The following is a 288,358-nucleotide window of genomic DNA, read 5'->3' as shown; positions in this document are numbered from 1 at the left end:
CTCTGCCTGGTGCAGAGGGCAGGTTTATTGCTGTCGAGTATAATAAAGGCTCTTATCTACCTCGGGGCTGAGGTCAGGGAGGTTTGTTTGCAGCTGCTTATTGAAGACTTGAATTTCCTTACCTTAGGATTTCTCAGCTGTGATACAGGCCAGCTGTGTCACAACATCCACCTGAGCTGCCCCTGTCACCCCCTGACCTCGAGGGCCGGAGGGGAGCTGATTGAAACACAAAGCTCATGCAGTTTGCCGTGTCATGAGAAAGAAAGTGCTTAGTCTGTGACCCAGGAGTCTCCTGTCTTCTGCCAGCACCCATGAATTGGCAGCCAACATATAAGCTCACAAACAGAAAGACTTCTTCAGAGTTCTTGACAGTCTAAGACCCTTCACAGTTCCTGACAACTGGCAACAGTTGCTTATAATATATCCTTTATCTTTGAATGTTTGTAGATCTGCTGTGAAATTGCTTTTCATTCATGTGCCTTTGCTCTCTTTTTCTTCCTCTGTCTTCTCTCTGTCATTCTTTCCCTGTTATTGTCTGTTTTGTATTTCATTTATGTCAGCTCTAGTCTATATTACTTCCTTTTTGTACTTACTTTGGGTTTAATTTTCTTTTCTTATTTTGTCTTCTTAAGAGGCAATTTAGATTATTAATGTGATTATGCCATTCTTATTTTTTAATATAGGCATTAAGGTAATAAGTTGCTCTTCTGTGTGCTTTAAGGTGTCACACAAATTTTGATATGCTGTAATTTTCATTACTATTTGGTTCCAAATATTTTCTAGTTTTCCTTCTGTTCTTTCTTGGGTCTGATGGTGTGAACTGGAAGCTGAGACTTCCCTCTGGTCATTTTGGCCTCCTCATGCCTCTCAGTAAACAAGCTAAAAAGAGAGTTATGGTGTTGGCAGGGGTGACTGACCAAGATATCAAGCGGAAATTGGACTATTATTCCACAATGGAGGAAAGGAGGAATACACTTGGAGTGCAGGAGATCCCTTAGGGTCTTCCTAGTATTACCATAGCCTGTTATTAAGATCAATGGGAAGTTACGATAACAAAACCCAGTCAGAAAAACAAATGGCCAAGAACCTTCAGGAATGAAAGTATGGTCACCCCTCCAGGCAAAAAACCAAGACCTGCTGAGGAGCTTGCTGAAGGCCAAGGGAATACAGAATGGGTAGTAGAAGAATGTAATTCTAAATACCAGTTATGATCCCATGATCAGCTACAGAAATGATTGTAATTGTTATAATTCTCTCCTAATATGCTTCCTATGTAATACAATGTTGATTGAGTTAATACTGGTTCTTAAGTATTGTTAAACCTATGTTATAATGTTCAAGTTATGAAATGTTAGGAGTAAGCATCATTCAAAGAAAATTTGCCTTCTATTCTGGGGAAGGAATCAGTGTGTTTCTGTTTGTACACGGGATAGTTGTAACATGTTAGGTGTAATTATGAACTTATCTTTGTATCTGGAGATATGATTGAAAGAAATGTGTCTGGTTGTCAGGTTGACAAGGGGTGGATTACAATAATTAACTGATTGTATTAACTTGAGCAACACCCAACTAAATTGGATCAGCATAGTTCTGAGTGTGGTTGAGGGGATTTACTGAAGACAGGAAACCCACTAAGGAGGCTAGTGGCCTGGGTGGTATAAAGGGGAATGAAGGATGGCTCACTTCTGTTTCTTTAAAGAAAACCCAATCTTCACCCTCGTCTTGGATGTCATCTCCTGGCTTCCATCCCAGGCTCTTCAGCCTCCATCACAGGCCCTTCGGCCTCCTGATACGGACTCACATAGGACACTACACTGAGCTCCAGGCCTTTGACTGGGTCCTTTGGAGCTCCAGCACGCAGCCAGCCCCTTTGCACTCTTCCACACCTGACTCTGGGCAGCCACTGTAAGCCAATCTTGTAAATTCTTATATTTGTATATCTTGCATTAAGTCTGTTTCTCTCATAAGCACTGACTGATGCACCTTATGATCTCTTCTTGGGTCCATTGGTTTTCTAGATGTGTACAGCTAACTTCTAAAGATGTCCTTTTTGTTTTATTATCAATTTTTAACTTAATATTGTTGTGGGTAGAAAATATACTTTGTATATCTTCGTGAATGCATGTGCCTTTGAAAAATAATGTATCTTTTTTGATGTGAATATTGGATATTTTTCTACAATGTCAATTAGTAATGGTGCAATAGCAATTTTCACACCTATATTATTACTGGGTTTGTTTGTTTGTTTAATCAATTACTGAGAAGGGATGATATAACATCTAATTTTATGGATTTTTAAATTTCTCCTTTTTATTCTCTAAGATCTTGTTCCATTTAGTTTGAAACTCTTTTCAAATGCATGCCCAGTAGACTGCTGTGTCTTCTTAATAGTTAACCCTTTTACGATTACATAATGTCCCTCTTTGACTCTAGTAATGTTCTTAATTGAAAATTTTGATATTACTGGAGCCACACATTGCTTTTTGTGCTCTGTGTTTGCATATTTTACCTGATAGCACATTTTCACTTTTCATTTATCTGTCTATATTTAAAGTAGGTTTCTTGTGAACAGAATAAAGTTGGATCTTGGATTTTTAATCTAATCTGGTAAACTTTGTCTTTTAATGGGAGTGTTTAGTTTATTTAAAATTAATATAGCTATTAGTATGGTTGAATCTTAATCTATCATGTTGCTGTTTATTTCTGATTCCCTCATAGTATGTTTCTCTGTTCCTCTTTTGAAGAAAATGATTATTACTTAAATTTATCTTCTGTATTGATTTTTTAGCTGTAGTTTATTTGCTGTAGATATTAAATGCGCTTCTTTAATTTAACATAGCCTCCCTTCAGACAATATTTAATGTATCACAAAATGTATAGAGCCCTGCAATGACACAAGGAAGCTTCTCCTCTCCTCCCACTCTTATGTCCTTGCACTTATAAATTTTATTTCTATATAAGTCTCAAAATACATCGCTATTATTTTTGCTTTTACAATAAATAATTTCATGTCTGTATAAACATGCTTACCATTTCAGTGGTTCTACATTCCTCCCGGAAGATCCTCAAGGTGACTCCTCCCAGTTTCCCTGCCCTGTCCCTAGCCTTCCAAAAGCTATTCCCCCAAGCTTAGTGTGGGACTGTGGGAAAGAGTTCCATCCTAAACTGGTGCACACTTGCTCTGTGGCTGGGGATTCTTGGATTTCAAATCCATTATACCAGGGTACATGTAGGCATTAAACATTTGTTTAATTTTGCCTGTTTTTTCCTTTCCCCCATCTACATCAAACTTTCCTCCCACTGTTCTGCTAAGAATGAATACAGCTATTGGTCTCTTTTCTTCTTGGTAGGGCTTTGCACTTTCTGAAAGTTAATTTATTCAGGTTTCTTTGTGTTCTCAGCTCTCTGGAAAGCGAAAATACAGATAAACAAAAACAATTTTTTAGAAAACCAGTTACAACTACAATTTAGTAATTTATCTGGAGTGTTTTTGTTGCTACGAATGAAAACGCCAGTCTCTTATGACTTTTTACTTCCTTGAAAGAAGTGGAAGTTGCCCCATGTTTCCTTAGATCTATTGTTGGAACTCAATCCCTCAATGAAAGTGAATATAAGTCCTTGACATTTATGATCACTTTCAGTTTAATAAAAAAGTCTTACAGTCAGCAGTCCACAAATATTCAGTCCAAATAAATACTAAATACTTCCCTTTTCTCAGTTCCAGCCTATTGCAGGCTGAACTCCACTGGTAAGAGAAAAGGGCATCACTGGTTTTTATTTGTCCTTCTGTTATTCTAATCCACTTTCAGATCTCTCCAGGATGGGAAGAGTGGGAAAAAGAAGCAGTGAGGAATCAGGAAATGCATCACTTGGCCCCTGCTGATTTGGGATTGGCTGTGATAGAGGTTTCCTTCTCTTTTTCAGGTCAGATCTTTGAGATTTTTCATGGTTTCTTAGATATTCATGTCCCCCTTTAACTGCTTCACCAGAGTATCTGTTACTTTTCTACCATGAATGGAGATCTGCCTCTATAACAACTAATGTTTTATGCCTTCCTCCAATCTTGTCTATCAAGGGAGCCTTCAGCTAAAGCTTTTCTGAGAACTTTTTCTTCCATGCATCCACTCTAAACAAAAGGCAAGACATTCTACACTGTCCTTGTTTGTGGTTCTCATCCAGTCCCAAGGAAATGCTTACATATCCTGGCCCCTATCAACTCTGAGACTGCAAGCTTCCCCAAAGCTGCTTTTGATTACGTTCTAAACAGCTAGCCAGATAGTCTTTGCTCTTTGGGTTTTCCAGGTGGACTTTATAGGTTCCAAAATTCCAGAGGCCACATATGAAAGTCTCAGGGTGCTTGTTTGAAGTATCCTTCTCTCTTATGATAAAAAAGGGTAAGGATTCCCAGTACTCCCCAAAGGAAGATAGGCTTTACCGCAATCTCCAAAATGTTTTCTAACCTCCAAATCCTGCTCTATATTTATCCTCTATAAGTGAGAAGCTCAGGAGTCACAAAGCTGGTTTCTCATCTCCTTTGGACATCATATGATCTTTCACCTCCTGCTGCAATGTAAGACCTTAGTGCCTCAGTGGAAATTTACACTTAAATTTTTTTTTCTATTTGCAATCGCAAAAATTGAAAACAATCCAAGGTTCATTAATGTGAAACTAGTTAAATAAATTCTGGTACAACTCTCCAACATCCTCTAAAGCCTTTCTCTTCCCCTCCAAAAAGAATGAGGATACTATATTTGCTGATATGAAAAAACAGTATGAGTTTATATATGCAGGACAATACTACTTTCTTTAAAAAGGTGGAAATAAATATGGTTTTGCTTGAATTTAATAAGACATCTCAGGAAACTGGATGCTTGAATTTAATAAGATATCTCATATAGGATACACAGGAAACTGGATGTGTCTGGGGAAGGACATTTGGTAGCCACATATAGTTTTTGTTTTTTTTTTAACCTTTTGAAGCTTAATCCAAGTGAATGTACAACTATATTTCAAAAGAAGACAATACTAAATTGAAACAGATGAGTGAAAAATGTGGGAATAAAGATTATCACTGATTATTTCAAGGAGCTTGGAAGTGAAAGGGAAACAACAGGGAAGCAGGAGCTAGCTCTGAACGTAAGTTGAGGAACCTACATTTTCTTCTAGAAGAGTCATGGCTATTCCATGGTTTGTGTAAGATTATTATTATTGTACTGTGATATCTTTCTCCCAAGGCATTTGTTGATACCTGTGAATAAAGAATCTTCCCGGAAACTGTATCTACAAGAGGGGTTCAGATATGTCTGCCAGATGAGATCTGGTTGGAGGTGGTAAGTAGAGACTAGCTTATCAAGATAGATCAGGGAAGCACAAGATCCCGAGTTTGATCTCGGTACAAAAAAAAAGATAGATCAGGGAGCTGTGGTCTGGATTCATCATTCACATAGAAAATAACATTCACAGTGCCCCCTGGAGTTTTATAAGGTCAGACCTGCTGAGGGCATGCTGGTTATTTGGCTTCTTAGTGAAGGTTAAGGCATAGCTATGGGCCGTTACTTTGCATCTGTTGCATATTGCAGTTGTCCAGGCACCATGAGAATGGAGATCAGTGGACTGTAGCAGCAATGGATGGAGAACATTGATGGCTAGAGCCATTAGCAGGACTCTGCCTTCCAGCATGGAACCCTAGCTCAACTACATGAGCCCAGCAATTAGGAACACTGCTGACTCTGCCAAGAACTTCTGAAGGAGCTGTGCCAATGGCTCTCTGGTACAGGCGAGGGAATGTAGGAAACATGAGCATTGACAGTGGCCAGGGAAAGCCAGGTCTTGATGAGGTGGCCACAGTAGCAGCAAGCAATGAACTCAGCCTTTTCATCAACACATGGCCCATTAGAATACTCTGCAATGTGCTAGAGAACATTTGTAAACTGATGGAGTGCCCCTCGCCCATTGAGTACAGTTTAGATTTAATTTGGAAACTGATGAAGCCTGAGAACATTTGAGTTGCTTTAATTATTTATACTTTGCTTTTGTGTGAGAGGCTTATATGCACTTAATAGCTGGGGGTTGAGTAATTAGGAGGAAGAGCTTGAACATGAGAAAATAAAAGTGAAGGAGGAAATAAACCAATCTGTAAAGGTCCTGGTTCCAACTGAACTGAATGAAGATGGTGGGGGAATAGAACAAAAGAAGATGGAGAAAAGGAGCTGAAAGGAAGGTAGATTTTTACCTGTGGGCTGGACTTTTTTAGTACAGTCAGAGGCTGAGAAATGAGCAAGATAGGAACAGGGTGAAATCTTAAGAAGACCAATGATGGTTTGACCTTCCACTTGAGGGAATTGAGTTAGAGCTGAATAGACAACTATGAAAGGATATGTAAGTGGTACCAAGGGCCTCATCGAAGTTGAAGACCATGAGTTTGAAGTGGCACAGCCTTCTTTGATTCCTAAATCTTGGATCTAGGAGGCCTCCATTGGATTTCTATGGGCTTCCAATCTGAGAACACTTATCACACTGTTGAACTCCACTGCCCCCAACCCCAACGCACACCTCAAGCAACTGGATCTTATATTCTGAGAAGAGACCCTGGATTTTATTGACTGTTGAATTCCTCTAAGACTAGCACAGTCTCTTCTGCTCTTTCTAGCACACAGTAGATGCTCAGTACATATCGGCTAGATAAGCATCAGCAATCATGAGCAATTAGCAGTCATGAGATTTCTTCCATAGCTCTTAGAAACCAGGCTGAACAAAGAAGGCAGGTAATGTAAAGGACTCCAGGTGGCTAGTGGATGTGCAAGGGAGAAATAGCCAGGGTGAAGATGTTGAAAGTGGTGGGAAGAACTTCGTTGACATGACCTTCCAAGAGGGCTGGGCTTGATAGAATTTGCGAGGTGGCCACATGAGGAGATCTGGGGGTGGCTTGAAGCAGGGCTGGGAAGTGACCTGGGGAGGGCCAAATGTTTCCTGGTCACTGAGTTCTAAGTCTCAGTGAATCACTCACAATCCAGTGGAACTCTCCTATCATCAAGGGCTAGGAAGAACAAAACATTTAAACAAACAAGAAGATTCTACTTGGCTCTTCTGGGTGCTTTGATCTCTGCAGCTGAGTGAGCAGAAACTAACATGTCAGGGTGGGAGTCTTACTATAAAACCAAGGGCGATGAGGAGGAAGAGGAGGAGGAGAGCCCTGATGTAGGTGGAGAATATAAATACTCAGGAAGAGATAGTTTGATATTTTTGGTGGATGTCTCCAGGCCCATGTTTGAATCTTAGGGTGAAAATGAACTGACTCCTTTTGATATGAGTATCCAGTGTATCGAGAGTGTGTACACAAGTAAGATCATAAGCAGTGACCGAGATCTCCTGGGAGTGGTGTTCTATGGTACCAAGAAAGACAAAAATTCAGTGAATTTCAAAAATATTTATGTTTTACAAGAGCTGGATAATCCAGGTGCTAAACAAATGCTGGAGCTTGACCAGTGTAAGGGGCAGCAGGGACAAAACCACTTCCAAGACCTGATCGGCCACAGGTGTGACTACTCCCTGAGTGAAGTGCTGTGGGTCTGTGCCAACCTCTTCAGCGATGTGCAGGTCAAGATGAGTCATAAGAGGATCATGTTATTCACCAACGATGATGACCCCCATGGCAGTGACAATGCCAAGGCCAGCCAGGCCAGGACCAAGGCCAGCGATCTCCGCGACACAGGTATCTTCCTTGATTTGATGCACCTGAAGAAACATGGGGGCTTTGACATATCCTTGTTCTACAGAGAAGAGGAGCTGGATGACCAGAAAATTCAGGTGACTCCTCCAGGCTTCCAGCTTGTCTTCCTACCCTATACCGATGTTAAATGAAATGTGCCTGCTACTGAAAAGGTCATGGCCAACCCAGAGCAGTTAGACAAGATGAAGGCCATCGTTCAGAAGCTGCACTTCAAATACAGAAGTGACAGCTTTGAGAACCCTGTGCTGCAACAAAACTTTAGGAACCTGGAGGCCTTGGCCTTGGATTTGATGGAGCCTGAGCAAGCAGTGGATCTGACCTTGCCCAAGGTTGAAGCAATGCATAAAAGACTGGGCTCCCTAGTAGATGAATTCAAGGACCTTGTTTACCCACCAGACTACAATCCTGAGGGAAAAGCCACCAAGAAAAAGCAAGATGGTGAAAGTTCTGGGAGCAAAAGGCCCAACACGGAGTTATCTAAGGAGGAGCTGAAGGTCCATGCCACCAAGGGCACACTGGGCAAGCTCACTGTGCCCATGCTGAAGGAGGCCTGCAGGGTGTGTGGGCTCAAAGGTGGGCTAAAGAAGCAGGAGCTGCTGGATGCATTCACCCAGCACTTCCTGAAGGACTGAGTGCATGGCTAGCTGCCTTCAGCCTTCTGCCTTCCCACCTTCACCAACTTACCAGTTATTTCTGCAGAGTTGCCAAGTGCTGCCTGTTGGGAGCCAAGGACTTTAGGTTTGTGGAACCTCTTGTTACCATGGAGACCACGCAGCTCTCCCATTTTGCTGTGCCTTATCTACTTTGTGAATAAAGGCCTAAGTTTGTACTATTAAAAAAAAAAAAAAGGAGATTCTACTTGAAAACTAGGTTTTTGAGTGAGAGAAGGAAACATATTAGAACTTGAATCTTAACCCACAACAGTGATGTTAAATTTTTATAGAACAGCTCTTCTTTTTTTTATTATTTAGAGAATACTTTATCAGTTTCTGTAATCAAACCCACGTGGATAAGACCTTACATATTTAATATAGTGTATTACCCCTGTACAAATGGAAAAAAAATTAAGTTTAATGTTTCTACACCAATATGGCTGAAGAACAGCTTTTCTTTAAAGTAGTTGAAATGATATTTGCACAGTCATGGGGTTATACTTTGCAATCCTCATAGCTTTTGGTCACTATTACTATCTTGGCTTGGAAAATAGGGACCATACTCAAATCATCTTTGTTGTTCCTGGATCCAGCACTTGGGGGTACTGTCCAGTAGGGTGGTGTGTAACTGAAAAACATCTCCCAGTCTTTAGTAATAATTAGAACTTACTTCCATTGACATCTGAAGCAGTTAAATTTGCATGCCTATTCTAATATGGCCTCACCTTGTCTACAGGGATTTGAAGATGCCATTAGCTGAATTAATCTCATTCAAATTCCTGAGACATCGTACTTAGTTATAACACTTGTATCTATCCCAACAAGAATCTATTGATAGACTATAAAAATAGTGAGTGCTGTCAGAAAAAAAAATTGCAAAAGGCTGTGAAATAGACCACAAAGATTATGGAGCATTTACTGTGAAAAAACCTAGATATTGTCTAGAGTACTGTTGTGAAGATCTCTTTCATTATCTTTGATCTATTTTATAACAGTGCACATTGTAGAAAATGAGCAATAATCAAAATGATTCTTCCCCATATAAATATGAGTGGATAGTGTTCAATGGAATGAAATGGACTAATTTTGTATCTATTTGTAAATTTATTTCAACATTTCCTGTTGCCTATATATGTGGTTCTTTGAATTCTCCTCTCAAGTGGTTATAACATAGTATTGGACTTCTCATTAATTGATGCATTAAGCAAAATCTTTGACACTAATTCATTTTATATGAGTCTTGATTTTACATTTTTTAATAGATCCTTTTACAGTTTCTAGTTTAGGGTATGCCTACCATTAGGACAGAGGTATAGGAGCTATTGCCAGATGGACACACAGGAAACCACTGCAAACTACACATGAAAGAACCAGGAATATTAGTAGATTTTATAAAAGAGATCTCAGGTTGTCATTGTATTTGAGAGGAGCTCAGGGCTGGAGAAAGTAAAAAGGGTTCTAGAGAGAAGCTATGACTTCATAGCTGAGACTTCAGAAAACTGGGAGGACATGGAAACAGAGCTTATATTGGGACAATGAAGGACCCAACCTAAGAAAAACTATGGGGGAGATCAGCAAGGCCTGTTCAGAGAGGTTCACTCTAAGACAAGTTCTGTTTAGGGAGAATAAAAACACAGATAATTTTATTTGGCCTTCTAAATAAACAATGCAGTGTGTGCTAGAGGCTCTTACATCTGATTACTGCATTAGAATTAGATTTAGAAATAGAAAAATACTAATTCCATGGCCCTGCCCCATGGATTTCTAATGTAATTGGTCTAAAGAGCCAAGAAAAGCTACCCATGATTCTAAAATGAAACCAAGTTAGTGAACTACTGGGCTAAGCAATTTATATGTGTATTTTGGGTTAATGTGACCCTCGCAATAACTCTATAAAAGGTAATTTTTGCCTTTTTTTTGCTGATGAAGACACAAAAGGCTCAGACTAAGGCTTTGTCTGGAGGGGCTTCTGTGATTTTTGAGGAGAAAATAGAGGGTAAACTGGCTAGATAGGTGGAGAAATGTTTAACATGGCTATTATATTGTGTAATTATGAAAATAGTCACTCATGTGGCCAATGGTTACCAAGTAAAGCAAAGCTCTGCTATAGTGACTGGGAATAAAAAGAATGGTCCAAAGTTTCTACATCCTTCTGATGATGGGAGACAATGAGCTCTTCTACTATCCCAAGAAGAGAGCTCCAGGCTGAGAGGAGAGGATTTTGTGGAAGCCCAGCTGCTGTGGCTTGTATCAAATTGTCCCCCCAAAGCCTCATGCAGTCTTTTTCAGAGGTGGCTAAATTTAGAGTGTATGATGCTGGGATTAAGGGCATGTGATTACTAAACCAGTACACTGATTGGTTGGGCATTGCCTTAATCTGGGTAGTATGGATAATATAAAAAGGGCAAAAAGATAGTGTTAAATTTCCCTTGTTGCTTTTGCTACTTTGTGTGCTCCATGGTGTTTCTCTTCTGCATGGCTGTTTGCCATCCACCCTGCCTTGGACCCAGCCGATTATGGACTAAAACCTCTACAAACTGTGAGCTAAATAAACCTTTCCCCCTTTAACTTTGAGCTTCTGGTATTTTGTTTCAGCAATGAGAGAAAAGTAACTAAGATACTAGCTTTGGCTAGTGGAAATGATAATAGAAGCAAACACAGTAACCAGGTAGATACAAGGTAACAAAACAGGAATGATCTGGGGATCTTGGATTGGTCAGAGCATCTACCTTTCTCGCAATGTCTGGGTCCTGCTGATGTGATGTTACTAGTCTTTGTCTTACATTTAAATTTTAAATTTTAGGTAGTCTGTTTTGAAAAAACAGTCTTGTTTAAAAAAAACAAAACCTAAGTCTTAAGTATTAGATAAAACACTAAAGGCCATAACTAATGCTCTCTGTCACCTTCCCCTTAATTTTCACCCTCCATGTGTCAGCTGTTCTTTGCCCTGACAACTCTGTTCCTAAAGGTAACAGTTTTGCTACATCCTGTTTCTATGGGAGCCTGCTTCTCTTCATTGGACCAAGGACACCCAGGTGTGTTAAGCTACAAACTCACTGCTTGAGTAATTGCCTTTGTTCTGCTTCTGTAGCTTCTGTATGAAAGGAATAACATAACTCCTACTCAGGACTCAGAATTTGGAATGGCAAACTCCTCTAATCCCACTGACATAATAAAACCTTGGTTACCACACCACCACCTCTCTGCATGCTGCTCGGTTTATTTGTGCATTGTTCCTGTCCTTACAGTTTGAGATGCTACAAAATATCTCAATTTAGGTAATTTATAAAGAACAGAAATGTATTGTTCATATTTCCAGTAGCTGGGAAATCCAAGATGAGCACATTTTTGTCTGGTGAGGGCTCTCTGCTTCACAGAGAATGCCTACATTCCCTTCAGCCCTTTCATAAGGGCACTAATTCCATTCAGGAGGGCTCTGTCTTCATGACTTAGACACTGCACACAAAATGCCTCACCTCCCAACATCACTGCAGTGAGGATTAAGTTTCATAATATAAATTTGAGGGCAAGGGCACAAACATTCAAAGGATAGCAGATAACATCAATACAGTTAGAAACAAACTGAGTGGGTCACTCCCTTCTCTCCATTTAATTTTAAACACCACAAAATGGCTATTCCTGCTTCCATTATGCTAAGAGAAGTAGAAGATAAAATAACAAAAGCCTAGGAGATGCCCTGCCCTAGGCAAGAGCACCAGCACCACGGGAGATGCAGTGGGAGGCACCTAAAGCAGAGGTGTTTGGCCTTTAAATTCTGAAAGCCTGAGTTAACTGCCTCCCCCCCGCCCGCCCCGCTTTTGTTGCTGCTACATTTGACATGTGTGCCCTGCTTTTCTGTTGCCCCAGCACCTTTCTTGGTGTGTGTTATACCTTGTATCTTTGTTGACACAGACTGAGCACAACTTCCATGGTCTTCAGTAAACATCATTGCTTACCACATACTATTAGGTGTACTCTTGGCAACTCTTTCCTCATACACAAGAACCTATTATTGGGTCACTTAACTGTAGCAGTGTGGTCCAGGAAGAGCCCTCTGTGACTTTTTTTGTAATTCAGGTCAATAATTGGTTCTAATACATAAAAGTTGTCTGTGCATTGTTATAGTAATAATTCTGTCAACTTTATTTATAACTCTATCACTTATGTTAAGTGTTAAGAATCTTCCCAGAAGAGTCACGTGACATCTTTGTAGGGAGTAAAGGAAATGCTAATAGAAGCCAACAATGCATAGGAAAGTCAGGATAAAGGATGTGCATCCTCCATTCACAATATTTACAAGAATAGAAGTAACAAGTAGAAAACCTTGTGAAATCTGGGTGGTCTTGTATAAGTGTACAGTTGAACTTTTGGAATGTATTTGGGTTTATTAAACCCCATAATTTTAGTGGCAGCTACTTGACTGTGTATAAAATTAATTCTCAATTTGTAAAATAAAGTAAGAGTCTCATTTCTATCCTTTTATACAAATTATTTTAGATATAGAGTAAATTTACAGGAATAGGAATACATGAATTGCATTAGATTAGTGATATTTTTATAGAAAAAGTCAATTATGCTGGAAAGTGTTGTTCCTCTATAAACTGAAAGCTAGGAAGAAGTAGATGATGTATAGCTGATTTTAGTAGCTAAGATATAGCTCATTTCAAATGCATGTTACATTTCAGAAATCTGTTTTTCATATATATATATATATATATATATATATATATATATATGATAGGAAACTCCATTCCCCTTTTTCTGAAAATCTTCTGATGAATTTTACAATAAAATCTTTCGTAGTGAAAGAGAAAAACAGACTCACAGATCCACATCTTCTTTTTGGGACATTTGATTATTCTCTTTGATAGTGTGTGGTCTTATGTTAACTGTATAGAAATATAATCTAGATATAGATCATTGTTATTAGTGTTGATGATAAGCATATCATACATTTTTATGGTTTTACAGTCTCTCAAGGGATTTCTCATACATCTACTATGTTGTTGTACATATATATATATATATATATATATATATATATATATACAAAATTTTTTTAAAAAACAAAGATAGGTGATATTTGCCCTAAACCACATGGCTGATAAATGGTGGAACCAGAATAAGAACCCAAGACATTTGATTTTTAACCCAGTGATACTCACCAATAATATGCTGAGATTCCAAGAATAAATTTCATAATCTGTAATAATCTGTAATGGCCTTGTTGAATATTTTAAACAGAAATGAGTGGGTGCAAGGCAATGAATCTGGGGCAAATTCCAAAGAAGAGAAGGAGGACTGTGCTAATCAGCATGTCTTCCCTTTGAGTACGCGAGAGATGGATCAAAGCAGAGCCCCAGAATGAGAACTTTCTTTATCAAGTTTTCCAAGGTGATGACTTTCAAGAGTTGTGTCAGAAATGTTCTCTTTGAAAACTCATTGGTGGCTGATGCTGAATGAAATATTCTTCAACTGAAAGAAGTGCAAATGAATCCAGTGGTAATTTCCAAGCTGACTTCCGTACTCCCCCTTGGTCCTGTCTCTCCTCCGTGTCCAGACATGTTGCTGAGGGTCCTGTGGGGAAGCCAAGCTCCTCTTTGGGCTCTCCTCAGCCTCCTTGCCCTCTGTGCTGGTTAATCTTGATGAGTCAACTCACCTGGAATAAGAGACTCCTGACAAGGTGATTACACTATGAGTGCGCTGACTTCAGCAATAGGTTGACCTATTGATAAGTTCATTGGCTATTAGACTAATTAGGAGGAGGTCTTAGTTGGAGGAAGTGGATCATGGAGGCATGACCTCAAGGATGGTCCCTCGCCCTTTCCTCTTCTGCTTTATGCTCCCCCAGTGCTGTAAATTGAACAGCTTTGCTCTACCATGCTCTTACACCATGATACCTCAGCCTTGGAGCCAGCTGACCATGGAATGAAACCTCTCAAACTCTGACCTAGATTAAATCTAGACACACCCTCCCACCTCCATTCCTGGAACTTCAGAACATGCCCTTTCTTTCTGCTTCCTTTCTTCCCCAGATGATCCAAATGGAAGCTACTTTAATGCTAGGTAAGGAGCAGTTTATCTTCACTAAAAGGTTGAAGACTCCACTTTTGTCACTCAGCTGTGAGCAAATTAGACAGGGAAAGCAAGCAGTAATAAAAAAATACCTTTTCCTTTTCTCTTCTAAGCCAACTAGTTTTGTGTGTTCATTACCATGTGACTTTCTATACCTTTTTGGCTGTTTTGAAAGCCTGCTAAGGCCGGGTCACATAGTATTACAAACTTCAGGACTGTTTCTGCATTTAATTCTATGTGAAGTCCAGAAAGATCCCTGTGACTCAGACCAATTGTTTTAACTTATTTCCATTTGTCCTGGAGTCTGCTTGGTGTACTGTCTGGATCATTTGAGAAGCAGATATCATGACAGAGTTAAAAGTGTAAAATTCTTGTGAAAGATAAAGGGGAGAGAAAGAGGACAAGGAGAACCTTCTATCTATGATCCAACTCTGACAGCTGTGAAAAGAGGAGGGGGATAAAGGAGAATTGAGTGGGAAGGGCCCCAGAGTGCTGTGCAGTTCCAAGAAGATTGCTCCTAAAGGCATCCTTCATTTGTAGGTACAGTGTTCAGCACTTGGAGTGCTTTTGTGCTTATCCATTGATTGGGGATGTCTAGGTAGTACTTAGTCATGGCTGGAATTACTGAGTCAGATTCTAAAGACACCCCCCGCCCCGACCCCGCCTCCTGCCCTGAAAGATGAGCAGCAGTTTTTCTCTTGAAGTAACAACTGAGTTGCTTACCTGCACAGCTGCCACAGCTGGGTAAAGGGAGGTAGAAGATCTTAGCAAGCTACACATCCACCTGTATAGGTGAGTGGTTAGATCCAGCAAATGGATTTAGGCCATCTAACAAAAGCATAGACACAGTTTATACATCCATTCCTGCATCTGTGCATCCATCCATGCATGCATGCATTCATCCATGTGTCCTTCCATGCATCCATCCATCCACCCACTTATTTATTACTTTCTACTACAGCAACAATCTGTTGAAGCTTGTCAGAAAAAGAACCTGTCCTTGGTGCTGCCTCAGAAATCAAATCTAGAGTTTGCTTTCTCTGTTACTAAGGCCATATTCTGAGCATTAACCATCATGTCTGCACCTAATCTGCCTTTCTTCCTCCTTGTGACCATAAGTCAATATTTACTTGAAACCAAACCCTTAACTAGACCTTAATTGCTGCTAGTCTGACATACCTCTTGCTTGAACCTCACCAGGACTTCGCTCCAGTAGGTGGGTTATAAATGATATTCTTCGTCCTTTGATTCACTGTTCTAGGCATAAAAGGTGAATAGCATGTTATGAGGTTTACTGTAACATCCTTGTGTTCAGGTTCAGTGACAGCAACTAAGGAGCAGCAGAGGTGGTGAGCTGACTTGGCTGTGTGCCTTCCAATTCTCAAGTCACTAAAGCTGTTTAACATCAGAATAACCTTAGCCTTTGGTAATAATGTTTTATAGCAGTCTTCCTCTAGTTAATGTGGCAACCAGCCATGCAACTTCAAGTTCAGAGAAATCATGGACATCATTTTGAGAGTACATTATTTTGGAGGATGAAGGTAGTGGAAATATGCATGCCTTGGCAGGTAGTAAAAAGAGACTGCTTTTTAAACACAAATATTTCTGCCAATTAGAATTAATCCTCCTTTAAATTAGTTATTTCTAAGAGTCTTTCATTTCTTTCATTCCATTACTTAATCTATGAAAGAACACAAGTCTCACTCTACTAGGACCCAGCTCCCCTCCTCTTTTCCTAGAACAATGTTTACATCTTGCCAGGCTTCTTCTCGTGTGGCTTAAAGAACCACATGTGTTTGTAGGCATGCTATCAAGTGGTTTAAAGAGCATAAAACTTGCAGTAATATTTTTGGGAGTAAATTTTATTGTTATGGCTTTAAAACACAATCAAATAAAAACAAGAATCCCATTAGTAGTTGAATATTGCAATAATAGAGTTGAGAATAAATTTTACTGTTATAGGAACTATAAAACAGCAATAATAAGAAACACTATTATTGTGAATAAATTGTATTGAAATGACTAACTAGGAAGCTATAAAACACAATAAGAAATAATCTAATCACCAGGAAAGATGTGATAATAATTCACCCTTGTTAGAGAGAAGCCCATGGTTCCAGCTCATTGGCCCCAAGTACTCTGAGTTATTGTTCATGTTCCATGAGGTCACAGAAAGATAATCTTTGGCCACTGGGGTTGGCAGGAGACAACATATTACAGTGAAATTGGACATGAGGTTTGAAGAAAATTCAATCAACAACAACTGCTAGGAAAACTCTGTGTGGTAATGCCAAATGTCCTCACAACATACTTTAAAACTTATTTGCAGGTTTCCACAGGAAATTTGCATGTATTGTTTGACTGCATTTTTGTGTATTTTTATTTTTGTTCATGTTCTCTTATTTCAGAATAACTTCTGGGTCTACCTATTTGGTGTGTGGCAGGGGAACTATTGTGGCTTTGCTATTTGCTTAGGCACAGGTGCATCATTCTGCCTTGTGTCCATCTTGGCAGAAAATGAAAGGAGGACACCCTCAACTCCTAGTCTCACTCCTCCCCCTGGAACTGAATGCTCCATGAAACCCCAGGGCCTATAATTAGCACAGTGGAGATGCCTGCTCTGCCCTTCTCTTGGGTAAGAGGCAGAATTTTGTGGCATTGCATTTTACCCCAAGATCCAAATTCAAGATTTATAAATTAAGTACACCTCAAGGTAGATGCTGGAAGGTCCTAACAATGCAGTTTCCTTCAGGATGCCATTATTTTAGACAAGCTGTGCTGAGTTTCCCATACTTGCTTCTCCACTTTCTTGCTTCTCTTTCCTTCTGGAAATAGCATCAGGCAGGCTTTTGTACCTGGCACTTCTCCACGGCGACTGCTCTCTTCAAGATTCCCAGGAGCTTCCATCCTGAGTGATATAGGGGGCCTAGTTCTCAATCCTCATTGACTTTAATTCTTAACATTTGCCCCAGTGATAACTTGCACTAAGATGCTTTCTTCGCTGGGCTTCCGGGGCATAGTAGGCTCCCAAGTAACTACAACTCCATGTCAATCCTCTCCCGGCTTTGTACTCGTGTTTGCCTTGCTCAATTACACCTTCAGTGGCAACTTCACTTTGACTGATAACTGCTTTAGACTCAGGCACGTCTGACAGGTTGGGGGTTAACTGTTTTTGCTGCTAAGATTTGGAAGACCTAGGTTTAAGAATTAGGTGGTGCACTCCAGTTGAACAATAGAAGTCACTTGGCCCCAAACAAGCCTTAGACTGCAGAGGGGAGTAGAGACTCTGAATAATGCACACGCATGCTGTAACAGGAGTGAAAGGTGCTCCACCTCTGGTGCCCAGCAGGCCAGGGTGGAAGGAGAGCAGGCAGGAGCTCCTGAGCACAGTGATAGGGGACTTCACCTAGGGAGGAAATTTCTTTCTCCACCTGATGGACTCAAGAGTTGGTATAAATCTGTTTTTAAAGGAGAAATGAAATATCAGATGATAAAGTGTTTTGTCGCTATTAAAGGAGGCTTTTGAGGACCTGATGGAGTTAGTGAAGTAATTGCTTGAATATGTTTCTGCTGAGACATCCACTGACTGACTTACCTTATCTTGATTGTGGGGACAATGTCTCTGTCCATTTTCAGAGACCTGGACTTACAGCCAGCAAGAGAGGTTAAGGATATTCCAGCTCTCTCTGCAGAAGAATGGAGCTTGTGCTGGGGACCCTTTACCTTTTGGGGATGCTGGTTCCTGGGGGGCTGGGATATGATACGTGAGTGTGAAGTGGGAAGAGGGCTGACCATGATTTAGACTGTTCATTCTTTTTACAAGATCAATGCAGCTGGAGTCTCCCCCTCCCTTCCTATCAATACATGGTACCACGAGAATAATAGAGATCACTGAAGTTTTGTTATTGAACATTACTTTAATAAGCCTTGAATAAATAAATATCTAACAAACATTTCCTAGCACAACATATGACAAATACTAGTTGATTTGTCATATTTTGTGATCAACAATAGGAAATTGTAATAAAACATCCATATTTCTTTTCATAGTTCTGAATTGGTAAATCACATTATTCTAATTATTAAGAAAAATGTTTAAAATCATCAAATAATTTCATTTGGAGATAATAGCGGTTAATGTTTTTGGATAGATAAATAGCTAATTATGTTAATAGTATGATTACTGAAATGTCTCAAATAAATGGTTTTATAGAAATTTTCCTATGGCATTCCTCACTCATTCAAAATATATTGCAATTGCTAATAATACTCCATCATCTCATCATTTCTACTTTTTCATTTTCATAAGTAATGTCATAATGAGCAACCAGCTACACTGTTTTTGTGAATCTTTCTTTATCTCCTTACTATAAGTTATAAGAAGTAGAAGGGCTCAGTCAGAGGCTGAAAGAATGTAAGGATCTTACCACACAGTGAGGAGCTACCCTCTACAAAGGTCTGTCAGTTTACGCTTTCAACAATCAGGAATGAAAGGACGTTTTGTGTTTTTGCCATTTTGACAAGTGAAAAATACCCACTGTTGAATTCCTGTGTATTTTATTGATTTATAATAAGGTCAACTATTTGGTCTTGCTTATTACTTCATTATTTTATAAATTGTGCATCCATGTTATCTGCCCATTTTTGTGGCCTTTGCCTATTCTTAAGGAAACATAACTTCTCTAAGTATGTATATTAAATTGTGTGTTTGTGTGTAGTTTCTTTATACAGTACATTTAAGTATATTTCCTCTTGCTCATACATAGCTCATATACAGCTCCTTTGGCATATTTATAAAGTATGGTTATAATTAGTGTTTCTTCTTTTGCTTTGTGGTTAATCTTTCAAGAAACTTCGCACAGAAAAGAAACCCACTCTGAATTTCGCCCCACACTGCATGACTGCAGATTGTCCCTGTCCTAATAGTATGATTTCAGATACAGAAAGAGACCTCAGTATCTATTTGATGTCAAAAACCTATTTGGACATCTCTTCCTCCTTTCTTCCACTGATTTACTTGGTTGGAAGACAAAGAGTCTTCTTTCATGTGGAAAAAAATTAGGTTGCTTAAAAATATCAAGAAACTTAAAACTTAGACATCTTTTGTCCTACTGTCCCTGCTTCTGGAAATCTATACTGAGGAAATAAAGTAGGGAGAGAATTTTATACAGTGAAATAAAGTTTTATTTATAATATAAATATTATAATATTTAGAAATAATGTTTCATATTAAGTTATATAAATGCTATGTGATATATGACAATAAGATTTATTTAGTAAAAATAATTATGAAAAATTTCAAAGCATGAGAAAGTGCATGTTTTAGGCCATAGGAAGACACAGAATACAAAATGTAATAAAATACTTAGAAAAACAAAAGAACAAATATATGCCAAAAAAGTAATTGCTCCTTATTATCTATCTTTTATCTTGCTCTTGAAGAAACAGGGAGATAGATACTTTGCAAATGGGAAGAGGATCAAGAGATAAAGGGAGCAGGGTAGAAAAAGAGAAGAAAGGGAAGTAAAAAATTAGGATGTGGTCTGTACATGTACCAACTCCCCATGATGAATGTAATCAATATCTACTGCAAACATGTACTTATAAAAAAATTTCATCAAGTAAACCACAAAGCTAATTGTTATCTTTGGTTAATGATTTTTTTCCTTCCCTCAAGTATCCTCCAGTTCACAAATATTCCACAATGAACATGCATAACACTGTTATTTAAAGAAAAATATTGCCAGGCCCAGGTTAAATTATGGAAGTGATTAGGCTCAGGCAGAAAGACTCAGGTAAGATGGCGTACGTTCCAGGGCTCCTTAGGACTATATTTGAGAAAAACATTTCAAATATGCTTGCCCATGTCGTTTGTGGAGATTTTATTGTCATTATAATTTGCTGATATGAAATAATGTTTAGCTTTGGATTACTGTTACTGACTCAGAACATAGGTTAGCTGCAACTTTTGAAAGTCCTTGTTCACCAGAGGTGATAATACTCTAGAAAAATCTGAAATTAAATAAGACTAGAAGCTTGTAATCTTTATCTTGAGTGTTTATGGAGATAGACATTCGTAGTCCTCCAAAAAAGTGTACATCTATAAAATCATTTGAGATTTATCAATGTCAATCAAATGACTTCAAAATGTTCAACCTCTTTGACCTACAATTTCCTTTTCTAGTTCAAAGAAATAATCAGAAATGAGAAAAAAAGATTTATACAAAAAGTTATTAGCTATAGAATTATTTAAAATGGCAAGATTCCCAATAGAGAAACAGCTTTATCCAGAATAGGAGAAAAATTTTAAATAAATGATGTCAAGTATTTTGCAGTTATTAAAAATTATGTTTAGAATGAATTTGCATTGTTTTGAGGAAATGTCTCTGGTAAGATACAGAATGCAAAGGAATTAATACGAAATTATACATATATATAATCTCTGGTAAATATAGGCATATATAAAAGACTCAAAGGAAATATGCTAAAATACTAAGAGTTCCTAACACAGGAAGAGAAGGATATTGGGAATTATTCCTCCCTTTTTATCTATTTTTCTGCTGCTTTTTCTCCTCTCTATACTTCCTAAGATCTCCCCTTTAAGTGCATGTTAATTTTGTAAGCAGAAAAATAAAAATTGAAAATACATTACTACATAAAATATTCATGTGACTGTTTCTCCACTAAGTACTTATAATACAAAATTTGCCTTTATATTCATTATTTTTTTGCCTTCTTATACATTCCAGTCAAAATTTCATCAGTCAACCTTTGATCTACAGCATTTATTAATAATGTACCTCAAAGGATCATTTTCTCTGTTAAACATTTTATGAATTTCTGTTTAAAAAGAATACACAAAGTACAGTAATCTTCTCATTTACTTGGTAAGATGTGTGGTGATAATTTGGGGGATTATCCAGCTTTTTCTTTCCCTGTCTACATGCATTATGCATCACCCAAGAAATACCTAAAAATTGGAAATAGCTTTTCTAAGTACATGGTTTAAATATTCACTAATTCTAAGTATTAGAATCTCTGAGGTCTAAGTATTGTGTTTTAGTTTTGTATGAAGATGGGAAGCACTTTTAATGTTAGAGGTTTTCATTCATATCCTAGACCATTCTAATACGGAAACTTTTGCATATTTAATGGACCCAGTTGTTCAATGCTGGGTTTAGGAAGCAACATATCCATTTTTTAGAATTTAGCTAGGGGAAAATCCAGATGCTAGTGCTTGATGGTGTTCAGTTTTCTTTACTCCCTTTATGTTGTGACATTTCTAAGGGATCCCAGGTCACTTGAATCAGAAATCCACCAGGTACAAGCCATGCTTTTTTAAATACAGTCACCCCCTCCCTATCAATGGACACCAGTTCAACTGCCTTGGATTGAAAATGTCCCCTTCTTCCCAAATTGTCTGTACTGAACATATCTAGATGTTTTCTTTGTTATTATTCCTTGCACATTATCGCATAACAACAATTTACAAAGCATTTACATTATATTGAGTTTTATAACTAATATAGAAATGATTTAAAATATACAGGAGGATTGCCTAGGTTAGATGCAAATACTACAACATTTTATTCTTGACCATCCTGGGACTAATTCCCCACACAAACACCAAGGAATGACTCCTTCCTTTCATACTCCACTGAGCAGATAACTATGATAAGGAAAAGGCCAAACATTTGCTAAACCACACAAAGACAGGAAGAACAGCCACCACCCTGTTCCTTGCACTATTGAGAAAGCATCTTCAGTGACTACATTTCCGTGCAGGACAACTTGTGTTAGCAATGAGGGGAAAGAGAGCCTGGAAAGATATCCTCTGCATTTGTTCCCTTTCGCCTCTTTCTCCCATTCTGCAAAAGGCAGAATGGCTTGGTTATGCAGAATCGTTTTTGGTTATGCTTGAGTTTGGAGTGCTCTCTTTCCTGACCTCAATACACTTTTTTTTTTTTTGAGACAGGGTCTTGCTCTGTAGTTCACACTGGCCTTGAACTCACTGTGTAGCCCAGGCTGGCCTTGAAATTTCAGCCATCCTCCTGCCTCAGTCTCCGAGTGCTGGGATTACAGTTGTGCACCATCATGCTCAGTTCTCATCTCAATATACTTTGGACACCATTTAGTTGGTATATAATCAGGCACTAGTTTGTAATACCTCATACTTTCTTATTTAATAGCTAAATTATTTTGCTTTTCATGTGTTTATATCTTATTTTCTTTAGAGGATTATAAAGGGCAAGAGAGAAATTTTTATTGCTACTATTACTAATTTTTTTTTTACTATTACTAATTTTTAAAAGTAATAAGAATGCATACCTATTAGATTGTTAAATGAATTAGTAAGATAGTACAAAATGGTTTTACCAGTCCCTAGCATGTATTACTTAGTAATGGCTAACTAGTGTTATTATAAGATGTATTTGCTGATTTGTTAAGACATGAAGTGTGTTCCTGAAAATTTATGTTGAGTGGACTTTTATGAATTTTAAACACACTAGGGAATATATGTATTTTTCTTTATAAATAGTATAAAGATCGTATCTTTTCTAAAGCAATCAGTCTCAATGTATTACTTGTACCAATATTTATATTTGTATTGAAATTACTCACTTGGAAGCACAGTTGTTTATTTAAAAATACAGTGATGGCCAAACATTAGAAATGAATCCATGAAAAAAATGAGTAAACATATTTTCTTAAATTATTACAATATAAATAATATTTCTTTAAACCTCTTTCTAAAATTCATAATCAGTGTTTCAGCTATTGGCAAGTTATTTGGACAACCCTATCTCATGAGGTTTCCATTTGGACAAGCAAAAGATGAGAAAATTTGTTCAAAATATAATAAAACATTTACAATTTGGGGGTCAAAAAGATTCTGTTAAATTCAAATTGTTAGAATTAGTATTACTAATAATTAACAATAATGCATGTAACTTCAAGTTTAAAGCAGTAGAATTGTGTGGAGAAACTTGCTTCCATTAGAGTAGTTAATGGTGGTACATGGTGCTAGATGCACTAGGTAAAAAATTATATAGAGAATATAGTGTTGGACTTAGGTAGACATGAGTGAAATTTGTTTTAATTAATACTATCAAAATATTTTGTAGTTTGACACAGTTTGAGAAAAATACTAGTTGCATGGCTTGTTCTCTGTACAAGTATTTTTAATGTTATCACAGCTAAGTACAGATTTTGCTTTGTTTTGAACTACTGTGTTTAACATTTGTTGAAATTAACTCTATGTAAGAAACTGCTCATTGCCAAATGAATTAGTTTATCTAATCTCATAAAAATTACTTGGGAGTGGTACTACTAAGGTAAAATACCATAAAAGTTCAAAAACATGTGATGTAATAGTTAAAAGCCCTTGAAAATTAGCTAACTAGATCTCTCACACCTTTCCTCCTCCTATCCAGGACCACTATACAAAAGTCTGCACCCCAGCATCTCCAAAACTTCACATCCCAGTGCCATTAACACAGTAACCACTCTGTACATCTTTTCTGGGCAAAGGAGTTATCAGCTATAGAATCTTGCAAAGAAAATGTGACCCCATTTCTAAAATAAAGCCTTCTGGCTAGGGAACTAAACCATCCATCAACTGTTTGTGTGCCTTTGCAATGCAGTACTAGTTCTGTATCTCCTTGCAAGTTCTGACTTCTTTCAAGTTACTTAATTTCTTCTTGTCTAGTTTCTTCATTTATAGAATGTGAACAATAACATTTTACATAGCTGCAATGAGAAGTTACATACTGTGTGTGAATATGTTCTTTCAGATGCTAGCACAATATCTGGTGTAGACAAGGCACTGAATGATAGTATTAAGCTGTTTGCCAAAAGATAAATCCTAAGTAAATAGTTGGAACAAGACCAACAAGCCTATAACTATTAAATACATTTAGTCAATGATTAATAACTTTCTAAAACAGAAAGAACTAGGCACAATGGGTTCAGTGGTGAATTCTACCACACATTTATCGAAAAAATTATTCCAATTCTCTACAATCTCTTCTGGAAGTTAAAGTAAGAATCCTCAACAAAACATCAGCAAATCCAATCAAGTGATGTATAAAAAGAAGCATACTCCATGGCCAAATGGGGTTTATCCCAATTATAAAAGGCTTATTCAACTTTCAAAGATAAATTGATGTTATCTGTCACAGAAGGAAAATTATATCACCATATCAACAGACACAGAAAAAAACATTTGAAAAATTCAACACCCATTTATGATAAAAAAGGGCACAGCTTCCTCAATTTAATGAGATTATCTCCACAAAACAGCTAACATCATACTTAAAGGTAAGAAACTAAAAGCTTTCCCACTAAGATCAATTAATGAAGGATGTCTGCTCTCAACAGTGTTTTCCACCTTGTACTAAAGCCCTACTAATGCAATAAGACAAGAAAAGTAAATAAAAGATATACAGATTAGGAAGGAAGAAATAAAACTCATCTTGTTTACAAATGACATGAGTATGTGTTTACAAAATCAGAAAGGATCATCAGCAACAACAACAAAAATCTCCTGGAACTAATAAGCAATCATAGCAAGGTTACAGGAGACAAGGCTAACATAGAAAAGTCAATTGATTTCCTATATACTAGCAGTAAACAAGTGAAGTTTAAAATAGAAAACATGCTATCATTTACACTAGTACCCTTTAACTGAAATATGTGTGTATAAATTAACAAAATTTCTATAAGGTCTATATAGTGAATCCTATTAAACTTTCATGAAAGATGTTAGAAAAGAACTAAGTAAGTGTAGATATGTATTATGTTCATGCATAGAAAGACTTAATGTTGTCAAGATATCAATTCTTCTTAACTTTATGTATAGATTCAGTGAAATCCCAATCAAAGTCCAAGCAAGTTACTTTATGATTTTCAACAAATTAATTCTGAAGAGTATGTGGAGAAGACCTAGAATGGTCAACACAATATTGAAGAAAAATAAAGTCAGAAGACTGCACTGAGTTCAAGACTTAATATACAGCTACAGTAATCAAGAGAGTGTGGCGTCAGCGAAAGCACAAATAGATGAAGGGAAGACCACAGGATACCTAGGAGTAGATTTACATAAATGTAGTCAAGTAATCTTTGACAAAGAAACAAAGATAATAAAACAGAGCAAAAAATATTCTTTTCTACAAATAATGCTAGAACAATTAGATGTCCACATATAAAAAATGTGAATCACAAACATTAATTCAAAAATATATCATAGACTTAAGTGTTAAATGCAAAACTATAATATTCTAGATAATAATTTAGAAGAAAGCCTAGATGATTTTGAGCATGCTGATTACCTTTTAAATACAACAGAAAAAGCACAATCCATGGAAGAAATAATTGATACTCTAAACTACTTTAAAATTATAACTTCTACTTCGAAAGAAAACATCAGGATAATAAGAAGACAAGCTGGAGAAATGTTTACAAGAGGTGCAGCTGGAAAAAGTATGTGATCTAAAACATGTAAGGACCCGCTAAAACACCAGATTTTAAAAAACAACCCTATTAAAATGTAGATGAAAGACCTAAACACATAACCTTACCAAAGAAGATATAGAGAAGGCAAGAAAGCATAAGAAAAGGTACTCTGCATGATGATGCATCATTAAAGAATTGCAAATTAAGACAATAATGATTTACCACTACTTATCTGTTAATTAAAGTGTACAGATCCAAATACCAACAGCACCAAATGCTCACTAGGGAAGGAAGAAAGCAGCACTCTACTGCTGGTGGGAATGTGGAATGGCATAGCCTTTTTGGAAGACAGTTTGGCAGTTTCTTACCAAACTAAGCATTCTTTTACTGTATGATTCAGCAGCTGCACTTTCTAGTATTTACCCAAAGGAATTGAAAACAGGCACACATAAAAACCTGCACATGGAGTTTATGAAAGCTTTACTCATAATTCAAGCTTCAAGCCCAAACTTGGAAGTAATCAAGATGTCCTTCAGTCAATGAATGGACAAACTGGTCCATTTGGACAAAGGAACATTACACAGCACCTAGCAAGAAATGAGCGCTCAACCCATGAAAAGACATGGAAGGAGTTTAACACATATTAGTAACTGGAAGAAGACAATCTGCAAAGGCTATCTATACACTCTGTGCTTCCAACTTATGACATTATGAAAAAGAAAACTACAGAGGCAGAATAAAATAAATAGTTGTGAGGGGATGAAGAAGGGAGGGATGAATTAGCAGAGTATGGAGAATTCTGAGGGCAGTAAAACTATTCTTATGTCACTATAATGGTTGATATGTGTCATCAAACACTTGTCTAAAGCAATAAAATGTTCATAACCACATGAACCCTAATGTAAACCCTAATGTAAATCCAGGTTCACTGGCTATAATTAATGTACCACTGTTGTGGGGTGTCCATGGTGGAGGTGGTTTGCATGTGTAGGGACACAGGCCATAGGAACTACCTAACTTTCCACTTGATTGTGCTAAAAGTGCTCTAAAAATAATATTTTATTAAACACAAGATAAACCACTATAGAAAGATTAGTTCTCACCATGCTACTCATCACAGTAGTTAATATTACAAGCTCCTCAGTCAGTTTTTCAGGACTTAAATCCCAATAACACTTTTACTCTGATTCAGTTTCTCCATCTCTGAAATAGAGATAATAAGAGTATCCATCGCAGAGTTTTAGAGAGGAGCAAATGAGATTTAAATTGTTTAGAACAGTGTATGTCTCATAAAAAGTTTCAGTTCAATAAATCTTAGCTATTTTTTTCTTTTGTAAGTCTAAAACAGCTTTTTAAAAAATCTACACATTATTAAATTTTCTGACCTCCCTGCAAGAACAGAATGATTGTCCTGATTTTATAGATGAAGAAATTGTGACTTAAAGTTGCTAAACAATTGCCCATGATCATATGTTAGTAAATTACAGAGTCAAGACTCCAATACTGGCTCTTGTACTTCAAATCCTGCGCACAGTGCTTTCTACTACTTTTCTCACCAACCTTCTAACCCTCAGGGCATCCTACTCTCTTCACTGTGATGTCTTTTGTTCTTCCCTTTGCAGATCCTTAGCACTGCACAGAAAACAAGTTATAGACAAGACAGTGGGTCTGGGCGAGCACCTGGAGACCTATTCCTGTAGCAAATACCATTCCATGGCAGAAGTGAGAAAGGATACATGGGAGGAGAATGTGGGGAGTCACCATCTATGTTAAATGCATAGCAAGACTCAAAATATGGGGTTAGAAACTTCTGTTGACATGTTTCAAGAAAGGCATATGGAAGTCTTGCCTAATTTTGGAACACTAGCAATGGATACTGTTGGTGTACCAGTCTGCCTCTCTTTACTATAATTAAATACCAGAGGGAGGCTGATATTATAAAGAAAAGAAGTTTATTTAGATCAAAATTTTGGAATTGAAAGTCCAAACATGCAGTCGCCAGTGAGGACCACTGGCCTTGGCTGAATCATCTCCTAGGGGATGGTAATGGCAGGATCAAAGCAGGAGCCTAGAGAGTCTCAGGGCTTAGGCTCAGACCTTCATAACATTTGGCTCTGAAGAGCATACATGCCAGGAGACCAGTACTCCCTTCTGAGGGCAGGGCTCCAAATGACCCAAGGATACCACAGTAGGGTGCAGTCCTTGAGGGCTGCAGCTTCCGCATCACCACGCAAGAGTTTAAGTTTCTAACACAAAAGCTTTTAGAGTTCAAAGACCATCCAAACCATATTGAGACCCATGAATACCAAAGAAGGTCTCACCCACAAAATAAACTTGACCTAAAATTTCTGGCATGACTATGTACTGCCTTATGGCCATGTGAAAGATGTATTATTATACATTATCTCCAAGATTTTATTGGTGGATTATTGAAATTATGACCAATTATATACCTGTAAAATTCAGTATGGTGTCCTAAGAACTTGTGACAGGGTAGATCTTTAAAGAAAAGGAAAGGTGGGAGATGATAAGGCCTTTGTTCAGTTTTCTGTTTTGTTGACCACATAGCTGTGCAGCCTAGAGCAGAATACAGAGTCCGATGTCTTAGTGAAAGAATCATCATAGCCAGAGTCAGTCGCAGAATCTTGCTGTCATAGCTGTGTCCTCTGGGCTGTTTCAGATCTATGAGTGGATGAGCCAGGTCAGTGAGAAGTATGCAGAAGTGGTGATGCAGCATTTCCTAGGGATGACTTATGAGTCCTGGCCCATGTATTTGTATATCTGAAGGTCAGTTCAAAGACTGAGAAGTACCTTATTGGGAGAGGTCTGAGGATGTTGTTTATTATTCTACTCTATCAGGAATGTGAAAAAAGTTCAAAGAAGCAGTGCAGAAGGTATGCTCCAAACTGGGCTTGTAAAATTCAAGATTGTAGATGTTTATGTCTTAATCATGTGGAGGAGACTGAGGCAGGGTAGGGTAGGGCCTAAAAACAACAGTCCCTGAAAGTGGATCACACACTGCTCAAGCTTCACCAGAGCTAGCTCATGTCTCATCTGTATTTTAAGTGGTTTTTTGGAGGGTCTTTGGTACCGGGGATCGAACTCAGGACCTTGCACTTGCCAGGCAGGTGCAGCACCACTGAGCTACATCCCCAGCCCTTAAGTGTTTTTTAATGTTCTTTTTTAAAGAGATTATTTTTCATAAAAATGTTTAAAAACCACAGACAACCTTCATTTTCGTTTCTTTCATTTTATGGTTGAGGGAACAAGAACAAGGAAGTAAGGTGACTTGAACAGGATTACACAGCCAGATATGGATAGTTGCATAGACAGTGGGACACCATGTCTTCTAGTTCTGCTATCCCTTTTTCATATGACATGGTGAAAAGTATTTAGGGTCTGATAGTCATTCTCCAGAGGACCAGCACTGCTGGAGTCCCCGTTCTGGGCCAGTGACATTTCTTGCCTGGATGCACATTAAAATCATCCTGGGGAGCTGCCAAGTACTCCTGTGGCCTAGGCTTTACCTGCAGAGACAGTGGCCTAACTCTTCCAAGAAGGGGCCCCAAGGGATCCTAATATGTAGCCAGAACTAAAAACCATTGCACCAAGCCAGTGGTTTCTCAACAGTGGTCCTTAGACGCAAAGCATCAGTACCACTTGGGAACTTGCTAGGAATGCATGTTCTCAGCTCCGACTTCTGGTCAACTGAATCAGAACCTCTGGGGATGAAGTCTCTGTGTCTGTGTTTCAGCAAGCCCTCCTCCAGGTAATGCTGATGCACACTCAAGTTTTAGAGCCACAGTGTGTTTCTACCAAGTTCCCAGGAGCACAGATATTGCTAGTCCAGACCGTCTTTAGGAACCACTATCAAAGTTGTTTGACATTAAGAATTTTGTTTAGTTTGATGTCCTTATACTACTTGGTGCAGGCATGTCCATTGACAAAGAACAACACCATATTTGAGAATTGTCTACAACCCCCAAAACTGAGGAGCTCAGAAATAGAATCTACCCAGGGGTTGAGTAACAGGTGATATGTTAAGTGTGGGGTGACCGCCAACCTGATTTTCTATGAACCCCCAAACTCTGAGCTGAGCCAGCCAACATGACATTTAAGGATCCTCCTCCTGGGCCATATTATAAAGAGGAGAATGAGTACATTATGAAGCAGTAAATATAAACATATAATCGACTTGCACATACAGTACTCATAAAAGAGTTAATTATAACAGAAGATCAAGCTGAGAGGTGGATGTAAAAAACCTGAAATACTATAAATAAAGAGCAAAATGAGAGAGAGATAACAGGAAGTGGGGTTATAGAGTTTTCTCAAATGGGAAAGGATCAAGAGATGGAGGGAGGGGGACAGAGGAGAGGAAAAGGGGATACAAAAATGAGATGTGTTATGTACATGTCCCAATTCCCCACAGGAGCGTAAATATTATTAATTCAAACATGTACTAATAAAAAATTGAAATTAAAGAATTATCTTGAAAATTTTGAAAGAGAGCTGACACTAGAAGGAGAAAGTTCCACGAATATGACAGACCCAGTCCCTTGTTTATTCAGTTTGTTAATATCACATATAGAGGGAGAGAGACTCCATCAGTCCGGCTTCCAGAGGCCTCAACAAACAGCACGAGTCTAGGCCATTTAAAAATCCAAAACTGATGTGACTCTTACAAGCTGGTCCCAGCCTCTTCATCACCAAAAAAAATCCACAATTGCCAATTTAATTCTCACCCACTCATCTGAAGGAGGGCATCTTTCTGTTTGTTTGTTTGGTTTTATTTCCTTACTTAAATTCTTTTATTGGTACATTGTAGGTATACAACACAATTACATTTCTCATTGGGAATTGTACCTTTACATAATGCATCTTGGTTCTTATTTTTTCCCCATTCCTAGCCCTCCCTTCACGCCCTCCACCCTTCCCTATTTACAAAGACTTTATTTCCATTTGTTCCATTTCTCATCATTTTTCCTTTCCCTTCTTTCCTTTCCCCTGCCCCTCCCACTACCCCTACCCCTTTGGGCCTTTTCTTCCTATTTTACATTATCGATTATTCATTCTAATCATTGGTACATTTTAGGTATACAATATAATGACATTCATCATTGGAAATTTGCACCTTTACATAGTCTCTCTTGGTTCTTATTTTTCACCCTTGCCCAGCCCTTCCTTCAACCCCTCCATTCCTCCCTATTTACAAAGATTTTGTTTTCATTTTTCCATTTTCTCATATTAATTCCATTCCCTTCTTTCCTTTCCCCTACTCCTCTCACTTACCCCTCCCCTTTACCCCTTTTCTTCCTATTTCACATTATCTATTATACGTTTTAGTCCTTATTTACACTTTCAGTTTCTCATATTAGAGAAACTATTCAGTATTTCCACATGTGTGTCCTATTTATTTCACTTAAGAGTATGGCCTCAATGTGCATCCATATAGCTATAAATGTCTCTAATTTCTCATTTTTTATGGCTGAGTAGTACTGCATTTTATAAAAAACCCACATTTTCTTTATCCAGTCTCTAGTTGATGGGTATTTGGGCTGTTTCCAAGTTTTAGCTATTACAAACTGTGCTGCTATGAACACGGGTGCACATGTATCACTGTGGTATGATTCTTTTAATTCTTTGGGGAAGATCCCCAGCAGTGGAATAGCGGGGTCAAATGGGACTTCCAGTCCTAGTTCTTTGAGGTATCTCCATACTGATTTCCACAGTGGTTGCAGCAGTCTACACTCCCACCAGCAGTGGAGCAGGGTTCAGGAGGGCATCTTTCTTGCTGGAGTGAGGCTGAACTGATGTCCAACAATAACAAATGGAAAGACAAGAAAGAAGAGTGGGTTGGTTGTGTACAGAGGAGTCCCTCTGAGAAGGGGAATCTAATCAGTGTGGCAGGAGATTATTCATCTTAATCTATTCACAGTTTCATGAAGTTGAAGTGAACATTCAGATCCATTTTTAAATACCTTTGATTATTGAACATCATCTCTTGTGCACTTTGCCACGCTGAGTGAACTCTCTGTGACAAGGTTTTATAAGGTTTATACAAATTTGACATTTCGGCTTATGGTTTGGGGTTTTGTGCCTTTATCTGGAGTTAGAGAATAACTTAAAATATAACAAAGACCATTCTTTGGGTCAGTGTCATAGGGAATCAGTGCACAGTCTGAGAATAACTGCAAAGGCAAGGGGCAAAGAATAAAAGTAACAGAGGTCAGGGTGACAAGTGGCTGTCTCCACCAGCAGCCTTACCACTTTCTTGACACCACAGAATGGAGTAAGAAAGAGACCTCTAGGAGAATGAAAAACCTGGTAATTTCACATGGGGGTTTACAATAATAAGTGATTGTTTGGTAACGGAGCATGGATCCCCTTCCAGATCAGCCAACCATCTAGTAGCCCCAAAAAGATCATTGGGGTAGACTGCAGAATCCATGCCAGGGAATGGATTGCCCCTGCTTTTTGCCAGTGGTTTGTGAAAGAAGTAAGTGCCTTTAGTTTCTGGACAGTGGTAAGCCGGTACATTAAATACCTGTCACTTCTGGGCTACTTAGAATCCATGCTTCTTTCACATGTTAACAGTGAATCTCTTTACTGAATTAGTCCTTCACCTAAGGTGAAATGGAATTAATGAGGAGCTTTCTGAAAACTGAGTTTTTATCCTCACATCTTTCTAGTGCATTCAAAATCACTATTTTTAGAGGATAAACATATCAAAATGTAGAAGAAAGTACATCTTGGAAATCAGAGATGAGTTTGACCCTGGGTTTGCCTCTTTCTCATTTCCTAACACTGGGTGAATTTTCTAACACTGGGAGCCTCAGATTTTCATCTGTAAAAAGTGTATGAAATGACTGCTTCACAGGTCTGCTGTGTGGACTAAGAGACTCGGCATATAGAAATGCTTAGCACAGGAAATTTTTGCATATTACATATTCCACTCTCTTTAGGGAATAAGAAACCTTTAAAAATAATGTAAGATACTTTCTTCATCAGTCTTTTCAGAAACCCAAATATTAAAAAATGACCCACAAAGAGCAGCTCTCAGAATGTTGTTCCTAGACCAACAGAATCAGCATTAGCTGGGAACCTGCTAGAAAAGCGAACTATTGGCTCCATCCCAAACACAGTGATTTAGAAGCTCACAGGGGAAGTGGGAGGTGGAAAAGGATGGTAAAACTGGAGAATCTGTATTTTAGCAGGTCCTTCAGATGACTCTGATGCACACTGAAGTTTTAGAACTACTGCTATAAAGAATAAGAAAACTAAGGTGGGGCGGGTGGGAACGGGAGGGTGCAGATGTGGCACACAGTCAGCTCTTACAATGAAATTGAAATCATAGAAAATATAGGAAAGATTTCTTCCTAGAATCATTCTACATGTTTCTCTCTTTAATTTCCAGGTTCTCCAAAACTACAAAGATGACTCAAGGATAAGTGTGTTTCTTAAGAACCTGGACTTCTATGTGCTTCCAGCCCTTAACATAGATGGTTATATCTACCCTTGGACAACTGTAAGTCACCTGAGTCTGGGCCTGGGATGTGTTTACTGACTAAAGTTCCACTCGAGTTCACTGTCCTGACCTCTGTCTTTCCAGCTACAAAAATATTTTATAGCCATGTAAAGAAAGAAACTCCATTTGAGATAAAGATCAATTTACTGTTTTAAAATCAAACACTAGAAGTCAATATAAAGATTGCGGAGGCTTAAGGCCTTCTTAGAGTAGAATCCAGCATAGACATTTTCGCTATTTTGGACATATTCCCATTTTCCAGCCTGACTTCATTTCTCTTCTCTACTATCTTAATGTTTGTGAACTATCCATCACCCAATTAGAATTCTATCATAGAACAATCTATATCCTCCTCAAATCAGTTCTAGAAGCATAAGGGTATTAAATGACGTATAAATACTGAGCAACCCTCCACTCTTTCATGTGACCATTCACACAGGATCAAACATCATGTACAGCCTTGTTATGTAGCTGATAGTAGACAATTTCTCCTTAGCAACGTTTCTAATGTCCTTATTCATTCCGCAGTAAAGAATCCCTCTTTCTAACGGGTTTCATGCCTCTTCTCTGCTGTCACTCCCCCAAAAGCGCTTTTTCTGGAACAGCTTTTCTGGCTCATCTGTGAATCGAGTCCCTCCCTCTGAGTTTGGCAGGTGACACTTGTCTTTATCTTCTTCTCTGCTCATTAGTCTTCTGCTTCCAAAAATATACAAAAGCCCATCCCTGATACACCTGGAACAGCCCTTTTCCATCTGTCAGGCTATTTCCCTTTCATCCTGTATCACTCGGCCTGAAAAATGGCTCTGAAGCTTGCTCCAAGTAAGCAGATCACATCCTTAGGCACAACTAATCTGCTCATGAGGAAAAGGCCAAACCACCTCCTCTAGTTTGGCTGTTTACATTTTTGTACACTTTGAGTTGTACAGATGTTCCTATTATCAGGGCTTGTTAGCCCATTTGCAAAACTAAAAATCACACATACAAGCTTCACAAGTTAAAGACATATTTTTCCAGGTAATTCTGGAAACATTTTTCATATTCAAGGACCACCTAACACCACTAACACTGTGATTTATTAAACCATAGAATGGCAATATCTCTTGGTTCATCTGTTACAGGATCAACTGTGGAGGAAATCCCATCCATCCCATAATAATGGCACAGGTTTTGGATCAGATCTCAAGAGAAATTTCAATGTATCCTGGTATAGTAAGTACATGTTTGGTAGAAGAATTCATGAGAAGCAAGGAAAGAGATGAATTTCAAGCAATATCATCATTAAAAAAATTTTTTTTTTACAGCTTTCTGGGCATTCTGACTCATTTTATTCCCCCTGAAGAGATGATATTATCCATATAGTAAGAATCATCCACACTGAAGTACAGCCCTCTTCAAGTGAGATTGGCTAAATAAGGATGAAGTAAATCCAGGCCATGTGAATACACTTGAAATCTATCATTTTGTTTTAAAATATATAGATCATCAGAAAGAGCAGAAAAGTCAGAGCATTATCCTTGGGGATTATTTTACAGCAGGAAGGTGGGTAGTAAACAAAGCCAACATGTTCTCCTTATGGCACATCTATGTTTCCAAATCTCAATATGCCCAAAGAATTAGAAGCAAGTAAAGAGGCAGGAATAGGAATAGTTAAGAGCATTACCATTGTCCAGATGGTAAGGGTTACAATTCAGCCTGGAAGCTGTGTGATCTTGGAAAGATTGCTTCCTCTTTCTGCTTTTGTCTTCTCTTATATAAAATGTGGGTCATGTAAGACTACATTATCAGAAGGTGGTAAGGAGTTATATTTGCAATGTTCCACAGGAGGGGCTGGGTATAGAACTAGCACACAAGAGGTGCTCAACTGAGGGACTTTATTATTGCTAATGAAGAGGACACACTACTTGAATCCTTGCAAAATCAGTCTCATGAGAATCAAGGCAGTAACACTGAAGAAGTGGCTTAGACCCACAAGACTGTCAAAGCCTAACATATGAACCCAAGAAGTGGTTGTAAACCATTTGTTTCAGGGTTCACCACAGAGTTAGATAAAAGATTACTGATATGCCATTTCACTTGGCATTCTTCCTCCTGAGCCACTGAAATGTGACATTTGCCATTCTGAGTTCCTCCTCCAATGAGCGTCTTCAGTGACTACCCAAGCTGACTAATTCATGCAGGACTAACTAAGACAAGCGAGGGTAAGCCCTGATACCACCCACAGATCCCTTGAGCAAGGATGACTGCTTGCCGTCAAGTCATTTCTAAAATGAAGTCATGAAGCTGTCTATGTGGTTTCCTATGTTTTCCAGGTATTGGCGCATCTACTAACAGCCAAACATAACATTTTGTGGGATAGGACCAAAGTCTGAACCAGGGACTAAAGCTGTCTCTAGCCTCATTGAGAGCAAGGAGGAGGACATACTGTGCTTCCTAAGCATACACTCTTACGGTCAGCTCATTCTTGTACCATAAGGCTACACCACAAATAAATCAAGTTAACCATGAAGAATTGGTAAGTCTGGAGCAACAAAATGTCTAGCAAAACTTCTTAGGACCTCTGCCTTCCTTCTTCCTTCTTCCCATTTCCATTTCTAGGATTTTGGCTTCAGCTTCCTTTTTCTTCTCTCTGCTCATCCTTACTTTCTTTTCCTGCCTTTTGTAGATTGCCAGATGCTTGCTGGGAAGGCTTTGGGTTACCTGTGTAATTAACTACCTGTTTCATAAAGCATCAATTTGGGAGACATCTTAGGTATTCACCTATAATATAAATGAGATGATTATGTTAATAATCTGGAGGAATGCACTTCCATCTCTGTGAATTCTCTCCAAGCTCCATTCAGCAATTACAGCTTTTGAATGGTGCTTTAAAGAACTTGCCAGCTGTTAGTGGAATATGGCATATCTAAAATAACACAGCTAAACAGTATCTGCTCTCTTTTCTGCTAAGCACAATGCTCTATTTTCTTCTAAACTCTTCCTCCAGCATTTGCCTGGGAATATTTTGTAAGAGGAAGTGCCAGTGAAATGCAAGCTGGGGCAGGGAAACTGCTTTGTTTCATTCCTTTCCTGTTGGTGTATTTACCCAAGCACTGGTGAGCAGAATTGCTGAAAAGAACTGGGCTCTTTGCCCTATTATGAACCTGAGGACAATAGTCACCAATCAGAGGGAAGGTGAATGTAGAATTATTGCAATACTTGCTGCTTTTTTTCTTCTTCAATTTTTAATTGTGGTAAAATCCACCCAACACAAAACTTACCATCCTAACCATTTTTAAGCATAAAGTTTAAAATAGTCATACTGCTGTTTAACCAATTGTCAGAAAATTTTCATCTTGCAAAAGTGAAGCTCTATACTCATTAAATAACAACTCCCTAGTTGGGTGTGGTGGAGCATGTCTCTAATCTCAGCACTCCTGAGAGGCCGAGACAGGAGGATCACAAATTTGAGCCCAGCCTGAGCAACTTAGCAAGACCCTGTCTCAAAATAAAAAATAAAAAGGGCTGGAGGAGATAATAGCTTAGTGTGAAGGCCTTATGTTCAATCCCTAGTACTGCAAAAACAAAAACAAAAAACTTCTCACTTCCCTCTACCCTCAGCCCAGGCAACCACCATTCTGTTTTTTGTTTCTATAAGTGTGACTATTCTAGATACTTCTTAAAAGCGAAATCATATAGAATGGGTGGCTTATGTCACTTAACATAGTATCTTGAAAGTTCATCCATGTTGTAATATGTTAGAATTTCCTTTCTTTCTAAGGCCACACAATATACCACTGTATGTATATACTATTTTATCAGTTCATCTATCAGTGAACATCTGGGTCACTTCCAACTTTCATGTATTGTGAATAACGCTGCTATGAATATGGGTGTACAAATATCTCTTCAACATCCTGCTTTCATTATTTTGGATATAATCAGAAGTATAATTTCTGGATCATATGATAGTTCCATTTTTAATTTTTTTTTTTTTTTTTTGGTACCAGAGATCAAACTTGGGACCTTGCACTTGTGAGGCAGGCACTGGAACCACTGAGCTAAATCCCCGGCCCTATTTTTAATTCTTAAAGGAACCACTATCTTGTCTTCTGTGGTGGCTGCACCGTTTCATATATCCATCAATATTGCGAAAGTGTTCAAATTTCTCCATTTTTATCAACATTTGTTATTTTCTGTTTACTTTCTTAGCTCCTCCATATGTGCAAATGGTGGGGTGGATAGGTGCTAGTCTCACTCTTTTGTTAATATCCCAGTACTCTGTGGTTATCTCACGCTTCCTGTCCCTCTGTCACTGGGGCATGACCTATAAAACACAAGCTGGAACACAAAAAGAAAAACCACTATAGTTCTTTCCTGGAGGGAGTCCTTCCCTCAGCAGTCAAAAATATCCAGTTATGGGCTGGGGATTTATCTCAGTGGTTCTGGAGCCTGCCTCACAAGCACAAGGTTCCAAGTTCTATCCCCAGTACCAATATATATATATTTATTTATATCCTCATACCTTTCTGGAAATTACTTTTTTTTTTCTCAGTCCAAAAAAACTTGTACTATGCGAGCTTTTTGTAAGATGTGGAAGTAACTCACATTTGCCTACATCTTTACAATTCACCAAAGGATTTTATAGCTACCTCCTCATTTGACTCTCATGACAATACAATAACCTCATTTTAGAGAGGTAGAGACTGAGAGTGAGATAAATGTATTTCCAGAACCCCTATAAACAGGAAAACGCAGAGGCTGGGTTGGAATTGGGGTCTTTGATTGCAGAGGTTGCTTCTTCATCCCTGGACCTCAGACTCTCTGGGTCTACTCAGAAAGAGTTGATAACTTTTAGAAGCCATGATCAATTCAGATTCCCAGAGGTTCTGTTTCTTCATTAAAATACATATAAAAACAGAGGTTTCAGGCAAGAAGCTCAGAACCCCTCTTAACCCCAGTTCCTGTAGTATTCATTTTAGGTTTCTACTTTCTCCTTCAAGGGAACTGTGACAAAGACACAGGAAACTATCTCTAAAGGCAGGCCATGGTAGATCTTTGATGGCAAGGGGCCCTTTGCCATTGGAAAGATTTCTTTTTTAAAAAAAATTAAATTCTTTTACTGGTACATTGTAGGTATACAACACAATTACATTTCTCATTGGGAACTGTACCTTTACATAATGCATCTTGGTTCTTATTTTTTCCCCATTCCTAGCCCTCCCTTCACGCCCTCCACCCTTCCCTATTTACAAAGACTTTATTTCCACTTGTTCCATTTATCATTTTTCCTTTCCCTTCTTTCCTTTCCCCTGCCCCTCCCAATACCCTTACTCCTTTGGACCTTTTCTTCCTATTTTACATTATCGATTATTCATTCTAATCATTGGTAGATTTTAGGTATACAATATAATGACATTCATTGGAAATTTGCACCTTTACATAGTCTCTCTTGGTTCTTATTTTTCACTCTTGCCCAGCCCTCCCTTCAACCCCTCCATTACTCCCTATTTACAAAGATTTTGTTCCTATTTTTCCATTTTCTCATACTAATCCCATTCCCTTCTATCCTTTCCCCTAACCCTTCCACTTCCTTCCCCTTTGCCCCTTTTCTTCCTATTTCACATTGACTATTAAACATTTAGTCCTTATTTACACTTTCAGTTTCTCAAACCAGAGAAACTATTCAGTATTTATTCATGTCTGTCCTATTTATTTCACTTATGAGTATCGCCTCAATGTGTATCCACTTAGCTATAAATGTCTCTAATTTCTCATTTTTTATGGCTGAGTAGTACTGCATTTTATAAAAAACCCACATTTTCTTTATCCAGTCTCCAGTTGATGGGTATTTGGGCTGTTTCCAAGTTTTAGCTATTACAAACTGTGCTGCTATGAACACGGGTGCACATGTATCACTGTGGTATGATTCTTTTAATTGTTTGGGGAAGATCCCCAGCAGTGGAATAGTGGGGTCAAATGGAACTTCCAGTCCTAGTTCTTTGAGGCATCTCCATACTGATTTCCACAGTGGTTGCACCAGTCTACACCCCACCAGCAGTGGAGCAGGGTTCCTCTTTCCCCACGGCCCTGCCAGCATTTGTTATTGGTTGATTTCATGATAGCAGCCATTCTTTCTGGAGTGAAGTGGAATCTCAGCATTGTTTTCATTTACATCTCTTGAATGACCAGCGATGTTGAACATTTTTCATGTATTTATTTGCTATTTCTACTTCTTTGTCTGAGAAATGTCTGTTCATTTCAGATGCACATTTTTGGATTGGGTCTTTAAATTTGGGAGGTCTGATCTTTTTCAGTTCTTTATAGATTCGAGATAGTAGACCTTTGTCTGAGGAAGAGCCGGTGAAGATTTTTTCCCACATTGTGGGTTGTCTGTTCACACTGCTGGTGGTTTCTCTTGCTGTGCAGAAGCCTTTTAATAAGAAGAGATCCCACTTGTTGATTGTTTGTGCTAGTTCACGGGCCACTGAGGTTTTGTTCATAAAATCTTTTCCTACACCAATATCTTCAAGGGTTCTACCTAATCTCTGTTCCAACTGGTTCAGAGTTTCTACTTTAATATTTAGATCTTTAATCCATTTTGATTTTAGTTTAGTGCATGGTGAGAGATATAGGTCTAGTTTTAATCTTTGGCAAGTTGAAGCCCAATTTTTCCAGCACCATTTATTAAAGAGGCCATCTTTCCTCCAGTGAGGGTGTTTGGCTCTTTTATTGAAGATGAGATGGCTGAGTATGTCTGACATTGTTTCTGCATCTTCTAATCTGTTCCACTGGTCCTCAAGCCTGTTTCTTTGCCAGTACCATGCTGTTTTTATCACAGTAGCTTTGTAGTATAGTTGCAGGTTGGGGATTGTGATAACCCCTGGCATGTCTCTGTTACCTAGAATTGCTTTTGCTATTCTGGGTCTCTTCTTGTTCCAAATGAATTTTTGGATTGTTTTCTCAAGGTCTATGAAGTATGCTGCTGGGATCTCAATTGGAATTGCATTAAATCTATATAACAGTTTTGGAAGTATGGCCATTTTCACGATATTAATCCTTCCTATCCAGGAGCAGAGGATATCTGTCCATTTTCTGATATCATCTTCAATGTCTCTTTTCAGAGTGCCATAGTTTTCAGAGAAGAGGTCTTTGATTTCTTTCATTAGGATGATTCCTAGGTATTTCAGCTTTTTGGATGCTATTGTGAAAGGGATTATTTGCCCTATTTCTCTCTCAGTGAGTCTGTCATTCGTGTAGAGGAAAGCTATTGATTTTTGTGTGTTGACCTTGTAACCAGCTACTTGACTGAATTTGGTTATTAAGTTCAGAAGACTTTTGGTGGAGTTCTTGGGGTCTTCTATATAGAGTATCATGTCATCTGGAAATAATGACAATTTGACTTCTTCATTACCTATCTTTATTCCTTTTATTTCTTTCTCTTGTCTAATCACTGTGGCTAATGTTTCCAGAACTATATTGAACAAGAGTGGTGATAGTGGACATCCTTGTCTTGTTCCTAATTTTAGTGTGAAGGATTTCAGTTTTTGACCATTTAGTATGATATTGGCTGTTGGTTTTTCATAGATGGCTTCTATCACTTTGAGGTAGAGACCATCTATTCTAATTTTCTGTCGGATTTTTATGATAAATGCATGTTGGAGTTTGTCAAATGCTTTTTCTGCGTCTATGGAGATAATCATATGGTTTTTGTCCTTGGCTCTATTGATATAGTGTATTACATTGATTGAGTTTCATATATTGAACCATCCTTGCATTCCTGGGATGAATCCCACTTGATCGGGGTGTATGATCTTCTTGATGATCTTCTGCATTCTCTTTCCCATTATCGTATTAAGGATTTTTGCATCTATGTTCATTAGTGAGATTGGCCTATAGTTCTCTTTTTCGGTTGGGTCTTTCTCTGCTTTGGGGATCAAGGTGATGCTTGCTTCCAGGAATGAATTCAGGAGTATTGCTTCCCTTTCTGTTTCATTGAAGAGTCTAAACAGTAGTGGCAGCAGTTCCTCTCTAAATGTCTTGTAGAATTCAGGAGTGAAGCCATCAGGGCCTGGGCTTTTCTTAGTTGATAAGTTTTTAATTACATTTTCAATTTCATTGGTTGATATTGGGTTGTTCAGAATTTGTAGGTCTTCTTTATTCAACTTTGGTAATTCATATGTATCTAGGAATCTGTCCATTTCTTCTGTGTTGTCCATCTTATTGGCATATAGGTTCTAGAAGTAGGAATTGATGATCCTCTGGATTTCTGCTGGGTCTGTTGTAATTTCACCCTTTTCATTCCTCATTGCATGGATTTGGGCCTTTTCTTTCCTTTTTCTCACAAGGTTGGCTAAAGGTTTGTCAATTTTGTTGATTCTTTCGAAGAACCAACTCTTGGCTTCATTGATTTTTTTGTATCGTTCTCTTAGTCTCCATTGCATTGATTTCTCCTCTGATCTTTATAATTTCCTCCCTTGTATGAGTTTGGGGTTGTCCTGCTCTTCTTTTTCTAGAAGCTTGAGGTTCAGCATCAGGTTGTTTAATTGGGCTCGTTCTGTTTTCCTAATATGCATATTCAGTGCTATGAATTTCCCTCGTAAGACTGCTTTCATTGTGTCCCACAGATTCTGATATGTTGTATTGTCATTGTCATTTAATTGAAGGAACTGTCTGATTTTTCTTTAGTTTCCTCTGTGACCCATTGGTTATTCAGAAGTGTGTTGTTCAATTTCCATGTGTTTATGAAATTTTTTGAGTTTCTTTTGCTATAGATCTCCAATTTCATTGCTCTATGGTCCGATAATATACAGGGGATAACTTCAATTCCTTTGCACTTACTTAAACATGTTCTGTGTGTGAGTATGTGGTCTATTTTGGAGAATGACCCACGTACAGCTGAGAAGAATGTGTATTCTGATTTTGTGGGGTGGAAGACTCTGTAAACATCTGTTAAGTTCATTTGTTCAAGAGTTTGATTGAGTTCTAGTATTTCATTACTTATTTTTTGTCTAGTTGATCTATTTATTTGTGACAGTGGGGTGTTGAGGTCCCCCACTACAATTGTATTAGTGCATATATGACTTTTCATGTCCGTTAGTATTTGTTTTATATAGTTGGGCGCACTAGTGTTTGGTGCATAGATATTTATGATTGTCATCTCTTCCTCTTGGATTGTTCCCTTTACAAGGATGTAGTATCCTTCTTCATCTCTCTTCATCAGTGTTGATTTGAAATCTACTTGATCTGCAAAGAGGATAGCTACTCCTGCTTTTTTTTGGGTTCCTGTCACATGGAGTATTGTTTTCCACCCTTTAACTTTCAGTCTATGAGTTTCCTTTTGAATTAAGTGTGTTTCTTGTATGCAACATATTGTTGGATTTTGCTTCTTGACCCATTCTGCCAGTCTATTTCTTTTGATTGGTGAATTGAGACCATTAACATTGATGGTTATAACTGAAATGTATGACTTGTCATTGCCATGACTTTTCTTTTTGTTGGGTTCTCCCCCTTTCCATTTAATTTCTTGTCATGCCAGATGGGTTCATTCTGCTTTGCTTCCTGGGGTTGTTATCCTCAATGCCTGTTCCTAGGCTATTGTGTAAAATTCTTTGGAGTGCTGGTTTGGTATTCATGAAGTTCCTAAGGTGCTCTTTGTCATGAAAGTATCTTATTTCTCCATCCATTTTGAAAGGTAGTTTTGCAGGGTAGATCAATCTGGGTTGGAGGCTGTTTTCTTTTAGGGCTTGGAATATGTCACTCCAAGCTCTTCTTGCCTTGGTGGTTTGTGTTGAGAAGTCTGCTGTGATTCTGATGGGCTTTCCTTTGTATGTGATTTGTTTCTTTTCTCTGACTGCTTGGAGAACTTCGTTCTTCTGTTGAGTTTCTGGAATCTTAACAATTATATGCCTCTGCGTCGATTTTTTTTGATCAAGGTTATTTGGAGTCCTATATGCCTCACTTATCTGTATGTCAAGCTCTTTTCCCCTGCTTGGGAAGTTTTCTGCCATTATTTCTGTGAAGAGATTTTTTATGTCATCTCCACCCTCTCTTGTTTCTTCATTGAGCCCAATCAGTCTTATGTTATTCTTCTTTGCATCATCCAGCAGTTGCTGGATTGATTTCTCATATTCCCTTGTAACTTTGAAGCAATTTTTCTTTTCCTGGTCACTAATTGCAATCTTATCTTCTATATCTGAAATTCTGTCCTCACATTGGCTCATTCTGCTGTGTAGACTTTCAGTGGAGTTTTTCATGTCCTGGAAATCTATTTGCATCTGTTTTATGGATTCCATTTGTTTCTTATGTTGGGATTCCATCATGTTCCTGAGCTTCTCTCTAGATTTATTAATGATGTCTTGCACTAGGGGCACAATTTCTCCTGTTATCTGAGAAATTATTTCTGATTTCATTTTTTCCAGATCCCCTTTTGTTGCCAGTTCAGTGGGTCCAGGTGGTTGAGTATCAGAGTGTTCCATCTCATTTCCCTTTGGGGTTGCTGTAGGTGATCTGGAAGTCTGGTTTTGAGACTTATTTACCTGTTTTCTCACTTCGACTGGGGTGGGGGGCTGTTAGTGCCTGCACAGATTACCTCCTCTGAGCTGGGAGAGGTGGGACAGGGGCCAGAAGCAGCGATAGGGATGGTGACCCAAAAGCTCTTTCCTGTGGGCTGGGAGCAGCCAGAGGGATGGTGGCCGGGAAGCCCCTTCCTCTGGGCCAGGAGCAGCAGGACAGAAGGTGGCCCAAAAGCCCTTTCCTCTATGCTAGGAGCAGTGGGAGGGATGGTGATTAGGAATCCCCTTCCTCTGGACCAGGAGTAGTGGGACGGTGGCTCAGAATCCCCTACCTCTGGGCCAGGAGCAGCAGGACTCAGTCCCTTGGTGTGGTAGTCTGGTGTCCTCTGCGTCTTTGTAGTGTGGAACCAGGTGGCTGCCTGTCTGCAGTGGGGTGATTCGGTGTGTTCCGTGCAACTCGGGACCTTGGTAGGGCTTACACAGACCTGCCTGTCTGCAGCGGGCTGACTCAGCATGTTCCATGGCACTCGGGACCTCAGTAGGGTGTGGGCAGACCTGCCAGTCTGCAACGGGGTGATTTGGCATCTTCTGTGCTACTCGGGACCTCGGTAGGGCATGCACAGACCTGCCTGTCTGCAGCGGGCTGATTCCGGAAAGATTTCTTATGGGAAGGCATATTCCCCTAACACCTGTGCACCCCAGTACTTTTTTCAGGAATTTCATTCTCTTTTTGGATCAAGAAAGCAAATACACAAGTATTTCACCAGGTTCATCATCAAAGGTTAGAGGGTCTTGTGTTTCTGATCAGCTCTCTGGCTAGCGCACTGTGACCACAAGTTAGAGTTAACAAGAGGGTAGGAGGGACTTGAGCCAATAGCATGGACAATACTGGAAGACAACTGTGGATATTAGTGAATGTGTCTGTATTTCTTACAGTCTCAGGTGCTGAAGAGTTAGCATAAACACTCTTCTTCAAGACTTGTCAAGAAAATGTCAGGGTGAAAATTTCCCCATGTGTTAAGCTTACTGAAGCCACTTAGCAGTGCTTTGAGGTTCTTCAGGGTAAGCTTTGACACCATGCACAGTGACACAGAATCAAGCTCACAACTTCAAGGAGATTTCCATTTTCAGCAGTATTTACAACCAACAGAAACTAGTAATCTCTATATTTACAAAACCAAAAGTTCTTAGAAATTATGGTTTATACTATACTACATGATATACAATTTGGCAGCTACTATGTAGGGGAAACGTAAGTATCTATAGCACCTTTCTAAATTGTCCTGGAAATTAGGATAGCTATAAAAATTCTACTGCTTTAGATTATTTACATTTACACTCCTTTTCTATCAACCTCTGTCCTCCATCCCAAGCTGTTGCCCTCCTGTCCCACCAACATCATGCCAGGCCTTGAGCAAAATTTTTATGTACCTGCCTGTGAATACATGCCTGTGGGAATTTTTCTGGATTTGGCGAAGGAGTTGTGCAGGCTAGAGGTCTTTAACATGTGTGCTGTGTTCTACTGACAAAGGAGTTTTTAAATCATTTTACTAGAAGTACCTTTGAGCTGAGAAGGGCCATGGCGATACTGCTGTCCTTGTGGTATAATGTCAGGTAAAAAGCGTGTTCTCAAGAGCTCACCTGCAGGGATAAAAAGGAAAATTAGAAGTCTAGAGGATTTTTATCTCATCCTCTTCAAAAGGACAGAATTTATAAGCTGTGAATGACAAGTATACACTTCTCATATATATTTCCTATTCCGTATTTCCTATAGTCATTACTAATGGAAAATCCGTTTAAAAATAAAGTCCAAAGGATCTTTTCTCAACAACAACAACAAAGAAAAACCTGAAAGACTTTCTCATCCCACAGCCAGTAGGATTTGAGAAAAAAGAATTATAGGGAGTAAAATAAGTAAAGGCTGGCATTTGGAAAAAGATTTGTCAGGGGCAACTGTTAGAAAAAATAAACCCTACAAGGATTAATTTGGATGGAAAATGGAGCCTAGGGCTGATCCATGTATCCCGAAGAAAAGGTAAGACCCTCAGGGACCAGTTAGTATGGCTTCTCATTCAAAGAAACAGAGAAACACATGGGAATTAAAAATAATTAAAAACAATTTATATCTCAGCTACATGACTCTTGGAGAATTTCAAAGAAGAGTGTAGTTGATAAGTCATAGCAGTGCTTTTCCGGGCCCCTTGCTCTTAATTTTATCGCACACCTCAGAAACTCAAATCCTTTCGCCCTTCTCATTTGTTACCAGAATTTCTTTCCTCAGAAATCTTGGGCTCTCCCTTCCCTTCTATCATTTTCTCTTCTTTCTACAAATAGCTCTTGTCCCTTTCCCAGTGTAAATGGTTAAACTCATTTTCTACCTGTGCGTCGTCAGCCTTCTTTATCTGTCGTCTCCAGTCTGAGCAGCACAAACCCAGGAACTGAGGAAGGTTCAGAGTCCTAATTTGAAAAGAAAGAGAATAGGTAGATGAAAAATAGGACAAGTCTCAGTAGTGAGTGGTGAAAGACAAAAGTCTTACAAATATGTTCAATATCATGGTTTTTTCCTTTTATCTCAGCCACACATAGAAATACGCAGCTAAAAGATGCTCCCTGCAGCTGTTCCCTATGACCCTTCACCATGCTTACTGCCTTTATATTTCTACTCTGAATTTCTCTTGATAGAATCTGTTCTACCAAGGACTACTCTGTCACATTTTAGCATTCAGCCAGGGAGTGCAGTGCCAGGTATGGAGAAGCAGGATCTAGAACTAAACTTCCTTAGCTGAGAGTCAGGGAGCTGCACACTTGCCATTGCAGCCAGACTGCCCTCAGGGCAAAACGATGGCAGATCCCAGAGCAGGCAGAGAGTGGCGGGGTGTAGACCCTGAGAGGAAGTCATGAGATGCACCATATGGTAGATAGAACACACCACGGGCATGGGGACACTCAGATGTGTTAGAGACTGCAATAAAATGCATCAGAAAGTCCATAATCACAGCCAATAGACTTGGACCTCACCTAGTGACTCTGACCTCAGGAAAAGGTCAGCATGGAGCAAGATTAAGACCTTAGAAAACATCTAGTTCTCAGGGACTTCCAAAGAAAGGTGACTTCGCAGTAGGTGTGGGAACAGTTGTACCTTCCAATTCTCTAAGTCTGTGTGAGATAGGCTTCAAATATCTATAAGGGAAAAAAAGAGGAGCATTGTAAGAAAGGTTTGAGCAAAGGGTTACTGGTGATCCAAGAGATAGACTCCAGATGAGATGATCAGGTAAGGCCTAATGGGAGAGCTGGCAGAGGTAAGAGGTGGGAATTCTAGGTAGAAAGGACGTCAAGGAAAAGAAAGAGACTGAGAAGCAATGGGTATGTCTGAAGAAGATGGAGGAATTTGAGTTTCATTATAATCCAGGGTGCATGTGCAGAGAATGGTGTTGGAAAGGTGCCTGGGGACCATATCTTAGAGGATCTTGAAAATGAGCATAAGAAGTTTGTACTTAATTCAGTGAGCACCTAGGAGTTACTGAACATTTTCAGCAAGATCATGATTATAGTTCTCTACATCTGGAAGCCAGGGGGGATCAGTCTGAATAAGGACTGATTAGAGGAAGAAAAACTTATTAGAAGATGCAACAGACCAGTTGAGGGCTAATGAGTCTGACATAGGGCAGTGACACTGGAAATGCAGATTGCTAACTGTTGGAGAAAAGGGGAATCAAAGATGCCTGCAGGATTTTACCTTGAGTTGAGGGAGCATGAAAGAAACAGGAAGTTTATAACAACCTTATTGGGAGAGAGATGATCAAATTGAATATAAATGTGATGAATTACAGGTATGAACAGGCTACCCAGTTCAGTGGGAAGTTGGAAGGATGATCTAAAACTCTGGAGATAGATCTGGACAAAACACCCAACATTTGGATTGCTGGGTTTATTTTTAACACTAGATATCTGTCTCTGCATTTCCCACCTACAGATTTGAGTTGGACAGAAGGCAGCAAATGCATTGAAAGCAAAGCATGGAACCAATTATAGAGTTGGATCAAGTATGTAAGTATCTTTATGTAAGTGTCTTCTTTTCCCTCTTCTATAGTATCTAAGGCACAAAAGAAGTCGGTGGAGTATGAGGGGTAAGGTGGGCAGGAAAGGAGTAGGCCAACTGAGAGTTGTACAAATCAAAATGACCAAGGATAAAAGGAAGTCTGTACAAGTCCAAAATTATATTCTCTAGGAAGAAGGAGTGAGCTGAAAGGAAAATAAAATACACTGGCTTCAACAGGGGCCCCCTGGCTTCAGAGAAAAAGAGCTGGCAAGTTAGAAGACAATTAGTTAACAGGAAGGACACTGTCCCCTGAGCCATGCTCAGCTAATTCCCAGAGGGCCCATCAGGCCAAGAAAGCCAAGCAGGGTGGGGCCTGGAGAGAGTAGAAAAGACCTCAGCTGCAAGAAGAGAACATTGCTTCTCCCAGCCCCAACCATTACCTCCTCGACCTCCAGAGGTCCACCTTGACAACATTTGCATAATTATTTTCTGTTAGCTTTCATTTTACTTTACCTTTACCTTGCAATATGAGGTTGCCTAGGCTTTTATTCCATCAAGAAACTTTAACCAGATTCTCTGCTCTTTACTACATGGGTGGAGGGGTTAAATAAGATATGGCCCCTACCCTGCAGGAGCTACCTATAAAGGGGAAGGAGAAGACAACTCTCAAGGGAGCCCTAATATGAAACTGTTTCTTTATATTTTGGAACAAGCCTTATTCCCTGGAATAGCAATGAAGTCTGTCCTTCCAAAGTCCAGTTTCTATTTCTGTCATATTTCATTCCTAGATCCCACATCTGAATTTTCAAGAGACTGGGATCAAGACATCAGGATCCCTTTCTCCTACACATTTAAACTGAGGGACAATGGCACCCATTGGTTTATTCTGCCTGAAGATCAGATCCAGCTGACCTGTGAGGAAGCCATGGAGGCCGTGCTCTCGATCCTGGAGCATGTGCATGCAAAGTACTGGCTTTCTAGCAATGCCAGGAAGGTGACATTCACCTCTGTGGTGCCGAGCTTGCTGTAGTTCTTCACTTCTCTGCTCTAAATGCATCCTTCCCAAGCCCACTCAACCCCAGTGACGTGGACTCAATTGGAGGGAAGGTGTAGGTGGTTGTAGAGAAACCAAATCACTGAACTAAAAATAATCACTAATCCAATAAAGAAGAATTGTGTGGACATTTTAATATTTGTTTTCCTGGCAATTAATTTTTATTACTCTGTTAGAGCATAGTATTAGTTATTGCTATAATAATGCTACCAATTAAGCCCTCTTAAACTCAGAGGCACACAATCTATATATAGGACAGTGAGGAAGTCCTGCTGGTCCAGTGCTAAGGTATGTATCTGTGATCAGTGTCAAGACCACTGGTTGAACTTGTCCAGGATCACTCTTTCAACAAGGCTAGGTCAGCCTCAGCTAGGACAAGGAGTTGTGTCTGTGCACATGAGCCTTCTCCTTCAGCATGTTAGGCCAGGCATGTGCTCATGGCTTTGGTGGAGGAAAAAGAGCAAAAGAGTTAGGGCAAGTCTCGGTATGTGGGAACTTTTTAAACCTCTGCTGGCATCATACTTGCTAACATATCATTGCCTGAAGGAAATCATGCGGCTGAGTTTAGCATCAAGGGATGGGGCAAGCTGTTTTAGCATTATGATTGGAATAGCTCAGCTATAACATGGGATGACTCAACTCAATTGTTATTATTCCACCCAGCTTTCAACCTTGAGAAGTCTGTGAGTACCAGTGGAATCCCACTGTTCTTTAAATCTCATTAAAGATCACATAATGAGATTCCAATAGGCCTTTCATGTTCTACTATTTATTTCTGATTTATGATCTCAGCACTCACAAAGGAAAATGAAATAGAAATAGTTTCCTGGACCTTTTTTTTTCTAGCCTAAATTCTTTGAAAATTTTTCTTAAGCCTTTGAATCAGTTCTCCCTTAATTTTGTGTTAATAAGTTAGTAGCAGCAGAAGGTAAGTTGTATAATGTCTCTATATGGCTGGTTTTTATGTTTATTTTAAAAATTTACTTTCTTTTGGAGAATCCACAGTGAGGTTACAATGGTGAATAAGATAGACATGGTCCCTGTCTATCTAGAATTTATATACCAGGAGGTAAGATTCGGATTAGCAGTCATAAATAATTGGAATGCATGCACCATTTCATACCAGGCAACTCCTAGGTCAGGAGAAGCCATACTAAACAAGAATACAAATAAATAAACTAAATGTTACATGTGACACATGTTATGAAAGAAATAAAGAGTAAGTAGAGAGGTAAGCAAGAGCCAGACTGTCTGTTTATGGATGTACAGGTATTTAATTGTGCCATCTCATCTATTAAATGTTAAGTCCTCTTAAAGTAGCACTCATGACTGTCATTTCCTATGTATCTCTACATGCCACCTTGAAATGGTGCTAAGCACTTGACAGGCTTGGAGCAAATGTAGCTGTGACTGGCTAACAGGGCATCCTTGAGTGTTCAGTCACCCATTTCCAAATTTCCTTGTTGGTCACAGTCACAATACACTTCTTGGTTGTAACCCTTTCATTGCCTTTCTTTGTCCTCTTTATTTCTTCATGTTTTGCTAGTGTGTGCCTGATAAGGGTCAGAAAGGAAAATGTCAGGGGCAATAGGGCTTAATGAATCAGAGAAAAGCTATTTACATAAAAATGCCAACTCCACAATTGTGGCACTGTCAGGGAAATTGGTCAGGTTTTATCAATGGTCAGCCTAGAAAGGAAGAAAGCTAGTGTGCCCACTCAATGCCATATTCAAGAAGAAAGCAGAGAAACTGTGCTTAGAGATGCTGCTTATCATTTTTAATCTGCTGGATTTCAGCTTCCAAGACTTCTTTTTAGATAACTGGGACCTCTGACTACCACAGGAGCACTTCACTGCCAAGTGTATTTGAGGTCTAATGACTGAGCCCATAAACAAATCAAATTGGAAGGGAACAGATAGAAACTCAATCCATCAGCTTGCCTGAAGCCTCCTACAGGAATATTTGCAGACTTTGGGAAACAGTCATTGTTTCCTTGAAGGATTTCTTTCCTTCAGGGGCTTCCTACCCTCTGAGGGTCTGAGTCCTAGAGGACAGGACCCATGGTTTGCCTCTTCTGGATGCTTTTTACTTTGTGAGAGGATCCTAAGAATAAGGATAGGAAGATGCTAAATGACCATACTGATTTTTCCTAAGGATATTTTCTACTTCCTAGTATAAAATGATAATCATTTGGAAGAATTTCATAACTCGTGCAAATAATGCAATCTTGAGAGTGTCCTGTACTATGTGTTTGTTGTGTCTGGGATTTGGGTTTTTTGTTTTTGGTGGTGGCGGTGTAGTATATAGGTGGTGGTCTTTTCTTTTCTTTTCTTTCCTTTTCATTTCTTTTCTTTTCTTTGTGGTACAGGAGATTGAACCCAGGGCACTCACACTGAGCTACATAACCACACCTTTTTTACTTTTTGAGACAGAGTTACTAAGTCACTAAGTTGCCCAGGCTAGGCTCAAACTTTTGATCCTCCTAAGAATACTGGGAAAACAGGTGTATGCCACCACACCTGGTTGCATTTGGAATTTGATTTAACCCAATTTTAAAGCTAAGAAGCTAGCTTGTAACTGTCTCATGGATGTTAGCAGAAGGCATGAACCTCCTGGGTCAGAGACAAGAGACATTATTTCGCATAGTACATTAAGCAGGACAAACATCAGCATCTTTACACTGACTCCCTTTGCTCCTAAGTTCCAAGTGGATGATACAAAAGCCCAGACAGCCTGTGCACGTGCAGCGTGATGTGTTACAGGAGAAGAACACGAAGCTTGGGGTCCACTGCCTCCTGATCTTCACTTCAGAAGGAGATATTTCCTCATCATGTGAGGTTGCTCGAGTGCAAGCAAAACTGAGAAGTTGTCCAGTTTCAGAATGGTCAGGTCCTTGTATTCTTGGCCAGCAAGATACATAGGAAGAAAATGAGTCTATGAAAGATTATCTTCCAATAGGCTTTATGTGTCATGTTTAATCATATGAAATTGCTGTTTCCATAGGTCAAAAAATTTAAGTATTAGTGCTTTTCTATGGCTTAATTTAATATTATCTCAATGCTAATAAAAGTATTTCCATATGTCTTTTATTATTACTTTTTAGGAAGATTGAGTTTATTGCATTTTAGTTACTATTTCTTTCCTTCGGCCAAAACCTGCCAGTGTTTTTTGGCATAATTATTCCTACTAACAACATAGGTCTTCTTGATTTATAGGTGAATTTAAAGTCTAAAATAATACAAAATTATAAATTCAGAGAGTATTTGTTTTAGTTACTTTCTCATCACTGAGACAAAATATTGGACACCCACAAGTTAAAGTAAGAGGGTTTTATTTTGGCTCACAGTTTGTAGAGGTTTCAGTCCACAGTTAGCTGGATCCAAGGCAGCGCAGCATGGCAGAGGAGAAACAGTGTATGGCAGGGCAGACAGGAAGCAAAGAGAGATCAAGGGGGGAGGAGGGATATAGGCCCTTCCAAGTCAAGCCCACTTCTTCTCACCAGGCTTAACCTCCAACATCATACCCAGCTATAAACTCACCAATGGACTAATCCACTGATGAGCACTTCACTCTCATGATCCAGTCAACTCCCCAAAGCCCCACCTATGAGCTCATGAGGCTTTTCCAGGACATCTAGCTATAAGCCATAACAGTATTCAAGCTTCTAGCTCCAATTATTTCTATGATAGTGTCAAAGGGATTATAATTTTGTTTCTGCTATGAATGATCAAGCTCCTATTTTTCTTTCTTTTTAAATGTACTTTATCAATCCCTGATATGTTACTAATATATGTATATTTATATAATCCAAATGTTACTCTTATTTATGTAATTTGAATCTGGCACAAATTTATTGTGGAACTAAAAGAAGCCCATTGCCCAATTTAAAAATTGTCATGCTAAGTGCAAAAGAGGTTTTCAAAAACCAAAATTATTAATTTTGTTTATAACGTGCCATGATTGAAATACTTTACTGTTCACAATACTCGTTATAATCTTCAGTTAAGTGCTTCTATGTATTTCATGAAATAACTGAGATACAGAAGTCAGGTGCTTATGGTCACACTGTTCTTAATGTTCTTGAAACCAGACATGATGGCACATACCTGTAATACCAGTACTATGGGAGTGTGAGACAGGAGGATCACAAGTTTTGGGGTTTTTTTTAACTTTATTTTTTTATTAGTACATATTTGTCATACATATTGACCACATTCATTATAGGGAATTTGTACCTGTACATAGTACATCTCGATTCTTCCTTTTTCCCCATTCTCCTCCTCTCCCTTCAGCCCTTCTTCCCCTCCCCATCTACAAGAGCTTTGTTTTCATTTTTTTCCTTCCATTCTGTTTTTTTTCTTTTCTTTTCCTTCCCTTCCTCTTCTGTCCTCCCTTGTACCCCTTCTCATTTGAGCATGTTCTTCTCGCTTCCCAATATCTACGGCAGATTACAAGTTTGAGCCCAGCCCAGCAACTTAGCAAGATTCTGTCTCAATATTAAAACATACAAAAAATATTAAAAGGGCTGGAAATGTAGGTCATTGCAAAGGCCCTGGATTCAGTCTCCAGTACCACAAAAACACAATTTTTGATTGACAGGATCATTCGCTGGAATAGGGATTTTGGGTTCCAAGGTGTCAGAATCACTTTCCAGTGGATGTTGTCAGTGCTTCCCCATGAACCCTCTGGCCCTGAACCTGTATCACTCTCCATCTTCAAAGTGTTTTGCCTCCAAAAGAGCAGACCTGTATCAATCTTTTTCCAGTGACTGCTCTTGGGATGGCACATGTGGTTTACCTACAGCCACAGAGAGCTAGAGGAGTTACATATGCCCACCACCACCAGAAATCTCCATCCCCTGCCTACAAGGAGACTGACAGGTCCAGGAGTACAGAAGCCTCTTACCTTTGGAGCAGAAGCTGTAAGTTATGTAACTTATGTTCCAGAGACCCAGCAGGTAAGTTCCTCTTTGAAGAGCTTTTCCAGAGGCTGTACCCTTGTTGGCTTCCTCCATTTTTCTGTCCTGTTTCCCTGGTCCCTTGCCAGTTTTGCTTGACAACACTTTCTCAATAAATGAGTTGAATACATATCCTCAACTCTGGACCTGCCTCTGGGAAACACTATACAAGACAAACCGCTTTAGAATTATCACCAAAACATTTGTAATTTCTTACAATGACCTTTAATACAAGTATTGCTATTATTCAATATTTAGCATATGCCTGGGGGTAATGAATATTGTATGAACAAAATATTTCTACGTTGAAGATGTTATCATTTTAGATTATGAAGAGTTTTGTTTAAGATAAGACTTTTTCTTTGTGAAAACATGAACTTCTACCAGGCCTCTTGTGGAAGGCTGAGTGAAAAAAATTAGCCTTTCTGGACTTGTAAATTTTGAAGTAATTCGCATTATGGTAAGGCTTGATGAGAAAATAATTGCCCCTTACTACAATTTTTTGCTCTGCTGTAATTGAGATTGCAGTCTTACCTACTTTGAAGAGGAATTTTATTTCTAAGGATTTGTTCCTTTAAAATAATATAAATAAACAAACGAAGTAAGGCTCCAATGAGCTTTACTGGTGGATATGTTAAAGATTTTTTTCTTTGTTTTTTAAACAGATTTATGAAAGTCAGCTCTGAGATAATGCTTCTAATTAAGAACAATGTCTTTCTTTTCTACATAGATGGTATAAAAGCAACCACAGAAACACGGAAGAGGGCCAGAGATGGGCAGGGGATTTAGCTCAGTGGTTCTGCCACCCGCCTCGCAAGCTCAAGGTCCCGAGTTCAATCCCTGGTGCCCAAAAAAAAAAAAAAAAAAGAAACAGAAGAGACAAAGAACAATGTGAATTCATGGGTCTGTAGCCATACAAATTCAGGATACTATGAAGATGATCCTGAGATGGTAAAGTAGAGAGATAGGCTAGGTTCAGGTGGTTGAAAATCCTCAATGCCAGACAGGGGTGTAGATACTATAGAGGGAACACACATCTGCCACAGAGGTGTATGAGGCATGGGTGAAGATTAGTCTGGATGGATGAACTCCAATGAGATCATTAGAGGAGAGATAAGAGGCTAAACGTTACACATTCTATGTGCAAATAAATTGCATAAGACCTAAATTGAGTGGTAGTTATAGAAATGGAAAAAAGTTTCTGAAGCTGGAAACATTATTCAAAAAGATTCAATGCAGAATTCATTTGAATATGAACATGTGACTAAGGGGAGGGTTGAAATTACTGAGAGTGGTTGATTAGAAAAACTGGTATGATAAGATCATGAGGAGATGTCTTCAGCCATCTTTGCTCCGTCTCTACCTGAAAAGGTGAAATAATGCTGATGATGGACTCACAGATCCATGGGAGCCAGAAGGGGAGCAGAACCGAGAATGAGAAACCATTTGATTTCTGATAGGAAGTAGGTAATGCAGAACTGTCACACTAAAGTGGAAACTTGGAATTGGTTTTCCTTCTTTTTTAAAAAAAATGAATTTTATTGGTACATTTTAGGTATTCAATATAATGACATTCATCATTGGAAATTTGCACCTTTACAGAGTCTCTCTTGGTTCTTATTTTTTTCCAATTCCCCTGACCTCCCTTCAACCCCTCCAGTCCTCCTTACTTACAAAGACTTTGTTTCCATTTTTTTCTTTTCTCATATTAATCCCATTCCCTTCTTTCCTTTCCCCTAGCCCTCCCACTTCCCCTTCCCCTTTGCCCCTTTTCTTCCTATTTCACATTACCTATTATACCTTTTAGTCCTTATTTACACTTTCAGTTTCTCACACTAGAGAAACTATTCCATATTTACACATGTTGTCCTATTTATTTCACTTAAGAGTATCGCCTCTTGGAGAGAGACTGCTCTGGAGCGGGAGAGGGGTGAGCGGAGGGGCGGGCGGGGAAGAGAGCAGACGGGGCGGAGCCAGGTGAGGGGGGCCAGGCCGGGCCTCACGGGGAGGCGCTGGAAGCGGCGTGTGCTCCTCCGCCACCACCCGAAAAAAAAAAAAAAAAGAGTATCACCTCAATGTGCATCCATTTAGCTATAAATGTCTCTAATTTCTCATTTTTTATGGCTGAGTAGTACTCCATTTTTTTTTTTTTAACACATTTCTTTATCCAGTCTCCAGTTGATGGGCAATTGGGCTGCTTCCAAGTTTTAGCTATCACGGACTGTGCTGCTATGAACATGGGTGCGCATATATCACTGTGGTATGATTCTTTTAATTCTTTGGGGAAGATACCCAGCAGGGAAACAGCTGGGTCAAGTGGGACTTCCAGTCCTAGTTTTTTTTTTTTGTTTGTTTGTTTTTTGGTACCGGGGATCGAACTCAGGTCCTTGCGCTTGCACAGCAGGCAGTGAAACCACTGAGCTACATCCCCGGCCCGAATCCTAGTACTTTGAGGTATCTCCATACTGATTTCCACAGTAGTTGCATCAGTCTACACTCCCACCAGCAGTGGAGAAGAGTTCCTTTTTCCACACAGCCCCACCAGTATTTCTTGTTGGTTGATTTCATGATAGCAGCCATTCTTTCTGGGGTGAGGTAGAATCTCAGTGATGTTTTCAATTGCATCTCTCAAATGACCAGTGATGTTGGAACATTTTTTCATATGTTTATTTGCCATTTCTATTTCTTTGTGTGAGAAATGTCTTTTCATTTCAGATACCCAGTTTTAGATTGGGTCTTTCAATTTGGGAGGTATGATTTTTTTAAATTCTTTATAGATTCTAGATAGTAGACCGTTGTCTGAGGAACAGCAGGTGAAAATTTTTTCCTGCATTGTGGGTTGTCTCTTCACACTGTTGGTGGTTTCTCTTGCTGTGCAGAAGCTTTTTAATAAGAAGAGATCCCATTTGTTGATTGTTTGTGCTAGTTCACAGGCAACTGAGGTTTTGTTCATAAAATCTTTTCCTACACCAGTGTTTTCAAGAGTTCTACCTAACCTCTGTTCCAGCCGGTTCAGCATTTCTATTTTAATATTTGAATCTTTAATCCATTTGGATGTTAGTTTAGTGCATGGTGAGAGATACAAGTGTAGTTTTAATCTTTGGCAAGTTGAAACCCAATTGTTCCAGCACCATTTATTAAAGAGGCTATCTTTCCTCCAGTGAGGGTGTTTAGCTTCTTTGTCAAAGATAAGGTGGCTGAGTGTGTCTGGAGTTTCTGTATATTCTAATCTGTTCCACTAGTCCTCATGTCTGCTTCTTTGCCAGTGCCATGCTGGGTTTTTTTTTAATCACAGTAGATTTGTAGTATAGTTTCAAGTTGGGGGTTGTGATACCCTCTGCCATGTCTCTGTTACCTAGAATTGCTTTTGCTACTCTAGGTCTCTTCTTGTTCCAAATGAATTTTTGGATTGTTTTCTCAAAGTCTGTGAAGTATGCTGCTGGAATTTCAATTGGGATTGCACTGAATCTATATAGCAGTTTTGGAAGAATAGCCATGTTGATTTTTCCTATCCAGGAGCAAGGGATGTCTTTCCATTTTCTGATATCCTCTTCAATCTCTCTTTTCAGAGTGCTATAGTTTTCAGAAAAGAGGTCTTTGACTTCTTTTGTTAGGCTGATTCCTAGGTATTTCAGTTTTTTGGATGTTATTGTAAAAGGAATTTTTTGCCCTATTTCTCTCTCAGTGACTTTGTTGTTCGTGTAGAGGAAAGATATTGATTTTTGAGGGTTGACCTTCTATCAAGCTAATCTACTGAATTTGGTTATTAAGTCTAGAAGACTTTTGGTGGAGTTCTTGGGGTTTTCTATATAGACTATCATGTCATCTGCAAATAATGACAATTTGACTTCTTTGTTTCCTATCTTTATTCCTTTTATTACTTTCTCTTGTCTAATTGCTGTGACTAATGTTTCCAAAACTATATTGAACAGGAGTGGTGATAGTGGACATCCTTATCTTGTTCCTGATTTTACTGTGAAGGATTTCAATTTTTGACCACTTAGTATGATATTGGCTGTTGGTTTTTCATAGATGGCTTTTATCAGGTTGAGGTAGAGGCTGTCTATTCCAATTTTTTGTAGGGTTTTTATCATAAATGCATGTTGGATTTTGTCAAATGCTTTTTCTGCATCTGTTGAGATGATCATATGTTTTTTGCCCTTGGGTCTATTGATATAGTGTATTACATTTATTGATTTGCATATGTTGAGCCATCCCTTCATCCCTGGGATGAATCCCGCTTGATCAGGTGTATGATCTTCTTGATGATCTTCTGCATTCTATCTGCCAGTATGCTATTAAGGATTTTTGCATTTATGTTCATGAGTGAGATTGGCCTATAGTTCTCTTTTTTGGTTGGGTCTTTCTCTGCTTTGGGGATCAAGGTGATGCTTGCTTCCAGGAATGAATTTGGGAGTACTGCTTCCCTTTCAATTTCATTGAAGAGTTTAAACAGTAGTGGCAGTAGTTCGTCTCTAAATGCCTTGTAGAATTCAGTGGTGCAGCCATCAGTACCCGAGCTTTTCTTAGTTGGTAAGTTTTTAATTATGTTTTCAATTTCATTAATTGATATTGGGTTGTTTAGAATTTTTAGGTCTTCTTCATTCAACTTTGGTAATTCATATGTATCTAGGAATCTGTCTATTTCTTCTGTGTTTTCCATCTTATTGGAGTATAGCTTTTCAAAATAGATATTGATGATCCTCTGGATTTCTGCTGGGCCCATTGTAATTTCATCCTTTTCATTCCTAATTGCATGGATTTGGGCCTTTTCTTTCCCTTTTTTGATAAGGTTGGCTAAGGGTTTGTCAATTTTGTTTATTCTTTCAAATAACCGACTCTTGGGTTCCTTAGTCTCGAGTGCATTGACTTCTGCTCTGATCTTTATAATTTCCTCTCTTGTATGAGCTTTTTGTTTGTCCTGTTCTTCTTTTTCTAGAAGCTTGAGGTCAGCATTAGGTTGTTTAATTGGGCTCACTCTATTTTCCTAATATGAATATTCACTGCTATGAATTTACCTCATAAAGCTGCTTTCATTGTGTCCCACAGATTCTGATATGTTGTATTGCCATTCAATTGTAGGAACTGTCTGATTTCTTCTTTAATTTCCTCTGTGACCCATTGGTTATTTGGAAGTGTGTTGTTCAATTTCCATGTGTTTATGAAATTCTTGCAGTTTCTTTTGTTATTGATCTCCAATTTCATCTCACTCTGGTCTGATAATATACAAGGGATAACTTCAGTTCCTTTGCACTTACATAAACATGTTATATGAGCTAGTATGTGATCTATTTTGGTGAATGACCTGTGTGCAGCTGAAAAGAATGTGGGGTAGAACACTCTATAAACATCTGTTAAGTTCATTTGTTCAAGAGTTTGATCAAGTTCTAGTGCTAGTATTTTGATATTTCTAGTATTTTGTTGCTTATGTTTTGTCTAGTTGATCTATCTATTTCTGACAGTGGGGTATTAAGCACTATTGTATTAGTGCTTATTTGATTTTTCATGTCCATTAGTATTTGTTTTATATAGTTGGGTGCACTAGAGTATTTGTTTTATATAGTTGGGTGCACTAGTGTTTGGTTCATATATGTTCATGACTGTCATTTCTTCCTCTTGGATTTTTCCTTTTATGAGGATGTAGTGTCCTTCTTTGTCTCTCTTAATCAGTGTTGGTTTGAAATCCACTTTATCAGCAAAGTGGATAGCTACTCCTGCTTTTTTTTCAGGTTCCTGTCACATGGAGTATTGTTTTCCACCCCTAACTCTTAGTCTATGAGCTTCTTTCTTAATTAAGTGTGTTTCTTACATGTAGCATATTGTTGGATCTTGCTTCTTGACCCATTCTGCCAGTCTATTTCTTTTGACTGGTGAATTGAGACTCTTAACATTGATGGTTATAACTGATACATTTTGACTTATCATTGTCATGACTTTTTCTTTTTGTTGGATTCTCCCCCTTTGCATTTAATTTCTGTTGTGCCCAATGGGCTGCTGGGCTTCCTGGGATTGTGATCCTCATTGTCATTTCCTAGGATATTGTCTACAATTTTTTAGAATGCTGGTTTGGTATTCATGAAGTTCCTAAGGTGCTCTTTGTCATGAAAGTATCTTATTTCTCCATCAGTTTTGAAAGATAGTTTTGCAGGATACATCAATCTGGGTTGGAGGCTGTTTTCCTTTAGGGCTTGAAATATGTCACTCCAAGCTCTTCTTGACTTGAGGGTTTGCATTGAAAAATCTGCTGTGACTCTGATGGGCTTTCCTTTGTATGTGATTTGTTTCTTTTCTCTAACTGCTTATAGAATTTTGTTCTTTGGTTTGGTTTCTGGAATCTTAACTATTATATGCCTATGTGTAGATTTTTTTTTTTTTAATCAAGGCTAGTTGGAGTCCTAAATGCCTCACTTATCTGTATGTCAAGTTCTTTTCCCCCGCTTGGGAAGTTTTCTCCCATCACTTCTGTGAACAGTTTTTTCTATATCATCTGCACTCTCTCCTGTTTCTTCATTGGCTCAGATCAGTCTTATATTATTCTTCTTTGCATCGTCTAGCAGCTGTTGGGTTGGTTTCTTGTGGTCCCTTACTATTTTAGAGAGATTTTTCTTTTCCTCCTCACTAATTGCAATCTTATCTTCTGTATCTGAAATTCTGTCCTCACATTGACTCATTCCGCTGCATAAACTTTCAGTGGAGTTTTTAATCTCCTGGAAATCTGTTTACATCTGTTTTGTGGATCCCATTTGTTTCCTATGTTGGGATTCCATCATGTTCCTCAGCTCCTCTATTTTTTTATCTGTGTCCTCTCTGGATTTATTAATCATGTCTTGCACTATGGGCACAATCTCTGCTGTTATCTGAGAAATTCTTTCTGATTTCATTTTTTCCAGATCCTCTTTCCTTGCCAGTTCAGGGAGTCCAGGTGGTTGAATATCAGATTGTGCCATCTTGTTTCCCTTTGGGATTGTTTTAGGTGATCTGGAAGTCTGGTTTTTAGATTTGTTTACATGTCTTCTCATTTCAACAGGGGGGTGGGGGGATTGTGCTGCTGGCACCCTTGCTGCTCACCTCCTCTGCACTGGGGGCAGTGGTATAGCAGCCTGGCAGTCTCCTCTTCAACGCCTGGGGTGGCTCTGCTCCTCATTGCTGGGGGAGGTGGTATGGTGGCCCAGAAGGCTCACCTCCTCCTCAACACTGGGGTCCATGGTACAGCAGCCTTGAAGGCTCCTCCTCAGTCCTGGGGGTGGCTCTGTTCCTTGGTGCTGGGGGCCGTGGTACAGAGGCCTGGAAGGCTCCTGGTTTTCCTTCTTGAAATCAGGTTCGAGTCACAAGCAACCTTCACTATCTCATATTTAAAACGTCATTCAATATGGAAATTTGGTAAAAAGCTTTTTAAAAGTTAATAACTATAATCTCCACCAGTTTCCTCTTGTGCATACACTAATTTACCCTATGACTTTTACTTTATTATTAGGTTTGCAAGTCTATCACTTTAAAGATTGACTATTTTCTCTAAGGCTATTACTTTAAAGATTTGTTTTGTTGTCAGATTCTTATTTCAAATAAAATAAAAATTTACCTGGAAGCTTGATCTATATGTCAGAGAAAAACAGAACCATCCTGCCTGATTTGGGAAGAAGTTTGGGTCTGGGGGTGCAGGATTTCCCTGCAATCCTGAAGCAGCACTTTCTACTCAAATTATGGTCCATGGACCTATAGCATCAGTCTCAGGTGAGAGCTTACTAAAAATTCAAATTCTTGAATATTGGAGTTTTTTATGAACAAAATCCCTGGTAATCTGATGGTGTTGGAAGTTTCGGTAGCACTGTTTTAGGGTATATAAGTCACCTGGAACACTTGTTAAAACACAGATTCTGGCCACATCAGTAGGTAAGTGGTGGGATATGAACTTTTACATGTTTGACAGTTTACCAGGTGATACTGATACTCTCAGTCTTTGGACTACTACACATTGAGTACCAAGAAGCTAAAGCTGTAATTTTCCAATATTAGTGAACATCAGAATCATGTGGAAGGTTCGTTAAAATGTGAACTACTGAGAGTTATCTCAAAGTTTCTGATTCAGCAGGTGGTATTGATGCTGTTTCTCTAGGGAGCATTGTCTGGGAAATTCCAGATTAGAGGACTTGGCTCATAATTTAAGATAAAGCTATCACTGGGTAAGCAGGAGTACCTTGATTTATATTTTTGAGCAAAAGGGATAAAAACTGAGAAGAAAAGTCCTTTCTTTGAAGGATGTTAGAATCTAACTCAAAACAAAGAAAAGCAAACACCACATTATGATAAATACTAAAATAGAGACCACCTGCATGGAGCTGAGAAAAGCAATTAACTCCATGTCTGTTGGCAGGTGTGGGAGGGGCTAGGGAAGGGGTCACCTCGCTGTCGGACAACTTGAGCAGAACACAGAAATGGTCTGATGGTCCACATGATCCTTGATCCACACAAGGCATATTCTTTAATTGGAGATTCTGATAACAGCCATAGGTTTTCCATTCAGTTATGCTTTTGTAATTACAAACAACCTCAGTGTCTCTTATGAGGCAGAACAGGGTGGGGTGTGGTGGCCGAATAGGGTTGGGAATCCAGGGGAGCAATGGAGGAAATGATAAGCCTGAACAAACTCACTCTCAGATGGGAGAGGAAGAGGCTGCACAGTCAGTCAAGGAAAGCCTGATGGTCTCTGGTTCTTCACCTCTCAGGTAGTAAAGCTGCTGTTCTCCCCACTTACAGGAGGAAATCCCCACAGCCCAGCTCTTACAAAAATGTAATTCTTAAGCCCTAGGACAGAGTGATGAACCTTCTTCCAAGGATGCCCAGGTATAAGTAGGCAGATTTTTTTTGACACAGGAGACTGCAAACTAAAATAATCTGGGTTAAACAGAAAGTTAAAAAGAGGGGAAAGGGGATAAATTTATTGGTTCATCTAACTAAAAGGTTTCGGGAGTGCTGCAACAGAAAGATACCAGGATTCCAAACCCTGTGATCAGGGTTTAATGAGCTTCTGTAATTAATTTTGCACATGATTTTTTTCTGTTGGTTTTATCAAAACAGACTTTTCCTATACAGGGGCAAAGTGATAACCACCCCCCTTTACCAGGGCCTTGATCCTATCTTCTGTATCACCTTGGAGGAAAAAGTGATTCTTTTCCAGTAGTTCTAATAAAATTCTCAAACTGGGACTGACTGGGCTTCTGGGGTTAAGAAGGTGGAAAATGCAACTGTCCAGGTCCAGGATGCTTGCTCACACATAGACCAACTCCCCTGATCACAGAGATTAGGACAGAAAATGAAATTAGAATGCTCATGTTTGGGGGGAAAAGAAAAAAGATACTGATTAGTCAAAAAGCCACAGCTGAGGGCTGGAGGTGTAGCTCCATGATAGAGCCATTACTTGCATTTTGGGGGTCCTGGGTTCCACCCTCAGGACCTGAAGGTTGGGTGGAGCCATTGTTGCCCACTACCAGGAAAAGTACAGGGCCTTTCCACAGGACTCAGGATCCACATTAGCATGTTCAGGGTATCATATGCCCCCCAAAAGGGAAAATAATTTACATGATAGTTAACTGCTTGTTTCTCCTTGAGTAAGAAACATACAATTAAATTGGATCAGCATAGTTCTGGGTGTGGTTGAAGAGATTTACTGAAGACAGAAGACCCACCCTGGGTATGAGTAGCACCACCAATAGTCTTGTAGCCTGAATGGGATAGAAGGGGAAAGATGGAAGGCCCACTTCTGTTTCTCCAGAGGAGCTCCAGTCTGCACCTTCACCTTGGACGATGTCTCCTGGCTTCCAGCATAGATCTTCCAGCCTTCCATCACTGACCCTTCAGCCACCTGATATGGACTTGCACAGGACATTACAGTGAACTCCAGGCCTTCAGTCTTTGATTGATCCTTTGGATCTCAAGCATGCAGACAGCCCTTTTGTTCTCTTCCACACATGACTCTGTAGGCAGCCGTTGTAAGCTTACCTTATAAATCATTATATATTTATGTACCTTATATTGTCTTTCTCTAATGAGCACTGACTGATAAAATATATTTCTCAAGTGTGTCCTGGGCATAGATCCAAAATTAGGTTCAGGATCCCCCAAAGTAAAGCCAAAGTCTTCCACTCATAGAGCCTACTTAAGTATAAGAAGTAAGTCTCTGTGCAACACCAATTCCTCAGATAACTATTTGCATAGACCATTCCCAGGTTTCATGTGAAACACAGTACTGGAAAGTGTCAAACAGCAAAACTTCTGAAAGTGTATTGCCTAGGTTCAAAGCTCCGCTGAATCTCTTCATGGCTGTATACCTGAGGCAAGTTGCCAGAACTGTGTTGCAGCTACCTCATTGATAAACTGAGCATAATAAGAGGACCTGCCTTTAACTGTTTGGGGGCAGGGAAGGTCATATAAGTTAATGCTTGTAAAGTGCTTTGAATGATGTTGATTTTCCAGGACAAAGTCACTTGTGCACCCTGGACTATCTCCCCTAGCCACAGAGTAAGAGGAAGTGCTCAGTAAATACTACAATTTAAAACTAGCTATAATTCTTGTTGCCACAGCCCCAACTCTTGTGGGAAATGGTGCAATACAGGACGAGAGCTCTCCCCACAAAGTAACAGTAAAAAGGAAGGCCCACAGGAGGTGTCTCCCCCATGTTGACATGCCTTGCCTAGGTCTGATGTGATCAGCAGTGTTAGAGTTTAGATCAAGAGTGTCCTCAGAAAGCTTCATGAATTCATAGGCAGATCTTTTAGAGGAGGATTTGACTCTGGGGATGCTACAGCTGACTTGCTTTTAGGAGGTGGGGCATGGTCAAGGGAGGTGGGTCCCCAGGGTGTGACCTGGAAGGCTGTATATCTCCCTGCTTCTCTCTCCGCTTTCTGGCCACCATGATATGAGCAGCTCCCCTCCACCAGATCCTTCCATCAAGCTATTAGTGCTGCATTTGCACCAGTCTACCATGCACTGAACTCCTGAAACATGAGCCAAATTGAACTCTCCTTCTTTAAAATGTGGGTATCAGGTATTGTGTCTCTGCAATGAGAAAGTGCTTAAGACAGGCAGTGACCAATTAATCTCAGTATTCTGTCTTTTAGATTCTGGCTTCAGGGCACTCTGTTCTTTGGGAATCTCAAAAGTGTCTCACAGGGGCTTTGTTGATGAGGAGTTTATCTCTCAAGGAAGACACTTGGGCTGGAGGGCTGGGGAAGAAGAGACAGCCAGGTATAGATAAAGTAATCTTCCCCAAATATCACAGTGGTCCTCAGTGTCTTGGCTGCCTGCTGGATCTCTGCACTCACATTTAGACCCATGCTTTACTGATATCACCAGGAAAAGAGGGCTTGTCTCCTTTCTCCCTGAAAACCTTAGAACCTTCCTCTCTTTATTGCTCCCTTTTTCTTTGTCTGGTCACACAGACACTCCCAGTCTTCCATGAGCTATCTTTCCATTTCTCTCTGCAAGATAGGTTTCTGTATCACAGCCACGAAGGGAGTGTGTGCACATGCACACATGCACGCACACACACACACACGCACACATTCAAACATGAGGGGCAAAGAACCTGTTATCGGTAGATCCTTACATGTTACTTCAGGTTAGGAGAAAAAGGACATGGAGAGTAGACTCATTATCCAAATAAATCACTTCCAAAAGAGAGGAGAAAGAGAGAACATTACACATTGCGTAGGAAGGTACTAAGTGGGTGGGGAGTTAGTCACTTCATTTTTCCAATGACCTCGTCTTCACTAGCTTCCTGCTGGAGGATGACATTTGATACCTAATCTTGACAAAAGTCATTATCCAAGGAAATTCTCTCTGGCTGACATTACCAATCTTGCTCCAGGTTGAGGTGCGATGTTATAGAAAATAACTACCTGTTCCCTGGTAAGGCAAAAGTTTTTATATGTTTAGTTATCTACTTTGTATCCTTCACCTTTGTTATTTTATTGCAATCCCATTTGTCCTCAAAGGTCATTTAAAGGCACTGCTTCATTCCCCTTGAGTTGTCTTCCTCTGCTTCCTCAGGAGTGGCTTTGCTCTCTTTATGCTCCTCCTGGGGTCAGGTACCGTGTTTGAGTACTTCTCCTGTTCCAACAGAGCAGTGTCGTGATATCTGAAATTAGGTACAATATTACAATGGGACACAGCTCCTAAATAACTCTTAAAAATGACTATGAGCCTGAAAGCACATGACACATGCCAGTGTAGACACCTCAGAAGATGAATGGGGCACCTTATTTATTTGCTGTGAAATGATGAAGTGAAATATAACAAGCACTCTGTAAGTAGTCAACATTGGGCAATTGTCAGTTAATATAACTGTAGATATGTTCCCCTTTCACATCCCATTTCTTATTCTTTCTCCATTTCTTGCTCATAGCTTTCCTCACCCACTCTCATTTATCGGTCTACATTCATCCAACTGAATTGGTGAAACCACAATGGTGGCCCTGTGAGATAGACTTTCCTAGGAGGTGGGAAGGGGGCCTAGGGATGAAGGGAGATGGGAAGGAGTTAGGAGAAGTGAAAAGGATCAAATGTGATATGTATATGGACCATTTCCACACGGTGAATGTATTTATTATATATGACAAACATATTAGTAAAAAATAAAAAACAAACAAGAGATACAATAATGGCCCTTTGTTAAGCTCCCATTGATGTCACACAGTAGTTAAGAACTTGGATTTTGAAGTCAGGCAGCACTGTTTCAAGTTCAACCCCACACTTTAGCTACTCTGGATCCACTCCCTCATCCTTCCCTCCATCTGCTGTGCTATTCCTTTATCTTAAGCAGTGTGTACTTCCCATTCACTTCACACTCATCCATGCAACTTGCTGCGGCTAATATTTGATATGAGTGGTAGTTCTGAGCCTGAGGCCTAGGTGGCCTCATATGCTCTACTTTGAGGCTTTGTCTCTACTGTCTCCATGGGAAGAACTCAGCTTGGCCTGTTAGTCCAAGAAGGATGAAAGACACATGCAGTGAAGCCACCCAGGCTGAGCCCAGCTTAGTGTGGCTGACTGGCCTCCCGGAAATCCACAGCACTGTAACCTAAATCCATGCTTCTGCTGTAGCCTCTGAGAAGATGTGGCCTCTGCTATACAGCATTATTGCAACAATAGCTAACTAAACTGTCTTTCAGCTTCCCAACTTGAAAATAAGACAACATAATTGTATCTTTTTAATAAGGCTTGGGTGACAGTGAGACGATGTGTATGAAGTGCTAAGCACAGTGCCTGATACACAAGAACCCATCAGTACTTACCTGTTATCATTACTGAGTACCAGGAGTCTGAGTTCATTACCTTCATCTATGTGTACCTCGTTTCCCACATGCTAAGTGGAAAGAGAGGAGGTGTAAGTAGGGGAAACTTAAAAGAAGAAGTAGTGAAAAATATTATACAAATCTGAACTTGTCGATTCTATTGCTTTCAGATAGAGGAGCAAGAGTGAGTTCCCAAGGGCCTGCTGAAGTGGCCCAGGAAGAAGAGAAGCTGGGAGATGACTGCTTTTTTGCAAACTCAAATCAGAAAATGTGCGTGTGACCACATGGCTTCTGTCAACAGATTAGGAAGGGAAAGCAGAAAGCTTCCCTCCAGGAGCTGAGATTACCGTGCAAACAAAGAGCCAAAGATGAGAAGATTTAGTTAGAAACCTGGGTCCAAAAGTAAAAATTCTTCAACCCTGGAATCAATCCTGTCTGTCAGTATTTGGTATGGTTTTAATGTGGCTCTTGCAATTCATCTCACACCTGGTGCCATCTCACATTTTTGTATCTGGAATCCCATGGGAGGGTTGTGGGGCAACCACCATGATAATGTCAGAAAAGGTTGCATCTGATCCACCCACCATGCAGAAGGCTGAGTCCCCAAATCTCTTTCATCAGGGTTTCTCTCCAGGGGTGAAGACAAAGGACATATCCAAACAGGTGCCATGGCAGAACCCTGATTCAGCTTTGTTTTCCTGGAGCCAGGCTGAAGCCAGGTGTTATCAGAGCCTTTCAGATGTGCACCTCTGAAAATCCAGGATGTGTGCAGAATGAACACACAAACCTATGTTCACTATGAGACCACAGAATGGGAAAGAAGTGGAAATACCTCAGCCATTCTTTATAGTGCTCTATTCATTTGGAAATATCGCTGTGTCCTCTCTGACCCCAAATAACCAGGATGTCAAAAACGGAAACCTGGAATTGCAAAGAGACATCAAAGACCATCTTTAATTAAATGTTATTTAGATCACTTTGCAAGGTGGTAATGGATTTCCACAGACTTTTCTAGACATTAGAAAAAAAAATTTGTACGAATTTTTCCAGGGAAATATTACATAAATTTTTAGATTTTAAAAATATTTCTCAGAAAGCCATAGCCCCCTTCCAAAGATTAAAAACTACCAAACTCAGAGGTATATTAGTTGAATTTAAGCAATGCAGCTACTTAGCTGAAATCAATTAATGAGAATATTTTGAGTTTATGTAGATAGTAATTCTTTTTTATTATTTCCAAGGAAAGCTGTAGAGAAACCAGTTATCTCATTCTTTTTCACGATGATGAGCCTGATATCTTCCCAAATCTTTTGTTTTTCTGGCCCAAACCTGACAACTAAGCTGCTATTAGCCAGTAAAGATGAGCCTCAAAGACTCAGTTATGTGTACTGGGCTTCTGAAACTGAGTTTAAATAGAAACCTATAGGTGCCTTCTGTGTCTTCAGTGTTACCTTAACACATCCTTAAAACTTCTCAACATGCTTGGAAGGTGGAATCTCAATAAACAATTGCTATAGAGAAAAAAAAAAAAGCCAAAGAACTCAGGGCTGTCTGCACTCCAGGGCTCTGCCTGTGCATGCGGCTTCTGCTTCATGCCCTCTGTCTAGTCCTTCATGGTGTAAATAAGGTTGGCGCCTCTTCCAGCGATCCCAAGGGCAGGAGCCTACTGGTGCCAGGCCCTCATTTACAGTAAGCAGTGTCTGTTACCAGCCTCAGGAGCAGAAGGCAGAAGTAATGATCACAGCTCTCTACACCAGTGGCCTCCCCAACCTAGTTACTTGTTTTTAATTAAGATGACAAAGCAACACCTTTTCATTTCCTTCAGGAATTGGTGAAGTCCCATTTGAAGGGGCAGGAGCAGTTGGCTCTGTGGGCCCAGATCTTTGATTCTAAAGATAGAAGTCCACACACACAAAAGAGATAGAAGTCCACGATGCCCAAGTCCTTGTTTTCCAGTTGGTGGCACGGAGGCAGGACAGCAGGCACCGCACATAGGAGGGTTTTCCAGGAGGTGGCAGTGCGCTCCAAGGCTGGGTTCTACCTTTTCCACCAACCAAACAATACTGTACTTGAGACATAGCATTATAATGCATTCCAGACCGCACAGCTGTGTCACCTTAGAATGCTTCTTACCGGTTTCAAAGTCATAGTCGCCAGGGTAGAGAGTGGGAAGTGAGTAGAAGGAAGCAGAGAAATGGGAGGGGGATCCTGGAGACAAATCAGAGGGCAATCCTTGGCAGGGCTGTGAGCAGAGTTTCAATGCTGGGAGGCCAGGAGCTGCCCTGATCCATATTTACAAGTCTTCCCCAGTTCACCTCTGAGGACCAATAAAAGGAAACGGAAGGGCTTGTATTGTCTGCATTTTAATTTCTAAATTTACAAGGAATGTTTCATTATTCTAATCCTGGGGGAAATAAAGCATCTTTCCTTTTTAAATGAAAGGTCTCCTTGTTCAGGGTGAAGAGCATAGCAAATCAGTCTCTCTCGGAGAGGCAGGGCTGTCCTCAGATTCCAGGCAGCAAGGGAAATGGAGATGTGTGGGGGATGAGAGGGAGCAGGAAGGAGATCACTTATCCATGAGCCCACGCTCATGGGATGAGCATGAGAAACCTGTTCCCACTGACTGCATTACAGGTGGGGCAGGCTGACACTGACGGTGACATCTGAGGACAGCGCAGGGGAGAGGGGAAAGAAGAGGAGGCTTGGCAGAGGTCCGTTCCCTGCACAGAGCTGTGGGCTGAGGTGCCAGCTTTTATTTATGAGGACTGAGGACGAATGAGCCAGATAAAATCAGAGGAAGGGGTGCTACAATGACACTACATTACTGTCACCCATTTTACTAGATGTGTTCATAGCCTGGAAGCCTGACTTTCTATCTTCAGGATTTTTGCTCGCGGTTTTTTTTTATAGTTCTTTGGACTTTACCAGAGACTTGTACATGGAAGAACAAGAAGGTCAGCCAGGTAGATTGCTTGGGAAATCAGTACAAAGGATACTGATATTTAAAGGAAAAAAGCTTAACCTTTGAATGTCGTTTAACTTATTCAGTGACTGTGTATGTAGTTTCCCTTTAATTTCTATAGCAAACTGGTTGCTTTCTGTTTTCCTTAATCCTCTGCCCCTGAACTCTTGCTCTGTATTCTCTGCAAATCCCTTCCATTAAACTCTTTATTCTATACTCAAACCTAGTTTTAAAAGGAATCCACACTTATGATGCATGGAGCAATGTCGCTATGCTCTGCTGATGGCCCTTGAAATACACCTGCCTCTGCCACTGCCAAATAGTGGTGTTTAAGTCAGAAAACAAAGCAAACAAATACTTTATAGAGAAAAATTAGTTTTGAGGGCTGGGGTGATGTCTTCTGACAGTCCTCTGCCAAGAGACCAACCTTCCTGGCAGAAACCAGGCTGCTCTTTGGGCAAGGTGGAAGAAGTGCTCGTTTTTCAGAAGGTGGGAACAAGTGCGCACCTGTGCTGCCTAACGGGAGCAGTGGCAGCTCATGGGTGCACACCAGTAATCAAGTGAGAGGCAGGGGCAGGGAGACAGGGAGGCAGGCAGACAGGCAGCATGGGACTTAGCAGAAAGCAGCTCTAAGATGATGACTCCTTTGGGGAATGTGAGACATGATGTCCAGACTTCTGCAAGCGAATAAGGAGTATGCAGGAGGGGTGCAGCGCAGGCCATAGAAGTGATGAAAGTGGTCAGAAAAAACCATTAACATTTGTAGCGAGTCAGTGAGGTCCTCACAAGGTATGAAGATGTGGAGTACATATGTTAACACTGAATAACAGGTCCTTAAACAGCATACACAGGCAGAGCTGGAAGACATGAATCAGCCCAAATAAGACACCACCATTCACCCATGAGAAGAACATGTGGTCCACCCTCAGCTCATTCTTGTTCTACTCATCTGTGTTGGTCACCTCTGTTTCCTTGTTAATGCTTATGAATCCTCAGCACAAAATTATTTCCTCCTAAAATGGCGTTGAGTTCTAATCTGAGAAATCAAGCATTTGCCCAATGCTCAAATATTCCAAGTAGTCGTCATTGACCATCATGCAGGTATATCATGCCATTAGCCATATTTAAACTCATAAGTATCAACGAGGAAGATTGAGAAGGTGGTACCCAATGATACAAATTATTCATAGAAAACTGTGTCACTATTGCACATGATAGGCACAAATCTAAAAGAGCACCTCATTCAAAGTCAGTAAGCTCATGAGACAATGTTTCTTCTTTCCACAACAGAGAGAAGCCTAAAGTGGGGTTCACTAGGGAGCTCCAGATCCCACAGTTCCAGCATATGAACAAGCCTGCAGCTATTATACACTTGGATATTAAGAAACAGTTAAATTTCACAGGCTGGTGCAGAAAGATTGATGGGAAAGATACTAAGGTATTTTTTAAGCAAGAGTATTATTGACCTAGGTTTCTTTGTGGTTCCTGCTGGTGGTAATACTTGCATTGAGTCAGCTGCTAGACATGTAAAAGGTGTTTCTTCTGCTGTTTTTAAAGCTTAAAACCATAACACCAGAAGCAGCATCTGAAATCATCTGGCCCACACTTCAGTATTTTAGTAGTGACTTCTTTGTTTAAAAAATCTAAATGAGCAAACAAAAACAAATGTTATAGAAACTTTATACATTTATGGCTATTTTGTTATAGGCAAAAGAAACTAATGAGCTAACAAAAGCATAGAATGCACTGGAGAGATATTAGTGCTTTTGTGTGGTCGAAGGGAAGATGGAAGCATGATACTTAGAAGGTACAATAGCAGGAACCAAAGTGGCAATGAGTGAGCTGCCACTATTTCTTTTTCCCTTATAGTGACTGTTCTAAGGAGAGAGAGAGAGAGAGAGAGAGAGAGAGAGAGAGAGAGAGAGAGAGAGAGAGAGAGAGAGAATGAGCTTGAGTTGTTTGGCTGTACCTGGATGGTGAGAGCTTCTGTAGAAGAAGATAGCTGGTAGTTAGGACATCTTGAGGCAGCTTTCACTTTCAATATAGAGGAAATTATTCTCTGACCTGAAGGTAGAGTGCTGTTTGAAAGGAGGAATGGATATTGTGAACCCAAAACACACACACAGGTGCCGGCGTGTGCACACCACATAAAACGAATGAAAGAAGCGGAGGACAGAAAAACAGGAGGAGCTGGAACCCCAACCCTCACTTCTCATAGAGGCGTCTAGCCTGGTTCCTCTTCTGGCAATTTGATATGATAGCATCTAATTTATTATCCCCCAAGTTTTCAGGGGACAAATTAGACATTATCTGTTCACAATTTCCTTCAGGAATTCTTAATGATCACAGCTATAGCTTAACTATCAACGCTGAATATTTACTGTTATCTACTGAAGAAGCCATGAGTGTAACCCTTGGTCTATGTATGGCTTTCTGCCTCTGGTCTCATGTTATGACTATTTCTTCACTTTCTGTAATGTTAGGTGCAACATGTGTTGGCCAAAGAAATGTGATTGGAAGGGTTGTGTATCACCTGCAGGCAGAATGTATGAGCAGTAAAGAGCTGGCCATGCTTTCTGTCTGCTGCTGCTAGAATATGAAAATATGTGACAAGATAAAGTCTCCAGCAACCAGGGTAACCTCCAGCAACCTTCACTATGGTAGGACGACTTCCCTGCTGACCCTGCTACAGTTATTAGGTGAAGTCACTGCAACTTGGAGTTGGTCATTTCTGCAGTCTGATCTAGCCAGTGCTTACTGATATAGCTATTTTCTTTTATTCTGGCCTCATAGAGGAAGAATCTGGTCTAATCTCCTCCCTCCCCAAAAAGTCCTACTTATAATCATAGTTTGCTATACTTGACAAAGATAATCAGAGATCATGGTGTTTACTGGACAGAAACTGAGGCTAAGTAAATTAGAAAAAATGTGTATATTATTCCTTAATAGTTACCTAATCCAACCTACTGCTAAGGCAGGAATCCACTTGGCTACTTCTCTGCTTTGGAATTAGACAGATGTGGGTTCGGATCCAGACTCTCGCACTTAAATGATGAGATCCTAAGCAAGTCACTTAACGCCCTTAGATCTCAGGGCTCTTTTTTAAAAAATAGGAGTAATATTTTTTCTGCATTGCAAGGTTTTATAAGGATTTCAGATAGTGAGTATAAGCACTTAGCGAGGAACCTGATAGGTAGAGAGTGTTCAATCAGTGGTAGCTGATATTGTTAATCCTTTCTCTCTTCTAGGGCACCTCCAGAGAACTCAGGCTCAGAACTTGGGGATCAAGCCTATTCTATCACATGGGATCTCCCTAATCACTAGCAAGCTCTTTCTTACTCAGCATTAATCAGTCTCAACCTCTTCTCCTGGATACCTGGTATGTTGCTTTTAACCTCTTGAGCAACAAAAACCAGCCCCATTTCTTCCTCCACATGATGATTTGTCAATGATCTGTACACAGCTACTCTGTTCCTTCTAGAGGTCTTCCCTCCTCTCATCAAACATTTCCATTTTAATTCTCCTAAGGTTATATTTCCCAACTACCTACCCAACCTGTGAACTGTATTTTAAAAATCTGCCTGTCACATCTAGTAATGAGTAGGCGTTACATAAATATGCATCCCTCTACTTCCTAAGTTTGGGTTTCAATTGCCTTTAAAGTATGGCACCTGTCAAATGAAATGAACAGACACTTTTCCAAAGAAATACAAATGGCCAATAATTACATCAAAAGACGTTGATTGTCTTCAGTTACTAGGGAAATACAAATCAAAATAACTTTGAGATTCCATCTCACTCCAGTCAGAATGGCTATCATCAAGAACAACAACAAATGCTGGTAAGGATGTGGGGAATAAAGTATCCCCTCTACATTGTTGGTGGGAATGTAAACCAGTACAACCCTATGGAAATCAGTATGGAGATTTTTCAAACAACTAAAAGTAGAAATTCCATTGGACCTTCCAATACTTCTCCTAGGTAATCAGATTATACTGATACATGCATCCCCATGTTTATAGCAGCACAATTCACAATAGAGCTAATCTCTGAAAACAGCCTAGATACCCATCAATAGATAAATGGATAAAGAATATTTATGTGTGGAATGTATAATAGAATTTTATTCAGCCATAAAGAAAAATAAATTTGAGTCTTTTGTAGGAAAATAACATTAAGTGAAATAAATAAGACATAGAAAGTTAAGTATCATATGATAAATCACAGAGTAAAATAAAGGCAAGATGATAGAAAACAGAGAGGTAGACTCTTTTGGAGACAGAGAAAAGGATTCCTGACGGGAGGAGGAAGGACTGGAGAGAAGGAAATGTACCAATTCCTCAAAACAAATGTACATTTTGTGCATCACAAACATATACCAATAAAAATTTATTTAAAAAGAATTAACAAGCTAATTAATGTTAGTAACCTTAGGTGAACACACCTGTGGTCTGACATGCGCAGGCACACACATTAGGATAGACCCTCTCCCCATTCTTCCTCCCTTCTCTGATCTGGATACTATGCTCATAAATGCACCCTGAAATGGCAAAATGCTTATTAGAAGCAAGTCATGCCACAACCTGCTCTTGGTCAGTTGAAATTCCTAAATATTTGTTTTAACTAATAATTGTCAATCCAGGTTTCTTTCTTTCTTTTTTTTTTTTTCTTGGTACCGGGGATCGAACTTGGGTCCTTGCGCTTGCGCAGCAGGCGACTGAACCACTGGGCTAAATCCCCGGCCCTAGGTTTCTTTCAATCTACTATTCCTAAATCAGTCATTAACCTAACTAAAGAGTCTTTATTAATCCCATTACATATAATCTTATTGTTTTGGGCATTAAGTCTACCAAACTTTTCCAGTGTCCCCATTCTGTCATCTAACATATTAGCTATTCCTTCTGGTATTAATTCTCAGTATTCTGAAGGGATCAATATGCAACTTCTTTCATTAATAATGTTTTGGCTAAGGAGGAGGTGGAAGTCACCTTCAAGGTGGTGGAGCTCATGAAGTGACCCTCCTTGGCTGTGTTACCTTCGTCACTGTAGTAGGTGATGGTAAGGCAGAGGCCATGGTTTTTCTTGGAGAACTATGCCTTCTCTTTCACAGGACCCTAAGGGCAGGCTTCTAGGATACAACCGTACATCTGCCCTAAACCTTTGTTCCCCAACTAAGATTGATTGGGCCAGGGCTTACTTGACACAAGAGAACCAATCAAAATTCCTTCTCTTGGAACAAAACATTGAGACTATGGAGTCCAGGCTAACTGCCAGAGTGGAAAAGAAAAATATTCAGATCCCTGGTATGAGTATGGTTTTCCCTAGAGGGCCCAGACAGTAGAGAAGAAACAGTGAAGAGATCAGAGAGAGGAGGAGGCTGTGGGTGGCCGCCATGAGGCTCAAATTTGTGGCACTGTCTTTCTTTGTAACACGTCTTCCCTTTTACATTAAGTCACTTTGGTGGGAGTGATTGTTATCTAGAAACCAAAGAACCCTGATTGATCCAAGTACCTTCCAAAATTCTGACCCTTTAGCTCATCAAACACACCTTCAACCAACATGACTCCCCTCTGATTCCTTTTCCATCTATCAGTTAGCTTGTGCTTTGGTTTTTTCCTCCTCTGTACCCAATGGGCTTTCTTTAAAGTTAGGTTTCTCTAAAACCAGAGCTTATGTTGAAGACTCAAGGGGTCTAACTTATGGAGGAGGTAAGGAAGGAGCTGTGAAGGAGGGAGAGGATGCAGGAGGAGGAGGAGGAGCTGAGGAAAGCAGGTAGTTTCAAGTGAATCTAGGCACAGAAGACTTGGGAGACAAACTACACCAGAGATTGGTCCTGACTTGAGGAAAGGGGGCTGGAATTTGTGCTCCATCCAACAGTGATTGGCTGGAACAGAGAATGGGGCAAGTCAGTTTGAGGCAGCCCAAAGCAAGTCACTAGAGAAGGGGTAGGACTTTACTATCAGCCAATACCTCTAGCAGCTGGGCAGGGTCCTGGTAAGTGGGATGTGAATGGGGTCTGCAGAAACATTCCTTATAGTGTGTTCTTTCAAGGAGAGTTCCTATCAAACCTCTCAGGACACAAGGAAGCTGATGAATACCAGTTGTCCTTTGTTATTACATTTATCCTCCCATTATTCTGTGAAATGTGCTGAAATTGGCATCAAGATTAGAAACTGTGAGAAGAAAGAGGCCCATTTAGCACAGGTGTGGGTAGTGGTACCTGTTATGCTTCTGCACCTGGTAGTGGAGCTCCAGGGACTTCTCTGCCTGAACCCATTCCCAGCACTCTCCAAATGGCAGCATCTCACATTTGCATTGTTCCAGAGGCGAGCTCTGAGGAGCTCAAGCCCATCTACACCTTCCCATGCACAGAGATTTCCTTGAGACAAATCCATGACCCAATCTGGATTAATGAAACACAAAAAGACTCTTCGTAGGGCATTCGGGGTGGGTTGAAGTCTTCTTTGGTCTTATTAATGACTGAGGAAAATGCCCTCTTCCTGCTGACTGGCCCTAAGAAAGGATGTGATACTCAAAACTCTCCAACCATTCCTGGTACTTGGGTGTGGGATCAGCCTGAGGAAAAGATCTGACAACCAAAGTGAACAAAATGCTTGCAGGTCTATGGAGCCCCTGAGAAGATGGTGAATCTCTTCCTCAAACCAAACTTGAAGCCATGCATCCCTGAATCCCTCAGTGTGTGAATCAGAAAATTCCATTATTTGCTGGAGCCCATTTCAAACAGGTTTTTGTTATTTGAAACATAAAGTATCCTAAGTGATAGACTGCAGAGAGTGGGAGGAGGAATGGATTATAGTCGGGGAATGTCACCCCACCCACTTGTTTTTGGCAAACTTTCCCGTGTAAACTCTCCCCTTGAGTCCCGTAATGTGTTCCTATCTAAAAGCAGGAACAGATGACTCAGCACCCCTGATAACCCCTCATGCAGCACCCTGAACTGGATGCCAGAAACTCGCCTTCCACTGCAGGAATCTGACTTGAGGATTTGGTTTCTGGCACACTAAACCATTTAAATAACATCAGCTGCATTTGGAAGACCTCCAGTTGTCAGCAAAGCTTTGCAGAAATATCCCCCAAAATGTGCAGAGAATGACCTCTCCCATGGAGGCCTCTTCTAAACTTTGTCAATAAAGAAACTGTACATTCATGTCCATCTGAGACTCCTTGGCAAATAGTCGAGGTTCTCAGGATAGCAGAGAAGTCACATGTGTCATTTTGTCCTGTGCCTTACACTGTGCTAGGACTGATTCAAGGAGTGGGCTGGGTACAAGAGTCCATTTCGAGGCATGCAGGAGACAGCAGGAGTCATGATTCAGTCCACTTATCTTCATTTTTCATCCTTTCACACCCCTTCTAGAGCTCTGTCCTGTTAGGGCTGTGGCATTTGACTCATGCCTGGAGTTAAAAGTGCCCCTAGATGATTTTTAACAATAATAATCTCAGTTATTATCATGGTTAGATATCTCTTTGTTTCTTTTCTTCATTTATGGTGCCTAATGCCATCTTTGACCAGATGGAGAATGCAATTAAAATAAATATAATGTAATATAAAAATAAAACAGAACATATTGCTTTTGCGGGGCAATCTGGGCCCAAGATTTTCTGCAGTGGAAATTACTGGCTAAATAAACCTATCTCCTCATTGACATGAAGCTGAAAAGAGAGATTGGTTACAACAGAGAGAAAGAAATGTCATTATTTCCTAAATTGAAGCAAGAGAAGTTTTGTCCAAATAGAAAATTATTAAAGTAGAAAGGGTTTTTTCCTTTTTCCTTTTACATAAACAACACCAGAAAATTCAATAATGCCACAGTGCAGGTACTACAGGGAACAAAACGATGAACAGTAACAATCATCTCACTGAAGAAGCCTCCAGTTTTGTTGGGGAAGAATCCATGTACACGGAAAGGAAAATAGAACTATATGGCAGGTGAACTATAAAGAGACTGTTGTAACCATATTCTGGTCAAGGTCCTTTCTCTCATACTCATGGGAAACTCACCATTCCAATGAGATACTTCCAGCCCAGAGTGGCTGTATCAAAACTTTGACCTCCCAATTATCATAGATATTGCTTCAGTAAGGAGGTTTTTGTACAAGGAACTCAGTCTCAGATGTGTGAAAATGAGGATTTATTGGAAGAATACATGTATCTTTCACAGAACTTGACAACTCCGAGGAAAGTGGGGAAAAAAAGAAATAGGGACTGGAAACTTTATAAAAACCACAGTGGGTATGGCCAGTCTCTCTATGGCTGAGTCACTGGCCTCTGCTTCTCTCCAAGTAACTTTCTTTTTCTCTCACTTCACACCAGCTCCTATTGCACCTGCTGGGACTTCACTGGCCCAATCCTAAAACCACATCATTTTCCAATATCAGGGCTCCCAAATAACTGTACCACCCTAGGTACAAACTCCATTAGAGAATCTCCTGGACTCAGATTGGATCAGGTGTCGATCTCTGTCCCATTTAGCTGTGATCAATAAGGGAGCTATTATTCATCTGTACAAATACAGTTGTGAGAGCTCATCCATTTGAATAAATGGACTGTTCTAAGTAAAGAGCCTAAGCAGGTCCACCAAAAGGTCTTCTACTATAAATGTGTTTCATATTCATTATATTCATTCTTGGAAATTTACTAAATTCTTTCACTTCATTTCTGTGATTGCAAGCTATAAAAGATATCTTTATCCTTACTCTACACTCATCTATGCTTTCCATTTCCAAAACCCGAGGTCGTAACTGATATAAGTGTACCCTCAATTCCGTATCTTCAGAAATAACTATTGATAATCTTTATTCTTTTCAACTCTTCTCTGTTTAAAACCCAGACACATACTAACTTAGCATATCAAAATTATGCAGCCAAACTTTTACCTGAAGGATTTTTTTTTTTTTTAGAATTTTCTGAGCCTTTTTTTTTTTGGTACTGGGGATCGAACTTAGGACCTTGTGCTTGAAAGGCAGGCAGCAGAACCACTGAGCTAAATCTCCAGCCCTACCTGAAGGATTTTTAAGAAAGATAAATAAAGATGCTTGGGAAATGTTGAAATCTTATTGTACCTCATGCACACCGATGGGAATATTAGAAAAGTCATAAAAAGAAGAATAATTGAACCATGGGGAAGTCTGATCAGAGGGCATACTGTGGTCATGGTTAAGGTTTTTGTTGTTGTTGTTGATATCTTGATTATACCTCATCAATTATAGATCTTTTATTTTTGTTACTTTTGAATATTTGAGGGTCAACACAATGAATTAGAGAGAACAAGTCCTAACATTTCTTGAACATATGTTACATGCAAACTATTTTGTGTAAGGATAACCACTTAATCCTTTTATAAGTCTAATGAGGGAGATATTATTGTTATTTTGACAAAAATTAAAGCCTAAGGAAGTTGTGTGGCCAGCTAGAGGCACACAGCTGGTGACCTGATACGTATAGAATAACCTAGCTATGTCCACTGCTCAAACTTTGCCTCTCCATATTAACATTTCAATTAAATTTAGATATATACTACAAATATATATGTTTAAATAAAAATTTTATTATGGTAAAAAATACAATGCCATTAATCACCCTCAAAATTCTCTCCTTTACTTTGACATACTTATCCCATCATTTTTTCCATTTGCTGAAGCAGTTCTCAAAGTCCTCTTTCATGAATGTCTTTACAAAATATCATGAATGCTGCTGCTGAGTAGGATCATAAAGGCAGGGTCATAAAAACATTAAGGTATGTGCTCATCTACCTTTTTCACCAGATCTGGCACCCTGTGACTTCCGGCTTTAACCATGAATGCTAAATGTTTTGAATCAATTCAAGACATCAAGGCAGACACAACGGCACAACTAGACACAATCATAAAAGAGGACTTCCAGAACTGCTTCAGTAAGTGGAAAAAACAATGGGATATGTGTATTTGAAGCAAGGGGGGGGGTCTCTGAAGGGGATTAATGGCAATGTGTCTTCTACTGTAATAAATTTTTAAATTTAAACATTCACCATAGTATCTAAAATATGATATATTTTATATCATATATAAAATACGATAGTTAATATTATTAGCCATTCAAATATGTACACCACACACAAAACATATTCAATAAAAAGCAAAGTTTTGATTATAAAACACAAGGGCAAATTTCCCTACTATATAAGCAAAAAAATTATACTTTCTCATTTCTTTGAGTTTTCGAGCAAAATGTGGCCTAAAATTGAGAGGAGGGCCAAATAGAATTTCCAGGAAAGCAGTAACAGAGACTCTTAAGCAAAAGACACATTTGTTGGCTGAAAAGCATAAACATATCCTAACCTTGGAATTGGAATTGGAGTAGACATTGTAGCTGGCCTCTGGCCACTTTTTAACAAACTTCTGCCTGCATGAGGACCAGGATATGCTGGTCAAATTTAACTTTCTTCCATGTGACTATTCCTGTTCTTTACATCTCTAGAAAGAGCTGAGAAAAGCCAGATTCTTTCATGAATAAAGCTATCATGAGGAATATGGCAATGAAGGGGTGAATGATTTTAGATATTGTGAAGAATAATGTGTAAAGGAAAAGAACTGCATAGGCACATAGGCCACAGCCAAAGGCCTGCACAGATACCATCAGTGAGAGCATGCAGATCCCAGCCAGAACCCCACGTGGACAACAGCGGTGTGGGTACCCAGGTCCCAGCAAAGGCCCACCTGGAAAAGAACTGCACAGGCACACAGGCCACAGTCAGAGGCCCGCCCAGATACTATCTGTAAGTGCAAGCCACCCCAGCCACAAACCCACTCAGACACTAGCAACTCCAGTGCACAGCCGCCAGCTAAAGGCCCTCCCAGACAAAAGCTACACACGTAGGCAGGCCCCAGCCAGAGTCACACCCAGACACCATCCTAAGTATACACAGGCCCCGGCCAACACCCTGTCCAGACAACAGCACAGCACAGGGATCCTGAAGGCCACCATTCTGAACCCAGGAATTGACATAGAAGTGAGCAGCAGAGAGAAGGCCTCTCTGAGGCTTGCTGAGAATTGAAGCCCACTGAGTGGGCAGAGTCACCTCAACAAAAGTGCAGCAGGCTTCATCTGTTGAAATGAGAAGACATGTAAACATGTAAACAAAACTCAAAACCAGACTATCAGATCACACAGGTAAACCCAAGGGGCAACAAGATGGACTAGCAATGAAACAGGATCTGGAAAAAATAAAATCAGAAATTATTTTTCAGATAACAACAGAGAATGTGTCCATAGTGAAAGACATGATTAATAACTCTAGAGAAAACACAGATTAAAAAAAAAAATCCCAACATAGGAAACAAATGGAATCCCTAAAACAGATGCAAACATATCTAGGAGATTAAAAACTCCATTTAAAGTTTATGCATCAGAATAAGCCATTGTGAGGACAGAATATCAGATATAGAAGACAGGATTACAATTAGTGATCAGGAAAAGAAAAAATTTATTAAAAATACTAGGGGACCACAAGAAATCAATCCAGCAGCTGCTAGATGATGCAAAGAAGAATAAGACTGGTCAGAGTAAATGAATAAACAGGAGATAGTGCAAATGACAAAAAAAAAAAAAGTTAACAGAATTAATGGCAGAAAATGTCCCAAGCAGGGGAAAAGAACTTGACATACAGATAAATGAGGCATATAGGACTCCAACTAGCTGGGATCAAAAAAAAATTTGCACCTAGGCTTATAATAGTTAAAATTCCAGAAACCCAACAGAAAATACTACTACAAGCACTAAAGAAAACAAACAAATCACATACAAAGGAAAGCCCATCAGAATCACAGCAGACTTCTCAACACAAACCCTCATGGCAAGAAGAGCTTGGAGTGACATATTTCAAGCCCAAAAGGAAAACAGCCTCCAACCCAGATTGATGTACCCTGCAAAACTATCTTTCAAAATCAATGGAAAAATAAGATACTTTCATGATAAAGACACCTGAGGAATTTCATAAATACCAAACCAGCATTCCAAAAAATTTTAAACAATATCCTAGGAAAAGACAGTGAGCCCAGGAAGCCTAGCAGAATGAATCCATCAGGAAAGACAAGAAATTAAATGCAAAACAGAGAATCCAACAACAGGAAAAGGTCATGACAAGGATAAGTCAATACATATCAGTCATAACCATCAATGTTAATGGTCTCAATTCACCAATCAAAAGAATTAGACAGGTAGAATGTGTCAAAAAGCAAGATCCAACTATATGCAGCATACAAGAAACACACTTAATTCAAAAAGAAACTCATAGACTGAAAGTTAAAGAGTGGAAAATAATCCTCCATGTGACAGGAACCTGAAAAAAAGCAGGAGTAGTTATCCTATTTGCAGATCAAATGCATTTCAAATCAACACTAATTAAGAGAGACAAAGAATGCCACTACATCCTTGTAAAAGGAACAATCCAAGAGGAAGAGATGATAATCATAAATATATATGCACCAAATACTAGTGCACCCAACTATATAAAACAAATATTAATGGACATGAAAAATTAAATAAGCACTAATATAATAGAAGTATGGGACCTCAATACCCCACTGTCACAAACAGATAGATCAACTAGACAAAAAATAAACAGCAAAATACTAGAACTCAAACTCTTGAACAAATGGACTTAACAGATATTTACAGTGCTCCACCCTACAAAATCAGAATACACATTCTTTTCCACTGCACATGGGTCATTCCCCAAAATAGACCATATACTAGCTCATAAAACATGTTTCAGTAAGTGCAAAGGAACTGAAGTTATCCCCTGTATATTATCAGATCATAGTGCAATGAAATTGGAGATCAATAGCAAAAGAAACTGCAAGAATTTCATAAACACATGGAAATTGAACAACACACTTCTGAATAACCAAGGGGTCACAGAGGAAATTAAAGAAGAAATCAGACAGTTCCTACAATTAAATGACAATACAACATATCAGAATCTATGGGACACAATCAAAGCAGGCTTATGAAGTAAATTCATAGCACTGAATACTCATATGAAGAAAACAGAGTGAACTCAAATAAATAACCTAATGTTAAACCTCAAGCTTCTAGAAAAAGAAGAGCAGGACAAATCCAAATCTTGTATAAGGGAAGAAATTATAAAGATCAGAGCAGAAATAAATGCAATAGAGACTAAGAGAAGAATACAAAAAAAATCAATGAATTGAAGAGTTGGTTCTTCAAGAGAATTAGCAAAATTGACAAACCCTTAGCCAACCTTATCAGAAAAGAAGGAAAGAAAAGGCCCAAGTCCATGTAATCAGGAATAAAAAGGGTGAAATTACAATAGGTCCAGCAGAAATCCAGAGGATCATCAATACCTACTTTGAGAACCTATATGCCAATAAGATGCAAAGCACAGAAGAAATGGACAGATTCCTAGATACATACGAATTGCCAAAGTTGAACAAAGAAGACCTAAAAGTTCTAAACAACCCAATATCAATCAATGAAATTGAAAATGTAATTAAAAACTTACCAACTAAGAAAACCCTGGGTTCTTATTGCTTCACTGCAAAATTCTACAAGACATTTAGAGAGGAACTACTGCCACTACTGTTTAAACTCTTCAATGAAACCGAAAGGGAAGCAATACTGCCAAATTCATTTCTAGAAGCAAGCATCACCTTGATCCCCAAAGCACAGAAAGACCCAACTGAAAAAGAGAACTATAGGCCAATCTCACTAATGAACATAAATGCAAAAATCCTCAATAAGATACTGGCAAACAGAATGCAGAAGATCGTATACCCTGACAAAGTGGGATTCATCCCAGGGATGCAGGGATAGTTCAACATATGCAAATCAATAAATGTAATACACTATATTAATAGAGCCAAGGACAAAAACCATATGATCATCTCAATAGATTCAGAAAAAGCATTCAACAAAATCCAACATGCATTTATGATAAAAACCCTAGAGAAAATTGGAATAGATGGTCTCTATCTCAACCTTATAAAAGCCATCTATGAAAAACCAACAGCCAATATCATATTAAATGGTCAAAAACTGAAATCCTTCATGCTAAAACCAGGAACAAGACAAAGATGTCCACTATCACCACTCCTGTTCAATATAGTTTTGGAAACATTAGCCACAGCAATTAGACAAGAGAAATAAAAGGAATAAAGATAGGAAACAAAGAAGTTAAATTGTCATTATTTGCAGGTGACATGATATTCTTTATAGAAGACCTCAAGAACTCCACCAAAAGTCTTCTAGACTTAATAACCAAATTCAGTAGAGTAGCTTGATATAAGGTCAACACACAGAAATCAATACCCTTCCTGTACATGAACAGCAGACTCACTGAGAGAGAAACTGGAGAAACAACTCATTTCACAATAGCATCCAAAAAAATGAAATACCTAGGAATCAACCTAACAACATAAATGAAAAACCTCTACTCTGAAAACTACAGTATTCTGAAAAAAAGAGATCAAAGAGGATATCAGAAAATGGAAAAACATCCCTTGCTCCTGAGTAGCTAGAACCAATATAGTGATAATGGCCATACTTCCAAAACTGCTATATAGATTCAATGCAATTCCAATTGAAATCCCAGCAGCATACTTCACAGAACTTAAGAAAATAATCCAAAAATTCATTTGGAACCAGAAGAGACCTTGAATAGCAAAAGTGATTCTAGACAACAAAAACAAGAGAGGGGGTATCATCATCCCCAACTTGAAATTATACTACAAAGCTACTGTGATAAAAACAGCATGATCCTGGCAAAGAAATAGATCTGAGGATCAGTGAAACAGATTAGGAGATGCACAAATAACTCCAGACACACTCAGCCACCTCATCTTTTACAAAAGAGCCAAACATCCTCCTTAAATAAAGGTGCTGGAAAAATTGGATTTCAACTTGCCAAAGATTAAAAGTAGACCTATAATCTTTCACCATGCACTAAACCAAAATTGAAAGGGATCAAAGATCTAAATATTAAAACAGAAACACTAAACCAGCTGGAAGAGAGGCAGGTAGAACTCTTGAAGACATTTGTGTAGGAAAAGATTTCATGAAGAAAACCTCAGTCACATATCAACTAAAACAAAGAATCAACAAGTGGGATCTCATCTTATTAAAAAGCTTCTGCACAGCAAGATAAACCACCAACAGTGTGAAGAGACAACCCACAATGTGGGAAAAAATTTTCACCTGCTCTTCCTCAGACAAAGGCCTACTATCTAGAATATATAAAGAAGTTTTAAGAAGCAGATCTCCTAAATTTAAAGACCCAATCCAAAACTGGGCATCTAAAATGAACAGACATTTCTCAGACAAAGATGTAGAAATAGCAAATAAACATATGAAAAAATTTTTGGCATCACTGGTCATTCAAGAGATGCAAATGAAAACAATGCTGAGATTCCAGTTCATCCTGGAAAGAATGGTTGCTATTAAGAAATCAACCAATAACAAATGCTGGTGGGGGTGTGAGAAGAAAAGAAGCCTTCTTTATTGTTGGTGGGAGTGCAGACTGGTGCAACCACTGTGGAAATCAGCATGGAGATACCTCAAAGAACTAGGGCTAGAGGTCCCATTTGACCCAGCTATTCCCCTGTTGGGGATCTTCCGCAAAGAATTAAAAGAATCATACCACAGTGATATATGTGCACCCATGTTCATAGCAGCACAGTTTGTAATAGCTAAAGCTTGGAAACAGCCCAAGTGCCCATCAACTAGAAACTGGATAAAAAAACACGTGGTTTTTTTTTTTTTTATAAAATGTCGTACTACTCAGCCATAAAGAATGAGAAATTAGAGACATTTATAGCTAAATGGATGCATATTGAGGCCATACTCTTAAGTGAAATAAATAGGACACACATGTGTAAATACTGAATAGTCTCTCTAGTGTGAGAAACTGAAAGTGTAAATAAGGATTAAAATGATTAAAATGAATAATTGATAATTTGAAATAGGAAGAAAATGTCCAAAGGGATAGGGGTGGTGGGAGGTGAAGGGGAAAGGAAAGAAGGGAAAGGAAAAATTATGAGAAAAGAAAAAAAATGGAAATGAAGTCTATGTAAATAGCAAAGGTTGGAGGGGGTGAAGGGTGCACGGGTAATGGGGAAAAAATAAGAACCAACATACAGATGTACAGATAAAAGCACCCAATGATAAATGTAAATGTATTGTATACATAAAATGTACCAATAAAAGAATTTAAAAGAAAAAAATTGGAAGCAACCCAATTGCCCATCAAATGGAGACTAGATAAAGAAGATGTGTGTTTTTTTGTTTTTTTGTTTTTATAAAATGGAGTACTTCTCAGCCATAAAGAGTGAGAAACTAGAGCCATTTATAGCTAAATGGATGCACATTGAGACCATACTCATAAGTGAAATAAATAGGGCACACGTATGTAAATACTGAATAGTTTCTCTGGTCTGAGAAATTGAAAAGTGATCAAAATGTATAATAGATAATGTGAAATAGGAAGAAAAGGGGCAAAGGGGAGGGGCAAAGGGGAGGGAGAGGGGAAAGGAAAGAAGGGAATGGAATTAATATGAGAAAATGAAAAATTGGAAACAAAGTCTTTGTAAATAGGCAGGGATAGAGGGGTTGAAGGGAGGCCACAGCAATGGGGGAAAATATAAGAACGAAGACATATTGTGTAAAGGTACATAATCCCAATAATGAATGTCAGCATATTGTATACCTAAAATATAACAATAAAATAGAAATGGCAACACTAGCACAAAAATGATTAAAATAGAATTATTGTTGTATCACACACATTTTACATAAAGTGGTAGAATATTATCTTTAAGTAGATTATAATAAATTAAGATGCATGCTTTAATCTCTAAGTGTTTTGGTTTGTGTCTATATGTCCCCCCAAAGCCTCATGTGGTCATAGGGCTTTTTCAGAGGTGGCTGAATGTGTGATGCTATGATTAAGAGTGTGTGATTACTAAATCAATCCCCTGATTGGTTTGGCACTGCCCTAATCCCAGTGGTCTGGATAAAATAAAAGGAAGTGGTAGAAAGATGCTGTTAAGTTCCCTTGTTGCTTTGCCACCTTAGCCAATTATGAACTGAAGCTTCTACCAACTGTAAGCTACATAAACTTTTCCTCTTTTAACTTTGGGTGCCAAGTGTTTTGTCTTAGCAATGAGAAAAATAACTAAGACAAAATGCGATCCTTAAAGTTTGGTTCTTGGATGAATAGTATGAACAGATGCTAGATCAACTGATAATTTGTTAAAAATGCAAGTTATTGATCTCTACTCAGATATACTGAATTAGGAACTCTGGATAAAGGCTTATCAATTTTTATTTTAATTAGTTTTCCAGGCAGCTTATGAATCCCTGCCTTAAAGTAATTAAAACAAACATAAAGATGTTTCTAAGACAACAGAGAATAAAAAGGCTTCGAAAGAAACAAATATTCAATTCATTTTGAGATGGCCACATATCACTGATATGAAAATCTGTGGAGGGACATTAATTATAAGTAAAAATTACAGACCAATATCTCTAATGAGCTGGGATACAAAAATACCTAATAAAATATTAACAAATTGAATGTAGTAAAACATAAAAAGAATAATATATCATGATCAAGTCAGATTTATCCCTAAAATATGAGACTAGTATTTGAAAATCAATCAATGTAATTCACCACATTAACAGGGAATAAAGGGCCAGGGATTTAGCTCAGTGGTTTCCCCGCCTGCTGCACAAGCAGAAGGATCTGAGTTAGATCCCTGGCACCAAACAAAACAAAAAACAAAACAGGGAATAAAAACTATCTGACAATCTTACAGAAGCAAGAAAATGTTTAATAATATTCAACACATATTTATAATAACAACTTTCAATAAAGTAAAAGTATGTAGGAATATGTCTCAACCTAATGAAAGAAATCTACAAAAAGCTTGATGTGGGCATCATACTTGATAGTGAAACATTGGATCCCTTTCTCTAATATTAGAAGCAATGCAAACACTCACCATTTTTATTTAAATTGTACTAAAAGTCTTAAAGCAAGAAAAAATAAAAAACACAAAGGTAGGACAGGAAGAGAGGCAAAACTGAGTTTACTCACCATATTCAGATGGTTATGTACAATATTCTATGAATATTTCTGTATACTAGTGGGAAACAAAAATGAAAAAATTTTAAACTGACATTTAAAATTGCATCAAATATACAAAATACCTAAAAATGTAACTGATGAAAGATGCACAAGATTTCTAACTACTTGAAAATAAATAAAACCCAAAGAAACAGAGAAATATACCATGTTCATGGACAGTTGTTAAAATATTAATTCTTCTCAAATATTTCTAAATATTCTAAACAATATTAATAAAAATCTCAATTGACTTTTCTTTGTGAAAAGTAACATAATAATTTATAAAAGTATAGGTAACACAGCATTTAGTATATATGAAACAATTTTGAGAAAGTTGAGATATTTGTATTACCTTTTAAAAAAACTACTATAGAGATTTAATAATCAACAGTGTGTAATTGGTAATGGAATAGACAATAACATCACTAGAACACTGAATCCAGAAATAGACATATACAAAGTCAAATGGTTTTCAACAAAGGTACAACACAATTAAATTGAGAAAGGTAATTTTTCCAACAAATAGTGCTGAAGAAACAAATCTGTTACCTCTACCTCTCAGCATACACAAAACTAATTTAAAATTACCTGTATATCTAAATTAAAGGGCTTAAGTATAGAGTTTCTTAAATATATAGTGTCTAGAAGAGAATCACTGTAACTTTCAGTTGTTAAATGCTGGGGACAAAACTCAAAGGCACTACTCATGAAAGAAAAATATCACAAAAGAGAAACCATCAAATTCAAATTTTTCTCCTCACAAAATAAATTTAAGGAATTAGAAAGCAAATCTAAGAAAATATATTTACATTAGTTTTATTCTGACACAGTTGTCATTCCTAATTTATAAATAACTCCTACAAATTCGCAATTTAAAAAATGACCCAATTTTATAACAGATGAAGAACAAACATTTCACAAAAGCAAATATATGGATTGCCAATAAGCATGTGAAAGGGTTTAATAACATTAGTCATTAGGGAAAGGCATAAAAGAAATGTCCAGCATAATGTAAATATTTTGTCTAAATTGGAATATTGTTTACATAGGTGTGTATTTTGACAAAACTTATTCAAATTTACACTTAAGATTTAAATCTCACTGAGTGTGTATTTTATCAAAATTTAAAGGTGTACAAATAGTTTGTATTTTTTCTAGCTGATTTGTTTTTATTCTGCTATTTATACTTGAAAGTAGATTTGTCTTTAAATTGTTTATTATTTGGTTGTTTTGTCATTCATGAATTCATTCAGCACTATGTATCAAGCTTTAAGGCTTAGAGAAGCCAACTTTTCATCAATTTAAATATGATTGCTGGAGCATTGGAGGGTGAGAAGCAGTGTGGTCAATCCGGTTTAGGAGATTATAGCACCAATAGAAGGAATGACTGGAGCACCAACCATGGCATTGACATTGGTGATGGAGAAGAGGGAAAAGGAAACCATAGTTGACAGTGTATGCAATGGACTGTTTAGATATGCAGGGTGCAGAGTAGTATAGTAGAGGAAGAAGTACAGAAATACCTCTAAACTGATCTTGAAGGGTTAGAAAGGTGTGAGACCTTTTCTCATCCATCATAAGAGTCACAGTGACAGTCCTGAACAAAAGACAGGTTAATAAGAAAAAACATAGAAGAGTTATCAATCAAAGCTTCATGACATTGGAGTCTTCAGAAGTGAAGACACAATGGCCCAACAAGAACTATTTTTATGCTCAGGTTCAATGAAGAATGGAAAGATTCTTCTTGGCCTTTCTGTGTAGCATTCTTCTCTCCTGGATATGGGGCAGACCTGTCTCTGTAGAAAAAGAAAGAGAATGACCTCTCTGGGCTTTATGGCTTGTTTTGGGAAAGAGGAGTTCTAGTTTCTAGAATCCAAATTCTGCCAACTTTTATGTCCTATTCTAGATTCTATGCAGCAGTGCTTAGAAGTCTCCAGTCTTTGTCCTAAACCTGCAGTCCCTCAGATTCCAGGAAGAGCAACCACACAGACCTATCACCTGAACTGAAGAACTGAGCTGTCTCCCAAGAAGGAGCAACCATCGCATGGACATGGATCACTCCCTCTAGCCAGAAGGCTTTCTCTAGAACCACCTTGAAGAACCAGTCCTGAGATAACCATCGTGGAGATAAATGTTTGACCAGGATTACTTACCCTGGAACCCCGTCAGCTAGGCAATCCTCCAACTCCTGCCTTTGTTCTCTTTTTCTACAAAACCTCGAAGTTTCTGTCAGCCCCAGGAAGGTAGATCTTAAACTTTTGTTTGGCCCTCCCAATATGATCTTGATGATTAAAGCTCTTTTCCTGTTCTTTACTAGAGTTTTTGGGATGATGGCTGAGCCTAGTCTGTTGGGCCAAGGCTTTCACTCTGAAATTCCAGTAACCTTTGCAGTCTCATCCATAAAATTAATTTAACTCTTCTGACTCCTTTCACCAAAATATTTCAAAGTGAGTGGCAAAATTTGAAACAAGATGAGATTGTATTTTGAAATGAACCATCCACAAACTTTAGATCAGGCTTTATTATGAGAGATCATGGTGGGATTAAAAAGCATATGAGTTTTGGAATCAGGCTGACCTTGATTCCAGTCTGCCATTTATAAACTAAGTGATCTTCGATGAATTAATCTGTGCATACCAGCGTCAGTGTCTTCTTCAGCAAAAGGGGATTAGGGGTCCTGTTTTACAGTAGTGTTGTAAAATAGAATGTCGGAAAAAACCTGGAACACTGTGAAAGCTCAGTGCATATCCATACATCAGTAGCTGCCTTTCAGATGATAAAAGGATGATTTTTCACCAGCAAAACAGCCCGACTCTGTTTCTTGCCTATCTCTCTTCAAATCCCAAGCCTTTCCCTCCTCTTTTCTTCATCAACCCCAGCTCTCAGGAGAGGATGTGACATCAGTCCTTTGCCTTTGTTTGTTAATGAGTTTACGTCATCTCCTTTGCTTGCCTGGGGGACTTCACATTCCAAACCTTTTATATAACAATAGAAGGCTGGCTTTGTTTCTGGAAAGACTCTGAGTGCCTTTAGAAGGAGGCTGAGCCTGGCAGGGGTGCTTCCTGGGAGGCCAGAAATCCTGCCCAAGAAGTAACTAAGTCACTCTCTTTCTGCCTTGGACTTTGAACCTTAAAGCCACGGAGAATTATGTTTGACCACATCTAGCGTACATACCCCAACCAACTCTCTGAAGATCTGCTCTCTACCTTCCTTCCCCTCCAACCAGCTCCCTGGCTGTGTGGTTTCATTTTGGATATCAATTATTTTGTTATTAGTAAAAGTAATTTTCCAAAAGAGATAAATTAGAGGAGTATTCATCTATTATTTATTACTCTTTAGGCTAAATGACTGCAGGTTAATTAAATTGAAAAGTGTGCCCCCTGGGATGTACAAGGTCCCTGATGGCCCAATAAGGTAATAAAACCATGGTGAAACTAAAAGCATTATTGTGCACTGCTTTATCCTCATCAGCAATGGCTTCCAAACACAAATTTCATTAATTATTGGTAATTCAGAACAGGTTTTCTGGGAATTTAATTATCAAAATGGTCTGCATGGGCACCACAGTTCCTATGGGCAAATGACTTGGAGTTGTCCAAGGGCCAGTAGTCCCATGGCCTGACTCAGCATATTCACCCAGAAAGCAACTATTGAACAAAGAATTCTGCTGTGGTTTTACTGAAGAAAGTGTCTATCACAGCAACAACATCCTTTAGGAGTGTGTCTGTATGTATACCTCATTTTCTTTGCTCCTTCAGCTACCCTCCCATCAATTCATTAATTTTGTAAGTCTTTGTAAGCATCTTAAATTCCCCCCAAACAATAGGACAGACATCCTCAGCATCTGAGCAACAGTGAAATCAATAAAGACTTTGGAAGGGAGCAAGAATGGTACATGGTAAGAGCAATTATTCATTGGAAGCAATCTAACCCATTTTTAATTTAATTTGGAGTGCCATTATTTCAGAATTCCAAATGCTGAGGTCATTTTAATCATGCAGATCCTGTGTCGTATTGAGTTGTGGCAGAGAATTACTTTTTTGTGTGACCCTGAGTTAGCAAGGACATGCTGGGCAAACAGCCAAAGTGCTATCTACTCAATAATAATAATCTATATTTAAAGTTAGTGTAATGATTATTAGCCATTAGCTATCCTGATAGGAAGAGTGCCACCTCTTCAGATCCTATAGCTGTTTGACTTAGTACTTTCTTTAGTGAATGAGAATCATCAAATAAACAATTATTCTTGCGTGTGAGCAAAGAAGGCATAAACCACAGACCACAGAGGAAACCTATGAAATATCTAAATACTATATGAAGGACAGGACAGTATAGGGCTGGGGAAGGGTTTCAGGTGGGGAATTAAAAGGACAAAAGGTTCTTTCTTCTTTCTTTTTATTCCAGGAGGGTTGTCTTTGGGTATATGATGAACCAGAGATTTATTTTATTCTTTACCAAAAGAAAAAGAACTTAGAAATGTACTTGCTGTAAAAGAGCAGATACTCATTTTAGTCAGCATACTAGGTCTGTATTCTCTTTTCTAATAGCTATAATTTGTTGAATTCATATTATATGCAAGGAAGTTCATAAGTACTTTGCATATATCAGAATTTTAAAAATTTACCACAAAACCTGCAATCTATATTTTCCTCACTTTATAGCTGAGAAAATGAAAGTTTTAAGAGAAAATATATGATTTTCCCATAGCTAGCAAGAGATAGAGGAGGAATTTTTAATCTTGAATTCGAAGCCTGCCATGTTTTTAAAAAGAAAATTTGTAAGGGCCAGGGATTTAGCTCAGTGGTTCCACCGCCTGCTGCAAAAGCTCAACATCTTGACTTTGATCCCTGGTACCAAAAAAAAAAAAAAAAAATTAAATTAAAAAAAAAGAAAACTTGTAGAAGTATTTTGTTGTTGCTGCTGTTTGTTTTAATAAAAAACTCAAACATGGCCTTCCAAAATAGGTTTTTCTTGAGTTAAACAGCTTTCAAGTCTTAGAAAAGCACTGAGAACTAATAATTTATTCTCTCTTTTTCAGTGTACTCCAAATATTTAAGTACGATTTTAAATATACAACTAGATAAACTGAGCCTTAGGAAGTTGGCTTGTGCTCAGTTTGGAAGGCAGGAACTCCCAAACTGCTTTAGTAACGAGCTCTGTACAAATGTGTACAGTGAGCTAGTGGACACTGGCTGTGTCTGTGTAGGATTAGTCTGTGCTAGAAGTTTCTGTGAATATCCTCTAAACAGTTTGGTCTGTGACCCTGAGAACCACTTACCTGCCCTATGCCTCCTAGAAAATGGGCTTAATAATTTTGGTTGCTATCTCATTTTTCAAAATAGCCAAGATTAATAAAATAATACTAGAAAATACTAATTAGTAGACAAATATAAATGAGTTGATTTTTTAAAAAACTACTTCAAAAACATTAATTCCTCAATGTTCCTTCTAGGGAATGAACACAAGACAGTCAATAAATCAAATTCCCCAGTAAACTGAGAACATATTATTGACCCAGAAGAGTACAGAGGTTAATTTATTTGCAAAAATCCACCTCCCACCCCCTGCTTTGTGTGGACCTTATGTTAGGCTTCATGAAGAAACAGTCACTTCCTTCTCCCCACACCCTGACATTGTTGTTAGTGTATGTTGGTAGGGGGTTAATTCCTCAGAAGATGCTTGAGTTGTGCTGGTTAAACACCCCCAAGCTTGTATGATCTCAGTTTGTCTGTAAGAGAAGCCACAGAGGAGTATTGGCAAATGTGATGGCAGCCAAGCACAATTTGCAGGTCAAGAAGAATTTCTGTGGGTCTATTTAGGAAGAATTTCTGCAGGTCTATTTATTTATTTATTTATGATTTGTGAGGCTCAGTGTTGATTACAAAGTACATTAGTAGGAAAGCTGAGGTCAACATGTTCACCATTGCAACTACTACTGTCTATCCCCAGCTGAAATTGTGCTTTAGAGAAATTATTACCATCTTTAATCCAATCTATAAAGACTACAGCATTGCTTCAAATTACTCCCAATGATTCAAACAAGAAACACTAAATTTAAGCCATGACTTGTTGACACTTTATTTGAGACTCAGTCATGAGCTTATTAAAAAACTTTCTAGGGCAGGGGAGGGCGGGGGGCATTTAGCTCAGTGGTTCCACCACCTGCCTCACAACCAAAAGGTTCTGAGTTTGATCCCTGGTACCAAAAAAAACACTTTTCTATTTTTATTTAAAATTTCCCTTCTTTAAATGCATTTTAGAATGATACAGAGTATAATGGACAATTGTTTCTTTTGATTATCCAGAATCTGTTCCCTCCTTCTATTGGTCTAAATTCCAATAGACTCCAAATTCCCTTCAGTGGAAGCATATCTCCCCTGGGTGTATAGTCTAGATGGGGTTGTAAAAGAAGCCTTTCCCCCTTCCCGGGATAAATGATAAAAAAAATATTACAAAGTCAGCCAAGGTCTCCCTCCTGTATATCCTTTCTTTTCTTCATCTTTATTTAATGCTGGCAATTTAGCCCAGGGCCTAGCATATGCTAGAGCTACTACTGAGCTACACCCCTCGCCTTGTTTAGGTATACCTTGCGGGTTGTACTCACCCATTGTAGCAGCCTAGTGAGAAGATTAGGCACATTTTGAAACAGAATTCTAATGCAATCTGCTTCCTTTATTTTCCTCAGCTGTATCTGTTCCTCAGTTTTCCCTTCAATTCTGTGAGCATCTTTCCCAATCATATTTCCATCCACTCTTTGTAAATTTCCACTTTGTGTAAGTGAACCCAAGTTCATCCCTGTCATTTGCTGTCTGACACTGAGTACTCTGATTTGCTGTCTTTCTGAAGATACTAAGATGATCCAGGTTAGAAAAAATGATGTCAAGACTGATGTCTAACTGGTCCAGGGATGTGACTGACTTGTTTAAATAATTCCAGCTTTGATTTCATTTCTTCCTGCACTGTTTTAGAAGCATCTGGGGGAATAGGTAAAAAACTTACAATTAAATTTCTCAATTAGCCACAAAGTCTCTTGAAAAAGGAGTTGAGGCTTAACTTTTTCTGGGATTTACTGTTTTTGCATTCTGTATCCTGGAAGGCAGTCTCAGTATCCAAGCCAATTCTGATGTAAAGAATAAGCGACATACATACATTGTTTGACAAAATAATAAGACTACATCAGATTTCCAACTGACATTTCTTATCAGTGTCCCTTCAAAAGGCAACTTTGGAAAATTAGGAATGAAATAAATTTTGAATTCTGTATCAGACCATGTCAATTCCTCAGCTTTGCAGATTCCAAAATCTGTTTCCAAATTAGATATTTCATTAGTTTTAATATATTTCCTAACCTGATTCAGACTCTAGGTTGTATTTTGTAATTTGGGTTCATTCATAATTTACTCTTCAGGAAATGATTGCATGAATAACAGCTGAGGAAGATCATCCTTTCAGCTCTATTCTGAAAGCTGAGGTAATAACAGCAAGTTACCACAGGCTCCTTGGCTGCTCAGATGATTAGCCACTGGAATCACAGACTGGTTGAGACCACACAGAGAAAGAAGTAAGAAAGGGAATTAATATTTAGTGAACACATACTCTTCTCCAAATTGTGCTAGGAATTTACTATCCCTGTTTTTTAAGAAAAGGAAATTAATGTTTTGATATGCTAAATAATTTTTGTTCAGTGCACATTTACTGAATATTTACTAAGTGCTGGAAACTGTGCTAGGCCCTGAGATACAAAGAAGGCTAAAATGTTTTAATAAGGGCTAGGAATGTGGCTCAGTGGTAGAGTGCTTGCCTAGTATACTACTCAAAGGCTACTCAAAATCTCCAGTAGTGCAACAACAAAAAGCTGTTTCAATAAATGGTACAGCTACGACTTAAACCTAGGCACATTTGCTCCCAAGGCCTAAGCTATAACCAGGATGTTCCTCTTAGCATATCCCCAAGGTTAGGCTCACTCTGCCCCTCATGAAAATGGCACTGAGAACCAGAACAGAGCTTGTTTCTCCAATGTTTCATTATCTAGACAATGGATTCTTTACATAAATAGATATAATCATTATTTGTAAATTGAAATACATTTTAAAACAAAAAGAAGCAAAGAATTAGATTTACATATGATTGCTGAAAAGGGAGAATTAAGTATATAGTACAATAAATATCATTTACAAAAATTAAACATTTTTGTACACACAATAATACATAAATTTCAAGAATGTGCGAATTCATATAGAGCATATTTACCTGGCTAGAGGGAAATAGTTGATGTGAGAATGAAAGATGATAGATACTTAAATAGTGGAAGAAAGGGAGGAAGGGAAGGAATGAAGATAATTAGTCAGTTTTTATAATAATTACTATATAATAATCATTAGAAATTTAGTGGTTTATAATAACAAGCTTGTGTTTCTCATATGTGTGTAGGGCAACTGAGAGTTGGCTTATCTAGGTTGGTAACTTGATAAAAATTATATGTTGAGTTCATATGTTTCTCTTCTTTCTTAGACTAAAGGGAAGGTAATCCAAGGTATGTTCTTCTTATGATAAAGAGCAGGAGCTCAAGTGGATGAACCCAACTATGTTAATGTGAAAACATTAATTTCTTTGTTGGCCAAATCAGTTATATGGCCAAGCCCAAAGTTAAGTGGTGGGAAGAATACCCTACTCATCATGAGAGTATGGCATAGATATGGACATATAATATCATTTTGGAAAAGCTAAACATTTGCAATCATGATTCTATCTATAGTAATGGTAGTAGATAGATGGATAATTTTGTTACATGCATGCATATGTATGTAACTAGATATGTACACACATTAACTTTAAAAAAAAAAACAAGAAGGAAACAGACAAATAATGATAATAAACCATGAACTAAGGCATATGATTAATCAACCCTGTATACCTAAGTTTTAATAAACTAAGACAAAACACCAAACAACACTAGGAACAGAAGGGAACAGTAAGTGAGTAGGCAGTTCAGACTAAGCATCAGAGGCAGCACTGAAAATTATTTTAATTAGTTATCTCCATATTCACTATAGGTATTCAGCACAAAAAGAATACACTACCCTTTTTATGTATACTGCATGTGTTAATTTACTACTTTTTTTGGGGGAAGGTAAGTGGAACCCACACTGCTAAATGAAGTACTTTTCTTCTAAACAATACCACATCATGGTCAAGAAAGTCTAAAGTTTTAAGTTCTCACATAAAGTGATATAAAATCCACTCTGGCTCTGGTCTATTCTGGGCTACTAAATATAACAAAACCAGTCCTTTGCAATCAGGTGCATAATTAGCATATCAAAAAGAAAATCACACAAGGGATTTGCATGGGGGCTGTTAATAGGCATATATTAACAGAAAAAAAAATTGGTGGGTTACATTGCATCTAAATTGAAGATTTTCATTTAACCATAGACAAATCAGCAGGATACTGGGAAGAGATTTCCATTTGCAAAGCAATATGGAATTGACATCTAAAACATATAAGGAACTTTGCAAACAAGTGAGAAAAAGTCAGGAAATCCAAATTTTAAAAATGGGCAAAGAACATGAACAGGCAATTGGCAGATGGGGAAATTGAAACAGCTACCATCTATTTGAAACATATACATTCTCATTAGTAATTGGATAAAAGCAAATTCCTTTTTATGAAATGAGATGCTGTTTCATAAAATGCACCCACCAGATTGGCAAAAGTTAGAAAGTGCTGGCAAGGATGTGGGGAGGTTTCATCCTTTCTGATAGTGAATTATAAAGTGGTGCAAACATTCTACATAGCAATCTGGGAAGTATTTAGTGAAATAAAGTACAAGTACACCATCAGAAATTCCTCTCTAGGAAAAGTGTTTCAAAGAGTCTCTTGCTTAGATCCACCAGAAAGCATGGTCACAGAGGACTTTTACAGCATTATTTATAGTTCCTAAAATGGTAAGCAATCTAAGTACCCATTAGAGAATCTAGGTAATCCTTAGATATCTGCCAGGAAAGTGAACAAGTGAAATATGTAATATGGAGGAGTCAGTAATGCTTCATGCATGTATTGTAATGGTCTACAAGACTACAAAGCAATGCATAGGTTTATATAGAGAAAAATGTATCGATCTCAAAACATGTTAGACAAAAAGTGAGAATGAGATTTACAGCACACTTCCATCTATGTAATTTTAAGAAACAAGCATATACAACAGTACACATTCTTCTAAATAAACATTAATAAACCAGACAAACACATGGAAGATGAATTAGAAGGATCTGTAAAACATAATTGAGAAGGAGCTGATGGAAGTGCCAGAGGTGGCTAAGGAGGGAGATCAAGAAATAAAACAAGAATAATAGTGTCCTGTGAATTGTCTCAATGCTGTATACCTAACCAAATAAATAAATAAATAAATAAATAAATAAATAAATAGCAGCTGGGTTCCTCTAACAATTTTCTCTACTACTTCAAAAAGTGCTATAATCAGAAACTGTGTTTTCAAATTCTTAAAGAAGGCTAAAAGTAGGAAATACACAAGAACTGAAGAAAAAAATGCCATTTACAGATTTATCTTGGCTAATCATTCATTTATATGCAGCAGTGGGACAGTGCTGATCTAGAGAAATAGTCTATTGGTTTTAACAAATGTGCTGCCAGTGATTGATTGAACAATGGCATTTGGGTAAGTTAAATAGTTTTTTCTTTTCATGAAGTGACCGTCATTGGAGTACTAAACACTCTATCAAATAACGTTAGATATCTGACCAAATAGCTGATTGCCAGGAACTAAGTAGGTTTAAAGCATAACTACACATATCAAACAGCTTTAAATCTCTCTCAATCTTCTTTTTAAACAAATAGTGATATTAAAACTCCCTGAACCACAAGCAAGCAACAAATTCAGACTGAGCATCGGAGGTGGAACCTCAAATAATTTTAATGAGTCATAATCCTAACTCAGAATAAGGAACATTATTATAATGGAATTGCATTTCCATCTTTATTTGGAACCTGCAAATGTGCTACTTATTAATAAAGATAAATGGGACTCATTCTGCAAACTAGTGCTATCATACAGAGCTTCATCCCCAGTTCTCTGCTCTGGAGTTCTAACGTACAGTGAGATAATACCCTTTTACATCTGGCTCTGCTTCTTAGGGGTTGCTTAGTATACTAGTGCCAGGTTTTTGCCCCTAGATGTATATTTAGCATATTGGAAGGAAAACCAAAAACAAAGATTTTACATAGGCACTAATCTGATAATTACATGGATATCCAAAAGCTAGACAGTAAGGGACAGTGAAAACAATACAATTAAATAACTTGGAGGAGGCAGGAAAACTAGAGGAGCCTGCTTCTGAGACTAAATGTTGCCTATGTTTTATCAAAGAAGAGAATCTGAAGAAAAATTTGATACTGCAGCACTTTCACTCTCAGAGACTGATGGGAGTTAATAATCTCAAACCTCCCCCTGACCTAGTGTTCCATTCGAGGAAAACTCCAATGTGATTCTAACTGAAAATAGAACAGCAAGGAGTTAACTTTGGCAAAAGTCCTGGTCAATTTTTCTAATTTCTGAGGCTTGGAAATGGAGATAAGACATGGGAAATTTGGGACCCCTAATAATGATATTCTACAAATACTAATTATTTTCAGTTAACTTTTTCTGAAGTCAGTGTAGCAGCTTCACCTGCCAGTCTTCCAGGATATTTTCGAAGCCACCCAAATGATGCCTCCAAGGAACAGTACATCATTACCTCCGAGTCCCAGATGGTGGGGTTAAGGGGTTAAGTGTGTAGCCTCAGGCCACACACTTCATTTTACGGCATCAGGTGCCAATATGGGATTATCTCTCCAAGACTCTGATTTGGTACAGCAAATAAACCTTTCCATGGTGAGACACATCCTATGGCATCTGCTGTTTGTACAATGTGAGGAACTCTTCTGTGTAGTACAGACTTCTCAGGATGAAACATCTGCCCGTAGAGGGACCCAGCATGCGTTCCTCTATGACTCCCCTACATAACATGGGGTGAATATTCTGCTTATTCAACAGCAAGTACAGAAACCTTGTTCAAAGCACCAGCAAGTAATAGGCACCAGGACTTCCAGGTCACTAAAAAGATTGAGAATGTCACAACACATTTGTTCGTAAAAGGTACTGTGCGTTATTAAAGGAGTCAAGAAAACTGCTTACTATCCCAAGAAGGCAGCACCCTATGAACAAGAAGAATAAAGATTTTGGAGTCAGACTTGGTTTTCCTCTTGTATTCCCTTGCTTACTAGCTGAATGATCTTGAGCCTCATTTTCTTGTCTGTAAAGAGAGGAGGAGGTAAAGCAATGCACTAATTGGGTAGGGTTTGTGTGTGTTGTGGGTTGAATTGTGTCCTCTACCCTGCTCCAAGTGTTCTAATCCTCAGTGCCTCAAAAGGTGACCTTATTTAAAAACAGGATCTTTGAAAATGTAGTTACATTAAGATGAAGTGATTATAGTGTGCTCTAATTCATTGCGACTAGCATCCTAATAATAAAGGGAAATTGGTCCGGTGGTATAGCTCAGCTGGAGGAGGACTCACTTGCCTAGCATGTGCAAGGCCTTGGGTTTGATCCCCAGCATCTCAAAATGAATAAAGAAAATTTTTTAAAAATTTAAAGAGGGAGTTGGATTTTGAATGCAGAAAGATGATGTGAAAATACACAGGGAGAAGTCCCTGTGAAGATGGAGGACTGAAGTAATGAATCTACAAGCCGAGGGATGCCACAGACCACAGGCAAGCTACCAGGAGTTAGGAAGGGGCATGGAAGGGTCTTTCCCCAGGAATTTCAGAGGGAGCATGGCTCTGTCATCTTTTGGATTTCAGGCTTTTATTTTCCAGAACAATGAGACAATAAATTTCTGTTGTCCTAAGCCACCCAATTTGTATTACTTGTTACTGTAGCCCTTGAAGTTTAAACGATTGTAAATACTGACAGCAATTACCTACATAAAGAATATAGCAGTCCCTTAATCAACCTTTGTCCTCACCTTCAAAGAGAAGGTTTATACACAGGCATTCAGGCAGGTCTTGCTCATCCTTGAACCTGGTGTGATGTGACTGTGTGGCCGATGAGTCTTTGATTCTATTAGAGCAGATTTAAATTCTAAGATTAGTGCCAGAAATTGGGGTCTTCTGTGGGATCTCAGAGTTAGGACTCAGTAGTAAACCAATATTTTGACATCTGAACTAGGACAGAGGGAAAGACTGATTGGGACCTAAGTTGCCATTTATTGGGAAGAACGAAGATGCTTTTCTCTGAAAGGACACTGGGACACAGTGGCAGGTCTGGTCCAATCCCTGAACCTTGGTTCCTTCTTTCATCACAGGTGGAGCCTTCCTTATAGCTCAGCCACAGCTAAGTTTCTGGAACCCTGTAGGAAGTCCCACTCTGAGAGGCTGTTTGATGCAGTAGCTGAGGACACTTATGGAGCCTGGTGGGCAAGTTACTCTCTAAGCCTCAGTTTCTTCCTCTGAAAAATAGGCGCAATCATAATCATAACCCACATATAAGTTTCCCATACAGATTTGGGGAGTTAACCTAGCTAAAAGCTGAAATCCGTATTTCAAGCTATGTATCAATGTCACATACAATCATTTGTCAGTTATTTCTTCTCCTGCTATCATAGGTGTAGATCCAACTTGCACTCCCACGCCGGCAGCCTACTTCTAAACCTAAGGCCGAAAGCCCTTATCTTGACAACTTGCCTATATTTAATTCCTCTAAAACAAGACTTGGGACCTATACCCTTCCCACAATGAGGGATGGGAGTCTAGAGCCTGTGGTCCTACCACCATCCCAAAGACATCCCTGATGTTACCCACCAGCCAGCATGTCTACACTTGGTTGCACACCCTCACAGTGACATTTCTGCACTAACTCTTCCACTGATGGCTAGTGGCAGGGCTGTCACCTGCTGCAGCCAGAATGAGGGTACCTCACACCTCAGCATCTGTACTGTCCCTGAAAATCTTTCCCCCCATGCAAGCAGACTGTGATGCCTCCTGTTTGTGAAAGGAGCCACATCTCACTGTGGGACAAATGTTCCCATCCCCCACCAAAATGGAGTTTCCTCATTTTCACAGAATTGTCAGAATGTTAAAAATTTGTGGAGACTAAACAGGTGTCTGACAAAAATCTACTGAATGGTGACACACCTGTCACTCAAGGTGTTGCATTAGGGAGTATAATAAATTAAACAGAATAGAAAGTTCTCTTAAGAACAAGTTGCTCTTATTTTGCTTTAGTCATTCTCTCTAACCCCTTCAATGGGTAAGATTCAAGAGAAAAAAGTCAACAATAAAATACAAAAACCATTTTCTGACCTTCGTTTTCCCATGATGACTCTACCTAAAAGGTATCAGTTAACTGCAAATTACTGAGCTAAAGGAGCTGCAGAAAGACTGGATCTGGGACTGGGGATTTAGCTCAGTGGTGCTGCACCTGCCTTGCAAGTGCAAGGTCCTGATTTCATCCCCGGTACCGAAGGAAAAAAAAAAAAAAAGAAATGCTAGATCTGCAAGGAGGAAGGCCCTTCTATTAATGCTTGTTAAGTGCTGATTATATGCCAAACTCTGCTAAGTGCATTGCAAGATAACTTGAATACTCATAATGAATCTGTAAATTAGACATTAATCCTATCTTTGGCATTTTTACAGATGAAGAAACTGAGGCACAAAACAGGTTAAATAAAGAACAAGATTTAAAACCTACTGTAGCTCAGATCTTAGCCTAGATCAAAAAACAGACTGCACACCAAGAAATAAAACTTGTCTATACTCTTTCTCCCTTGGCCAATTGGTTTTGGTTCCTATAACATGACAGTGTCTAACTATGCACGCTCCATCCAGCCATATTCCGTGACATTTGTTTGTGAGACCCACAGCCAACAAACACTGCCCTCATTGTCCCCAGCATAATGCAAAGTCACTGTAGCTCGGCACAGAAGCCAGTTCTTTTTCACTTTCAGAAACTAACCTTGAGAGAGGCTGGGATGAGGAGAACACTAGAGCTGCTTCTCCCGGCCAGCAGTCACCCTGGTCAGGGGACAGAGGCGGGATGTGACAGACAGCTGCCTTAGGCGATCCTTTCCCTGTGGAGGAGATAGGTCCTGAAAGGTGAGCTTTGGGTAATACAAATACATTCTTTCATGGAAACAAGAATAGTCCAGGCAACTTGGTGAAAATTGTTAGGAATGTAGACAGGAAATTAGTGGCAAAAGCTTCCCCCCAAAATCAAAGAAAATAGCTTTAGGAAGCTGAGCCTCAATCCCTGTTCCTGTTTCCGCCTTGTAAATCTACCCCTAAGTCATCTTCAAGGAATTAGAGCGGTTGCTTTCTCCTGGCAATGAAGGGAATCCCAACTACAGCCAATTAGAACACACCCCAAACTACCAGTAAAATATTTCACTGACCTGACTTTATTGGTTTCATAAAACAAGTGAAAGAAATCAGAGAAAGTCCGAGATGCAAGTCTCTTCATGGAGTCAACGGAGGGGGACCCCGTGGATTCCTCACTACCAGTCCTTCCTCCGGGGTTCTGTGTTTATCTACTGCTATTTGCACAGGGGCCTGTGGTCTCAGCAAAGCCTGCTCAGGACATAGACCTGAGAGTCGATCTTTCCTTCCCTGAACATTTGAACTGCGCCCCTAGAGGACTCACTTAGGTTTTCTGTGTCTCAGTGTCCTCATTTGTCAGTGTCCAGTGATGCCCCATTCACACCTATCCCAGGTATAGATATAATTTAAGATCTTAGAGGTTGGCCAAACACTCAGATATGCAAGACAGGGCCTCCATTCATTTTTCTCCTCCTACATTATACTTCTAGGTTGGTATTTAACCCTAGGCATACGTTATCCTTGCTCTTATTGACCACCTGTTACAAGTGGTGTGTGTGTGTGTGTGTGTGTGTGTGTCCAGCACACCTGTCTCTTTTTCATTCTTTCTTTGTTTATTCTCAAGGCTTCTGTACAAGGAGGGAACAGAATGGGTTGTCCTTGTCCAGCTTCCTCCTCCTCCCCTGGGCCAGGAGACCATGGACCACTTATCATTCCCTCTCCCTGAGTCCCCCACACCCATCCTCATCGGTGCAGTCAGTGAAATGAAAGCTTGACCTTTGCCAGTGTGTATCCACATGGTTTCCTCAAGCTCCCCTTTGGGCTTTTCTGAACCCTTCCATGAAAGAGTAGGAGCCCTCCTCTGGCTCAGTCGATGAGCCTCAGTGGACGGGATATGGTTCAAACCCCAGAGGACTCAACCTCCCCCGACCTCCAAATGTGCCTTTATCCCATATCACATTCATTAGAAATGACAATTACTGAGAGTAATGAACCATCCATAATAACAAGGACATTTTATTTTGCTAAGTAGTATTGCAAAGGTGTGTGAGCAGACCTTACCACCTTACACACCCAAGTACATTTGAAAGCCCTTTTAGGAGTACGGAAGATATGACCCTTACCACTTCTCATAACCTGTAGAACCAATTGTCCTGTTTATTAGATTGGATTTTTCTTCTGAGCACAGTACAAAAGGGTGGAGAGAAAACTTGAATTTAAGAAAATTGTTACTTTTTCCATTGCTTTTGATAACAATGTTACTTGATTAGGAATATTTTGCTACTCACTTGCTCTCTCATATGCATTTGTTGGACTATAAGGCTTTATGTGGCCTTCATATTGTCACTAGCGAAGCAAATGTGGGGACAGGGTAAGAAGTTAAGACCATTTAAACCATGGAAGGGGTTGGAAAGCTGATTTACCAAAATAGCAGTATCAAAAAAATCTGAAAAACAAAATCATCACCAAACAGTTTCTACTGCTCCATTTATTTCAACTGGTGTGGTATTAATAGAAAGCCTAACAGCAGGGAGTAGGAAAATAAATGTATTCTCACTCACAAGGGAATGACTAAATGACTCACAAATGCAAAAATAAATAAATGGCTCCTTATGAACATCTGAAACTATATTACCTCAACTGAAACAACTAAGCTTCTTAACTGTAACCTAACATGTTAAATTCAATCAGTTTTATTTGAGGCCATAGATAGACTGAGCAATCAATCTCCATTATCCTGGGCTTTATTTCATCTTCATAGTGCTATTTTTCTTCCTATGAGATTTCAGTTCATTTCCTTGAGACTTCTTCAGTGTAATAGTTGATTTCTCAACTCCCTACCCAATTCCCTTCCTATAGAAGGAACAAGGAAAAAGTAGAGCAATGAAAAAAGAAGTTTAAGAAAGATATGTCTTTTTAATTCTATGTAGTAAAGAAGAGGACATAGTGTGAGAAAAAGATAACAGGTAGACAAATACGGTGTATTTACAGCTTGTTTCAGATGTTATGTCAAATGTTAACAGGTGCTGCCTCCTGACACTATAAAAAAATCAACTTTTTGTCTCTCTTACACTGTAATTTGTGAACAGGTAGGCCTTGAGGACCAGAATGAGGTCAGGCCAATTAACTCACCGGCTTCTGCAATCAGGGTGATAATGACATCCTTAGCAACCATCCCATCACTATGGTACCAGCCACCTGCTTTAAAAACCCTTTTCATCTACACTGGTTGTAGGTTGGGTGGCTAAAGCTGGAAATCCACAGGCTGAGGATTTACATTTACCCCTGTCTGTCTCATTCAGGAGCACAATATCTTTTCTTACTCAGGAACAACAGTGAGAAAACTAAATTTTCACTGGCCCCCAAAGCTAAGGATTGGGGTTTTCCATCAAACACCATTGGCTCTTTGGAATAATTCCTTATTAAGGAAGCTAATGAAATTCAGCTTTCAAATGTATCCAGCTTGATTGCATTCCAACTACACACCCCTTGCTTAATAAAAACTACTTGTTATTAGGCTGCCTTTATGATAGATGTTAAAGAATTATTTCACAAGAAGGGAATTGATACCCCAAAGGCAGCTGGACAAAAAGCATCATCAGCGACATCTAAGGTCAAAAGCACTTGAAAAAATTTAGTTTCCTGGAGACAGACTGAATATACATAACAAACAGAAGAGCAATCAACAATACATACATAGTCAAAAACTACCTTTGGTGGGCAAATTTACCTCAACAAACTTCTCCAGCTTTAAGCATTTCAGTTTGAGCTAACATTTATTGTACCAAAATGTTCTTACCTGCTCTTCATTATATTGGTTACTTTGGGACATATGATACTTGAGTGTGTCCCTTACCATCAAGGAATTTTATCAACTACAGGGTGGGGGGTGATCCAGAACAACAGCAACAAAAGTCTAATAGAAATACTTGCCTTTATGGTATTAGGGTCTTCCAGGCTGTAAATGTCCCTAAAAGGTCTCTGACAAGTAAATAAACCATAAAATAAAAGAAAGAGAAGAAGGAATCCAAAGGTAAGGAGGAAGTCAAGAAGGAGCAACTAGTCTGAGAAGCAACCAAAGACCAGAAAAACTAAACACACTAGGAAAGTAAAAAGAATGTAGTTGATCTAATCCTTTATCTGAGGTTTCATTTTCCATAGTTTTATGGTTTTTCCATGGTTTCAGGTACTGGCCACCAACTATGGTCTGAAGATGTCAATATTTGCCTAATCTGCATTTCCAGCCTGGACCTCTTGACTGAGGACATGTGTACTTGTGTTTCTTCCTTCTAGTTCCATTCTCATAGGCAATAACCATATCAGCGATTACTTGGGCATATAGCTAATCCAATACACATTATGTTGCTTTGTATTGGTGTTCCTTTGGATGGGTGTTCTGACAGCATGGTGAAATCTCATGCTGTCTTGCCTGGTCCCACCCAAATCATTTCCTTCTGCAGCATATCCATGCTGTATACACTACATGCCCATTAGTCACTCAGCAGCCTTATTTGTTCTCAGATTGACTGTCATACATACCACATGGGTTGTGTTCAAGTAACCTTTAGTTTGGCTAATAATTGGCCTTGCACCAGAGTTGTGATGCTAGCAGTTTCATTACAGTATATTATTATAATGCTTTTAGTTTATTATCAGTTATTATTGTTAATCTCTTAACAATTAATTTCCCAATGTAGGAAAGAAATCTTATCATAGGTATGTTTTTCCTATTGGAAAAATAGCATATGTGTGGATTTCAATACTATCTGTGGTTTCAGGCATCTGCTAGGGGTTTCAGAATGTGTTCTTCTCACATAAGGGAGGACTTAAGCTTTACATTTGTTGGTTCCCAAGATGTTCTTGACTCTAGTCTTCACGTGCCTTGTTCATTTTTATTAAACATGAAAGTAACTTACTCTGTACTTTCCTGTAGGAATCCTTTGCCTCCTCGACCAAAGACTCTTGGTTCATCCAAAAATAATGCTAGCACAAGGTAGGTTGCCTACAAATGTTTGAAGGAAAGAATGAGTGAGTGAGGGGATGGAGGACTTAGTTGCAGGGATGCAAACCGCATGTTGGAGGAGTTTGTCTGGTGGAGCAGTGGGCAGCAGAAGTATAGTGACAGCTGTGCTCTAAGACAGATTCCTAAGAGACAGGAATAAAGTTGGCAGGAATATGACCAGAAATGATTTGAAGAGGCAGCGTTATCTGTAATGTCAGCAGTTACCATATATTTTTCATTGGAGGCTATCAATTCTCTGTTTTCCTAATTGATTCCAGTAACATAGATGCCCTGAGTGCTGTATACAGCTCACTGATTGCTGGGCAAACATTACTGAAGTGTCAATATTTGATCTTTTTCCTAGAGCATCATTGTTGAAAAGACTGTAATTCATTTGGGGACATGTCTCTTACAGTTAATGCACAGGGAGTGCCAATACAAACTAAATCTTCATTTTATTATTCTTTGCCCTTGCTGGGGTCACAGGATGGCTTCAGAAGCCACTACGGCTGTGTGTCTTTAGGCAACTACAGAAATGTTCCCATTGGATGCTGCCCTTGGCAACTGCTATAAGGTGGTATTTTCATCTCTTCCAATGAGCCTGGAGAACGAGAATCTAGAGTGGTTTGGGCCACTGAAGGTCAAGGCTCTTCATCTTCTTTGGGAGTCCATTAGCTATACCAGGTGACTTTCCTTTCTGGCCACTTAGTCTTCAGCCTCCTGGGTTAACTTAAACCAAGCTTTGATCAAATTTCTCTCCATCCCATGGCTGCATTATTGCAAAGCTAAACACATAGAACATATTTTGGTGTCAAACGAATGGGCAGTCTCTTTCTTGGTGTGTTTGTTTTGCCTTAGAGAAAGGGACTTTTCTTTGTCAGACTTAGTGACCTCAAGGCCAGGTCCCCATTACTCATAGGAAGGTGATTTTTCCTATACTTATTTCCTGGTGCAAACAGAGCCATACTCCAGTGCTCTGTCTTCTGGGAAAATTCCTGCCGCTTGCTTCTCTTGGAGCAGGTGCCTTGCTACTTCCTTATTATACTGTGCACTGTTCTAGCTTTGAGCAGTCCTATTATTCAGATTGCTGTGTTCCTATTTCCACTGGACACTTGAAATCAGACTGGACCAAATCACTGCTGTGGATGTGGGACTGAGAAAATATTTTGTGTGCAGGGTGTTTGGCTGTTCAAGTCCTTGATTTCTAACATTAGGATATTACTAACTGCTTCATTCCTTCCAGCTGTATTGATGGCAATAGAGGTGCTTCTGAAAAATGAACAACCTGTGATGACCCTGAGATATGAACCGATGTGACATGCCAGGCAGTAACACTTCTGATTAGTCACCACCGGGCCACCTACACTTTCAGTTTACTTCTAATTGTGTTTCAGATAATGTTATTCCCAGTTAGGCAGATGATCATTGTAATTTCTGGTAATGAAATGGCTAGGGAGCTCATTCTGTGCTGGGAAGAGAGCCAGCGCCCAGAACTTTGTAGGAAACAAGCGTTCTGGCCTGGGACAGAGAGATGAAGGTACTAGTTGAGCATTTACAGCATGCCTCAGTTTGAGTTTCTACCTACTGATTAACTGTTTATCTCTTTTATACTTAAGACTGATGTATTTTCAAAGTGCCATCCCTCAGCTTGAAAACAGCTCTGCAGAATGGAAAGACACAGTTTTTCTCTTCTTTGCACCCTTTAATGTGCCAAAGAATTGCTGCCAGCCTTCCACAATGGCAAAGCCAGTTTCTCCTACCGTGGTCAATAGTGGCTTGGTCAATAACTTATACATCCAGCACGGATCCATAATAATGGGGCTTTTTTGGTGAATTCTTCAAATGATTGTGGGTAAGAGCTCTCTGGATGAAGAACAAAGACAAGGATGAGGAGAAAGAATTTTTTTAAAGCATGAGATTATCAGATTTTCCATGATTTCTATATTTTTAATAGCTTACACCTCTGATATATTTATGAAAAAAAGTCACCTAGTTTTAAATTTCTATATCTTTAGACATTCCAGCAAAATACAGAATCCAAGATCTAATGGCTTTTTCTTTTTTCTGTTATCCAAGAAGTTCCTCATTCAACCCCATAGGTGTGAAGTGCCCATTCTCCCTCCAGGTGGGAATCTATCTCTGTTGAGCCTGAAGACACTGACGACTCTGCACACTTTTCCCAGGCTTCCTTTCCACCAGGCTGCTGACTACCTTCAATCAGTGGGAGGCACCCAAGGGCCAAAGGAGTGAAGAGCTCAGGACAATTTTCTTTCCACTTTAGGTAGCACTTGACAGAGGTGGCTCTGTCTGCCCTCCCACAGTCCTCTCTACCCCCAGCTTCAGATCTCTCAACACTTGCCTTCCCCCTGTATTTCTTCAGATCTAAGGGCGGCAGCAGCTTCCTGCTATTGCTCATCTCTGGCTTGTTTCACCTCTTTCTGTGTGGCTTCTCATCATCCCTTTCATCACACACGCAATCAATTCTTGTATTAACCCCCCTGTTTGAAATTCTTAGTTTGTTTTCCTGACTTGACTTTATCACAGTCCATTCTGTTTATTTTTGGGAACCTTCATCAGATACTACTGATGCAGATTAAATTTTTATTCAGATTTGAAATCATTTTGTCAATAATTAAAATTAATAATGAGAGCAAAATGCTAATAATAGCACCTGTCACTCACTGCTCAACCACAACTTGCAGTGTCCTATGTGCAACCAATTTGCTTACTTGATTCTCTCAAAATATTCTGAGTTAAGTGTTGCTATTAAAGTCCCCATTTCATAGATGAGGAGACTGAGCCTGGGAGAGTTTGAGCAACTTGACCATGGCATACCTATAATAAGGGTCAATGAATTGCTTTGAAAGTATATGCATTTCAAGCCCCTACCATTTAACCCTAAGATCATTGACTCTGAAAATTTTGATGACAACCCATAACCACATTGGGAAGACTCAGCAACTCCAGAGAGGAATTATTAAGTATTCCAACTAGTGTGTTTTTGGATAACACTGCCTATTTCCTTTCCTAACATTTTGAGGTTATTGCATTGTTTAGAGACATTAAGGTGGGCATTTTCTAGTCTCAGGGGCGCAAGGGAAAGAACAAATACTCAAAGCTGAAGTTGACTGTTAACCTCCAGGATGTTTGTGAGCAATGAGCAAGCACCTTGTGCTACAGGAGGGCAGCCTGGTGCCTGAAGAAGCCTGCTGCTATCTGGGTTCCAGAGTTCCCTGAGGGCTGAGAAGCCACAGCCTCTGGAGCAGGTGCATAGTGATCCTCCTTACCTATGGGCTGAGAGATAAGCTGCAGAGGAAATTCTAAGAGCAGAGGAAAGAACAGCCCTAGGAGGAGGGAAGGTTTTTTCAAACAAAGGGAGATTGTCCAGATACAAGTTACATCCAGTCTGCTGGCCCCCTTCTTTTCCATTCTTTCCTAAGCTTTGTTTTCAGACAGATTTGCCTAAGCATTCCTTTCTTAGCCTCTCTCCTTCCATGTGTAAATATGGGGAGGGGGCTTCTGGAATAAAAACCAAATGAGCCAAATATTTTATCTTCGGGACTGAGTGATAAAAATAACAGCCCAGTTTCCACTCTCTGAATCATTTCAATAGTATGAGAATCACGCAGTGCAGCTTCACAGGAGGGGAGCTGGGGAGGGAGGGGTTAAGACCCTCACCCTCTATTACAACTTGATTTATGGCATGGATCAAGTTCAGGTTCCTCTTGGAGTCTGGTTTTGAGCAAAAGAAATGACAATCTGCCAAGTATGAAGTCCAAAATGGTCATGCAGAGTATTAACATGCTGCCTCGGCCTCCGGGAAACCGGCCTAAGAGAGAAGCTGCAAGCTCCCAGCTTGCTTTGAATTGTACAAAACATCTTTGGTCCTTCAGCCCAAGGGTGTGTCCAGAGGAAAGAAGAACCATTAGCTTTCTATTATCTAGAGGCAGCTTACTCAATTTGTGGTCGATAAAAATTCTTTGAATTTTCTGTTCCCTTCCATTTGCTACTTGCCTTCAATCTCTTCCAAAGATGTGGGCAATGGAAAAGAATTCAGAATAGTACTAGATTGGCAGATTACTGCTTCCTTCTGAGGAATGTTGATGTTGCTTTTTTAGCTGCTATTTTATTTTATTATTTTATTTAATAAGTGCACAAAATGTTGTTTTTGAATATTCAAGTAAATCAGGTGATTTGGTGACCCTTTCAATTAAATTCCCCCTTAGCTATGTGTCTAACAGATACCACATTTTCAATCTGACTATGTGGAGGGAGAAGAAAGATATTCTTGTTTACCTTCTTGCAACAACTGGTGAATGGTCCCTGTGTGTGACCACGGAGCAGCCACATGCACACAGCATCTTTTTACATCCAAAGCCAGCAAACACTGCAGTGATTGAATGCTGCAGTCATAAGAGCTATTGAGAATGCATTTTTTATAAAAACAGGGCATATGCATGTAAATACAGGATGGTGTGAAATCAAAAAGCAAAACACCCTAAGACACATCCTGTAAGAGATAAGTGCCTGTTTATTTTAATCATTATTAGAAAGAGAAATAGAAATAGCAGATGGAGAAAGCAGAAGGAACATACACGTGGCCTCCAAGACAAAGGAAAGGGAAGTAAATGGCGCCTTAACATTGAGAGGGTCACTTCAGCATCAATTGTCACTGGATAGTCTGCCCTGATGGGAGGGAGACAGGGTTGATATTAAAGGGCTTTTTCATTTTTACTTCCTAGAGTTTGTGAGTAATAGGCTTCCCAGGTGACAATTACTCTGCTTCCTCCAAATACAATTCTCTTCCCTCCTTCGACCCTCGCAGCACAAGCACTTAAGAAATAAAAACCCCACTGGGACCTCCAGAGCTCTTCTTTCTCTGCATCACAAGTCTGGCCTTGATGGACCGGAGTCTGGAGGTTGGCAATAGAAAGAGAGAGGCTGCATATTAGAAGAAATCTCCTTTTCAGAATTGGTGGGCCTCCAACCTCACCTGGAATTAAAGCATATTTCATGGCCACCTGGTTCTGTGGGCCTGTCAATCAAAGACCCAGACAAAGGGCCACATACTCCCTCATGCCACTTGGGGATCTGCTGGACTACTTGACTCAGCCTCTGACTGTCCCTGAGGCAGGAATTACTGACCTCAGGGTTTCAACGAGGTGCTATGTGCAGGGTGCCAGCGTTGCCTTTCACTTATTACTCTCTCCATGAGGGTGCCAGAAAGCTCAACAAGATTGATTTGCCCCACTGAGATAAAGCACTGGGCCATATTTATACTCTGGAGCAGCCTAAGGAGATGTGATTTCAGAAAGACTAAGCTAAACATTTCTCCCTCCCCAAAGACCTCTCTTTCCTCTTTTAAGATTGCAGCCTCTCTCATAGGGAAATCTGTGATATTCAGTAATAAGCACACCAGTGTGAATTAGTAGGTTCAAATTATGTTCTAAAAGCATATTTGCATGAAATAACACACAGGTTACTTTTTGTAGATGCAGAAGTTGGGGAAAAGTTGGGGATGAATGTAAAGGTTACAGAAAAATATAAAAACACATCCATGTCAAAAATTGTATAAATGTAATATTCTACAAGAATTCAGAGCAGGAATAAATCATGGAAAGCCTTCAGGAGGAAACAGGACTTGAATCAGAAAGGCAGGTCAAATAGAGCCAGAAAAATATAACAATCACCCAATTCTTGCAATATTCACCCTTTGGAGGCTTCCTCTGAGGGGATAATATCACCTAAGCTGATGCCTGTGGCATCGATCTGGAATGCACAGGGGCTCCTCTGGCTCATGCCACTGGTGTCTCCCTGGCCATGAAGCCCTCAGCCCTGCCCTCTCCCTAACAATTCCAGATAAGCACCAGAGGCATCTAAAACTCTGACTGGATTCTCATACAACTCCTCATCAGTTTTAGGGGAAAATTCAAACACATGCACACAGTGGACAAGGTCCAACACCATCTATTCCCTTCCCCAACACTGAAGCTTAGCATGGCTCTCTCTTCCCTAGCCTAGAGCAGTAATTACTCCCCAGCCCCAGACACTTCCCTGCCCCTCAACCTGGTTAAATTCTCTGCATTTTCCCAACTCAACCTATACACTTCCTGCAGAAATGTAATATGACTATTAATTGTGGCACACTGATTTGTCCAAATTAAGAAATGCCTAGGGAAAGGCAGGCATGGATGTGCACACCTGTAATCCCAACCCTCTGGGATGCGGAGGCAGGAGGATCTCAAATTTGAGCCAGGCCAGGGTAAATTAGTGGCTTAGTGAGACTCTGCCTCAAAAAAAAAAAAAAAAAAAATTAAAAATGGGCTGAGAATGTAGCTCAGTGCAGAGATCCTGGGTTCCCCAGTACTAATGACAGACAGGGAAGGGGTGGGGGAGAAAGAGAGAGAGAGAGAGAGAGAGAGGAGCCCAGCAGACCATTAAAGCACACTAGCACACTTCTGAGTGTTTCCAAAGATGATTGGCAGGTAGGCTAGTGAATTGAGGGTGGTATCATCTAATAGGCACATAGCCTAGATAGAATAAAAGGGAAAGAAACAGGAAGTTGTTGTGTCTGAAAAGCTCCATTCTGCTTGAATGGTGTCTTTTGCTACTGCCATCACCTGTGGATATCAGACCCTGGGTTCTTCAGCTTTTCAACAAAGACTCATATCAGAATGGGGCGGCCCTCTAAACTCATCTGGAATTAAATTCTCCAGAGAGCTTCCAGACCTTCAGTCTTGGACGGGCATTGGAATAGCACTGCATCCTTGATCCCTCTTCTTCTGAGGCTTTTGGCTTCTTGGACTGAGCAGCAACTGGATCCTCTGGCTCTCCAGCATGCAGTTGACCATGTGGACTCTCCTGCCTCTGATCCTGTAAGCCTACTCAATGAATCCCCTTGCATGTATATATATTTTTTTCTTTATTGATTCTGCTCCTCTAGACAGCCCTATCCCTAACCTAACCTGACCCTCAGACTAGATTCCTCCTGTTGTGGACCTGATGATCACTCATGGTCTCTGATCTTGGTGGAGGTCCCATTTTGGTGGGAGAAGACAAAACACCAGGAATTATGTACATACATACATACACACCCATACATGTGATAATTTCAGATGGTGTTAGGCAAGGACTGTAATGAAAAGAAGATAGAGTAGTGATCTAGAGAACACTGCACAAGTAACGACACTCACAAGAGAGGACTTCCAGAACTGCTTCAGAAAATGGCAAGAATGATGGGATAAGTGTGTTCAAAATGAAGGGGAGTATTTTGAGGGGGATTGGTGGCAATGTGGCTTTTACTGTAGTACATCTTTAAAATACAAACATTCACTGTATTTTTCAATCACATAGGAAAGAGAATCATATTTCACAATTGCAGCACAATTCATATGAAGCCCGTTCTGGAAAACAGCCCCCACTGTCTGTGTGTGTGTGTGTGTGTGTGTGTGTGTGTGTGTGTGTGTGTGTGTTTGAGGATCAAATCCAGGGTCTCACACATGCTAGGCATAGACAAGTGCTATACCACTAAGCCGCATCCCCAGCCCTGGCTACCTCTCTTGTATAATAAAACTTTCAGGGGCCTGGGCCCCTGAAATGGGAAGAAAAACCTATTTTTTATCCTTAGCATAGAGCCTGAAACATAGTCAGACCATAGCAAGTGTTACCAGCTCTTATTCATATTATTATTAACAACTTCTCCCTGAGTAAAGTGATCATCCCAAAAGTATTACTATCGATATTACAGCCCAGGGGTTGTTGATCACTGTAGGTGAAACTCAGGCCTTTCACAGCAGATACTTTGCAGAGGTGGGGGTTGGAGCAGGAATAACCATTGGGCCTGGGCTTCCCATTAGTGAAGAGGTTCAAATTTATGCTTTAATCATTTCACCAAATGAAGTGGGTGTTAAGGCTTGCAGATCACCTGACAAGACTGAAAGAAGCCATTCATCATCACACAGCCTTAAACTTGTGTTCCATTTTTGGATCACGCTGCCTATAGTTTCCAAGAATTATTATTTTTCATAAATCTTTTAATTATCTGGTGAGATTAAATTGCATCGCAATCTTATATTAAGCCATTAGGTTAAATGTAGACACTGGTTACAAGATTCATAATGTACTTACTTATTTGAGTGACTTTTAGGTCCCATTTTGACTTTTCAGTTTTTAATTATATAGAAGCCATCTATACAGCAGAAATGAGGCTGCCTGGTTCTTCTCCTGACCAAGAAGAGTTCCAGGCTAGAGATGAACTAATTTAGTGATTCTAAACACAGGAGAATATCTAAGTCATCAGAGAAATTTCTTGAAAAACAATTCCCTGCCCACCTCAAGATTCTTATTCAGAAAGTCTGGAGTATATCTGGGAGTAGTGTCTATTCTGAAACACCCCTGGGTATTGTGGGCCACAGCTCTGATTAAGATCCACTGATGTGGGCTTGTTGTCCCTCCCACTTGCCCATCTGGGGCTCCATCCCCCTCTCAGCCTACATGTCATTTACAAACATATGCCCTGACTTGAAGGGCCTGGGGCAGGTGCATTTGTAGTCTTTCAATATCAGTAAGTGAATTGGTTGTTTTTTGCCATCCTTATTAAATCAAAGCCCTGAAGCAGGACCATGATGTGGTGCTTCCTAAAAACCATGTGCCTTTGGCTTTAAAATAAATAAATAAATAAATATATATATATATATATATATATATATATATATATATATATATCTTTTAAACAGTCATCTCTCTCTTCCTGTCTATCTCTCTTGTGAAATTTCACCCAGCAGTCCCTGAGTTCTGTGCTCTGGACATCCTGGAGCTGTGTGCCTTGCCCTCTGGGCACCCCCTCCTAACAAGGACCTGGAGCCACGTGGTCCAGTGCACCCCTCCAGGACATGGACGGCACTGGTACAGCTGTGCCTCCGATGCTCCAGGAAAAGACTGAGCATTTGTTGATGTGCCGCATACTCCTGAGGGACAGTGCTAGACACAGATGCTCACCATAAAGGATTGACCATGTGTCATCTTTGTGCTTCCAGAGGGTCACAGCATATTAGCTTTGGTTTTGGTGTTTCTTAGAGGGACAAGGAACTCTGTCTCAAAATTATGTTCAAATTTTGGACTTCATGTCTGTGCATTCGACACTAAATCATGTCCTGTCTCATGAAATCGATGATCTTGTCTATAATTTTATATGTGAGTACAACTCATCTCCTCCCCTGGACCATGTAGTCTTCAGGCAGAACTGCCCACCTTTGTGTCCTTGAAGCCTCATGCACAATGTGGGTACAGCAATTTCAGATTAAATGAACAAAGGGTTAGGTACAGTAGCCCAAATCTACTTCCTAGTTACTGGTTCTGTTAAGTTGCATCCTCATGTTCCTGTTGTTTAGGGCTTTTCCTTAACTGGCAGAAAGATAAGGAATGGTAAAGTCAATCATTGAAAACATTCCTGTTGTTAAAGGAGCTCACAGCAAATTAATAGAGTTGGTCTTTAGCCGTTATCAGAGAATCATCTCTGAGCATCACCAACACAAATTCTTGAAGTTTCTTGAATACTGCAAATGCCAGGACAAAAGTCAATACCAGTGAATGGTAAGTGAGGAATACACTTTGGCTTTCATTTTTTTTCCTTTTTTTTTCACTTTATTAAATTCTTTTATTGTTACATTGTAGGTATACAACAACACAATTACATTTCTCATTGGGAATTGTACCTTTACATAATGCATCTTGGTTCTTATTTTTTCCCCATTCCTAGCCCTCCCTTCACGCCCTCCACCCTTCCCTATTTACAAAGACTTTATTTCCATTTGTTCCATTTATCATCATTTTTTCTTTCCCTTCTTTCCTTTCCCCTTCCCTTCCCACTACCCTTACCCCTTTGGACCTTTTCTTCCTATTTTGCATTATCGATTATTCATTCTAATCATTGGTACATTTTAGGTATACAATATAATGACGTTCATCATTGGAAATTTGCACCTTTACATAGTCTCTCTTGGTTCTTATTTTTCACCCTTGCCCAGCCCCCCCTTCAACCCCTCCATTCCTCCCTGTTTACAAAGATTTTGTTCCTATTTTTCCATTTTCTCATACTAATCCCATTCCCTTCTATCCTTTCCCCTAACCCTTCCACTTCCTTCCCCTTTGCCCCTTTTCTTCCTATTTCACATTGACTATTAAACATTTAGTCCTTATTTACACTTTCAGTTTCTCACACCAGAGAAACTATTCAGTATTTCTACATGTGTGTCCTATTTATTTCACTTAAGAGTATGGCCTCAATGTGCATCCACTTAGCTATAAATGTCTCTAATTTCTCATTTTTTATGGCTGAGTAGTACTCCATTTTATTAAAAAAAACCACATTTTCTTTATCCAGTCTCCAGTTGATGGGCATTTGAGCTGTTTCCAAGTTTTAGCTATTACAAACTGTGCTGCTACGAACATGGGCGCACATATATCACTGTGGTATGATTCTTTTAATTCTTTGGGGAAGATCCCCAGCAGTGGAATAGTGGGGTCAAATGGAACTTCCAGTCCTAGTTCTTTGAGGTATCTCCATACTGATTTCCACAGTGCTTGAACCAGTGTACACTGCCACCAGCAGTGGAGCAGGGTTCCTCTTTCCCCACAGCCCTGCCAGCATTTGTTATTGCTTGATTTCATGATAGCAGCCAACTACTGAAAGATAGTTTTGCAGGGTACATCAATCTGGGTTGGAGGCTGTTTTGTATTAGAGCTTGGAATATGTCACTCCAAGCTCTTCTTGCCTTGATGGGTTGTGTTGAGAAGTCTGCTGTCATTTTGATGGGCTTTTCTTTGTATGTGATTTGTTTCTTTTCTCTAACTGCTTGTAGAACTTTGTTCTTCTGTGGAGTTTCTGGAATCTTAACAATTATATGTCTATGTGTAGATTTTTTTTGATCAAAGCTATTTGGAGTCCTATATGCCTCACTTGTGTGTATGTCAAGTTCTTTTCCCTTGCTTGGGAAGTTTTCTGCCATTATTTCTGTGAAGAGATTTTTTTATGTCATCTGCACTCTCTCCTGTTTCTTCATTGACTCCAATCAGTCTTATGTTATTCTTCTTTGCATCATCTAGGAGCTGCTGGATTGATTTCTCATGTTCCCTTATAATTTTGAAGGAGTTTTTCTTTTCCTGGTCACTAATTGCAATCTTATCTTCTATATCTGAAATTCTGTCCTCACATTGGCTCATTCTGCTGTGTAGACATTCAATGGAGTTTTTCATGCCCTGGAAATCTATTTGCATCTGTTTTATGGATTCCATTTGTTTCCTATGTTGGGATTCCATCATGTTCCTGATCTCCTCTCTAGATTTATTAATCATGTCTTGCACTAGGGGCACAATTTCTCCTGTTATCTGAGAAATTATTTCTGATTTCATTTTTTCCAGATCCCCTTTTGTTGCCATTTCAGTGGGTCCAGGTGGTTGAGTATCAGAGTGTTCCACCTCATTTCCCTTTGGGGTTGCTGTAGGTGATCTGGAAGTCTGGTTTTGAGACTTATTTATGTGTTTTCTCATTTCGACTCGGGGGGGTGCCGTTGGTGCCTGCACGGATTACCTCCTCTGAGCTGGGAGAGATGGGACAGGGGCCGGGAGCAGCGGTAGGGATGGTGGCCCAAAAGCCCTTTCCTGTGGGCTGGGAGCAGGGGGAGGGATGGTGGCCAGGAAGCCCCTTCCTCTGCTCCAGAAACAGTGGGATGGTGGCTCAGAAGCCCCTCCCTCTGGGCCAGGAGCAGTGGGAGGGATGGTGGCCAGGAAGCCCCTTCTTCTGGGCCGGGAGTGGCGGGACAGAAGGTGGCCCAAAAGCCCTTTCCTCTGGGCTGGGAGCAGCAGGAGGGATGGTAGCCGGGGAGCCCCTTCCTCTGGACCAGGAGCAGTGGGACGGCGGCTCAGAATCTCCTACCTCTGGGCCGGGAGCAGCTGGACTCAGTACTGTGGTCTGGTGGTCCGGTGTCCTCTCTGTCTTTGTAGTGTGGAACCAGGTGGTGCCTGCCTGCAGCGGGCTGATTCAATGTGTTCCGCGTGACTCAGGACCTTGGTAGGGCGTGCGCAGACCTGCGGGTCTGTAGCGGGCTGACTCGGCGTGTTCCCTGGCTTTCTCTTATTTGTTTTTTTTTTAAATTCCCTTTATTCCCTAGACCAGAACTTACTTGCCACCAGGAAAATTAACCAGGAGCACATTCATTATTTTTTTTTGTGTATCCTTTTATTGGTACATTTTAGGTGTACAATATAATGATATTCATCATTGGAGATATGCTCCTTTACATACCCTCTTGGTTCTTCTTTTTTCTCCCTTTAACCACTCCATCCCTCCCTATTGACTTTCTTTTATTTGAAGTCTAGGTTAGGTTTAAATAGATAACATGTCAATTGCTGAGAGGGACCATCCACTTTGAACTCAACTGGTGACAGTGTAAATCGGTATCCCTTGGTATAAATAAGATTAACCTGGTCAGGGATTTAGCTCAGTGGTTTTGCTGCCTGCCTAGCAAGCTCAAGGACCTGAGTTCGATCCCTGGTACCAAAAAAAAAAAAAAAAAAAAAAAAAAGATTAACCTATTTAACCCATCAATCCTTCAAAATTTTAACTAATTTTTTAAATTGACAAAAAATAATTGTATATATTTATCACATACAACATGTTTTTTTGAAATGTGCATGCCTTGTGCAATGGCTAAGTGAAGGTCATTACCATATGCAATCCATCCATTCTATTTCCAGGAATTTAGCCTGCAAAAGTACTATGGAAAGTACACAAACATTTACATTAAGAGGTCCATGAAAATATCAGAAACAACAGAAATATTCACTAATGTGGGAGACTATATTTTGTCATGTATAAGATACTTTTATTATTGTAATGTCCTTGAAAATTAATTAACTCAGTATCTTATAATCAAAGGGATCTGCCAATTATAATCAGCAGTGATTTTTCCTTCTTGTGGGCATGTAATCTTACAATTACAAGCATCTTTGATCCACTGAAATATGGCATATTACCATGGAAATACAGCCACCACACATTAAATTTTGAAAGGATCCTATAGAAGCGTCTACAGATAAGATCCCATTTATGTTAGGAGGAGGTGAACCTTCCAGGCCCCCATACCACTGCCCTGAGCACCAAGGAGCAGAACTCCCCCCAGCACAGAGGAGATGAACCTTCCAGGCCACTGTACAACTGCTCCCAGCACCGAGGAGCAGAGCTCCCCCCAGGGCAGAGGAGGTGAACCTTCCAGGCAACTGTACCATCACTCCAGGTGCTAAGAACCAGAGCCACCCCCAGCGCCTAGGAGGTGAGCAACCCGTGTGCCAGGAGCACACATCCCTCCCCCACGAACCCATTGAAATGAGAAGACACTTAAGTCTCAAAATCAGGCTTCCAGATCACCTAAAGCAACCCCAAAGGGAAACAAGATAGAACAATCTGATACTTAACCGCCTGGACTCCCTGAACTGACAACAAAAGAGGATCTGGAAAAAATGAAATCAGAAAGAATTTCTCAGATAACAGCAGAGATTATGCCCATATTCCCAGATATGATTAACAAATCCAGAGAGGACACAGATTAAAAAATAGAGGAGCTGAGGAACATGATGGAATCCCAACATAGGAAACAAATGGAATCCATAAAACAGATGCAAACAGATTTCCATGAGATTAAAAACTCCATTGAAAGTTTACTAAGCAGAATGAGCCAATGTGAGGACAGAATTTCAGATATAGAAGATAAGATTGCAATTAGTGACCAGGAAAAGAAAAATCTCTCTTTAAAATAGTAAGGGACCATGAAAAACCAACCCAGAAGCTGCTAGACAATGTAAAGAAAAATAACATAAGACTGATTGGAGTCAATGAAGAAACAGGAGAGAGTGCAAATGACATGAAAAAACTGTTCACAGAAGTAATGCCAGAAAACTTCCAAAGCAGGGGAAAAGAACTTGACATACAGATAAGTGAACCATAGAGGACTCCAACTAGCCTTGATTAAAAAAAAAAAAAAAAAACTTCTGCACATAGGCATGTAATAGTTAAGATTCCAGGAGCCAAACCAAGGAACAAAATTTTATGAGCAGTTAGAGAAAAGAAACAAATCCCATACAAAGGAAAGCCCATCAGAATCACAGCAGACTTCTCAACACAAATCCTCAAGGCAAGAAGAGCTTGGAGTGACATATTTCAAGCCCTAAAGGAAAACAGCCTCCAACCCAGATTGATGTACCCTTTGAAACTATCTATCAAAACTGATGGAAAAAAAAAAAGAAAACTGATGGAGAAATAAGATACTTTCATGACAAAGAGCACCTTAGGAACTTCATGAATACCAGACCAGCCCTCCAAAATATTTTAGGCAATATCCTAGGAAAAGACGATGATCACAAATCCAGGATGCCCAGTAGAATGAATCCACTGGGCAGGACAAGCAATTAAATGCAAAGGGGGAGAATCCAACAATAAGAAAAAGACATGACAATGATAAGTCAATACATATCAGTTATAACCATTAATGTTAATGGTCTCATTTCACCAATCAAAAGAAATAGACTGGCAGAATGGGTCAAGAAGCAAGATCTAACAATATGCTGCATACAAGAAACACACTTAATTCAGAAAGAAACTCAGACTGAAAGTTAAAGGGTGGAAAACAATACTCCATGTGACAAGAACCTGAAAAAAAGCAATAGTAGCCATCCTATTTGCATATCAAATGGATTTCAAACCAACACTGATTAGGAAGAAAAAGGGCAAAGGGGAAGGGGAAGTGGGAGGCATAGGTGAAAGGAAAGAAGGGAATGCAATTTATATGAGAAAGTGAAAAACTAGAAACAAAGTCTTGGTAAATAAGGAGGGATGGAGGGGTTGAAGGGAGGGCAGGGGAATTGGGAAAAAATAAGAACCAAGAGAGATTATGTAATGGTGCAAATTTCTAATGTCTTTACATCAGTTACCTAAAATGTACCAATAAAATTAATTTTTAAAAAGACCAAAAAGTATCCCATTCATGTTAATATACATGTTAATTTCTGGAAACGGATACATCAAGTTAGTGATTGTGATCCTTTTTAGATAGGGTTGGAAGATCTTTCACTTTCTCAGTATTTTTTAAAAAATAATTTACAACATTCATATATTTTTCAGAAGAATAAAGATATTTTCAAATAAATGGGTTGCCTTTTCTTTTGCTTCCCACCCACTGTGACACTATTGTTATGTGCTGACTGCTCCATAAAGGATGCAGGTAAGCATAATGTTGCTTTTCCTGCCTCCACCCAGAAGCAGTGACATGATGGCAGCTACAAGTCTGTAGCTCTTGGCTCTCAATTTTGCAATCCAGACAGCTGTTTGATCTTCCAATCCAACAATTGTATCCGTTTGGTAATGGTGTGGCCATTAGAGTAATATCACCTCTACCCATGACTGCGGGGTTGAACACCGAATACTTTAAAGGTGAATGCAGAATATAGGAGTGACTGCTTAAAATTATTAGAATATTTTTGCATTTCATTATATCACATTATTTAAACAATCAGAATTGCATGATAACCAGAGTCATTTAAATTTAATGTGTGATTTTTAAATTCCTAAGCATTATGCTAAGTATAATGTTATAATCAATTAAGTTAGCTCTCTTACTATTTTACTCTCAATAAGTTTTCAGCCTTCCACTGCTATTATGTGGAATTTTAGCAGCATCTCATCAGTAAGGGCTCACTGTGGCTGCCTGCCTATTCACATTAATTATTTCTTAATTAAATAAGGTTATAGCTGTCCTTCCGTGTCCATACTACCTTGTCACTATTTTTCTTTCCAAAGTAATTTTGTTCTGGTCTTTCTGAGTTTTGTTCCTTATTATTTTTCCCCACAGACAGACAAGCTTAGCTCCTAGTGGCTTTTACAAATGGATCTGGAATTTCTTCTCTGATCCTCACCCCGCCTACCCCAATCTGTTCTCTCTCCTTCTTCTTGGTTCAGCTCCTTCCCTCCCCCACTTCTAAGGCTTTTCTCACTCTCGCCATTTCTCATTTCTAGTCCTTTCAATTGTCTTAGGGTTATTTTCTGCTGAGCTCTCACAACCCTTGCCCTGAGCAATTCAATCATGTCACCTTCTTTTTCTATTTCTCTCTATATTTTGTTGTATGTTCCAAATATCCAGTCGTAAGAACATAATCTTTATTCAAAGAGATAAAATGAGTGTCAGCTACATCGTGGAAGCCCTTGCGATCTCAAAACTGTCAGCATCATAAAACAACCCCCACTACAGTCCTGCCTTTATTTTTTCAGCTCCAAGTTTTTTTTCCCCCAGCTATTTTTCGTAATGAGAAAGGGAGAATATCAGCTTTGGAAAAAGTAGTCTCCTCGATACCCAAATATAACTCCCAGGAGAATGTATTTCTGAAGTAATTTATCTTCCAGGCTTGCTTTTTGCCTGAAAATGTTGTTGTTGTTTTGAAATCTTTCCTCTTCTGATACACAAACCAACTATGAACTTTTAAAAACTGTCTAGAATTATATTCAACTCAAGAATAAGAAAGAGTGGCTCAGGGTTCAACTTTGATTGTATCTGAATTGGCTTATCTCTGTCTGAATTGTGTGGGTAGAAGCACAGATGTAGTAGAAAAGACCTTGCTTTATACATAAGGGCCTGAGAAAGTAGTTTTTGGACCTATGCTGCTTGCCACAGGAACCACTAGCCACATGTAATAACTTACACTTAAATTAATTAAAAGTACAAAGCAACATGTATTATATCTTAGTCACATTAGCCACATTTCATGTGCACAGCAGCCAATTGGACAGTACAGATATACGACCTTTCCATTTTAGCTGAAAGATCTGTTGGATAACACTGGTTTGGACCACACCAGGCCAAGGTTCAAGAGCTCCAGACTTCTGCAAGCTGGAGATTCCAATGCCCCACAATGTAATGTGTTTTGTAACATTGTCATGGTATGGGAATCGGAGAGGTCATGTACAGAGGGAATCAGAATTACATAAACTTTCACAGAGTTGACCATTCAGGAAGAGATGGCTTTCCACTTACAAAGCATTTTTGCATCTGTCATCATCTTTGGAGACCATGACAGCCCTGTATAATCTGAAGAATGACAAGTGTTTCGCCTCTCAAGTCATGAAGGAGAAATCAGTGGCTCAGAGAAATTGGGACTTGTCCGAAGACACACTTCTTTTAAAATAGGATGTCAACTCCGGTCTCCTGCTCCAATCCCTTTGGTCATTTCATCATGTTGAAATGCACCAGAAGGATAAGAAAAAAATCACATGCATTAAGAACATTCTTGCTCTGTTAAGTGTTTTATATGTTGTATAATCCTCAACCTGAGCTTTAGTCTTAAATTTCCAACTGCCTGCTGACCTGTCCCCTCAAAAGTCTGCTAAGTTCTCAAATTTACAGTGTCTTAGGCAGAATTGCAAGATGAAGGGCAGGAGAAACTAAGATGCTCAGGGTGTATTATGGATAACAAATTCCCTGGACTTCATAGGAATGGAGAGGGGAAAACAGGAAACAAAAGGAATCAGGTTTTCCACATAAGGAATGAGCTGAATGTTTTTACTGAAGCGGAGTACTTGTTTCATGGTGAAAATTTTAAATAAGAGTGTTTGTCTGTTTCAATAACTCAGTGGCTCCCATTGCTCTTAGAACAATCCCTCACCTTGCCCTAGAATGCACAGGTGATCTGGCTACCCTGAGCCTCTCTTTTACTAAGTGCCCTTCATGCCCTGTGCCTCTGGGCACTTCTTTCTCCCCCAGCTCTGCAATCCTGTCTCCTCCTTGGGCTTTGCTTGTGTGTCTTCCGCTCTGAAAGCTCTTCTTCACCTCTCCCATGGATGCTCATCCTCTTCTCCCAGGTCTTAGTTCATACGTCACCTCCTTAGAGAAGCTTTTTCTGACCATTCTATCTAGAGTACACTGTCAAGTGCAATGCCCTGTTTATTTCTTTTGCAGCACTACACCAGAATTTTAGTTGACTTATTGTTGCTCTCATTTATTGCTTAAGGACCTTGTTACCTTTGCTTTCTGAAGTGTCCACCAAACCTTGAACAATACCCGGCATATTAGTATAGTGGATTTCATATAATATGTTTCCATCATTTTAGGATTTTAATTGCTCTTCAGAGGATGGGAAAGGGAGATGGGTCATAGGTGCAAAGGACGATGGACCACTATTTTCTGTTTGAGCCTCATCTTCTTATACCTCTGTGCAGTGTTTCTGTGTCTCTGAGCCTCCAAACACGCCGTTCTCCCTGTCTGGGATGCCTCTTCCTCACTGATGATTGTATTTGCACATTTTAAGACTCAATTTGAACCTCACATTCCCTAACTCACCTCCCTGATTCCTCTCCCTAGGCAGAGTAATTTCTCCTTCTCTGTGTCTCTGAGCAATGTGATATAATATGGTGGAATACATTCTGTAAAGGAGCTCGTGTCAAAATGAAGTGCCGTGATCTGTTCAGAGGTCACTAGCTGGGAACTTCATGGCTGTAGGGATTGCACAGCACTCCTGAGGGCGCTCCCCTCCGATCCACTTCTCCACCCGCACCCTGTAGTCATCACAGGACTCACCATGGCTGTCCCAGCCATCTCATGCTTTGCCCCACTGATGGGTTGAGGGTGGGCACCTGGCTGAAGTAGAGGTGCCCATCCCACAGCAAGAGTCATGTGGGCAAGAGTTGAGCTCCTGGTCCAAATAAAGCCAACCAGTGGCCTTTCTGGGGATTTCAGACTTGGAATCAAGGAAAGGCGCTCAGTCTCTCTGGTTTGTAGGAAGAGAAGAATGAAATGAGCGAGCTGAGGGGATGGAGCTGAGACAGAAGTTCCTGAGCCCTTCGTTCCCACTTCTAGTGATAACAGAAGTCATATTTCACTCCCGGGGTTCCACAGAGACACCCTAGTATTCCTAAAATGACTCAGGTGCTAGAATTCTCATCATCAATTCCCCCTTGTGCATAGACCATTTCAAGGTGAGTTTTTGTCATCACCAAAAACAAATGAGTAAATACAAATATACACTGTAGCTAATATAAATTGCCTTGTGCGTCTTTGAATTCCCAGTTTTTAACACAGTCTTCAGCTTATTGTATACTCATTAGCTAAATTCATGAATTAATTAATCCTTATCCCAATTCCTGTGTCATACAACACTACCCAAAAATGTCTAATCTCGTAAAAGAACAAATACAACAGTGTAGTTGTGTTTAAGCTTCTAAAATTGACTACAGGCTTTAATGAAACTATAACTCACCTTTTGAGCAAACATTCAGACAATTATAACTCAATTATGAACATCTATTAATTGGACAAATCTTTGGACATTGGAATCACAGTAGGGTAAAATTTGCTTAATGAAGTGCTAGTCAGCACAAAAAAGAGCAAGACAATAAATACACAAGCAACATTTTATTTCAGCTCTATTACTGAGGATTTTTCTGATGAAATCTCCCTGGGCTTCAAGACCCTCATTCAAAAAACAAAAAGGGGGTAAGTCTTAGATAACATCTGTTTTTCCTGTCTCACAGGTTTGATGGGAATATTAAATGAGAAAACTATACTGAGGTCTTAGACAGCTGCTAAAACAATAACTAAAAGAGCATAACTTTGACTACCATACTACTGCATCAAGAATACTTGGATAAATAATTTTCATTTTATGCCAATGAGAGTTGTTGTTTAAAAATCCCTAATCAAATCAAATCAACAAAATCACATTTATTACCATAGTGGTGTAAGTATCATCACTTATTATTAGTTTGTGGAAATCAATATGGAGATCCTCTTACAGAGGGTGAGGAGGGAGGCTCAGAATGGCCCAGAATGTTCTGAAACACTCTTGCTGATTTTCCCTTGTCTTGGCTTCTCTTTCTTCACCTCCCATGGAGTGCTACTTCCCAAAGCAGAAGCCCTTATAACAATAATAGTACATTCAACTCGGCCTGGCGTTTTATTTTGAAGGAAATCCAAACCATTAAACAAGCAAGTATTGTCTCCTTGTAACAGCCAGAGATGCTGACCAAGTGAGATAATACTGTTGGGGAAGCCACACTACTGTGAGTGACTAAACTGGAGGGGAAAATGTTGAATCTTTTGCTCAGATCGTCTAAAATGCATTACCAAAGACACTGTTCTTTCCATACAGACAGCACTCACACAGGGACCCAACCTGCCCTACCCAAGCTGCTGTTGCGGAAAGGAAGAAAGGGAAGTGAGTGAAAGCTTAATCACGGCCCCTCTGGGGCCAGTTTCTTTGCCCTCTTCCTCCCAGTGCTGGCCAAGCATTGCAGGAAATCAGGCTTCTAATATGGGAAAAATAACACTTAGCAAAGAAAACGGCAAACATTCCCACTGGAGTTTTCTGAGAACACATTGATTAGTTTTGGAGGATGATTAGCTTTGGAGGGAGGACAGGATGGAGCCAGGGAAAGTTTCAAATGAGAATGTTTCTGCCACCAAAGGGCATCTCAATGAGCCACCACTAATGCATGCCTTGGTGTAGCAAGGTGTGGGGGACCACAGCCCTCAGAAGGCCCGGGAAAGCAAGCAAAAGAGAAAGACCATGTGTTACAGCTGGAGCTCCCACCATTGTCTCCTCCTCTGAGCCCAGAGCAGAGGCTCCCGGACCAAGACTGGGGTGGGTGTGAGCAGCATGCCCGATTTCCCAAGGACTGTGGTTACATTTGGATCTAGGAGAACCTCCCCCAAACCTATTACAATTTCTACTAGAAATGATAATGACAGGCACTACTTATCAAGCACACGTGTGACCTGTGCCAGATCTAACTCCTATTGTTTCCTGAGCACAAATTGAAGGTAATTCTTACAACAATCTTGGAGGAGCTAATCAAGGCTGGAACAGTAAACATGCCAAATAACTTATAATTTGTGTCTGGTTGTGTTTCTTCCATGTTTTTACAATTTATCTTGAAATAGTCTTGGAAATTATTCCAACAGAAAGAGGAAGTCCTATTTAAAAGACCTGGTATGGAGGCACATGGAAAAGTGGCCCATTGTCTCTCCAGCCATGCCCATGTTTCTCTGTAGCTATAGAAGCACTGCAAGGCCCAGAAAGGCTAAGCAATATCCCTTAGGTCACACAGCTTACTAGAGGCCTAGCTAGAGGTAAGAAAATGACTCTTGACTGCTCATCTACCATCCTTTCTGCCTGTACACCACACTGCCTTGCACACCACAAACACATCTTTGCCCTTGCTGTAATGAAATTATGTGTTATTCCACATTGTGCAGCTTTCCTTTAGTCCTCATGGAGCTGTCTAGAGAAGTGCTCTTATATTTTTCCTCCTGAATCTTTTGCGAGGAGATGCAGCAGACATGTGGATGAGGAGGAATTAGTGGTTCTGGTAAGGCAAGTGAGTTAATGCAAGTGTCGGAGTAAATTATGAACTCCAGCATAAGCAGCAGAGTCATTTGAAAGGCAATATGGCATATTCTGTGGCAGCTGGCCCAAGATGAAGGGGAAGGCCCTTGTCACTGCCCATCTGAGCTCTCCATCCCTTACCTGTGACTCTCCCTGGCTCCGGAAGGATGAACAGGGGTGTTTGCTTCTACACTCTGGCAATGGCTGGTTGGCCAGTGATGAGCCACAAACTTGACCCTGGTCAAGCTAACTCATTCTTGTGAGAAATGTGGAGGACCTAGAGACTGTCAGTTTTTGTGGGGAGCCAGTTGACAGGGCCTGCTGAGAATGGAGCTAAACTATGGGAGTTATTTTGGCTTAGCTATGGTGGGGTCTAAACTGGACCATATGCAATGGATGAAGAAGCAAATGCACTTGTGGAAGGAAGGGCAGAACAAATGGACTGGAGGGGAGAGAGAGAGAGAGAGAGAGAGAGAGAGAGAGAGAGAGAGAGAGAGGAACTCCAATTCCCACATGGACTATTTTTCCCACAGAAGGGTTTCATGAAATCCCTCTGCATCTTTTTCTTATTCTTTTTATCTTGATACAATTGCAGTATATTTTTGCTCTTTGCAAAGAGATATTGACTGCTGATTTGGAGAAAACCAACAGAGGAGGATATATTTTGCTCTGAAAGGGGCAGGTGAACTGATGCTAGAAACAGATGGTCCCATGTTTCCCTTGGAGTCTAGGGAAACACAACGCACTGCAGAGACAGGAAAAGGAGGCAGAGGAGATGCAGGCATCGGGATACCACTGAGCTAGCCTGGCGAAGCTAAGGGGTGGGTAGTGGTGGCTGCCGTCCAGATACCCCATTGACTCACTGCCCAGCCAGTCGCATTTTCCAGCCCCAAGAGCCAATCAGCTGCTCATCACTGCTGCCCTGGGAGAGCATCAAAGGGATTTAATAATGGTTGGCAAATGTCAAATTACATTGAATCTAAACCAAATTCCAGACATTTAGGGCTGTACAGTCATTAGCAATCAATTAGTGCACTCACTTTTCAGTCAAAGCATTTTTATACCCTCTCCTTTCCACAACAAGGAAACACATGCTTTGCCTCCATCCTCCTCAGCAGCAGAGCTGCATCCCTCCTTCAGCTTCGTCAGTAATGGAACAATTTAGCCCCTGTTCTCCTTGTGGTTTCATTTTCCTGTTTGATTCCCGGGCAGCAGCATTTTCAGGAAACCCTAAGCAACATTTGTACACAGCGTCCTGCAAACGTGGGCTAAGAAAAGAGAAATCAGTCATCACAGAGCAATAAGAGGTAAAGATGATGTCAAGAATCATCCCAAACCTTCTCTCTAGTTGGAAACAAGGGACAGGGGACCTGGAGCATTAAGGGTGGCACATGCCAACCACACAGGGGTATGTGCCGTGAACTCAATTCACCTCTGGTGGCCCATGCTTGGGTGCAGCAGGATGACATTCCAGCAGCCGAGCAGTAAACATTTACCACAGAACAAGACATCGCTCTATTGATTGCTGTGTATCTGCTTCATCCTTCCCTTTCCAAATTAGCTCAGATTTATGGCAGTTCCCTTCCTGTTCCCTGCGCCAACCACATCATCTTTAGAGTCATGGAGGTCAGAGGAAGAAGATAAGCAGGCATCTGTATCTGAACATTTTCAGGAAGTGCTTTTGCAATCATTTTGAAAATTCCTCTGTTGCTCATGCTTTCCCCTGCTAGATCTCCCAGAGAAGGTATTTTTAGCATAACTTTCTCAGACTATAGAAAAGCCCAAATCCTCTGACTGTGACATAGATTCCTTCCTCGGGTATAGCTGACACAATCTAAACATGAAACCGGGCTTAGCTCAGCGTGCTTTGTCAACAGATGCCCACGGGTCCTCCTGTGTTCTGTCTCATCTGGGGCCCTGCATGCTCTCAGTCCTAGGTCACTTCTGCTTGATAGCTGACCTTCGGTGGCATAAAAGTGGCAGTGAGGAGAGAGGGGAAGGTTTAAAAATACACAAAGGACTTGTCATAGAAAGGATGCCATTGGCTGTGGTCCACCCACTGAGGGGAGTCCTTCCTTCACTTTTAGTTTCAGGGTGGGAGCCCCACCCCTGGGTTAGGGCTCTGCCACAGGCCGTGTCAGCACAGCACACAAGCCACCAAGCCCAAATTCAAGAAACGAATCAAAATCAGCAAATGAAAACTCACAGCCTCAGACAGAGCCACCAACATCTGCTTTGAGGAAAGACTCAGGGAGGGGCATTCAGCACCGCCCTCCCAGGGGATCTGCGACTTCACCTGCCTGTGGCCTCCTTGGAAGTCACCTCCCAGTGAGGGGCATGGAAAGGCCATCCTCACTGTGACAGGCCCTCAAATAGTGCAGCCCAGTGACTGGCATGTCAAACTCTTAACAAATCACAATGACAGATGTTTGGAAATCCATATTTTGAGGCTAGAACTAAAGAATGCACATTTGCTTTGTAAAAATGTTGCTTCTCTTTACAAAACAGTCCTCTATATGAGTGTTTCTCAGACTCGGAGGTCCTCTGGAATGACCTTGACAAAGTGTGTTGGAATACACTCCGATAACCAGGCCGGTAGTACTCCCCATAATCCCAGCTACTCAGGAGGCTGAGGCGGGAGGATTACAAGTTTGAACCCAGCCTGGGTAACTTAATGAGACCCTGTCTTAAAATTTAAAATACAAGAAAAAAGAACAACAATGAAAACAGCACCAGAACTGTGTAGCTCAGGAATAAAGCATTTCCCTAGCATGCACGATGCCCTGGGTTCAATCTCCAGCACCACAAAAAAAACCAAATCAAAACAACAACAAACCCTTTCTTCTCCAGCCCATCACTACCCCACCCTAAAGTGTTTGAATCAAATCTGGGGTAAAACTCAAGAACTGCGTTTTTAAAAAGAACCATTGATAATTCTCAATCAGGCAGCCATCGGCTCACACACTGAAACACTGCACGTGGCAGACGTCATGCATCTAAACAGCAGTCAATTTCTACTTGAGGAATAATTTGTTGTGTAAATCAGGACCAATGAGGCTGTCCTGCTGTCTTTCATATCACGGTGTTTAACAAATGAAGATAAAGGAAAACAAAAAACCACAATAGCAAGACTAGAAAGAGAAAGACTTCACCTCAAGAACCTATGTGTCAGCCAGGGGTTTAGCTCAGTGCTGCTGCCACCTGCCTCGAAAGCACAAGGTCCTGAGTTCGATCCCTGGTACCAAAAAAAAAAAATGTGTGTGCTGAGCTACAGGATACAGATCAGCATTGCTTTGGCTCTGATGGTATTTATAGTTCACAAGCAGTGATCCTTTCTTTAAGTGTACTCCCATTGACTCAAATACATCCCCACCTTTACAAAGGGACTGTTGACTTTCTGCTCACAACAAAACCAGGGCATTGAAAACTGTTGCTTTAAAGAACAGAATCAAGCCCAGCAGCTAGGGTTATGTACAGCAATTGCCATCATTATCTAGCTAGAGACAACCCATTTGCTGGTGCTATTTCCTGTGATAAGCTCTGTAGACCCAGGTTCCTGTAGACTCTCATTTTGATCAGGTAGGAGACCTTACTGGCAAAAAATATACTGCTCAGTCTTCAAGTGATCGTCACAAGTTCACTTGACTGTCCTGTGGCTCAGTTGTGGCAGGTGAAGCTGCTTCTTGCCTGCTTAAACCACCCACCTCTGAGTCCCAAAACTGCCCACTGGCTTCCAAATATTTTCTCTTATTCATAATCTCCATATCTCTCATCCTCTTTGCACTTAAAACAGTTTATGTGAAAAGATTAGATAAATTCATTTACATTAAAGTACATGTGATGGTAAGACATGAGGAGTTACATCTTCTTGGCTGGTTAAAATGTAAAAATAGGGAAGAGACTAGGCAAATAATATGTACATCTTTAATAGTAGATAATCAGGTGTCTGGAAGCTGGTCAGAAGCATAGTTGAGGGGTTGAGTTGTGTATTTGTGTGCATGTTTAGGTGGTAGCCTCAGGGTCCCAAGAACCATGCCACCAAGGTGAGGATATGTTAGAATGGTTTCTTTTTCAGTCATGACTGTTGACTGTGGAATACAAGGGAAAGAGAAGACTGTTGGTACAGCCAAAGCCAATTGCTCAAGGTTTCATTCCCAAGATAAGGGCATGACCTAGGCCTGAGCCTACCCATGGAGGGCGTCTTTCCCTCAAGGAAGATGGGTGGGCCAAGGAGGAGAAGGCCAAGGTGAGGCCAAGAATGCACTCACTTCCTTTACAGGCTGCATTATTTCTTTCTTTCCTTCTAACAGATCTCTCTCGCCTGCTCTCTCTGAGTAACTTCCCAGGCATCAAATCAGCCTTTATTAAATTTTCACATGCACTTACTTTCAGATTCAATTTAAATTGTGCTCCAAGGGGCATCATATGGACTAAACAATTAGCTAAAGAAAAATGGCATGGCCTGCACTGTAGACAGCAGCACAGTACATCGTCTCCTAAGTACCACCACTAGGAATTGAGCATGTTAATGTAACATGAAGTTGAGTGGTTACGTTGTCAGTTATTTATTTATTTATTTTCATTTATATTTAAATGGAAACAGTTTATCAAGCCAGTAGTTTGGAGAAATAATTTTTCTTGGGCTAAAGGTAAAACCTGTATTAAGTGTTTTTAAAAAGTATATCAATTTCAAGAAAAATACTAAGGAAGTGACTAATAGCCCAAGGATATCACAAGAATCTTGAAGTTCACATTTAGGTGGCTCAAGGCTAAGAAACATTTCCAAGACAGCAGAGCACTGGTGCATCTCAACACTCTCTGTATTGACACTTGTTTTGTAGAGGACACACTGTATGACCTTCGCTAAGCTGGAATTCTCCGACTTCAGTTGACTCAAGTATTACAGTGACATTGAAGGACCTCTCCAAGATCCCTTCCAGTTCTAGCCTGTGAGATCAAAGGAATCTGTATTATCAGTCACCTTCTATGACTGGTGGGAAGGGAACAGGGAGATTAAGTCGGTGTTTTCTTGTGTTATTTGATGGCTGGAGACATGCCTAAACATAGAGCTAGCTCTTGAGAAAGTGAGGAGTACAGAAAAGTCTGCTGCACCGGGAGCCGGGGACCTGCAGCTACCTCTGCTATTTGCCATGGGATCTTGATCAAGTCAAATCCCCCTTTTGAACCCTCATTCTTTTATTTGCTTTTTAAATTAATTATTTTTAACTGAAAGATAGAAATATATAGCTATTATGTGCAACATGATATTATGAAGTATGTGCACATGGTGGAATGGCTCAATGAAACTCACCAGTATATGCATTACCTCACATATTTTTGTGGTGAGAACACTTCAAATCTACCATCTTAGTGATTTTTGAGAATACAATGCGTTTTTATGAACTGTAGCCACTATAATGTACAGCATATCCCTGAAATTATTCCTAACTGAAATTGTATACCCATGGACCATCATCGGCCCACCTCTTCTCTACTCAGTCCCTAGTAACCACTACTCTATGCTCTGCTTCTATAAGCTCAACTTCTTTGGGTTCTATATGTGAATGAGACCAAACTGTATCTCTGGCTCTGTTCCCCAGTTTCTTTATCTGAGAGGGCAAATGGTCATGGTGGTAAATAATACCTATATCATTGATGTGGTCAGGGCAACTCAAATGTGTACGTGAAATGAAAAATTCTATACAAACATAAATCTTGTTCTCCCACCCTCAAGTAGATTTCTTTGTCATTTCATTATTTTAAAATATAGCATGGTTCTATGTACAGCTGTATTATGATCAGGCAAAAGAATTTTAAAAAGCAATGGATTAAGTTCAAGCCAGTCCATGTTGATAGTTTCAGTTAAAAGTTTGAACCATCTCCTTTTCTAAACTTATCAGCAGAAGATGAGCTAGAATACTAAGTAATTTATCAGTTCCACTGAATTCTGCTTTCTATGAGGCTCCTTTCCATTAGGCCAACATTCCCATTGGGCACACAACCTCAGCATATAGCTGTCACAGGTCCGTCCTCACTACTCCCATCAGATACCCAGCTTCACTTTCAGACTGCTGCCTGTGCAATTTCAGTTCCAGTTAGTTTTTCACTTAAAAGTTACCAGTCTTGATTATTTGATCTGCTAGTTGACAAGGAGATAAGTACTGCTAGGTGGTGATACACACAGACACACACACACACACACACACACACAAACACATAAATATTTGCAATTTCCAAACAGGAAGACATTACAGAGAAAGCAGAACCCCCCAACATAGAGTATCATTTAATGCCAGGACAAATGACCCCACAGTCTGGGGTCACCCCTGAATGTATATTATATTACAAAAAAGGATGCTCAAATTTTTATAAAGTGAATAACACATATTTTAACCTATTTTAAGCAAAAATTATGTCTAAATAGGGAAGCTTCAATCTTCTAGAATATTCACTTATGTACCATCTTTTCTTTATGTCACATAGATTTGATTTACTACTCGCTTAACATTTCAGCACAGTGCAGGTTGTCAACCACCTACAATGTCCAATTTAATACCCTTTTATAAGACAGGGAAGTAGAATAATAAGCCGTATTCTAGGTAGTGTTTCAAAGCTGTCTCTTCCCTCCTTGCACCGAGCAGTTTCTAGGCAAATGATTTGGGTTATGAGAATTAAACTCCCCAGCTAGTCCTGGAACTCTGGCGAGGCCAGGGACCAAGCAATAGGTCTGCAGGCTCCGGGGCTGTGTTTCCCCCAGATCATGCAGTGTCTTACTGGTCGACCTGAGCTGCCTGGGTCCAGCTCACTTACCTGCTCAGCAGATGTGGTGGCTGATATTTACATTTTCAAAGCCATTTTCCTGGTCCCTGCAGCACCTACTGTTTTCTGTCTTGTTTCATTAGGAGGAGAACATGATCACCCTGCTTCTCTCCCAATCTTCTGTCCTACTCTGACACCTGCTTTCGTTTGGACATTTGGAAATGTTTGTGCCCACACATCAAGTTCGACCACTGTTGCTACCATTTCTAACATGAGAATTAGTTGAAAGATCTTTTGTTGGATTCATATGATTAGCGTTTTCCCCCATCATATCCATTTTGGTAAGCCCCAAAAATGAAAAGAAAGCTTCGTAGTAGCATCCCCTGGGACCTGTGTGTTTACTGTCTCCCATCAATGATGCCACTTCTCTTGGAGAACAGCCAGGCAGAGGACGCTGGAATAATACCACCAGCCAAGCTCTCCACCTTCTTCCTACTCTGATGTTTGCTTTCCTGGAAGTTGGGTATGGGAGAGAAGATATTAGGGGGCATCTTCTCAGCTCTGTGAATTTCCCCCAGGCTTTCATCTTTCCTCCATCCCTGAGACTGCTTGTTTGCATGCATGCTTTTGTTTAGAGCTACCTCAATTTCTCTATCCCTGGTCAGTCACTTCTTCCACTTCATGCCCAACTATCTCGTGAATATACTCAGGCCAGTCCCCACCGTAATTACTCCCTCTAACTGCACCTCTCTTCCCTCCTCTACAAACTGCTTCTAATGATCCTTTCCAAATATCCTCCTAGTTAACACCATTGCAGAAGAAACTGACCCCTTCTCTCAACAAATAAACTGCTTTCAAGAAGCCTCTACCAACACCCTAAACAAATAACATCCTATAATCTATCTCATTCCAAAATATTGCTTTTCATAACCTTCAACCATTTGCTCCCTTTCTACTCAGGAAGAAATAAACTGCCTTGAGTGTCTCTTATTTGGGCACTGAACTACCTGAACAAAGCTGTAACACCCACACACACAGAGAGAGAGAGCGAGAGAGAGGGAGAGGGAGAGAACATGAGAGAGAGAGAGACAGAGAGAGAGAACATGAGAGAGAGAGAGGGAGGGAGAGAGAAGTGACCTTGTACATTTCACCTCTCCTTTTTCCAAACAAGAAAACTTTCATGAAATATATAAAGACCCAATTGTGGCTCTCTGAGAATTTTTTCTCCTCAGTGAAATAAACTGAGGTGAAATACAGTAAGGCATTCCAAGACCAAACACATTCTACTGTTTATTACACATATTACATTCTTAAATAAAAATGCGTCACATAACATTTTTTGCATAGATATCTTACAATATACCAATTTAAAAAAGAATTATGAAACAGACCAGTAACAAAAATAAATTTTTCTTCATTAATAATTTTGTAACATTAACATACCACCATCATATAATACAAATAATAGTTTTAAATCTTAAGACTTTTGTACAGCAAAAAAACTTGACAAAGTAATATATTTATATATATATATAAAAAGCTTAAAAAAAATAAAATGTCAAAAAAAGGCATAACCGAGGGCTATACGACTGGGTACTTCTGTGATATATTATAAATACCAGAGAAGGCCTGAGCGAATGTGGCGGGGGAGTGAGGTGAGGAGAGGGCTGGGAGTAGGTCTTTCCAAACACACTTGTTAGACACGTCTGGCAAAAGGAAAATGTATAGTGCAAAAATAAAAAAGGTCTTCGAGCAATGGTTAAGACTAGAGATTGGAAAGAAAAGTCATGGCTGGGAAGTTGTGTGGCAGGGAAGGGGAAGAGGGAGTCGGGGGTGGGTTGTGGAATGGAAGGGGAGGCTTCGAAAACTTCAAACATTTATTTTTGCCTCTGTGTTAGCAAGGAGATCTTGGCTCTAACAGGTGTATTTTTTCCTCCCTGGAATGAAACAGAAGTGAAAAAATAAGAAAATTAAACTAAGTCTGGGTTCTGATAGGCAATGCATGCTGGGAAGATAAAACATAAATGGTTGAGAACCAGCCAATGAGCCCCCAAGCCTTCAGGATCTAGATGTGCAGAAATCCTCTGCCTCCAGTCTGAAGACCTAGGATTAAAATGTCCCCTCTCCCCACCCACTGCCCCTCCCCTCTATGTGGAACTAACTCCCAGTGTGGTTTTGATATACTGGCAATTATAAGCATCCATCCCCCCCAAAAGATATTAGGCACTGGTGGCTACTCCTCCGAAATGTCAGTAGCCTGTTTTCCTTCTGCGAAGGTACAATAGGTACATACGCACACATGTCTAGGTGTGTGTGTACACACCACCCTTATTATTCTGACGTGGGGTCCTTTTTATGGCAGTAGACAGAAGCTGGAGTCAAAGCAATTTATGATTCCAAAGCTCACAGTTGAAAAAAAATAGTATAAACAGTCCCCAAACCAAGACCGCATCAACCTTCCCTCATGACCACTGAGAGGAAGCCCTGTTTGAAAAGAGTATCTTGTTTGGGAAATTGGTGAAGTGATGGCCTAAGATTTCTCTCTCATTTTTGATAGCTGTTTCCTGGAGGGCTTAAGATGTAAATGCAGGACACCTGAAGAATACAGTAGTATATTTTAAGGATGCAATGCATGTAAGAAAGTTAATTGCAGCTTTGTCCCATTTCTGGGATCTATTATAGGAACTGAGAGAGGAGACTTAAGAGAGTGTTAAAAGCAAGAGAAAACCCTGGAGCCTCAGGCAGTTAGTCATGAGATATCACATTATTTACAAATGGTTTTTGCTTCCTTTGACACATTTCTGTTGTCCCATCTCAAGTATTTCCAAAGACCCTCCACAAGGAAAATAGGCCCTCAGAAAGGCATTGATGTATCCTCAGGCCAGGCCCTCTGGTTTCCAAGCTGAGAAATCACCATGTTTACCGAAATTTAATCCAGACACCCAGAATCCAATCCTCCCCTCCGAGCCCTGTCTCCTGCCAGTTCCAGAAAATGGGTGGGAAAGCACCCACAAATCAACTTCAACCAGGTCCTACTTACTGAATTTCCACTTTAACAATGGTCAGGGTGCAAACTTGAGGCCAGAAATGCTGGCCCTCCTACGAATTTTTTTTAAAGAAAGAAACAGGAAGCCTGATTCCTATAATCCAATGGTTTGCTTCTTTCTGAATTTCCCTGCTTTCTTCCTTCTCCAAAGAAACTCGGGCAAAAGACAAAAGCATCTTCCCACTATACAGTGTTTTACATTTTATAAAGTGATTCCCGAAGAGGAAATCATTTTGAACCATAATCACTGGGTTTTGTTGTTCTTGCAATCTGAGTTTCCTTCTTTTGGCTTTCCCATAGAACGCAGGAGTGAAGGCTGTGGGTAGAATGTTCTGAAAGTGCTGGATGAGCCACCCAAAAGACCCCGTTTATTTCCCCTTTGATGCAGCTAGACACGGATAATCTGGAAACTTATCCCAAACTACAGTCCGTTAAAAATCTTCTCTGGCTTCAAAGAAGATTTCTTAAAACTAGGAATCCGTTCTGCTCATCACGCATGAGGTTGGCTGTCTTTTTACCCTGTTATAATCAGGCAATCGAAGATGCAAAGGGCACAGGAGGTGTGGGTGGGAGGACATGGCATCAAGAGAAGGGGTATTTCAAGGGCTTTGCAGGGAAAACACAGAGAGAGGAGAAAGAAATGGTCAGCATGAAGGTCGTTTGGGGGTCTCCAATATTTTTACAAAATGCAGCTTTGTCGTGGAATCCAAACATTTCTTCTTCTGGACATAAAATACTCATCACCACCAGCCATAAGCTGGGCCAGTGAACCAACAGTGGGGCAGGAGGCCAGTAGCTAGGAGCAGCATTGTAATTCAGGATTCCACATCTCTGGTTTGCAGCCATGTGGCAGGAGAGAGAAGCATAACTTGAAATAAAGAAAAGCGTCAGTGGCTTAGAAACACTTTTTCTGCCCATCCAACTCTGAACCCTGGATAGAGTGTGCTTGAGAGGACAACTGCAAGAAACACCATGCCAGCTTTTTCCTTCAAACCTGGGATGCCCTGGAATGTCAGGAGGTAACAGTTTAAATGAGAAAGGGGTTTCCAGTGTTTCAAACGTCCCCTCAAGCACTGCTTAAAATAACCAGTCCTCTCCGAGCCAAGTGCACTCAGGTTATTTCTTGGAAAACCTGTGCACATCAGAGTTGACGAACAATTTATCAAAACTCCATTTCCAAAATGATCAGGGCCACCCTCACCCCCACCACGGTCTGGACTGGTTATTATTCACAGGTGTCAATCTAGGCTAGAGAACAGTTTCAAAGCCACTTAGCACCCACTGAATTCTCAGGCCAATTCTCACAGTCAACAAACGACTGAAGCAAGCAAGCAAGCACCATCATCAAGGTTCAGGCACCCTGCTCTGCAAAGGTCAGGGGCAGATTACAAAGGACCTCACTGATACAAAAGGGAGAGAAGTTACTGAACATTTCAGACACCAAGGAGGACCAAAGGGCCAAGGGCCTATGTTCTGCCACATTCTAAGGAGACCACAGATGAGGACAGGGAACAAACAGCAATGATTACTCTTTTGCATTCTTTAAAAAAAAACAACTTTCTTTTTCATAGAGCCTTGCATTGGTCAGTTCAAATATTAAATTAAGTATTATAAACCCTTAATAACAGCATTTTGAGAGGGAAATGCAGTTCCAGCTTGGGAGAGAACATTTATAAATCATGGCAGCCATGGCTAAAGGCCACCACTGGCGTGTGCGTGCATGTACGCTGGAGCTCTGCGACGGAAAGGAAAAGAAACAAACCAACAAAACGTGGGTGTCTAAAGTTTCATCTAGTGCACTGACTGGATGTGCTACAGTTTAATACAGTTGAGGTTCAAGGTCCCTCACACATCCTTCATCCAAAAAGGATGCACCACACATTCAAATATAATCCCATGCTACGCCCTGATGGACTGGCCATTAAACACACTTAAATGCAGTAGAGAACTATGAGATTGTCAGCAAGCAGTGCTCCAGAAATTGTTTCTAAGTCATGTCTAGTTTTAAATCTTTGGAATAAAACTGATTTTTTTTTAATACCCTCTAACTAACATATATATAATTGCCTCCGGCAAATGGACAGATTTTGTGTATGTGTGTGCGCAGTGTGTGAATGCTTAGGGTGTTGTTTCTTTTTTTGTTGCTTTTTTAAAATTTTTCTTTTTGTTTTTGTTTTTTGGTCTAAATTTTTTAAAAAAGGAAAAAGAGAAAGAAAATTCTAAGGGCCAGACCTAGAAACGCCCCAAGCGTCCAATTGGCAACTATCGCATTTGTGGCAAGGAGGTTCCTTTACCCTCAGACAAGTAGTTTCAACATTTCAGTGAAAACAAAGGTTGCAGAAAGCTGAAAACCCACAATGCCAAGGATCTCGAAGGCTGCTGTCATATATGTGTTTATGTTTCTTATATTATTTCCTTTGAAAGACTTCAGTTTTGCATCCCAAGTATGTATGGGTGACATTTTAACAGTCAAGGAGTCAAAGACTCAGAGAAGGACGGGAGGGGAGCCAGCTGGTATGAAGGAGCAGCAACCATGTGCGGACCAAATGCCATGTTTGTTTTTGAGACGTGTCTTGAAGGGATGGTCCCAGAATATACAAAATATACAATCTGTCCTAATAACCACCCCGCTTGCTTGCATAGGCCATTGGATGGTCCTAAAGGCAGTCTTTGGAGTTGAGGCCGGTGCCAGCTAGCTAAGAGTGTGGGTAGATAGAGAGGAATGTCAGATGTGTGTGTGTGGTGGGGATGCGAGTGAGGACTGCAAACCCTCTTGGAGTCAGCTTGCAGAGTGAATGTGGGGCCTCTGTTGATTCTGGGTGCTGTAGGCAACAAGTCATGGTGGGCCTATCTCTCCCTTACCCCCCAAAAGAAAGAAAGAAACCTAGCAGCATCACAAAAGAAACCATCCCACCTTTCCTTAAAGGCCAACCCTTCATTCCCACCATGGCATTCTGCATTGTGTACTGTAATCAGTCGGGGAATGTGAGCGCAGTGGGTAGGAGAGAGAAAGACAGGATGATGTTTTGTGAAGCCACTAGACTTGGGAGGCATCCTCAGTTTTCTCCACTCCTGAACAGAGTGATATTTTTGGCTTTTTGTCAAGTCATGACCCAGAGTTAGATTAAGTACGCAGCTGCCCTTTGAGACTAGTGACATCTAGGCTGTAACTGGTTATAGGGTAGCAGTGACACACAGCACAGTGGCTGAGCACTACGGGCTGAGGTCATCATGCCTCAAGGAAGATGAGAGAGAACTGTGATGTCCGATCTGATTGGCTGCTTTGAGAGCTGGACATCCAGGTGGCGACAGTGTCCTGGAGAGGTTAGGTCCATGGAGAAAAGATAAAACATTTAAGCTTCCAAATAAGCTTTTCAAGTTTTCCTTAGCAAAAAACAGAGAGATTAAAAAGAAAAAATCTAGCACTGGCAATAATCTGAGGCTCAAGGGATATACTGTGATATATCATCAAGGACTTTATTCTCTTGGCCACTTTGCAGTCATGCTAGAAGTTTCCGAAATCCCTAGTGCATATGGTGTGCAAGAGTCAAAAAGTAAGTAAAGAAAACTCCTCCCTGGAGAGTGAAGTCTAGAGAGATGCAGGCCAGATAGGTGTAACAACAACGTGTTATTTCAGCGTCTGCCGCCGCTAAGGCCGTTGGTATTGACTCGAAAGATCTCAATGGTACTAAGAAGAACCAAAACCAATCAACAGTTCTGTGAGGAAGTCTGACGCACGGAATAGTAGGACTTTTCACATACAAAGGACAAATAAACCAAGAGTTAATTTTGGCTACCAAACTGCAATTTGGTTTTCTAGGTCATTTTCCCCCAACTATTTAAAAAGAAACATTAGTGCTACACATAAGCAACTTTAAGATGCTGGATTCTCCTATCAAGTTGCATGGAGAAGCAAGTTAAATAAGCCCCTCGTACTGCCATCCGCCGGCAGAGACGTCGAATCCATTTGCTTTGATTTCCCTTGGCAACAGCGGGAAGTAATTTCAATAGCGCTGAAGTAAGCAGCCAGTCTGCCTTGCTGAGTCCACCTGGTTTCCTCCTTCTTTGTCTTCTACCATCTGGCTAGAGCAAGGCATAAGGAATAGACGTATATATCTTAAATATAGTTGAGTGCATGACAGTGTGGGTGTGTGTGGGTCTGTGTGTGAGAGGGTGTGTGTGGGTGTGTGTGTACACAGAGGTTTCTAAGTGAGAACTTTCTTCTTCGAGGCAGTGGGTCCCCGCCGGAAGTCCAGCCCCCTGATACCCGGCATCTTCTTCGGACATCAGCCAACGCCATTGCAACTCTGGCCTTCAGGGTGTTTAGATATGTCTCTTCATATGGAGAGCGAGATGGTCAGACCTGGAAAAACACCTGGAACACAGAAACAACAGTGAGGGTGTTAGAGACACCCAGGGGAAGAGTGCTGTTTCCAACACCCCTTAGGAAACTATCAACCTCCCTTTAAAGGGAGATCTTGCACACGAGTTACACACTGGGGCAGTGTGTTGAGGAGGTGAACTGAGTCCTGGATCTTCCAATAGCTTTGTGACTCTTAGTCCATTAACTTCTCTGGCCTCAATTCTTCCTCTGTGAAAGGGGGATATCCATAGCACTGTTCTCTCAGGTTAGTTGTGAGAATTAAACGAGATGATTCATGTCAAGTACTCAGAACACTGCCTAGCACATTAAGATCTCAATGCATTTTAAACTATCATAATTGTCATTATTAAAGAAGAAATGAATGTGAACGTGCTTTGAAAACATGTGTCATGTTCATATACTGTACATATAAAGAATAAGTAGCCTGTATCATTGTATAGTGCAACTGTGACATTTCAATGCCTAGATTTCAGTCCTGAGCTTTACAACGAAAGCCTAGAAATGCTGCCTGAGATACTGACAGACTCATCAGACACTCTGCATTCAAATCAAGGCAAAGAATGGAGAAGGGTATCATTTACTGAGTATATAATAACATGCGGACGGTGTGCTGGCCGTGGGGGTCCCTCAATATCACCCCAGTACCATCTTCAGCAACCTTGCATGGTGAGAGTCCTCAAACTGTGTGCATGGGTGAATATCTGAGCCCACTCTTTGGATTATGTCTTGGTCCCTATGGTTCTTGCTTGTGCACCCTTCCCAGCATCAGAGCGGATGCAGTTCTCATGTGCTCTTCCCCTGGGTAGCAACCTTTGACATTCTCAGCAGTATGGGGCTGCCCTCCCTTTTCCACAGGGAGCTGCTAAGCGGCAGTCATGTGACTCACAGAGGTGTGGCCTAGACAGCTGCTGAAATTATTGGAAGATAGAAGCTTTCTTTCCCCTGGGATTTCTAAACTGTGATATCAGCCTGGAGCCACTGTGGGCAAAAGCCTGCCTGAGAAGGAAGTCTACAGAGAAAAAGGCAATTGAGGGGATGGCAATAGAAAGCAAAGTTCTGATGACAATGTCTGAGAACCTGGATGCAGCCAAGCCTCAAGCTGGCTAATTCTGCTCTTGTTAGCTACCTGACGTAGGTAGCTAAGGGTAGCCACCTAGCCACCCTTTGACTCTGACACCAGTTCAAGTCAGGTTTCTGTATCTTACAACTAATAGTGTGGGCTCTTCCTTATCCTGGCATCGTGTAGGCTCAGGTTTTGGCTGGAGTCTCAATGCAGACTTACCTAAGGAGTAGTCACATTTGGATCTGGCTAAGTGCTCTCCCTTGGGGTCCTATTCCCAAAAAGGTCTCTTTCTCCCCTATGAGAACATTCCAGGCCCCCCTGAAGCCTGAGACATCTCCACTGCCCCAAACCCATTACAGTGTTAGCAAGCTGCCCCACTCAGGTTAATAGGACTTCCTGCTCAAGGCAGAATTTCATTCTTAAAACAAGCAAATAAAAAATATACACTGTCCCCTTACCCCAACATTCTCCATACCCTCTGTTTGTGTCCCTTCCTTAAATGGGTACATTATAGGATAGCACCCCAAGGACACAAAGCAAAGCAGGACAGAAGCAAAATGAAAAACTGGTAAGAATGGGAAAATTGCAGCAGAAAACAATCTAATCCAATAACACACTGAATAATAACAATGCTCATTTCACCCACTTATTTCAGGTCCTGATTTGGTGTAAGCAAGCTCTTCGGAGAATCCCCTAAAGAGGCCTCTAAAGGAGATTTGACCTTCTATAAAGCCGTGGGTACGTTTCGCTGGTATACTGAAAATGTTATGTAGCCTGCATGTAGTTTAGCACTTAACTTGCCCTCTTCTGGAGCACAGTTCAGTATTGTTTGCTGCCTGTTCTCTTTCCAGCCCTTTCTCTCCCCTTCTTTCCTTCTCTCTGTCCTTCCTTTATCACAAAAACCCAGAGAATGAAATCTAAATTGGGATGTTCCCTTTGTAGGCATTTCTTTTTTAAGGTTAACATCTCCACAAGAGCCCTACAAACAAAATATTCTTATCCCAAGTACTGGATGAGACGTCCATCAGACAGTAGCCAAGCCAGGCTTTCAACCAAGGTAGTCTGACACCAGAAGCCCAAACTCTTACCCACAACTTCTTTTTAGGCTGAGACAAAGAGAAGCTGAGCTTAAAGGAGTCTGTGGTAGGCGGAACTGCCCCATCCTCAAATATCTACACCTAATCCCCGGAACCCATGGCTCTGTTGAGTTACATGGAAAAGGGGACTGTGTTTGTGGATGGAATTCATTTGCTAATCAGCTGACCTCCAAATGGGGAGATTATCCCGGATTATCTAGGTGGGCTCAGTATGATCAGAAGGGTCCTTAAAAATGGAAGAGGGGATTGGAAGATAATCATACAGGTGGCCGCACGACTGAGTATGGGATTGGAGTCCTAAGCCAGTGATGGGGCAGCCTCTAGAAGTTAGAAGAGCAAAGAAACAGACTCCTCCCTAGAGCTGCCAGAGGAGAACACAGCCCGGCAGACTCCTTGATGTTAGCCCAGGGGGATCTATGTGGGACTTTTAACGTACAGAACAATGGGATACCAAATGTGTAAAGTAAATAAACACAATACTAAATGTGTGGTCACTGCTCACAACGGCAACAGAACATTAATCTGAAGGTTCCGCGGTGGGACCCAAGCAGTCAGGACCTGTGAGAAAGCAACAAAGCTGCACCAGGAATCCTGCCGGTCCTGCCAAGGGACACGGAGGTTTGGGATGGCGAGATGTAAACAGAGTCCTGGCAGTGGGTAAAACCTCTTCAATTTCCTTTCTGTGTCCTGGCAACTTTCAGGAAAATAGAATAATTGGAGTAGAAGTTTATTCGAACGCACCACTCCATCACATATGTCTTCAGCTTTTACTCTGCTCTTACCAGTTGTGGGCTATCTAGCACTATATATGTACAATAATTTGCCCTTAACCTTGCATCTTTTTCAGGAGAAAAAGTGGAAATAAACCAAGAAATTCTTTGACGTGGTATAAAATGTAACTGCACCCCAAAGAATCCAATTAACATCATTATTTATACAAATTCTAGAAAATATGTGCTTAGAATTATACCACTTTCCTCACCAGTGAGGTTTTTATTTAATCAATACACCAGCAAGATACTTAGTCATGATTAATTTATATTTGTTAATTTATATTTGTTCCTGACTTCCACAAAGGAATAGTAAAAGGTAATAGATAAACTCAGCATCTAGAAATGTAGAATCAAATAATTTTAAGGGCAATATACTCTCGGGGAGTGTTTATGACTATATAGCAGTGAGATGACCTTAAATTAGAAAGTCCTTAATGACTGAAATTCGTACATTCAAGAGGACTAGTCAAACCCAATAGTCATTCCTCATGCTTATGAAAAAGGCACACTGAAGTCACACAGCAATTATGCCAGCAGCCTCCTCTAGAGCACTAAAGGGCCAAGAGACTAGCTGGCATTTCTTCTCACCTATAAGTGCTCTGCCATAAAGATCAAAACATCCAAGACTTCAGTCGGTCTACCCTCATACCAGTCCCCCTGGCTTATAACTTTGCTGAGCGGATAGAATGATGCTGTGCATACTGCCTCAAAGGGAAGCAGAGCCCTGTTTACTACAAGCAGCAGCCTGGTGCTTGCTCTATAGGCTGGAAAACAACTCATCCCTCTGGTAACTGGTGACTCAGTTACCAGAGCTACGAGGTTCAGCCTGATGGTAAGGAAATGGCACAATCACCTTAGTGTTTTCTCCCCAACACAAACCTGAAGCCAGAGGTCACAGAACCCAGGGTCTGCAGGAGCCAGGAAGACAAAGAATGGAAGTGCAGCAGCCAAGTGTAAGAAACACATAGCGCTCTTGGTTTATCTCTTTCTTCTTCTAATAAATAGATATAAAAAACTGCTCTTTTTGGAAGAAGAAACCACAGAGCAACTATGATAATGCTTGGCCACAAATGGTTTGCTTCCATGTTGGGGAGGCAAAAAGTGCTGGCAAAGACAGTGGGAAAACAGTCAACATGGCCACTGCAAATGGACAGTGATGGCTATTCAGGCCCAGCTAGTGCAGTCATGTGGGCATGTGAGCCCACTATAGCAAGAGCTGTTTTTTTTTCCCCAGACACAGCCAAAAATATGGACTTTTTAATATGACATTTAACAATCTCAATAAGTATTGGAAAAATAAATAAATACACTGCATGCATTATTTAAAGTGTTCTCTGGATAAAATAAAAGCATAAGTTAGGCTTAGTACATGCTTAGGGAAAAGAAGTTCAAACCCTGTTTAGCTTCTAAATAGAGTAGTTTAATTGCTCAAACTTCAAAAGGTAACGAAAAGTGCACTCACATATAATGTGGCACCAATAGGGCACTGGGTCCTTCTTAAAGGCTGCAGATGCCCTCTGTTTCTAAACGTAAAAGTTTCCTAAGGAATGCTAACTTCCTGGTCACCTTAGTTCTCCGGGCCTTGGGTTCACTCCAGTTTCCCACATACCCTCCCAGACCCATCTACTCTTAGCACATCCACTTCGATTGAGATGTAAGGTGCTACCTGCCTTGAGACACCAATGAAAACCCTGCCTCTCACTTCTGACATTGCTGAAAATGTATTACTGACCTGTGGCATGGGATTCTGATGTATGCATATCTCCCCCAATACCACATCACAGTCTTTACCATCCACCCAGCAAATTTCTACTCCAGAAACCATAGTGTCTTTTGATGAAGAAAATAAAGCAAAAAACTAACCAAATCACCCACCATGGATGGTTCCTTCACCGAATCATCCAGTAAGTTTGGAAAACCTCTTCACCTAGTCACACAAATAGCAAAACTGACTGATAATATCTTGGCTGCTGGGAAGTTGTAAATTCCTCAGCAAGTGAGTGAATATGAAGTGAAGAACATAAACACTGGTCATTTCCCCAGAACTCTGTCTTCTTCCAAGGACTGGGAGAAGCCACAATGCTCAGTCTTCAAGTAACAGCCTCAACACCCTTCAGAGATGGGTGTGTCCCTACTGCCACGGTATTGTTGACAACCCACAAAGAATTCAACCTCATCCCAGCTAACATCATGGAATGTTCTCTGTCCTAGGGCTGTGGGCAGAGTCATCATCTGTATGACTTCTTCATTAGCCAGCGCCAGACAGGAGCGAACCAGGGAACCTTGAGATGGGAATTGAGGGGAGATAGCAAAAAGAAGAAGCTCTGCTAGGACATCTCTGGAAAAGGACAGCTGCTGATTCACATACACTCAGGAGGACTTCGAGGGATGGGAGGAAATGAAACCTCCAGTTGTGCCCCTGGGCAGCAGAACGGAGTTCCTGGGGAGTGGGAGACAACAGTTGTAGGAAGTGTACTTCCTTCCTCAGTGCCGGGGGGATGCGTGGAGTGGGGGAAGCTATCTCTGGGCTCCAGGACGCATGGGATCTTTATTTAGTTCTCAAGAATGAAGATAAGAGGAAAATAGCCTCTTCCGGAAGAAGGAAAAAAAGGAGGAAAAACATAACTGCTCCTTTGTAAGCATTTTAAAGGATCACCAAGCCAACTTGGCCAACCGAGAGGCTTGGACATCTCTGGCCTGCTTGAAAAACAGACACTACAGAGGAAGGCGCGGCCAGCAGGAGGTGCAGGACACAGAGCAGAGAGGCAGGATGTGAAAGCCACCGAATTTCCTCCCGAGGAGAACCAGACCTCTGCTCACATCCTGCAGTCTCTTCTGCCATCCTGTGAGCTGCTGCCCAAGCCAGGGAACCCTGAGGCTTTCAGGGGCTTTTATCATATTAGAAGCATTTTTCTCATCATAACTGAGACCTTTAGTATTGCATTAAAAATTGGTTAATTTTCTTAAGCTTCCTTTTAAACACAGAAATAGGATTAGAAGAATAACACGCTCAGATGCAAGCGAGTTATTTGATTATGTCTAAACCTAATCCTGCCTTCACCTTGGCCTGCAGAGCCTCCATTTTGGGGTTTATTGGTTGATAAGGCCAGGCCTGTCAGATACTATTACTTGGGGAGTATCTGTTGCTACGTGATCCTTCTTCCACTATCAAATGCTGAAGGTTTAGAAACTGAATTACAGGGTGAGTTCTCAAAGCACTGCCATCTTTTGGGCCCTTTCTAGGACTGCCTTTAAGAGAGGAAGAGTGGTCCAGATCACTAAAGAATGGGGACTTTCTTTAGTAAATTCATTTTCAATAATACTTCAGAGAAAAAAACCTTACGAACTCACCTTTCTGCTGTTAAGCAAGCTTTCTACTTTTTTCTATTATGAAGGATGAGAGAAAGCAGTACTGATGTTAATAAAAAGATCAGAAGCAGCCACTACAAGTGATCATTCTCTACCCCATTACTTTTCGTATTACACTAAACTCACCTGTCACATCACCTCCCTGAGTGTAGGAACTGTCTTGCTGATAATCAGTGGCTAGCGCTGGACCTAAGGTAGTTAACGGTCCTGTAATGGAATCAGGAATTCATGCCACCCCTTGATTACACCCAAGAGGACATGCTCTCTCATTGGTTTCCTCAGTGGAGAAATAAAAGACAATTCCAGGCCCAAGGATCTGTGAGACAGGCATGTACCAATCCAAGAGCACATTACAGGCTATCCCCCAACCCACGCCTTCATCTTCCTTCCCCACCCAAGCAGTGTCTACATCCCCTTACCTGTCGCAGTGGTTGCATTTAAAGGGCTTTGCACCTGTGTGTTTCCTGTAGTGCCTCGTGAGCTCATCGCTCCGTGCAAAACGCCACTCACATCCTTCCCATGAGCACTTGTAAGGCTTCTCACCTACAGAAGAAACGGAAGGACCATGGTGAGCACCAAACATCCCATACCTGATCAGGTCCTGCTTCCAGTGGTCAGTTTCAGAAAAGGGCTGCATAAATTATTCTCTAAAGACTACATTTCCTAACATGTTAGCTCATCTTCTCTCTTTTTTTAAGTCCCCTGGTGGATTTTTTTTTTTTAACCTTCAAACGTGCTTTCATAGTATCTTCAAATCTGGAGCTGTCATTTCAGTTCCCAGAGTCAGAACATTTCCTTCAACTGGTGAAGGATCAATTTTTATTTATTTTCTATTCCCTGGAGCACTTTGACCCCCCACAGTCCAAGCAGAAAGGAAATGTGCTATTTTCATCTGAACCACAAATGTTTCTATTTCTATTTTTCTCAAGAACCTACAGTAATTTACCATTTCAAGCCTTTTACTCTCCTCCCTCTCCTCCTCTTCTACCACAAACCATAGCCAGGTAGCTGACTGACAATGCCAACAGCTCAAGTCTCCCAGAACCGCTGTCTCTTCCAGTAAAAGTCCATCCAGTGGATACCATCAGAAAAGGGTGCCATTTGGGAGCAAAACAAAAACTGCTTTATGATTTCTGTCACTTATGATGAAAAATACTGTCACAAAATCCCTAGTTAAGAAGCCTCTAATGTAATGACCAATTGTCCATACAATGTACATTATTACAAACACTTTAAAAGTCTATTTGTAGAGCAAGGTTTTAACCACAAGGAAGCTGCTTAGAAGCATGAAATCCGAGCACTTGTGCTCAAGTGACCTTTGCTAGACTAAATACAGATGGAGGGATATGTAAGAGAAAGCACCTGACTTTGCCTTAGACCTTTTTTCTTTAACCCATCGTGTCTGTCACTAAGCATGACAAATATTTACCCTTCCAACTGTATGTTGAGCTGGTTCTAATTACAAAGAAAAATAATCTTTAAAACCCCATGAAATCGTGCAATTGAGCACCTGCCACTGAAAGACAGGATGCACCATGGTTCAGGGCTCTCCAGCCAACTTCTAGGATCAGCCTCCACTCCTGCCAGCAGCTGTCTAACCCTGGGCAAGGTTCAGCAACCTGGGCAATTGTCTAACCTTGCACAAGTCAATAAGCCTGCCTTAGTCATAGTTTTTGTAAGATAACAGTAGTATATACTTCAAAATGTTAGGAAAGAATAAATCAATATCCATATAAATTATACTTTAGACTAGTTGCTGGGATACATTAAATAATGGTAAATATTATAAATTGCATAATTCAAAATTTCAGGATATGAAGGTGCCAAAGTACTATGAATGTGCCATGTATTTCTCCATTTTTAAGAGCTAAATCTCCACTACGCACCCCTTAAGAAGACATTACCCAGTTACCATATTTGACCTACTTTCCACCTTTCTATTCCCTTTAAACTTGACTACAAAGCATTCACAATTCTATATCTGTATCACCTAGAATCAAGCCAAACATGCTTGAAAGTTTTATTTTATTAAATCGGTCCCCCAGTGAGCCATTGCCTTGTAAGGTCCATGAAGAAGAGGAATGTGACACACAGGCATTTCTTTTAAAGGGGACCAAGAGGACATAAGGAGGACTAGAAGCCCAGGAGGAAACCCATTCATTTTTGGAAACTAAGAAAAAAAAAATCACTAATGCATCTGCTAAAGAAAAAGTAGCTGAGTGAAGGTGTCATAAGACACTTTGATGTCAGCACACTTGGGACCTTGCTGAATTCATTACACACTTTAACATGTTTTATTTTTGTTTTTTGTTTTTGGTGGAACTGGGAATCAAACTCAGGACCTTGCGCTTGCCAGGCAGGCGCTGGCACCACTGAGCTAAACCTCTGGCTCTCATTACGCACTTTAGACCTCAGTGTCCTTATCTGCTAAACGGGGATGGGCTTATTAATAAATCTGCATTTCTTCTGAGTTTTCAAGAGGTCACACATTAGACATGTTTCTTGAGCCTGGCGTCCAGCAGAAGTGAATGCATCTGAATTTGCCGGCCTCTCCGTTTTGCAGTGCTGGCAAAGGAGAGAGGTCTAACTAGAAATCAATAAAAACTTTCAGACATTCACCTCCAGTCAAGTCTAGAATTACTCTGGGCAGCCTAAATAGTGAAAAATATTTTCATAGTATACTGATGGAGGGTGGAACTAAAAAACTGTGTTCCGTAGGTGTATAAGGAGATTCTGAAGGGGGAACTGAGAGACCCCAAAGTCTTCTCTGAGAGAAATGCTGGGAGCATGTGTTAAGTCATGGATCACCCTCAAGGCTCTGTTATCTCCAGTGGTGATGTGGCACAAACAAACACACACATAAATAAGGAGAATGGGGCCGGGGATTTAGCTCAGTGGTTTCGCCGCCTGCTGCGCAAGCACAAGGACCCGAGTTCGATCCCTGGTACCAAAAAATAAATAAATAAATAAATAAGGAGAATGAGGAATGCAAGACTTCAAACATTCAAAATGCCCCTCATTCTCATTCTCAAAGACCTTCAAATGTAAGGAAAACTGGAGTTTACCAGCACCTCGGGGACCAAACATATCCCATATGTAACAAGGCACCTAGAAAATCCCATGAAATTCTTCAGCAACAGGCCGAAACATTCGGCCCCCCAAATCAATCCCATAATTGAACTGATCCATCCATCACAGGCAACCACATTCTGAAGGGCACAGGAAAGACAGAGAATAAAAGACTAAAGGGGATGCCTTTGGGCACTGTTTTCATTACAAACCATTTGCTTTTCTTTTTGTTGAAATCTTTTAACTAAGTTTTGTTTTATTTTGACAAAGCATATCAAGGTTTCTGTTATTTCCCTGAATACTATTTCTGTGCAAACATTATCCTACTGAAGAAATGCTGTATTTCAGAGTCCTTTAGTGACTGTGTCTTTAGCCACTGGGTAGAGAAAAACTGCAGATAGGCTGATGTGGCTCAGATGCTTATCATCTACCACTGTGTTTTGCTGCTGGCCAGGTGCTACAAAGAGTAATACCGAGGCCAGGCCTCTTTGTGCCCTGACATTTTAGCCAAGTTACATTGTGGTGATTCATCAAACTGTTTTTCCAGTGTCTAATCAGTTTACCTCCAAATTTCCATTTCTGTAAACACTAATATGAAATTTAACACAATCACGGAAGAACTCAGCCAAAGGGGCAGTATCTGAAGCAAGCAGAGCTCAGAGTTTAGAGGAGCAGAGGAAACATGGGATGGGGAATACGGCTTCCTAGTTAGAGCCTAGGACCAGCGGGGTCGGCCAGGCTCTGTACCCAGTTCCATCAACCAGTTTCTACTGGTGAGGCAGAGAGGCGAAAAGTCTTCTCATCACCATTTTCAGCAGGGCTGAGATAGCATCTCCCCGGCCCCCACCACCCCCTTGATCTGAGGAGAGGACCTACCTGTGGCCATTCAGCATTAGTTTTCATCCTAATAGCCTACCTGAAGATTTCTGCTTATTCATAAAATACTTGGGCTTCTTTCTTTATAAAATAACTTCTGTATTTATAAAAGGAAAGAAGAAATGTTTTCTTTGGGGAGAGGCAATGGTGGCCGTTCAGCAGTAACTGGAGCCAGTTTCCTGAAAAGCTGCTCCTCACACTCCTTCTCCATTGCCTCCTCCACTCCAGATACTCCTCCTGGGTATAAAACAGGAAGTGTGGCACTCCTGCACAATACTTTGCCAGATTGTGCCTGGAATGAGACATGCCACGTGGCAGGCTGCACCTCAGGAGTGTATGAAAATGTTCAGGAGAAGTCTGTTTGTGACAGGCAGACAATAGAGACTTAAACCACCAGGACTCAAGTCCCAACGGGGCGAGTGAAGCAGAGGGTGAGCACACCTAGCTCACGATGCTGCCAGTACAGGACTCTTCTCAGAACCTCCTGAATTTTAGGGTGAATATCAAGAATCCCTTTTCCTATGCAGTAGTAACCACAGGAAACTTGTTGGGGGTGGGGGAGTACATGCCACCTCACAGGTGACAGTAGGTCTAATCAGGTGTAAATAGATTTACAGCCAGATGAGGGCTCTTAAGGAGAGGTGAGGGTGTTTTGAGAAACACAACTGACATTTAGCAAAGTTGAATCGTGGCATTCAGGCCCTCCCACAAAATGTATCTGAAATGGAGTGTGGTGTAAACTAGTGTGGCATTTTTAGTTTCTCACAGGATCATGCTCCCTAAGCCAAGACAATCAGATTGGATTGATCAAACAACGCCATCAGAAATACTTTCCTTGCATGAACTTCCAATATATGTAGATTTATTCATGAATTCTATGAAATGTACTGATGTCCTAGTATATTATGATATTATAAAACATATATTCAATGGAACAATGAAAAAGAATGAGGGCAAATGAAATACAAATAGAAGTTATATGTTTTTCTTCTTACACTAAAAAGAGTGTAGATTTCATATAAAGAGAAGTCACACGTTTTCCTTTTTGTATTCAGAAAGACTGTGTTGAACAACCCCACTGTGGAGGAGGTGCCCTGTGGGAGAAATGGAAACAGTGACCCCAGGCCCATCTCACTTCCAGTCTCTTCTCCCTCCAGCTGTCAGAGCATCCTTTGCCAATGTAAACCACAGCATATGTGTCCCTTTCAGGGGACCTTAATACAATATATATCCACTTAATTGGTTTCTTTGACATTCCCTGGATTTCATGTATTTAAAAACATTATTCTGTAAACGTGATCAGAAGGATTCAGCAGACTGCCAAAAATGTTCACAACCCCACAAAAGGTGAATATGAAATAAGTGTACATGCCCTAGTAGCTTTCTATCACTTTCAGAATAAAAGTCAAAAGACTGTAAGGCCTGGAGTCGGCGCAATCTGGCTCCAGGCACCTTTCCAACTTCATCTCCCCTCCTCACTGCCTCTCTTGGAGGGGAGCTGCTGTTATAGCACTGCCTTACTTCACATGCCACTACCTCAGGGCCTTGGCACGTGCTACTCCCTCTGCCTGGAACACTGTTTCTCTCCCACTTCACTATTCATGCCCATCTCTTCCTAAATGTCTCCTCCTCAGAGAGACCTACTCTCACTACCTACACAAGAAAGCAGATTCTGTCACTTTAGCCCCAGCACTGTGTTACTTTGAAATCAGACTGCATATCAAATGGGTGGATGACGGTCAGCTTCACGAGGGCTTCCATTTTGTTCAGAGCAATACCAACTGCACTATAGTGGCAACTGCCTCAGTCCTGTTGAATTCTGAATGAATACAAATTGTTTGCAACACAGACTGAGTACAGGCAGAGGGGCAGGACAGCCCGTGTAATTCCAATCCCCCTGCTGTCAGTGTACTGTGCTGGCTGAGTGAGAATGCTTGCCTGTTGTTTAAACCTGACACTCACTGACAGAGACTAAAATGCAGTCCTCTCCAATGAATGACGTATGCCTCTACCCAAAAAGATGATTTTCACTTCTTCCTCATCTCTCAGAGGCTAAAAAACAAAAAAGGAGGATTCTGAAAACGCCTCTAATCCTTTATCCCACACCTCAGACCCCAACCTCCTCAGTGACATGCCCTCTGGGAAGCCAACTGCGTCATTTTGTGAAAGTCATTTGCAAAGGTTCCCTCTGAAGCTGCATCTGGGAGGGCATAAATGACATGTCAAATGTACTAAGCTGTCAAGTTGCCTTTAAGAGACTGCAGCATGAAATATGAACATGTGGCAGAATTCTGCACCCAAGGTGTTAAGAGTCCCTTGGAAATAAACATCACTAAGGCAAACTTTCTATATCCATTTCCCGATCCACAAATTTTGAAGCCTCCAGCTCACTGCCAGGTTGGGCCACAGCAGCCCAAGATGGCAGACTTCGAGGATTGTGTCGGATGAGGAGGAAGTACGCATAGCTGCTAAATTCATCACTCATGTACCTCCAGGGGAGTTTAATGAAGTATTCGATGATGTCCGGCTACTACTTAACAATGACAATCTCCTCAGGGAAGGGGCAGCTCATGCATTTGCCCAGTATAACATGGATCAGTTCACAACTGTGAAGACAGAAGGATATGAAGATCAGGTTTTAATTACAGAGCATGGTGATCTGGGTAATAGCAGATTTTTAGTTCCAAGAAACAAAATTTCCTTTAAGTTTGAACACTTACGGAAAGAACCAAGTGACCCCCAGCCAGAGGAAACAGATGGAAGTTTGAAGTCTTGGAGAGAATCCTGTGATAGTACTTTAAGAGCCTATGTGAAAGATCATTATTCCAACAGCTTCTGTACTGTATATCTAAAACTATAGATGGGCAACAGACTATTATTGCACGTACTGAAAGCACCAGTTCCAGCATAAAAAATTCTGGAATGGCCGTTGGAGATCAGAGTGGAAGTTCATCATCACTCCATCTACAGCCCAGGTAGTTGGAGTGCTCAAGATCCAGGTTCACTATTATGAAGATGGTAATGTTCAATTGGTTAGTCATAAAGATGTGCAAGATTCAATAAATGTTTTGAATGAAGTCCAAACTGTGAAGGAGTTTATTAAAATCATAGAGAATGCAGAAAATGAGTATCAGAAAGTGATTCGTGAAGACTATCAAACAATGTTAGACACCACATTTAAGGCCTTGAACCGGCAGCTTCCAGTTACCTGTACCACAATCGACTGGAACAAGATACTCAGTTACAAGATTGGCAAAGAAATGGAGGATGCTTAAAGGCTGACTGTAGGATTCTTCAGTATGTGGAAAGAAAATGATCCAACACATGGTCATATGATAAATAAGTGATTTATAAACAAAAGTGATATTTTGCTAGGGCTTTCAAACTTAACAGATTTTCTAGCCTCATGGAATACTGTTGAACCTATAGCATTGTCTTAAATTTGTGTTCTCTGCCTTGTAATTTTCTATTATTACTATATCTACTTGTAAATCTTTTTTTTTTTTCTGCTATGTTTTATGTTGGAAAGAGAGATCTATCTTGGAGTCATTTTACTATTTAGAAAATTTTCCTAGCCATGAAGTCCTGTTACTGTTTAGATAATATGTTCGGTACTTTTTTACCCCTATGCTTCAAAGCACTTCTGGTACTTCAGTGGTTTTTACTGATCCAACAGTTGAAGAGACTGTGCTACAAACCAGCTAAATGGAAGATACGGTCATTCTTCTCCCTGACTGCTTTGATCATCATTTATAGCATCCCAAAACTGTTATTTTTTTAAAACTTTGCACTGGGGCCTTTCAGGTCCATTTGGTAGGGCCAAAATAAGCATTCTGGAAATTCCATGATAGCCAGCTTTTCTGGGGGAACTTGTTTTTAAATCCAAAGACTTGAACCACATTCCCTGCACATGAACATGTTTGCTTTTTTGGAGAGGCGGGGCGGGGTGGGGGGTTCTCTCATGGTCTTCCCTATTGTAGCTATTGACACCTGCATTTTTAGAAGAATTTTACCCATTTACATTTTTGATTTTGTTTTTGTTTTGTTTTGTTTTTTTAGAACTGCTGACATACTGTGAATGTAGTAAAACTTGAAAAATGCAGTGTTGAAGGAATCACGGATATCTTGTCCTTTAATACTTTGTGGCAGGATTGTACTCTAAGCAAATGAGTCAAACAGCTCTATAAATCACAAAAACTAAAACTAAACCAAAGTGAAAAGAGTAACTTCCAGGCAGTATCTCTCTACTGTAACCCGTTATGTAAGGGAATACTAGAGTTTTCTAAATAGTATATAAAAGTTGTTCCAAATTACTCTTCCTTAGTTCTGCCTGCCAAGAACTCAAAAGTAACTGTGATATACCAAGGTATATTGGCAGGTAAATGTGTGATCTCCAAATACACAGGTGACAGAGATACGATAGGACAACTGATAATGGTGGATTCATTTACATTGTTTACACTTCTATGACCAGGCCTTAAAGGGAGGTCAGTTTTTTAATAAACCAAGTAGTGTCTTCCTACCTGTCTCCAGATACATGTTAAAAAAGAAGGCTGTTTATACTTCAGCTTTGTTTTGCTCAGTAATACAGTCATGAAAGAGTTTGTTTCTAAATGAAAGCTGTGTTAGCATTGTTTGTTTATTTCAAATAAAATATATTTGTATTATTTCTCAAAAAAAACCTCTAATCCAAGTGCTACAAAGATGAGGATTCTGACATGCCCGGATTTCTGTTGCACTTTTACCCATTTCTCTTTATTTATTTAATTTTTTCTTTTTTTTTTTTTTTTTTTAGTGTAGCTTCTAGATATATGGGCATGTCAAGGTGTTAGTGTCTTCAGGACTTGGATTAAGAACTTGGAATTTTCTCAGACTGGGAAATGGAAATACAACCTGGGAAAGAGGGAAAATCCTTCCTGATAGGTTTGTATTGTCCCTGGTACATTCAGAGGAAATCAGCAAAGACTCATCAATTGCTTTCACATCACACTCAGCAGCAGTAGAGAATTGAAGCCACCCAGAGAATAAACCACTGTAGAGAAAAAAATGTCATTAAGCTGTCTTGACACCACAAACAGTAACCTGTAAACATCACTCCATAGCTTAACAATGACTCCTCAGGCTGAAGACACCACAACTAAAGACACCAACACCAATTTATTGACTGACTCCACTTTGGAAAACTGCCTGAATTTCTCTTCAATCTCAGCTGAATCTTAACTATTTTCTTTTATTTCCCCAAGTTTTTGGCTTAGCTAATTAATGAAAAATAAGTCAAAGGCTCTATTCTCTAGAATTCCAAAAGCACTTATAATAGCTGCTACATAAAATAAAATGTGAATCATTAATTTATGTTCCATATTGATTTTTATTCATCTGTTACTTGCTTACCCAAAGGCTGCTAGGTGTTTGAGCCTGGGATACTGCATTTACACAATGTATTTTGCAGTCACTTACAGGGCAACATTTACCCTTTTCTTAAACATTTCTAAAACAACCATTAAACAATGACTAGTCTATGTAAGGTTGACTCGTCATAATCTGGATACCACTTTAGGTTGTTCAAAACCCTAAAATACGGGTGCTGGGGATTTAGCTCAATGGTTCCGGAGCCTGCCTCGAAAGTGCAAGGTCCCCAGTTTGATCCTCGGTACCAAAAAAAGAGAAAAAAAAAACCCCTAAAATTCGTAATTTAAAGCACACCCTTAGTAAGAAACAGCCTTTCAGAACATGAGAGAGGATTCTGAGTGAACCCCACAACTGCCAATAATGACACCATCCAACACAGCTGGCACATGCCACAGATGGCTATGAGCAATTGAAATGTTTCTAAAGTAACTAAAGAACAGAACTTTTAATTTATTTTTAATTGATTTTTTTTAAAAATTAAAGTGATATAAAAATATTTTATACTTTTGGTACAATTGCGTTTACCTTTTACCACTGAAAATTTAGCATGTGAACTGAGATATGCTGTTAAGTGTAATACATACACACTGAATTTAAAAGACAGTACAAAAATTAATGTAAAATATCTTAGTAATAACTATTTTCATACTGATTTTGCGTTGAAATTATCATACTTTGTATATATTGGCTTGGGTAAAATATATTATTAATTTTGCCTGTTTTTATTTTTTAAATCAGATGACTAGAACATGAAATCATATACATGGCTTACATATATTTCTATTTTGGACAGCACTAGCTTAAAATAGTTTTTCTATAGAACCTCCATCATCAGCTCATGTTCAAGAGCTCATCTTTCCTGTATTTTTGCCCATGTCCAGCACACGGTCTAGCATCCAGGGTTCCCGTTTCCACATCCCCACCCATGGTAGCAGCATTCTCCCACACTCACATCTCAGAGTCCTTCTTACTTGTGTGGAGGTTAGAGCAGCAATGGTTCTGTAATCAAGGCCAGTACCCTCCTCTGTGGACTGTCATGTCCACTTTTTCTCCTCATCACTCTCATGTTCCTCTCTACAAGGTACTTTTCTTTGTTTTGAAGGTTCCCCCTTCTTTTAGAATTCCTGTGCATGACTTCAGGAAGCTAGGAAGTGATACTTAAGCTGAGATATGACAGAGAAAGTGGTAACTGGGTGCAAAGGGAAGAAAACATGCCCCGGAGCAAAGAAGCTTGGAGAATTTGGGAAATGGTCATTAAAAAAGACTCTCAAAGGAAGAAGACTTCTCTGATCTCCACACCTGACCTCCAAACTTAATGAATGGCTGGAGTCCTTCTTGTGGCCAGAGCATAAGTTTCGTGAGGACAGATGGCTACATTCGACTTGTTCTTCACTCTATCCACAGAGGACAGCGCAAACTTTATACACAGTAGATGGATGCTCAGACAGTATTCTTATTCATAAAAGCACTGTAAGAAACCCAAAGTAATTTCTATCTTTAAATAGTTTAACCCCCCATAATCATCTCTTTTATTATACGCAGTCTTCTAGAATGGCGGTTCTTACATTTAGATTAGAATTAGAATCTTCTAAAGAGCTTGTAAAGAAAAAGAAGCATGACCCCACCTGAAGAGCATCTGATTCAGGAGGGGTGGTTCACTAGGGGAGGGCCCAAGAATCACATTTCCAGTAAATTGTCAGATGACACTGACATTGGGGGGTTCAGAGACCACACTTCAAGAACCACTGCTCTAGTGGGGAAAAGAATGGGCTAGTCGTCAAAACATAGATTATTCTAGTTCTGGTTTGCTGCATAACAGCACTGTGGCCTTACAAAGTCAGTTAACTTCTTTAAGACCTATCATTTTTAACTGTGTGGGGAAGGAATAAAAACAATAATCTGTTTCCATTTCCCTTGGAGGTAAGATTTGATAGAACTCAATATGTGAAATGAGGAGTCAACTACAAAGTCCCAAATGAATGAAAAATATTACTGTGATGGTGGTGATGTCAAATGGTGTTTACAAAAATGCAAGAAGGCAGAGGGGGTAGTGGGGATAGGACCCCCATCAACTTGATATGCAGGGCAGGGCACAGGGTTCTCCACGAGACTAAAACTGGAGCCCTGCAATGCACTGCTCACTTGTTGGGCCCACCCTGCCCTCCAAAGCACAGCCTGGGGTTACTCAGGGTTACACAAATTCCTGGGGCCACATTCCTTTTTAAACAACAATTAACTTTTTCTAAATGTTCCTCTGAAGGCAAAGTGTTAGATTCTTGGTGAATTTGTTTGAAATATGGGAGGAAGCCTAGATTTCTTATGAAGATCAGTAACCACTCTAGATGCTAGATAAGTTTAGCTGCTGAGAATTAAAAAGCTTTTGCAGTATTTTGCATGTTTCCCATCATCCAAAGAATGCCACAGAAGACTCAATGTCAAATTTCTTTTTTGTGTAATTAAAAATGCATGCAGTGTTCTAACATCTGGCAGTGGCTGAGAAAAATATAACCAATTAATACCAAAACTCAACAACAACAAAAAAACAAAATCCCAACTCTTAAGATGGATATTACTATTATTCCCCAAAGACTATAAACTCACTTAAGAATTTAGACATCAAAACACTCATATATAAAGCTATCTCTTCTCAACCTCTGACATAAGAAAGCTTGACCATTTGGGAAAAGTACTTTTCAAAATTAAGAACCAGGCTAATTTTTAAATATTTTATTCTTTTATTTTTATGTTTTATTGTTGTTTTTCAGGTTTAATTTTAAAATTTTTATCAGCTTCTTAAGAAATTAATCAAGTGAAAGTTTAATGTTACTTAAAAATGTGAATATATTTTAGGGATTATCAGTTAAGATAAAGCTAAAAGTCAGGTATATAACACATGTGAAGAAAAAAGTTGTTAAAATATTCATTTTTTCCCTTTCAAGATGCAAACTTTGCCATGTGAATTTATTTGAAATTAATTTGTAGGATATTTCTTTTGCTTAGTACTGAAGGTATTATTCTATAAGTCAAGTTCCCACAACTCAATTTGTTAAATTTCAGTAGGAATTTATTTTTTTAAAAAAAGAATTTTAAACTCACCTTTGGTTTTTACTTTCAAATGTAAAGATGGTATGCACAAGAGGTTTTTACTACAATGGCAAATTATTAATTTCTGTGAATCACTTTTAAAATTTTAAGGATGAAGAAAGAAATTTTTGAATTTAAAAAAAAGTTACTTTAGCTCCAAACAACATGCTCTAAGCATGGTTAACATGAAAGGCGGCCCCAAGGTCTGTGAAAGCAATGACCGGTCTAAAGCAGAGGTGCATCCTTTTAAAGTAAACCAACACAGAACAGGAACTTCCTCTAAAGGTTCAATGGATTTTAGAGGTTGGCAGCTCCCATGTACAGCTCCAAGTGAGTACAGTAAGGGATTTATTCCTGCACGGAGGTTGCTAACAAGGATAATAATGTAGCACACAACCTGGAGGGAGGGTAGGCATACACGATGCCCTCTTTGGGGAGAGGAGAGAAGTGTGAGAAGACTGAGCACCGGGGCCTCACGGGAAATGGAGGAGCATGCAGGGTGGGTATACGTGGTGCAAGGGCAAAGAGACTAAAGTATTACCAGGTCAGGGACCCATGGGAGTCACCAACTGGCACATTTATTGATGACATCTAATTTACTGCCCTGAATATGTTGGGGAGTTTTTCTAACTGGAAACCGAATAATATAAGCCAAATCATTCACTATTAGGATAAAAAGTTAACTTTCTGCTACATGAGTAATATATATGAAAAGAGATGGGCCAATGGTGCATATACGAAAGGAACATAGGAGAGGATGATCCAAAAACCATCTAGGCCCTGCTTTGGAAGCTGTGCAATGGCAGTCTTCAGCACCTCGAATGTGTTTCCACTAAGCTCATGGTAACTTCGATTAACATTGCCCGACTTTACCGATGCAGGTGATGGAGAAGTGGCCCGAACATATCAACAGCTCATAAGATAATCTGCCATAAAATTAGTAAAAACCTAAAAGGGAAATCTGTCAACCTTGAAGAAGTCCAAATTGGATAACTGACATACAGATAATGGAAAGCAGGTTCCTCCCCTGGACTGGCTACCATTCACATTGAGTTGATATGGATCCAGTTCCCTAGAGGGTTTCAGAGGCAAATAGCAAATCAGCAAAGGTTTAAAACATCAGTAGCCTATATAATTCTCTCCCAAGATGATCAAACATTTTCTTCCCCAGAAATCAAATTTCTCTTTTGGCTAAAGCAACTCAAAGGTATACCTTCTCCAAGTACAAAGGCTAAGAAAAGAGTATTCCACAAGAAAATTTCAGTTTTGTATTTTGATAAGACTCTAAGACAGATGCTTTTCACATTATCACTATCTATGTAGTGAGAAAGCTGCCTAGGGAATCATGTCACCCACTGCACCTCACATAAACCCAGTATTCTCCATCACTCACAAACACTTCTCCCCACCTTTCCCACTACACGAGTGTCCTCCGCTCATTGGGTATCTCTGTTCCAGGCCCCACCCCCCAAATTATTTTACCTTCTCAGGAAACGGTATGTTTCTCTAAGCTTTCATTATTTGGCTATTTATCTACTATTTCCTGTAGATATTCTTCTTACGTCTTGATCTCCTGACCTGCATTTTCCCACCCACATTAGATGGAAAGTGCTTTTAAAACTGGGACACTTTATACCTACAATTCAATAAATACTAAGTGTCTAGTGCAGTGCCATCCCATTTGCCTCTTTCTAATCACCTAGAATCTAGCACTGGTTCAGGTACATTGTATGCATTCAATATGACACTAGCTAATTAATCAATGAGCAATCAAAATCCAACAGTATAAAAAGCTGTGTTACACCTTGCCCTCCAGATTCATAAAACCTAATGTGAATTATTTCCAGAATACCTCATCTCTGTGCACTGTGAAAAGATCTAGTCAAATACTTAGACTTTTGCTCTATTGCACTGATAGGGAAAATACAGTCTCTTCTGTCTGACACACTGGACTCTAGTAATTATTGCCTCAAATATATACTGACCAATGACATTGCTAGAGATTAAAATGAACAGAGTTGCTGCATTAGAGAGATCCCAGTAGACAAAGCTCCAGGCACACATATGAACAAATTAGGAGCCAAAATGTTTGATAAATACATACGTGTGGAGGAGAGAATTCCTACAGCTCAAGAGAACCATGAAGATAGGTGTTTCACAGATCAGCCTCCTGAAACTTAAAGGATGCCAGTGGCAAGGGCCATGGCTATCTCAAGGAGAAGGACCAGCATATGCAAAGGCCCAGGGATGAACAACAGTGGTATCATGGTAGAGCTGAAGGGTATCTGAGGAGCAAGTACAATAGTGGACAGAGAAGTGGCAACAGCTCAACCCTGAGGGACCCTGATGACAAATTATCTCTCTAAGAAACTGAGTGTCTTGGGGCCAGAGCCCCTCTATACATTTGTACGTTTAGAGCCTGGCACAATGCATGGCCCCTGTACCTCCAAATGCACAGGCCTCTGGCAGAGATGGTTGCCCCTCCCCTCCACTTGTGTCACTTGGTCTGAAAGAGACTTGTCATACTGAGTAATCCATTTACATGTTATAGCCCTACAAAACCAAATGGTCCCTCAAGGGCAAAGGCCAGGCTCCATTCACCCCAGTTTTCCAAGACAGAATAATGGGGACCTGCGAAAGCCTCTTCATTGCCTTAGCTGAACAAACACAGGTACACACTACTAGTTCATCATCCAACCTTCCTTCAGTCACTGCCCCTTAGATATTCCTACATCCTCTGTTTGATGCTCCCTAATAGGAATCATTAATAAGAAAGAAAACATAATGATTGAAGCCATCCGCAGAGTCTATATTAACACACATACCACTTCCCCTTCCCCCAAATCTGCAAACAATTCATCACAAACATATTGACACCCACATATGTATAAACACCCCCATACAATCTGCCAGACTATATATTCCTAACCTCAAACAGCCTTAATTTTGTCTGTGCAAAACCCACAGCTACAAAATACTTTTCTCTTTATTCTTCTACCAAAGAATGAAGGCATGCTGAGAGGAAAATATCAGTGCAATATGATTTTATCCTTTGAGAGAAAAAAGGTGCAAGAGATATTAATGTGTGGCTAATTTGAGCTTCTATGCTTGCTCCCTCAAGTTAATAATTTCCATCACTTTTTATAATTCCAATAATACAATATTCTACTGAAATGCAAAATACACATTAACTTTCCATCTGGAATTTTCGCCATTCTCCAGGACCCTAGTTTTCATGCAGTTATTTTGGTTTTGCAATGTGCCAGCAACTAGAATGTACTATGCTCCTCGCCATGTTTAGAATTACAGAAATCATGCATTTTATGTTAAAATGTCTGTAGTATAGGTCAAAAATGAACTATTCTTAAAACCAAAAGGTTAGCAGCAACTAGATTAGCCAGGAGTTGCCTACATTCATTCTCTTCTATTTTTACAGTGAGAGCGCCCCTACATTTTAGTTGAGTTCATGGCCTCCTAGAATAAAGACTGTATGTCTCAGATCGTCTACAGTTGCTTGTTGACATATGACTAAGTTCTAGCTGACAGAATGAGTGGAAGTGACAAATGCAATTTTAAGCTGTACTTTTAAAGGTTGGGACATCACCTCCCATTCCCACTTTCAAAATAGCTGCACAAAAACTATGTTCCTGGAAAGCAGTCCTGGTGTAGCCATCTTGAATTGCACACACAAGGGCAACTGCTTAGGAATGGAAGCTCTAGGGATGAGGGACAACACGAAAAAAGGGAGTCTCAATGCAGAACTAAGAGCTTAAATTTCATACCAAAGGGAAAAACCTTACATATTTAAGCTTCTGTTAGCTTGGGTCTCTGGCACGAAACCTTCATTTATGATGTAATTCTAAAAGCATAATACAAACAAATAAAAATGACAGATATCCAAATGACCAGTACCTACAGTTTAAAAATTATTTTACATCTCAACCTCACTTCTTTTCTTTAGAAAGGGTGCCAGGACTTCTAGAAATAAGAATTGTGTCCACAAAAACTTTGGTGGAAAACACACACGTGTACATGCCCAACTCTCAATCGGGAGGTTTGGGTTCCAGCCGCAACTCCTATAGTCTCTGTATGGCTGCTGGAAAATTATACACCCTTGAGTCTCACTTTCAGTCTCTGCAAAGTGCAGCCAGTTCCTTGTTTTGTATCAGCCTCACAGGGGCATTGTGAAGTGTGTGTGAGAGGATTTCTGTACAGTTGTTGTATGTATCTTAAAGCACTACACAGGCAAGGCGATTAGGCGATTATTAAGATATTCCACACAAAATCTTTCTTTATGTGACATTACTCAGGACCCAGATAGTAAATAAAGTGCCTGCAATCACCTGTTTCCAGCTAAGATGGCTAGAGACCAGAAGAAAAGTATAAGGACCCAACTATTTTCCAAGACTGGCAACTCATTTAAGGATCAGAGATAAGATGCTATACCTCAGTGCCTCAACTTACAATGATTAGAAAGCCAAAGGTCTGGACCAAGTAACAAAAACTCAGCACTGTACCTAGATTAACAGCCCAAAGCCCAAACAGTACATCTCATTCATTGAAATATATTTGGCTATTTTTCATTGGCTGTATGGACACACAGATGGCAGAATCAAACCTTGATGGGATGTCCATCTTTTTCCTCCTTCCATAGTTATACACATAGTAGAAAACAAAGTGTGAGAGAGGTATAAAGTGTCATGCAAGACAAGCTTGACAACAAAGTACCTGGACTGTCCCTCCCGAGTGACCCTCCTGAGCCAACTAAATGGCCCAACTAATGAAAAGGAATGCCTTGTCAATGGAAGATAGTATTCTACAAATCCTGGGGAGATGGGCTACAGACTGATCTTTATCAAGTACTTACTATACACCAAACCCTACAAATACTAGGGAATATGTATATTCTCTCCTTCAATCATCTCAGTAGCCCTATGAGGGACACACTACAATCCACCTATTTTTCAGATGAGGAAACTGAGGGTCAGAGGAAGAAGGGCACACACCAAGGTCACCCAGCTTGTAAGTGGTGCCATCAAGACTTAAACATAGGCGGCATCACTTTCAGACTCTACAAGCTTCAGCACTACCTCATTGCCTCTTATGCAAATGCCAAGAAATGAGAAAAGAATAGATATTTACATTCTCCTTGGAATTATGTTCTGGTAAAACAAATGGTTCAACAGGAAAGAATGTAAGAATGATTTTGATGCACCTATATAATGGCTCTTACAACTTTTAAAACATGAATAAGCAAAGGAATGAGACCTCCTGAGACTGGAAGCCCCAAGGACTCAGGGCCTCCTAATTAGCCACAGAACCCTCCACTTGCTCCCTACTATGGATCTCAGTGTGGGCAGACAGCCAGCTGTGCTCAGAAGAGGAGACTGCATGTCAGATCTACCAGTGTTTTTTTACTTTATTCTTTTCATTTTCTCAGAAACATCTGGGTTGCCTGACACAGGTTCAGATAAACCAAAAATGGAAACCCCCAAGGCTGGTAGAGAAGCAAGGACTTCAGTCTTCACCCACCCTCAGATGCCTGTAAGCCCTGCAGCTGGCAGAGTAAGGGTGGCTCTTTACTGGGCCTTCTCCCCCAACCCTTGGGCAGGATAAGGGTCCCTCATTACTCAGACACCTCCTCTCCCACACCTACACCAGAAGCTGGGCAAAGAGGAGGACTGACCAGAGTGCATGCCCTGCAGGGAGCCAGAGACACAAGGCACCCTGAGCACAAGTAGGGGAGACGGTGGCACCATGCAGGTGGGTAGCCCTCAGCATGGAGGGCTTGAGCTTGTGAGATGTGGGCAGTCTGAACTGAGATGTGTGCAAGTGCAAAATACATGCAGACGACTTTATATCCAGATGGAGGAAAATGTAAAGGACAGAATGAAAAATAGTTCATTATTCATTGTTTATACTGATTACATGTTGAAATGATAATGTTTTGGATTGGTTGAGTTAAATGAAATACTGTATAATATTAGAAGTAATTAATTAATGTAATTAGTGCAATTAGTTGCTTTTAATTGTGGCTGCTAGAAAATTTTACATTACACTTGTGGGTCATGTTATCTATTACAAAGCACTCTTCCTGACCATGCGTAAGAGTTCAGAATGCACCCTAAGAACAGGGCAGGTGCTGGGACTTTTTAAGCAGAGGCTTAATGTGATCAGAAGCAGGCTTTGCAAACGTCATTCTGACAACAAAATGGCGCACGGGGACAAGAGAGCAATCAGCAAATGTGGGGAGCCTCTCCAGGAGCTTCTACCACCACCCAGGAGAAAGAAGACAGTGGCTAGAACATAGATTTTACCACTCTTAGCAACAGAGATGGAGGGCAGTGGACAGATACAGAACATATTTAGAAAACAGCAGCGTGCACAAGATATGGTGACTGAACGGAAGGGCATGCACTAAGATGGCTCCCAGGTTCTATCTACTCTGTGCAGCTCCAGTGGGGATCCACTCAGCATCCTTCCCCCAGTACTCATGGTTCATCAAGCATCCTGGGGTCAGAGTTGCCTGTTTCCATGAAGCTGTCCTGCAAGAGGCATGAATCATAGATGCTCTGGGGACATGGGAACTGGTGCATGCTGTTCCAAAGTGCTTCCCTTCTGAACAACTCCCAGAGTAAGTAGCTCACAGATCTGCCAAGACAAGAATCACTTTGGAATGCTGCCGGAAATGATGGTAATTGATGCTAAGACCAGGAAATGAGCTGAAAGCACAGCAAATTGTTTGGATTGGGGGTGGTGGTGGTGGTGATAAGAGCAGAGTGGGGACTTTGCTCCAGCCCCCCTTTCTTGGTTTCCTCCCAGGGAAGTTCTAGGTTGGTACCACAGGAGAACAAGCTCTGGAGTCAGGCCCAGGCTTACTAACCAGCTGGACCACTTTATTAGATGAGTATCCACAGGCCCTCCTAGGCTTCCCTTTTCTCATTCCTTTGACAAGAAAAACTTCTGCCTTGTAAGGCTTCAGTGAAATGACTCAGGTAAAGGACCTCTGGACTACCAGATCTTTAGAGAACAATCCAAAAATGGGGGCTGTTATCTCGGCAGTTTTCCTCCTCTCCAGTGCTGTTGATACCAGTTCTCCAGACACAGCAGCGGGTGCAAATGAAACCTCGCTGTTCTCACCTCTCACAGGTGACACATCTCAAGAAGAGTCAGGCAGGCTGTTTTAGTGTTAACTGCACAGAGAAGCAAGTCCAAGCCCATGGCGGCTGCAACATCAGAGGCCTGCCCCCCCCTTCCAGGGCAAACATTATCATGAATAATTAAAGCAAAGCTCTGCTTATCAAAATAAATGAACAAAGGATGCCTCTGACAGAGCACTGCCTGCCCCCACCTTTTGGGGTTCTTTTAGGAGACAAGTCCCCCCCCACACACTGCTTCTTCCAGTCTGATCATCTTCACGGGCCTCTCTATCAATGTGGATAAATTAGCAAGCTTCTCCTCCACATGGACCTGCAGCCATAAATCACAAATATGAGTGTGTGTAAAACTATATAGCATGGGCCCACTATAATAATAAACACATTTATATTTTATAACTGCTGTTTTCTCCACATTCAAGCTGTCTCATTGCACGGGCCCCAGAGGTCCCCAACTCCTCCCCATGGGCCCTTTGGAGCAGCAGCCTTGCTTTGCATGCAGTTTCCTTCCAGCCTGTCACATACCGTGGTCTGCCAAATGCCAGCCGGTTCCTCCTTGTGCTGCAGCAGTGGACAGGAAACCATACAGGTTCACTGCTCTCTCTGCAGCTGAACACAGACACAAATGAGCAGGCGACCTTTCAAACTGTGTCAAAACAGGCCCTTGACCCACAGACCTCAAAACTTTGGTGCTTTCGCTGTCTAAATCACCCCATCTAAAAAGACCCATGTGTGCACAATGGGATTGTGTTTACACAAAGATTTAACGCCTCAATAGAGCAAAAGCTGTTCGCTTAATTTTAATTATTGCTTTATTCTCCTTACAACAGAGTCTTAAAAATGTTTAACAAGTGAGCTTGTGGTAATTGATTCCATAAGCTTTTGCCTAGGGTCCCTTTAGCTTATATGATGAAAGAAGTCTGAAGGATGCATACAAAGTTTTGCTTGGCTAGGAAGAATTCTTCCCAGTCTCTAGCTTTGGTCATTACACATTCTCTTTAGTAGAGAAGGACACCAAGGAAAACCACTGAAAAGCATAAGATCTGACCATGGGAAGTGGGAAGATACACAGGTGGTGCAGCAAGCATTCTAAATGCTTAGCAGTGAACTCTAAGCAAGCAAAGGGCTAGCATCTATTGAAGATGGGGGGGCCTGCCAGTTACAATGACTTACTGAGATTATTTCCTTGGCATTCGCGAAGTAAAAAGGAGGTGTGAACATGCAAAGATCTACAGGAACACGTGATTGCACAAAGAAAAATCTCTAGGCAAACAATTCTCAAGAGTTGAGCCCTAAGGGGCAATGTGTGCTATTCCTTCCACCATCCAGGAATTGGTCTTTTGGTATTTACATTTTTTTCTTCAAATCTCTGAAAGACAATGCCCATCATTCTAAGTTTCCTTCAGATTCTTTTGGCAGAATGTTGGAAAGCAGCTATGCCACCTCACTTTTGGGATAAAGAGGAGAAACTACTGCACATGTCTGCAGCATCTTAACCTGAGTTTGGGATTTTTGCCTGTTAGTGGACTTACAGTTCCTGTGTTAACCAAAGGTCCTCTCCTTAGGACATCCAACTCATCCATAGCTATCCTCAACAGAGCAGGCACAAGAAGGATCAAAGAGAATCATCCCTAGCTCCATACACACCACACAAGCACAAATGAAAGCACAGAAACCACATGTTCAAACTCACCTAGTAAAGCTCTGGAAGAAGACAGACGAGAACATAGGAGTCATGTGTTATGATTCATCCAGTTTCCTTCAACTTCTCTAGGGTACTTTCCTTTGGATTCTCCAATTTTACAATGAAAAAGGACTGCTAAGACACATTCTTTTAAGACGTCAGGGAGAAGTGTCTATGTACTATTTCTTTCCACAAATTCTCTGCAATACGCAAACGCAATAATATTCAGATATCATGCCAAGAGTCAATACCTCACATTTGTTTCCATATTTTAAAACCAGGGTTCTTTCTTAAAATAGGGAAAAATCAACCAAGAGCAAGGATTCTTAAGTTCAACCGAAACAGAATATACAAGGCAATCATTCCATTTTCTCAGCTATCCTGCACTTGTGGTGATATTGGATAAGTAAGCTAATACTGCACGTGTCACTTAGCATATGTGTGAGTGAAGTAGAGTAATAAATATTAAGCCATTTATTTCCCCAAACCAAAAACACAATCAAAGTCATTTTTATTCCCCAAAAGAAATAAAACTAATCTCTAAAGAAAAAAACAGAGCGGCAAAAGCTCTGCTAGAGTTCAATAGTGATAGCTTCGAACAATCCGAGCCTCAGTCAGATCATCTGTCAACTGGGTATGACGAGAATTCCTCACTTATAGGTGAAGTGCAAGTTAAATGAAATGGTGTAAGTGAAAGCACTTAGGAAGCTATCAGGATTAACACAAGTGATATTTTTGCTTACTTGGATATGCAGTAATACATAGACAGCCATTCACACGCCTGGTACCCACCTGGCTTCCCACTGTCAAAGCCAGTAGGAGTAGAAATGTCTCAGCCTACCCCTTCTTTAGCCCATCTGCTCTAGGAAACTTACTAAATAACCATTGCATCTTCAGGTCAGCATGATAAATATGACTAATTCCCTACAGAGTCTAAAACTAAGGTCCAATAACAACTGTGATCCAAAAGATGACACTTAGCATGACCCCATGAGGCCAGCTCACTAACAGCAATACCTCCAAGTGGCAGGGATAAGCTAATCTGTGTGAAAGCCACAGATGTCACGTTCTCCCTGTAGCCACATTCACATGTATGAGAGGAATAATGTCAGCACTATTATCTCCAAACAGCAAGGACAATGCCATACAATTATAATAGCATATTGTCCATTATATCTGAGGATGGCACTCCTGACAATGTTATTTTCTACGCATGTTGCTAAAAGAATCAATGCATAATTCACATCCTCTGGCAAAATGCAAGCATAAAGTACATGTCCATTAGATAAGACCACTTAAATCTTTTTACCTGAAATAGCATCTTTCTCCCTAAGAACTCATACTTCTAGTACTTTCCTCACAGTGCTGGTACAAAGTAGAATGATGAATAACAAGAAATATACTGAGGTAGCAAACACCAGTACAATGTATGGTTTTCTCAGTAAATGCTCTATTTTCTGACTGAAAACACATCTGCCTTATTTCTGCACTAACAGTCAATCTTCTTTTTGATAGCAACAACACCAGTGTTACCAATTGTGGTGGCAACTGTATACCACAGAGCAGGCAGAGAATGACCGTACCACACAGCTCCACAGATCCTCAGGGCCTGGTCTGCTGGCCATTTCCTGGCAAAATGCCCCCTCCCACATACCAGCTTTGCAGCTCCTGTGACTCAAACCCCTGCCTCAGCGAAATCTCAAATTATTACAGGCCAGGAGCCTTCAGTAGAAGGGGAAGAGGCAGCACTAGGGAAGGACCCTACTGTGAATGCTGCATCTAGAAAGCTCAGCATCCAGCAGAAGTGGGGTGATCGCCTTCACACCATAAGAGAAAAAGCAGCACACCTCATAAGGCTCTAGAGAAATAATAAATTACACCATATTTCTACTTAGTCAATATTGCTAAAGATTATAGATGGAAAGCCTGAGCTGGAAGGTAGTCTTAAAAGGATAAGGTCATATTTTGCAAGTGGTTTGGAGCAATTCAGAGAGACAAGTACCCAGGAGACTGTCAGGCAAGGGTTTTCACTGCTGACCCTCCCGGCCAGATGACCAGTTGTTGGGCTGTCCTGGGCACTGTAGGGCATTCTGCCCACCACTCACCAGATGCCAATAGCACACCTTTGAAGGTGACAACAAAGTATACCAGCAGACCTTGCCAAATGTCCTGAGGGATAAAAATCTACCCTGGTTGCAAGGACCCGAGTTCGATCCCCGGTACCAAAAAAAAAAAAAAAAGCTACCCTGGTTGAGAACCACTGCATTAAGCAACTAAGAATCTCACGTTTGGGGGGATGGTATGACTAAAAGTTTTGCTCCCATATATAATGGCCTCTTTAATCATGGAGATGAAGCCCCAACACTCCCCCCCCCACACACACACAACTGCTATGTGACATTTATTTCCTGCTGTACCCACATTAGCCTCAGAAATTCTTAAAGGGTCAGGGAAGATCTGTTGCAGTGGATTACTCCCTTGAACCAGGACAGGTTATGAGCACAGAATTTCCAGCTAAAGGGCTGAAGGGAGGAAGAACCAGCTCTGCTCCTCAACACAGGAACACAACTGCCCCACGCAAGGGGCACCCTATACTGACTCTCACAAAGACATACTATGCGTATGCAGCAGTCTTGCTGGATGGCTAACAACCATCAGAGTCTTCTTTCTAGTCCTGTCGACAGATTTACCTGATATAACAAGTAGTAGCTTTATGTGCCCTAAGAATCAGCAAGCCTGTGCTGGGGACTGAGAAGAATCCAAAGGTTGAAGAATGCCTGCCGCCTGCCTGCACTCTCACTACTATTTTAAACATGTAGGCAGCCAAAGAAAATGATCTTCTCTCCCAAGAGTATGAAGAGAGGAAGCTCGGAAGCACACACTGATGTTCACTTATCACTGGCACTAACTCTGACCATTTCAGCCTTCAAAGATCCCAACCTAGAGTTTCCAGGGTCTTGCCAAAGCCAGAGTGAGGATACAGAACTGCATTCAATCAGTGGATAAAGGGTGGGCTTAAGCAAGACAAATACCCAGGACTTCACTGCAGTTTTCAATTTACATCCTGCTTAAATCAAATAGGGCTGATCCATAACACACTTGAAAATGTGCTATTCCAGCAATATGCTGTCAACAAAGACTAAACCTTCAATCAAAGCCAGCCCCTCCTGCAGGCAGAATGTAAAACTTGTCAAGTGAAAAAGGAATATTCTAACTTCTAATTGTTCCTCACAACCATATGGCTAAGTCCTTTAATGAACAAATACTTGTGAGTGATTGACAACTGGTCTTTTTAACAGAGACAGCAGAAAGAATTTTAGGCCTGTTCTGTAGTTATCTTCTCATAATAAGACTTTCCTCTTACTCTTCACTACTAAGATCTAGCTGCATTCCTTAAGAGCTATGGAACACTGCAATGTTCCATTGGCCTTCCACCAATCTTTACATCGAAATGATGCTGCAGAGCCGGGTCTCATCTTAGAGCAGAAGGGCTTAGAGCTCAGATTAGGACTCTTGCTGCTTTTCTTTTGAAAGGGGATGGAAGATCTCTTAGTATGGCCAGTCAGTATCAACCATTAGTGTCAAATAAGACTTGTCTTTGCTACTTTTGTGCAGTGACACAACACGCTTTGAGTTTTCTCAATAAAACAGCTCCTTCCCAAGGGGACGAAGTTGCCCCGTCAAAGAGCACCAATTGACACACGCTTTCTCAGGCATTTAAAGTGAAATCTCCTTGGAACATGACTTCAGTTCTGAAGAATCTTCCTCCTCATGCTTCCAGTGAGAATTTCAATAATTATGAAACAGGCCTCTAATTCAACAGGAGATGACAATTATGTGAAAAATAATTACATTTTAACTTTTTTTTTTTACATTTTAACTTTCTTAAATCACAAAATTGATTTCAGATTTATTATCCACTCATATGCCATAAAAAGCTGAGGTGTGCAAATACATGTATTAATTTCATGTAAATGCAAGATATTATCCACAAGCCAGGGAACACATGCTGTACACATCAGAGGAATAAAGCCCATAACGGGAAGTCAGAGAGTTTCCTTTACTCTTTCAAGGTGAATAAGTTGAGAAAATCCCATAATGCTTTCAATCCATTTTATTTTGTACTTCGTGTGTCAAGAAGAATCGGTACAAAAGAATTTAGTCCATTTAAGAGATAAAGTGGCACTATCCTTCACACATTAAAGATGCCATTTTGTTATTAAGTTAGTAACTTTACTGTTTGTGCAAATTCTAGTAGGGCCCATATCAAATTTTGATAAGCAATTTTCAGCCCATTTTTTTCTTAAGACCAAATTCATCATAAGTCATCAAATGTCTTATTTCTTTAAACATAGGGATACAGAGAAAAGGGACATCAAGGCTCTAATGTGTTTTCATAGCTAAAGGATTTAGTTGAGAAAGCAGGATGAGAGGACGCAGGTGCCAGACATTGTGCAGAATTTGCACTTATGCTCCATTAATTGCCAACATATCTTCCTCTCCCTTTTCTTTCCCTCCCCCCATTAAATCCCTCTGGAAAACAGCAGAGCAGCAGGCCCAGACTGGTACCCAGCAGCAACACCAGGAGCAGAAGTAGCCAATTACCCTCCAGAATACAAAGAGGGGGGTGGTGGAGGGAATGATGTAGTTACCTAGCAACCAGAAAGAGCAGAAACAGCTGTGTAGCAGGCCCAGGCTGGTACCCAGGCAGAAACAGGATAGCCAATTAGCACAGTGTATTTAATGCTGATGTGGTTTCCTAGTAACAAGCTGTACAAGTCAGTCTGTTGCATTTTCTCCCCCTCCATCCTCACATTTTCCTCAATCGTGCACAGTATTACTATTCGCCCTAATTACTGTTTCTCCACTGCTTCAAGCAACCATTATTTTGTCCCTAGAGAAATTGGAAGAACTCAGAAAAAAAAAATCTTCTGTAATGACAGTATTTAGTTTCAAATTTAGTTTAGCTGTAAGCCTTGAGACACTAAACAACAACAACAAAGAATGGAAAAACAAAAAAGCCAGCAAACTACCCCCTGCCTAAATATATAAGTAACCTACAGTACCTTTTCTGCATGCAAGTATATTTACATGTGAGCAAAACAAAAATATGTAATAATATGTATTGTCATTTTGCCATACACTACATTTTTCAAAGAGGTTGAATCCACTGTGTTCTTGAATTTATTCATATTGATTTTCTGACACTCTCTCCTGAACACCAGGAACATAAAACGTCTTATTACCTATATCAGAGAGGGGAGATGTATCTTTTGTTGCTCTTTTTAAAATACCAACACTAATTTCAACAGGCTCATGACCAACTGAGAATTCAATATGAGAAATCATTACTTCTTTTCTACAAGTTGAGGATAAGTAAAGGATGTTGCATATCTCATAATAAGGTGATTGAAAACAACATGTAGGCCAGGGATTTAGGTCAGCGGTTCCGCCGCCTGCCTCCTAAGCGCAAGGTCCTGAGTTTGATACCCAGTTGTAACATGTCATAAGTTCATAATCAAGTAATGAATTCCACTGGGGTGATATTAAACTACATGAACACACAAAATGAAGACAGAAAACTTTCAAACATGACTCCTGGACAGATATTCTAAAGTATATTTCCAACACATCTTGCCATTTGCCTATATCAGAATGTAGGCCAGAGTCCTACTCATTTGTACATAGATTATATAGTTCTCTATTTCTTATGGTATCCATCAGACTCCTAGCACCTCTTACTTAACACTGGCTTCAATATTATAACAATCTATAGTCTTTCCATCAAAATAGCCCTGAAAGAAAAAAGCACAGGCCCTACAGAAAGATTTCAGACACCATAACACACCTCACTGGGCAATTCCCCACCACAGAGGAAAAGGACTTTATCAACTGAGGATGGCTTCTGCCTTCTTATCTGCAACAAAAGGATTGATGACTTTCATTATCTTCAATGCATGTATTCCATCCCAACAAGCTTAGATTAAAAAGAATTTTATATTGTTCACCTGAAAACAGTATGCACCACTTTAGTGAATTCCATAAATTAAACATTAGCTACAGTAATGAAAAGAGATACATTCTGAAAGCTGAAACGACGAAAGTCTATGCTTCATGATACCAAATGAGTAGTTTATAATATAAAAGTTTCAAATTGCAAACACATTTTATTATACAAACAAAAATACAGTAAAAGGAATCTTACCAAATACAGATAAATTTGGGAAAATGAGGACATAATTATGTGTTTTGCAAGGTTGGTACTGTATTGGGACAAGTGCAGAGAGGAAAATCAAATGTATGGAGAGTGGGGTTTGAACCCACATAGATCTAAAGTCCAATGCCTTAACCACTTGGCCACCCCCATGTCTAATATAGATAAATTTGGAAGGGAAAAAAGGAAAAGATCCAGAGTTCAAAAATGAAGAGGTTCTGCCAAAGAGGCTTGGTGAAGGTCAGTGCTCAATCTAGGCTCATTGGGAATTGGCAATGCGACACCCTGGTCTTCCATTCACTAAAGCTTATGGGGTCAAGTTCTTGGTCAATCCCCAACTCACCTATCTGCACAGGCATGGATGGTGAACAAGAAGGTAAGATAAATATGGGACAGACCATGGTATGCTTGTCACTGTAGACATTCCTAAGTAATTTAGGTGATTCATGCTCCATTGTGTAAGCTAGTCAGGTCCTATCACGGATGACTAAGTATGAGAACATTCTGGGAATGGAGAATAACTCCTGCACTAGTTGGCCAAATAACCAACACATTAAAAAGTCACTACTCTTTGATCAGTTTGATGGTCTTGCCTCTGCCAACATTTAGCTTGATAAATGTCGTGACAGTACATTATTTGAACAAATGAGGCTACTCTTAGAAAAGGAAGAGTAGAAACAGGGAGTGGGGGCAATCTGGGGATGGAACACAGCGGAAAATGTATCTCCAATTTCCAGCACACCCCCATCGTGTTTCCCTACTTGCTGGAAGTCTCTTGAAATTTTATTAATAGTCTTTCAACATTGAAAATAAAGAAAATAGTAAGAAGAAATTCACATGTCACACATTGGTTGGTGGATGTGTAACCTACCAATCAATAATGTACTGTTGGGCCAGGGATTTAGCTCAGAGGTTCCGCCGCTTGCTCCACAAGCACAAGGACCAGAGTTCAATCCCCGGTACCAAAAAATAAAACCCCAAAAAACAATGTACTGTTATTAAATCCTGCTTTTGAGGGTCAAGGAAGAGAGAGAGAGAATCAGGTCAGGTATGGGGGTGGGGAATGCAGAAGAAAGGAATAAAGGTTTTAGGAAACAGCCTTGCCCAGAGGCATCCGGTTTGCCTCCATAGGGAGGGGACAAATAGAAAATGCCTGGAAGGGCCAGGGATTTAGCTCAGTGGCACCACAACTGCCCTGCAAGCGCAAGGTCCTGAGTTCAATCCCCAGTATTGGAAAAAAACAAAACAAAACAAAACAAAACAAAGAAAATGCCTGGATGAGAAGGACATGGCTTTCTCTCTGGTACCTGCATAGCTTAGCAGAGCCCACTGGTGGTTTGATTCCCAAACTCTTCCACTGCTGATCAGAACTAACTCCCTTATATGAAAAGTTTTCTGATGATCCGTTATCCAGGTTTCAACTGTAATTTCTTCGGAATTCAAATGGAATAAATATTTTAAAAACACATTATTTTCTAAATACCTTTTCAAAGATCATTCCCAACTTTTGTAGAAAAAAATGTGTTGATTATATACAACTTTCTTCAGTTCTCCTTTTTTCCCTAACACAAACAGAATCATTCCATCATTGTTTCAAATTCAGGAGAGCATATGAAAATTATTACCCACCAACAGTAAGTTTTTATAACATCACCTAAGCCTTCACTGTTTATAAAGTACCTTTTAACTTTCCTCAAACCTCCTGTATAATATACAGGATAACCATGATTATGATGAGCATTAGCACTAACAGATATAATGTCTCTACATTTTTTATTAAAGAGAGTAATTGCTCTGAAGTTCACACTTGGTTGCCCCAATGTCAGCTTTCCATTTGTGCAGACTTCTCATGGTCCATTTTTCCCTCTATCAAACAGAACTGGTCAACTCATAGAATTTATAAAATTTTATTACTTCCATCACCTTTTCTGAAAGGAACTTCCTTCTTTCTCTTTTCCTTCTTGCCCAGCTCCCCAATCATATTTTAGTCACTTGCATCAAAAAACAAGACTCTCAGAAAATGGGGAAAGAACAGTATCTAGAATAGTGTTCAAATATATTAATTCTTTATGATAAAATACTGATTAATTTCATGTTTTACTGTCTTGACTCTTATTTTAACATACTTATTTACTGTGTGACTAGCAATTATCCATTAAAAGGACATCTGGAATAGGCGTTCCACTGAGCTTACATTTATTACTATATTATAATGATAAAATAAATGTGCTTATTGTGTGTACCCTGAGTTTAAGCCATTCTGCTCAGTATGTGTTTACATAAAATTATCTTCATAAATGTTAAGAGCTATCATATTACCAAATTATCATGTGGTTAAGTTCTAAGATTTTCCTGAATCATAAAATTTTCCCATCAATTATTTTCCACTACCTCATTTCACATACCCTCTTCTTTCCAAACTCCTCTTAAGCTCATGAATATGCTAAATCCAAAGCGTTAAACTCTCTTATTAAACTCGCTCCACTTTACAAACTGAATGTATACCCCTACTCCAGCTTCTACCCTAGAATTTGGGCTCTAACAAGTTTCCGCCTCAGTGCATGGATAGACTTCATTAGCAGCCACATGTCTCAGCATATTAAAGGCCCTTTAATGTCTTAAAATTGCCCTATTTCAGTTACTAATGTATAAGTTCAGAGAATTTTCATCTATAGCACTGAAGAAGTTGAAAGTGGGCAGTGGACCCCCTACAGTTGACACTGAAGAATTTAATTCCATCCTGCTGACATGCCTGACCTTGAATTAGGTGTTTTATTTATATAAATTCATGTATTATCACATTGGCATCATTTAAAAAGAATACCCCACCCCCACCCCCATGGAAATGAGAAGACAGGTAAACAGGTCTCAAAAACAGACTTGCAGATTACCTACAGCAACCCCAAAGGGAAACGAGATGGAACAATCTGATTCTCAACCACCTGGACTCCCTGAACTGGCAACAAAAGAGGATCTGGGAAAAATGAAATCAGAAATAATTACTCAGATAACAGCAAAGATTGTGCTCATGGTGCAAGACATGATTAATAAATCTTGAGAGGACACAGATAAAAAAATAGAGGAGCTGAGGAACATGATGGAATCCCAACATAGGAAACAAATGGAATCCATAGAACAGATACAAACACATTTCCAGGAGATTAAAAACTCCATTGAAAGTCTGCGCAGCAGAATGAACCAATGTGAGGATAGAATTTCAGATACAGAAGATAAGATTGCAATTAGTGATGAGGAAAAGAAAAATTGATTTAAAATTGTAAGGGAACATGAGAAATCAATCCAGCAGCTGCTAGATGATCCAAAGAAGAATAACATAAAAAAAAAAAGAAGAATAACATAAGACTGATTGGAGTCAATGAAGAAAGAGGAGAGAGTGCAGATGACATTAAAAAACTGTTCACAGAAGTGATGGCAGAAAACTTCCCAAGGAGGGGAAAAGAACTTGACATAGAGATAAGTGAGGCATATAGGACTCCAGCTAGCCTTAATAAAAAAAAATCTACACATAGGCATAAAAAGAATACCCCATGCAGAAAGAGAAAAGTGACATTTTACTCCCGAATCTTCCATGCTGCCTCCTAGTACTGGTAGTAGCCCGGCACCCATTCTCTTGTACATTCTTAGGATGGCTTGGCTTGGCTTGCCTTGTCCTCCTTTGATTGTCACTTGATGGCACACATAATGTCTCACACCTATGGGAACTTAACACCAGTTTCCAGAATGACTGAAAAAACAAATAAAAGAAAAAAGAAGCAAGATGACCTATTACATAGGGTGCAAGCCTAACATACAGAAAGGAGTTCATGGGTCAAATTTTCATTCTGCCAGTGGGGGGTTTGCATAGCCCGGGCTAAGCTACTTTCACATTTCTGGTCTTCAGTTTTCCCTATAATGTGATAAGTGTTTGTCTTTCTTATTTCATAGGGATACAGATTAATTTTGTCATTTTAATAAGTGAACTGAGGTTGTCACAAGAGTTTCTCAGTAATACTAAGGTTTAAAAACCTGTAAAAAATAGTAATGATCATAATAATAAACTGTAAAAAATAGTAATGATCATAATAATAGTAGCTACAGGAACAACCACAGTAGGCTTGGTAACAGAAGACTCCTTTCATAATGGTCCTTAGTCACTTGATGAGGCAGTCTGTTTATGGACCTTCTTAACTTTTCAGTAAAGTAGTTTTCATTGCCCATGTGTATTTAAACTTTATGTTTTTCATATACTCATAAGAATAGACTATAAAAAAATCTATCTCACTATTTTTCCATCATTAGCACAGAAGTTAAGAGCTTAGACTGGAATAATACTTGGTGGTTCAAATCCTTGCTCAACCACCTATGAGCAGCAGATGCTGGGCAAATTACTTGACCTGTCTGAGTCATCTCATTTTCCTCATCTGTAAAACAAAATAAGAGAGTACCTATGTCACTTAATTTGATAGTTAAAAGGGTTAATATTATAAAAGACACAAAAAGTCCCTGCCACGCTGCAAGTGTTTTATGAAGTACCTGTGGAACAAGTATAATAAGTAAATTATATTTCAAATTTTAAAGAATTTTCATCATGTATGTGATATAGGCACTTTTGTTTGTCTCCTAAACACTATACTTATCCTTTTATTTCAAATGTTTTTAGCCACATTTTCATCTGAAAACAAACTACAAATCCTCATTAAATTTAGATTGTTCCATCTCGATTCAAAAAGACCTGCCCCAAAGCAGATGTAAAATGCTAAGCAGATTGCACACTTGTATAACCATTCTATTTAAAAAGCATCCTGTTACGCCCTTTGTGCAAAAACTATCACCAGAATTTAGTCTTTAGGAACAGCCCTCAAGTGGCAACTAAGCAAACATGGCTTTTTCACAGTGACCAAGAACTCAAGATTTAATTGCTGTTCTGTTTCCTCCTTTGATATGAATTTCCAAATTCAAAAAGTCCACTCAATTAGCATAAAGGACCATTTCAATTTCAGGCTTTTCTTTCTTCTGAGAAAAGATCAAGAAGAAATGTGGAAAAAGTTCTTTCTCTTTTTGCACAGAAAGTACTAACATTTTAACAAACTGCGTTTTGCTGAAAATAAGCCTCATAAAGAGGGCTTGATTTATTTTATTACTGGAAGTGAAGGTTTTCCTTGCATCACAACATAAGAGTTATTTAGCTAATTCCAAGAAGATAGATAAAACTATGATTGCAGGGGTTGAATTATTGAGAAAGAAAAATATATCATACAAGGACCAGAAAACAGTACGCGATGAAGGTGTGCAATGATTTGGCTGCTAAAGGGCATTTTTATGCTCATACCAGCCCTAAGTGCTCTTCCCAATGAATCAACCATATGCCCATTTCCATGTGTTGTTTTCCACTACGATCCTGATACTTCATTATAGCCCCTTTGTCTCATTCCCTGTCTCAGCTTCTTTCCCCTCACTCCTAACTTTACCTCCTTGGGCAACTTGTATTTGTGCCCAGCTACCGACTTGAACATCTGCTACCTTAAGAAAAAGATCACCTCATTGCTTAATATCCTCCAGGATAAAAAGTTTGGAGGATTCAGCATCCTCAAAAAACAGCCACAGAAGGGGAAAAAATGCAAATCTTTTCCAGCTGAGTAAATTCTGTCCATATAAAGACTAAATGAATAACACTTTTAGAAATTCCTCAATGCACACAAATCCATGTCCCAATTCATGTATTGTCTTTCTTTATGCAGAGAAGGTAGAGACCCGCACATTTTATTTTATTTCATTTTTTCCAACTGTCTCCTTTGTAACACATTACCATATAAAAGAGATATGGCATATATATATAACTCTCCAGAACAAAATGCCAGTAGCTCCCCTCTCTGGGATGATATTTTCTTTCTGCCCCAAAATTCCTCTCCAAATGAAAGATGAGAAATATTTCCACTGAATGAAGTGAGTCTTGTGCTAAAATAGTTTGCCTCAATCCATCCAGCACCCATTTTTGAAAACTTTGTTTCAAAATTTGGTCAGCAACTCTTGCTACTCCACTCCCTGTACCAGCAGCCTCTTTCCCATCTGAATTCCCATTGCCATATACCTTTGCCCTCAAGCTTTTACCAGTCCATTTTCTTTATATGTTTGCACTTAATTTGATTTCATTCTTCATGCTTTTTCCATTATTCGGAGTTCATCCACACCACATAAATTATCACCTTTGTTTTCAGTTCCCCATGTGCCCCATTTACACCAATTCCAAATAAATACTTATGATTCTCATCCATTTAATCCAAATTAATTCATTTTCTCTCTCCCACCCTCCATTCCCATCCCCACCTTCCCCTCTCATCAATTTCTCTTTCCTACAGCACCTAGCTTTCCTTCCATGCTGTCTGTGAGGAAGGTTTTACAGGCAAAATGCTTCCTGCCTTGTCTCTGGAAAGCCAATTTCTCCATTCCTGTGGGCTGATGCTTGCACAGCCAGGTCTGTGAACACTATCACCCCCCACCTCACTGATCAACCACTGGAAACAGAGAGAGAAAAGCTTCTTAATTTTTTGTGGCACAGGTTGAATAACCCTCATCTGAAATGACTGGGACCAGAAAGTTGTTCAGATGTGGGATTTCTTTTCTGATTTTGGAATACTTGCATACATATAATGAGATACCTTGATAGGACCCAAATTTGAACAAAATTCATTTATGATTTATATTCACTTCATCTTCATAGTCTGAAGGGAATTTTATACAAGATTTTTAGTGTGATTCCATTTTGACTGTGACTTGTCCCGTGAGATTGGATGTGTAATTTTCTACTTGTGGTGTCACATGGACTCTTCAACGTTTAGGTTTGGGGATAGTTTGGATTTTGGATTTTCAGATCAGGGATACTCGATCTGTATTTAATTCTGGCCAACTGGCTCATTTCTAGTTTACAGAAATCTGTTTTTCACTCAATTACCACTAATCAGTGGTAATAATAGTAACAACTGCAACAATTCTATTGCTATTTTTAATGAATTCTTACTATCTGCCAAGTAATTTGTTTTATCTTTTCATCAATCTATGAGAGCTATATTAAAAAACAACAGTAATAACTACAATGATCCCCACTACTGCTTGAATGAGTTCTTACTATCTGTCAAGTAATCTGCTTACTTTCTCTTCAAAACAATCTATGAGGTAAATGCAACTGTCCCTATTTTACAGCTGAGGAAACTGAGCCTCAGAGAAGATAAATAATTTAAACAGGTCATAAATCTAGAAAGTAGTAGAGCCAAACCCCGTCTAGGTGAGTGCAAAGCCCTGCTTGTAATTACCCTGTATGCTGCTTTTCTAACAACGTTTGGCTCCTCCTTTAGTCAATGCCCCATGAGGGGGAGTCTCTCCAAAGCAATCCACCTAAGGCAGGTGGCTGCAGGTGCTGGTTACCATCATAGGCCCTGCTTTGGTAATCATCCTGAGCAGACAATGATAAAAAGGCAAAACACCACGTAAGGCATCGGTCATAACAGTTACCCTTTTGACACTTCTGCAGGGAAAGTGGGATAGAAAGAAGAGGAACATTCTCTGCACTCCTCCAGAAGAATCCCCTGCTACTCCCGGTGCTGTCCAGCTTCCACACAAGGCAGGATGTAGGCTTTCTTAATGTGATTCAGAAAGGTGTCCATAACCATGAATTTCACAGCCCCAACACATCTCAACATTTTTGCCTCATCTTGCTTTCTCTGATTTCCTGAGGGGTTGAAACAAAAGTGAGTCAGGCATTGAAGCCTGGGAGCACTGTGATGTCTTGTCATTAACTTAGTCACTGACTTCAGAAAGAAGGAAATATGGATAAATATTAATTTTAGAACAGTATCAGAGAAGGGAAAGAAATTGGCAAATACAGGAAGCCTTGGTCTTGGTGTATGGGGAGTGGAGAGGTGGAACCCAAATTCTGATGGAAATCCAAGAATGGAACTCTACATCTGAGACACAGGATTCCAAAATTGTTAGGAGACTATCCCAAAAGTAAGAGCCAAAGGGAAACTAAGCTAGGAATTACCAGCCTATAAGCCTACATCCTGCTTGTAAGGAAGCAACATCAGTTCTTATCTCATAGGAATAACTTTGATCTTCAAAACAGTGATTTCTTCAAGTCACATAGTATGCCTTCCTACTTTAGAAAAGTTCTTCAGCACTGTACAAAGATATTTCATGGACTACCAAGGTATCAGAGTGGAAAGGAACCTTAATAGCCAAATTATTTGACAAACGTGGAAAATGAGGACTAGAGAGATAAAGCAACAAACTCAAGGTGGCAGAGCTAGTTAGTGTCAGTAAGGACTACAACTCAGATTGCTCTGATTGTCCAGTCAGTGAACTTTCCAGTGCACTCCTCCTTGGTGGCCCAGTCCACAGACCCCCAGAATACCAGACCCTGCTCCTGCCTCATGTGCTATCACACACTTCTCTCTGGGAACGCTCTTAATCTACCACTTACACGTGGGGGATTTTCTCTATTCAGCTCGCAGTGTACAGGCAGTATCCAAAAGCCACAGAAGTCGTACTCTGTTAGTGACCCACCTAAAAATCACCACTCTAAGTAATTGCTCCTAGTAGCATTCTAGCAGACCAAGAACAGGTGCCTCCTCCAAGCGCCAACCTTGAAGAAGAGAACAGAGACCAGCCTTATGGAAAATGCCAGTCTCTCTCTGTTCTGTGTAATCCCTTTTCTTCCAAATGATCCTATTGCTCAAAAGATCAATATGACTCTTGGAATTACCACAGAAGCCCTGAGTACAATGTACAGTGCCCATCCCTCCACCACCCACCCTTACCACACACATAGCAATGTAATCACTTTAGCAACTTCTCAGTAACAAGCTCATTAAAAAGCAATTCTGCCATCTCTCCATAAAGCACGCGCCAGAGAACAATGCAAAAGAGGAGATGCCAATTAATTATAGAATGATCACATCTAATGAACTCTGAAACCCTCCTGCTGCTGGTGTCTTTGATGAAAAACCAGGGATGCTGGGAAAAGAGTGAATAAGGACAGCCTAGCTGCCTTGTTTAACTGTGAATGCTTTCAAACATTTCTCCCCAGATTTCCATGTTGACCAAACCTGCAGTGCTACACTCTACGACAATGACAGGAGTGCCAGCGAAGGGACGCGATCCTGATATGGCACACCAGAGCTCCCTTCCATCTGCCTCAAAAGGCTGGATTTTAGGCCGTGCTTGGAATTGCCTCTGCAAACAGCTCTCAGCCAGCCAGTGACAAACCCATGACCAGTATTTGGGGCATCTTGAGATTCCTGGGGCGAGAATTAAGTTGTTCTGCCGTCCCACCCCAGCCCTCCTCCCTCTGCACCCTGCCTATTTAGCACGAAGGCCGCTTCTTAGAACAGAGCAGCCCTTCCCACCGCGCAGCAAAAGCAGGAAAGAGGAAGAAACCACGTGCGGCCAACTTGTACCACTACCTGTGTGAGTCCTCTGGTGGGCCTTTAAGTGGGAGCTTTTTGTATAAACTTTCCGGCACCCGTTAAACTGACAGCGGTGCACCCTCTTCTTGTTTTCGGGGCATGCTTCAGCCCCTAGCCCTCCTTGTTCGCTGTCGCTCTGTCCACTCTTAACTGCCCCAGCTGGTGCCACGGCTGCCGCCGCTGCTGCCACCCCTCCCACCTTTACTGAGCTGAGCGCAGCCTTCTTGGCCACCAGTTTCAACGTCACCGTGCCATCCACGGCTGAGAGAGTCTGTGAGGTTTTGACTAGATGGCGGCTGAGCTCAGGAGACGATGGGGGGGTTAATGAGGTCACTGCGTTGAGCTGGGCCTGGTTGACGGCTGTGTAGCTGTCCAGAGAAGAGCTGGTTGGCTGGAGGCTGAGGCAGGTCTCAGAGAGCAACTTGTCCCGAGAGAGCAAAATGTCCACTGCGGAGCTCTTCTCGCAGATGGTGGCTTCCACTGGGAGCAGCAGGGGGTCTAAGCGCCGGAAGCTTTCCTCAATGCACGGGGGAGGAGAGGCGTGGAGGAAACAGTCCAAGTCCTCACCAAAGGTCTCCGAGATCCGCCTGGGCTCTGTCTGTAGGTAGCGTTCCAATTCAAGGCATGTCTGTGGAGAGGAAGGACGGGGAGAGAAACAATCATCAGAGGCAAAGAACACCAACAGACCACGTGCTGTTGGGCAGAGGGGCAAGGGACAGAGAATTTGCTGGTTGTTTATAGCAACTTACTAAAAATATAATTTCTACAACACTCTGTGGCAAGGAGCAAGGATCCCTTTACAATGGTTTAGTATCCCTCACTATAGGATGAAAAAATAAGTTCAGACACAACTCCCAAGACTTGTTAAAGACAGGACTGTATTTATCTCAACATAAAATTGTCACTTGGTAAAGAAATAGAGAAGAACCAAAAAATTTTAGTTCCAACAAATCTTCATCCATGATCCTCATAAGCCTTTGTAAGATGATAGAAGCACTTTCATAGCAAAATTTAATACTTTAGATGTTTGCATCATCCTAAAGCTGTCCTCACTTAAAAATTCTACTACTCCAGACTCTTGTATAAAAGTACATTGTTTAACATCCAGCATCAGCCCAATCTGCTCCATTTTCTTGGCTTCAACAGAGAAAGACGAATGGCAAATGTAAAGTGTGACGAGTTTCAGATTAACCGCCGCCATAAAGCTTGTATATTTTCAACCGATATTCTGATTCTAGGCTTTTATACTGTTAAGAATGTATTTTAATGATATGCCCAGTTCTATTGTATCTGTCAAGGTTTTATTTTGGTGACATTCCAAAAGATTAGTTTTTTTAATCAGACTTCTGCTAAAACTCTGCATTCCTGAGTACAAAAAGCAGATTCTTAACTGTGAATCAGCTTTGAGCTCTGCTGTTGATTTTTTTTTTGATAGAAGCGATAATAAGATCAAACAAAGAAAGTAACTTTAATGTTTTAGTCTCATAGTTACTTAGCAAAGACGTGCTAAACTCAGATTAGGAGTGCTTCCCATTCAGAAATACAGTACTTCCACCAGAGGTATCTATTTTTTGTTTGTTTGTTTTGTTTTTCTTAAATTCTTTTATTGGTACATTTTAGGTATACAACACAATTACATTTCTCATTGGGAACTTGTACTTTTACATGATGCATCTTGGTTCTTATTTTTTCCCCATTCCTAGCCCTCCCTTCACCCCCTCCACCCTTCACTATTTACAAAGACTTTATTTCCATTTTTTTCATTTCTCATCATTTTTCCTTTCCCTTCTTTCCTTTCCCCTCCCCCTCCCACTACCCCAACCCCTTTGGACCTTTTCTTCGTATTTTACATCATCGATTATTCATTCTAATCATTGGTACATTTCAGGTATACAATACAATGACATTCATCCTTGGAAAACAACGCTGAGATTCCACCTCACACCAGAAAGAATGGCTGCTATCATGAAATCAACCAATAACAAATACTGGTGGGGCTGTGGGGAAAGAGGAACCTTGCTCCACTGCTGGTGGGAGTGTAGACTGGTGCAAGCACTGTGGAAATCAGTATGGAGATACCTCAAAGAACTAGGACTGGAAGTCCCATTTGACCCCACTATTCCACTGCTGGGGATCTTCCCCAAAGAATTAAAAGAATCATACCACAGTGATATATGTGCACCCATGTTCATAGCAGCACAGTTTGTGATAGCTAAAACTTGGAAACAGCCCGAATGCCCATCAACTGGAGACTGGATAAAGAAAATGTAATTTTTTAATAAAATGAAGTACTACTCAGCCATAAAAAATGAGAAATTAGAGACATTTCTAGCTAAATGGATGCACATTGAGGCGATACTCTTAAGTGAAATAAATAGGACACATATGTATATATACCGAACAGTTTCTCTGGTATAAGAAACTGAAAGTGTAAATAAGGACTAAATGTATAATAGGTAATGTGAAATAGGAAGAAAAGGGGCAAAGGGGAAGGAAGTGGGAGGGGTAGGGGAAAGGAAAGAAGGGTATGGAATTAATATGAGAAAATGGAAAAATAGGAACAAAATCTCTGTAAATAGAGAGGAATGGAGGGGTTGAAGGGAGGGCTGGGCAAGGGTGAAAAATAAGAACCAAGAGAGATTATGTAAAGGTGCAAATTTTCAATGATGAATGTCTGCTACTGATTATTAATGATATGAATGAATGAATGGTTCCAATCTTCATTCAGTACTCACATCACAAGTGTTCGTTCAACTACTGTGCTCACTGCAGGTTGCAGGGCTTTGCTTGTGTTAGAAGAAGACAGTGTAAATAGACCCATGTGATACAAGTACAGAATAAATAATCAGAAGCTAAAAATTACAAAAATTTGCAAAGCAATATGATACCAAAGTATATTCTTTTTTTTTTTTTTGGTACCAGGGATTGAACTTGGGACTGTGCACTTGCGAGGCTGACACCAGAACCACTGAGCTAAATCCCTGGCCCACCAAAGTATATTCTGTAAAGGGTATTGATAAATTGTTACGGGATGACCGGTAATGAACTCTACGCTCTAAGACAGAGGTATTCTTCAAGAAAAGCTTAGTGGAAAAGTCAGTTTTTTTTTTAACTTATTGATTAAATAATATCTCATATCAGAAACCAATCCTTCAGTACTACCACTTCTCATATCTATCTAGAAATTGACATTATCCTCACTTGCCCATATTCTGAATTTTATGACTCAAAACTTTCCCCTTCCTTTTTCTACCTCGTTAGAAATTTTCATTTAGCTCTCTCTGATATCAAAACGGTTACTCTTAGCTCCAGTAAATTAACTTCTGAATTAGAAAATTCGAATCCCCAAAACTCTCTTAATCATCTTCTTCCCTTTTTAAACTATTACCTACCATGTACAGTATGTAATGAGTATCAAAGACACAACTAACTATATTCTATGACTTTCCATCTTCTTCACTCTTCAAAAGCCATTTTCTGACACCAGACCCTGGTAGTTTCCCTACCTGTGGCACCTAGCCAAGTTTCCAAAATTGTGAACATGTATTCATATAGTGCCCCTACTTCCCCCTGCTGTATTTGTCATCAAAATCTGCCTGTTTCTGTTGACTCTCCCGTCCCTTTAGGTAGCTGCTTTTATTTTAAGCTCATTATTTTATCACTGTTTTCAGTAGCAGAATCCACCATTCCTGGGAGTAATGGAAAAAGTTTATTAATGTCCAGATATTTTAGAATGCTCTAGATATGTTTCTATTATTGATTTCTAGTTTGATTTCTTTGTTATCAAGTAGCATACTTTATAAGATATTGATCCTTTTAAATTTATTGAGGTTGATGTGATGGCCAATAGTATGGTCCATCTTGCTGAGGCTGGCAGTCTTAGAAATGACCACTAATACATATCTTCAAGAGTACAATCATAATGCTTCTTGAACTTTGCCCAAAGAAACAGATCTTTGAGACATGGATATATTCCAAGTAAAAATAAGCTAAATTATGGGTTACAGGATGTCCTTGAGGTAGTTCCCTTCCTCCTACACACTCAAGTGCCAATGACTGTTGGGTACAGCTTTAGTAGGCCCTGGCCCCTTACATACTTCTTAGCTCAAAAAGTCACCAAGAATTTGATCGTTTGGAGGCTCAAATCTTTTCATATTCTGAGTTTAAGGCACTGAAATATTCTAAACACATTTATATGCTTTTCTGGGAGGAATAAAAAATAATCTTTCCAATATGCCCTGGTTTGCATCCCAGGAGCACATGAGTCGTACTTATGATCTAAACATGGAGAGACCTTGGTCACTAAAACCTGGATCACTTCAGAGAGGCTCTACATTGTAACTGTGTTGCAGGACATTCTTATTCCAGCTGAGACTTAGAGAAGCACAGCTGCCCATCAGGGGGTGCCTCAAAGCCCTGTGGAATCATTATGAAATCCACTTCTCACTGTATTAGATGGAGATGAAGCTTAGCTCAAGAAGGTGTCAACTGGAACACGGGGTAAGGGGCCTAAAAGTATTCTCATCATGAGTGGAAAGATTAAACTGCTAATGATGCGGAGGGTTTTAAGACTAGATTATTTTCAAGCCAAAGAGAATGTTTATTTACAGTAATTATGAGAACTTTCTCAATAAATGTCCACATTGTTTAATCAGAACTTGCGGTATCAGTATTTACTCATGGATTTTAATATACATCAAGATGTCTAGAGAAATAAGTATGTATATGCATGAGTATACATATGGATATTTTCCTAACTTCATCTACTGAAAGAGCCTACAAGCCAACATTCTCATATAGCAATGAACACAGAAAGATGTTGGTTTTTATTTGTTTGTTTGTTTGTTTCTTTGGTACCAGGGATCAAACTTGGGTCCTTGTTCTTGCAAAGCAGGCGGCGAAACCACTGAGCTAAATCCCCAGCCCAGATCTTGGTTTTTAAGTATCATTCCCTGCAACAAGAATCAGGGTTCATTGGAGAAATAGTTGTTTTCAGAGTTGGAGCAAAAAAAAATTATAAAATAAGCTAAGAATATGTATTTGTAGGACCAGAAAATAAGAAAGGGGTCATTCAGTGAGGGGCTATGTCAAAAAGGCTCAGGTGCTAACTCTGATTGCTCTCACTGGTCAAATATGGACAATCTGAGCAAAGAAATGAGTAACAAAAATGATGTATTATAAACCAATAAACTAAAGTAAAACTCCATTTTGATATAAAAATGACTGAATAAATAAATGGAGAGGGTCTGCTCTCCCTTATAGTAAAATTACAATTAATAAATAGAGAAGCACTGATAATTTTAAAAATCACCATAAGACAAATAATGAAGTAACAATAATTGTAAGTAGAACAAACCAGTGGATGCTAAAATCAGTAGATGCAAAGTACGATAAAAGCATGATACCTACCTATTCTCAAAGCATCCTCCCACAAAGTATTCATTAATTACAAAGACAAAAACACTAACCTTGCAGTGGAGAAAGTAGGCAGACACAACCTTAACCATCTGATCAAGGTTAACAGTAATTACTCTTCTGATAGCATAAACCCTAATACACATTACTCTGGGATACTCCTGCCAAAAATGTATAAACTCAATCTAAACACAAGAAAATATCAGACAAATATTAAGATCTTTCTAAAAAATAATTGGTCAGTATTTTTTTCATAAGTGTCAAGATTATAAGGAATAAAGAAAGACCAAGAAGTTGTCACACATGAGAAGAGATGTAAGGAGATATGACAAGTAAACATAAGATTCTGTCCTGGATCCTGGACAGTAAAAGGACATTAGTTGGAAAACTAATGCAGTTCAAATAAAATTAGTTCATGGTATAGCATCAATGATAATTTCCTAGTAAAGAAAATTGTCTTTGGTTTAGGTAGATTTGGTGGGGGACATGGAGGAGAACCACCAGCAAACTATAACTGTCTTTAGACTGTCAATGTGGACAGAGTTCAAATGTTTGTTTATCCACCAGAAGAAGAGATTTGCTCTGTTCCAATGACACTCCAGCCAGTAAACTCCAAATCTGAGTCAGCAGATGTCAGTTTAGTGACATCAATTATAGTCATCTGGTAACTCAGGAGGTACGAGGCTTCTCTCAGCATGATCTAACAATGCACCTTCAGGACTGAACCACCAGATCAACCTCCAGCCCTGAAAAACTCACTACAGTCAGCAGAGAAGGAAATGTTCTCATGTGCAAAATGATTTTCTAATATAAGTCCCAAATGAGCTTTGTGAAGACTCTGATATCTCAACTTAGAAATGCAGGGTTTCTTCTTCTTTTAGTCTCCTAATAAATATCACCTGAAATTGGTTTTGAAATGATCACCCTGAAAGCTCTTTTAATACTCCCTTCATGCTTTTCATAGCTTTTGTACTTGTTGAAACATGCTTATTAAAAGTAATAATCCAAGACCTAGTTAAAAAAGAAATGATTTCCAACCTATTTCTGCCATATCTACAACTTCTATGATAGGTTCCAGAGGCAGACAATGAAAGAGAACAAGATAATTCAAGTCTTCAAACACATATTAAGTTTATGAAAATGTCCCTGCCACCAGCAAAAAGTGGTTATACTCATGGGTTCAAGAAAAATGAAGATATTTGGTCATATATGGATAGGATATTAAGCCAAGATGACCAAATGGCTTTTGTTCAACCTGTCCTTATCTCCTCATAAATCACATGAAACTTACCAGTCACCATGGCTAACATTTCTTGTCATTTTTTACATCTTCCTTATGACCATCATCTAAAAGGTTTTGGTCAGCTGTTTTTCTTCTGTTTACTTTCTCTCATGCCTTATTCTTAAGACAATCTTTCACTTTCCCTACCAGAAGTCATATTTTCAGTGAAAGTTCAAGATAAAATCTATCTCTACAGGAAGAGAGTCTAGGCAAAAAGAGAGTAAAGAAAATGTACTCCTGATTAAATGTTGAAAGCTATCCCTCCTCAACCTTGGTTAATTAAACAGTACCTCTACCTTAAAGCTAAAAGTCCACAGCTTGGTGGAATGTCTGGTTTCTAAGAATATAATCTTAAAATGAGTATAGACTTTAAGCTCCTCAACACCATGCCCTTTTAAATATTCAGGAAATAAAATGTTCTGATTTTTATTTCTGTGTGTTTTAGTTTGAACATAAGACAAAGCCATCAGTGCAATATATTTGCCACCATTCAGTAACTGCACCATAATGAGTAATTACTTGGAGTTTTGGGATCCCTGTATACTAAAGTTGGTAAGCCAGGAGAGAAAAAGAAAAAAGAAACATAGAGAAATTGCATTTTGCTAATGATTTTTTTCTGGAATAATAGAGTTGAAGAAATAAAAAGCCATCTATTACTACCTAAGTTGTTGGTCAACTATCAATCATTTGTGGTTCCTTTGGCCAACTGTTCTTAATCATACCACGTACCACATCTAAAAGGGCCATGAGTTAAAAATATAAAGGGCTAAAATAAATTTTGGGGGAAATATAGTTGTAAAAACATGGGGAAGTGCAGCTTTCTACTTCTTAGAAACTTGCAAAGTGATTCTTCTCTGAGCTCAGACTTTGACCTGACGGTAAGGGGTGGCCTTTGGTTCCAAGAAAGAATGTTCCCCCAGGTAATTACTTACACAGGTGAACTGTTGTTGGATCCCCATGGGAGCCTCTTTCTGACATTTATTATGTGTGGTTTTGTCATGTGCTACTAACCATGATGTCACAGTCCCCAAAGAATCTGAAGCAGAGAAAGAGGGAACGAACCCTCCACTTTCTCCTAAGAGAATCCCAAAGCTCAATTAGTGTTGTGTGCTTTAAGATCTTCAAACACATCCCAGGATGAAAATTCAGAGTGACCCAAACAAGCTACTAATAGGTGGGAAATTGGGGTTTCTTTTTTCACATCATCGTATAAAATATTACTTCTTTTCTAACTTCATCCATGGGCTTACACCTCACACTTTTTAGCAAAAAAAAAAGGAGAAGACAGAAATATATTCCTTTGACTTTTGAAACCAATTTTTAAAAACAGTAGAATTGCAAAGATTGATATTGATGGGAACTTTGTGGGAATGATATGATGTATGATTCCAACATACTTCTAGGTTTTTAAAATTAGGTCAGAGTTGAAAGATGGGAAAGGAAGTGGGAAGCATAGCCAGAGAGATCTGGTACCATTTTTTCTTGGGTGGTAGAGGGGACTGAAGAGCCATGATTAATAAATTCAATAAGCCCAGGAGAAAAACCTCAGCAGCCACATACATGAATTTTTCTGCCTTCCTTCTTGAGTATTCAACATTTTAAAGCAGTTTTGAGTAAGAGGATGGTCATACTGAATCTATTTTATGGCACAAAGGACAGAAACCAGTGAGAAGAATCAATCTCCCAAACCTGGAAAACCCAGAAAATGAGTGTTAAGATGACTTTAAGAAAATGTTCACCTTTTTAAAAAAATTTTCATCACTAGATAGTATTAGGGCAGAAGGGTAGGAGACAATGAATTTTGCCCAGAAAATGTGGGTAAGCAAGTGTAAGTAAAATCTCTTACTGCATTTTTTAGCTATTAGGTTAAAAAAAGACCCACATCAATAGCACACCCCAGAGGTACAGTAATACTACACATTACTGTCAGAATTGCTGAACTCCACAAAATAACAATAGTACATCCAATGTAAGATCACATTCTTTTCCACTGTTTCTCACATCAACTGTTTGCTGGAGCTGAAAACAAATTAAACATTTCCCTCTAGTAATTTGTAAATTCTGTGAGACAATGCTGTGGAAATTAATTTAATTCTAAATAAACATGAAAGTTGGGAAATGTCTATCAAAACTCCTCCAACATTTCTCCTCCCCAAATTATTTTGCACATACACAGAAAATATTTGTTTGTATATTTTTCCTTGGGGAGGCCAGGGAGGAAGGAGGCAAGATTAAAGGCCTGGGGAGAGGATGATGTCTTTGAAATTACTTTCCCTGGGCACATGATGCAAAGCAGCCTCAAACAGTGCTTTCATCTTCCAAGGATTCCATTGTTGCAATGCATAAAAGAAATCTCCCAAATAACTCAAATCCAAACTAAATGCTAAAGAAAGCCTAAAGTCGTGCAATCAAGACAGCACTGGGAACTGTGACCTCGTTCTCTTTTTTAGCTCCTTAAGGGAGTGGGGTCCCCTGTATCCCTAACCACTTAGAAATGCCTTATCCTCATATGTCTGTGAGCTTCAAAATTAACATGTCCACTAGGCACAAGAGGGCCGATGCACACATGGACAGCCCTTCCTAATTTGTTTCCACGTTATTTATTCAGATGCTACTTCTCAGCACATATTGATTTGAAGTCTGGCCTCTGCCCACCATTGCAGCTGGCCCATAAGAAGAGTCACTCACTGTTTCTTGGCCACTGGACTAGAGCTAAATTCCAACTTCTGAGAGTCTAGAGACACCACTGCTCATGCACAATGGGATTACAGCAGGCCTGCTATCCTCTTGTTCCCAATGAAGCTACTCTTCAGCTGACGGTGGAAATCCTATTTGCTACTTTGTAGCTCTAAAGTAAGTTTCACTAGATGCCCCTACTTTAGTCATTCAATTTCAACAAACACAATGAAACCTGTGCCTTAAGAGTCAATGAAAAATAACCCTACAGATACTAAGAGCAAAGGACTACACACATTAAGAACAAAGGACTAGATCTGGACTGAAAGTGAAACTTGTAAGAAGAAATGCAGAAGAGAGTCTTAGAGGAAAACTCCACCATGGCCCGCGACAGTAACATCCAGGCCCCCTCCTCAGGAAGGAGGCCATTCTGTCCCAGCTCCTCGGGAGAGCCCTGGTCTTGGGGGAAGTCTCCCTTCTGAGGAGCAATGGCTTCCCATGAACAACAATAGGCCCAATGGGTTTTCAGCTCCACCATTAATTTTCCATACAGAGCAGTTTTCTCGACGAGTGCTTGTGTCAGGGAGGGCCTGACGCTTCAGAAACCTGTAATTATTCTTGCCTCCCCACCCCCCACAGCCTCTGCACCTGTGTCAGTTCGGGCACCAGCTGGCCACATCTTGCCTCCTGCCTCCTAAGGGGGGACGAGAGGGGGACCATCATTGAAAACCCAAACTCACATGACTCGCCTCTTCTTCCAAAACGGAAAAACAAAACAAAAAAATTTAAACTCACCCATCTTATCCCTTCCCCCAACAGGGCTGCCAAAAGAAACAAATAAACATTAATTGGCTGGAGAGCCCTCATTCAACCAAAATTACTGAAAAACACAGTAACCGGGAAAGGCCTGACAAGGGGTTATTCATCCCCTTCCACAGACCACTCTCACACACATCCCCACCCGTCCCTATTAACTCCGCACACGCACTCACTCTCTGCGACCTCCCAGGTCCCTGCACTCTCAGGGGGCCAGGATGGGAACATGCCGAACCAACTACATCATCTCCCCTTCCTCTTCCAAAGCACTCGCACAGGCTGACTCAGGCTACGGCGATTTTTCTTTTACAGTAAACTCATTTCATTGACTCCCTCCTGGAACATTGTTACATCCTTCTCAGTTGGGTTAATCAGATATACCCTTCCTCTCCCCCCTATATAAAATACATACGTGTGTGTGTGTGTGTGTGTACATATACAATTACAGCTCTGACTCAAAGCACAGGCATACATGTGTAATGGTGCTCACTCTTTCTCTATCTCCCACTCGCAGCTTGAATTTCCCAAGAACAACAGGTTCAAAGCCTACTGGGACCTTTAGTGGCAGATGCAATTTAGTGGCTGGTGATCACAGAGACTAGTACTTTCAAAACTCAGGGCTTTTGTGAACTTCCAGTATGGGAAGTTAAATACAATGTAGTGGCACTGAGAGGAATGTTTTTTCTACTCCTCAGACTGCATAAACCCCTACACTACCTTTCCTGCACCCATGGTTGTATTTTCACTTCATCTGAGGTACCTGGAATTGATTTCCCAAATATTTGAGGTGGCTGCATGGCTGATGCACCATGTTGCTTACTCTCTTTGAGGAAACAGGCTGGAGCTGTGTACAATGAAAGACAAAACACTTGAGGTGAAGTGTACTAGTCCAGGTGCCAGAGAACCAGGGTCCAAAATCAGGGTACACTGCATACTGGCTCTAACACGCTGGAGGAAGATACTTAACCCTCTGTTTCTCAGTTTCCTCACCAGTAAAATGGTGAGGAAATAGCAGTACCTCCACCCAGAAATGTTGGGAGGAGAGATCACTGGACTGATATATGGCAAGTGCCTGGTCCGCAGGTTGCAACAATAACCTTTAGAGCACCATTTTCATTATACTTTCAAGCAGACAACAAAGATACATACCAAAGGCACAGAAATGAAAAAAACCAAAACAAATAACTCTAAAAAAAAAAACAGTTCTAGGGCTGGGGACTTAGCTCAGTGGTTCCACCGCCTGCCTCACAAGTGGAAGGACTAGAGTTCGATCCCTGGTACCAAAACAAGAAAACAGCTATAAAATTTAGATAAGCAGAGGACTCTGTTAGGAAGATCAGCCCTGACTAGCTGAGTGACCTTTACTACTCTAAGCTGTTTTCTCATCTACCGAAAGAGTGGACTCAATTCCTAAAGGAACCCCTAGTCTGGAATTTTATGAGGCACTGAAACAATAACAGAGGCATAAAGACCAAAAAATGACACTCATTCAGAGCACATTCAGAGGCATTCACACATTACTCTCTTGCCAAACTCATAGCAAAGGCAGGAGGCTTGGGACAACCAGGAAGAAGCTGAGCAGGGACCCCGGGTGCTCTGTTGTAAGGCTTAACATACTCAGTAATGCAATTTTACAAAAGGCTATGGAGCTTTCATTTACTGTCTCCACCAACTCTCAGCCTCACCAGCACCTGAACAAATGTAAACTCTAAAACCAGCAAGCTACACTCTCAAAGACCCCTTACAACTCAAGCTTCTTCCTCAACATGGACAACCAGCACTGACATGACCTAGCCTTACATTCCTCTAGTCCCCTCTTCTCTCTTTCACTCACTCTGCTCCTCACACAGACACTCCACACATAGCGAGCACTGTAAGCTCTAATGCTTGCCCTTGTGAACCCCAGAATGTGAACTTCCAGGTCATCACACACCTGCTTCCTTTTAATATATCATGTGTCATCTTCATTGTTACCTATCCAGAAAGCCCCTCTTTGACCTGCCTTGACAACCTAGCTCAAATAGCTCATCATTCTCTATCACACCACCTTGTTTTCTTTGCTTTTCAGTGCTTATGAGATCCTGAAAGATTGCAATTATTTGTTTATTTGTTTACTGTGTACCTTTTTCCAACCGGAATGAAAGTCCCAGGAGAACAGAGACTTATGTGTCAACAAATCCTGAGTGCCCACCACAGTGCCTGGTAACAACATCCAAAACACACTAGTTGAATCAATCAATGAAGCCATTAATTCAGGTATTCCAAGGAATGCCTGAGCTAGTCCATCCAGCCAGGAAATTGATCCTAAAATGCCCACCTGATTAGGCCAAAAGACTCCATTATCTTTCTCCTCAGTTCAAGTTTTAGCACTGATAATGCACTGAGTGATTTACACTCATCAGAAGGAGTGCAAAGGAGCCTCTTATCAAGACAGAGACCTGTCCCGTGTGCTCACATCTGCCCATTTCAAGCAGATGTGAACACCTACCCATTTCTTCTTAGCAGTTTTTATTGCATCATGTGCTCCAGTGTCACTACGATGAACAAAACTTGCCCTCTTCTGCACCTCCGTGACAGGTGCTTATTAACTGGTGTCCTGAGGGAACAGAATAAAGAAAGAGGCTCAGCCCACTTTTTATCATCTATTCTCATCCTAAAAGGATCTCCCTGAGAAAGGCAACCTGCCCACCAGTCTCCAAAGCACTGGAGGCTCATGCCAATTTATTCTACAACATTAGCATATGCTATCAGTCCATAAATAAAAGGTCTTTAAATGAAAAGGTCCATTAAAATCTAGTAGTCTTTAAGGACTCATATTTTCTGTCATCCTGAATAGCCCTCCACTCAGGTCTTCTAAAATTCCTGTTTTGGCCCATTCTTGTGTCTTTCCCATAAATTCCCAAACACAGAAGCATTTCCTTCCTCTCTATTCCCTTTAAGAATTTTACATAAAAAGGTATCTCTACTGAGAGGTGCGACTTATTTCAGGATCATTATTTCACAGATACAGAACTCTCAGACCCTGGAAGTGAGCCAAAGTCCAATTAAGAGGGGATGGTGTTTGAACTAGGTAAGAGTGGAGGGTGAAACTCTTGAATAGAAGCTGTACAAGATTTCTATAAATGTGTGTATGTGTGTGTTTGCACGCCTGCCACTGACAATGAAATATATATTCTTTTTAATGCATTTCAGATGCCTTTTTCTACACATATCATTGTTCCCAGAGTCACAAAGCTGTTTCCTTTCTTATTCATTACGTTAGGCAACAGGAATCTTTCCCATGCTGAGTGGAAAAAAAGATGAAGGAAAAAGAAAGAGGTGGTTTTTCCACCGTGTAAAGAAAAGTAAAATGATGCTTGGCCCATTTCTGAACCACATTATGATGCTGCAGATTTCAAATTAACAATTCAACCCAACTTGACAGGAAAGTATCAAACACTGAGACCCCAAAGTTTGGCTTCCAGTCACTGCGGCACCTCACTTAACCTTAGGTGGCTCTGAGAATATTGGATGACATGCACTTTCAAGCACACCCGGCTCTCACTGAAGAAGAGACACTAATTTGAATCATCAGTGCCATCCCCTCTCCCCTTTGTTCCTGTCTGAACCAATTTCCATATAGTTTCAAAGAAATCATCAGCCCATGCAAAGGGGAATCCCAGCGGAACAGAACTACATTAGCAGCATAAGGGGGAAAATCTAATTTCCCATCCAGTTGCTTTGTTGTTTCAACCTCCAAGGAAGGTTGCTACACATGCACAACACAAATTAAGTTTTAAAACATCACCATGATTTAAAAACATTTTTAAACACCTCTCATGGGGAAAAGCTGGTTCTTAGTGCAAACCTCCTTACGCGGTGAAGGTCAGTTCCAACAGAGCTTGCGAGTGGCCTGGATCTTCGAGGTCTCAATCATCTCAGCCAACAAAATATTTAAGAGCCGCACACATTCACTGAAATCACTGCATGTGCTACTTAGGGTCTATGGTGAGTTAATTCTTAGTATAAGGCTGTAGCCGCATTAAGAATTCTTAAATTACCTTGTTGACAGACCTCATGGAAATGAGTTTTTAGGGTCCAAATTAAGAATTCCTTTTTGGCATGACAAGATATGCCAGTGCGATTTCCTAGTGCCCTACTTACTGGAATAAAACTCATGGCAAGACACCAGTGGGACTACATCATTAATTAACCTGAACCACATACCGGAACATTGCTGCTAATAAAACTCCCCTACAAAGAAAACATGTTTTCTCTACTGAGAATCCTGGAATGTGGGCCCCAGCAGAGCCATTGCCTTAATTAAGGAGATAGTTTCATGTTTGTGTCTATGTGTGAGATTCCCACTAAATTTGGTCATATTTGGCTTGATCTTTAATAACTTCATTTTTTCCTTGCATGTGCTTTTTTGGAAAAAGAAAACAAAAATGACATCTACCATCCATGTTATCAGGATTTGCTAGTGATTATGTGAATGAAAGGTTCATTTTTGCTAAAGTAGGGGATGCTGTATCTATAGAGTCCTTAAAAATATATTCTGAGCTGTCAACCCATGATTTACTGAATCAGAGATCTACAGAAACCTTCCATTTCCCCTGGAACACAGGCTGATAGAAACAGAACAAAATTCTAACTGTAACACTCAGGTAAAACTGGGACTTTCCCAAAACTGGGACTTTTCTCATGTAATCCATATTAAAGGCACAGGCTTTAAAAAAAGAGAGAATTTTCTCCTAAAAAGCATCTAAAAAGCTTAACAATAAGTGTCATACTTGGGAGTTCCCCCGTGATACCATACAGTCAGCAAAAATTAAAACTCCTACTTATGGGAAACCCAATGTAGTAAAGAAAATTAGGGTTTCTGCAGTTACACAACCAAATTACCAATATAAGCAGAAACAGAACCAAAAGTTTCTTGGCTACTAACAATTAGGATCTCAAAACATTCTAAATATTCAACACATCATCATTTCTTCGTAATCTTGGAAGAATGAGGATTCCTGATGAATGCCTAGAATCGTACAAGCTAGAAGAAAACACCAGGTCTCAAATTTATTTCATAAGTTTTCTGACTACATTTCTCTATGTCATTCCTTTTGGTAAAATTGGAATGGGTTGTCTTGCTTTTGATCACATCCTTTATTATGAGTCTTCTGTGGTTATTCCACAGAAAATTTTGGTGAAATTGTTAAAAGCAAATGGCATTTCAGTCATTCCCATCTGTCACCATCAAGCGAAAACTGCTGAGATGAAAAGAAATGGAGCTATCATTTTTAAAAAATATGAACTGAGAAAATTCATAAATGCAGTTTACTGATGATCTCAATTTATTTATTTGATCAATACCAAATATACAGAAACTAAAATTTATATAATTTTTAAAGGAGAGACTTGAGCCCACCAGTCAACATTTTTTAAACATTTCCCAATTTTAATAAATATAAAATTGCAAACCTGAGTAAATGAGATTAAAATTTCACTCCCAAAATGACCTCCAGAATAGTGGTTCTTGGCTCATTTTCAACATCAGTATTATCAGTCATTCAGCCCTTATACTCAAGAATCAAGTAGAAAATGCAGTTAGAAAAGAGAGGCAAAAGATAGAGGCATCAAGAAGAGAAGAAGAAATGGCAGCAACGGAAAACAGATGAACAGGAAGCATCTCACTCCTGTGTAAAAATCTGAGGTGCCAACAGCTGTCTTACCATTAATGTACCTCTAACCAAGAGAATCTATCAAGGTTTGGGAAACAGATCGACTCAAGGGCAAAATTTACACTTGGCTCTACTTCCTGCCTGAAATTTAAACACTAATTTTAAAGTGGCTTGTCTATAATTATCTGGTAGTAACCAAGTAAAAAAAAAAGGATAGCTGTGGGTGAAGAAGATTACTGTGACTCAGAAATGTATGGTGGTAAAAGAACTTCTCTGTTTAAAAATTAGGCATTTTAGCCTTTTGGAGAAGGGGTGCCCCAGCAGCCTTGAATATCAAAGTCCTTTAATTCAGGCCTTTTTATAAACATATAAAATCACAGGCAATATAGAGTCACAGAGAGAACTGAGACCACAGTGGGGAAGACTTTTACCAGATCCTTTTACAAAGTGAACTATGTCCCCTTCCATGAGTCATCTTTTCTCTGTTTCTTAGTTTCTTTACCAAGAAATCAAAGTTGTTAATAAAATGAACTAGATCCATACAATCCCTTCGAAGGCTATGAAAATCCTCTGTGAATACAATAAATTTCTCATGACCAAATCTTGCTTATCTAAAGGAAGTGAGGCACACAAAGAAGATGGGATTCGTGATTCCTATCCCTCCGCATAGAAGAGTGTCATGTTTCCAAGTGTCTCAGTTATGGACTCTGGACTGCAGGTTCTGTCTCCAACTCCTAGACAAAGTCCAATGACACAAGCCCATGTGGCTGTCCTCAAAGTGCTGAGGCAGACCTGTTTTTTCAAAGGATGATTTTTTTTAGAAGACCCTTTCTAACAAATCAACAAACTGAAGTACATACATACAGGGGCCAAGGAAATGAGCTACATTAGTGAAATGGTCAAGGAGTAAGGCAGTAGGGATGGGCAGGGACTGTGGTCTGAACAGCACACCTAAAAGGCGAAGCTGCCATTTAGCTTTAGCTCATTGCTATAATAGGAAATGGAGGTCTAAAGCTGGCCATTTTTTTTAAAGGAGCCAAATCCTAGAGGTTATGTGAAATCTCCTAAATTTTAAAATGTTGATAACTAATATTAAAAGAATTCATGAGACAAGCAAAGGGTCCACAGATGCCAAGTTGAGGCTTCTGTTCCAAAGGAAAGGAGAGGCAAAAGCAAAAGCAAAAGCAGGGGCTATTTGGGCAGCCCTTTGCTCTCTGTAGATCCAAAGGATGGTGTGACATAGCTGCAAAACTGTCTCTTAGATTTGCTGCAAGCTAGGAAAACAGTTTTCCTAGGAAATCCCTTACTTAAGGACAGACCCAGCTGGAGGAGGCAATGAATGAGAAGCAGCATTTCATTAATTCTCTGCTCAGTGACTCCTGCCCCAGCATTACTGAGCCTGAATCCTTGCTCTCAAGAAGAGATCTGCAGAGATGGACCATGAAATGTCAAGCAGGAGCTGTGACAAATTCACAGGAGCCTGGAAGTTTAAACTTCTTTCGGGCCTAGCCCTACATCTGGAATAATCAGCGACTGCTGAATAAATAATTCTTAAATCAAGTTTTAAAACATCTTGTTAGGGATTGCTGTTATTTCTCAATGCATGCTCTTCTGTGAGGTGCCTGGATGAGGCCCAGATTGGTAGATGTGTCGACTAGGATAATAATGACTGGGGAGAAAGAATGCTCTGCTAGGATAAGCAGGCTGCACCTTTTAGGGGCAGGGACTTTACCTTGTACTGCTTTGAAATTAATTCAACAATTATTGACCAAGTTTTCACTGCCTATCAGACACTATGCTAGAGACTACAGGGGATTCCTCTAAGGTGTTGCTGGTGTAGAAGGACTGGCAAGAGAGAAATACAAACAATTAAAGACAACCTGCCATATGTGTGACTAATACCTGGATAAATAAAATGCTACAGCAACATAGAGCGGAAACCAATTTACTCTTCCTGCAGAGGCCAGGGAAGGAGACCCATTTGAGCTAGATTTTGACAAGTGACTGAGCTTTCTGCAGAGTGCAAAAGGGGACAACGGTACTCTTAAAAGAGCAATCATTGAGCAAGGAAGGGTGCAGAGGCATGGAAGGCCCTCTACGTGTTGGGAGAGGGTGAGCAGTGTGGGGGTCTTGGTGCACAGAGCAAAGGTTTAGGAACAGCAGGAAATGCGTCCCAGAGCCTAGAAAATGCCAAGTGCTCCTGGCTGACAATTACATTGCTGGTTTTCTCCGGGCTCAGTTTTCCAGGGTACTTATTAAAAGGCAGTGGTCATTTCTCTAGATCCTTAGTGATAAATCAAGGATAGATTAAAGTCCTCAATAGACACTGGTAATGCCCCGTAGTTATATTAATGCTGCCAAGTAATATTCTTGAACCTAAATGTTTAAAGAAGTCATCTGAAGCAACTTTTTTGCACATTTACACTCCCAAGGTAAAGCACACACATACAGGCCAGAAAATGAGAACAACAAAAAAAGATCTGAAGAAATAAATATTATCCCCAAGAATCTTGGCTAAAAGCAAAAAATCAAGCACAAAATTAAATTCAGACCTGAGCTGCCTGGTTGCTGAGGCAAAAAGATCAACGAGTTAAGAAATTCCCACTATCAAATAAAAAAAAAATCAGTTCCTCTGAGGTCAGTTGATCTGTACACATAAGCTTTCAAAAAGGTGAAAAAAGAGGACAAGGAAACATGGAAGAGAAGAAGGAAAGGGGAGGGAAGAATTATATAATGCAAAAAAAAATCTCCCTCTATGAAAAAAGTGTTTTAAAAGATAAAATATCTAAAACAAACAAACAAAAAACCTCAAAGGTTTTGTTGGTGAGGGGACCAAAAGCTCAGGGCCTAAGTGTTTTTCTCCTTCCTAGCCTCTCTCTCTCTCTCTGTGGATGTTTTTCTGGCTTTCTAAGCAAAGAGGAAACCTCACCCATTCCTGCAGACATGCACTCTGACCACATTCTGCAGGCCCACGGCCCTCGGCAGCCCTGGAGCTGGCTGTGGAGTAGCTTTAGCCACTGCTCAGGTTCCATGCAGGCCAGTTGGTGTGGGCTGAGGCAAGGCCCACTCGTTAAGGACATGCATAGGCACATTTGATCTTTGAAAATCTTTGAAAATGAAGTCTTAAGCTTCCAGACTGAAAACAAAAGCTTCAGGGCTGAAGAGGGAGTTGGAGGAAGCACATGGCAAGCTTTGGCCCCAGCCCCCACTGGCTCCCTGGTGACTAAGAGGCTCACAGAATCAATAAAGCAGCATTTGAATTCTGCAATATCATAAGAGAGGGCTTCGCTCTGGGCCTTGTGGGTGCAAGACAGTGGGGGAGGAAAAGGCCAGCTACAAGGGACAGGATGCTTCATTAAAGTCTCAACTCCAGGGAAGCAAGGCATGGACATGCCCCACAGAGGAACCCATATTGATAGGCTCCCAAAAAGACCAAAACCTTTTCCCAAGTCCAAGACTTGTCACAATGCCACAGTAGAAAAGAGTACAGCTAGAGTAAGCAAAGTCTGAATGGCAAAGAGCTGTCACTTGGCATTGGCCTCCAACATGCAGGCAAGGGACAGCTCCTGCTGAGGCAAAAGTTTTAAATGTGTCATGTAAGTGTGATGCTCCTTCATCTGCAGCCACAGATTTTAAGGCATCTCATGTCATTAATCTTTCACTCTGTCTTCTTGGGTCACCTATAAATACCAAAACAAACAAAATCCAGAGCTACTGTTAAACCAGCATGGAGATATCAGAACTCCTGTCCTCAGGCTCCACCTGGTTTGTGGAGATCTCCCAGGTGTTGCTACCACCCTGAGGTCACATGACCTAATCCAGCGGCCAGGCCAATATTACCAGAAATCTCATGAACACTCATAATCTTTGCCTTCAAATGAAGATACATGGATGGTGCTGGTCTCTCCTGCCACTGTCTCTCAGTAGTGCTGGCAACTGTCATTGCAAACTCTAAACACTGATACTAAAGGTAAATAAAGTTCTCAAATTCATCCTAATCCCCAAATCCTCCCTCTAATCATGCAGATCAAGCAAATGTCTTATCTCTATGAAGTCATGGTCATCTTCCGCTTCTACAAGTCTGGCTTTTGATCCTTGTTAGAAGGTTAAGCATTCCCTGTTGTGAATCATACTTACATCAGTTCATTCCATTTGCTGTTACAAAAGCAGCACTCTTCCCAAAAAGGTTTTTCCTTTTGCTTTTTCTTTAGTGACCTATCAAGCCAGAATCATATATATATATATATATATATATATATATAAAATATATATATATATATATAATATATATATATGCAGCCTGCTTTACTTATTGATGTTATTCACATCTGTCAACAGGGGACAATAGCAACTTGCTAATCAGTCCTAGGACAGAATTTAAAAAATGGAATGCTTACAGCAGATCTACACTCAAAAACAAACTGCTGCCACTGATGCCCATAAACCACTCACTGTTTTTACTTTCCTAGACTTTGTCAGGAAGCACTGTTCAGTAACATATCATTAAGGCTTTAACAGACAGGCTCAGTCATCTCTTGCCTGAGATGATTTAATGGGTGACGTTAAAGGCCCATTAACTTTTCCTTTTCTTTATTTCCCTAATTTTTTCCAATGGAATCATATAAAGCTACTGTGAAAGAGGTTGAAGTTTAAAAAAAAAAAACCTTTAAACAACACACTTACTCAGTGCTAATGATACACAGTCACCCCTCGATATCTGGAGAGGATTGATTTTCATACCCATACCTCAGATAGAAAAATCTGCTTAAGTCCCTTACATAAAATGGTCTGATCTTTGCATATAAACTATGCACAGTCTCTTGGAGAATTTAAATTATCTCCAGATTATTAATAATTACTAGTACAATGTAAATGCTACATAAATAATTGTTAGGCTATATTGTTTAGGGAATGATTACAGAAAAAAAGTCTGGATTCAGTAGAGGCATAATTTTTTCTTGAATAGTTTTGATCCATGGTTGGTGAAATCAAAAGATACAAAGGGTCAACCATACAAAAAATACAGAGCGTGACAAATTTTTGCTTAAGAAGATGAAAGTTCCAGCTAGATCCCAAGAAAGTTATAAAACTCGAGAAGAGATTCATAATTAATGAAATATGGTGTTTAAAGGTTGTAAGCATTCTCAAATGTCTGTTCCATTTCACAGTCTTTCTGACTAGTGAACTATACATTTCAAGGGGAAATTTTTGGAACATTTTTAGGGAGGCAAGTAGGAAAATTCTTTGACTATGTAAGATATGACTGTGCATGTCACTAAGGGATGTCCCCTCCTGGCAGCCTCTCCTTTTCCTTATGTCTCAATGATATTTCACTCTTCCATATTCACTTATCTGTGTCTTATCCAGTCCTAGACACTGAGATCCACAAGAGTAGTGACAATGTCTGTGCAGAGCATCCGCAGCACATTGCACAGTGCTTAGCACATCGAAAGTCACCAAGAAATAAAGAAAGAGAGGGAAAGAAGGGAAGAATAGGTGAATTAATTCAACAACAAAAGAATCACAGAAGGAAAACAAATTATAAGTACAAAATTAAACATGATCCGCTTCCTTCTCAAGAATCTGATGGTTTATTATGGATGAATGTGATGATGCTAATGTCTTCATCCATACCTAGTAGATGACAGACTGATATACAAAGGGTCAAGTCGACTTAGGACTAGGAGTCAGTGCTGTGATGTAAAGTGATGAAGAACAGGCAAGTGGCAGGTGGGTAAGTAAAGCACAAAGGAGTTGCCACAGCTAGGATGCTTTAGAGACAAGGATTCTTCCACTCTCTTCTCTCTACCTATACCCCCTTCTATGAAGGCCACTGGTCTATATTTCTAACGTTCTCTCCATTTTTTAACTTTCAGATAAGGCCAGGAAGATTTAAGATGCACTCCCTACATCACTCACTTTCCCTGACTGTTCTAAGCTACTTGCTGGCCTGGCATTCCTCAAATACCAAGGGACAATATTCCCTTGATCCCCTTTCTCAGGTCAGATCAATGCTCTCTGTCACTGCTGCTTCCCCTTGCTTCACTGGACCCTTCCCTCCACCTGCTCTTCTCTCAGTTTCCATTCTCCTTGGAGGACGCCTTTCCCATGCCCTGTGATTCCCTAAGAGGCCTCCACTTCCAACGTATCTTCTACGATCCTCTGCCTCCCTTCACTCATTCCTGCCCAAGAGGAAAAAAATAGAAAATAGTGGCCCACTCATCTTGGGGCCAGGACACAGTAGCCCCACTAAGGGCCAGGACAGGCAGGACAACTTGCTGTTCTATGCAACACACTCTTGTTGATGGTGGCTCACCTATGGCTAGAAGGGGATGGGCACAGGCCAAATGATGGGATGCTGGACTGAGACTGCACTTGGCCAACTGCACCTAAATCTAGCTTTATCACTAAGAAAGGCATTTGACCTTTACCTGTCTTCTTCCTGTACCTATTTTCTCAAACAAGGTAGGGGCTCCCTCATTACTCTTACTGATAGAACAGCAATTATATTCGAGACAACTCTTAATGAGAAGCCTTCCACATTTTAAGACATCAAACTTCAAGAAAACCTAAGAGGCCCATCATTCCATTTCCTGGATTGCTCTTAAAACATTAAAAATAATGATCATAAATGAAGGTCCAAAATATTTAGACAGAACAATTCTGTCCTTGCTCCCCAGCACCCTCTCCTTCTCCCCTAAATTGTCAGTAAGTGCTTCTATATCTGCTTACTTGAAATGCCACGCACATCAGTATATACAATGGACATTTTTATTCTGTTTTCTCATTTGTATAGAAGATAACTGGCTTTCATTTTTCAGGTGAAAGACCCCAGGTGCAGGGGAGACGAGGGTCAGGAAGGTCTGGATGCTCCCTGGCCCATAGTACTCCTTGCCCCAGAAGAGCTTCACCCCTTTTTTCTAGGCATTTCTCCCACTGCACCCACCCTACTTCCTCAGAGCAAGTGCCTGGACACAAAGAAAGTCTTAGGATAGCTACCAGTACACAAGATGTCACCACTGAGGCAGCGGGGTGAAGGGAACATGGGCCTCACTGGACTGTTTCTGTAACTTCCTGAGTCTATAATTATTTCAAAATAAGAAGTTTTTTAAAGATGAAGTAAGTCAGTGGTAACTGGAGAAAGGCACAACGGAGGAACCCCAACGTGCAAGCAGGAGGAACAACTAGCTAACGATGACCAAGTGCTCCGAAAATACAATGCACTGAATGCAAACTCGGACCCCTGACCTGGCTGCTTCCATCCTCCCTGCAGGCCAGTTCTTAAAATGTTTGATTTTTCTTTAAAGAACAATAAAGCAAACTGTTGTGAGCTTGGAATGTTACCACTCAATCCAAAGCATTTTATGGGGTTTTTTGATAGTTGAGTTTCTATCCTCTTTTTTAAAAAATTAAAACAAAACCTTCAAAGTACATAAATATTTAATTTTGCAGAGAAAGGTATGGCTCTCCACATAGAGAGTTTGTCCAACTCATGATCTCAAGGATTTTACAGCCAGACTTCCCTGCAAATCACACTGGTGACAGAAACCCAGTTGCAGACTCAAGTGTTTTATTACATTCTTGACCCCAGATTCAAATTGTTCATGTGGGAGGTTGAGCCAAAGGTTCATTCTAACAAATCCCTACAGAAGTGACTCAGAGACTGACATTGCCGTCCCTCTTCCACACAGAAGTCTAGAGCCAGGGCCAATGGCAACTGTGAGCATCAGGGACCCCGATGCTCTAAGTCTACCTGGATAGTCTGAGCAAGAGAAGCCCGCCATGCCCCTGGACACTATTGCTTCCCAGGGCCATCTGATTACAAACTGCCACTCTGAATGGAGCTGTAATGACACAGACATTCAACCTAAAAAAGACAGGTGGGCTAAACACCTGGTGGTCCAGTGTCCAGGTCCAGCCTCTAAGATTTTTTTTTTTTGGGGGACACGTACAGTATTTTTATTTATTCTCACACATACTGTATTTTATACCGTATTTTTACACAGTATTTTTATTCTGCCCATTTTTTCAAATCAAAGGATTTGCAATAAACATTTAGGTTTCTAGCATCTCGTGAAAACCCTGAAGATCTGGCAGTGGATTCTGCATCTCCTTTAGAGTAGCATTTGGCTAGAGCTGAATACCTGCTGCCCCTTTAGCTAGAATCTATCATAACTATGTCCCTACCAATCTCTACTGCCCTACACTGTCTACCTTCATCCTTGACACGCCCAGCCTGGCTCCCTGTGGCCACCTTTATGACCCCCATTCTGTGACTTCCAATGTCAGCTTTAGGGAGAGGAACTTCCCACCATCCATCTACCACATTGCATTCCTCATTCTCTAAATTCTCAGGGCCCTCGCTATATGATATACTCAGTCACTTCCTGTGCCCTCTAGTGTTCTTCCAATTGTCAAGACCACAAACACAAGATACCAAACTCTTAGTTCTCAGGCACCAAAAAATCTGTCTTTTCCCTAGTGCCAACCTGGCATGTTGATTTCTTAATCAAGATAAGAAGTCGGTGTGGTTTCCTTTCTATGATGGGTATTCAGTAATTTGGGGAAAGATAAATAAAAAATATGTTAAAAGCAACTCCCCTACTGAAAGTTATCACTCTGTCTCCGGGAGACTCTGCCTTTGTCTTCTAGATTAGCTGTATATTTTTCTCTTACTAACACTACTGGGATTTGGAAGGGATGTAGCTGCAGAGAGGAAGGGGCCTCCTGGGGCCCACATCCAACTTGGTCCACATCTGCTATCCTGGAAATGCTGCAAGTCAACCAAGAAGCCACAATCCATCCTGCAGTCTCTATGCCAGCGATAGCAAAGCTTTTAGAGCTTTCAATGATAAAAAATAGCCAACTGCAGCACGTGCACTACAGGTTCACCACCACCACTCTGTGCCCACACTCGGCTCAGCAGAGGCACTCACTACCCACTGAGGATACGGCACTGCCACAGTCACTGACTGGCCACATGACACCAACCAGAAAGATCCTGTAGACAGAGATGCAAGTGTGCTCTCGTTTCCACCAGCGCTCAAGTGAGATGCGAGAGTGGACTTCATACCTAGCCCCTGGGCTCCCCACATCCTGTGGATATGGCACCTGCCTTCAGCAGCAGGTGAACCTGAGCTTCACGGGGTTTGGCCAACAGAGTCGATGTGGTTCTCAGGTCTGAGAGTTCACTCCCTTTCCTACCTGCAACTATCACCTACCAAGGTATTCTCCAGCTGGAACAAGTCCACATCCCAGGCAGCAACATGCTGCTCTGTCCCTCCACACCTAGCATGGCTTAAACTGCCAGGCTCAGAGGTCTTGAGAAGTTCAGGACTTCCTACCTAAGTAAGTCCTCACCTTCTCACCATTACCCACACGTGACAGTGCCCTGTCAATTAGCCATACAAATGTCCACTTTTAGAAGAAAACTGTCACTAGGACTCACTTCCACCCCCAAACCTAGACTTCCTTCATCCGGGATACAATACCATTACTACTACTACTACTCCTCACACACACACACACACACACACACACACACACACACACACACACTGTTTCATGGATGCTATATTATTTTTGCTATCTTAAGGGGCATGAATGTTTCTGTTTTTACTATTAGTATGATTACAACACATAATTAGATTCATGTTGAGGAATCGGTACATATACATGTCACATCTTCATCATTTTTCCTCCCCAGTCCCCCACACTCTCTCTTCCCCCTACCCCAGATCCCCTTTCCATCTCCACAAAGACTACCTCCTGGTTTCCTACCACCACTCTTTTATTTTGCTCTTTAAATTTTTTTATATTTTGGGCTTCTCATATAAGATAAACCATGCGATATTTAATATATGTTAATGATTAAAATGTGTTTTAAAAATTCAGGGCTGGGGATGTAACTAAGTGGCACAGTGCTTGCCTAGCATGCCCAAGACCCTGATCTCAATCCCCAGTACCGCCACCAAATAATAAAAATAATAATGATAACAGTAATAAGATCTTTATCCAGAAGTTCTGACATACTATGTGCCACAGACTACGTTTATTTCCTCAAAATTTAGTTAAAACCTAACACACATGAATACCCACAAGAAATCAGTTAAATTTTATGTCCCCATTTAGACTACCAGTAGGGACATTTTCAAAGTGCTGTGATTAAGGCACAGGTAACAGCCCTCATTTGAACAAATAAGAAGCTACAAAGTTCCTGCTCAGAAAACAGAAATCATAAAAGGAAAGTCAACAAAAAGTAATCTTTTAAAGCTTGAAACAAAAGCTTCCCCTACCACAGAAAACAATAGCAGTGCAGTGCACTGACAGTTCACAAAGCTCTTTCACATCTATATATCATTTGATTATAACAATTCTATTATTATAATTCCCACATTACAGATGGGAAAATGCACTTTAGTAATTTGCCTTGGTTTATATGTACCAAGTCAGGACAAAATTCCATGTTTTCTGATGCCAAATCCCTTGAATTTACCACACCATCAAGTATTTCTCTAACTTCAATTTCATTCCATCTTCACATTTTTACCTGTACAATCATTTCCCTATTTTCATTTTTTAGTTGTCTCTCTGAGATTGCGTATGTGTTAATGGTTTTTCTATAAATGTCCATTAATAGAAGGTAATCACAAAATCAAAACTATGGTATGAACTTTAAGTGGATATTCACCTGTCATCAGCTGAGTCTGAAACCGATTCTCTTTATTAAAATAATGGTAACAATAAAAGAAGAGAGGAAAGGAAAGAGAGAGGTCAGAAGGGAGGGAAGAAAGGAGAGATTATCAAGCTTGAGAGGTGTTAAAGAACTGTTACCCTAAGCTCTTTTTCAACCTGAGTTAGAAGGAAGGAAAGAAAACTGAAACAGGAATAAAACTGTGATTCTGTTAGTGAACACTGTGCTCACGAAGCCTTTGGAGTACAGCCCACTCTTCCAGAAGCACTGCCTAAGACCTGCTGCACCAGGCACTGCCTTAATGTGCAAATGTGCTCCAAATGCTGCAGAGGGGCTCGCAATTCTTGAGAGTTCAAAATAGCCTTGGACTTAATGATCCCTAAAGCTCAGCCAGGTTATTTGCAAATTGACGGGGAGGAGGTCGCATCAGGGATCAGAATGAAATGTTTAGCACTCACCAGGTTCTACTCGGGGGTAATATCCTAGTCTCCTAGATGCAGAGGCTGGAGGAGGAAGTGGGCAGGTGTATCTTAAGGGAAAACAGTCCAAGGACATTCTACAACCGCACACTATCTTTATTCCTTTTTTCTTTTTCTCTTCTCTAGAAACGTTTTTCAGAAATATTTTAGTAATAGCTAATTCACATAGTAAGATAAACAGTTCTCAGTTCTGAAAATTTATGTAAACACAGAAGGGAGAGGGGGGAGAATAATGATGATAATGAACTTAGGTGTTTACTTGGCAAACTGAAATACTTAAAAAGGAAAAAAATCAGAGATTGGAGAAAAGAAGGAGAAATACTTCTCACCAAGTATATCAAAGGAATGGCTGTTTTTAACCAGAAAAGAAGGAGCCTGGAAATCCCCATCTGGTCAACCTAAGTAATATCCTGACCAATTTAAGGAACTGACATAAAAGGATAATTCTTTTAAATACCCCTAATGTAGAAGAGCATCCTCAAAGCATTAGAAAATGAAAGCCAAGTGCCTTGCTGGCAGTTTTTGAATGCCAAGAGTAGGAAGAAAGCAAATTGCTTGATTCTCAGGAAAGTATTTTATTAAAATACCGAGGACTTCTTTACATCCAAAGTGTCACTTCCTCAGTGAAGCAATTCACCTAAAATCCACTTCCACAAAAAATAAGCCATTAAAGCAGTTTGTGGAATTCTGCACAACCAGACCAAAAAACTCCAGAACTAGTTACATGTTTTACTTCCACAGAAAGGAGTTTTTCCCACCAATGACAGGATGAGTCTCTGTAAGGACTAAAGAAGAACCCAAAACAATGGCAATCTTTTATTTTTATTTTATTTTTTGTTGATGAGGAATGTCTGATTTTATAAAAAGGGGGAGGAAGGGTTGGTATTGTTTTATTTTCCTCCCACTTACAGCAAGAAGAGACTGTATGCTTAGGAAACTCAGTCCGTTTCCAAGTTGGAAAATGTTGCAAATTTTACCAATAAAGAATGAACATGCTCCAGAGCAACTGCTCAGCCTGGGCAGGGGGAGTGGCAAACCAGATGGTCTTTTCCATCCCAGATTTTGTGATCTACAACAGAACCTGGATAACTAGGAAGAAGTGAGATGCAATTTGGAAATTGCTTTGTAAAATAGACTCCCAAACAAAGACACTCAACAAGACAGATTAAACTGAAAAAGAAATTAAAATGTATTATGGGTGAGAGCAGAAAGCAAGTTAGCTTGAAATGGTGACAGAGAAATAAAGGTTGACCCAAATCATAGCTTTTTGGAGAGGAAGGTATCTTAGAGTGCTGCTAGTCTGGGTGGCAAAAACACAATCTATGCTCATTGGGTCAACAACGAGAAATGAAATGAGGCAGAAATAGTGGGAACAGGGTTAATTGAAGAGTACATGATCATGTCTAAAAGAGTTCAAGTTAAAAAGAAAATGGAAATATGGATGCTGACCAAATAATGCACAGCTCCAAACCAATTCAACCTAAGGGCTCTCTGTTTGTATGGCTGGTAATCTCACTGTTCCTGTGTCTCCACAGGGCACATTAGGAAACTAAAGACCAGAGAAGTCACATCATTTGGTGAGAAGTACAGAATAGTGGCTGTACGTAGTAGAACCCAAATGCTTGGATTATGTTATATACTGACCTGAGGTCAAACAGGAAAAATAAATGACATTTAGGCAAAAGTCCCCTTGTGTGCCTTTTGGTTCAAATCTACTAAGTTCATTGGTTTAGTTTTTCAATAATAAATTAAATTATCATCCATTTAAATACACAGCCATGGACAAGTGGGGAGGGGGATATAGTGGGAAGTTACACTAAAAAAAAGAAAAAACAACTAGCTGGTCAGAGAGTCAGATATTAAATGTAAAAGGGAAAAAATACTTGATAAATATACAGTTAATTTTCCACAATGGTCCTGAATTAGATATGGAAAATAGGGTCCATAATTTCCATTTTACAGATAGAAAAAGTAAACCACTTAGAATGGTTACTTCATTGTTAGTTTTTGAATGAATTTTTAAAATATTCTGGGCTCATTTTTTACAAACTCCTCAAAGAGCAAGGTAAAAATATTATTTTCCATTCCTGTTATTGGTACATGTACATTAAGAAAATGAATAAACTTAAGGACATTCTTCTAAGTATAATTTCAGGGGGGTACTTTAAGAGACATAAAGTGATATGAAATTTCCCACAAGAGCCCAAGAAGTTCAGGGAAAGATGAGAACATCCTTCCCTGGGCAGCTGGAAGCAGACAGACAAAGAACTGGAAAAGTTCCTTGGGAGAGCCCACCTCCTGCCAGTCTGCGGGACTTTTCTTCCCCGATTTCTATGTATCCAAGAAAACAACAAATACACCATCCGCAGAAGGAGGGAATGCAGTCTTCACAGGGGACTGGTATCTCTAAATAAATCTCACCATAGGTGCCAGGCTAAACCTTAAACATGGAGAATAATCTCCGAGTTTTATAGCAGCATATGCATGACTCTGCCCCAACCCCTACAAAACTCCCAACAGGAACAGCCACATCAAATGAATGCTTTTCAGAAGCCAATTCAAAAACACCCTATTTTATCACAGAAAGAATATTCCTTATATAAGTGAGTGCTTCCATTATGTCTTATTTGAAGGAGGAAAATGAAATAAAAATCCTATCTGAGATATTTATAGATCTCATAAAACCTAATTCACTCTCATAAGCTGCCGTAAGCTCAGTCATCAGGTAAGGCAGAAATGGCAGGTGTAGTAACCAGCAACATATTATGTTATATGTGCCCAATTCCATCTCCTAAAAAAAATAACTCCATGCTGTAAAGACTTAGGCGAAGTCATAGTAAGATGAGAGAGAAAGAAAGAGCACAGGTTGGACATTTGCATGAACAAGTCAAGCAAATTGGAAGAATGTCACCCAGGTCCAATTTCTGGGGAAAATGCATACTGCTATTCTTTGCCCAGTTCTAAGCACTAGTTGCCTTAATGAAAGCTTCCCCGTGGATGGGTAAAGGAATACTATATTCAACATCCTTCCCCATTTTCTATCATTCATACTCTATTAGCCCCTCTGGACTCACTGGGATCTTTGAAAAACCAGTGATACTATTTATAGAAAGAGCATTGAGCCACTTTGTACTACTATTGAGGGGGAGAAGGGGAAAGGAAGAAGCATTTGTTCAGTGTCTGCAATATATCAGAAACTGAGTCAGAGAGCTAATTCCTATAGAGGAACTAATAACTCTATTCCACAGATTACCAAGAGACTCGGAGATGTTCAATGACTTTCCCAAGGCTCTGGGTCTGCCTGATGCCAAAGCCTCCATGTCATTTGCCTACTATGAAACATTGTGACCTTAAAGAGACCTAGCACAGTCCAGTCAATTTATAGGAGAGAAAGCCAAGGTCCAGAAAGCAGACAGACTGGTGAGGTGTTCAAATCCATACCAATCCACTGACTGCCAGACAGCAACTTTGGCTCCTGCCCTTGCGTCTCCTACCTAACCAGCAGTTAGCATAAATGTAAAAAGCAAGAATGCTGAACAGCCTGCCTAGGTTTGGATCCTGGCTCAACTGTGTTGTTTGATTTTAGGCGAGCAATTTCATACCTGAGACCCAATATTTCCATCTGTAAAATGATAATAAGCAAAATGTATATTTCACAGGATTGTCATGAGGATGAAATGAAATGATACATATAAGATGTTAAGAAGATAATACTTAGGAAATTCTAATATATATTAGACATTATTATTATGACAAGAAGAATAACCAAGTAGAAAGAAGAGGAAAGTATACTCCATCACTCATTTTGTAATTTGTTTGCTTTACAGCCACAGTAAGACAACTTGCCTAATCATCCTCTGCCTCAATATGCTCACCCCTGAGTGGGAAATTCTGTAATATCTGCTTGCTCACTCATTACAGAAAGGATGTTTCAATGACAGGAGGCCGTAAACAAAACCCCTTGAGTCCCTCAGAACAAAAGCTCAATGCAGAGGTTTGTTAAGACTCTCAAAACCAAACATGAACATCCCCATCATAGAGCAAATCATCTCTCGGTCCATATTAAAGGAAATGATCACACTGAGATAGACAGGGAAATGTATGGGCTGCTTTTCAGTCTTAAGATGCAGAAGTGAAGCCAGTGACTCAGGTGTGACATTGAGCAGGAGCTCCGGGAGCTCACAGGATAATCACATCTTTTAAGTGCCTCCTCATGGAAGACCTCCTCCAACTCCACAGGAGGACTGTGCTCCACAACCAGGGTCTACAGTGGCATATGAACAAACACTAGAAGCTCAAAAGGCAAGGACAGGCATAGGGAGAATCTATTTCCATGCCTTTATAAGCTGAGTAAATGTGTCACCTCTCCAAAAATAAGCAACAACACTATGACTGCCCCATTGAATTCCTGCTCACTAGGCTCTGCAAGGTGAATGTCAGAGTCGGGGTCAAGAGCAGGCAGCACTCCCTTGCAGGGCAACTGCTCCATGGCTAATTGCCATTTTCACAGCTGGGTCGAGGTTTCCAAAAAGCATCCTTCAACCCTGAGCTCTGAGCTCCTCTCCTGATGGTCTCTCTTGCCAACCATACCACCATCAAAGACTGTTTATAGATGAAAGGATGTAGCTACAGTGCATACAATTTTGCAAACATCACAGTTTGATAAAAGAGCCATTTCTAAGACTTCTTTGTGAAGATCACCACATGCCCATGGTCATTACCACAGGAGCCAGGCTTTCTATGGCTATAGAGGCCGTCTCCTTGCCTGAATGTCCTCAGCCGTAATTCTTCCACAGTTTATTTTTGTTCCTCTTAGTAGAAAAATGGTTCTCTTGAAACTCTTTATAAACAGAATACACTTCCAAACAACATGGTCAGCAAGAAAAATGAGAGAGCTGGACGTAATGCCCAGCTAAATCACCTGACCGATGTACATGCACACATTAATCCCTCTAAAACCATTCAGACGCTGAAGTAGTGGGAAATCATGGCTGAGAACCTACCATGAAAGAATTATATGAAACACCACATGCCTGGAGCTGAATGCTCAACTTCACAAAGTTTCCAGAAATGGAGTTTGACCAGGTTAAACAAACCTATGGTGGGTCATAGGAAACATGAGTCAAACAGGACTTCCTGAGACACTTTAAGGTGAGGGAAAGCAAAATAAGATGGATGGAGGAGAACTTGGGCAGCTGCTATGAGCCAATGAGCTGTATGAAGAACATCCACCCATTCTGTCCTGCTTTATAATAAATCTCCAGTACACATGGAATCTAAGATTTAAGAAAGTCAATATTTAAATATGAGAGGGCATCTGCAATGTTGATAAACTGTTAATCCTCAGAGCTCAATGGCTCAAAGCCTGGGCTATATTTTGGACTCCTTGTTGCCTCCCAAAGAGATACTGATTTACTTGGTCTTGCAGGGCAGCCATGATTGAGGACCACTGCCAAAAATATAGAGCTTAAGTCACAGTCATAAAATATTCCCCAAATAACTACTGAATGCCTACTATACACAAGGCTAAGAAGCAGGTTATATATTAAAAGCTGATTTCCACAATTATAACCAATGCATCGACTCTGCTTTAAATCATAATAAAGCAGAATGGAAAAATGAGATGAAAGGGGAGAAAGAGAAAGAAAAAAGAGAGGGGGGAGAGAGAGAGAAAAAGAGAGAGAGAAGTTCAGACAGATAAAACCATAAGGAAGTAAAACGTTCTACACAATAGTGTAGAAATAGTAGCAATTACTGTTGGCTGAGGGCAAAGGGGACAGTTTCCTGGAAGATGTGGCAACTATCTGAAAGTTAAGTTATGGTTAGAGTTTGGACAAAGAGAATTAGGAGGGGAGGGGGAACAAGAAGGACAAAAAAGCACATAAAGACAGAAGCAGAAAAGCAGTCCCCTCATTTGGATGGAATTTAGTACATGTGAAATTGGGCCCAATCTTGGGACAGCTTCACCTTAGGAGTCTGGCCTTAACCTTTGTATAGTAAGAAGCCATTGGCAGTTTCAAAGCTGGCCATGCCAGATGATGGAAGTAGAAAGACCACTCCAGGGAAATGACAGGCACTGCCCCAGGACAATGACAGAGGGAGCATGAAGAGGAAAACCCATGCTAAGGTATCACAGAAGCCAAATTTATGGGGTTTTAAAAATAACTATATTTCAACCAATGAGATTTTTCAATCTAGAACTTTAAAAAAAATTAGGGTCAAAGAAAAGAGAGAGGCCAAAGATAGCTGCCAAGTCAAACCTAGACTGTGAGAAGAACCGTCATGTAAACAAAAGAAACCCAGAAGCCAGAAGGAAGAAGTCAATGGTAAGAGGTTGATGAGTTGAGGGTTTGGAACATGCTCAGCTCTGGCAACAGTGAAACAACCCAGAAAGACTTTACTGTCAGTCACATCTCTCTAACTGAAAATGTGGATCTAAGAGCAATGTTTTCATCTGGAGTTGGAGATGTAGATTATTATCTCTGAGGAAATAAAGAGTTCTCCAAATATTTGGGAAGGAAATGTCAACTTCTAAGGTCTTTGAAGTGGAAGAGATCTGTGACTCAAGTTCCAAGAGAAAATTTCTGCCTTCAGAACTGGAGAAGACTGTGAATGGCTAGCAAAGGCCAAAAAGGACCCAGGACACAGGAGAAATTGGGTTGCTGTGAAAATTAGGCCTGCTCCATCCTTCAGCCTCCCTGTGTGGTTGAGTTTCTTCTCTACTACTTACTAAGAGTGTGCAGTGCTTCCTGTTTCAATTTATAAAACATTACAACCCATTTCCCATCCAACTCTCTTAAGAATTTTAAAAAGACTTTCAGAAGGGATTGTCACAAAATAGCAAAAGGGCAGCCATTCTATGCAGTCCCTTGACCAGCAAGATTTCAGAAACAAAGCCATTTCACACTCGCTGCTTTCTGCACAAAACTCCCAACTCTTATCTTCCGTCCACCCCTCACCATACATGCCTGGACACACCCTCCTTCACTCCTACTCCATTGGCTATTATTTAAATGGCAGTACTTTTCCTAAGACTAGCATTGTAATTCTGGACGGTTTTCCTCCAAGTACAGCATATATATTCAAATTTACCACACGTTAAGAACGGGATAGGGATTAAACAAGTAAGTTCTTCTCTAAAATATTCAATAGCTTGGTCCAGGGCCGAACCAATTCCAAAATTCCATGCACTAGTACTCATAGAAATAAAAAGAGGATCTTCTTTGTTCCTTTTGAAGGAAGGGGGAACAGGGAAGGACGGAGGAAGGAAGGAGGGAGAAAGAGAGAGAGAGTCCAAGTATATTTTAAAGCAGTGATGGGAAGCAAGCAAAGCCACTTGGGCATCTGAAAGGGTCCCAGGCCCTGGGGCAATCGGTGTTTACATTAAGTTGTGACCTTGAAGAATTCAAGGCCTCATCTGGCTTCAACAGTCACTTGTTCCAACCCTAGTATTTAAAAGTTGAGAAAACCAAGACCTTTCCAAGATTTTAAATTCTAAGGGTCTCTGTTCCTAGCTTGGGTACATGCTTAGGGGCTTGACTTTCAATATGACCCTCAGGAAATGTCAATAAATCCATATTCAAAAATAGATATTGCATATGGCTCTATATTATTTTAATTACCGCGAATCATTTCCAAATGACACAGACATGGACCCTGTTTCCTGGCCATTATGAACATGTGTATTCACAGTGTACACATATCTGCCCTGAAGTATCCAGCCCCCAACAAGCCCTTAGCTAAAAGCATGACCACAACAGAACAAGTAAACCGCAAGCAACTTAACAGTTGTGTCTTTTTGCGGTGGTATTCTATTCTGTGGTACTTAACTTTGAGCATTTTCTCTCCTTTACTATCAACCTCCTAGGGGACAGAATCTATGTTCAATTCAACTTTGCATCATCCAGGCACAGTATTTTACACAAAACAAGGCCTTAAGGAAAGAAGTATTTACTGTAAAACATTTTTATATTTTAATATAAACAAAGAAAATCCCACAAGGTGTGACTGGGTCCATCTACCAGTTCCATCAGGAATGGTATTTCCCGAAAGCCGAAGTCACAACTCAAGCATGGTGACACTAGAGGCAGACCCCAGGGCTGCTGCAGACACTCAGCTGTAACATCTACATACCAGGCTGGGGTGCCACGGAGCTGCTCTACTGGAGAGTGGGACAGACACAACACATTTCACTGGGCTAAGTCCTTAAGGTCACACCAAATACCAAGCCAGAAAAACAAAAAGAACACAAGGTGGTAGAAATCATTCTGGAAATTAACAAGAAGTAAGAGCAAGGTGGAGGAGGAGAAAGCTTATGTCCATGCTCAAGTAAAATCTGTCCGAAGAATGTCAATATTTTATTTTGGAAACTCTTAAATTAGATTTAGGAAGGACAGTTCTAAAATTCGTACACAATGTAACAAGAGGAGGAGTATTTTTTAACTTGTCACCATTTCACGTAACATTAACGATTAGATACTGTAACTTGTTCCAATTTTAACACCATTGGTAGTTGTTGAGTTTTCTAATCCCTGTACCTGGTAAGATTTGGCAATCTGGGGTTAAAATATTTCCACCTATTCCTGCTAAGCAAGCATGCAGCTGATTTAGGAGAACTAAGGGATATGAAGACTAAATCTATGCCCCTCACCCTCTGGCACTGCTCAAGTTAAATTGGGGAGCTGTCCTAAACTTTCAGCAAATCCAATTCAAACATGCATGCTAACTGAATACACTGATTGAGTTCTTTGCATCTGCCAGGCATGAGGACCAGCAAAGGTACTTAAAAACATTGTGCCCACTACTATAAATTGCCAATATGGGGGCATCTACCAACTAGTCATGTATCAGAGCACCTGTACAATCAACACGAGCTGCTTGGAACTGGTCAGAGTAAATTGTGTTCTTCTTTCCCTAACAGGCACAAAGAGTGAGGAAAGAAGACTGTCATACCTGTACTCAAAAAGTTAAAGTGCAGGAAAATTCTCTGAATGGGGACAAATTTGAAGATTCATAAGAGAACAGCTATTAAAAGCACCAGTATGACCCTCTAAACTATCCTCATTTAAGTGGAGAGGCAAATTAGCCCCTACAGGGACTTGTATTTAGGATGGGCTAGGAGGGAGAAGAGCCCACATTGAATGCTTAAGGTCTCTGACATGCCCATCCATAAATCATTTCAGGGCAAGCCTGCCACTCTGCATCTTCTGCTCTGCCTTTTAAATGGATGGAGCCCCAACATCCCATTCTCCTCAGAGTAGAAAGTGGGGATGAGAGACTCACAGAGAACAAAGAATGGTAATTTCCTCTTCCCCCTACTAAGGACAGATGTAGTAAAAATATCTGCATTGAAATCTTCACTCACTTAAAAATACCAAACTGCAAACAGGTAGACGGAAAGATAATGTTCGAGAGACCCTAAACCTACACAAAGATGTGTCTATTAAAAGAACATGGAGAGGAATCTATTAAAGAAAGGCTAAGTGTGTGACTGACTGCATTCACATGTGCTTTCATTTTCAAAGCTACATTTATTTAGTGGTTGCATCTTTATAAAGAATTATCTGGATAACAGAAGTTCTAATTTTTTGTTCTTCTACCAAGATACTCTTTCAAATAAAGGAATAAATTTCCAGTCATTGAAAAACATACACACAGATCACATACAAACTAAATAAATAAATAAAAGCCAGCAATTTTATCCTTTCAGCATGGTTACCAAGGCTCCTTTGTGTCTACAAATTTCTCAGGGTGGTGCTGTTGCCAAGAAATTCTAATTCATGACAAGGTTCTCTGCAAATTGGGGACAGTGGCAAACCTGCAGATGGACAGATCCTACAGTTTGCTTTGTCCTTCTGGCTGAGACAGCACCTGGCTGCTCAGGCCTATGGAAGACAAGGCAAAAAAGCAGGATCATATAGAAGGAAAAGCCATGTGGCTGGCTGACCAAATCCTCTCCCTGGTACCATGAGGTGTTCTTAGAAGGCAATGATTTCTGTGGGGTTTTCCCTAGAGATGCCTCTTAAGACCCTCATCAAAAGTGCTTCAGGGTGCCTGAAATGAGGCCGAAATTGCAGTGTTATGGGGACACTTAGTCTTTACAGTAGCCAAGTATGCCATTAGTTTAAAACAATGGGGGAATGGAGGAGGAGGGAGGAATGTTCTATGATTTATTTATTTGTTTCCAGTAGCAGTGGAAAATTTTCTACAAGCAAAAAGGAGGCCTGAAACTGACCCCATCTGCCAATTATGAATCAGCATTAGCAATGAGCATAATTCCATAAGAGTTCTCAAGTAAACATGCCAAGCTCCTCAATGACATGAAGCAAAGTGAATTCCAGATAGGACTTTACGAAATAGCAAGCTAGGTATAATGGATGTACAAAAATTCTGAAGGCTTTTTTTTCCAAGTCTTTGGAAGAAAAATAACTAAGAGTATCATATCAAATCCTTTTTATTTTCCAAGCCAGTGGTGTATCCAGAGTCGTAACTTCTATTGGCAACAAAAGTCATGAATGGCCTCCCTTAAGTTATGGCCAAACGGTACCCCCACAATCTTCTCCAGCTTCTGTCCTACCCTTGACTTTTTTCTACTTTTGCTCAGACAGCTCTTGGAAAATTTCCTGCAAGTTTCCAAAGAGCTTAAGGCTAGTAGCCTTAAGAGTTGTGTCAGCTGAATTCCATAAAATAATAGACCACATAAGCACAGTGTAATTTACAGTTATATGACAGGCAGAGATAATGTTACTTGGGCCAAGTCCTTAAGTATGCAGTCAGAGTCCAGGAATGGAACGCTGTTAATGTGTGACATCCATTTGGGCTTTAAAATTATAACAGCAATGAGTTTTGGAGTTGGAGCTGCATCACTGCCTGAAAATCCAACATCAAAATGATGATCTCCATGACTGGAGGTGGCCCTGTCGCAATCACTGACTCTCCAGCAGGCTCACTGACACAGAAAATTATTCCCTATCACAAGTTTGAACTAGAATCTCCAAAGAGCACATCCTCAATTTTTGAATCCACAGATGTTCTTGAGTTTATCATCAAACCCACTCATTCTCTAGAAACCAAATCAGATGACTGGAATCTCTGTATTTCACTCATCTCCCTGAGGCCAGGTATACTATTCACTTTGAAAAGATCTAATAATTACTCCACATTTGACCTCTGAAATAGGATTACCCCACAGCATCAGAAAACTTCCGCCTGCCTGGGTTTCTCTGTAGCAACCTTCTGGAGCTGTTTTGTGCAAAGCAGTCTCAAAATTTCACCATCGAATGGTTGATTTGGAACCAATAGTTGCATATAACCACCATTACCCCTTAGGCTCAGAGGTAGCAAGGGAGGTTGGGTAGAGGAGCAAGGAAGAGATACAGGGTAGAGGTGTTGGCATCAGCTCGAACTTAGGGTCCTGGCTACCTTTATACAGAGCAGTTCTAATGACAGAGTCCACAGTAGAAAGTTCCTTGGAGCAATATGTTGTTTATAAGTGCTTGGCACAAGCTACATTTCCTACGGACCACTTTTGTGCAGCTATGAAATAATCTGGCAAAGGGTTTTAAGGTGAAAAAGGTCGGCAGTTGGAGAGGGTTAAGGCAAGAAATAGGGAAGAGGTTAAGAGAATAATTCCTTTGCCTGCAAATAGAAATTAAGCTTGAGGTTCCTTGAGAGTGGGCAGGAGGGGGAGGAAAGAGGAGGAGGGAAGAAGGAAGAGCCAGATGCCTTGTGGGGCAACAAAAGATCTAATACATCCCCTAATTCTCAAACCAATATGCGTTTTAGCAGACCTAGAGTTTCTTCTGGATGGTCTAGCCATATCTAGAAAGGCAGGTTTCCTCTGGGGAGAGGCCTTCCCCCAAAGCAGGCTTTACTACTGTGAAAACTTGAACCAAAACAAAGTTGTGTGATTCATCAGGAGGGAACGTTGTAACAAATAAAGCCAACTTTCTTCCCTCCAACACTGCTTAACAGTTAGTCACAAACAAGGACTGCCTGAAGCAGGCTGACTAAATCAACAGATTCTCTTTCCTAACCTGTCTAGACAGTTGTTAATATGCTACTGATTCAACACCAATCGGCTGACAGTGCAAAATGAAAGCTCTTTAGAAAATGATATTCTGGCAACATTTGGGTTAGCATGCAAAATAAAAGGAGGAAAATAGACCCAGTGAGGCCCTTCATGAGATAATCATGTTAACGATGGGGGAAAAGGAAGCACTGAAGAAATGCTTGATGCAGAAAATGTGTGAATTGTGTGTGTTTGAGAGTCAAGAGTATCCACCAGCATCTTCGGACAGGAATGCTTGTGTGAACACACAGGCACAAGAAGCCAATACCTGCAGCTCCTGCTGCGGGGAGAGCAACTGGTAACAATGGTGGTGGACTATGCCACTGGGCTCCTTATACCAAAAGTCAAATCTCTCTCACTAAGGCAGCAACTGCTACATCCCAGCCTTGAGCTGGCAAATCCCACTTTGGATCCTGGCAGAGGAAATTCAGCAGTTCATTAGCCCTAACAAGCTGCTGTCACTGAGCAGGGAAGTTACGTGAGCAGCCACACACTGAGCCTCTCTCACAGCCCTCCCCAAGGGCAGGAGTGTTTCTTGAGGAAGGGCTGCACAAGTTCACACTTCCAATATGCAAATGTAGGCTGTCTTCTTGGACTTTCCATGGTGTACATCTTAAAGTTTCTAAATACCCATGCCCCCCCAGCCCCACCCACCACCATCTTCCCTGCAGAATGTCTAGCCATAGCTCCTAATAGCTGCTGGAAAAAACCCACTGTTCCGGCAACAGACCCAGCACTTTCCACTGACCAGCACTTTTTTTATTCCACTTCACAAAGCCCAAGGAACTTGTCCCCCGCCCCGCTTCACCCTCCCCAGGACGCCTACCCAACTTGGCACCAGTACCCTTTAGCATCCTAGGAGTTTCTTAACTAGTCCTCCAAGACAAAGTCACAGGCATGGAAGCACATATCACCCTTTGTCTGCGGTTGTGGGAACGAAGAGGGACCCCCCACAAAAGGGAGAGAGAGAGAAAGAGAGGACAAGGACACCATAGAGGGTGTTTTCTTCCTGGACACATTCCACTGGGGAAACCTACACTGCTTTGTCAGACTGAGATAGATACATCTTCCCGTCCTCCTTGCAGACAGATATCCTTGAGTACCTTTTGTCATTGGGTTCTTTTCTCTTTCCCCACCTTCTAATCTCAAAATCAAGCTCCTATTCTTTACTGACACTCGTTAATTAGCAGGAAAACACTTCGCTTTGCTCCCCCCCATCTGCCAGCTGTCAGCACCAGTTGACATAGATGAACCTGATTTCAGGTACCAGATAGGTAGGGCTCGTGCTGGTAGGGATGTGGTACCCTAAGGATCCAAACCACCTTCCTATGGGCTCCTCGGAGCCCCAGAAGTTGGGCAGGTCTCTGCTGGGGGACAGTGAGCCGAAAACGTGTGCGCAAGGATGTGTGTTGGTGACTGAAACGCAGGCAGCTCAGACCTGACTGTTCAGCAAGGCAAGACTACGGGTTAGGGGTGGGTGGAGAGGTAAGCGCCTATGACTGTTTCAGAAAACATTTTAAACAACACAGAGCCAAAAAGGAAAGCATAAATAAATAAAAAACAAACAAAAAAAATTCAACCCAAAGCCCACACCAACGCAGCCCCTGCGTCTCCGCCGCCACCACACGATTTACACAAGTAATTTAAATCATTCACCTGCTGCCAGGTCTCCTCCAGGGACGGCAAAGCTGAGAAGTAGCCGGTGTCGTGGACAAGTTGTAGCTCCTGGAATATACTATAACTAGCCAACACGTCCATGCTGCTGCGGCCGGGCAAAGCGGGAGGACAAGCCCTCCCCCGAGCACAGTGGGGTCTGTTTGTCTGTCAGTCTGTCTGGCTCACCCCCCAAGAAGGCAGACATCCAGTGGCCCTTTTGTTTTGTTTTGTTTTAGTCAACTAAAAACGAAAAAAAAAAAAAAAATCAATGCAGGAGAGAGGGAGCGAGGTGCGAGAGGAGCGAATGAGTGGGGTGGATGGAGAGGCATCCAGAGTGTACAATGCAGATGACTGCCAGGAAGAGGGGACTTCACGGGAGTCACAATTCCCTTCCAGCTCTAGTCACTCCAGCTCGTGGATCAGGAAGGGGACGCAAACTCACTGACACGAAGCTGCCATCTATTTCTGCAGCGCTGTTCGCTCCTAATGCAATCTTTGCTCTTTATTTTGGGAGGTTGCATTTTTTTTTTTCTCGCGATCGCTTCTCTCCCCCCCACCCCTTTTCTTCCCTCCCCACCCCCCACCCCATCCTAGCTAGTTTGTAGTCCCCCCTCCCCTTTTCTCCTCCTCCTGCTCTTCCCCCTCCCCAAACTCCCTCCCTCCGCCCGGCTCTCCGCGCAGCCGTGAGATCTCGTGGGAGGGCACCCATTAGGCCGCGTGTGACCATGTAAGGTAAACAGGAGGCTCATGAAGTCACTGAGGACCAATGGGGAGCTCGGAGCGGGCTCGAGGGCGGGGCCTGGCCCCAGAGGCGGCCACTGATTGGCTCTCTGTGGATCTCCCTGCTGCCATACAAGGCGGCGCGAGGCGAGCTATTTTTAGAGGGCTATATAAAGGTGTTGAGGCGGCCGCGGGGCGGTCGGGGAGCTCGTGCGCCAGGGAGGGCTGGGTGACACTCGCGCCGGCTCCCGGGACGCCTCGGCGGCCGCGCTTCGGCTCGGGCTGCGCGCTGGCCTCGGACCCTCGCTGTGGTGCTGGCGGAGCCCTCGGCTGGGGGAGCCTGCGCCCTGCCGAGGGAGGGGCCTCGCGGACGCGGCCGGTCGGGAGGTGACAGTCCGGAGGGCTGGGTGAGGACGCCTCCTGGAGGAGGCGCGGGGGGGCGTTGTGGAGGAGACACTTCGCCCTCGGCCCCCGGCCGCGAGTCAGAAGGCATGCGGAGGGGGGCGTCTGACGTACCAAAAAATAAACAAAAAGTGAAAGTCCCCAAGCCCCCTCGCAAATCGCCCACGGGCTGCCGGGACAGAGAGACGCGCTGAAGAGGAAGCACCTCAAACTAGCGGAGAACAAAGGGGAGCGCGCGTGCCCGGCCGCCCCGCCCCCGGCGCTCGCTAGGCCCCGCCCCCGTGCGCGCCTCCGACGCCGCGCGCCCGCGCCTTCCCAGTGACCCTTCACCCAGGTCAGCGTACAGTTTGACGGCCTCCTGGAGTAGATTGAATTCGGACCCACCCTTGGGGGTCCGATAAAAAGAGGTACCTCCAGGGAACCTGGGGCTCGGGCTGGGCCTGGCAGCTTGCTAGGAGTCTTTTTAAAGTGAGGCTCGCCATGTGGCTCCAGGCGAGGAGAGAGAAGGTCCCCCATTGTTTTTTGGAGCTGGGATGGAGACACAGGTTCTGTCATCTCTCAGATGTAAACTTCCCTGCACGTTGCACGTTTAGATGGACCGATTGTTTGCTTGACCTTAAATGGTTACTGTGGTTCAAGCTTCTCCAGAATGTGCTCGGAGCTGAACTACTTTTGGAAACATTGCAGAATTCAGTACTTGGAGATGAGAAACTTCCTTGTGCCTTTAATGGAAGAAACACATCTGGCCTACATCACCCTCCCCCCCTTTTCCTCCCTTTGACTCTGTGGTACTCCTTGTCACGATATTTGAAAGATTCTGTTTTCTAGAACAAGCACGACTTGAAATTCAGTATTGGCCAGGGGAAATTAAACAGGAATTAACGGGATTAAGGAAAAGCTGCCTTATTTATCTGTTAGTGTGGAATTGTGTTGGTCAAATTTCCAGCATTCTTTGTATAATTGGTGCACTTACTACAATGTAGATGCATAGACTATGCAAGAATGCCGTCACTTACTAACCACACAACTTTGAGCAAATTGCTGGGTCAAAACCTCTGCCTTGCTGAGAAACAGGAATACTTTCTGGTCTGAAGAGTCAGCATTTGCAACTCAGCACTAGGAAGTGATTACTAAATGTTAGCTATCATTGGCTCTTGACTTGAGCTAAGTAAACTAGATAATACCTGAATTAATAGGGAAACATAACAGAGCCTTGGAGAGGGAGGGCAGGTAGACATCCCTTTGCTATAAAATCTTATATTCTCCACACTTCCCCTATCCTACTTGGTTGTGGGAGAGGGTCAGCAGGAAGCTATGGAGATACAGAGATGCACTAGGGTAGGGATGGTGGAGGAACATTTGGCTGCTGGGGTGATAAGAGAGAGCTCTGCATGCTATAGGTTGGCCACTACCCTAGGGCTAAAAGATATGTTCACAGGTAATAGGGAAAGGAAAACAACTTCAATACAGAAGGCAAAAGGCGAGGCAAGATGAAAGTACTCAAAGCCTGAGACAGAAGGGAATTTAAATTTTTTTTGCGTTACACTGTTAAACAATTTTTGAATAAAATATACCAATTAACTTGTGACCTTGAAGATTTTATAAGTAATGGTCACCATTTATTAAGTACTTACAATGTACTATATGCACACAAATGTTTTATATGCGAGACAACCGCATTTTCATTATTCTGAACTTTATGGATGAAGATACCCAAGCTTAGAAGTATTATGTATGTCAGTCAGGGTCACATAACCAGGAATATCCAGGCAAGAGTTCAAGTCCAGGAGGATCTGACTGCTACAATTGTGCTCCTACACTGTGCTTTCCATGATGAGAGATTGAGTTTCCTGACTTTCAGTCAAAGTGTGTTTATAAAAATTGTTTGTTTGGGGTTGGGAGGGTGCCACTGAAGCTTTCCTCACATATAAAAACCAAAATTTTACAAAGTAAGTTCTGCAAATCTCATGAACTTTTTTCAAAGCATTATGAAATATTCCAGAATTCAAGAGCTATGCAACAAGGTGTTCCAAAAGGCACATTTTCAATATTCATCATATTTAGCTACTTTTTGTATCCTAGATATCCTAGGCTTACATTGCAAAGTACATGCACGGTACCCAAGCACACAAAATAATGAACAAAGCAAGATCAGGAGGAAGGTTTGGCAGCCAAGCAAGCCAAAAATGAACTGGCCCGGCACAGGAGTGTGTGCCTGTAATCCCAGCTACTTGGGAGGCAGAGGCAGGGGGTGCATAATTTTAAAGTCAACCTGGGCAACTTTGCAAGACCCTCTCTCAAAATAAAAAATAAAGAGGGTTGGGTGTATTGTCCAATGGTAGAGCACTCCTAAATTCAATCCCCAGCACCACAAATAAACTGCCCTGATATGATAACCACATATTGAATCCCTTCTTGGTACTTAGCATTTTACTGGTAATATTCACATCGGAACTTCACTCATCGTTGTACGAGAGGTAGCTGGTTCTTTTTTTTTACAGGTGAAGATGCTAAAGTTCAGTGAAGGCATGTAGTGTGTTCATTTCCATAGGTCTATCAAGTGGCAGAAGCAGATCAAAGTATATGTCTGCTTCCAGGTAGACTCCAGAATCTGTCGTGGAAATTGCCTTGGGAGATGCTGCTGATATTTCTAATATTATACCCCTTTGGAAGTAATCCTTTAGGGTAACCCAAGAGTAAATAAGGTTGCCCCTCAAGAACTCAGATATGAGACATTTTAAGAATAAAATAATAAAAATTTAATATCTAAATAGGTACAATCAAGGCATCAGATTTTACCACCAGAGAAGTTTTGCTTCATTAGGAAAGAAAGGCCTAATTATCCCAGTGTGATTAGTATTGGTAAAGACTCCTCAAAGGAAACCCACTTAAAACAGGGACCAAATTTTAGAGTAATTAGGAAAAACATGTTTGCTTATAACCTTATGTCAAACTAGAACTCACTGTTATTAAACCATTTTTTCTATATTGTATTGAACAAAATTTATGTTTTAAGTATAACTGTGCTAATTGCAGAATGAATAAGTAATAAGTCAAGAAAATTACCAGTTGCTTAATTTTGCCTACAAAATGTGAAGTACCTCTCAGTGCTCAGAACATCATACTTGAAAGTATGATGCCTTAGCCTATTGGGTATTTTGAGTTGAAGGAGACTGACCTTGGCCTGTTGAATATTTTGAGCTGAAAGAGATTGAGAGAGCCACAGAAGCAAAATCTCTCTGATCTTCCCCTGCCCCTGACTCTCTTTTGTTCCCCTGAAATGGGTCATAGAAACTAGAATTCCTCTTCTCCAAAATGAGCCATAGAAACTAAGAAGGTCACTCTCTGAACTCCCACATTCTCCCCTGAAAACTCTCATATGGCAGGTTTCCTACCCATACCCAGGAATCAAGAAGAATCTGAGCAAACAGGCCAGTTTACTATCATGAAATCATAGCCCCTTAGGCCAGTCATACTTGTCCATGCTTCATTTCACCTAAGCATAGGAGCACATAGTTTTCCCTGGATCTTTGGGTCTTCATTTCTGAAGGCTCTCCCTGTCATTGAAAGCTGTGTTTAAATGAATTTGCTATGCTTTTCTTTTGTTACTATGCTTTTTGTTACAGGAGTCTCAGCTGTGAGGCTTGTGAAGAGTGAGGAAGATACTTTTTATCCCTTCCATACCTTAAACATGCTTTACTTCATATTGGACTTTTACAGCATAATCAAAAGGAGGGCCATGCAAAAATGTTAGAGAACTTCATCATTTTTCCCAAGTGTCTCAAGTCTTTGATATTTTAGGGATTCTTTTCTGAAGCAACAATATGGCCATCTTCTCTGTTGATCTAGCCTTCCCTGTAGTTTATATCTTTACTACACATTTGTTCGTAGCTTCACAGGCCTCATGTTGACATTGACGTGACAAAAGCTTATACCTTTTCAAGATTTGCAACTCCACTCTGGAACAGCATGGAATCTGTTTGTATTGTTCAGTGTCTGTCGCCCAGGGAAGAAGAAAAGACTAACATTTAGAAAAGACACTTGAGCAGGTATGGTGACCCAAACCTGTAACCCAAATTGAGGTTAAGGCCCCAGGGTTCCAGCCCAGCATGGGCAATTTAGTGATTAGTAAGGCTCCATCTCAAAATAAAAAATATAAAGGGCTGGGAATGTAGCTCAGTGCAAAGGTCCTGGGTTCAATTTCCAGTAAAGTGAGGAAGGAAGAGGGAGGGGAGGGGGAGAAAGAGAGAGAGAGGTAGTTTCCTAACTTTTGCTTCCCCTCACAATCTCACTGCAGTAGAGAGAAGTGTGAATTTAGGGAGCATGATTTTGTTGTATTATAGAAAACAGTGTCAGAGAGGTGGAGATGGGGAAACAGAGCTGCCAGAGGAGACACAGTTTGAATTTGAAGGAAGGTTTATGTGCCGCTTGCAAGTAGCTTCATGATCAAGAAAAAAAATTTAAAGATGGCAGCTTCATTAGGCCTCTCATGTCCTGAGTAAAGTATTTCTAGAGAATAAACATCTCCCTTTGTTTTCATTCTGTGCTTACTTTCTGCTTATAACTTGGATTCCTTCTTATTCTGCCTGCAGGGAAAAGATTTGCTGGTTACAATCACAGAATCCTGTGTCACCACTAATTGCTTTTGTCACTTAATACAAAGATGTTTTAGTTATTTGTGTGTTCCTTGTGAGTTTAGTTAGAATGGGTTTGACTCCCTGAGTCTGTTTAATTTTGAGATACTGACATGTTGAGGTTTCTGGATGGGATGAACTTTAAAAACTTTAAAACTTTAAAGCATGATGAACTTTAAAAATTTTTAGTCTTGGTAAATTAACCAAGAACTCTTGGCAAGTAGTCTGTGGATCTCATCCAGGAAACATCAATCTTGCCATAATTTTTAAAAATTCTGTGGGTATGTTATATTTAATAAAACACTTATTTTCAATAAAATGGTGAAGCCAACCGTAAAAGTTGAGTCTTGCTTTGTAGTGAATCATACAAAATAGGTAAAAGGAGGACTGGGTGCACGTTGATGCTGGGCATGTGGCTTGAGAGACAGTTTGCTTTCCTCCCTAACTCGAGTATCTACTGCTTAACAAAAATTCACTTACCATAAAGACAAAGTAAGGAATTCAAGAATTAAGCCAAAGTCCACTATCAAGGATGTCCTGTCCAGACATTACAGTGTTGGACATTGCATGCCTTTATGACCTGTGTAACATGATCTCTATGGAGATAAATATCCTTAGTCATTTTTCTAGCTTGAGATACCAGCACTTAGAAGCGTCAGTATCCTCTAATAAAGAACAAAATCGTCAATGAATCTCAATCAGCCATTCAATATATATTAGGCAAAACAGTCATCTGACATATATTATGCAAAGCAAGTAAGACAAGACTAACATGGTAAACTCGGATTACCAATACTGGATGGTAGTACTACATCTCAGAAGTTAGAGAAAGGCAGTGTCTACTCCAACCTTCATCAGATCCTCTGCCTCCTGGTGTAGCAGTCCCTCTGGGAGATGTTCACCTTCTCCAATAATGGGGACACCCCACTTGGCCCAGGCCTAATCCTCTGTGACTGAGCCTGATTGACTGATTTTCCCTATCTAAGGACAGCATCACGAGCTATTAAGAGGTTATTGGACATATATTCTGGGAACAGGACTATTTTTTAAATAATAAAAGAATGATTTTTGCCATGCAGTGATAGAAATGTAAAGACAGATGTAAACTCACTGAGAAATTAAATTGCTGTGTTTTAGGGATTATTGTCCTTTTCACTATGTAAGGCCCAGTGTATAAAACTTATTGTTTCATCCTGAGCATTTTTAAAAATTAAGTCTGAGCATTTTTTGTTGTGACATGTTGAGTACAATAGTGTCATTATTAATATATTAAATATCACTGTCAGTCCTTTATCAGAATATTATCATTTTTCTTTGCAATGTGCCATTTCCAAAGGATTTGGTAAGCAGTTAATGGGAGTTAACAGCAAAATGCATCTCAGATTTTGTAAAGGAAATCTATGGGAGAATAAGATTGATTTGATAGAAAGTCTCTGCTGCAAACTTTGCTGACAATGGCCATTCCTTTAAGTGAGGGATACCTATTTCACAAGTGGCCAGTGATGTTTTTATGTATATGATAGATCTGGGTAATTTGGGAGATTAATAATCTCAGCAGCAGTTTTTTGCTGACTGGTCACTCATTTGCATTCCACTGAACTTTTTTTTTACCAGAAGCATGCTTATTTGAGTGATTAGAAAAGTTAGCTGAGTCATAATTTTTGATACTGGTTACTGCTCTTCTCAGGAGTAAGCTAGGCAAATGCCATCTTCCGCTGGTGCCATCTAAGTGGGTGAAGTAATGGGGCTCACGATTTTCTCCTAACTCTCTTCTCCTCCTAGTACTTTGCAATGCACAAAGGTTGTTCTAAGCAAATGTGGCTAAGGTTTATACACGGTCAATCCATTTGGGCTTCTCTCACACTCATGGGTGCTATGCTTTTGGGGAAGGTATGATGATCCAGTTTGGTAAAGGGCAAAGGGCAATACCACTCAAAGAGGGTCATTCGCTCTATCCAGTTATCCAAGAAATTCTATACAGCTCACCTGATGCCACAAATTAATTACCCTTCTCTCTTCTGCAACACTGATTCTACATGTTTGAGGAATGCTCATGCTAGGCCCTATTGTTTTGTTCTTTCTACATATTCATGTGCATTATTGCCCTGTTGAGTTTATAAATTCCTGAAAATCATTTATCTGATCACCCTACAAAAAAATCTAATATCTTCCATGAAACATAGAAATTATTAATTTTTTAAAGGATTCATTAAATTTTTTTTATTTTTATTTTTTGGTACCAGGATAGAACGCAGAACCTTGCACTTGTGAGGCAGGCGTGGTGCCACTGAGCTAAATCCCCAGCCCTCATTAAATATTTTTACAAAATATTTTTAAAACATTTCTAAATAAAATTACCTTTTATATAGTAGTATTTGGACACTGCATTGCACTGGCTTCTGTCAAGTTGTCATTTCCTAAACAAGAGGAAATGATATCACATCAAATGAAGTCAAATGTGCTTTCTAAGGCTTCTAGCAAAATCTCTATATAGTTGGTCCTCTGAATCCATGGGTCCTGCATCCATGGATGAGAAATACCCCTCCCAAAATCCCATATGTACTGAATGTGCAGACATTTTTTTTACTGTTATTCTCAAAATGGTACAATATAACAACTATTTACATTGTATTAGATATATAAATAACCTAGAGATGATTTGAAGTCTACTGGAGGATATGCATTGGTTATATGCAAATACTATGCCATTTTATATGACAGACTTGAGTATCTAATGATTTTAGTATACTCTGGGAGTCCTGGGACCAATCCACCCAAGAATACTGAGGGATGACTATAATTAAAATTGCCAGAATCTAGACAAAGTATGAGAGATGCAGTGTCAACTCATTTTCAGATTGATTTAGATATATATATACTTTTTAAAATAAGGTTTTTCTCAGGTGTGTCAGCTTTTCATCACTGTGATGACACACTTGAGAAAGGCAACTTAATGGAGGACTGGTTTATTTTGGTTTACAGGTTCAGGGGTTTCAGTTCATAGTCACTTGGCCCCAACCCTTTGGACACGTGGGAGAGGATGTCTGTTCATCTCATGGTGGCCAGAAAGGGGCGGGGGGGGGGGACCAAGTACAAATATCCCCTTCAAGGACACACCTCCAGTAATCTCACCACTGTACCTTCTATAGGCCCCTTCTCCTACAGGTTCCACAGCCTCCCAGTAGTGCCACAGTCTGGAGACAAAGCCTCAAGGGTGGGGTATTTGAGATAAATCCCTTAGGAAGACTTGACCATTGAGGGACATTTGACAGCTGAACCATAACACCAGCCTATCAATAAACAGTCACACTTATATCTGTTACCTTTTTTTTTTTTTTTTTGTACCGGGGATCGAACTCGGGTCCTTGGGCTTGAGCAGCAGGCAGCAAAACCACTGAGCTAAGTCCCCAGCCCTGTTACCTTTTAAGAGAGACTACAATCTTGAAGATCATTGAATTTCAAAGTGGTGTAATAATGGAACTTTCTGGGAAATAATACAGCATCAGCAAAAGGAAAGCTGGAGAGGAATTTATTCACTACCAGTTTCTTTCCCATTGTGTGGGGATAAATGCGTCCTAATACTACATGACCTTTAAAGATCACTTAGAGTAGAAGAGATCTACTTTAGTAGCTTTCAAATGAGTGTTTGGCAACCTTGAATTTCCTCTTTGTGATTTGTCTTTACCATAGCAACCTTCTGGTCTGTGATTTCATCTTCTGGGAAGATTGACTTATCTAAAGTTGCCCTTGGTAAACACATGATGTCAATTTTTATTTTTTTCCCACTTGCTTATTATTTCTTCTACTTTCATAGAGGAAGTATGAATAAATACAATAAAACACAGAAACTATAACACAAAACATTATTAGTATTAAATAAAAGAAGCCATATACAAAAGGATAAAAGAAAGAGAAATATAACAAGTATCCATTATCATTCTAGCTATGTCTCTCATTAAACACTAATCAAGCTAGTTGTTATTGAAAAATTAGTTCCTTGTAAATTTGCTCTTGAATCAATGTCCCTAGATCACAAAAAACAAATCTCATCTCTGTGAATTTAATCATTTGGTTTTTAATCTGGGAAAAACCAAGTGTTATGGCTGTGTCTAGATGTCCTCCAAAGCCTCATGTGGACATAGGTGGTGCTTTTCAGAGATGGTTGGGTCTAGGGTGTGTGATGCTGGGATTAAGGGTGCATGATGACTAAATTAATCTACTGACTGGTTTGGCATAGTTTTGGGTGTGGATAATGGGAAGGCCCACCCTGGGTGTGCGTAGCATCACCCAAAGAGAGGATAGCCTGGAAGGGATAACGGGGAAAGGCAGGTTGCTGCTTCTGCTGCTTCTTTTTCACTGCTTTGCTGCTTTGCTACCTTCTTCCTGCCAAGAACTGTTCTCCTCTGCAATTCCCCTCTGCCATGCCACCCTGCCTTGGAGCCAGCCAAGTATGGACTGAAACCATTACAAATCATGAACTGAAATAGACGTTTCCTCTTTTAACTTTGGGTGTCCGGTATTTTGTCTCAGCAACGAGAAAAATAACTAAGACACCAAGCTACATGTTTTTCAGTTCTGGTGCGCCTACCACTCAGATGTTTTCACTCAAAGCCCTGCACTTTCATTTGTTTAACAGTTATTGACAAGCTCCTCTGTCAAGCATTGGGCTGGCGACTGGTGCTATAAGGATGAATGAGATATGATTCTTGCTGTTCTGGAATTGACATGTCAACTGAAGAGAGACTTAAATAATAATGAGAGTAATATAGCAGAATAGATTATTGGGGCAGACTCTGTAAAAAAAATGAAATGCTACAAAAATGTACAAGAACATAAGCACTGATGAGCTGACAAGATAATCAGGAATTGTTGAGCTAAAATCAAAATGAAAGTGAAATTCAACATGACTTTTGATAGTCAGCATTGTCAAAATTCCCCATTCCCAAGACTGACTGTTAGAGCATTGTATTAGTCACTTGTTTGTAGCTGGGACAAAATACTGGACATACACAACTTAAGGGAGGAGAGGTTAATTTGGGGTCAGGATTTCAGAGGGTTCGCACCATGGCCCGCTGGCTCCAGGGCATGGTGGAGGAAAGTGGCTCAACTCATGACAGCCAGGAAGCAGTCGGAGCAAGAACCAGAGCTTGTATTATGCCCTCAAAGACAGGTCCCAGGGAGCCACATCCTCAAACCACCCCTGACCTCCAAGCACATTCATCTGTGAATTCATTAATGGACTGGTCCACTAATGAGTCTAGCGATGATCTAACACTTTTCAAAAGCCTCACCTCTGAACATAAGAGATTTGTGCAGGACATTTTAGATCTAAACCATAACAAGCTTTATTTAACACCACCTATCATTGGGTAAGAGTGTTTCTGGGAAAGTAATCATCAGTAATCAAAATAAGGTCAGCTGGTGTTGGAAAAACACTCTCCCTGAGAACACATAGAGAATCTGGACAAGGGCTGGGGATTTAGATCAGTGGTGCCGCCGCCTGCCTCGCAAGCACAAGGTTCTGAGTTAGATCCCCGGTACCAAAAAAAAAAAAAAGAAAATCTGGACAAAATATGGAGATACATGATAAAGGTTTTGAAAAAGTAACACTCAGCCTGAATTCACCAAGCCCAGGTCTAGAAAAGAAAGGAAGCCTAGAGAGGTGAGCTCAGTAATCAGCATGGTTTTATCTAACCAAATAACTAAGGGAAGGATGGTGATGAGAAGCTGAGTAGGAAACAGAGCTGAAAGGGTGAGAAGATCAGCAACTGGAAAAGGCTGGAGGCATAAATATTGGGGTTCAGAACCTGACAAGTGGTTAGGGTAGGAGAGGAGCAGACAGGGAAACAGTTTACCCCTTACAAGGAAGTCTGACTTTGACATAGCTCAGTCACTGATCAGAATAAGGCTCTTGGCAATTTATTTCTAAGACTGAGATGAAGTCTCCCTGCCCAGTAACTTCCCTTTGGGCAAGGTTTTGTCTTCTGTAGTGCTCTACCCTTTAATTATATCTTTTTCCTCTTTCATCAATCAACCCATAAAAACTATAATGGCAGCTATCAATCCTTTATGATAACTCTAAGTCTTCTCTTTTTGAACAGGCGTCACCAGCTCTTCCAAATAATCCTTTTAAAAATGGATATTTAACCACTAAAAAGTCGTGGTTCGTTTAGATATGCTCACTTTTCAGTATCAGTGGTGAGGAATACCAACCACAATTATTCTATGTATGGTTCAACCAGTTTAGGGGCAGAATCAACATTATGGTTCGTATCTGGATGCTCCCGTCCCCAAGCCTCATGTACTCAAAGTTGGGACTTTTGGAAGATGATTGTATTATCCCAGTGGTACAGCTCACTTGCTGTTAGGTAGGGTCTGATCAGAAAAGATAGGTCACTGAGGGATGTGGCCTGGAAGGTATATCTTCCTCACTGGCCTCTTCCTTGGCTCTCTGCCTACCCATCATTGCTCCAGGGCATGAGCAGCTTTCCTCCACCCAGGCTCTTCCAGCCTGCCTTCCTACCTTGAAGCCAGCTGACCATGGACTGAACCATGAGCCTATTAAACTTCTCCTCCTTTAAATTATGTGTCAGTTATTATGTCTCAGTGATGAAGAAAGTGACTAAGATAATTGGAGTATATTTTCCTTTGTTTCCTGCCCTATATTTCTATTAAGGCAATATAAATCTAATTTTTTATAGGTGCATCTCATAGTTAACATAAACTTAAAATAGACTAAAACCTTTAAGTCATTTTTGCTGCTGTAAACACAACCTCTCTTATTCTTTATGTGTTATTTTGCCCCAAGATAGAACTTTTTATATGTTTTTATTACATTTCATCTTTTAATGTTTGGCTTAAATTTCCTTTTGTCAAAGTCTTTTTAGGCTTTTGATTTTATAGTCTTAACACATTGACCCTCCTTCTAAACTCCATGTTAGCTAGGCCTGCAAAATGGATACAACTAATAGTTATAGTTCATATATATGGAGCTTGTCTTAGTAATTTTCCTTGTAGCTGGGACAAAATACTCAGCACCCAAAGTTAAAGGAGGAGAGGTTTATTTCAGCTCACAGTCTATAGAGGTTTCAGTCTATAGTCAGCTCGCTCTAAGGTAGGGTGGCATGGCAGAGGGGCATGGCAAGGGAGAAACAATCCATAGTGTGTCGGGCAGAAGTCAACAAGCAGCAAGCAACCAGCCTGCCCTTCCCTTTTGTCCCATCCAGGCCACCAGGCTTTCGGGTGGTGCTACCCAGAACTATGCTAATTCCAATCAGTGGACTAATTTAATATCACACAGCCTTAATCCCAGATTCACACACCCTAGATCCAGCCAGCTCTGAAAAGCCCCTTCCTTATGAGCACATGAGGCTTTGGGAGGACATCTAGATACAAGCCATAACAAAGTTCGCCTTGTGGCCAGCACCGCTCTAAGTGATTTACATCAGACACTTTAATTCAGGCCCACAACAACACTTTGAATTGGCTAATAATCATATACCATTATACATACAAACTGAGGCACCAAGAGGTTAAGTAACCAACTTTGGGCCACACAGCTTCTATGTAAAGAGCCAAGTGAGCTGAATCCAAAGCCTGCACGCTTAGCCACTTCCCTGTGTTTTGCTGTATTAGATTTCTGAGGACCATGCATACAGACAACACTGGAATGATGAACACTTTCAAAGACTGCCATCCAAGTTGAGTTCTATCAAAGTCCCTTTAGGAGAACCCACAAATAGTTTCCAATGAACTGATCTGTTCTGCATTCAACATATCATCGTCTTGTCCACAAAGACATGGTGAAAAGTTTCACTGGCCATGTTGCTTAGCTACAGTGTTGCTACAGTCCCTGTGCCTCTGGCTATGTCATTTCTCAAACAGGGTCTATGCTGGCCTGACTCCAACTTTAACCACAGCTGCTGGTCCTCAAGATTGTGGCCTCCCTTTCTGAGTCTGTATATGCCAACCGTTTCATAATTAAATCTAGGATTTTGTGAAGAAATGATATTAAGAACTAAAATATAGTCTTGACCCAGGAGGGGCTTTAGTACTCATGGTCCTCTAGAAAACAGGATCTCAGGCCCATCTCCCGGCTACCCCTTGCTTTGCTTTTTAATAATTTTTAAATAGAGTCGCTCACTCTGTTCTAATGCCTTCCAGAGTACTCTACACTATTTGTTTATAGTTGTCCTAGGGTACATGTCTCTGTCCAACTTTTCCACATTCTTTTGGAAGCTGAGATTATTGGACATACCCCCAAGACACTCAGGGATGAATCTTTAGACTCAGCGTTTTCATCTTCAGGAGGATCATTCCCCAGTATGTTGTGAGAATTTCCATTTTGAAAACTTCCTCTCTTACTTAAGGCCACTTTCCTTTCACTAATGTAGATTTTGCTGTTCCAAGTGTGGTCCTCGGCTCAGGAGCATTGATAACCACCCAGAGCTTGTGAGAAATACAGAACGGCAGCCCCATCTGCTGAACTACAGACTCGAGGAATTGCAGTAAGCATTTCAACAAAATCCCCAGGTAATTGTGTGCGCATTAAAATTAGAGAAATGCTGTTACAAGCCCAGGGCTCCTAATCCATCTTTTCCTGTAACATGGAGTAAATGGCTTCCGGAAGCCCAGGGCCAACTGCATCTGGCAGCATCCACCTGCATGACTCTTGATTCCTCTGAGACAAGGGAGTTGTTTTCCATGCTTTTATTCTCACATCAACAAATGGTGCTTTCTTGTTGGTAAGAATTAGGGGCAGAGGAACTGCTTCTTTCCATTGGCTCAAACTGCCAAGTCAAATTTAGTCCAACTCTCATTCTGTATAGGAACCCGAAATATCCCCTTTTTACATATGAACACACTATCACACTTTCAAAGCAGTGGTAGTATCTGCTACTTTACTTGGTCCTCACAACAGCATTAAAATTCTAAGAGCATAGATTGTTAATCCCATTTGTCAGATAAGAAAACTGAGGCTTAGAAATTAATATAATGTGTGCAACATGCAATGGCAGTTAGTGGCAAAGTGAGTGCTAGTATCTATACCCATATATTCTTTGCACTGTGCAAATTTATCTCCAAAATGTTATTTCAATTCTCTGTTCAGTATTGGAGGGCATGCTAACAATCCCATGTTCACTTATCAGGCACAAACACTGGAATATGTTCAGCCAGATACATACTTGCCCAGCCTTTCTTGTAGTTAGGGTTGGCCAGGGCCACAGTTCTGGCCAGTAAGACAGAAATGGAAGTCTGGAATTTATTGGTTTACTAGCATTTCTATGAAAAGTATCATAAACTGAATAGCTTAAACAACCGGTGTGCATTATCTCAGTTTTTGAGACTGGTACACTGAAGTCAAGGTGTTTGTAAGATTGTTTCCTACTGGGGCCTGAGGGACACATCTGTTCCAGGCCTCACACCTTGCCTCATGGATGGCCACCTCCTGGTCACAAGACATGCTCCCAGTATACCTGTCTCTGCATACAAATTTTCTTTTGTGTAAGGATACCAGGTGTATCAGTTAGGGTACCCACTAATGACCCCATTTTAACTTGATGACTGCTGATTATCTGCAAACAGTTCACATTCTAAGATCCTGGAGGTGAGGACTCCCCCATATCTTTTTGTTTGGAGACACAATTCAACCCATAACCTGGGGGTGGGGAACATGGATTTCTGGGGAAGCTTTTGGTTTCCCCTGGAGAGGGAATGGCCATGGGGTGCCTTCCTGCCACCATTCCTCCTCCTTTTTACTCCAATAGTTGAACTTCCCAGCCATATTGCAATTATGAGGAAAAGACCACGAGGACTAAGGATTTCAACCAACCACAAGAATAACTGACTCTGGATATCTTGTTACATGAGAAAAATAAACTCATATGCTAAAAGTCATTGTCATTAAGGTTTCTATTACCTGTAGCCAAACATTTTCCTAATATGTTACCATTTTCAAATTGCCTTTGTATGATTTTATCAAATAATGCCATTCACCAGAATAAAAGGGTCCGTTATTATCAGGCTGTGTTCACAAAAGACTTAGATTTGTTGAGTGAATTGAATATTAAAAGCACGTATGTCTACAGACATCCTGAAAACAATGTCTAAGAAAAGTATCTGTTTTGGAGACTGTCCACCAACTGCTGTCCCTTTTGTTGCTAGTTTTTGAAGGTGATGGGTGTCTTCTAGCCCCTAATGTGGTTCTTGAAAAGGCAATAAAAAAAAGCCATTTGCTATTTCTAGTGTCTTTACTAAGACTGGTGTGAGAGAGAATGAGGTCATGACTTGTCACCCTCAACAGTGGAAATTTTAGCAAGTCCCTCCATGCACTTTGAGGACTAAACATGAGATCATCTCTGCTGTTAAACTTTATAGTCTTAGAAGCACTGCTGTTCCCATTCACATGCCAGGGCCTGTAATGATCTCTTCTGAAGTTCTTTGGGAAGTTGAAAAGTCTGGCAACACTGGCTGATGTATCTGTAGATATTGAGTAGGAGAGGAACACTGAACAGAGAGCAAGCAAGATACTCCACCAATGAGCCAGGCAGGACATTGGAGATGGATAGGTCAGGAACTGGAGGTGGGCAGGAGGTCCCTGATGTATAAACTCAAAGGTGGTTGTGAAAGCACAGACTGGCAGGTCACAAGGCTGAGGGCCACCTAAGTGTCTGCCCTGGGTGCTTCTCTTGCCCCTATCTGTTCCTGGTCCTGCCTCCGAAGAGGAATAATTTCTGCAGGCCACTGTCAGCCCTTGGCATTTGCCCCAGTTGCTATGTCTGCTTTTTGGTTCTAATCTAGATGTTTTCATTAATTTTAGCCGACCAGCTATACTTTTAACCATAATCCTAAATAAGAGCACATTCACAGAAAAAAAGATTTCCTCCCCTCATACCCACGCATTTAATTTTTTACAATGATAACTCTAATTGAGTACCTAGGTTTGAGGCACTGTACTCAAATTGGATAGGTATGTTTCAGATGTAGTATGTAAAATTCACCAAAATATTCTGGTATTCAGGCATTCACTGTCCAAGACTTTATAAGCCCAAGACTCCTCAGGGACGAAGGTAACGTCTAACCTAAATCTGTCTTACTCCAAGCTAACATAAGTCTAACATAAGTCTGTCCCATTCCAGATCTGCTATCCCTCCTGCCTCCAAAATCTCTGCTTTCCAGTAAAAGATAATAGGAAGTAGGGAGATACATTGTTCCCAAAGGGAAGGGGATCAAGAGATGAAGGAAGGCGAGAGTGAGGAAAGGGATAAAAAATGAAATAAATGAATGGGATGTGTTAGGTACATGTATCAACCCCACACAAGGAATGTAAACATTATCCATTGCAAACACGTACAGAAAAACATGAAGAGAACCACGGGATGGGGAAATGGTGAAGGAGAGAAGAGAAAGAAGGTGAAAAAAAGAATTAAGATGTGTTAGGTACATGTACCAACTTCCAACAATGAATATTATCATTATGCACTATACACATGTACTAATAAACTAAAAAGAAAAGAAAAATTGTCTGCTTTCTAAGGTTTTTTGTATTAATTCCCTCGATCACTATACATTTTACCTTCTATCTCTTGCAGATTTTTTTATTTTTGAATAAAAGACATTGTTGTTTGCTTTTATGGTTTCTTTCTCTTTCTCACTCAAAAAAAAAATCATTGAGTTTAAGAGTAGATCAGAACGTCAAGTTGTCTCAAAATATTCTTGAAAGCCATTTTCTGACAGAAATGTCTAGAGGGCAGAGCTAAATGGGGCCACCAGGTAAGAAAGCAGGCCAACCCCGCTCACTTAGGAGGGGTGAGGAGGAAGAAAATGGAAAGGAAAAATCTTATTAGGTTTTGTAGGTCAGGGAAATCCTTTCTAGCCTGGATTTTTAAACCTTCTGAATTTTAATTGAAAGTATTTCTCCAGGGTATTTACTTTAACATGACTGTGCACTCACAAGAAAATAGTCCTTATCCATATTAGAAAAATTTTACAAATTCCAGGAAGACAAGGTTGCATTAGAGGGAAGAATTTGATGATGTACCCTTTCTGCTTCGGACAGTGACCATGAATTTCCTGGTCATTGCAAAACAAAAACGGCCAGTCTTCTATTAAGTACTTCTGTTGGGAAAAACAGGATGCTTAAGGGTATGATACATGACTCCCTGTTCCCACCTAGAAATCTTCATTAATTCTCCAAAGAAATGAACAATATTCCTTTCAAGATTTATGACCATCCACACCAGAAAATGTCCCCAAATTGGACAGTAAAAAATTGGTTTTAATGTATCTGGGGGTTATTGTTAGAAATGGATGAACATTAATGAAAAAAACTTGAAGTCACCCGCATTTCCAGTTTTGGCTTCAAATGCAAAATATTGCTTGTTCTTTTTACAGTACACACACACACACACACACACACACACACACACACCCCAAAATATAGAAATTCTCAATTGTTCTATTGCAGCAAGTACAAAATCAAGTGCCAAGTGTTACCACCCACCTTTTTAAAATTCACGTGTACATCTTTGCCCAAACTAGAAGTTACTCTATTCTTTCTGCACATAGTCTTATTAATACAACCTCAACTGCCATTATTAATAATATTGAGGATTATAATAATATGCTGGTTTAAATTGTGGTTTTTGTCCTTCCAGCACTCCCTCTCTCTCTCTCTCTCTCCCTCTCCATATATATATATGTATTATATATACTTGTTCCATATCTCCTCATCTTTTCTGTGTTTCTATATGAATGTGTTACTTATCATTTATTACTGACAAATGTAAAAAATCAGGGCACTGGAAAGCAAGATAAGGCAAGGTCACATAGTCCTGAAAAAACTGACCTTTTAACCCACTCCCTGTATTAGAATTCATTATCTCTCTTGGAAGACAGAAAATGGAGTGTGGTGACCCATAAGAAGGAATTTTCAGTTGAAGGAGTGATTCAGCATTGGATCATGTTTCCAAATTAGGGATCTTTCTCTCCTAATGCCTGCAAACATTGTACAGAAGGCTGGGTATTTTGGATGGTTTCAGAGTTGCCCCACCTGAGCCAAGGCATTTATTAAACAACCTTTTAAGGACTGGGCAGAAATGTTTTGATGCTCTGACTAAGTGGCCATGCCTTGACTGCTTCCCCCACCTCTTACTCACATTTTCCCAGCCCTCATCCTAAGGAGAGTTGCTTTAGCTCCTCCTGGGAAGCTTACTTTCCTGCAGCATTCAGAGGTCACCTCCACTTCACTCCAGTGACCCTGCTTGGCACTCTGCTCCTGCTGCGGTACCTTACATGGGACCCCAAGCTAGAAGCAGGTCTCTGCACCAAGGAAGGATGCAGAGCATGTCCCTTGTGCAGCCATCTAAGCTGAACCACTGTCCAGGTTACAGGCATCCCTTCTCTCTGAAGAGCCACTTCCCTCTCAGGTTCTTTTCAGCAAGTCTCCCAGAGATCTTTGCAGGCACGGGAGGCTCAGAGACAGCAGTATATAGTCATAGCTGTGGTCTCAGCATTTAGAAGACTGGGTGATTCAGCCCAGTGTGCATGAGAAGTGGACTGAGGTAAAGAGGGGAGGGAAACCATTCACTCTGTGCAACCTGTGAGATGCTCATCTCCCACCTTATTCATGACAGGAAGTAACACTAATTGACGTAATATTCAGCCAATCTGGATTCTAATTCTAGGTTACACACTTTTTGCCTCTAGTTTTTACATTTGAGCCTAATAACTTTTTTTCTTGGTAATGATTATGCCTCAAGAATACATTCCTATGTAATATTTTATTGAACAGTTACTGCCTTTTGGTCGGTCACTTAGTACCTGAGTTGACTGCTTTGATTACTCTGAGACCTCTCTCCTCTAGTTCAAAGCCTGTATGCTTCAGGATGGAGTTGATCTGCTGCAGCTCCAGGTGTGAGGTGTGGGAACTAAGCCTGTCTTGTCCCAGCTCATATTTCCTGCATGATGTGGTTAACTCCAGGGTGGGCCGTCAGTCAGAGCAAATCTCAGGACTTTCCTAAAAGCTACGTGAAGAGGCTTGCTCTGGTCCACTGACCTGGTGCTGGATGTTGTCACACTAGGAACCTAAAGCCACAGAGCCATGCCACACAGAGCCTAAGGATGAAGTAGCGCACAGAAAGCAACAAAACAGAACCAGGAAATGGATCCGTGGCCTTGTTGAGGACCAAATCGCACTGTCCTAAAGCTGTCCCTCTTGCTGTACTTTTCAGTAATAAAATCCTTTTCTTTAGGGGCCAGGGGTTTACCTCAGTGGTTTCACCATCTGCTGTGCAAGCGCAAGGACCCGAATTCGATCCCCGGTACCAAAAAAAATCCTTTCTTAGGTCAAGCCAGTTTGAGTTGGATCCTCTGCCACAGTTTTACTAAAAAGTCTTCCAATGTATATGCTGTCTCATTTTCTTCTTACTACTTATATTTGCATAAAAACTGGATGAGCTAATACACCACATTGTGAATACCAAAAAGATCATACATGTAAGGGAAGTTTCAAGAGTACAAACAGACATATGAATGATCGTTGGCATTCTGCCATAAAGGTAAGCATCTCTTGCTATTTTTTTTTCCTCATGATATTTTAATCTGATTCCTATAACAAAATTGCACAAACTGACATACAAAAAAAAAAGGCATAGCTGGGCCGGGGATTTAGCTCAGTGGCACTGTGCCTGCCTTGCAAGTGCAAGGTCCTGAGTTCTATCCCCGGTACCAAAAAAAAAAAAAAAAAAAAGCCATAGCTGACTGAAGTATATTTGGCTGCAATTTTGTTTCATCCTTTTTGGAATTTAGTTCAGGAAAACTTAATGCCAAGTGAACAAGCCTTTTGTCCTAAGCTCCCACTATTCTCTAACACCCACCACCACCTCCTGTCAACAAGTTCCACCAAATACTTTAAAAATATCTCTGTAGTCCGTTCATTCCTCACTGCTGTTTTAACCCATGTTTTCAGCATTTCTTGCATAAACTGCAAGAAACTTGAATTGCGATATTGGCAGTTGAGGGAGTAAATGCAGGTATATCAGATTTTATTGGACTATTGGTTATATATTTGCTTCATAACAAATTCCCCCCAAACCTAGTAGCCCAAAAACTATAGAAATGAATTATTCCATAGCTTGTGTGAGCTCGGGTTGCACAGTGGCTTAGCTAGGTGATTCTGGCTCAGGATCGCTCTTGACTGAGGTTGCAAAGATGGTGGCCAAGGCTGAGCTTTGACCCAGTCTGGAGGCTGCAGACTTGCTTCCAGACTGGCTCCCTCACATGCCTTGCAAGTTAGGTTGTTGGCGGGAGGCACCTCTCATGCCACACAGTCTGCTCCATAGCACTACTGAGTGTTTCATGACAGAGCAGCAGGCTTCCTCTAGAGCAGTGATAGAACCTTTTAGAGATGGCTGCCCAAACTGCAGCCCAAAATCCAGCTATTTATCACAAAGTGCCAACACTACAAGTGAACCTAAATACTGAGGTGTTAGTTTAGAAAAACAACTCATATAGTAATATCTTTTGTCTTAAAAGGAAAACAACCTGTGTGTCATACGTTAGTCACCACTGTCCTAGACCAAATGATGAAAGAGTGCAAGAAAGGAGACACAATGTCTCTTAGGACCAAACCTTAGAAGAAATGCACCATCCTAAGCTCCTCTGTATTACTCTAAACATCCCTAGCTAGTATGGTAAAGGCACCCAAAGGCATAAATACTAGGAATCATGAAAGCTCATCTTGGACCTGGCTACCTCAATTGGAAACAATGAAAACTTTAGTTTGGGAATTCCAAATTCAGTTTTGAACATAAAGAACTTAAATATTGTCACAGTAGAGATGGATGATAAAGGGGTGGATTTAAAAATTGTGGCTCAGAAGAAAAATATACTTTGGAAATAATCAGCAAAAGGATGGCAGCTGAAGGTATGGAGTGAGGAATGTGATCACCCAGGAAGAGTGAGGAGGACATGAAGGACTGAGTCATCAACATCAAAGGATGGGTGGAAGAAGAAGCTACACAGAAGACTAGATCAACTAGAGAGGTGGAAGGAAAAACAAGATGAAGCAACTCCCGTGAAACCAACAGGGGTTCAAGAAGAAACATCCCTAAGTTCCCAGTGAACTCTGGAATTCTTAGATCCCAGTTGAAGGCTACAATGACAGTAGGTTTTTCTCAGGGACTGCTACAATTGAAATATAATAGGTGTAGTGGTTAGGGTGGAATTTCAACTTGAATGGCTTTGGTATTCATCCCAGTAATTGGTGGAGCACACTTCTGGATGTGTCTAGGTGGGTCATGGAAGAGTGGCTTTGGGGTTTATATCTGGTCCTTCAACTCTTCCTTTCTGGCACTTTTACCCTGCTCTGTCTCCCAGTTGCTATGAATTAAGCAGCTTGGTTGCACGATGCCTTCTGCTGTGATGCCTCTGACTTGGAGCCAGCTAATCATGGACTAAAATCATGAATGAGCAAATTAAAGTTCTTCTCCTTTAACTTGTGGGTATTGGGAATTGTGTCTCAGCGACAAGAATGCTGTCTAAAATTTAAAAAATAGGTCCTTGGAAGTGGATATCTACTGGATTTGTATCATTGTCTTTGTAAACAAAAAATGATAATTTTTTTTGGCAGAGGGGATGGATTTTAATTCTTGTTTGTTTGTTTCACTCCTCAAATTAAATTTTTTCCCTCTGTGTGTTCTGTCTATACATTGCTTCCAATTCTTTCATGGACATTAAAAGATCAGATTATTATCTGGGACATCAATCTTGGTTAGCAACCTAGCATATTCTCTTCCTTTCTTTTGAGGCAGTAATCAATCATCCCATTATGTGCTCTGATCTAAAGAGTTCCAAGATCTCTAGACCATCTCTGTGGTCTATGATATCTTGGGATATAATTGTTTGAAATAATTCTATCAGAATCACTGTTCTTAGTTGGTTAGCTGATACTTTGGTGATCTATAATTGTGAGAATAAAGCTTTAGGAAGTATCCCTTTAATAGAAATATGAAAGTCACGATTACATTTAATTTTTTGTTTTGTTTGTTTCTTGCCTTTGAAAGCCTTCGGGTTGGATCTGTGTGGCTTAGAGATTTGTTTTGTTTAGGACTATTTTAGTAGATCTATGGTCTATTTATCCTGCACCTGACCAAATATGTTTGCTCTGACCCATTTCCTAGACAGCTGTTTTCTGTTTACTTTCCAGAGAGAAAGTGCTTGGTCAGCCAAGGAAAATACTGCAAATGTTAGCAAGAGACTCTCGTGTGACAGCTTAGTAAACCACTTGTATTCTGACCCTTTTCTCTGAAGAGTTCAAGTTCAAGTCCCTTCAGGTGGGATTAAATCAGGAAGAAAATAAACAAAATTTATGTTAATACATAAATCAAATTCTTCCCCATGCAAATAAAACCTCCAAATGGGATTAAAATTAGCACTGCTGAATATCTTATCATAATAATTGACAGTACTAATGTCCCCAATTTTCTTTCCTCTCCTTCCTTCATTACTGAAAAGACACAGGAAGCATTTCATTCATTTCTGGAATATTGCCATCTCTAACATGGAAAGCAACAAACTCTCTTTAACAGCTATAGAATAAAGCATTTCACAATAGTGTACAAAGAGGCTAGGTCACAGAAAGCTACTGTAGCTTGGCTGGAATACTGTTTGCCTGGCCATGCAGCCATTACCTTGTTGAATGCCACTCTTTAGAGGTTGAATTTACCCTCTCACCACCACCACCCCATTAAGATATTGAAGCTCCAGTCCCTCAGAATATGACTGTATTTGGAGAAAGAATCTTTAAGGAAGTAATTAAATTAAAATAGAGTACCTTCTAGTTCAATATGACTTGTCACCTTGTAAGAAGAGGAGAGTGAGACACAGACAGACCTAGAGGGAAGACACATGGAGAAGACCATCATCTACAAAGCAAGGAGAGACCACACAGGAAACCAACCCTGACAATGCATTAAACTTAGACTTCAGCTTCCAGAACTGTTAGAAAATCAATTTTTGTGTCTAGGCCACCAATCAGTGGTGCTTTGCTATGGTAGCAATAGCAAAATAATACAGTCCAGTGTTGGGCTCAGTTGTCTGGATTTATTGAGGCAATCGGGTCTCTGAATCCTGGAAATCCAAGATGCATCAGGCAGCTCTTTCCAGTTCTGCCTGCCTCAGCAAATCAGCCTTCTACTCCTGAGGCTCACCTCAAGCCACTCTTGAATTTAGTTATTTTTAAACCCTTGTCTATAACATATTGTAATCTAAATTAGTCCCAACAGTAAGTAACTAGAGAGCAATCTTTCTTAAAGTGCATGCACATACATATGCAAACATACATTCTGTGTTAATAACTAATAAATATTTTAATAAGTGTTCTAATGGCCAACAAGAGGCAAATTCTTAGAAAGCAATGTATTCTTGTAAACAAGCTACATGGGAGAAATTCAGAGTCCATCTATGTTATTCCCTTTCAGTCATATATTAAGACATGAGGATTTAATATGAATCTGTTGGGTTTATGAAAAGCCTCTCTCAGACTTTTTTTTTTTTGCTCCTTAATTTAATTCAGAATATGTATTTGGGAGAATTCCCACAAATATGAACTAAACACAGGAAATGGAGACCATTAACATAGGAACAAAAATAAGTGCAACAGAATGACTTTTTAATTTGAATTACATTACCCCAGTTAATGCACAATGTTTCTGAGATTTTTGCTCTTGGGACAGCAGTGTTCTCTCTGGACCTCCTGATTTCTCTGAGAGGGAGGCAGCACAGAGAGAAGGAGAAGGAGCTTCAGTTTACAAATAGAAAAGTAGATACACAAAGAAAGTCCCCAACTGGTTCCACATCTACCATTTGGTGCAGGATCCTGTCTTGACTGGGCACGTCTACCTTTAAGGAAATTTTAAGCAGGTACTCTCAAAGTACATCTTTTTATTCAATTCTTTGCAAAAGACATACTTGTGCTACTACACTAATATAGTATGTACATTATAAAGCACACACCAAAAATAGAGCTTTTCTAAGAATGGGTTTAAAATTCATTTTCTTCTCCTAGATTACCTTGTGTTTCCCATGTGCATGCTCTGCTTGGGAAACCACTGAATTATCAAATAGGGTGTGGGAGTGGGGTGCAGATCCTCGGGCTCCCTTGAATACCTCTCTTAGTTTTAAAAGGGAAGTAATTTGTTTATGTGCAAAAGAGCAGATGATGTGCACTGAATATACCCAACTTTCTAGAAACTCCCTGATAATAACACACGAAGTACAAACCTACAACCTTTTTCTTTTTCTTTTGGCAATCCCTATGCCCATGTGTCTTAGGTACTTTCTCATCACTGGGACAAAATACCCAGCACCCACAACTTAATGGAGGAAAGGTTTATTTTGGCTCATGGTTCAGTCCACTGTTGGCTGGCTCCAAGGCAGGAGCAGGATGGCAGAAGGGCCTGGCAGAGGAAAAGCTGCCCAACTCATGGCAGCCAAGAAGCTGAGAGAGAAGGGCAGAGCCAAGGATAAGAACACAGCCTTCCAGGCCACTCTTCCCGTGATGAGTCTCCAACCAGGCCCTACCTCCCACCAGCAAATCCAGCTTCTGAACTCAATGGATGAATCCACTGGTGAGTATAGCACCCCGTGATCCAATTACCTTCCATACACATGAGAATGGGGGGTGGCATTTTAGATCTAAACAACCAGAACACCATGCTAGCAGTGCTCCAAAATCTCAGGTCTCATTGAGCTTATACTCCAAGGTATGGTCATATATGGCACTTCACATCACAACAGAAGACATGGAGGATGAGTTCAGTATCAATTTTTTTTTGTCTCTGTTCCTCCTTATAAAGAGTCATAAATATATGGGACAAACTAGGGCAAAGGTCTTGGAACAAGTATTTGTTTTCTTCACCTTCAGTACATTTTTTGGATTAGATTTGAGTTAAATTAAAACCAAGTTGTTTAAAATAGGAAGTTTGATTTTATCCAGTACAGCATAATAAAAACATTTCTATTTACCTGCTCTCTCTTAAAGTAATTTTACCTAAGCAATCAATGATTAAGATTTCTATGTTGTGGGATTTAATATAGTTTGTGTTTGCTTGTTTTGTTGTTACTCCTTTTACATATCTAAATTGCTTAAAGTATCTTTGCTATATATATTACAATTTTCCTTTTAAAAAATCAGACATGCACATCTAAATGAATGAATAAATAAATCTCAAAATTTGTTTTCTTCCAGTGTTGAAGGGAAACTTTTCAGATTAGAGCAAAGCAGAAGATAATTGTTTGGGGGCCAACTGCATGTTATCCTTGTGGAGATGAGAGCATGGTCAGATTTGGGGCACCTGCCTGCACCACCCCCGTGGAGACTGGATACACACCCTCATTCTCTCTTTTCCTGTCTTTATGAGTAGCCCCTCTGCAAGATAACTGCCTAGACTTGCAAGACTGCCTTGGCCTTAAAACCAATTATTTTCTTTATATTTAGCCAAATGATTCATAGAAGCTCCAAATTGTGGAAACTTGGGGTTTTTTAAGGTTGATGAGATCACCTAACAATCCAGACCCTTCTCTTTCTAGTTGAGGAGGTCACACCCCAGAGATGAAGTACCTTGCTCAAGGTCACCAGCCTGTTTGAAACAGAGCCTGCTGCATTATAACCATGTCCTTCAGAATTCAAGGTTAACAACAAGTGACCATGTAGATCTAAGACTGAGCACATTTCTGGTTCTCATTTCCTTTGTCTTGGTTTATAACTTCTCTTTATAGCTTTATTATTATTCCAGTATTGATGAGGAATCCCAACCAGTTATGGTGGGAAGCAACTATTGTTACCATAAAGGACAGAACAGCTCTCCTAACTCCTGATCCAGACCTCTTTCCTGTGTCAAAAGGGCTGCAGGCTCATTATCCTTTCCCTGTCACTGACAATACCTGCTGGGTCTGTGGAACCCTGAACTCACAGTGTAAGCAGCACACTGCAGATACTCATACACTTTCTAAATGCAAATTCCTTGAAAATGATTTTTTAATGTTTTTCAGGTAAAATAGAGGAAGTGTGTGCATCTACTTAATAACTTTTTAATTATTATGAACAAAATTATCAGCAATGAGAATAGAAATCTTTGTTAGAAACCATTATAATGTGAAATCTGGAAAATTGTAAAATAAGTGTTTATTTGGGGGAGAGAGAAATTATTGCACAGCCATTTTGTATTCAGTGTCTCAGAGTCATAAGCTAAAAAACACATATTTGTGAAGAATGTTTTGAAACAATATCAGCAGTAAATATAGTAGTGTTTCTTAGAAGGTGAGAGATACTCTTTGGGAATGATGTACTTGATCTCTTAATGTACTACTTTCCATGAAAATATTCTGTCATAGCAGAAAAGTCATAAGAATCAACTTTGACCACAAAATCAACCAAAATCCTTACAACAAAAGTGTCTACATAACAGCTGAGTGGTTGAGGGGAAAAAAAGCACTGACTTTTTCTGAGCCTGAAGAAGTAACTAATAGCTATAATACGAAAAGGAATAGTAGATTGAGCTTTAGGGTGCAATAGGACATTAGATTAACAAGTACTTTTAAAATTCAGTTATAATTCACTAAATTGTCTCATACTAGATGATTGCTCATGATTTTTGTCAATAATCTTTTACAAGTGAAATCATAAGAAAGAGAAAGCCCATTACATTAATATTTCATGCAGTTATGTTTTCATGATCTCTCCGTTTCCACTCTTTGTTTGAAAAAACCATAACTAAGGTGGTAGATAGTGCATATTCTATAAAACATTCTCATCCTGATAGGAAATACTGGTCATTCTTGCAACCATCTGCCTTTAACTTACTGCCCTTAAGTCAAAGCTGTCAATCATTGTTGAAACAAGACAGGGTGAATTTGATGTGATGCATACACACAACCCTCAAATGCAAGTTTGGGGCTATGAAACTTTCTGTTTGAGATAGGGCTTAAAACTCATACAAAGGGAACCAGATGTGAAGAAAGGCAGAATTCCAAAGCAAAACTCTTTAACATAATAAATGTATCAGGGAGTAGTTTATTGCCCATTTTATTTTCAATATTAATACGGAGAAGTAACCCTCATCATTTGAAAAAAAAACCCAAATATATAAATGTGTATCGATTTCATCTCAATAACAAGATCAATCTTAAAAATAATAAAGTTGTGATCCCAAAATTAAAGATTTTCAGTTCTGTTTGTGTTAACAATAATAATAGAACCTCAAGGTATACCAATGAAGAATTAGCTTATTTTAAAGCAATTATGTGGGAGGCAGCTAATAAAATTACATTGACATTATATATACTTTCTTTCCACAAGAACCACAGCAATCAAATCAAATTAAATTTAAAAGAATGCACTAAAATACTCACTACCCAAAGGTGATCAACAGATCTTCCTTAAGCATCTAACTGTGATAATTAGGTGGGTAATGTTTGATTTGCCCATAAAACTCATTATTTCTTTTTCTATTTCTGGGATTCATTTATCTCACTTACCTGTGACCTGTTTAGTATGGATCTGGGTCAGTTTTAAATTAAAGAGTATGCATTTTGGGGTAATGAAAAGTCTACCAAAAAAACCCCTGAGGATATAAATAAAATGCAGGCATTCCTTAAGTCATAAACACCTCGCTTATGAACTCACATAACACATGAGCAGAGCGCTGGAGACCAGTGGGTATATCCAGCCTTGGTAGATCCGGAGCCTACAGGATCAGGCAGGTAATGTAAATGACTGAATCACCATTTGAACAGGATGCAATCACTAGCTACGAAGGGAAGAAACTCAGAAAATCCAGAGGTTTATATAAAAATACCTAAAAGTTTGAATGCTAGACACAACATGTTCTATTAAGCCATCCTGAGCCTAACTTCTATAAAATTTGTGATATTTCAGAGAGATAATTCTCTTGACCTTCTGAATTCAAAGTTTGTAAATCTTGTCTGCTGTACTCCTAAACGTGTTTCTAGACTGTGGAATAGCTCATCTATGATTGGCAATAAGAGACTAACGTTAACAGGACATAAGTGACGTGTGGATTGGCCCAGGGTCTTCATGCACATGAATGTTTTCTGTCAGATAGTAATAAGGTTTGCCAGAGCCTCATTTACCCAATCTTCCTCAATCTTTGTGAATTTCTATCTTATCTCCATCATGTGCAGACATAATCTGTTAATATACATTTTATCAAACTACCTTGATTTTTTAGTCTAAAAACTTTTTAGTTTGTTCAGTATATTTAGTAAGAAATTAGTATGATTTCGATTTTTAAACTCTAGGATTTAATTAGAATTATTGTTTTTACTGACCCTCTATTTATGCGTTCCTTCAGTGCTAATTTGTCTGTCTCAATCTCATTTCTCCCCTTCCCCAGTGCCTTTATTTTTGGTGTGGCTTTTGTAGAATGCAAGGTTTTTGTGTAATTTAATTATACCTTTCTTTCTGGGATACATATATCACAGTAGAGGTGAAATGTAGCCCTTATACGTTGTACGTATTCAGTAATTAATTATTAACCTTAAACCAGCTTTTCAACAGTCATTCAGTTGTGACTAACCCCTTCCACACATCATTTTATTTAGTATCTGCATTCAGATAGGAAACTGGGTGCCTACCAGCCTGGGAGACCCTGGGGAAATAGTTATGAACAAGACAGATTTGGCTTTACTTTCATGAGCTAAACTCCTCGATCAGGTAGATAATAATAATCCCTGTAATGAATTATTATCTGTCCTGAACTTCCTTGTCTATGTCAAGGGAGCACTCTTGTCTCTCCAGCCTGACAGTACAAAAAAACCAGGCTCCCATCACTGGATTCCAATAGGGTCTCCAGTACCACACACTTCTCACCGCCTCCTCCAAAGGAAGTCGTAAGTTCTCAGGGCCTCTTTACTCCCGACTTGCTCTTGCCTCACCCTCAATTCTCAGCTCTATGACCCTTGCCCTCTAACCTCAGAACTTGTTAGGATTTGATCTTTTGGGGCCTTGCACCTCAGCTTCCCTGCAACTTTCTAGCTCACTGGTTTCAGCAATTACGTTTGCCTGAGAAAGATTCTCCCATTCCTCTCATCCTGCAGAATCAGGGTCCAGCCATTCCACCAGCCCTGGCTCCCCACAAAGAGGGTAGGGTGTGGTGGGTGTTGAGCTCCATCCTGGCTACATCTAGAACTCCTGCACAAGCATTCTCTGCTCTCCATGACTCCTCTGGGCCACTCTGTAGAAACAACTGTCCCATGAAAATACAGTGTCTTCATGCCTAGCTAATTCTTTAAACCTCATCCAATTTGTTATGGAAAAAACTGCAATGCATTTAAAAGTCTCCAATAGCTTTCCATCAACTTTAAGTTAAATCTGGACTCTTCTCTGAGGCCAAAGCCATTCTTGCCACTATCCTTACTTCCAAGTGGAAGCCCACTGGTCTCCCAGTGTCTGGAGTGTGATAATCTATTTTCTGCCATCTGGCCTTTTCATATGCTGGTGCCTTTTTAGTCACTCTGCCTGGTGATTCCTTCCCATATTCTTAGGTCTCAGTACAAGCATCACCTCCTTGGGAAAGCCTTCCAAGATCACTGTTTTTCTTATCCCTGCTTGCTGTAATTTACCTCCACAGGACATATACCATAGCAAAAGGTCAAATTGTTTCTTCCTTTACTAGCTCAGAGAAAGCACACCACATATAAAATTTGATGAATAACTGCATATAGCATTATTAGGGATTTTAGAACACTAACAGTGACTTCATGGCACTAATACCGCACACAGTATAAGTGAATAGACAGGTGAAGGTTTGATAAGAAGCTTAAGCACCATTTTGGATTTTGTCCCTAAGGGGAGTCGTTACAAATCCAAATGCTAGGTTAAAATGTTTTATACAATAGTCTGCCTATTATTCGGTGGCTGCCTGGAGCTACTTTTAGGTTTAAAAATAATACTGATTCTGGATCTAGCAGGGGCTTGAGTGGTGACAGGAAAAAGTAAAAGAAATGAAAAAAATAGCTGCTGTCCTTAGGAACTTGCACTCTAGTTGACATAAAACACTTTAAGTCTAATTAGATGAACAAGTTCTGTACTGAGAAAAATATGAGTTGTGGCGCTCAATTTGAAACACAGAAGAGAGGAATGACATGTTAGGGAAGGTGTGCTAGGGAAGATGGATTTGAACCTATGCTTTCCAGGGTATGGCTTGGATGACGAAAGTGAGGAACTTTTAAGCACTTGTGTATCTCACAGAAAGAAAGCCACAGAGGCAGAGAAAGTGGATTTCACTTCAGAGATAGGACAGAGTACGAAAGAAGGAGAAAAGCTGGTAAGAAAAGAGATAGAGTTTCAGTTGAGCTGAGAGGGAGTTTGTAAGGAACATTGATCTTAGAGTAAAGAATTTTGACCTGGTTGTGTAAGCAATAGGTAATTGTTATCACAGAATAATTGTCTCTGTACCGTTGAATCACCAGGTGGTCAGTCTGTCTGTCTACCTATGGATCGAGCTATCTATCTGTCTAATCATCTATCTGACAAAGATAACTCACACAAGCAGGGCCTCATGGGAGTTAAAAGGAGACATAAATTCAAGGGACACTGTAAGGAATTTATGAAGGGTTGAGGAGGAGCCCTGTCCATACAGATCATGGTTCATCTTCAGGATGGAAATCTCAAGCTACTCAACTTCCCAGCATGATCTACCATTTAGGGACCTGCAGAGAAGAGTCGCAGGACTGAAAGTATTGCTGTAATGAATGAAACCTTCGGGCCATTGGCCACAGTAACCCAGGAAGTCCCAAAGGCACCGCCTCTCCCCCAGGAGTGCAGACCTGGGATCAGGGGACCATCAGGTGTCCTACACACAGTGTAGGGTGCCAAGGTGCTGAGCACAGACTATGTCAAAACACAGTTCAGAAAGGCATATTAAAGGAAGGGCTAGCACACCAGTAACAAATCTCCACCTGCAAATCACACACACCTCTCAGCACTAGTTCTGCCTGTGTCAAGCAACACCATTCAGGAAGGAAATGGAGACCTGGCATTCTGAGTATGTGGGATGGTTGTTCCTCACTAAAATCCTTACCAACTCCTGCCTTTCACTTTCAGTCTCTAATCCAAAATTCAGTTCATCTAGGAAATTTTCTATGGTCACCTCTAAACTTGGTATTTATTTGTTCCTAGCCCAAAGTCTGTACAGTCATCCCCTTTAACCACAGTTTCATTCATTTTTCAGTTACCCATGGTCAACCATGGTCTAAAAATATTAATATTTGCTTTGACTGTTTTAAGACAGAGATCTTACTCATCTAATATTTTACAGCATATTGTTAAAATTGTTCTAGTCATTACTAGTTACTGTTTTTAATCTCTTACTATGCATGATTTTTAATTTAAACTTTATCATAAGTATGTATGTATGGAGAGAACATAGCATGTACAGTTTGGTACTCTCTGAAATTTCAGGCACCTGTCCAGAAGCTGGAATATGCCCCTGTAGATAAGGGGAGTACCCCTACTCCAAGGGAAAGAAAGATTCACAAAATTTAGAACTTTGACTACCAATACATTAGACTATAAGAGGGATCACTATTTGTTCTATTTTAAAAATCCCTATAAATAGCTAATTTTTTAAGTGCTCTCTAAGATTCAGCACTCTCTCTTCTTCTGAAAAACATACCTATTGCATTAAGTGGCATACTTGAGTACTAGCTTGCCCTTTCCTGCTATTTGTTTTATAATTATATTCTTTAGACATTTTGTGACTGTCTTCTCTCCAACTACATTATAAATTCGCAGAGGGTACAAACCTATTATTAAGGTTTTGGTTTTATCCTGTAGTTTTCCCCTTGCCATTTCTTGGTACACAGTGGGCATCCAATAAATGCCCTTTCCATCAGATCAAGTTGTTAAGTCAGAAGAGAATTCAACACTTTATAGTTAGCTCTAAATCTTTCATGACTGGAGAAGAAAGAAAATGGGAAAGTATTTCAGCCTTAAAATGGCATGGGAAATTTGTTTTTTTCTCTATGGCAATACAAGTAGATGATATTGGATTTACCATGTAGCAGGGATCATGGATGTGCAATACAAAACCCAGATGACAGAATGAAATGTATTTTGTGTGTATTCACAAAATTCCACAGAATCAATCACTACCCCTTTGACCGAGTTAATATGAACTCCCGGGGCAGTAACCCACGGACCTTTAATAGAATTCACCGAAGGGAAATGGTAGCTGTTCCCATGGAAGCATTACCTTCCTGCCAGCTGTGATCTATGGATGACAGCCTCCCAGAAAATGCATTGACACAATAGGCTGTAATGGCTCGAATGGGGCCTTAATGTGGTGCCAGCCAGTGATCTGCAGACAATGTCTTGCTGGGAGCTCTCTGAATCGCTTTCTCCAGAGCTTTCCTTCATGCTTCCAGGGTCTGTCCAGGTACTTTCTCCAGTGCAAGGATGCCTGCCCCTGCTCGAAGACTACTGAAGTTTGCCTCAAAGCATCTTTTACTCTAATGAGCCACTATAAAGCCAATAAGAAAATGAAGAATAGCTGCAGCTGGAAGATTTGATCTAATCTAATCTATGACACAGGTGTAGCTGTGTTTGCTTCAAGAGTGTGATTAAGCTCCTACAGCCAGATTTTGTGTTTATTTCTTCTTTTTTGGGGGGGTGCCAGGAATAGAACTCAGGGCCTCATACTTGCCGGGGGGCACTGTACCGCTGAGCTACATTTGTGTCCCTTAGTTTTTATTTCTTAATAAATCTTCTTTGTCCACACCTAAAGAGGCCCTATAACTCCCAGGTCAGTTAATAGGTCAATGAGTATTTGATGATTTTACTCATAGTTTTGCAAATCATTGTACACACAGAATAATACATGGTTTCTGCCCTCATAGACCTTTTATTTGAGTTTAAAAAGGGGAAACTGATACTTTTAGCCATTTTGGGCTAAATTGCTAAGTAGATGTACTCTGAATTGTTAGATGATTGTGCATTGAAAGCTGCCTACTAAACACCTGTACTTCACACATGATTGTTTTGATTCACTTAAACAAATACTACTGGGTAATAATGAAGATAGGTAGTGCATGGCAAGGTAAAGAGTGTACTGGTCCATGGAGGCTGAAAAAACTGGAATCTGCACTCTTAGAATAAGTCAAGGGCATGAAGAAAGGAGGATTGAGGAAAAGGGAGATATAAAAAATCATTAACATTTACTAATATCTTTTATGCCTTAGACACTTTACAGATTGTTTCATTTTAGCTTATCAACATCCTTAGGAGGTAGAGACTATTAACACCACTTGATACATGGAGAAGTAGCAGCTTTGAGAGACTGCCTGTTTTGCCCAGCTCGTATAACCAGAAAATAATGGAGCCAGGCCTCAAGCCCAGGTCCATCTGCCCCAAAGTCTACATTTCTACTCCATTATTCTCTCTCACCTTCTGTCATCTTGGCCAAAGCACATGGATAACAACTGTCCCTCCCACTCTCCCTGTGTCTCTTACCCTGCCTGTCTGTCTTACCCTGCCATGTGAACAGTTTTCCACAAAATGACCCCTGACTCAGGGCTGGGTGGGAAAGGGAGAGATCAAGAAGTCACAAGTGAGAACTAGATTCAAGAGATAACAAAAGTAAGGCCAGGTCTGGTGTTCTGCCAGCACTGACATACCAGTCAGCAACTATCCTGACTGGTCAGTGCATAGGCTATTTAAAATGTGATATATTTTATAATCGCCTCTTCCACAATGTTCTTACTGGATCTCTGAAATTTGAGAACTCTGACTGCCACTTTGTTAAGAGAAAAAAATGCCAAATCTGAATGCAGCTCTAAAGTCAAAGAAAATATATGAGTAGCACTTATTCTGGGAGAAAATTTGCACTGGGAAAAAGTTCAGTTCTCATAGTCATGCATGCTATATTTCGTAGAAAACCTTAAGATTATGAAAAATCAAGCACAAAATTTTATTTAAAGTTTTAAATGTATATAATTTTCTTGATTTGGTTAAAACTTATGACATAGAAGGCTTAGATTTTTATTCGTTGTACATATACCTAAAACACAAAGCAGTTCTTCTAATTACTTCATTATCTTCAATACTAACTCTTCACAAATAAGTGCTTTAAAAAATTTAGTGCAGGTCTAGTTTTTTCTATCTATAGAGGAACATAAAATATATTTTAAATGTGTTTGTTTTACAAAAAATCAAGTCATAAACTATGCTGCAGGTTACTTTTATACATAATGTATCAAGGGCATCTTTCCTTGTCAATATGTATAGATCCATTTTGTTCTTTTAAATATCTGCATGTTATTCTGTGTATGGTTATATCATAACTTCAAGTCTTCCTGACATACATTGAGAGTGTTTTCAGTATTTTGATATCTTAAAGCTATCATAAACACCTTTTGTAGAAAAAGGTATTCTTTTCAACACTGTGACCTCTTTTTAGTAAATTCATGTCAAGTATTCATCCATGCCTATTTTATAAAAATTCATACATATATTTATTATTACTCTGTATAATTTACTGATAAATCATTGATATAATATGTCAGAGTTAGATCTACATATATTTAGGTGCAGTTCTTGATGAGCTATACCCTCCAGATACAAAATCGCATTGATAAGTTTATGTTATTCACTCTCGCAGTTAATGGTCCTCCATTGCAGTGAAAATCAAACACTACCCTGCCAGGTTTCAAAGCACTGTCAAAACTCAGAATAATAACCCAATTAGAACTGGAGTAATCAGAAGTTTTCTGAAAGCTGAAGCTTTAGCTGTCCCTTGAAACATAAGGGAGATTTGGATAGGCTAAAGGGAACCAAGAATATCAACCCAAGTAGTCAGTACCATGGACAGAGCAGAGAAGCACTGGATGGGATGGTGCACTTTAAGAGGAGTCCTGATTGCAGGGGTAGGAGAGGCCAAGTGAGGCTTTATGATGAAAGTTTTGTAAAACAGATCAGAATGTTTACATTTCATATAGAAGTAGAAAATTATGACCAGTGGACATTTGGGAAAATGTTTAGCAAAATTGGCAGCTATTTGAAGTAGGATCTGCCTACACATAAAACTGGATAATCCAGTGAGACTGTCTATAGAAAGAATCAGTGGGGCCCATGGCTACTGCTTACTGAGAATTTACTCTGTCCCTCACCCTGTGCTAAGGGCTTTGGTTATACTATCTCATTTAATCCTTTCCAGGACCAGCCTTTGGAACTATACAGTAACCTCAAGAGTGAAGTATACTGATGCTCAGAGAAGCTAAATGACTTGTGTAAGGTCATATAGTTTACACATTGGAGAGTTAGAATCTCAATCCATGTACAAAACCAGGAAGAGAGCAAAAATATTTATATCACAAATGTAGAGATCCCATTCTGTATTAGCTCATAGCTTCAAAACAAAGTTGTTCCCTCCTTTGTCCACTGTGTTCCTCCTTCCATGGAAACCTATAAAAGAGTAGTTTCTTTAAAAGTTAATGAGTTCAAGTTACCCACATGATAGCACCATCCAAGTTTAGGAGGTCCTTGAGAAATAAGTGTGCTAAATTTGAATACCAGTTACCTCACACAATGTCACCCAACCTCTAGAGATCTCTCATTCATAATGAGGCAAAACAGATGACATTACAGACTGCTCATTGCTCTAAATTCCATTGTACTCTCATTCTTTGTATTTTTATTATCAAATGATGCTGATTAGAAGAGAATTGAGCTAAGAAAACTGAAATCTTACGTGGCCTCAGTAAACAGGCTATAATCTCTTACAATTCCCTACACATTCATTAATTTAATCATTTGTAAAGTGTTTCTTGGATACCTAGTACATATGTGGCTGATTTTTCTAAGTGTGTTCTCTGTTACTATCCATGACTTAAGTCTTAATCCATTTAATCTTCACACCAACCCTGTGAAGTATTTATACATAAGAATAGGGATGGAGAGATTAAGTAATTTGGCCAAGATTACATAGTTATGTAGCAGAATCCAGATTTAAGCCAAGGTAATACCCAAAGCCCTAGTGCAATCTCAGTCCTTTGCTCGATAACCATCACATCCTGTCTCCCAAGAAGTGTCCCATTGTCTGTGATTAGTATTTGGCTAAGGCTGAAATGAAAACATTTAAGAGAAGCTGTAGAATCCTGTGGTTCATGCTTTGAAATTCCAAGACTATGTTTGAATTCTAGTTTCCTCACTTGCTGGGTAATCTCAACTCCTCCAAACCTTTTCTCATCTATAATGTAGGGATGAAATAATGAAATAAACCCCATAAGGTTGTCATGAGGCATAAAGACTAAGTGCAGTGCCACAGAGGGAGACAGAAGTACCTGAATTGTTTTAAGAAAATGTTCAAGCATTTTGTTGGAAGTATTTATAGATACAGAACTCATCTTGACTCCAGCCACCTGATCACCTACTTTGAAGAAGACCCTGGAGTCTGACATATACTAATTCAGAACTGTGGGCATTTAAACATTAGAGCACATACATGTCCATGGAAGGGTGAATTCTAAGAGATTATTTATATTCCCTGAAATCACTAGGAGAGCAAGTGGACAATAACTATGCAAAGTCACGGAACACCCTAGGGCTAGGCACACTGGTGGGCAATAGGTTTCCACCCTGAAGGGGGCAAGCTGACTATTAAAACACTTTGTGTGTTATGTACCATTAATTAGTTGTATAATGAGCTTCAACACCTGAGGATCATTGTGTTGGCACCAGAGCAGCCCAACAAGGGAGATTAGTAGGTCTATTTTGTATTTTAATTGATTCTTTGATATACATCCTAGATAAGACCATTATTTGCATTTTCCTGGTGGCTTTTTAAAACATAGAGCTTCTAATAGCTTGGAAAAGGTAGACAATGAGTTTGGGCAGTGAAAAGTAAATAGAGGAATCACAACACCTTTTCCCATTTCTGTAAATGCTAAACTACTTTCTCTTCCAAATAACTGTGTCTACATGATAAATATTCAGGCCCATGGACCTGTAGCTGCAGAATATGACAAAAATGCAGCTAAATCTACCTGGGAACTCATCATCCTAGAATCAATCAATGCAAGGCAGAATCACAGTCACAAGATGCCTCACTCTTACTTGTTTTGTTACTTTTTTATATAGGGAGGAGACCCTGATTGAAAGCTGCTGCATCATATGAACTTGTTTCAGCTCCTGTCTTCCACAGGACTGCTCTAAAACTTCCTTCAAAACTTAGCCCAAATGCTTCTGAGCCATTTCTGTGCCCACACTGGGGATATCACTGTTTGCCTGCTGACCATCACGGAGGCCACTTGTCTTCTAGAGCTTTTGTGCCTGCATTCAGGCTGACCAGGAGGAAGGCACCACTTTCCTCTTCCTTTCCTAGAGGGCAGAGCAAGGGTTTTCAGAGACATTAATGCCAAGTGCTTTCTAGGGTACTCAAGGGCCTTCACTACATATTGCCTTACCCTCTGCTCCTTCTGGCCCTGGGAGAAGGAAACCATTCACCATGCTGCTCTGTTCTGCTCCCACCCCTGGTTCCCCTGTTCCAGATGCATGCAGATGTTGACGGCAACACAAAAGCCAAGTCCCAGATGTTAGCTGAGTGTTTGGAAGTCAGTGCTCCTAGGGGTAGTAAAGGTAGCTGTAGTCCAGCCCTGGTGTGGGGCACACGGACTTTGGAAATCAGCTTCTGTAACAAATGCATGTCCCGGGAAGAAATTTTCTTTGAAAATAATGGTATAGCAATAGAGAGTTTTGTACATAATGCCACAAAGATCCCAGGACTGCTGGGACACTGGCCTCCCAGAGGAGCCTGCTTTGGTCCTATGGAACTTGACTGTGAACACAGCTCTTTCTTTCACAGTCTCTGTGGTTCATCATAAGTCCTTGCAACTTAGTTTCTATTAGTACAGGACCCAGGGCCAACAGGTAGAGTTCAAGTCCTTATTTCCCTGTCCTCTAGCTGGAGTAATTACTTCAGCAAATTACTTCTCCAAGACTCAGTTTTCTCATCTGCAAAATAAGGAATAAAATATTAATTACTTCACTGGGAAAGCATGTAAATTGCTTAATGTGGGGTCTGGCACATAATAAGAACTCAATAAATTTATTCTTAGTATTCTTTCAAGCCACTTTATATATATTATTTTTGATCTTCTATACAACCCTTTTTATACACAGTGGAATACTACTAAGACACAAAGAAGGATAAATTTGAGTCATTTATAGGAAAATGGATGCGTCTTGAGACCATAATACTGAGTGAAATAAATCAGACACAGAAGGTTAAATAGCACATGGTTTCTCTTATGTGAGAAACTCGAAGTATAAATAAAGAGCAAAATAAAAGATATATTATAGAAAATAGGGAGATTGATTGAAAGGGGATAGTGGGATGAAGAAAGGGAAGGGAGGAAAGAGAAAGAGGAAGTAAAGGGTTGAAGATGCACCATGTACATGTACCAACACCCTACAATGAATATGTTCATTATGTATCACAAACAGGTACTAAAAATAATAAACAGTATTAACTCCTTTGTATATAGCTAGGGCAGTGCAGGCTCAGACCAGTTCAGTGACTCACACCAAATTAAATAAGTGGCAGAACCAGATCTTTCTGACCCCAGACTCCTGAAATTTTCTTCTGCTCCATTCTGACTCTGAGTCAACTCAGTCCCATGCAAACCACCACCCTAAGGGAAATGTTATAGCTCCATCTTAAGCCAGTCTCTCCACTGTCCCCATGCTCAGCTTCAAGGATGTATTCCAGTGAAGCCCACCCACTAGACAAAGCAATGCCAATCTGGACATGTTTACAAAGTGCCTCTCACCGTAGAAACTGGCCACTCTGCAGGCATATTTTAGCAGAAAACAAGGCAGCTTGCCTTCCAAAGTGCTTGCTCCTGCATCTCATAACCAGGGGAGAAGAGCCACAGCTTCTTTTTATTGGCCCATAACCTTTCAGTTATGTGAGTTTGGCATGAAATGACAGTTGTTAACACAGCAGGCCACCTCTTGGCATTCCAGTGATGGCTATATTAGTGCCACCACAGGGCTCAGGCTTGCCATAAGATTTTTGTAAATCAAAATGCCACTAATTTTCCCCTTATAAAAACTACAAGATGGTATCCAGGCTGTGCTTTTCAATTTATATTGTTCTGCCATGCAGCAGCAAGATCATGAATTTTAAATGCCTACTGAGATTTGGTCCTATAACTGCCCCATGGGCCCAGTGCCACCATGGGAGAACGGTGTAAAGTAGCCATAATAGTATTGTTACAGGAAAATCTGATTGCAATAAATCCTGAGGACTGAGGATAAATTCAGTGAGCATTTTCATTAAATATTAATTCTCTCTTTTTCCCCTGCCCTCACCTCACCTTGTCATACATTATATAAATCTTATCTTACATGAGTCAGAACAGGACTAAAACATGCATCTTATTGCCTTCCATAGATGCTGGTAATAAAAGGGAAAGATAGTGGGGATGAGGTAGCGGAGAGAGAACTCAAGACCAGTGCTGATTGTGGCTTTACTAATAATTCACAATCTGTCTCCTCAAACCAAGGCTCCCTCCCACCTTTCTTACTCAACTGATGTTGCTGCAAGTCTCTTAAATACTGAGCCTTGAAGCAATGAAGCTAAATCCTTCACTTGTCCCCATGTTGTCCCTCACACTCAGTGAGTGATCTGCCTTCCTTTATGATATCTCTCAACTCCGACTTTCATTTCTACATCCACCACTACCAATCCTCAACAAAGAGGACCACAGCAGAGAGAAACCAAGAAACTGAATTATTGGAACCATCAGTTTATGCACAAGTAGGTAAGAATTCAATTCTGGTTGCAAACAAATCTGGATTCAAGTTCTAGATCAGGAACCTTTTACCTGGATAATGTTGGGCAAGTGACAACATTTCCAAGACTCATCTAAAAACTAAAGATAGGGCCGGGGATTTAGATCAGTGGTTCTGGTGCCTGCTGTGCAAGCTCAAAGTCCTGAGTTCGCTCCCCAGTACAAAACAAAACAAAAGATAACACTCAGGGTGCTACAGCGATCAAGATAACACATGATAACTGCTTACATTCTTCTTTAGCTATATTGCATAATCCATTTCTTTCCCCCCTTTTTAAATCTATGCACTTCTTTCAACCTTCTCTTGCTTAAATAAAGTAACAGTAAGAACATCTTCTGTTTTAAAACCTAAACTAGGTATCAGATAAATACCAAAACTTCAAATTTTTGTTCAAGGTTTTTATTGTCAGACCTCAAGATGCCCTTTAAACATACCTCTGCCACTCCTGCTGCTTTGGAGTCCTACCTGCCTTACTACCCAAACACACATTTCCCACCATGTCATTACTCTTCACGGTCATATCCTTTTCCTCTTCATCTCCATCTCTTCTCTGACATCCAAATATATACATATTTTAAGGTCTACTTCAAATCATCATCCTTTGAAAATATATGTTTGATACTTCAATCCAAACTAGCTTTCCTTCTCCACCAAACCTTGCAGTCAATACCTATTTCTGCTGTTATTTATGGTACAAATCATATACTGCCAAGCTTGAATTCCTTCTCTCCTGTGTCTTACTTTTGTAATTAAATGAGAATGTCCTTTGGTTCCAAAGCAAGGGACCATCTCATAGGTAAAACTGTCTTAGAATGAAGACTTTTAATTGTTCAGTAACTATTTCTTTTGGATGCACTCCAAACTATATACACCTTACATGACACTTATATTGATAAATTTTGGAATAAACCACTTTTAAATAATGTGAGTTTGGACACAGAAAGAGGGAGAAAACTTCATTGTTCTCCATCCTGGCTTGGTAGTAGCTGAAGGTAAGCCCCTGCCGAGTGTTTCAGGGAGAGGCTCTTGTTCAATGTGTTGCATCCCTGGAAACAGAGCCCAAGTTCCTTGGCCTATGCCTCTATGGGAATGGATACACAGAGAATCCTTGTCTCCTTGGGCAGAGACTAAGAAGCCATAATCTACTCCACTGTTGTTTAAGAATCGAGACAAGGAAAACCCCATCACAGATGATATCTGTGGGACTCCCGTATAAATCCTATTTCTGATCATGGAATTCAGACTACAAAATAGATTGTATGAAAAGACCTGTTTTCTATACAATGACCTGTGATGAATAAGAAATAAAAAAAGAGCCAGGCATGGTCGTCCATACCTGTAACTCTATTACTCAAGAAGCTGAGGCAGGAAGGATTGCCAGGAGTTCTAGCCCAGCCTGGGCTTACATAGAGAGTTCAAGGTCAGCCTGAACAACATAGCAAGACCCCGCCTCAAAAAATAAAAAAAGAGAGAAAAGAAAAGAAAAAAAAGGAAAAGAACCACCGTGTAAATAGTTTCTGTTTTACAGAGATAAATTGTCTCACGCTCTATGCACCTCCATCCTTACTAAGCAAACCACTCTGTTTTTCCCAGCCAAATTAAACAATACAGTGTTTGTCCTGATCCACTTGACAAGTGTAAATCCAGTTCCTTATTCCCAGTAACCACTAATGTTTCAGCCCAAAGTACCAGAGGGTGAGCAAACTGAAAACCAGGCTGTCCCAACAGGTCTGTCCAGGTCAGACACTAGAGGAAGTGGCAAGTTCTTGAAAACAATCACAGTGGCAACAAAGGGACAATATGGGGAGTTCACTGGGGGACACAGATGCCCCAAACCAAGAACCAAGAATTGCAACCAGGAGCTAATGAGAGAAAAAAGTGTTGGCATTATCATTTTAATCACCATCATCACCATCATAGGTTCATGGTACCATCTCTGAAATTTTGAACCCTGTGGACATGAATGGGTTTTGGAATTCAGAACTTTCAGATGTTTGGATCCATTAATTAAGTTAATTTAAATACTTTACTATTTCTGGGGCAATGAGTAGAATTAAAGCTAGTCTCATGTCAGTTCAGCTCATACAAACATACACGCATTTTAAGGTCTATTTGCCACCCAATGGGTTTTGACATCAATTTCCAATCAAAATCACTTGCTTTTTAGAATTTGGGGGGTTTCAGAATTACCAATGAGAGACTATGGACCAACAGATGATGGTGTAAGTGCCAGCCAGTGAGTGAGCACCTCCACACACCTGCCAGTTTGAACCTTGGGAGATAGACATCATCTCTACAGTGAAAGAAGGAAACAGGTTTACTGATCTTCTCACAGTCATCTAAAAATGCAGTTGCAGCCCACAAGCCACAGCTAGGGCAGATATAGGATTTGGGTACAGAGATCCTGCTGTTCTTGACCATGAAGAGAGTTATATGACAGAGCCATGTAGTGAACTCAGATTTCTAAGATTATGATTTGATGTAGACGTAAGTGAACTAAATCTGAAGTTTCCATTCATCTGTTTTTCTGGCCTTGCCAGTGACTCTTGTTTGTCTCTTGGTATTTTGAAATTCTACTTTGATTACTTTGAGTTGTATTGGGGTGAATAGCGTCTCTTATCCTGATATCAATCACTAATGCTAGTGACTCCATTTTCTTCTAATAGCCAATCTAGGGTGTATTCTAAGGTTATTTTAAAAGTTATTTTGCTTCCACAATATCACAACTAATTACCTGCACCTATGATGTCATGAAGGAGACAAGAAAGAATGCTATTTTTAAAAGCTAATTTTTAAAAGTGATACAAATCCAAAAGGAAAAGAGATCATATTGTCCTGCCTTTGGTCTTCAGATTATATTTATGCACGACTATCCTGAAAGTGCTATCAGATAATACCTGCCCAACTATGTAAGGGACAGCCTTAGGACAAGCATAACCATCTCTGTGTATCGGGACCTCCATCTTTCATCTGAGGCTCTCTCTCCAGAAGCCTCCTTCTGGGCAGGATGCAATTCCAAATCAGAAGCTCGGTGAGGGTACTGGGTGGGTGGCCTTGGCTCCCTCTTGAAGCACCACCCATCAGTGGTGACTCTCATTCCATTGTTCAGTCATAATTTAGTGACCAAGTTAGCTAAAGCCAGGTAGGGAGGTACGGGAGAGCAGATAGGAGGAGCAAACCATTCACCTTCCCTACCTTCTCTCTTGCACCTGCTTTCTTAGACCCTAGATCATCTCACCAGTGATTTAGCTTCTGTAACAAGGCATCATCAGAACAATTTTTTAAGGCAGTGATCTTCTGGGAATTTATCATTCAGAAGATCCTGTAAGTTCCATGGTGTCCAAATTCACTCTCTCAAGGGGCAGCCCCTAATCTTTGACATGTGTTTTCCCCAAGTGTTGGTTTTCTGAAATGTAAATAGTTAAGTCGCTTGCTACATTTATTTCCTTTTGGATTTGAATGCCCCGACAAATACATTGGTTTTTCATACCAGAACCTGCTAAATTGAAGATTGGAGAGAGCATACTTAGGCAGGGGAAGAGGGAGCAGTCTTCTAGCTAATGTGTGTGAGGATTTTCACTTGACTCCTATTAATACTAATGAGGGTGATCTGCCAAAATCCCTGTGCACTGAGATGAAAATATATGCCTTCATATAGAGATTTTCTGTTATACTGTTGATAATTCATTGTATGATGTGATGAACTTATAGTATAATAATGGCGCTTATACATCACACTTTGAAGACGCTTTTTATTGACTTAATGTGAATATTATTCCTATCGTTTATTATAGAGAAGTATCTTGTAGTAATTGAAATACAATATGATGCCATTAATCATCCAGAATACAAAATGTTAACTTTAAACTGGTCACACTGTATTAAATGCTCCTCTGACCATAAAGCAATTTGATTTTCAAATCTGTAAAAAGCTGGATATTTAGGATTTAGTGTAACTAACCTTAGAACACATTTCTGTATTATGTTTTGAATCAGTTGGCTTAACTGAGGTAAACTGTATTGTTTTGTTTGATAGATTTCCCCTTCCATTGTACATGTACTAGGCAACATGATTGTTTAAAGTTATTTTCACACAACCAGGGAACCAGGGAATTGGATTGTTTTCCCTTCTCTCCATACTGACCTTGAGAACTAGTTAATCTTAGTTAATAATCTTATCCATATTTTCAATATTTAACTCACTGGAACTTTAAATTTAAAAAGTGGGGTGCTGTCAGACAAAATAGAATCACTGAAAATGAGATGGCAGGGTGATTACTTGTCTCTGTCCAACTGTCATTCTGGTATATCCTGATTCAAAAACCCCATTAATTAGGAAGCAGCCACTAAGACTGAGATTAGATTTAGTAGGTCAAATTGTGTAGTCTCATGTTCCTTTTCGTACAGCAGAGTGTGACTATTAACAAAAATTGCTTGCAACTTGTACACTAAAGTTATATAGGTAGTGGGCTGGAGATTTAGCTCCGTGGTTTCACCGCCTGCTGCGCAAGCGCAAGGACCCAAGTTTGATCCCCGGTACCAAAAAATAAATAAATACATAAAGTTATGTAGGTAGAAAAATGTTCTATTTGGGATGTGTGACACAAAGGGAAAGGTGTTATATGCTTTCAGACAGCATAATAACTTTATAATAAAGAAAAATTTAAGTTCATTTTTAACCTACCTTTTATATCTGAAAATATTTCTTAGGCATATGGCAATTTATCTACATTATTAAACAGTTCAACTTTAAGAAGCTACTTCTTTTATCCCAGGCATTTATAAAAATAACTCACTGGGTGGTATTTTCATATTTTAAAATTTCTACCATAATTCCATTTTTGGAGTAGTGTCTTTTTTAATTATAGAAGTAATATATGCTCATAGTGGATAATCCACAAAATACAACAAAGAAATTAAAACACTTGAAATGTCTTGAGGCAATATTTCCAAAAGCCTTTGTAACCACTTGGGATGATGCAGAGATGATAAAACATTCACTGGAGACCTGAAAATCACTTCCTTTCTTTTTAATTTCCATCAACCTATAAGCAATTTACGACCCTCTATGTGTTAGGGAACATAGAGTGATTCTATGTTATTTTAAATTCAAATTTTCAGTAGCATTTCTCTTCTCTTCATAAGCACATTTGTTCTTTTTTTTTTTTTTTAAACACTTTGCAGAGAGATTAAAACGAAAATGTATGAAGAGTCCCGGAAGGTAGTCTGCTTTGAAAAGCTGTTTACTTGCTGTGGGCATGGTTTGGGGGGCTAAAGGTCAAGGGTGAGTCATGAGAAAGACCCACCTGCCTTCCATTCAGATATGCTCAATACTCTTTCATCTCCCTCTGTTTTTGTTGCCACCAGCTGTGTCTACCTTAATCCTCCCTGTGCGGTTACACCTTTTTTCTTAATAATCTATAAGCAAACCTAGAAAAGGGGCATGTTCTGACTAGAAAGTAATGGCTGGAGAGCAGGTGATGGGAAGAAATGCAAATAGAAAAGAAGTAGAGTGGGTAACAAATTCCTTTTAATAAAATGTCAGAGAATCCAACAGCAAGTTTGATAAGACCTGATTTGACTCGGAGCATCAGTGGAAGCTATGATTTCTTAAATTGTATGTGATACCTGCAAGAAAGGCGGGCTGAAATCTCAGCCTAGAATCTCAAAGTGCTTTCCATGAATAATCTTTTTTTTAACGTAATAGGTGATAAATAGATTGCATGACTTTGAAGCTTTTAGGACTCAGAAATATTAAAATGCAACTAGCATAATAGATCACATGTGAAGTTTGTAATTTGCATGTATGTCTCCAGTAAATAGTGCTGTAAAAGATGCTCTACCTTAAGCCCCTACTTTTTAAAACATAAAGGTGGAGGGCCAGAAATTTAGCTCAGTGGTTCTGCCGCCTGCCTCGCAAGCACAAGGACCAGAGTTTGGTACCAAAAAAAAAAAAAACCCCATAAAATTGGAGGTAAAATGGGAGTTGAGCAGATTTCTGAACCCCCAGTGTGTGAAAAGAGGAAAGGAGGGGCCAGGGATTTAGCTCAGTGGTTTCGCCACCTGCCTCGCAAGCTCAAGGTCCCAAGTTCGATCCCTGGTACCCAAAAAAATAAATAAGAGAGAGAGAGAGGGAAGGAGGGGCTGGACGCCACATTAGTGTATCCTAGTCAAATTTCTTGGTCAAAAGGAGTATGTGAGTGCACTGACCAGATAAAAGAGGAGACTTTAAAAGAAAAGAAAAATAAAAAGAAAATCAAACAAAGTTCTGAGTGTACTCTGTGGTAGGTTATTACCTAGAAGACCCAGTTAGGAATGTGTGACTTATTTGATGTCTCCATTGGCACATTCATGGATGAGTAATACCTGTCACAGGCCCCACCTGTAGAAGGCAGCAGGTTGCAGCCCTGTGTGGAGGTTTATAAAAAAGTAATGTTGGTCTTGTGATCTGTGAGGGAAAACTGAGGATAAGAAAAGTATCAAAAACAGAGAGTACCCTAGCAACATCTAGGGAATTTTTAGCATATTATTATTTTATTTCTTTTGCAAAAGAGAAAAAAATCTTTCATATGAACCACAAAAGTGGGGCTTGAATGAGGACAGGCAGGGTCGCCTCTCCAGAGAGACAGCAGCCCAGCTGGATGCAATGAGTAAGGCTGTGATAGAGTGCCCTCCAGTAACCCCTGGCAACAGCCATTCCCAGAACAGCTGTCAAGCAGTGACTTAAATGGATGACTTGAGTGATGAGTCTGTTTTTATTTGGTTGCTTGTTTTTTAACTCTGATGTATGGCTTTGAACACCTAGGGACTCTTTCCTGGAAGAAATAAAGAGACCTATATTTTAGGTTCTGAATCACCTTTCCTTAAATACCTAGGGAAAACAACTTCACTGGTGTGAGCACTGAAGAACATCTAGATATATTACTTTTTAAAGCCCAAATCTAAAACTCAGTACATGCCTTATGCAAGTACTATCACTCTAATTAATGCTTTTTTTCTGGTTTTAAGAAAATGGTGTTGTAAACACCATTTCTCCCCTCCTAGTCTAGCTTAGTGGAGTTAGACTCCCTGGATCTGAACCCAAACTCTTCTACTATTTAGTATAATTTAAGGCAACCATGGATTCCCCACACTTCTGTTAGCACATCTACATGAAGAGTGACAATAGGACCTACCACCCAGTAAAGTGGTGGAAGTAAAGGAGTTAGTGCAGGTGAGGCACTGAACACACTGCATGGTTAGAGTCAAGTTAGCTGGAGACTATTACCAAATCTTAGTAAATGCAAAATGCTAGCAATTGTATGATAACATCATTGTTTTATGTATCACTAAGAAAGAAAAATCATTGCCAATATAACACAATGCTTTCTTATAGTTCTTCATTTGTACTTTTGCAAAACTTCTTCAAACTTAATAGATGTGGATTTTATGTTATATCATCCTGGTGCAATGTTAAGAAGGAAATGTAAGTTAAATAATTTAATATATTCCTAAAGCTACTTAGCATTAGAGCCCGATTCTCTTGAATTTCTTTTTGAGTTATCAAAGCTCTGCACCAAGACCACCAGGGAACTCTGCTGATCACACAAAACTGGCTTTATGAAACTTGCTGAGCAAGAGAAAGCAGCACGTTGGCAGAATTGCAGCATTCTCAAAAAGGGAGGTTAGAGAGGGGTACTTGTCACTTTTTCCACCAGGTGTGGGCATAGTCACAAGGTGGTTTTGAGCAATTATTAAGAGAGGTTGGGAGAGAGATAGGTCAGAATGTGAAATGAGAAGAGCTTCTGTGAGTCAATGGTCTTATTTTGGAACATATGGGGCTGGTGTCCAAAATCTTTAAACCGAATTTGCTGTGCACGTCATGGTGCATACAGTTTACATTCTTTGTAAAACTTAGACTGCAGTTTTGTAAGTAGTGATTTCTGCTTTAGTTTTGACCCTTTATCAACAACATCTGCATTTTGCTACTCAACTTATCTGTGTCATTAGGAGCATTGGTGACACAGGGCTTCTGTTGCCTGCTATTGGAGTGGCTGGTACCCATTCTGAAAGTTTCCGTACCTGTGTGTAGTACTGACAACTACATCACAACTGCTGCCGGGCTTATGGGAATTTCAGTCTGCTTCCTCATTTCTGAATTGACAAAATGTGAAAAAACTGTGCAGGTCAGAATTAAGGAAATACTATGATCATTTGATAAAAACGAAATCTAATTCTCACCATGGATGGTAGAACCAATTATGTTTAAACTCTTATTAGAAAGCTAGCTAGTTCTAAGATATAAGTCAAAAGATGTATCATAAAATTATTGAACAAAACAAGAGTATCCATTTCTAGACAGGCCGTTATGACTTTTCTCTAAGTCTAAAGGAGAGAAGGGTCATTGTTTTGTTCTGATCCTTATAATTTTGGCATTATTTTTACTTTGCCAATTTAAAAAATCCTACTTTTTCAAGTTTTTTCTACAAGAAATGTATCTTGACTCAGAAAAAACAATCTGAACTCTGTAAATTGGAAACATCTACAGTATTTTACCTGTGAAATTGATGTCCTGCTATGAGATGAAACTAGAAAAGGTAAGGATACTCAACGTTTTTGTTTATGTGTGTTTGTGATACTGGGATTGGACCCAGGCCCTTTGCACTGAGCTACATCTCCAGTCCTTCTTTTATTTCTTATTTTGAGACAGAGTCTTGCAAAATCACTTAACTGCCCAGGCTGGGGGACTTGCTGTCCTCTTGCCTCAGCCTCCCAGAATGCTGAGATTACAGGAATGGACTACCATGCCTGGCTCAAAGGTACATTTTAAAAATTATTTTAAAATTTTATTGACATACTAATTGTATTCAAAGGTATGTTTTTAATTGAATTTTTTAATTAGATGGATTTGAACTTGGTTCCTTTGTAACTTGCCCAGTAGTCACAATGGCAGCTCCCAGAATGGTAAATCCAGGAGCAAACAAGCCATTATGACTCTAACTCTGGACTCACTGATTTTGAAGAAATTGTGTGTGTGTGTGTGTGTCTGTCTGTCTGTCTGTCTGTGTGCTAGGTGGGGATATAGAGGGAGAGAACTGGACATCCATTTTTATTGTCAGTATTATGCTTTCCTCTGAAAGACGGCCCCAAATGTCAGGATTATAAATAATGGCCACGCTGTCTTATGACTCGAATGGGTCAAGGAAGAAATTCATGTATTACCAGGACAATAGAGCGAACACATACTGAGGCTTCATCCCCTTCCATGCTTGATAGAAATTCAAATTAAAATATATTTAGTAAAAAAAAGAAGTTTTGATTTCTTTAATAAGAATTCTGACTTCTCCAAGATTATTTTGACACTTTCTTTGAAATATGAAAAATCTTTTTTTTTCTTTGTAATAAAAAGAAATGTGAACTATCCCTGAACCACTGATGTCCTGGGCATATGCTGTATCTGCCTGCTGGCTGATTTTCACTGGGTGGCATCTTGGTTTGCTTCTGGATCAGGAAATGTTTCCACTTTGTGCAGAATGGAGATGTTGGAATAACACTGTGAACATTTTTTGTGTTTATTTGTGAGCAAAATTCCTCCCCTACCCCTTTTGAAACCCAGTGTCATATGGGTTGTTTCTCAAAGTACAATTCAGATATTCTTAGTATATGTGCTGCCGAAGTGAGCACAATTCAGATATTCTTTATTGCAGATTATTCACTCTGTTGGGTTTCTTTATCTGAAATTATCCTGGGGAACCTTTGTGTTTGAAGTACAAAATGATATGAAAAGTCAAGTTTAAAAAAAAAAAGGCGAACCTAAAAGCTGAAGGCGGGTGTTGGAAGCAGAAAAATCATTCCATGAACTCCCCAGGAGTTGATCAGAGAGACAGCCACAAATTCTAACAAAGGCAGAGATCTACTCAGCTCTGAAAACCAGCTTGAAACACTGGCAATGTTTCATTATTTATTTCATTAATTCTGTGATCATAATTTCTACTGACAAGATTTGGAAATCTAATCATTTATTAATGAAACGTGTCCGGTGCACTGTGCCCAAGATCTTCGTCGGGTCCCAGCCCCTGTGTGATCGAAGCTCTTTGCTAACTGGGGGCTCGTTGTCTTCCCACAATGTGACATTGGAATTTCCAAGATCCTCACGGGAGATCTGTCTCTGAGCTCACAGGCAGAGTCAAAGATGGCTGCCGGGTACAGCTCTGCTCCTAACCAGCAAGATGGCCACATCTCAGGATGTGTACAGAGAATATGGTTTCTTCTGCTCCCATAGACTAGTCTCTAAGAACCACAGCATGGTAATTGTGTGTGTTTCAGTCTTAATGCAGACAGGAACAAATAATGTAAGCCAGGTTTGCATTGTTGTAACTCACTCTGATGCAGATAAGGTTAACCTGACTCTTGACTAAGACATTGATTTTTCCTGGAAATTTCTCTGTGGTTTCAGATATTTCCAAAATCTCAGCCTGTTTCCTTGGCGACCGTCTAAGCTTCACTCCCTATGAACCAAAGTGGCATGATTCATCAGTAAACAGCAAGGCAGCAGCCACCCAACTTACAGACCTCCTAAAGATTTCCTGGAGAGCAATTCCTGCCCTGACCTGTTTCACAGGCTCTGTTGTTGTTATTTCACAGAGCACCGCTAAAAAAATAATAAAAATCCCATAACTGTGAATATGGGGAACAGCAGCATTTATGGAGATAATGAAATGCAGAAATGAAAACCCCTCACCAAAGCCCCTTTAGATGTGCCTAAGCTCTGTTCATTAATCTGTGATAATTAGACTTATTTGCAGAGGTTAACAGCAGTGGCACATGGTAATTAAGAACTTTCTCTCTACCAGAGGGATTGAAAATGCTTCTCATGTGACACACATTCAGTCTTCAGGACATTTTATGTTTGTTTTACAGCTCAGTTACCCTTCAGAAGACAGAGGTTATATTCTGTATGGCCATACTCGGATATTTTCTATAATGAAAAGCAAACACAAATTTTAGTTGTAAAGTCTGGATTGAGAATGACCTAGAGTTAAAATTCACCTCCATTACTGACCTGCTATATGATGTTGGCCAAGTTGTTGAAATCTTTTGCCTCAGTTTCTCCATCAGTAAAATGGGGATGAAAATATCTTTTTCAGGGTGTGGTGACAATTTAGTCATGAGGAGGATCATAAAACTGTCATTTGGGGCCAGGGATTTAGCTCAGTGGTTCCGGCGCCTGCCTCACAAGCACAAGGACCCAAGTTCAATCCCTAGTACCAAAAAAACCCAAAAAACAAAAAACAACACTGTCGTTCATTGAGAACTTAGAAGACACCATGTTCTAAGGCCTTTATGTGAAGCCACTATATCCCATCTTACAGACTGAATAGCTTATCCAAGACCAAGCTTTGGAAGCAAATAATTTAATTCACTTAAGACATCCAAGTCTCTTGAGAATGAACTTCCCAAAATGGGCATAGATTCACTGTTTGGAAAATATATTTCTTTCTTCCCTCAGAATGAGAATAATATTATGCAATGAAATAACTTTATCTTTGGCAATAGTCATCATTTGGGCTTAGACTAGACATAGAGGCATAATCCTATCTATGAAGGAATCCATTAATAAAGAATTACTGGAATTCAGGAGACAGATGTTCTACTTCCCCCCAGTTTTAGCAATTGCACCAAATGAGCTAACATATACAAACCTCTTAGTACAATGCTTGGTGCATACTAAGTGCTCAATAAGCAGTAGCAATTATTATTACAGAAGTATATTGCAGAAGAAATGCACCAGAGCAAAATATATTTTTCATTTTCCATATGCACATGAATCTGAACATAAAGTAGTTCCAAGACTCTCAGTGGATGGCTGTAGCCCTGGATTGTATTGAACATATGCTATGTTCTCTCTGATATTTACATATGGCACAGTATAGATGTGCTGGACAGCAGATGATTCATGTCCTCCTGGGACCCAGCAGGATGGTGTGACATTTAATCATGCCACTCAGGTCATCATGCAGTTTAAAATTTGTGAATTGTTTATTTCTGGAATTTTCCTCTTTATATTTTGGGACTACAGTTGACCTCAGGTAACTAAAACTTTGGAAAGAGAAACTGTGGATAAGAAGGGACGACTGTAATCCAAGTTACTATTATCCCAAAATTTATATGTGGTGAAATTTTGATTCACTAGCTAAAAAAGTAGCTAGATAGTTCAGGGTATTAAAAAGGAGGGAGGGGGGAAAGGGGAAGGGAGAGAGGGAGGGAGGGAAGGAGCAAGGAAGGAAGGAAAAAAAGGAGTTACCCCAAAAAGTCATCGTGCTTTCCAGTCCTCCAATCCGGGAAAGCTGAGTTTAAAAGGCCTCAGGTCTTAAGAAGGAGAGGGGTTTGCCTGTGTTTTAAGGTTTTACCAGACCTCCTTAGTAAGTGATAATGGTATCTCACCGCTTTGCCCCGCGGCGGGGTTCATTTTTAACCAGTGCTCCCAGGTAACCTCCCTTTTATTCACCGTGCTCCTTCTGCACGCGGTGGCTGAAGCCATGCTCCAGTTTCTCAAACACAGTCCAGAGGCAGAGGGAGGCTCTCGGCAGAGAAATGAAAGCCCTGACACCTGAGCTGGGTCGATTTCCACACTGCGGTACTTTCATTGGCAGCTCCTGACTCCTCCCCCTCCACCCTCATTTAAATGAGCTGGACAGCACTTGTTTGCACAAGTCCTCTTTTTACTTTTCAGGGGAGTGGTGATGGTGGCAGAGCTCTTGAAAGACAAGCATTGGCAGTGTTCAGAAAGAAAGTCCCCTGCGGCACCAGGCAAGAGTTAAGGAAGCTGTAAGGAGCGACCTGGGAAGGTCCACCAGGCGCGTTTACGTGGGAAGGCGTCCCCACACCTTCCTGGAGCTGATGAGGACCGGAGAAGTCTGACTGAGGCTGGTTTCTTCAACTCTCACCTTTGTACGTCCTGTCCTTTGTTTGCCCTGTAAGAACAGCCTTCAGCTCCTGCATGCTGACCATGTGTCACACAAAACAGCAATGCTACAGCTTCAGGCTTTCTGGGAAGAGGGTATTAGTTTTTTAATGTGGTCTAACCAGAAACAAGTGCCATATTTTGGTTGGCTTTTCTATTCACACATTGAAGGGAGACACAAGATTTAACCAAGTGGTTGTTCAAGGGTAGGCACTCTTAACCAGGTGTAGTAGCACGCAGCTGTAATCCTAGCACTCTGGGAGGCTGAGGCAGTAGGATCAAAAGTTCAAGCCCAGCCTGGGAAACTTTGGGAGACCCTGACCCAAAAATTTAAAAAATAAAAAGGGCTGAGAATATAGCACAATGCAAAAGTCTTGGGTTCAATCTCTAGTACCAAAAACAACAAAAAAACGAGTAGGTATTTATGTAACCATTCTGTGGTAGTAAATGAACGTGTTAAATAAAATGCAGTATATAGTAGGCCAGTGGTTTGGACTGAGCTCCTATACAAGGTCCAACACAGCAAACCAAAATAGGTCGTTCGTGCTGAAGTTCCAAACCACAAGCTAATCTAAGTTGTTTATATTTGATCTTCCAAGAAATCAGGAAACAGAGCGATAGCCAAATCCCCCTAAAAGGCCATTTTAACCAGCATGGTAAAGAAGTCCCCGTTCCTTTAATGTTTTACAAGGAAAGTAATTTTGAAATGACCAATATCGCTTTGATCTTCGACTTTGCTTTCCTCGGCTCTTTTCTGCCTATACAGCCAACCTCTTCTGCTCAGCATATTGGAACATTCATTCTACCTTATAGACTGAGATGTTGCCTGATTCTAGAACTGCAAATAAATAAAAGCCAATTCAGATCTTGAAATTCAGTTTGTGGTAATTTAGTCTTTTGACAAACTCAGTGCAGTGGAGCTTTTAAAAACACATGTATTTCACTTTAAGAGTATACACATGAGGAAAGAAAGGAAAGGAAAAAATATGAGAAAAGGAAAAAATGGAAAGAGTCTTTGTAAATAGGGAGGGGTGGAGGGGTTGAAGGGAGGGCAGGGAATGGGAAAAAAAAAATAAGAAACAAGATATACCATATAAAGGCACAAATTCCCAATGATGAACGTCATCATACTGTATACCTAAAACATACAATAAACTTAATAAAAAACAAAAACAAACGAACAAACAAAAAAAACCGCATGTGTAAATCTGTTCAGATTGTCGCACTTCCATCACATGAAGTGTTCTTTCACGTTCCTTTCACTAATGGAACCAGATAGAATATGAATTCTCTCCTTTACCTGCTTCTCCAACCCTTATTCTCATTTCATAACTCTCTAACTCAGATTCTTTCCCCCTTGTTTATGACAGTGGATCTGATGATGTAAAATCAAAGACTTTGTACACTGAGCTTCCTGCAGATACAGCTCAGAACGAGATTATGAGGGTGGTTGTGCAACTTGGGTGTGAATTAAGAGAAAACTAAACTGAATGACAAAGATTGAAAGAGACAGAAAAAGATTCCTCTTGTTAAAGTAAATTAATTAGGTGGAGTTATACAAGAAGACAGAAGGGGAGAAGCCAGGCGGTGTCCCACATTAATAATTCCCTTGGGAGAAGCCAGATTGGATTGAGTATGGAAGAGGAGAGGGAGGGGCCCCTATGTTACTTGCGGGGAGAAGCAGCTTTGGTTTTCCTCTCTTTGCACTCTCTTACCCCTACAGACACAGACGCACATCCTCATCCTGAAACGAAAATGATGTCATCTTTCTTTTTGACTCACCAACCAGACTACATTAATCCCCCACAGAGTGAGGGCCAGCAGGAGGCTGCTTAAGGGACTTCAGGCCTGTGAATAAATGATAACCCAGTGGTTAGGGGCAGCAGCCTAGCTACATTCAGGATGCATTAAAGCAATTAGCTGAAAAAGGAGTGAGAGCACAGTTTCCAATCTCCAAGAAGGCCCAGACCATGCCTGGAATAGGCTTGGGAACTCTACAGCCTAGTGTTGGAAAGAGCCACTTAGCAAAATGGAAAAGTGTAGTGTCTCACCTCCTCCCCTGCCCGGGCCTTGTCTGATACCAATGCCATTTAGGGGGATTTTAAGACCATGAGAGCCAGGAATTCAGGATTACTTTGGCAAATTGGTGTGCTAGAACCAGCCTTGTCATAAATGACTTCAAACCATGGTTTACAAACTGGTGTCCTGGTTTTATCTGGCCCATAGATGTTATTTGCTGGGCCAGACTACTCACTCTGGGCCAACATTTTTAAAAATCAAAACATTTCAGGGCCAGGGATTTAGCTCAGTGGTGCTGCGCCTACCTTGCAAGTGCAAAGTCCTGAGTTTGATCCCCATACAAAAAAAAAAAAAAAATCAAAACATTTCATAAAAACAGGGATTCCTAGATTGTCTTGAAAATCTAGCAAGTCTGGGAATATTGGGAGTTGGGGTGTAGGAGTGTAGGCATTCCTGTATGCTGGCATGCTGGAGCTGAGTATAGCTTCCCTCCTTAAGGAGCCATAACTGTCCCTGTCACTTCCTGTTGCTTAGCTTCTAGTTTCATTCATTTACTTCACTCATTTACATCTACCTGGGCCTCTGAATAGCATGTGAGTTTGTGATCTCTGAATAGCTTTTGAGTTAGTTTCAACTAGCAACGAAATTAATTCTAAATTAAATTCTACAGCTTGCCAAGCACATTTTGCATATGGACACTCCTCACCCCTCCGTTCCTCCTTCTGAAAGGTTTACCTCTAGTCTTGCCTGGGGACCCACTGTAAATGTGGCCACAATTCATGAGGCTGCGATCTTTACATGTACAGACCTGCAACCAGGTCAGAAATAGGGGCCCTGAAACTGTATTGAGAACAAAGGGGGTTCTGAAGAGGACTTTAAATTCAGCAGATCTGGGCAGTGTCAATGCCCACCAGAATAAGAACAGCCAAGAATGTCACAAGCTAAATAAAATGCCAGCCAAAAGCAGTCTGCAAGCCAGAAACTGCTTGGCAGACTTTGTGACACTCACTTCACAGTGTGGTGGGATGTGAGAAATAGCCTCTCACACAGGAGAACAGCTTAGCTGAGGTCAACAGTCCCGATTCCTTGTAATAGACACTAGACAGACCCTTTCCACAGGGCTCCCTACTTCTTCAAATCAATAAAGCTTGGTCCCTATTTTTTTCATTCTTTTTCAGATGAATTTCTGCTTAGTAATGTCATTTGAAGACAGAGAGCTCTAATGACTTAAAGAAACCAAACTACGCATCCTTTAGGAAGCTCCTTCCTCCTTCCCACACTCCTCCAAGCCAAGATGCTTTTCTCACTTCGTGCTTTCCAGCTCTCTTCTCCTTCCCAGTCGCTGAGCTCAAGTGGGAATGAAGTGCTAAGTGACCGCTCCCTTCCTCCTCTTGGCAGTGCCACATGTGGGTACTTCTAAAAGGCATTTCCCAGCCTGCCCTCCCACCGGAGCCCTCCACAAGCGACCCCACTGCTTCCAACTGAAGGAAAGAGCATATGTCAAAAGGATGACTGAGGAGCCTGTGTGACTGCCCTGCCCCCAAAGAGACATAACAGACCACGGTAAGAACTACCTGGTACAGGGTCAAAAAATGAACAATTCACAGTTCCTTCACATGCTGAATTAACCTTGACTTATTTCATGCTTCCCCACCCCCATCACGCCAACTTGTGCTCCTCTCTGGGCTGGAGTTGGCTGGAGTCATTCAAGTGTACATTTTAACCCCTCCTAGAAACTTCTTCTGCTCTATTTGGATCATAGAATATGAGAGTGATTGGATAAGTATGTGCTCTCTGCCCTGTGGGGAGGGGTGTCATGGGGAACCCTACAGTGCTGGATACTAGGGACATCAGCTACTCCCATGGAAAATGACTATCAAATGTCCTTCCATTAATATGACAGCCAGAAACCAAAGCAATTTAAGATTTAGGAAATGTCTGTTTCTATTTTCACCAAAACTAATTTTTCTTAGAGTCTTTTTATCCAGCTTCCTCACTCATATTACAGACAACAATGAGCATCTCCTCTACCCCACCAAGAAAATAAAATTCCTCTTTCAGACTCAGTTCTTGGAAAGCAGGCAGAGTAGGCAGCCTTATCTGCTTTCAATTCACCTCATCTCCTACTGAATAGTGCAGTTGGATCTTGTGCTTGGCACAAAGACATATGGGGACCAACATCCAGGACATGATCAGAGCTCAATTTGCACCCAAGATGCGCTTGCAGCTCTTGTTCGTGCTGAGCTTGCAAGACTGGGAGCCCATCAGAGGACACGTATGCAAGGCCAGCTGGAAGGAGGTAGGCACATGTCTGTGCACGTGGTGAGATTTGCTTGGATATGCTGTGTGTCTTAAAGGCAATGGCATTAGAAGAAGATGATGCAAAGGCAAATGGAAATATGGATTTTGCTTTAGGAAGCTTGTTCTCATCAGTATGAAAAAGCTGGTTACTATAAGAATGCTACCAGCCCTGCCCAGGAGGACTTTCTGTGATGATGGAGATGCTCTCTATCTGTGCTGGCCAATATGAGAGCCACCATACGTATGCAGCCACTGGACACTTGACTTGTGGCCACCGTGAAAGAGGCACTGCAGTTTATATTTTATTGAATTTTAATTAATTTAAATTTAAATAGCCACATGTGTCTAGTGGACAAGCCCAGACTAAATGACAAGGGTGTTCTCGCTTCTTGTTCCTTTTTACTTTGTAAATTGGCCTTAAGTATATCTATGTATATATTTCCTTCTAAATACTTTTTAAAAATTCTTTCAGAGTTTTCAACCATGAGAAAGGAAGGGGCAAACACTGAAGAAAGATTCCTGGGAAAATTGCTTTCACATAGGTACTTCATTCATGTTTTACAGAAACGCTGCTCTAAAGTGGTATTATACCGATTTCACAGCTGAGTAATCTGAGGGTGACACATTTTGGCAAATATTTTAAAGTCCCAAGATGACTAGCTGGCAGAACTGGAGTTTGAGTCTTTCCATGATAAATAAGTGGAGTCATGCTCAATGCTATCCCCGTTTCACAGAAAGAGGAAACAAGTCATTAAGGACAGAGTAGGTCCAGTGATACGCTGTAGCCACAAAGTATCAGACCTTTGGGTAAAAGCTTCTTTTAAATCCCAGGGTGCACTGAAAGTATTCAGCAGAAGAGTATCTGGTCAACTATCACTTCTGTGTTGACAGTCCGTCAGGAAGGTCTGAAACAATCATTTCAAAGTATCTCTGGTTGCTATTGAAGAATGTTTGAAACCTGTAAGAAGGAAGAGAAGGTTCATATTAGGTAAAAAAAAAAAAAAAAAAAAAAAAAACCCCACAAAAACCCAATGTCCAGGGGATGGAATTTGGGGATACTACCAAGGTGAAATGTCCTTTGATTGGAAAAATGGCCCTTCATCCCAAATCACTTGATGCCTGGACTCCAAGAAAAAGTAGAATTACCAAGACCCAGGTAAGTCTAGCACCCCTTTTGATGGTCCTCACCAGGAGGCTGACACAAAGACATTATTTCTCTGCTGGTAGCCACTCACCCGAGAAGTTTCCTAGAAGGTGATGCAGATAGTAATTAGAGCCTCCTCTTGGAAAGAGGGATTTGTCTCAAATCCCAGTTCTGCAGATGCAGCTGGTGGCTGGGAAGCTGCTGCTGGCCTTCTCTCCAGAGAGAGTCGCAGCTGCTCTTGTCGTCTAGAATCATCACTTGGTTTAGTTTCCCAGGGTGAGAGTGGCAGGAGGGGGGGCAGGGAGCATGGCAGCGAGACAATGTGAAAGGGGGCGATGACCGTCATGCAGGTGGCTTTTCCCAGCATGAGTCTTCCCTGGCCCAGGCAGCAGACTTCAGTTACTCCCTGGTCCCTTGCTGGCTGTTCACTTTCTACACCAATGGGCTCTGAGGTGACAAGTTCAACTCCCAGTTCTGTCAAACCTGCATTTTCTTCCCTGACCTACTTTTCCCACTCTGCAGTGTTGGAACAATGCCTTGCTCTGTTCCCTGTTTAGACTCTTCTTTTGCCTGCCCTCGTGCAGAAACCCAGGCTTTCGCCAGGCATTTTGCCTTGAATCTTTGACAAGTGTGGATAGGAACAGAAATAAAAAGAAAAAAAAATCCTCACTATAAAATAGAGTCCAGCTCTCCCACAGATGTGGAGACTCTGAAGTGAATAAAAGCTCATCCATCAGTAAGGGAAAAAATAACCCTGTGCTTCTCCATTGACCACGTCTCCCCTCTCTCATCCACCTTGCATTTTCCTTCCAACTCTCCTGGCACAGAGAGCAGCAACAGAGGCAAATCCAATGACGCTCCTGACTCTATGGCATCAAAGAACTGCTGCTACTGCATTGCCAGGGTCCAGCGAGGCACTGTCATGACTGCTGTCAAACACACCCAAGAAAATCCCCCTTGGGTGAGCAAAGGACAAGGCCAGGCCTTCACTAAAGCTCTAGTGAGACTTGTGCTACCTCGGGGTCTGGACCCACCCAAAGGTTTCTCATGCTCATGGCCATAAATATTACCAAGAGAGTGGAGTAACCAATCAGCCAGTCCACTGGCGCTCATGAAGATTCTTTGTGATCTGCAAAGCAAGGACAAGTCTTCAAGTAAATGCAGGCTAATGTGAAATGAGAAAAGGCAAAAGCTACAGGAGAAGAGTAAAATAGCAGCCAGCTTTTATCGATCAGTTGTGGTAAGCCACAATTGTTCAGTGTGCTGTACATGTACCAAATGGCTGCTTGTCATCAGACCCATGAAGACAAGTTTTGCTATGGCCCCCATTGTATGGGTCAGGCTCGGATCTATATCACAGTTTCTGGGTACAGCTCAGACTTTGTTCCTCTCTGGCTTGGACTGTGCCGACATCATCCACTCTACTCTCCATCAGTCTCTTCTTCTCATCTCAAATGCTAAGAGCAATTTGGTGGGCTGGGTTCTCCATAGCACTCTAGTAATCCCCTGCCAAGGCCACCCTGGCTCCATGAACCAGAAACAACCAGCTCTTTTGGAACACTTTCTCCACTTCAGCTGCTCCCTGAGTTTCCTCTGCCTGAGGACTTGGGCAGACTTTTCTCAAACAGCCTCTCCTGGACAGCTGCCTGTTCTGGGCACAGTGAGGGCCTTACAAAGAGCTCACGTCCTTCTAGTCCCTCCAGTTCAGGGTGCACACGTCATCTTTTCTGCTTGGAGAGTTGTAAGAGGAAGTCTGCTCAGGCATTCTGGGGCATGATTTTCTTCTCAAATTGAAGCAGAGTGCTCCACAAGGGACATGATTTTATATCATACTCTTTCCGGCTTGGCCTGCTCTATGTGAGGACACAGTATTTAGAGCTGTGGCATCTGTTGCAAATCCATGAGGGAAGTCACCTCTGACACACAAAGGATAAAAATGTAACCAGAAAAGTCCTGGGAACTTGACATCATTGAGC

General features: G+C 40.2%; 2 protein-coding genes, 3 long non-coding RNA genes and 2 pseudogenes across 5 annotated transcripts; 6 read left to right on the top strand and 1 right to left on the bottom strand.

Annotated features, from left to right (window-relative positions):
* The first annotated feature begins 7,086 nt into the window (after positions 1 to 7,086).
* Positions 7,087 to 8,361, top strand: LOC101696747 (DNA repair protein Ku70 pseudogene; annotated as a pseudogene).
* Positions 8,362 to 20,257: 11,896 nt separating this feature from the next.
* Positions 20,258 to 49,141, top strand: Cpo (carboxypeptidase O). The gene is given in 11 exon segments (XM_087205967.1): positions 20,258 to 20,262; positions 27,534 to 27,633; positions 28,592 to 28,686; positions 32,124 to 32,130; positions 32,306 to 32,410; positions 33,329 to 33,439; positions 34,558 to 34,648; positions 35,749 to 35,775; positions 35,778 to 35,933; positions 47,910 to 47,990; positions 48,757 to 49,141. Coding segments are annotated over 11 exon segments (1,020 nt in total). The 3' UTR covers positions 48,999 to 49,141.
* Positions 49,142 to 59,448: 10,307 nt separating this feature from the next.
* Positions 59,449 to 67,693, top strand: LOC110350489 (uncharacterized). The gene is made up of 3 exons (XR_002397076.2): positions 59,449 to 62,820; positions 63,749 to 63,965; positions 67,439 to 67,693. It is a non-coding gene; the product is annotated as an uncharacterized LOC110350489 (long non-coding RNA).
* A 69,506-nt stretch (positions 67,694 to 137,199) lies between these two features.
* On the bottom strand, positions 137,200 to 228,023 carry Klf7 (KLF transcription factor 7). The gene is made up of 4 exons (XM_004851152.3): positions 227,347 to 228,023; positions 186,603 to 187,233; positions 150,074 to 150,197; positions 137,200 to 143,343 (listed from the first exon to the last, which is right to left on the bottom strand). Exons 1-4 carry the CDS (start codon positions 227,446 to 227,448, stop codon positions 143,292 to 143,294), a joined length of 909 nt encoding a protein of 302 aa, XP_004851209.1. The 5' UTR covers positions 227,449 to 228,023; the 3' UTR covers positions 137,200 to 143,291.
* On the top strand, positions 156,018 to 156,874 carry LOC101713478 (F-actin-capping protein subunit alpha-1 pseudogene; annotated as a pseudogene).
* Positions 228,024 to 228,249: 226 nt separating the features above from the next.
* LOC147829374 (uncharacterized) lies at positions 228,250 to 255,407 on the top strand. Its single transcript, XR_015449198.1, has 4 exons — positions 228,250 to 228,875; positions 241,496 to 241,634; positions 252,435 to 252,730; positions 253,351 to 255,407. It is a non-coding gene; the product is annotated as an uncharacterized LOC147829374 (long non-coding RNA).
* Positions 255,408 to 276,435: 21,028 nt separating this feature from the next.
* On the top strand, positions 276,436 to 278,741 carry LOC147829373 (uncharacterized). The gene is made up of 3 exons (XR_015449126.1): positions 276,436 to 276,551; positions 276,665 to 276,773; positions 278,411 to 278,741. It is a non-coding gene; the product is annotated as an uncharacterized LOC147829373 (long non-coding RNA).
* Positions 278,742 to 288,358: the final 9,617 nt, after the last annotated feature.

The sequence above is a fragment of the Heterocephalus glaber genome, unplaced genomic scaffold, assembly GCF_053883595.1.
Source record: "Heterocephalus glaber isolate CG9 unplaced genomic scaffold, H.glaber_assembly_v1.0 deba00000621, whole genome shotgun sequence".
NCBI lineage: Eukaryota > Metazoa > Chordata > Mammalia > Rodentia > Bathyergidae > Heterocephalus > Heterocephalus glaber.
Note: the sequence above shows the minus strand (reverse complement) of the source record. Positions and strands in the feature narration are given on the sequence as shown.

Excerpts from the sequence above, each read along its gene's own strand:
- Klf7 (XM_004851152.3), bottom strand. The coding sequence starts at position 227,448 with ATGGACGTGTTGGCTAGTTATAGTATATTCCAGGAGCTACAACTTGTC. Across the intron at positions 187,234-227,346 it reads TGGAGGAGACCTGGCAGCAG|ACATGCCTTGAATTGGAACG; the intron begins GTGAATGATTTA and ends TCCTCTCCACAG. Across the intron at positions 143,344-150,073 it reads AAATGCAACCACTGCGACAG|GTGTTTTTCCAGGTCTGACC; the intron begins GTAAGGGGATGT and ends TCTGTGTTCCAG.